The sequence below is a fragment of the Dama dama genome, chromosome 16 (assembly GCF_033118175.1).
Source record: "Dama dama isolate Ldn47 chromosome 16, ASM3311817v1, whole genome shotgun sequence".
In the NCBI taxonomy this organism is placed as follows: domain Eukaryota; kingdom Metazoa; phylum Chordata; class Mammalia; order Artiodactyla; family Cervidae; genus Dama; species Dama dama.
The window spans coordinates 34,708,070-34,996,427 of NC_083696.1; the positions used below are offsets into that span (position 1 = coordinate 34,708,070).

The 288,358-nt window shown below is 43.1% G+C and overlaps 8 protein-coding genes, 1 long non-coding RNA gene and 1 pseudogene across 14 annotated transcripts; 8 read left to right on the top strand and 2 right to left on the bottom strand.

Moving 5' to 3' along the window:
- The first annotated feature begins 34,098 nt into the window (after positions 1-34,098).
- Positions 34,099-138,881, top strand: RASEF (RAS and EF-hand domain containing). Of its 4 annotated transcripts, XR_009696391.1 has the most exons (20): positions 34,099-34,798; positions 70,085-70,231; positions 72,977-73,067; positions 78,185-78,280; positions 88,166-88,243; positions 90,346-90,461; positions 92,713-92,781; positions 95,854-95,938; positions 97,226-97,314; positions 107,076-107,310; positions 107,630-107,767; positions 107,884-108,031; positions 109,484-109,565; positions 111,024-111,138; positions 114,690-114,809; positions 117,934-118,010; positions 124,602-124,747; positions 125,981-126,098; positions 134,670-134,790; positions 136,660-138,881. XR_009696391.1 is itself a non-coding variant. In XM_061163771.1 (18 exons), the coding sequence occupies exons 1-17, from the start codon at positions 34,368-34,370 to the stop codon at positions 124,705-124,707; spliced, it is 2,223 nt and encodes a 740-aa protein (XP_061019754.1). In that variant the 5' UTR covers positions 34,099-34,367; the 3' UTR covers positions 124,708-124,747; positions 125,981-134,659. The 4 variants fall into 4 exon arrangements, 1 of the variants encoding a protein (XP_061019754.1); XR_009696392.1 differs by lacking the exon at positions 134,670-134,790 and having other exon boundaries at positions 136,660-138,880; XR_009696390.1 differs by lacking the exon at positions 136,660-138,881 and having other exon boundaries at positions 134,670-136,649.
- Positions 138,882-153,019: 14,138 nt separating this feature from the next.
- Positions 153,020-160,064, top strand: LOC133071241 (uncharacterized). The gene is made up of 2 exons (XR_009696393.1): positions 153,020-155,972; positions 156,538-160,064. It is a non-coding gene; the product is annotated as an uncharacterized LOC133071241 (long non-coding RNA).
- A 30,200-nt stretch (positions 160,065-190,264) lies between these two features.
- On the top strand, positions 190,265-196,361 carry SPATA31F1 (SPATA31 subfamily F member 1). The gene is given in 5 exon segments (XM_061163224.1): positions 190,265-190,405; positions 190,984-191,029; positions 191,542-191,602; positions 192,606-195,418; positions 195,421-196,361. Coding segments are annotated over 5 exon segments (4,002 nt in total).
- Positions 196,362-220,253: 23,892 nt separating this feature from the next.
- Positions 220,254-223,224, top strand: LOC133071349 (small ribosomal subunit protein eS12-like; annotated as a pseudogene).
- A 2,363-nt stretch (positions 223,225-225,587) lies between these two features.
- On the top strand, positions 225,588-226,770 carry CCL21 (C-C motif chemokine ligand 21). The gene is made up of 4 exons (XM_061164020.1): positions 225,588-225,744; positions 225,859-225,979; positions 226,074-226,256; positions 226,336-226,770. Exons 1-4 carry the CDS (start codon positions 225,672-225,674, stop codon positions 226,358-226,360), a joined length of 402 nt encoding a protein of 133 aa, XP_061020003.1. The 5' UTR covers positions 225,588-225,671; the 3' UTR covers positions 226,361-226,770.
- A 20,320-nt stretch (positions 226,771-247,090) lies between these two features.
- Positions 247,091-249,014, top strand: CCL19 (C-C motif chemokine ligand 19). Its single transcript, XM_061164021.1, has 4 exons — positions 247,091-247,298; positions 248,232-248,358; positions 248,586-248,679; positions 248,774-249,014. Exons 1-4 carry the CDS (start codon positions 247,238-247,240, stop codon positions 248,798-248,800), a joined length of 309 nt encoding a protein of 102 aa, XP_061020004.1. The 5' UTR covers positions 247,091-247,237; the 3' UTR covers positions 248,801-249,014.
- Positions 249,015-265,084: 16,070 nt separating this feature from the next.
- On the top strand, positions 265,085-267,399 carry LOC133071439 (uncharacterized). 2 transcript variants are annotated; one of them, XM_061164023.1, is made up of 4 exons: positions 265,085-265,767; positions 266,038-266,105; positions 266,353-266,412; positions 266,536-267,399. In XM_061164023.1, exons 2-4 carry the CDS (start codon positions 266,059-266,061, stop codon positions 266,690-266,692), a joined length of 264 nt encoding a protein of 87 aa, XP_061020006.1. In that variant the 5' UTR covers positions 265,085-265,767; positions 266,038-266,058; the 3' UTR covers positions 266,693-267,399. The 2 variants fall into 2 exon arrangements, with proteins under 2 accessions (XP_061020006.1, XP_061020007.1); XM_061164024.1 differs by lacking the exon at positions 265,085-265,767 and having other exon boundaries at positions 265,786-266,105.
- Positions 267,400-268,728: 1,329 nt separating this feature from the next.
- On the top strand, positions 268,729-270,422 carry CCL27 (C-C motif chemokine ligand 27). The gene is made up of 3 exons (XM_061163775.1): positions 268,729-269,771; positions 269,909-270,041; positions 270,234-270,422. Exons 1-3 carry the CDS (start codon positions 269,702-269,704, stop codon positions 270,379-270,381), a joined length of 351 nt encoding a protein of 116 aa, XP_061019758.1. The 5' UTR covers positions 268,729-269,701; the 3' UTR covers positions 270,382-270,422.
- Positions 270,423-270,479: 57 nt separating this feature from the next.
- On the bottom strand, positions 270,480-279,664 carry IL11RA (interleukin 11 receptor subunit alpha). 2 transcript variants are annotated; one of them, XM_061163773.1, is made up of 13 exons: positions 279,577-279,664; positions 276,624-276,723; positions 276,259-276,319; positions 275,087-275,256; positions 274,837-274,951; positions 274,657-274,689; positions 274,405-274,571; positions 273,557-273,720; positions 272,368-272,509; positions 271,931-272,050; positions 271,716-271,812; positions 271,386-271,468; positions 270,480-270,892 (listed from the first exon to the last, which is right to left on the bottom strand). In XM_061163773.1, the coding sequence occupies exons 2-13, from the start codon at positions 276,721-276,723 to the stop codon at positions 270,876-270,878; spliced, it is 1,269 nt and encodes a 422-aa protein (XP_061019756.1). In that variant the 5' UTR covers positions 279,577-279,664; the 3' UTR covers positions 270,480-270,875. The 2 variants fall into 2 exon arrangements, with proteins under 2 accessions (XP_061019756.1, XP_061019757.1); XM_061163774.1 differs by lacking the exon at positions 279,577-279,664 and adding an exon at positions 277,894-277,982.
- Positions 279,665-281,514: 1,850 nt separating this feature from the next.
- On the bottom strand, positions 281,515-284,892 carry GALT (galactose-1-phosphate uridylyltransferase). Its single transcript, XM_061163776.1, has 11 exons — positions 284,726-284,892; positions 284,269-284,438; positions 283,911-283,986; positions 283,772-283,820; positions 283,518-283,647; positions 283,310-283,366; positions 283,034-283,156; positions 282,621-282,753; positions 282,435-282,518; positions 281,968-282,122; positions 281,515-281,686 (listed from the first exon to the last, which is right to left on the bottom strand). Exons 1-11 carry the CDS (start codon positions 284,748-284,750, stop codon positions 281,606-281,608), a joined length of 1,083 nt encoding a protein of 360 aa, XP_061019759.1. The 5' UTR covers positions 284,751-284,892; the 3' UTR covers positions 281,515-281,605.
- Positions 284,893-288,358: the final 3,466 nt, after the last annotated feature.

Genomic DNA, 288,358 nt, shown 5'->3' on the forward strand with positions numbered 1-288,358 from the left:
ACAGAGCACAGGCTCTAAGGCTCATGGGCTTCAATAGCTGTTGCTACCAAGGCGTGTGGGATCCCAGTTCCCAGGCCAGGCCTCAAACTTGTGTCCCCTGCATTGGCAAGCAGATGCCCAACCACTGAACCACCAGGGAAGTACCAGGCCATGGTGACTTAATGACTGGGTCTGGAATCATCTGGAGGCTCCTTAACTCACATCTGGCATCTGGACAGGGATGGCTTGAACTCTGGACTCAGCTGATAATATCAACTGAAGAACCTACACGTGGCCTTTCCTTATGGCTTAGACTTCCTCACAACATGGAAGACCTCAGGATAGTGAAACTTCTTACATGGTAGCTCAGGGCTCCAGCATGAGTGTCCCATTTAAAAAAAAAGGCCATGTTATAGGTGAGGAACCTAAAAGAAAGTATCAATAACTTGTCATATAATGTCTAAATTAATGATAGACTTAGAATTTCTGAGCTGAAAAAATCCTTAAACGTCCCCTAATCCAAACACTTGCTTAAATAATGAGGATGTTATCAGGACCCAGAGAGATGCCTTGACTTTCCCAAGCTCACACAGATGGGCAATGGCAGAGCTTGAATTGGATCCCAGTCCTCTGATTAACAAGTACTCTCCCCACCATAGAGTACTACTACCCAGACAACACTCACGGCAAACAAGTGTCTCTCTCACGGAAGAGCACTTTGGAAAGGCAAAAACACCAGCAGTAGCATCAAAGACTGCAGAAAACAGTGACCACCACCACTCCTCAAAACATAGGGGATAGAAAAGCAACTGGGAAATCCATCAATATGCTGCCTATCAAATAACATTGCCTTCTATTTGATTAACACTTTCCCAGAGAAATGTATTTATTCACAGTAATAACTTTTAAGTGTTAAGCAGTTGTCCCCATTTTTCCCCCAAGGGAAACTGGGGCTCAAAGGAATTAAGTAACATGTCCAAATTTGCCTAATCAGTAAGTGGCAGTGTAGGCTTCCCCATCAAGTCATCTTGATGGGCTGCACATCCTATGCTATTTTTTCCTAAATAAACTATTTTCATCTTTAATGTGCAACATACATAGTTAGGGGTATCCTGGTTTTATGAAAATTTGTGTTCTAAGAGAGTCAGGTTGAATGTCATGGAAGCATCATAGAACACGGACACAAAGTCAGCCCTTTTGACTCGAGCATCTGAACTCATCTAGTGAATTTTCCACTTCCCAAGAATGTCCTCTTTCCTTTAGAAGAAGGGAAAAGGAGTAAAAGGCAAGCAATGTTATTCCTGCTACCAGCAGTGCAGCTTGTTACAAGCTCTTACCCACGGCTCCCAGCCAAGCCAAGCAGAGGCTTTCAGAGATGGGTATTTGCTTCCCTGGAGAAGCAAGGCAGGTAGGGTGTGGTGGTTTCTAGAAATAAGAGAAGACCAAGGAGGTGATGTTTGAAGGATTATAAGCTGACTCCACAAGATGATTTTAGAAATGGAAGAAGAAAGGGGAATAATAATATAAATAACAGGAACAATTCAAAGTTAATAATATGGTTATTATTATTATTATTGTATCTGTGTAAATGTGTATGTACAAGTTCTTCTCTATTCTGAAAGCTGAAGCTATTTTTACCCTTGCAAAAATTTGACAATGATTTCGCAAATAGTTTTTCATTTAGAACAGTCTTTATGCTATTTCTTGATTTTGATACTTAAATTATTTAAACAAAGTAGCAAAAATACTTGAGCTTTATTTGAACTCTGGTCATGGAAATATAGTTTATATTATCTCTAACACCTTTTTAAAGTAACTCTTCTGATCAGAACATTCTATGAAAATCTAGATAAGGCTAAACTTGTTAGTTGCTCAGAGCTCATGGTACTTAACCAAGTAGATGTGAGGAACATAGAAGACAGAGCCTTTTCTCATTTAGGAAACTGAGGCTTGGGGCAATGTACCATGTGATTTGAAGCATCTGTGTCTTCTTTATAGCAGCAAATTCTATAGACATGGCCTTTCCTCTCAGCTAGTTAGTTAAATATGAAGCTAATGTTTCTCCACATAGACACACACCAACTCTTGTCCTGCTAGCTAAGAGAGGAGAAAGTGAGTGTGCCTATTTGTGGAAAGTCCCTACTAAATCATTTTAAATTAAACTCTAGTCATCTTGATGTGAGTGAAAGCCAACAGGTAACCAATGCAGGCATCCATGCATTGGCAAGAAGCTGTCACCAGCTCAAGTATCTGGATCTAAGCTCTATAGGGATAAGCAAAAGAAGGTAGGAATTTTGCATATTATCCTTTTTTACCTGGTTTAAGAACATGAATCATGAGTTTATCCATTTCAGTTTATCACTGTATAATGTCAATTATGATATGGTGGGCCAAAAGGAAGCTATAGATGCTGAATGAAAATATGAATGGAGATTTATCCAATCAACTGAGGGGAAAGTTGTTTGCCAAGAAGGATATATACAAATGACATATTGTATATAGCCTGGTATGAACTACTATACAAATGAGGAATTAAAGCATGGTAATACTTATTTACTTTTCTAAGTAATTGTTCATTTAAGCCATTCCTGCCTCATTTATAGGAAATCTATTTTCTTTCTCTTTGGTCTGCCTCTTCGCTAAATTATACAGGGGCCCTAGAGGCTTATAGTTGAAAAAGGAGGGAGGGTCCATCCATCTTCACCCAAGTGAAGAGACTAGAAGCTCGTGAGTCCACCACTGTCTTTGCTTCCCGCTGCCACAAGGGGAGATGCTGAAGACTCATCCTTCGTGGTTCAGTAGATTCCAGGTGCCCCTGGTGCAGTGATGCTTCTGGAACTAGAACTCCAGTGAAGCCAGCTGGGTTCTTTGAGTTCTCAGTACCTCAGTTCACTGCAGCATGTCCCAAGACTGGGATCCCAGTTCCCCTACACAGGTACCTCACAGGGTACTGGCCGATTGATTCCAGCTGCTTCTGACACCTGTCAACTCCCGGTTCCTGAACCAACATTGACTTTTCCCCCAAAGTCAGCATTTCCTTCTAAGCTCTCAAATCATAATCTCCCTTCCCCATGGTATTGGAAATAACAGACCACTCTTCCAGTGAGGCTGCTTCAGTCATTTCAAAGGGCCCTACATAAGAGGAAGATTCTCACTTATGCTTGGGCATGGGATTACCTCCACTAAAATGTTAAGTAAAATCAAATGTATAATGTAATAAACAAGCAATTGGGGAGTTATCATGGTCAGGGTGCATGTCATTCTTGTAAATAATGTTTATTAGCCAGAATCCTTGTTCAAACAGCAATGTATAATCAATTATAATTAACCCATTTAATGTTTAGAAGTGCCAGCCCCAGATGGGAGTGATACAGTAGCCAGACTTTCCTTTTCAAGTACTTTTCTTATGTTTTGGTCACATTAATTATCAGGATTCTTTAAAAAGAAATCTCAGTATTAAGGAAATATAATGACTCACTATTTTTCTTTTATACTGTCCATATCTAACTTTAACAGCTAAAATAAACCTGTAACTTCCCAGACTGATAAACAAATTCAGTTCAGTCACTCAGTTGTGTCTGACTCTGCGACCCCATGAACTCCAGCATGCCAGCCCTCCCTGTCCATCACCAACTCCCAGAGTCCACCCAAACCCATGTCCAGTGAGTTGGTGATGTCATCCAAGCATCTCACCCTCTGTCATCCCCTTCTCCTCCTGCCTTCAATCTTTCCCAGCATCAGGGTCCTTTCTAATGAGTCAGCTCTTTGCATCAGGTGGCCAAAGTATTGGAGTTTCAGCTTCAACATCAGTCCTTCCAATGAACACCCAGGACTGATCTCCTTCAGGATGGACTGGTTGGATCTCCTTGCAGTCCAAGGGACTCTCAAGAGTCTTCTCCAACATCACAGTTCAAAAGTATCAATTCTTCTGTACTCAGCTTTCTTTATAGTCCAGCTCTCACATCCATGCATGATCACTGGAAAAACCATAGCCTTGACTAGATGAACTTTGTTGACAAAGTAATGTCTCTGCTTTTTATTATGCTATCTAGGTTAGTCATAACTTTCCTTCCAAGGAGTAAGCGTCTTTTATGATTTCATGGCTGCAATCACCATCTGCAGTGATTTTGGAGCCCAGAAAAATAAAGTCAGCCACTGTTTCCACTGTTTCCCCATCTATCTGCCAGATAGGACCAGATGCCATGGTCTTAGTTTTCTGAATGCTGAGTTTTAAGCCAATGTTTTCACTCTCCTCTTTCACTTTCATCCAGAAGCTCTTTAGTCCTTCTTCACTTTCTGCCATAAGGGTGGTGTCATCTGCATATCTGAGGTTATTGATATTTCTCCCAGCAATCTTGATTCCAGCTTGTGCTTCTTTCGGCCCAGCATTTCTCATGATGTACTCTGCATATAAGTTAGATAAAGGTTTATAAACTGGTTTCAGATAATGACATTTCTAGGAAGGGTCTAGATGCTTTCCAACAGATTTAGAAACCAACTCACATGTATAATTTTTAATTTTCTAGTAGCTGCATTAAAAAAGTATAACTAAATAGGTAAAATAATTTAATATTAATTTTATTTAAAGTAAATATATTCAAAATATTATATAAGCACATAATCAATTATAATATTTTTATTCTGTCTTTAAAATCCAGTATTTTATACTTACAGCACATTTTAATTCAGACCAGCCACATTTTAAGTGATTAAGAGCCACATATGGCTAATGCCTGTGATATTGCATGCTCAGTCACTCTATCGCATCTGACTCTTTGCGACCCTATGGACTGTACTCACCAGGATCCTTCTGTCCATGGGATTATCCTGGCAAGAATTTTTGAGTGGTTGCCATTTCCTCTCCCAGGGGATGTTCCCGACCCAGGGATCGAAAATGTGTCTCCTGCAGCTCCTGCATTAGCAAGCAGTTCTTTATCACTGAGCCGCCTGGAAAGCCTGCCTGTGATAGTACATGATACAAATCTAGACTACAGAATCTTAGAGGACAGGAATAACATCTCAGACAGTGTGTTTTAATTCTTCTTTGGAACTCTAGTCCCACAAAGCACCTGTGGGGAAAATACTTTATTTTTAAGCACATTCAAAAAATGTAGCACATTATCTTCTGCATAGAGATTTATGATAAATGACTTGTATATCCCTGAGATGTTCTACAGTGAGGATATTTACTAAATATTGTCTAACCTAGTGTTATACAACTTACTTGATTATGAGACTTTTGGGGGTAAAACATCAGTTAACATTCATGGAGTTATCAGCATGTAGATGTGCTTTCAAAATGCCATCTCATGCTAGTAACATCTTATTATCTGGCATTTTGAGGGAAATAGTTTGTTCCACATTTGAAGATTTTCATAACTTGAGTTTCCAAGATGTACAAGTGAAAATGACAGAGTAAAGACCTTCAAATGTGCCCCTCCATCAAGGCAAGGAAAAAAACTGGCAACAACTGTCAGAATCAACTTTTTCAGAACTCTAACTTGAAGCAACCCTGGACACATTTATACAAAACAAAACAGCTGAATCTCTATAGGAACAGTGAGCTTTGTAGTGTTTTTTAACCTACCTAAGTCTAATTCCCCACCCCCAGCCTAGTGATCACCTGGAAAATAACAGTCCACATTCCTGATACTAGAAAGAGCAGACATGAGTTTATTACCAAAGAATTGTCATTATTTCACCTATCCAGTGATTCCCTGTAAGACCTCAATCAAAAGTTTTGTTTTTATTTGGCCTCATTCAAACTTGGGTACCAAAAGCATCTCCTGAGAAAGCATTTGGTAAATATTTTTACAGTACAGCTGCTTGAGGCAGTGGAGAACAGCTGACACAAATAATACACTAACCAAAAAGCTCAAAATGAAAGAGATGTACATGTGCAAAGCTATGTTAATACTCAAAAAATACCTGAGAAGGCCCATAATACAGACCTTGAGGCTCTGTGAAAATATGAAGTAAAAGCTAAGGCAGAGTTACCTACCTGACTGAATATTGAAGGCATGCTTCAACACACACAGGGAGTCCCCTGGAGAATGTAACGGCTCCAGACGTTTGGGAAACATTCTGTGAGGTCATCGGCTAACCACTAAACTAACTGAGCAGAGATTTCAGCAGCTGCAAATGATAAAGAATACAGAATTTAAAAAATTATTTCATAGAAGTCACTAAACAACAAACACCAACAAGAATTATAAATAGCAACAACAACAGACTCTGGGGAGGGGGAGAATCTGAATTTTAAAGTTGCCTTATTATATTATTTTAAATGTCCAGTTGTTAACCAAAATTATGTGACATGTAAAGAAACAAAAAAGTAATTCCCATACAAAGGGAATTAAATCAACTAGTAAAAACTGTTCTGGAGGAATCTCAGCCATTGGGTTTCCTAGACAAAGACTTTAAATCAGCCATTTTAAATATACTCAAAGACCATGCCTAAAGAATTAAGGGAACAGTCTGATGACAATGTGTATATCAATAGAAAATATTCATATCAATTAGAAAATACCAAGGGAAGTATAAAAAGAAACCAAATAGAAACTATGCAATAGATAAGTATAATAATTGAAATGCAAAATTAACAGCATATTTGACCAGGCAGAAGAAAGGATCAATGAACATGAAGATAGGTTAACTAATAGTATCTAGTCTGAGGAAAACAGTGAAAAGAGAATGAAGGAAAATGAACAGAGCCTGAGAAATCTGAGGGGAATCTTAAAGCAGATCAATATGCACATAATGGGGGTTACAGAAGGAAAGGAACAGAAAGTATATTTGAAGAACTAATGTCCCATAATTTCTAAAATGTGATGAAAAATATTAATCTATACATCCAAGAAACTCAATAAATTCCAGTAAGTATAAACTCAAACAGATCCATATCTGGATAAATCATCATTCAGTTCTTTAAAGACTAGGACAAAGAGAAATGCTTGAAGCCAACAAGAGAGAAACTCATGATCTATAAATGATGTTCCTTAAGTTTAAATGAGCATCGGAGCTGATTTTGCACCAAAAACTCTGAAGGCCAGAAGTTAGTAGGGTGACATATTCAAAGTAATGACACACACAAAACTCAACCAAAAATTCTAAATCCAGTAAAAACTATCCTTCAAAAATGAAGGCAAAATTAGAAATTATTACTTTACAAGAAATAATAAAAGAATTCTTTGAGCTAAATGAAAAGACAATAAAGAGTAATATGAATCAACAGAAACAAATAAAGAACACTGGTAGTTAAGTAAATATTTACTACTAGGTAAATTTAATGGGGTTTCCCTGGTGGCTCAGAAGGCCAATGGGTACATGAAAAGGAGTTCAGCACACTAATTATTAGAGAAATGCAAATCAAAACCACAATGAGATATATCTCACACTTGTCAGAATGGCTATCATCAAAAGACCATAAATAACAAATGTTGGTGAGGATGTGGAGAAAAGGGAACCCTCATACACGGTTGGGAAAGTAAACTGCTGCGCAGCCACTTTTGAAAACAGTATGGAGGTTCCCCAAAACCTAAAACTAGAGCTATCATATGATCCAGCAATTCCACTCCTGAATATACATCCAGAAAAAATGAAAACACTAATTCAGAAAGATATATGCACTTCAGTGTTCACAGCACTGTCATTTACTATAGCCAAGATATAGAAGCAACATAATTGTTCATAAACACATGGATGCGTGGTTAAGGCCTTGCAGGATATAAAGGTGCATAAGGTTCTTTGCCCCTTTATAAAATGACATAGCTGTGCATTTAGATTTAAACTTCCTTTTTTTGTATCTTCTTGGTAAACTATCATTTCTTATCACAGAAGAATGCCTCCTCTACAAACCTGATGTTTTTATTCAGACACTGACTGGTGAAAGTGAAAGTGGCTCAGCCGTGTCTGACTCCTTGTGACCCCATGGACTATACAGTCCATGGAATTCTCCAGGCCAGAATACTGGAGCAGAAGGATCCCCTGGATCCTTCTCCAGGGGATCTTCCCAACCCAGGGATCAAACCCAGGTCTCCCACATTGCAGGTGGATTCTTTACCAGCTGAGCCACAGGGGAAGCCCAAGAATACTGAAGTGGGTAGACTTTCCCTTCTCCAGCGGGTCTTCCCCATGAAGTAAAATCTTAATGTCCCCAACATTCTGCTAGCTCGTGTCTCCTGGGGAAGTTTACTTTAACTGACTGCCCCTGAATCTGCCAGATTTGTAATTCCCACTAGCCAAGTGGCTGCACTCCCACCCTTCTGTAGTTCGTGTCTCTCAAAGAAGACCCAGTGACGTGTCTGTCTGTCTGCAGAGTCCAGCAGCTGCCCTTGTCTCTGCTGTCTCTTTGCTCTGGCCGCTTACACCATTCCTCTGCTTTTCTCTCCTAGTTTCCACTTGCAATGGTGGTGGGGCCACCACCCTGTCTCTTTGGACTCCCAAACTGTGAAGCTGAACTATTCCTGATTTCAGCCACTTTGCTATTCCTTGATACTATCTTTGGGGCCTCGGTCACTTGCTTCTTTCTCTAGGAGTTAGGGAAAGCCTTCTATTTCTTGGGCATAGCTTTTAAAAAGTCATTCCAAAAAAAAAAAAAGTTATTCCATTTGGTTTCTTGAACTCCTAATGATATAGCTCTTTCAATTTTACCATCTCTTAGAGTTTCTAGAAATATATTCTTTTTGTTTTATTTCAAACCCTTCTCACCTCCAGAAAGCCCAGAATTGCTATATCCAGAACCACTGCTCCCTGGCCTTATAACACAGAATGTGAATACTCTGCTCAGGCTGCTATAGCAAAATAGACTCAGTACAAGAAAATGATGAAATGTATTTCTCACAGTTTTAGAAGCTGGGAAGTTCAAGATCAGGGTGTCAGCAGTGTTGTGTTCCAGTGAGAGCTCTCTTTCTGGCTTGCAGATCGTTGCCTTTGTGCTACATTCTTAAAGGGGGTGTGAGAGGATAGGGGGACTGCAATGCTCTGGTGTCTCTTTTTATAAGGGCACCAATCCTATCAGGATGGTCCCACCTTCATGACCTCATCTAATGTTTATTACCCAAAGACCCCATCTTCAAATACTGTCTCATTGGGAATTAGGGCTTCAACATATGAATTTTCAGTTCAGTTCAGTCACTCAGTCATTTCCAATTCTCTGCGACCCCATGGACTGCAGCACACCAGGCTTCCCTGTTCATCACCAACTCCCAGAGCTTGCTCAAACTCATGTCCATCGAGTTAGTGATGCCATCCAACCATCTCATCCTCTGTTGTCCCCTTCTCCTCCTGCCTTCAACCTTTCCCAGCATCAGGGTCTTTTCCAGTGAGTCAGCTCTTTGCATCAGGTGGCCAAAGTATGGAAGCTTCAGCATCAGTCCTTCAAACGAATATTCAGGACTGATTTCCTTTATGATGGACTGGTTGGATCTCATTGTAGTCCAAGGGACTCTTCAAGTCTTCTCCAACATCAGAGTTCAAAAGCATCAATTCTTCAGTGCTCAGCTTTCTTTATAGTCCAACTCTCACATCCATACATGACTACTGGAAAAACCATAGCTTTGATTAGACGGACCTTTGCCAGCAAAGGTCTTTTTAATATGCTGTCTAGGTTTGTCATAACTTTTCTTCCAAGAGCAAGCATCTTTTAATTTCATGGCTGCAGTCAACATCTACAGTGATTTTGGAGCCCAAGAAAAGTCTGTCACTGTTTCCATTGTTTCCTCACCTATTTGCCATGAAGTGATGGGACCAGATGCCATGATGTTAGTTTTTTTGAATACTGAGTTTTAAGCCAGCTTTTTCACTCTCTTTCACTTTCATCAAGAGGCTCTTTAGTTCTTCTTCGCTTTCTGCCATAAGGGTGGTGTCATCTGCATATCTGAGGTTATTGATATTTCCAGGCAATCTTGATTCCAACTTGTGCTTCATCCAGCCCAGCATTTCGCATGATGTACTCTGCATATAAATTAAGTAAGCAGGGTGACAATATACAGCCTTGACATGCTCCTTTCCCAATTTTGAACCAGTCCATTGTTCCATGTCCGGTTCTAACTGTTGCTTCTTGACCACATACAAGTTTCTCAGGAGGCAGGTAAGGTGGTCTGGTACTCCCATCTCTTTAAGAATTGTCCACAGTTTGTTGTGATCCACACAATCAAAGGCTTTAGCATAGTCAGGAAGCAGAAGTCTGTCTACTAATGTCTAGTAATGAAATAAGAAACATAGAAGAGGTGTTGGTTTGGAATGTGTGCAGTGTGAAGCGTCTCATGCACATTATTAATTACTGTTTGATGTTTTGCAGCTTCTTTTTAATGGTGCTTCAGTGATTTCATCTTGTGAAAATGAAGATTTTATATCTGTAAATGATACTAGTTTAGAATAGCTAAATATAGACAATCAACTCCATATAGTTAAAAGAAGTCCATGGACTCCCTGGATTCCAGGTATTATCACAATTACTACTTTTTAGTTTTCAGTGAAGTAGAAGGGCAAGGTGGTAGCTGTGAGTTACTGGAGGCAGTTTTGCTCTCTGGAAAGTTAAATGATGTTCTTGTATCTATTTGTTGTTACAATTTTTAAAATTTCAAATAAAAGACTGCATTTGTGGAATCACAAAGCTGAGTATGCTGAAACAGATGCAATAGTACAGTTCCTGTCATTTCATTTAACTGATATGTTTTAAATATATAATAAATTCAAAATAATTACGATGAGCTATTTGTAGTGAGGGGTAGAAAACAACATCCAAGACAAGTCCTTCCCTCAAGGTACTTGTCATCTAATTTGAGAAAAAAAAATCACACACACCTACAGAAATCTAAATGGCATGCACATCCTTTGATGAAAAAAAGAGATTGTTAGAGCTTCAGGAGTGGAGGTGGCTTTTTGGGAAAGGGTTTAACCTTAAAGTACTGGTAGGATTTAGGTAGGCAGAAAAAAGGAAAAGAAACTCCAGAAGAGAGAAAATTCTTCCACACATACACACACACACACACACACACACACAAAAGTGTGTGTATTAGAGTTTACATTTGCCAAAAGCTTCCCTACACATCAGATTCTTGGCACAGTCCTATGAAGTGCATCGCGCAGGTATTAATATTCCCACCTACTGAATAGGACATTTTAAACCAGAAAGCAACTTGAGAGCTTACCAAGTTAGTTACTAATGGATAGGAACAGAAAATTGTAGTCAGCTGCCTGTTATTTCACATGGCCTACAAGCTAAAAATGGTTTTTACAACTTTAAATGGTTATAATTTAAATGGTTGTATAAAAGTATGAAAACCTATATTGTACCTTTGCTATTTTTCCTCTTAGCCTGTGATCAAATACAAATTAAATCCCACAAAGCCTAAACTATTTACAATGTGGCCTTTTAAGAAAGTGTGTCAACCACTGATTTAGGATTTTCATAATCAAATAAAACACTTTAGGTTATTGTAATGAAATTAAGATATGGAATTATTACAATATACTTAAGTATGTGTCATGCTGTAAACACAGTTTTGTATCTCTCTCTTTCCATCTGAACTTGTGCCATGTTCTTATTATTTTTTCAAAAACATTGTTTTGATGCTTGCTTGCTATTCCATTATAGAAATTTGATATTATTTATTTAAATATTATCCTATTGTTGAACATAGAGAACATACAAATTGCTTCTGATTTCACTCATGAAAAATATAACAGTAAAAAATACACTTGCACGTTTAAATTTTATTATTTAATTGGTAAAAAGCCCTAGAAACAAAATTACTAGTTCAAAAGTTACAAAATGAACAGCTTAAAGGATTTCAAATGAATATTACTATGTTGCCCTCAGAAAGGCTATACATTTTATTCTTCTTTTTTTTAAAAAAAAAAAAAAACTTCTTTAGTAAAATTTTTTATTAAAAACTTAACAAAAATTTTAATTTTTAAAAGAACAGAAAAGTTGCAATACTCCCATACACTCTTCACAGCTTTACCAATTATTAACATTGTTACAATGCTAACAAATTTGCCAATTTGTTTTATTGCTGTCTCTCAAAATACATAAAGATACTTTTTCTTTTGATGAACAGTTTCAGAGTAAGTTGCAGACATGGTGACTCTTTACCTCTTAACACTTCAGCATATATCTCCTGAGAACAAGGACTTAAAAAAACTACAATTTAATTACTGAATTCAGGAAACTTAACACTGAGATAATCTTATCTTCTATGCACAGTGCAATAATGTTATTTATAAATTTTTTGTCCAGGAGCCAGTCCAAGATTATGTATCTCACTGAATTGTCGTGTTGCTTTAGTCTCCTTTACTATGAAACAGGTCCTTAATCTTTGCCTTTCTTGATATTGATCTGTTTTGAAAAGCACAACCCCATTGTTTATAGAATTTTTCTCAGTTTAGGTTTGTCTGATGCTTCCCCATAACCCAAGTTAGGTTATGCATTTGGGGCAGGAATACTACACAAGTGACCATATTTCCTTTTCAAGGCCCCACATCGGGGAGCATGTGATGTCAGTTTCTCTCTTTACTGGTACGTTGATTACTTGGTCAAGGTGCTGTCCACCAGATCTCTCCATGTAGAGATCTTTTTCCCTTTTGTAATTAATAGGTAATCTGTGGGGAGAGACTTTGAAACTTGTAAATATTCTGCCTTCATCAGACCTTTATTCAGCAGTTTTAATGTATCTGTTGATGATTCTTCCCTGAATTAGTTATTATTACTCTGGGTTCAAAATGGTGATTTTTCAGATTTCTGTATTTACTAGCTGGCATTCTACTTTAAGGATGAGTTTTGTCCAGGATTTTTTCCCTTTATTTAATATCAGTCTAGATTTATGGATTATTAATAAATGTTTTATTTATTTATTTTTGGCTGTGCTGGCTCTTCACCACTGCACTCAGGCTTTCTCTAGTTGCAGCGAGCAGGGGCTTCTCTCCCTTATGGAGCACAGGCTCCAGGGTGCACAGGCTTCAGCAGTTACACACACAGATTTAGGTGGTCCATAGCGACAGGTGGGATCTTGCTGGACCACAGGTCAAGCCCACATCCGCTCTATTGGCAGATGGATTCTTAACCACTGGACCACCAGGGAAGTCCTCCCTTAATAAATTTTAATGTAATTGTTAGCAACTTATCTATATTTGGAATCCATCCCTTAGATAAATTACTTTTCCATTTTTTAGGTCAACCTAATTGCCAGCGGATCTCTTTTTTATGGGAACTTGAACATTTAATCTACACCCCAATATCTGCAAAGGTGAACAGGAAGTAGAAAACATTTATGGCACTTTTAAGCTTAAACACATAGGTGACTGAAGTGTTTTGAATAGCTGTCTGGGAGGCCTTTTTGAAAAAAGAAGGAAAGGGGTTCCACAGACAGGTGAGAGAAGGCATAATCAATGTCTTTCAGGCTAGATACAGAGAAAGGGACTCTACAGAAATGTTGAGGATGGGGGAAGGGCCCGGAAAGAACCCAAGGTGGAATTAACATGCCCAGTCTGTGGGTAGAGTGTGCAGAAGAGCAAGGGAGGTCAAGGGAGTAAGGTGGAAAGGTATGGGAAGTAGTTGAGAGTTCTATTCGATGACTTTGGGTAAGAATACTGAGCAGCAGGGAATGGCAGATTCCCAAAGTCCCCACGAGGAAGATGTTAATGGTTTCATTTTATTTGTAAGAAAACTAAGTTACAGAGAATTTAATTTTCCCAATGTCCCCAAAATACTAAGTTTAAAGCCAAGATTTAAACACAAATCTATCTAACTTCAAAGCCCACGCTGTCAAAAGAAAGAGACACATCTGTAGTGGAAGAACAGTGATAGAATTAGGGCTCTCTATATAAAAACAGATAGGTTCCTATGTGCCAGTCATAACATATTCTTCTAACAGTGATGCATGAAAGTGCTGAGTTTGCCACACCTTTGGACTTCAGTGCTGTCAAATATTTAGCCAACATTATGTCAAGAGTGTCTTATTTTAATTTGTTTTGCTGATGATTCTTGACATTAATTTTTTAATACTGTTACTGGCCCTTTGTATTTCTTGATTTGTTTTTAATTTGTGTGTGTATATGGCTGGATTTTTTTGGCCCCTTTAACTATTCAAACATACACCTTATTTCATAGATTTGTATTTTTCAAAAAATGTTAGGCAAACTGGTATATATAATAGAGTGGACAAACAATAAGGTCCTACTGAATAGCACAGGAAACTAGATCCAATATCCTGTGATAAACTATTTATGGAAAAGAATATGAAAAAGAATGAGTCACTTTGCTATACACTAGAGGTTAACATATTGTAAGTCAACTGTACTTCAACAAAATAATTAAAAAAAAAAAATGTTAGGCTTTAATGCTTGGTCTTTAAAATAATCTTTTTAAAAAATGTTAGGGTATTAATGCTTGGTCTTTAAAATATTATGTAGGTATTTGTCCATGAATATCATTTATGAAAAGTTTTTCAGTTAATTCTCTTTGGTTTTCTTTATATATTGAGTGTATTTTAAGGTAGAATATATGAGTATAAAGTATACATGCTTTTAGATATGTCAAAATGATAAAAACATAAATCTCTTAAACTTGAAAATCTCTAATTAAAGATAATATGTGAGATAATCATTTATCAATTCAAGAGTCACAGACAAAGCTCTTACAGAACTCACCTGCTCTAAGATGGCATTTAAGTTGTGACCCACTGATGTTCCAGAAGAAAGAAAATTATTGTACTTAGTTTCTTCCTGTGGAACTGTGTGTTTAATTAGATATAGGGTCCAGGAATGGATCTGAATGGGGAAAAAAATTGGGCCATATTGGAGAGACATGAAATCAAACTACTCAGGTATTTTTCACTCATTTACCATAGATGTATTTACTGTACACACATAGTACTTGCTCAATAGTATGCCCACAACGCCCTGCTGGGTTTACAAAAGCGATATGCTTCCCCTGCTGTTTATAGGGCTAATGCTAGTGTTAGTCACTCAGTCGTGTCCAACCCTTTGTGACTCCATGGACTGAAATCCGCAAGGCTCCTCTGTCCATGAAATTCTTCAGGCAAGAATACTGGAGTGGGTAGCCCTGCCCTTCTCCAGGGGATCTTTCTGAACCAGGGATTGAACCCCAGTCTCCCGCACTGCAGGCAGATTCTTTACTCTCTGAGCCACCAGGGAAGCCCTTCTTTCTAGTTATACTTCCATCCATGGTCTCCATCATTTATGCAGCAGGTGGTAGACGGAGTAAACTTCTGAGTCCTACAAACATTTATATGAGAAAAATCAAAGTAAATAGAAAGAAAGATATAATAAATTTACTGTGGTTCAGTGGGTAAAGAGTCCGCCTGCAATGCAGAAGATGCCGAAGATGTGGGTTCGATTCCTGGGTTGGGAAGTTCCCCTGGAAGACAGCATGGCAACTTGCTCCAGTATTCTTGCTTGGAGAATCCCATGGACAGAGGAGCCTGGTGGGCTTTAGTCCATAGGGTCGCAAAGAGTCAGACACGCTGAAGCGACTAAGCATGCATGCACACAATGATAGCTCTGAAGCCTCATTTTAATTTAGGCCCAACTTGTTATTTATGTTTAAGCCCTATTACAGATGGAAATTCTCTCTCTGCATTTCTTTTTGTCTTTCATCTGTGAATATCTGGATAAAGATTGCAGTTATGATCCCTTTGATGAACTTGTTATACATTCTTGCATTTCATTTATAAATATCTTATGAACATATAATGAAGAAAAAAGCGAATATGGGGTATGCTGGGGCTAATGATAAGCCACTGTTAGATTTTTAACTACTGATTTTGTCTCTGAGATAAAGTAGCTTCCTTGGGTGATGGAGAACTAACAAAAGGGCAATTCAGCTAGAACCACAGTTTCCTGGGTTACGGACAGTGCTGAGCTTTGAAGCTCAGGTCAGTTCCCTCATTAGGAGATCATCTTTATTTCAGAAGGAGGTTGTGTCTCTCATTACACAGCAGAAGCTCCAAAGAGAGATTCATAAGGATAGAAGGTTGCCAACAGGCAGAATTAAAGACTCTTGTTTTTTTTTTTTTCATTATGGCTTTTCTCCAAAGGCCAAGATCACACTAATTAAAGGACAGAGGAGAGAATAACCCCTAACTTAAGAGCTTATTATGCCGCATTTTCAGTTTCCTTCTGACACTGAGATTTTAGGCAGTGTGTGTTTCCTGGAAACTATGGCAACATCCCCATTTTTGTTGGCTTTCCAGGCACTCTCTCAGAGTATTTCGGGCCTCCTTGTTATCTTGCATTTATATTGCCTTGGACAGAAAGTTCATTCGTGGTTTTCTGTCAGATGCAATGGAAAAATCCAAATGAACTTTCTGGCCAACCCAATATTTTACTCACATGTCTTATTCTGTTGATTCAAATGTTCATTCAAAACAAATACACTGTATTGTTTACTGCACCCAAGCCAGTACTTCAGTAGTTTAATTTACAGAGCGGTGACTGAGTAGATAAATGTATGCCAGGCACTCAGCGACATCAGTGTCTCATTGCTTTACTACAGCTCTTGGAGCCATGATACCTCTTGAACAGAGTCTGCCTAATTTTAGCAGGATTTACTCAGTGATGAGAGAAAAGAATGCTTTGTTCTAAAAGTGATAGTGATGGGAACTTCCAGTGGCCATTAAATAATGTGAGAAAAAGTGTTACAGCAGTATAAAACCTGTCCTTTCATTGCATTTCTCACATTAGCGAATTTGTTTTCCAGAAGCACCAGTCTTGTGCTCATGAAAACACTCAGCAGAAATCTGTCTGCACTCTGTGGGGGCAATAATGAGGTTTTATGTTAACATCTAGGTTAGGCCCAGATGAATAAGAACAGTTATACAAAAACAGAGTCATGTCTATTCATTTACTAATAGACTACCAGGAATGAGAGGCAGATTCAGTTCAGTTCAGTTCCGTTGCTCAGTCGTGTCCAACTCTTTCAACCCCATGAACCACAGCACGCCAGGCCTCCCTTTCCATCACCAACACCCGGAGTTCACCCAAATTCATGTCCATTGAGTCAGTGATGCCATCCGACCATCTCATTCTCTGTTGTCCCCTTCTCCTCCTGCCCTCAATCTTTCCCAGCATCAGGGTCTTTTCAAAAGAGTCAACTCTTCACATCAGGTGGCCAAAGTATTGGAGTTTCAGCTTCAACATCAGTCCTTCCAATGAACACCCAGGACTGATCTCCTTTAGGATGGACTGGGTGGATCTCCTTGCAGTCCAAGGGACTCTCAAGAGTCTTCTCCAACACCACAGTTCAAAAGCATCAATTCTTCTGTGCTCAGCTTTCTTTATAGTCCAACTCTCACATCCATACATGACTACTGGAAAAACCATAGCCTTAACTAGACAGACCTTTGTTGACAAAGTAATATCTCTGCTTTCTAATATGCTGTCTAGGTTGGTCATAACTTTCCTTCCAAGGAGTAAGCATCTTTTATGATTTCATGGCTGCAATCACCATCTGCAGTGATTTTGGAGCCCAAAAAAATAGTCTGTCACTGTTCCCACTGTTTCCCCATCTATTTGCCATGAAGTGATGGGACCAGATGCCATCATCTTCGTTTTCTCAATGTTGAGCTTTAAGCCAACTTTTTCACTCTCCTCTTTCACTTTCATCCAGAAGCTCTTTAGTTCTTCTTCACTTTCTGCCGTAAGGGTGGTGTCATCTGCATATCTGAGGTTATTGATATTTCTCCCGGCAATCTTGATTCCAGCTTGTGCTTCATCCAGTCCAGCATTTCTCATGATGTACTCTGCATATAAGTTAAATAAGCAGGGTGACAATATACAGCCTTGACATACTCCTTTTCCTATTTGGAACCAGTCTGTTGTTCCATGTCCAGTTCTAACTGTTGCTTCCTGACCTGCATACAGGTTTCTCAAGAGGCAGGTCAGGTGGTCTGGTATTCCCATCTCTTTCAGAATGTTCCACAGCAGATTACTTGTAATCTTTTCTGTGAAGCAATATGATTTCTAGATAAAATGTTTAGGAAAGGATTCATTTCATTCTTGTGAAAATAATGTGAATCATTTGATCCATTTGAGAGGCAGGAAGTTGGTTTAGAGTGTGGACTCTGGAGTCCAATTCCCTGGTCCAAACCCCAGCTCTTGTATCAGCTGTGTGCCCTTGGGTAAGTCACTTAAATCTCTCTGTGATTTAGTTTCTTCATCAGTAACATGACGATGAAAATAACAGCAGCTACCTTAGGATCATTATAGGGATTAAGTGAGTTATCACCGATTTAGGGTCCTGGCACAAAGTCAGCACTCTGTATTAGGCATTATTACTTGTTTACAATAGTAAGTTTTCCTTCACTCCAAATAATAAGTATTATTCATTCACTGTACATAAAAGCTCAGGCTACTGGTTTAAGGAAAGGTATTAGTTCTTCTTTTAATAAGCATATTTTTGAAGAGAAAGAACAAACTTATCAGAATTATGCAGCTTGAGTAAACTCATTATGAAGAATTTTGGATTTCTTCAGTGGCACAAGTTTAATCACTCACCGAAACCCAATGAGATTACAGAATTTCTGTATTTCTGGGTGTTACCTTGAAATTTAAGTAACTCAAATTTTTTTGTTGTTAATTTTTGAAATCAGAGAAAATGTGGATTTTAGAGAAGACAGAAATGAGTGTTTTGTGTATATATAATGTGTCTTAACATTGAAAGGCAAATATTTCTCACTATATACGTGTGCTCTCAGCATTATGGAACTTGGAGAATTATTTGAGGAAAAGCTTCCACAGGGAAGCTTCTTCTTACCCTTGTTAACATTAAGAAGCACCTTCTATGGTGTGTGCATGTACATATGTGTTAAGCCGATTCAGTTGTGTCCAACTCTTTGAGACCCCATGGACTGTAGCCTGCCAGGCTCCTCTGTCCATGGGATTCTCCAGGCAAGAATACTGGTGTGGGCTACCATGCCCTCCTGCAGGGGACCTTCCCAACCCAGGGATCAGACCTGTGTCTCCTTCAACTCCTTCACTGCAGGCGGACTGTTTACCACTGAGCCACTGGAGAAGCCCCCCTCCGTGGTATGCTATGTGAAATGTTCAAAATCTCTAACCTGGATCATCTTTGGTAAAGTGCATAGGCCACATATACTTAACTGGGTCTATCATCTGGAGAGCAAAAATGATAATATTTAGGATTTAAAATTGAAAGTTATTTTGCTTTTAATATTGGTATGGCCTTATCTCTATGGGACAGTCTTATGTTTCTGTTTACACTCTTCTGAGATTGGTGACTGTCCAGTTTATGCAGTAGTTCTGGGGAAGTTCATGGAAACATGTTTGCTGCAAGACTACTTCCTCTAATTTCTTCACTTTTTCTTTTTAAATAGACTTTTTAATTAATTATTTATTTGGCTGTGTCTTAGCTGTGGCATGTGGGATTATTTTTTTCAGCATGCAGGATCTTTAGCTGATTTAGTTCCCTAATCAGGGATAGAACCTAGGCTCCCTCCATTGGGAGTGTGGAGTCTTAGCCACTGGACCACCAGGGAAGTCCCTAATTTTTCCATCTTCTTGCTATTCTCCTCTCTCACCTGTTTTCCTATAGCCCCCCAGTTTTTGTACTGAAACCTAACAACTAGCCTAACAGAAGAGTTTGAAATGGACAGAAGAATTAAGGCTTTTGGAAGTGAAAGTGTTAGTCGCTCAGCTGTGTCCGACTCTTTGTGATCCCATGGACTGTAGCCTGCTAGGCTCCTCCATCCATGGAATTCTCCAGGCAAGAATATTGGAATGGGTTGCCATTTCCTTCTCCAGAAGATCTTCTCAACCCAGTGACTGAACCCAGTTTTGGAGGGCATACATATAATATTGAACATGGGTTTTGCTAAGTCAAAATAGTTACTTTTAAGAAATCCAACCAGAAAGCCAATTAAAAATGTTGCTTTTGACGTTTCTGCTGATTGACTTGTTTTCAAGAATCTGTTTCTTTGAAGAGTAGTTTGTTTATATTGGTGGAATCATTGAGAATGGCTCTCTGGCATCAGTGTTTTTTTAATCAACATGTCACAGGTGAAACGAAGCTGTGGCCAAGCTGTGAACCATTTTTCCAGGTCAGCAGCACTCAAATTTTACGTGCATCAGGCTCAGCTGGAATACTTCTTCGACTGGTGAGCCCCACCCCTGGAGTTGCTGATTGATGAGCCAGGGGTGAAGGTCTAACAGTTTCCCAGGTGATGCTGATGCTGCTGGTCTGGGAGCCATCCTTTGAGAACTAGTGGTTTACGGGATACAGAGATTCCTGGTCCTGGAAGAGGCTCTTTGCCTCCGGAGGTCTAGGTAAACATTTACCTAGGGAATACCAGACCACCTGACCTGCCTCTTGAGAAACCTGTATGCAGGTCAGGAAGCAACAGTTAGAACTGGACATGGAACAACAGACTGGTTCCAAATAGGAAAAGGAGTACGTCAAGGCTGTATATTGTCACCCTGCCTATTTAACTTATATTTAGAGTACATCATGAGAAACACTGGGCTGGAAGAAGAACAAGCTGGAATCAAGATTGCCGGGAGAAATATCAATAATCTCAGATATGCAGATGACACCACCCTTATGGCAGAAAGTGAAGAAGAACTAAAGAGCTTCTGGATGAAAGTGAAAGAGGAGAGTGAAAAAGTTGGCTTAAAGCTCAACATTGAGAAAACGAAGATGATGGCATCTGGTCCCATCACTTCATGGCAAATAGATGGGGAAACAGTGGAAACAGTAACAGACTTTATTTTGGGGGGCTCTAAAATCACTGCAGATGGTGACTGCAGCCATGAAATCATAAGACACTTACTCCTTGGAAGGAAAGTTATGACCAACCTAGACAGCATATTAAAAAGCAGAGACATTACTTTGTCAACAAAAGTCTGTATAGTCAAGGTTATGGTTTTTCCAGTAGTCATGTATGGATGTGAGAGTTAAACTATAAAGAAAGCTGAGCGCCGAAGAAGTGATGCTTTTGAACTGTGGTGTTGGAGAAGACTCTTGAGAGTCCCTTGGACTGCAAGGAGATCCACCCAGTCCATCCTAAAGGAGATCAGTCCTGGGTGTTCATTGGAAGGACTGATGTTGAAGCTGAAACTCCAATACTTTGGCCACCGGATGCAAAGAGCTGACTCATTAGAAAGGACCCTGATGCTGGGAAAGATTGAGGGCAGGAGGAGCAGGGGACAACAGAGGATGAGATGGTTGGATGGCATCACCAACTCAATAGACATGGGTTTGGGTGGTCTCCGGGTGTTGGTGATGGACAGGGAGGCCTGGCGTGCTGCGGTTCATGGGGTCGCAAAGAGTCGGACAGGACTGAGTGACTGAACTGAACTGAAGGTTGTCAAAATTCCATGCCCACAGTTTGGACAAAGTCTGGGGTGGGACTTAATGCTCTCGTATTCCCTCCTGTCTTCTCTTGTCTCCTGGGCTCCTATTCCCTCTCACACAGTAAACGTTAACTCAGCCTCTTCTACTAGTTTGTTTGCAAGCAAAATAAACTTCAGTAAAATGTTTCAGGGAACCCAAGGAAGGCCTTACAGCACTTTCACAAGTCCCGCCACTGCCTCCCCAATAGCCTTCAGCTTGCTGGCTCCAGCCTCTGTCCATTGTTCTATCTCTCTCCTCTTTGCTGTCTTCCTCATTCACCTATCAGAAGGAAGAAAAATCCATCTTTTTCCATGGAAAGTATCAGAACGATGTTATTCCACATATTATTCCACAGATTGTTTTCTCCTGCAAAAGTCTAACAAGGCATTATCCCAAACAAAGATGGTTCCCTTTTGGGGGTAAATTCTGATGCCAGATGTTAAGATAATGATCACTTTTACCTTGTTGTTATTAAATACACATACAATGATAACACTAAAATAATTACCTGGATTTACGTGCTACTACCATTTCTCAAAGAATCTCTGGATTCTTTGAGACTGGAACTTTGGCATCTTAGATCTTTGCCCCTGTCGTCCTTTTTTTGCTTGATTTTTATGGTCTGGAAATTTTATTAGGTATGTTCATTGTGTGTTTTGGGAAGTTCCATTGGCAGTTTCAGCCTGGTTATGGGGCAGGACACATAGGTGAGGAGGGATGGGGTGGGGTTAGTGGATATGCAGGGCCAAGGTAAATTTAAGGGTATAATTTTTAAAAACTTTAAAAGAAGTATACATTTCACAACCTAGTCTAATAACTTTTTGTTCTTTTTCTCCTTTCCAGAATTTGTTCATTGGCTAATTATTGTCATATTAGTTTGGAATGTGTGAAATTCAGTATCTGCATGAATGTCACTCTACTGCTACTGCTGCTAAGTCACTTCAGTCATGTCCGACTCTGTGTGACCCCATCCCTGGGATTCTCCAGGCAAGAACACTGGAGTGGGTTGCCATTTCCTTCTCCAATGCATAAAAGTGAAAAGTGAAAGTGATGCTGCTCAGTCACATCCGACCCTTCGTGACCCCATGGACTACAGCCTACCAGGCTCCTCTGTCCATGGGATTTTCCAGGCAAGAGTACTGGAGTGGGGTGCCATTGCCTTCTCTAGAATGTCACTCTGGATGTGGTTAAAAAACTTCGTAAAAGCTGTGGATGGTAAGAGAATGTTGATGGTGCCCCACTTGTGTCTCTTTCAGTCTTAAATGCCATCATGAAATGAAGAGGAAACTTGATATTAGCTGTGCATTGGTTTGTGCTTCTTTATAAATCCTCAAGGTTGTTTCCATTTTATTAAGAGAGTTCTAACAATCATTCCTTGTAAAAACAAACGAAAAGACTAAATCAAGTTATTATGACCTCTCAAATAGCAGAAAATATATTAGTTCCTTTGTACTTTAGAATTCATTTTAAAGGTTCAGAAAAAATATTTGGAAAAACTTAAATGAAATACCTTTCAATTTTTTTGGCCTCTATCCTTGGAACATTTACTGGAATTATACAAGTTAAGGAAACAGAAACATTCCAGAATACCAAAGCTGAAGTTACCGCTTCAAGTTTTCCATATTTCAAGAATTATTTTATTAGTCCTGGGGGATATCTGAGCTCTTTGAATGAAATCTAAGATTTTGTAATAATCTTTCATGAAACGGGGGAATCCATAGAACAAATGGGGACTACAAATATTTCTCCATGGGTCCCTGGAGTTTTTTGGGTTTCAAAGCAACAAATATTGGAATAGTTTGTGGAAATTCCTTTTGCCAATGTAAACATTTTTGTAAGATATTTATAAATCATAGTTTGTTATAATTATTATTGTTAATATAATTGTTATTGTTCTAATAGTTATAAACTGATAATTTATTACTGGAAGACACAAATTAAGAGCATAAAAGACATAATGAAATCTACATTGTTTTTAAAAATCATCTCTAAAGCCATGGCATTCTCAACAAATGTGTTGATGGGCAAGAATTTTATCTCACTGTATAGTGCAAATGTGACCTATTACTTTTTAAAGCTAATTTTTCATTTTATTCACTTATCTTCTATAACATTAAAGATGTACAAATTAAGGAACACATGTGATAATATTAGAAATCCTGATTCTGTATTTCCAGTTACTACACTAGTAAAAACTGAGTGTCCTAATTCATTGTTATACTGAGGCTCTTGGTTATTGGTGAAAAGAGCCTTATTCGAATATCTCATCCTTTCAATACTGAATTATGTAATGCTTTTAGGTGGTGCTAGTTGTAAAGAGCCCACCTGCCAACACAGGAAACATAAGAGACATGAGTTCAATCCCTGGGTCAGGAATATCCCCTGGAGGAGGGCATGGCAACCCATTACAAATTTTTTGCCTGGGGAATCTCATGGACAGAAGAGCCTGGTGGGCTGCAGTCCATGGGGCCACAAAGAGTCAGACATGACCGAAGTAACTTATCACTCATACTGCACTTCCAGAGGAATAGGAATGGTTTTAAAATTTTATAGATCTCTTTCTGACTGATCTGGTTTGTCTCATTTTGAACCTCTGGGAATAGGAGATTTAATCTTGTTTTGTTTTTGAAAAAAGGGATTCATATTTTAATATCACCTCATATTACAGAATTGGGAATGACTCTCATGCCACACAGAGATGTACATTTCTCCATTATTTTGGATGAGTAGAGTGTGATATGAAGCCAACAGCTGACATGTGGTGACTATTTACTCTCCCCTTGAGCTGCACTGGCCTTGCTAACTAGCTTGACCAATGGAAGGTGGCTAAACTAACAGTGTGGGACTCAGGAAGGTAGGTTGTAAGAAGTCTTGTAGCTTTGACCTAAGACTTTTTGAACTTTCACTCTTGGAATCCTATCTTGAGGAACAGACCACGTGAAGAAGCTCTGAGACCACATGGAAAGTGAAACTTGGATTAAATTTTGAATATTCATCAACATAATTTACCACATTAACAGAATAAGGGAAGAAAAAAAACATCATCTAAATAAATGCTGGAAGCACCTAACAAACTGCAAAGTCCATCCATGTTAAATATTCTCCACAATGGAGGAACAGAGGAGAACTTCCTAAAACTAATAAAAGGCTTCTACAAAAACCTATAGTTTACATCAGAGGTAATGATGAAAGTAAATGACTTCCCTGTGTGATTAGGAACAAAGCAAGACATCTGTTCCTATCACTGTAATTCTATGTTATATTAGAAGTCCAAACCAATGCAATAAAGCAAGAAAATGTATATATAAATAGAGTTCTTTTTCTTGCTTTATTGAAATGATAAAGTTAAACTATCCTTTATCCCCCCTTTATCCCCCCACAGACAATGACAGTATATAAAGAAAATCCCAAGAATTATATTGGTCACTAAAACTAATAAGTGAGTTTAGCAAGGTCTCAGGATACAAGTTAATCATAATACCAAAATTGATTGTATATGTTGGCAACAAATAAACAAGAGATATAACCTGTTCACTGATAGGCAGGCTTTAAATATTAAAATAACAATTCTACCAAAATTGATTTATATAATTCAACACAATCACAGTGCCAGGATATTTTTTTATAAACTGAAATTGATCTTAAAATTTATATGGAAGTACCCAGGACCAGGACTATTCAAAATAATTTTGAAAAAGAACAACAAAGTTGGAGGACTTAAACTACTTGATTTTGAGACTTATTACCAATGAAATCAAGACTATATTGTATTGGTGAAAGGACAGACATACAAATCAATAAGACAGAATAGAGAGTCCAGAAACAGACTTACACGTATCTGGTCATTTGATTTCTGACAAAGGGTATTCAATGGGAGAGGACTTTTATTTTATAAGTAGTGCTAGAAGTGGCTATGGGGCTTCCCCAATGGCTCAGTAGGTAAAGAATCCACCTGCAATGCAGGAGACACAGGAGACATTGCTTTGATCCCTGGGTGGGGAAGATCCCCTGGACTAGGAAATAGCAACCCGTTCCAGTATTCTTGCCTGAATAATTCCATGGACAGAAGAAACTGGTGGGCTACAATCCAAAGCACTGCAAAGAGTCAGACACTACCAAGTGACTAAGCACACACACACAGAAGTGGCTACAGAACAAATTAACTTCAACTTTTAAGTTACCCAACACATAAAATTAACTCAAAATGGATCATAGATACAATCAGTTCAGTTCAATTCAGTTGCTCAGTCATGTCCAACTCTTTACGACCCCATGAACCACAGCACGCCAGGCCTCCCTGTCCATCACTAACTCCTGGAGTTTACTCAAACTCATGTCCACTGAGTCAGTGATGCCATCCAACCATCTCACCCTCTGTCGTCCCCTTCTCCTCCTGACTTCAATCTTTCCCAGCATCAGGGTCTTTTCCAATGAGTCCACTCTTCACATCAGGTGGCCAAAGTATTGGAGTTTCAGCTTCAACATCAGTCCTTCCAATGAACACCCAGGACTGATCTCCTTTAGGATGGACCGGGTGGATCTCCTTGCAGTCCAAGGGACTCTCAAGAGTCTTCTCCAACACCACAGTTCAAAAGCATCAATTCTTCTGTGCTCAGCTTTCTTTATAGTCCAACTCTCACATCCATACATGACTACTGGAAAAACCATAGCCTTGACTAGACAGACCTTTGTTGACAAAGTAATGTGTCTGCTTTTTAATATGTTGTCTAGGTTGGTCATAATTTTCCTTCCAAGGAGTAAGTGTCTTATGATTTCATGGCTGCAATCACCACCTGCAGTGATTTTGGAGCCCCAAAAAATAAAGTCTGACACTGTTTCCACTGTTTCCCCATCTATTTGCCATGAAGTGATGGGACCAGATGCCATGATCTTAGTTTTCTGAATGCTGAGTTGTTTTTTTTTTATTATTTTTTTAATTTTTATTAGTTGGAGGCTAATTACTTTACAATATTGTAGTGGTTTTTATCATACATTAACATGAATCAGCCATGGATTTACATGTATTCCCCATCCCGATCCCCCCTCCCACCTCCCTCTCTACCCGATCTCTCTGGGTCTTCCCAGTGCACCAGGCCCGAGCACTTGTCTCATGCATCCAACCTGGGCTGGTGATCTGTTTCACCCTAGATAATATACATGTTTCAATGCTGTTCTCTTGAAACATCCCACCCTCACCTTCTCCCACAGAGTCCAAAAGTCTGTTCTGTACATCTGTGTCTCTTTTTCTGTTTTGCATATAGGATTATCATTACCATCTTTCTAAATTCCATATATATGTGTTAGTATACTGTAATGGTCTTTATCTTTCTGGCTTACTTCACTCTGTATAATGGGCTCCAGTTTCATCCACCTCATTAGAACTGATTCAAATGAATTCTTTTTAACGGCTGAGTAATATTCCATTGTGTATATGTACCACAGCTTCTTTATCCATTCGTCTGCTCATGGGCATCTAGGTTGCTTCCATGTCCTGACTATTATAAACAGTGCTGCGATGAACATTGGGGTGTATGTGTCTCTTTCAGATCTGGTTTCCTCAGTGTGTATGCCCAGCAGTGGGATTGCTGGGTCATATGGCAGTTCTATTTCCAGTTTTTTAAGAAATCTCCACACTGTTCTCCATAGTGGTTGTACTAGTTTGCATTCCCACCAACAGTGTAAGAAGGTTCCCTTTTCTCCACACCCTCTCCAGCATTTATTGCTTGTAGACTTTTGGATAGCAGCCATCCTGACTGGCATGTAATGGTACCTCATTGTGGTTTTGATTTGCATTTCTCTGATAATGAGTGATGTTGAGCATCTTTTCATGTGTTTTTTAGCCATCTGTGTGTCTTCTTTGGAGAAATGTCTGTTTAGTTCTTTGACCCATTTTTTGATTGGGTCATTTATTTTTCTGGAGTTGAGCTGCAGGAGTTGCTTGTATATTTTTGAGATTAATCCTTTGTCTGTTGCTTCGTTTGCTATTATTTTCTCCCAATCTGAGGGTTGTCTTTTCACCTTGCTTATAGTTTCCTTTGTTGTGCAAAAGCTTTTAAGTTTCATTAGGTCCCATTTGTTGTTTATTTTTGCTTTTGTTTCTAATATTCTGGGAGGTGGGTCATAGAGGATCCTGCTGTGATTTATGTCGGAGAGTGTTTTGCCTATGTTCTCCTCTAGGAGTTTTATAGTTTCTGGTCTTACATTTAGATCTTTAATCCATTTTGAGTTTATTTTTGTGAATGCTGAGTTTTAAGCCAACTTTTTCACTCTCCTTTTTCACTTTGATCAAGAGGCTCTTTAGTTTTTCTTCACTTTCTGCCATAAGTGTGGTGTCATAGCAAATGACAAATCTTTATTTCTAGAAAAAAGAAAAAACAGAAGGAATATCTTTGCAACTCTGGGTAGACAGAGACTTCCTAGGTGGGTCACAAAAATATACACCATAAAATAAAACATTAAGTTGGATTTCATCAAAACTAAATCCATGGGCTCTTCAAAAGACACCAGTAAGAAAAGAAAAAGGCAAAGCATAGAATGGGAGAAAAATTTCAAAGTATAGAGATGACAGAAGACCTATTTCTAGAATATATGAGGAATGCTCACAACTTATTAGGATGGCAGCTCAATAAAAAAATGGGCACATAATTTGAACAGACATTCCCTTCAAGAAGATACAAGAATAGACTAAGCATATGAAAAGTGTACATCAGTAGCCATCAGGGAAATGCAAATTAAGACCACAGTGGGATATGAGTCCACACTTACTCTTTACACTTTGAGTAAATTTGAGTAAATCACTGTGTTGTAAACTTGCTGACACAGTCTTTGTAAACTTTTCAGAATTCCCTTATGACTTCCTTAGGAATAGGAAGCCTTGAGTAGATACTCATGTGAAAACTGAGAAGTTCTTGCAGGCCTATGTTTGTTTAGGAGAGTTCCTAAACCTACTAATTGGCTCCTCAATGGTATGCCATTACTTGGATATCTAGTTCCATCTTAATAGGCTTATCAGATCTTTCCGGGGCAGAGTAACTTCAGAGTTAAGTCAAGCTCTGAGGAAGGGTCTTGTACCCGCAAGGAGTTCTTGCAGGTCGATTACAACAGGCTTCCAACAAAAGCCTCTCCCATTTACTGGGTGAAAAAGAGGTTAAGGGGTAGTGCTCATTCCCTGTTATAGGAAGCTGGGTCTATTTAGGATGTAGTGGCAAAGGATAATTTCTCATGACTCATTATGCTTGCCATTGTCTATCATGAGATTTCCCAAAGTATGTTCTCAAGAGCACTAATTCTGTGGCTAGCCAACAGAAATTGAAAAAAAAAAAAAAACAAAACAAACCTAAAAGCTTCCATAGTCAATACATTTAGGAAATATTAAACAAGTATAAACGGCATTCTTTATCTTAGAAGGGATATGGTAGGATTCTTTTCCAAATGTATTTGTGTTTTAGAAACGTATTTGATCACAATAGTATCTTTCACTCTTTTGAGAAACATGCTCTAACAAGATTATCTCTGATTTTTAAAATCCTTGAGCAGCCACAAAGCAAAATGATCTTTCTAAAAAGTCGTGCTGATAGCTACAAGCAAGCTCTCCTTACCAATTCACTGGCTTTCAAAGGCTGCTCTGTTATCTCCAATTCCTCACTAGTGGTTTCTGGACACTAAAACTGAAAAGAAATACCTCCTATTTCTTTCTTCTCCTCTCTTTCCCCTAATTCTTAAAAAAAAAAAAAAAAAAAAATAGAGACAGATTATATAACCTTTGCCTTCCCCTGAGTATATTGCTAGAAATATTCAAAAGCATTCCTAAGTACCTCGTGAGGTACTTTAAACACTTAAAAATACAAAAGGCAACTCAATAGGGCTCCTTTAGGAATCTTTTTATAAGCTCAAGATGTGAATGATTCCTCAACAAATGGAGATAGAAAGTCTAGAAACAAACTCCAATATGTACAGGAATTTAGTATATGCTAAAGATGGTATTTAAATCCATGAATAAGAGATTGTTAAATAAACAGTGTAGAAATAAACTAGGTAGAAAGTCAGGAAACAACAAAGTTGAACCTACAATTCACACCTGACACAAAATAAATTCCAGATGAATCAGTTTTAATATGAAAAATAAAACTGTGAAAAAGACTAAAAAGAAAAGGAAAAAGCATTTCTGTGGCCTGAGCTGACATAATACATGCTCATCAGCGTCCTTATAAGTGACAGGTCACAATGATACTATAGAAACTCTGGTAGGAAAAGCAGGATCCAACCCTTCCCCTGAGGCTGAGATATGGTTTGATTTGGCGGAAGAGAAAAAAACTAAAAGGTGTTTGATATTTTCATTTTGTCATGACAATGAGAATCTATTAAGTTAATCTTATGATCAAGTGTGGCATATCTAGGGGACAGTAGGAGCCCTGATGGAGATTAAAGGGAAAGATGTTTGGCTATGTAAGGGGCCAGATTGTAGAGGATTTGGAATGTCCAGATGAAGAGATTACCTTGGATTCTCTTTTTATTGGGAGAACCCCTTCTAGGGGTTGATGAGCTAGGGTGCAGGCTTTCTCAACCTCAGGACTACTGATATTTTCAACCAGATTATTTTTTTGTTATGGGTGGCTGAGCCTGTGCATCCTAGGATGTTTAGCAGCATCCCTGGCCCCTACCTACTAGATACTAGCTGGATCTCCCACATATTGCCAAATATTGCCAAATGTTTCCTAGAGAACAAAATTATCACTAATTCAGAACCAGTGAGCTCCAGAATACAGAATAACTGGCATTTTAGAAGGACTGTCCTTCTGTGTTTGTACTGGGTTGGCCAAAAAGGTCGTTTGGGTTTTTCCATAATATCTTACAAAAACCTGAACAAACTTTTTGGTCAACCCAATAGAATGAAGAGAGAGACCAGCAGGACAAGAGCCTGAGAGAATGTATCAGAGGCTGGGCATGGTATATTGTTATAGTAAGGCCCCTGATAAAGTACATCTCCCTGTCCCCATGACCTTGTATAATTTCCTCCTCTAATGACTTAGGGCTTGGCCATGTGACTAGTTTTGATCAATGAAATATCAACAAACATGATACAAGCTGAGGCTTGAAAAGCAGTTGTGCATTGGGACTTAACCCTCTTAAGACACTGCCACCATGTAACAAAGCTGGAGCCAGCCTCCTGCAGACGTATGTCCAGCTAACAGCCAGCACCAACTTCAGACATATGAATGAGGCACTCAAAGACCATGCAATCATGGTAAACCTACCAGGACTACATGATTCTAGGCAGGCCAGCAGTAAAACCACCTACACTGAAGCTCTGCTCAAGTTGAGGGCAATAAAATTATGAACAAATAAAATGGCTGATATTTTAAATTACTAGGTGTTTGTTGTGCTGTTATGTCGTGAGGGATAACTGTTATAGTAGGTCTGGAATAGATTTGAATCAGTGGAAATGAGACGATGTACACACTTGTAATAATCCCTGTTTCTTGATGACTTTTCAATGAAGGGGTTAACTGGAAGGACAGAACAGGACAAAGAATACAAGAATTCAGAACTGACTGCCAAGATCAGAGTGAGGTAAGGAAGGAAGTTGCATGAGCAGTCTTTAAAAAAGACTTCTGCCTAAGCAGTAAAAAAGATCATTAACTTATCTATTTTGAAAAATACAGATATTTATTTAACAGGATAATGATAATATTTCAAACATTCAACTTAGGTATATTTATAAAGCTTTAAAGTCATTACCAAGCTAGCCATTTCTTAACAGGGAAAAAAATATCAACCTTTAGAATAAGCAAGAAAGCACATAAACTCAAAATCAATAACAATCTATATTGAACTAACAATAAAACTCATTTCAGTGTACTACCATATACTTGTATAGAACTATATTCACTTAGTGATTAGATTGCTAAGGCCAGGGCTTCTAATGGAACGCCTCTCAGGTGGCACTAGTGGTTAAGAATCTGCCTGCCAATGCAGGAGACTTAAGAGATGCAGGTTCGATCCCTGGGTCAGAAAGATCCCCTATAGGAGGGCATGGCCACCCACTCCAGTATTCTTGCCTGGAGAATCCCATGGACAGAGGAGCCTGGCGGGCTACAGTCTATAGGGTCGCACAGAGTCAGACACGACTGAAGCAATGCATGCACACGCAATTTACCAGTTAAATTTACAGATGGCAATTATCAGTGGTAATTACAGCTTGACAGATGTTGTGAGTTGACTTTATCTATTGTACTATTCAAGAAGAAACAGTTCCTCAGATGTTTAGCACTTAACTTTCTGTTTAAGAACATCTGCTTGAGGAAGTGTCAGTCAAATCCTCTATTTTTATTATATTGAAAACAATCAAAGTGATAAGAATAAAGAGAATCCAGAATGAAAAGAAAAGAAAATGAAAAGGCAGAGGAACCAGAGATCAAATTGCCAACATCTACTGGATAATCGAAAAAGCAAGAGAATCCAGAAAAGCATCTACTTCTGCTTTATTGACTAAGCCAAAGCCTTTGACTATGTGGAATCACAACAAACTGTGGAAAATGCTTCAAAGGATGGGAATACCAGACCACCTGACCTGCCTCCTGAGAAATCTGTATGCAGGTCAAGAAGCAACAGTTAGAACTGGACATGGAACAACACTGGTTCCAAATCGGGAAAGGAGCATGTCAAGGCTGTATATTGTCACCCTGCTTATTTAACTTATATGCAGAATACATTATGAGAAACACTGGGCTGGAGGAAGAACAAGCTAGAATCAAGATTGCTGGGAGAAATATCAATAACCTCAGATATGCAGATGACACCACCCTTATGGCAGAAAGTGAAGAAGAACTAAAGAGCCTCTTGATGAAAGTGAAAGAGGAGAGTGAAAACGTTGGCTTAAAACTCAGCATTCAGAAAACGAAGATCATGGCATCTGGTCCCATCACTTCATGGCAAATAGATGGGGAAACAGTGGAAACAGTGGCTGACTTTATTTTTTTGGGCTCCAAAATCACTGCATTTGGTGACTGCAGCCATGAAATTAAAAGACACTTGCTCCTTGGAAGAAAAGTTATGACCAACCTAGATAGCATATTAAAAAGCAGAGACATTACTTTGTCAACAAAGGTCTGTCTAGTCAAAGCTACGGTTTTTCCAGTAGCTCTCACATCCATACATGGATGTGAGAGTTGGACTATAAAGAAAGCTGAGCACCAAAGAATTGATGCTCTTGAACTGTGGTGTTGGAGAAGACTCTTGAGAGTCCCTTGGACTGCAAGGAGATCCACCCAGTCCATCCTAAAGGAAATTTAGGATGAATATTCATTGGAAGGACTGATGCTGAAGCTGAAACTCCAATATTTTGGCCACCTGATGCAAAGAACTGACTCATTGGAAAAGACCCTGATGCTGGGAAAGATTGAAGGCAGGAGGAGAAGGGGATGATAGAGGATGAGATGATTATGGCATCACTGACTCAATGGACATGAGTTTGAGTAAACTCCGGGAGTTGGTGATGGACAGGGAAGCCTGGCATGCTGCAGTCCGTGGGGTCACAAAGAGTTGGACACAAATGAGTGACTGAACTGAACTGAGAATGAAAAGAAATTAACTACAGAGTCATAACTAAAAGAAGTGAAAGTAAATAAAAGAAAGTCTTAACAGTGGAGGGACTTTATATGAATAAAGTAAAAATTATCCAAATGCATTTTCACAGGCTGTGAGAATTACTAAAGGAAACATACACATAAGTCATATGACAAAGTGAGGGTCTCTCAGAAATAAGACAAGACTTTTTTAAAAGGATAAAAATAGATGAATTTTAAAGATCTGATACCCAGGAAGCAGCCAATATCAGACACAATAGCACTGGTGAAATAAATGTTTTAAGATCAAAGGATAACATACAACTGCCTAATTTCCATAAGAGTTGTTTAAAGAAAAAAAGCTATTAATACCTCAGTCCTTGTTTAAATATTGCTGCCTGAAAGATTTTGGTTAATTTTCTCTCAGGTTGAGGAGACAAAGACTGAGAAAAATTACTAGGATTTGAGGATCTGGAAGATCCATGTGATTCCCAATGTGCATTAACTAGTTGGACCGACATGCATTAAAGAAAGGCCATGGGACTTCCCTGGTGGCCCCGTGGTTGAGAAGCCGCCTGCCGAGGCACGGGTTCCATGCCTGGTCCAGGAAGATCCCATATGCACAGGGCAACTAAGCCCTCATCCTAGAGCCCGTTCTCCACAAGAAGAGCATCCAGGGCAATGAGAAACCCCCATCTCCTCGCAAGAAAGCCAGCACACAGCAACGAAGACCCAGCGCAGTCAAAAAAAAAAAAAAAATGTTTTTTAAAAAGAAAGCCCGTAACATCAGAGAACGGGGTCTTATGGTAAATCTCACACTTTGGCTTGGGATATGCAGATGTTTACCGATTTTCCAGAATCAGAAAATAATAAGATACACATAACGTTAACTAATTTGCAATCCTACCCCTAACTTTCCTTTCCTCTTTCTATGTTGGCTCCTCACACCAGCGCTCGATTTACCCGAGCAAACACTGTTTACGGTAAGGGCCTGGCAACGCTACTGCCTCCCCCCAGTTCCAACCGGGTCCCCCAACTCTAGGAGCCCCAAACCCAGGCTCCAGAGCACTGCACACCAAAGCGTGGGAACTGGAGCCGGGCGCTCCTCCTCCCTGGCGGGGCGGAGCCGGGCGCCTCCCGGCCAGTGCGTGCGGCCGCGCAGGGCTCTCAGTTGCGGCAGGCGCTGCTGAGCGGGCCAAGGGTGGCCAGAGGCGCGCTCGCACGGCTCTGGGACTGGCAGAGCCGGCCCAGGTCGGCGCGCGAAGCCGCGTCGGAGCGCACAGTACCGACCCACTCAGGTGCTTCGCCCCGCCCCGACGTCCGCGCCAGTGGCCTAACCTGCCCGACTCGCCGAACTCGCCCCAGCTCCCGGCGGCAGCAGGTGGCCCCGGACCTCCCCGCCGTTGCCGCAGCCGAGGTGGGCCACGCGCCCCGGAGCCCTCGCGAGCGGGATGGAGGCGGATGGGGACCTGGAGGAGCTGGCTCGGCTGCGCTCCGTCTTCGCCGCCTGCGACGCGAACCGCTCCGGGCGCCTGGAGCGTGAGGAGTTCCGCGCGTTGTGCGCGGAGTTGCGCGTGCGGCCGGCCGACGCCGAGGCCGTGTTCCAGCGGCTTGACGCCGATCGCGACGGTGCCATCACCTTCCAGGACTTCGCGCGCGGCTTTCGCGGGGCCCGCCGCGGGGGTCCGCCCCGGCGCTGGGGACCGCGGGAGCCCGCGTCCGCCGCGGCCCGGGTGGGGTTCGACCCCGGGTCCGGCGAGCAGGACGAGGGCGACGAGGTCGCGGCGGCGGCTCTGGCCGCTCCCTGGGACCCGGCGAGCTCCGGCCAGGCTTGGCAGGACTTCCAGGAGCGACTCGGGGACGAGGTCAAGTTCATCCCCAGGTAGAGTGTGGTTTGGAGGGCTGGAGGTGGTGGTGGTGTTTCCTGTCCTTCCCGGGACCCTGCCATCTCTCCCCCTTATCTTCGGAGTGTGCAGACCCCGTGGACCCTCAGGCTCTCCCTTGTTTCCATTTATTGATTCATTTTAACTTTTCCCAGATGAGACCTTTTAAGGAACGAGAATCCGCTCAGCTGCAAAGGGCACTTTGTTAGTTACACAGGCCAGAGTGTAACCCACAGCGTCCGGAGATTCTTCCGGGACACTGGTTTAGGAGTGCTCCCCAAACCTCAGCGACTTGATTATATCGTCTCCTACTCCTGGCATCCAGGTTGCACCCGCAAGAGCAACCCAGAGCGGTGACCCGGGCCGCTAGCCAATTTGGCATTCTCTATAATAGTTTTTGGTATTTTCTCCTGCTACGTAGAAAACAAAACCTTGGTGTGCATTTATTTTGCTGCACACAAATATTCATCGCTGCTGCATGCTGAGCATTTTACAAGTTCATTCGTTTAATATTCAGAATAACTTTGGGTGTGGACTTTCTTATCTTTGATTGATGGAGCAATTTCAACCTAAAGACGTTAAGGGATTTGTCCAGTTGCTGAAAGAGCAGTATTTGATCCCGGATGTTGTGAACTGAAAAACTCTCACTTTTTATACCACAGAATAAAATGATATAATCACACAATAAGCTACTCTTGTGGCTCTGACAGAAATTGCACAGGATCAAGTTACTTTTCAGGCAAAAGGGGGATGCCTGCAGGTTCAGGAGTTGGTGGGAAAGATACTCAGGTTTTATTGAGATTAATTTACATCTGTCTCTGCTTGGAGTCATTGTATGTCTTGAGTCATTCTCACATCTTCCTCGGGCGCTACAAACATCTTACTACTATAAAATGTTTTTCTGCTTTCTGGATTTTCATTGAAATTGTATGGGTCTCTGGCTGTCATTGTTGGGAAGATCTGAAAGGCATCATTTTGGTTGGCAGTTCACATATCTGAGAAGAAGACAGAGAAAAGGAAATAGCCCTGGAAGGCAGCAGTGACCTGGCTCACCAGTTCACAGCTTACACCTGCAGGGCTAGGAGTTCTCACTTCCTCCCCCGCCCAGCTCCTTCTCCCTCCAGTTTGAAAAGTTCAGGCAATACTGGGCATGGAAAGTGACTCACTGCAGTATAAGAGGGATTGTGTAGAGAAAGTGGGTGTGATACCCATCTTTCCCATTATGTACAAATGAGTGAAAATGCAGTGTCTCCATTCAGGGAAGTTAAAAAAAATCTTTAAATAAAATATATATATATATATATATATATACATACTTTGAATCAGCTTCCATCTGTAACTTGGTTTGGGTCCAGCTAGGTAAAAAAGGTAACAATATTAAGAATAAGAAAAGGTACACCCACACCATATTTTATACACACACACGCACACACCAAACTACTTTTCAGAGTTGTCAAGTCTCAGCAGCAGATATTTGACTCAGCCTCTAAATGATCAAAATTATTTTGTTAAGGTCAGCATACAACCAGGACTTAATATTATTGGTGGCATTATTCTTATCACAGTGCCTTTCCAATTCTTGAGAACCTATTAAATTTAATGGCACCAGTGTCACCTGATAGCCTTGTGTCCTAAGCCCCACCCCCACCTTCTGTGAGATTAACAAGTACAATATTTGCCTTCCTGTACTTGTTGAAGAACTAAACTGAGTCGCTTCATCTGATTGTTTCTATGGCAGCCATTAGCTGTTTGGGTAAATTGGGTTCCTTCTATTCCACTTCCTCACATAGCTATTCACCTTCTCTTTCTCCCATCCAAACTTGATAAAAATCTATTGTTATTGACAATGCCATTGTCATTATTTTAGCCAAATTAATTCTGCAAACATTATTGAGTGCCTCCTTTGTGCCAACCACTGTCTTAGGTACTGTCCTAGGTCCTTGGAGACAAAGAGCAGGACACCGTGGTTCATGCCCTCAGGAAGTTCATAGTGTGAGTAAAATGTTTCTCAAAAATTTCCTTAGAGGGCATGTAAAAGCGGAAAAATTATTTGCAGGAAACTCCACGTATTGTGGGCTTTCCCGGTGGCTCAGCGGTTAAGAATCCGTCTGCAGTGTAGGAGTTGCACAAGACTGGGGTTGGATCCCTGGGTCGGGAATATCCCCTGGAGGAGGGCATGGCAACCACTCAAGTATTACTGCCTAGAGAATCCCGTAGACAGAGGAGCCTGGCGGGCTACAGTCCAAAGGGTTGCAAAGAGTCAGACGTGACTGAAGCGACTTAGCATGCTACGAATTGTGGGCATAGCCCAATAGACTGCCAGCAAGCAGGAACTTTCTTTGAAGTTTTGAATTTTTATCTCAAAAGAGAAGTCATGCATTTGTTCATTTTACTGTATAATATCTTGGGACTTGGTTTAACATAAAATATTATATTTTCTTCCAGAGAAAAAACTGTCTCTGGGAAGGTGTGCCATTTCTCCTGGTGCTTTAATTTCCCTCCTGGCACTCCATCTTCCTCCGGATGGCACCCTGTCCCATGCCTGTCTTTGGGGAGTATTCATGTACAATTTGAGGAGAACAGATATCAGATATAAGAATGTTTGGTTCCTATAGAGGCAAAGCTGGTGGTGGTGATTTCCATTTCAAAGATCATTCAAGCTCTTAGATCAAAATGTTAAGCAAATTTGGGTTAAACTCCTCAGTCATTGATAATTGTGATATTAGAGAAAAATAATTTGTACTGTGAAAGAATAAAAATGGTCTCTGGAATATGTGTTAATACCCTCATCAGTTGGTTTTCTCTTAGAAAACTGAGGGAGTCTTTGTCTTGAAGCCTGGGGAGGGAAGAGTCCTGAGTAGCCACATGACCTGTTAACCTGAGATGGACATATGTCAATGGTCCAGAGGGTCGGGATGGGCCATTGCCACTTCCTGGTAAGCTGGAAGAAGGTCAGCCGGCAGGTGAAACCAGAATGGGCAAGGCAGTGTAGTTATGTAAGAGAATTCCAGAAGGAGGATTGCATCAGGCCAAGAAAAATTCATGAAGTGGGGAGAGAATGTCTGGGGAGAAATAGCAGACTTGTAACCACCTAGTGGAGCCAATTTCTGGGGCCACAGGCATTATCTTGGTGAAAGGAAGGTTTTTACACAGTGGGTACTCAATAAATATTTGTTCAGTGTTCTTTAATTCCTTGCTTCATATCCTGAGAATGCAGTTAGTTCATTTTGTATGCATTCTCTTCATTTCTTTTGTTGGTTCCCTCCCTGTATTTGCAAGTTCCTGATGAGAGCTCATATGTCCCGAGATTGGCAAGGGGAAAAGGATACAAGGTGTGCACGCGTGTGTGTATGTGTGTGTGTGTGTGTGTGTGTGTGCATGCATTGACCATTTGACCGAGGAGGGGGCATGGCAGGAATTCATCTCTCTTGTCTAGTCAGCGCCAGAACTTTTCAGAGTGTTCTCAGTTCCATCTGTAGAAATTTTGAGTGTCATTTGTGGACTGATTAACTTTAATAATTTAGAACTCCACATTCTCATAAACAGAAGCACGAGGGTTCAGCTGGCACCAGAACCACAATGGACTTGTGAACGGGCACGAGTTTTGGCAGTTGTTTTGCAGCTTGTTGGCACAAGTTTTGCCATAGTATTATTTTTTTTCTATTTTTTTTTCATTTATTTTTATTCATTGGAGGCTAATTACTTACAATATTGTAGTGGTTTTTGCCATACATTGACATGAATCAGCCATGGATTTACATGTGTTCCCCATCCCGGTCCCCACTCCCGCCTCCCTCTCCATCCCATCCCTTTAGGTCTTCCCAGTGCACCAGCCCTGAGCACTTGTCTCATGCATCCAACCTGGGCTGGTGATCTGTTTCACCCTTGATAGTATACTTGTTTCAATGCTATTCTCTCAGAACATCCCACCCTTGCCTTCTCCCATAGAGTCCGAAAGTCTGTTGTGTACATCTGTGTCTCTTTTTCTGTTTTGCATATAGGGTTATTGTTACCATCTTTTTATTTTATTTTTATTTTTTAATCTTTTTTAATTAATTTATTTTTTAATTGAGGGATAATGGCTTTATAGAATTTTGCTGTTTTCTGTCAAACTTCAACATGAATCAGCCATCAGTAGAAGCATATCTTTAATGAAGCAGTAAGAATTTTTAATTTTATTTAAGTCTCATTCAATTTAAGTGCATTTTATCTAAAATGCCTATAGACCAATGATTTTATTTTATTTTATTTTTTCTGTTTGTTTAAATCAAGTATTCTTTTTTTTTTCATTTATTTTTATTCATTGAAGGCTAATTACTTTACAATATTGTAGTGGTTTTTGCCATACAGTGACATGAATAAGCCATGGATTTACATGTGTTCCCCATCCCGATCCCCCCTCCCACCTCCCTCTCCATCCCATCCCTCTGGGTCTTCCCAGTGCACCAGCCCTGAGCACCTGTCTCATTCAACCAACCTGGGCTGGTGATCTGTTTCACCCTTGATAGTATACTTGTTTCAATGCTGTTCTCTCTGAACATTCCACCCTCACCTTCTCCCACAGAGTCTAAAAGTCTGTTCTGTCTCTTTTTCTGTTTTGCATATAGGGTTATCGTTACCATCTTTTTAAATTCCATATATATGCGTTAGTATACTGTATTGGTCTTTATCTTTCTGGCTTACTTCACTCTGTATAATCAGCTCCAGTTTCATCCATCTCATTAGAACTGATTCAAATGAATTCTTTTTAATGGTTGAGTAATATTCCATAGTGTATATGTACCACAGCTTCCTTATCCATTCGTCTGCTGATGGGCATCTAGGTTGCTTCCATGTCCTGGCTATTATAAACAGTGCTGCGATGAACATTGGGGTACACGTGTCTCTTTCAGATCTAGTTTCCTCAGTGTGTATGCCCAGAAGTGGGATTGCTGGGTCATATGGCAGTTCTATTTCCAGTTTTTTAAGAAATCTCCACACTGTTCTCCATAGTGGTTGTACTAGTTTCCATTCCCACCAACAGTGTAAGAGGGTTCCCTTTTCTCCACACCCTCTCCAGCATTTATTGCTTGTAGACTTTTGGATAGCAGCCATCCTGACTGGCATGTAATGGTACCTCATTGTGGTTTTGATCTGCATTTCTCTGATAATGAGTGATGTTGAGCATCTTTTCATGTGTTTGTTAACCATCTGTATGTCTTCTTTGGAGAAATGTCTGTTTAGTTCTTTGACCCACTTTTTGATTGGGTCTTTTATTTTTCTGGAATTGAGCTGCAGGAGTTGCTTGTATATTTTTGAGATTAATCCTTTGTCTGTTTCTTCATTTGCGATTATTTTCTCCCATTCTGATGGCTGTCTTTTCACCTTGCTTGTAGTTTCCTTTGTTGTGCAAAAGCTTTTAAGTTTAATTAGGTCCCATTTGTTTATTTTTGCTTTTATTTCCAATATTCTGGGAGGTGGGTCATAGAGGATCCTGCTGTGATTTATGTCAGATAGTGTTTTGCCTATGTTCTCCTCTAGGAGTTTTATAGTTTCTGGTCTTATATTTAGATCTTTAATCCATTTTGAGTTTATTTTTGTGTATGGTGTTAGAAAGTGTTCTAGTTTCATTCTTCTACAAGTGGTTGACCAGCTTTCCCAGCACCACTTGTTAAAGAGGTTGTCTTTTTTCCATGGTATATCCTTGCCTCCTTTGTCAAAGATCATGTGTCCATAGGTATGTGGATTTATCTCTGGGCTTTCTGTTTTGCTCCATTGATCTATATTTCTGTCTTTGTGCCAGTACCATACTGTCTTGATGACTGTATTGCCACAGTATTTAGAGCAGACCCAGAGTGGGTGCCTCTGGTGTAATAAGGGTTCACACAGCTGATGACCTGCCAGACAGGGTTAGGCTGGGATTTGTTCAGGCACCAAAATTATACCCATGTGGTCAGTTGTTTCACATGGTCTGTGCCCTTTCTACATGCACAGTGTTGAAGAAGTCTTTTGTTGAATGATTTAGAAACAAGAAATTTAATTGAGAAGAACCAAAACTACCCACATGTGAACTGTTACGTGGATCATCAGAACAGTTTGCTTCAGCATGTCTGTATAACTATGAGGATGACAACTAAAATGGAGTGGAAATACAACAGCTGACGCCAATCCCATTTGACTTGTAGGACAAAGCTACAGCAGGCAGAGGCATACTTTCCTTTACATTTCCCTTTCTTGGGGTCCACTTTAGGGCTCTGATCATCTTCTTTTGTAACAGTGCAGTTGCCTCCTAAGCCCACTTCACCACTTCATGATATGATGCTTGGCAAGATGGAAATGGGAGAGGAGAGAGGGATGCCCAGAGAGAGGTAAACCCAGGGAGAGGGCTGGAGACCCAGCATGAGGAGGGCAGGGTGACTGGAGGCAGGAGACCAGCAGACAGATGGAGAGACAGTTATTGATTAGATTGATTAGATGACTGATTAGAGAGTGCCTCAGTTTCCCCTCTCTTTCCACTCAGTGTGCTTCTGGCCCTGAGTCAGCTTGAGGTGCGAGAGTTAAATTAGCTCTTCTCTGCTTGAGCGCAGCTCTTAAAAGTATCTTCCATATGTGAGCATCTGGTGCTTTGGATGGTGTTTGTAGTATTTAAAGATAAACATATTTGTCACTCATGTGACCAATCATGTCTGGTGTTCATCCAGAAGTAAAGATTTGCTCTAGCCTTGAGGTACCAGAGTGGGTTGGACCTCAGTCCTGGAAGACGTTCAGAGATGTTTTGACTGTGTGTGAGGCTTACCTTTGGCACTAACTTTGGGGCCTATCAGTGCTAGCCACAAGCTTTCCAGAGGTTTTCTGACTTTTCTTCATTCAGAACTGGGAGTGTGTGTGTGTGTGTGTGTGTGTGTGTGTGTGTGTGTGTGTAGTGTTGTTTCTGTTTAGACACTAAGTCATATCTGACTCTTTTGCGACCCCATGGTCTGTAGCCCTGCCAGGCTCCTCTGTCCATGGGGTTTCCCAGGCAAGAATACTGGGGTGAGTTTTCATTTCCTTTTCCAGGGGTCTTCCCAACTCAGGGATCAAACTGGCATCTCCTGCATTGGCAGGCAGATTCTTTACCACTGAGCCACCTGGGAAGCCCGTGTGTGTGTGTGTGTATAATACATATATTTTATATATTTTATGTGCCTGTATGTCTCTATATAGATTATATATGTCTTTATTTCTAACTGTTGCTTGTCTGTTGCTTTTTGTTTTTTCTTTTCACAATTATCTGTGTTATTACCCTACTGCTGAGTGGGAGAAACCTGTCTGTTAAAACCACAGCCCTTCATTGAACCTTCCAAACCTTACTCCTGGGCCCGGCAGGTGTCTCTGTGTGGCTTACCTTTTATGATCTCTGCTTGCTGGTGGTGGCCCCTTCTGGTTCTGATATTGGAATTTCATCTCAGGGTAGTTTGTTTTTGGCCTCCTGGCCCCAGAAAGGTATTCTGGCCTTCCCAGCCTTAGAGGACAGCCAGCTTTGGCCGTATGGACAGGGGGCTGCTCTGAACCTCAGCTCTCACTGACTGTTCAAAGCACTACTGTCAAGTTTTGAGGAGAGATTGTTTGCTCTGCCCTTATGATGTAGGTACCAAGTAAAATGCCTGAGATGGGATGCTATTGGAAGACTACTCTCCAAGAACTACAGACTCTCTCTAGCTTGTCTTTTAGCCTGAATTTTTCATTTACTCCTCTCCTAAATCATTGTTGAAATTCAGTCATGCTACTCCTATCACTTTGAGTGTGTAAAACCTGTTTCTGGATTTCTTCCCAGGTTATATGATTTGATTTTATTTGTAAAACAGAAGTAGCCAAATTTGGCTAATCTTCCTGGAATGGAAGCATAGAGGCCGATGGCAGAGCCTTTAGATGATGGTGAGGTTAGGGTGCCAAGGTGATTCTGATGTCTGCATTTTTCTCCTAAGAGAATATACGCAAGATACTGTCTTGCTTCCCATGTAGCTTGTTAAAGCTTAGTTGTATCTGACTGCAGTCTATTGTTGGAGGGAAGAAATGGGAAGAGACAATTTATCGTGGGTATTCGGGCTGCTCCTATCTAACTCTCTTTGTCTCATATCAGGTTTTAAAATGGGAAGTAAACACTGTTTCCCAGAGGAAAGTTGTAATGACGGAATGACGTGTATGATTTCTTTGATAATAGTTCCTCAAAAAAAAAACCAGTTTCATTGCTTCAACTGGTAAATATGTGGGGTCTTCCAAATTATAATTGCTTCTGTCAGAGTAATTATAAAAAGAGAAAGGTGAATTTTAACTCTTGAGGCCTCCGTCTATATGCCTTATAAAAGCAAGACATGTAGATGCAGTAGCTCAGGTGTGTTTCTTTCATTCTTTCTCTAATTCCCCCAGTATTCATGTGCTTGCCAGTGTCCCAGGCGCTAGAGAAACTCCCTTGCAGACCTGACCCTGACCTTCAAGGAGCTTATTGTCTCACCTTTTTGAATACCTAGGAGTTTCTGACACCCAAAGGAGCTGAGATGCAGTATAATAAATGCAGAAAAATGCCTCTGGACACATCTCCAAAATGTAGACATTTCATGGCAAGAGTGTTTTTCTCAAATTGGGGGCCCTTTGGGTCTTTACATGTGTGCTTGGGAATCTTAGAAGACTAAACAGTTTTGTTTTCATTTTATGTTATCATCATCTGATAATATAAAACAAATTAATTTGAGCAGATTTGGAATCACCTAGATGACTGTGATGTGACAGATTTGACTGTTTCAGAACCTGCCTCTGTGGTGTTTAGGGTTGTATGGCATCCACACCACTCTGTTCCTTGTCTTGGGCTGGTGAGGAAGGCACACCTGTGGGCCTAGTGTAGATGACATGTCCATGTAAATTGAAAGTGACCAGCAACACAGAGGGCTGGGTTGTCTGCGTTCTCAGTCAAAAAGTGATTGGGGAACAGGGTTTTGATCCTGTGAGTGTGGCTGGAGAGTGCCCCACACAGGCTTCCAGGGCCATGATGCTAGTGGCTTTGGGGCTGTGGTTTCAGTAGTGGAGTGTCCCTTGTCAGGTTAAATAAATGTTACTCATTCTTACTCCCTTGATTTTCCAAACATGTGTTGGTCACATAAATGCTTGGGAGCTGTAAGGATAAGGAGTTTATATCTGGTTTATGTTTGTTCATAGTTAAGTAACATGATATAAACAACATTTATGTCACCTCTGGAATCCATAGGAGACATTTTCTTTAGTAAGGCCTACATGTTTATCAAGTGGGAGAAATACTGTTCCAAAAGGACTTGAAATCCTCAAGAACTTTACAAGGTGGAAAACATTAGCCTGGTTTTCGTTGCATATCAGTCTTGTTCGTTATTTAAATTGAAGGCGTAATACAAACCAGCAATCCCACTGCTGGGCATACACACCGAGGAAACCAGAATTGAAAGAGACATGTGTACCCCAGTGTTCATCGCAGCACTGTTTATAATAGCCAGGGCATGGAAGCAACCTAGATGTCCATCAGCAGATGAATGGATAAGAAAGCTGTGGTACCTATACACGATGGAATATTACTCAGCCATTAGAAAGAACATATTTGAATCAGTTCTAATGAGGTGGATGAAACTGGAGCCTATTATACAGAGTGAAGTAAGTCAGAAAGAAAAACACCAATACAGTATACTAATGCATATATATATGGAATTTAGAAAGATGGTAGCGATGACACTATATGTGAGACAGAAAAAGAGACACAGATATAAAGAACAGACTTTTAGACTCTGTGGGAGAAGGCGACGGTGGGATGATTTGAAAGAATAGCATTGAAACATGTATATTATCATATGTGAAATAGATCGCCAGGTCAGGTTCCATGCATGAGACAGGATGCTAGGGGCTGGTGCACTGGGATGACCCAGAGGGGTGGGATGGGGAGGGAAAAGGGAGGGGGGTTCAGGATGGGGAACACGTGTACACCCATGGCTGATTCATGTCAGTGTATGGCAAAAGCACTACAATATTGTAATTAGCCTCCAATTAAAATAAATTAATTAATTTAAAAAATAATAAATTGAAGGCATAATATCAGTACTGTGGAAGAAGTTCAACTTAAATTGCTCTCAGTCTTAAGGATCATTTTTGTTATTTGCCCAAAGAAGAAACTCTTCTTGACTTTTTCCTATGTCATTCATTCACTGTTTCATTTAAAACACTTCTGTAATCCATGTGTGCCTGGGACTGCACTAGAAACTGGGTGCTTTAAAGTTGTATCCAGTCAAAAAATCAGGGTTTCTTGGCCAGTTGCTCTCTCTCCAGAGGTGATGGCACCAGGGAATGTAATGAAGAGGGAAAATCACAAAGTCTGGGTCCAGCTCTTAGTGGGAGTCAGGAAACAAGCAGATGAACCAAATTCAGGGAGTTTATTCTTCTCTTTAGTAGAGCAGTTATCTTGTGTGTTAGTGTTACAGTTCCAACAAGAGAGACTGTCGGCTCTGATCAGATTATCTCCTCAGTCCCTCTGGTGGACTGTGGCTGATGTGATGGACTGGGAGCTCACAGACACCAAGGCCTCTGGGGTTAGGCAGGTAACATTGCCCCAGTGGAATGGAGATGGGGCCCAGTACCCACCTCTGCATCATCTGCTAGGAGTACAGACACACATGCTGCCATGCAGGAGATAGGCCTGGTGTTGTCACTGATGCCAACTTACAAAGGATGGTAAGATATCCAGATTTTATATAGGAATTTCCAGTTTTGTATTCTCTGTGAAGGACAGAGCGCAAAACTGGGGAAGATACTTTTCCTAGTTTCCAGCCCCTGTTTCCTACCTGAGAACGTGCACTGGTAAGTTCAAGTGTCAGATGTCATCTTTGCTTTGAAGGTCATGTTGACGTGAACGTGTGGTTCCATGGCATTCTAACTTAGAACCTTAGCCATGGCTACTTCTTCCCTGTCCAAGTTTGTGGGATAGTGTTTTGACCCAAAGGTAGCCTATCTTTACTCTCTTTTTTGCTCTTGCGTGTTCTTGTACTTTCCTGAGTTACCAGGTTCAGGCTCATCAGATGTTACTGTGCAGTATTTTCTATCTCCTGATTATGCTGCTCTGTAAGTGTGTCCCTGGGGGAGGAGAGCTGAGCTCTGAAAGCACTGAGATGTCCAAAACACCTTTTATCCTGATGTCTTTCCTTCTCATCATCTGAAGCTGAAAGTATTGGTCACAAATTTAAGACATGAAAAAAAGTCAATTGTCTTAATTACGCAAATTAAGATGTGGCTCACAGTTCCAATACACACCTAAATATTAATAATTTTAAAAGTGTGTCTAAATTTTCTTAGTCCTTCTATGCTTAGTTTCAATAAGAGAATTCATGACTCTTAGTACAAAATGTAAGGAATGCAGTAGATCTGTACACTCCAGCTGTGTTAACTATACTAGACTCCTTACTATTTGTATGCATAAAAAATAGTAGATATAGATAATATTATTGTATTGTGATTACCTTTATTTTATTACTTACATAAGGAAAAACTCTCAATTAAAATAATTATGTAAAAACCGAGGAGAGCTAACCAAACCTTCCAAGTGAGATGATGATACCTGACAAAATTTGTGAAGAAGGGAGCAAGCTCATTTCCAGGGATAGATTGTTTTGGTATTGTTTCAGTTGTTGGTAGCCTAAAAAACTGAATTTGAGTGTTGTGGAGTTTTTTGAAAGCTGACACATGCATGACACTCTTTTGCCTCTCTTGTATTTGATGGTAGTATACTTAACTTTACCTTGATTTAAGAGTATACAAAAAATATGGAGTATAACTATTGGGGGAAGCAATATAATGTCAAATAATTCAATTAATTAAAGAAAAAGATCAGATCTGTGACTTGGGAAAATAGCAAAAAAAAAAAAAAAAGTCAATTGGCATGGAATAAAAATAAGGGAAGTTAGTGATAAGAGGTTATATTTTCTGGTAACATAGTGGTATTTCCTTTCATTATTGGAATATTTTGTCCTTCAGTCAAAAAACATTTTTGTGAGGATGAAAAAATGCTCATCACTAATCATCAGAGAAATGCAGATCAAAACTGCAATAGATCATGTTGATGTTTGGTAGAAACCAGCACAGTACTGTAAAGCAATTATCCATCAATTAAAAATAAATAAGTTTTTTTAAATTGTAATGGAATATTTCCACTTATTGGCTATTATCAAAAAAACAAAATTATAAGTGCTAGTGAGAATGTAGAGAAATCGCAACCCTTGTATATTGTTGGTGGGAATGTAAATTGGTGCAGCCACTATGGAAAATGGTATGAAGGTTCCTCAGAAAAGTACAAATAGAATTGCCATATGATCCAGCAATCTCATTTCTGCGTGTATATCCAAAAAAATTGAAATCAGAATCTTGACGAGATATCCGCATTCCTGTGATCATTGCAGCACTAGTGACAATAGCCAGCAGGTGCAAATAGCTCACATGCCCATTGACAGACGAATGAATAAAGAAAATGTGGTGTATACTTACAATGGAAAATTACTCAGCTGTACAAAAAGAAGGAATTTCTGCAGTATGTGATAACCCAGATGGAACTGAGGACACTATGCTGAGTGAAGTAAGCCAGTCACAGAAGGACAAATAATGTACAGTTCCACTTATCTGAGGTATCTAAAGTAGACAACTTTTAGAAAGTAGAATGGTGATTGCCAGGGGCTGGGGGATTAGGAAATGAAGAGCTGCTGTTCAGTGGGTTATGGAACTTCAGTCCTTCAACATGGAAAAGGCTCTACAGATCTGCATGAAAATAGGCATGTAGGCAACAACACTGTACACTTCAAAGTTTGTGAAGAACGTAGATGTATGTCATATGCTTCTTAACCACAAGAAAAGCAAACATGTAGAATGTAAAACTTCTTTTTTTACAGAGGTAAGAGATCTGGATAGCTACAGAGGCTCTATGTCTCATATCTACTTGGATCAGTCCCGAATATAGGCTCCCTCAAGGGTTGCCCCTTAAATGTACTCACACCTGTCATTTTTAGGTAACCGAGCAGAAACATTTGTGATAATGACACATTCTGAGTGCTCCTTCCCACCACACATACTGAAAGCAACCACTCTCTTCAAAACTTTAGTTTTGGGGGACATTTTATGGGAATGTTCAGCCATGATACCCCCTCGTGAGCATTACAATTATGGAGCATGCTCAAGCGGCCATTTTCTTATAATGGTGCCTCTAACCTAGAGTGTTTTTTTGGTTTTTTTTTAATGTCTGGTTAGAAAACAAACAAGCACAAATCAGTTCTTTATTCTGAATCCAGGTGCAGTGGTGGAAGTCTCACCTGCTGTAAGCCTCCTGTGACTGCCTGGTCCCAAGGTGGAGGAGTGGTGGGAGGTTGTGGCAGGAGGTGCCAGCCTGTTGCCCATCTCCTTGGGCGTGATGGCTGTGGTTTTATCTCCTGGCGTGACCTCATACTTCTTGCTCCTGTAGAACAGAGTGACAGTCTGCCCTGGCTGAGGTGGAAGAATTCTTGAGGAGTCAACCAACATTTGCTTAGAAACTCCATGTTTTTATGATTCAGCAATCCCACTGCTGGGTATACACACCGAGGAAACCAGAACTGAAAGAGACACATGTACCCTAGTGTTCATCACAGTACTGTTTACAATAGCCAGGACATGGAAGCAACCTAGATGTCCATCAGCAGACGAATGGATAAGAAAGTTGTGATGCATATACACAGTGGAATATTACTCAGATATTAAAAAGAATGCATTTGAATCAGTTCTAATGAGGTGGATGAAACTGGAGCCTATTATACAGAGTGAAGTAAGTCAGAAAGAAAAACACCAATATAGTGTACTGAAGCATATATATGGAATTTAGAAAGATGGTAACAACGACCCTATATGCGAGACAGGAAAAGAGACACAGATATAAAGAACAGAGTTTTGAATTCTGTGGGGGAAGGCAAGGGTGGGATGATTTGATAGAATAGCATTGAAACACATATGTCACCATATGTGACATAGGTGACCAGTCCAAGTTCTATGCATGAAACGGGGCACTCAAAGCCGGTGCTCTGGGATGGCCCAGAAGGATGGGATAGGGAAGGAGGTGGGAGGGGCGTTCAGGATGGGGGACACATGTACACCTGAGGCTGATTCTTGTCATTGTATGGCAAAAATTACCACAATATTTTAAAGTAATTAGCCTCCAATTAAATAAATTAATTAAAAAAAAAACTACAGATTCCTGGATCTCCTCTCAGACTTGACAATATAAATATCTAAAGACAAAAAAAAGAAAATCCATGTTTTAAGACATTCGTATGCCATGTTTTGTAACGGACTTGCCATAAACTAGTGTTCATGTTTGTGATCCAGATATGTTTTCTTTTCCTCCTTGGCAATCTGTTGGCATGGCATGTACTTCAGTCTGGCAGATATAGTTAGATTGGGGATGTTAATGAATGAAGTATAGTCACGCATTTCTGCTCTAGCACAGTATCTGTATTTCAGAAGAACCTGATGTTCTGCAAACACACAAAGGATGTGTGAGGGAGAAAATAGGGATGGGGCCAGTCTCTCCTTATCTATACAGATTTGCATCCATAAAACTCAAAAAAATAAAATAATAGCACAATTTTTAAAAAGTCACAGTAGATGCCTAGTAGAAACATGCAACAGTCCAGAATATCAATACAGAAAAACTGTTAATGTTTTAAACAATGAAAGTATAGCATTTTGCAGTTAATTTTTTTAGGTGAAGGTAACTTCATGGATGGAGGTATATGAGTTGTGGTTGCTGAGTTATGGGGACAAGACAAAATGCAGAAAGCAAGTGGACAGTTTGTGCCAAGAAGACCCCAGGGAGTGGGCATCATGTCTAACACCATGTCCACTTGCAGCCAGCTGCCTTCAGCTGCGGTAATGGGCTTGCATTGGGTGGCTGTTACCTGGGCACAGAGCATTGACATGCTGGGAAATGCAACTTCTGGTTCTGCATCATTCACCTACTAATGTAGGGGAGAGCTAATTGATGCTGTAGGAACATGCACTGTGTCTGAGCAGTCCTAGTCGTGAGTACAACTTCATGGGAGACTAAAGCAAGGCACCAAGCCAAAAATGGGGGTTAGATTGATTCTGTGTGTATGAGTCCAGAGGTTTTACATTGGTCTAAAAGGATTCGACTGAGCGACTGAACTGAACTGAACTGAAAAGGATAATGCATTGCCTGTCTGCCGAAAGGTTACAGTGAATAAGCTGTCTTCAGGCGAATAGATATCAGTCCACAAAAGTCCACAGATCTATTAGATAGGCTGTTACAATCCTAATGAACCCTGATGAGAATTTTTGTAATATTATGTTGTAGGTGAGCATTTGGATCATTAAAAAGTGACCTATTCTGTTGAGTAATATTTAAAATTAAGGTTCTTATTCAACAACTGAATAATAATTCAGTTCTTATTGAATTCAATTTTGATTCAACTGTTTTAAGCAATGCTAGCATATATTCACTGTGAAGCTGGTACATTTGTTTATGTGATTAACCCCAGTGAAAGTACAGTGGTATAAGCCACTGTGTTAGTAGGCTTCACCAAAGGAATAGAGCCAATAAGATGTAGTGGCTAGGGGACAGTATGGGGAGTGTGGGGGGAGCAAGGGGGGCAGGGTTGGATTTGTTTTGAGGAATTGGCTCACACCAGTGTGGAGGCTGGCAGGTCTATAATCTGCAGGGTAGACCAGCAGACGGGAGCCCTAGAAGCGAGGTGATAGAACAGCCCAAGGCAGTGTTCCTTGGGCTCTTCCTTGGGGGTACTCAGTCTTCATTTAAAGGTCTTCAACTCATTGGATGAAGCCTGCCCACATTCTGGAGGTTAATCTACTGTACTCAAAGTCTTAACAGATTAAAATATTAATCTCATGTACAAAACACCTTCATGAAGCAATTATCCTTCAATTAAAAATAAATTTAATTTAAAAAGGACCTTCATAGCAACATCCAGACATGTATAACCAAGTATTTAAGCACTGCAGCCTAGCCAAGTTGCACATAAAATTAACCATTGTAGCTACTAAAAAAGTTCTCCGGATACTCTGTTTTTGAGATCCACTGTTTTACGGGAATCACCTCTGGAGAGATCAAAGAGACTTTTTTATTGCTTCCAACTTATAAAATGTGCGAAATTTTCAAATATTTGTTTAAATCTGAAAAAAATCCCACATACATTATATTCCCCTCGTACTGTTTCCAAATGCCTAAACACTTCCAACTTTCTGGGGCAGCTTTAAAATTTATTAACATTTTTCTATCTGCCAAGGAAAGGCTTTGCCTTCTTGTGTTCATGGCTCCGAGATGACCCCTTGGGAGAAGAGGGTTTATTCACCCTGGTGTCTACCCCTCCATGCTCACCCTCCAGTCTCACTCATTAAAATGTCCGTAACCTCATTGAGCCCCTCATGGAAGACACATCTTGAATTTAAGCAGCCTCAGTCATCTGGCAAGTCACAGCAGCACTTCCCATTGCTACACTTCCCTAGGCAAATGAACTGCCTGCTCCCTTCCTTTATTCCCTTCCCTCCTCCCTCCCTTCTGCATAAGCTGTGGGAAAAGCACTGTGCTCCAAAGTCCAAAGATGATGTTTGAATGAGTAACAGTACAAAACTCCGTAGGGTAGGAGCAGTTCTTACTTTACTGTCCCCAACTACTAGTTCATGTCCCTGAATTGGTAGCTTAATAACAGGGGTGCAATCCGAGAGGCATAGGGAAGCCCAGAATGTTCCACCAGATCTAGGTCCTAAAATTCAACCATAAGAAAGCGATGAGCTCCATGCTCAGATTCCCAGGACCAGGCATTATTCCGCTCCCAGGAGCTTGGCAGACACTGATTTTTAAATCATGTCTTTTCTCTGCAGCTTGAGGCCTCAGACCAGGGGCATTGGCCACCCCTGGGAGCTTCTCTAGCAACGCAGACACTAGGTCCCACCACAGACTTACTGAAGCATCTGTGCTTTAACAAGGTCCCTGGGTGATCGGTGTGTCTTAAACTCTGATAAAGAAATGAGAAGTGAGAGTGTGGGATTTGGTCAAGAATTCCTGTTAAAAAGGTAAAGGGGCTTCCCTGGTGGTCCAGTTAAGAGTCCACTTTCAATACAGGGGGCATCGGTTTGATCCCTGGTCTGGGAGGATCCCCGATGCCATGGAGCAACTAAGCCCATGTGCCACAACTACTGAGCCCGTGCCTTAGTGCCATTAGATGGAACTACTGAAACCTGCATGCCCTAGAGCCTGTGCTCCACAACAGAAGCCACTACAATGAGAAACCCATGCATCACAACTAGAGGGTAGCACCCACTCTCTGCAACTTGAGAAAGCCTGTATGCAGCAGTGAAGACCCTGCACAACCCCAGAAAAGTAGAAATAATTTAAAAAAAAAAAAAAGAAAAGCCCCAGAAAGAGAATGTGGAACTGAGGTAGAAAAGATAAACATCACCTGCTTCAAAATTTTTGCTTTGGGTTGCCTCTGAACTTTGAATTGTGGCATGGTAGTGATTGAATTCCCCATGAAGGTAAGAAATTTATACTTCATCAAGTCTGTTGTGTATTATTTTGGCAATGTGTTCTTGAGAGACAAATAAACCTACAGAAAAGTGCACGGAGCTTGGTGTACAACTTGCTGACTGCATGCTGACAGCATCCAGATCAAGAAACAGCATGTTGTAACAACAGCATGAATCAGTTTTATGTATACATACATCGCCTCCCTCCAGAAAGTAACACACCATTGTAGCGTGATTATACTCCAATTAAAAATAAATAATAATGTTTAAAAAGAACTTTAAAAAGAAGCAGCATGTTACCTAGAAGCCTCTGTGCTCCCTTCCAATCACTAGGGTCCCTCCCTGACCTCCAGGCCTGATCTCCTATGTGTTTTTTCCTTACTACATGGTTTGGCTTCTTGCACTCAACATTATGCTTGTAGCTCTGTCATTTCCCCTGCTGTAGAGTATTCATTGTGTGAAGATACAACTTATTTATCCACTTCACAGCTCATGGCCGTTTGAGTCATTTCTACTTTGTGGCTATTACGTATCATGCTGCAATGGGCCAGCTGTCACGCATCTTTTGGTCAGCATATGGGCTCACCCAATGCCTTGCTTTCTTTTTTCCTTTTTTAAAAAGACATTTATTTTTTATTTTGGCTGTGGTGAGTCTTCGCTACTGCATGTGGGCCTTCTCTAGTTGCGGAGAGTGGGGTCCACTCTCTAGTTGTGGTGCGGTGGCTTCTCATTGTGGAGCACAGGCTCTCGGGCACGTGGGCTCTGTCATTGCAGCTCACGGGTTTAGAGCAACAGGCTGAGTGGCTGTGGTGCATCACTTTAGTTGCTCCATGGCACGTGGGATCTTCCCAGACCAGGGATCAAGCCAGCGTCCCGTGCGGATTCTTAACCACTGGATCACCAGGGAAACCCCACCCAATGCCTTGCTTTTAATAACTGTTTACAAAGCAACTTCAGCTTTCCTTGCTAAACTCAGGGTCATCATTATGCAGTCGAGTTTCATCCTGGACTATGGTGTAGCGCATCCCCAGCATTTGTGGGGATGGTAGTCCAGCTTGGCTTTTTGAGTTCCTGGGTGCATTTTCTGTTCTTGCTGTCAGGCTGCCAGGTTACAGTTTACTATTATCAGTTCCTCCTTCCTTCCTCCCTTCCTTCCTCCCTTCCTTCCTCCCTCCCTCCCTCCCACCTACCTACCTACCTACCTTAGTATGCTGAAGATGCAGAAAGCAAAATGATCAGATATACTAGAATTGTGTTTTTAAACCCCCTTTTGAATGCAGGTTATTCCTGTGCCCAGGCGAGGTGGCTCACAGGCTGCTGTTCACGTTGTCTTGATTTTCAGTCTTGTTTTGAATTCTTTATGGTGCCAGATACCTGAGTTTCAGATAGCTGGAATGCTGCCCTTGTTTTAAAACTATTATTATTATTTGTAGTGTTCCTTTTCTATTCTTATTTATATTTTAACTCCTTGCCCCCTTTTGTTCATTCTGAAAGTTCCCCACAGTAGACACCGCAATTCTAAATTGTCTTTGTAGAAGTTATACCATCTAGAAAGGTATGCACAAAAGGTGCATTTATATTATTATGAATACATGTGAGAGCTGAGATGAATCCACAGGAGTCTGACAGGATGTGAGCTTGCACCTGGATCTTGGGCCCCTAGCCCGAAGGCTGGTTATTGAAATTATTTTTAGTGTTCTTTTTTTTTTTTTTTTTTTGAGTGTTTGGGAAATGCTACAGAAACTGTACATGGAGGTAAACAGATACTACGGCTGTCTGAGTTCCTCTTGGCCACTCGTGGACTACCGTAATAACCTTTTTACAGCTCCTTCTTTAGTACCACTTGTGTTTAAAGCAAACATTCGGCATTTATTTCCATTTTGTTTCGTAGCTATTAGGCCATTTGTACTGCTCAGAAGGGATGTTGCCCACGTAGGTGAGAGAGGGTAGCTCATACCTCAGGAACAAGACCTGGAAAACAGGGAAGGATAAAAGTTTGGGGTGAAAAATGTAAACTGAAATAAATGTAAATGCACAGCTGACTGAAATTGCGTTTTCATGATCTAATGGACCAGTGAATTAAGATGATGACTCAGTTAAGACTGGTTTTTCTTTGCATGGCTCTCCTGAGTGGTTGAAGTCAGATTCCATCAGGAGACGGGATTTGTAGATCTGCAGGTCATTTGCTCTTTTCACGGGCTGTGGCTCTGGGAGCACAAAAGTGGACTCTTTTTAGCAGAACCAATCCTGGTATAATGTGAGAAAGTCACACTTCAACAGGATTTTGGGCTACCATTTTTTTAAATCACATTTCAGAAAATCACCCTATAGTTCTTCAGAAAACCAGCTGGAAAGTAATTGAACTTTCCTGCAGTTTGCTAGGGAAGGAATAAAGGGCAAAGTTGATGAGCAGTGGACTCTTTTATCTCAGGAAACTTCCACCTTGTGGAGAATACACCCCAGGCATTGTTGAATGAGACCAGGAGCCTCTCAAAGGGTTTTAACTGTTGGAATGTTGAAAATGAAGATGTCAGCATTTTATGTTAAGGTTTTTTGATGTGGACAATTTTTAGAGTCTGTTGAATTTGTTCCGTTACTTCTGGCTTATGTTTTGGTTTTTTGGCTGCAAGGCATGTGAGATCTTAGCTCCCCAACCAGGGATTGAACCTATACCCCCTGCATTGAAAGAGGGAGTCTTAACCACTGGAGCACCAGGGAAGTCCCAACAACATTTTATTTTAAAGGGGAAGTGTGTTCAAGAAGATTTGTAAGAAAATCTCTACAATTGATTTTGTTTTAGTTTAATATTTCTTGGTCCATCTCTGCACAGAGAGACTGAAAGACCATTATTGGTTTATCTTTGTGTTTGATGGTTAGGTAACAAGGTAGGTAGGTAAAGGCAATGATTCTAAAAGTTGGTTAAAAATTCTTCTGTGATATTTTTATGCAACTAAAAAAATACTAAATGTTTACAAATAGTTTTAAGATAGTTCAAAGATGCCATGTTAATAGAAAAGAAATTCTCATTTAATTACATGACTTTCAGAGCAAATTCTTATAACCTGTGAGAAAAACTTTAAAGAAGGCCAGAGCAGTTCGTGTGTAATCTCCAACAGATCTTCTTGCCAGTATGATGTATACTCAAGCCTAAGGTCAAGATTTAACTGTTGAAGAAAATGTGACTATACCTTATGCACCTAACTGGTGCATATCAGTAATATGCACAATATCAGTAATAATTTAGAGTGAAATGCCAGTCATTCAGTAGTTAGTAGGAGGTATTCAATGTATGTTAAAGTACAAATTCAAGAAATAAATTTACTTCTGAGGTAGCAGAATACACTTATATCCCAGAAAATGCCAATTTTAGGAGAGAAAATGAGTTCTTTCTTGGAACTCATGATTCTGGAGTATGTTAAAAAGTTTGGGAGATTTTAGAAAGACAAGCAAATCCTTATCTTCTATAGAAGCTGGTGATGAGTTCTCTATGTAATACAATATTTTAAGTCTGTGTTAATCTTAATTAAATTATGTGATTTAATACGTGTTTTTTTGAAATTCACATATATATGTAATAGTATTTATAAACTTAAGTATAAATATTACTTTGTTTAAGATTCATCCTAGTTTAATTTCTTGAAATATATTTGGAATTCACAGCATTGTTGTAGCCAACCCAGCTTGGAGTTCTGATTTCAGCATCCTCAACCCACAAAAACACAAGTCCAAGGTGGAGGAAAATGAAGGGGCCTGTATATCAGAAATATTAGAAATCCTCCCAGGACAGTTTCTCCAGATGGCCTTTTCTGACTCTTTTCAGCTTTCTTAATAAATGTTACCTAGCAAATATTGGACACTTTCCCTGCTAGAAACAACGTGAAAAGAAAAAGGTGAAAATTAAATAAAGGCAAAAGGCAGCCAGCAGGTTGAAAAGGAGTGTAGATTTTGAAATCTCTCGCCTGTAGATTTCGGATGCAGTCTGGTGTGTTTTCTAGAATCTCTCCTTTCTCACCATGTTCAGAAGGGGATTGACCTGTTTCAGCTTGGCAGTCAGATTCACCACAGTGTGTCTCCTCCCTGATCCTGTGCCCGAAGTCCCCTCCGATCCCTCCTCACCACTGTCTTCTTTTACCCTCCCCTGCCTCAGATCCAAACAAAGCTCCGCCTTCTTCACTTCACCTTCCACTGTGTCTGCCTTCCCCAGGCTCCAGCCTCATTCACTCATTCACACAGGATCTGTTGCTGGTCAGATCTTTGAGTGCTTCAAGAGATATGGAAAGATATAAAACTTCCACAAAAAACTCAGTACATAGAGTTTCAGATGAAATGTGGCAGGGGAAGAGTCTTCTTGTGGTTGAATCAGTCAGGGCATGCTTCATGGAAGAGGTGACTTTTGGGAGAGCCTTAACTGATAAGCAGGGTTTGGTTTCTAGGTAGGAAATGCAAAAAGTTTGGGTTTTGGTCAGAGAGTAATATTAAAAGATAAAGCTGTTTCCCAACTCTTTTCAGTCTCAAAAATTGAAAAAAAAAAAAAAAATAGTTAAGGGACGGGATGATGGGAAATCAACCAAGATAATATATTTGTCTCCTTTGTTGAAAATTTATGTATTGCGTGTTGGACATAGTGCAAAATACTTGGGACTGTGAGCACCTAAGAGTGTTTAGAAAATGGGAAAGTTGAAGGAGATGAGATAGGCAAGTAGAGTGGCCATAGAGTGAGTTTCTAAACCAGAATTTTCCTATTAATAAAATGAGAAGGACTAATGTACTTAAAATTATCTAATATTATCTAAATATTATATTATTGTCTGACAAATTGTTTTTATTATATATGTTGTCCTTTAAAAGAGTACTGTATAAAAAGGTTTTTTTAATAAATAAAAAATAAAGTTATTTCTAAAACATAAAAATTTTAGGTGCATTAGCACAAAGAAAATCTTTTGTTGATTCCATGAATATTTTAAAATTACATAAGCAGAATAGTTAGTTTTGGAAAATAAGTAAGTGTGTTAATCAGTTACTTTTTCATGTGTACCTCTAATACTTTTCTGAAGAATATATATATTTTTCACTGTGACCTTATTATGCTTTTTCCCCCCATAAAATTGCTTGTAATCTTTTTTAGAGTTATATTTTATGATTATTAAACTTGAAATTGTTGGAATCAGCAACTGACTCTTCTCTATAGGTCATAATAGTTTAATTAAGAAAATTATTCTCTGTACAAGGACTGGAGAGCACTTTAAGAGCAAATTATGTGATAAGCTTAGAGCAAATTCTACAAAATAGAAGATATTCTCAATTCTATTTTTCTTTTGATATTGACATGTATAAATATTGACTTCTGTAAATATTTCAGCTCTTGATTGTCACAAATTCTATTTTTGCCTCCCTTCAAAGTACTGTCTTTGACAGATATCTTGACAAGTTTCTTAGCTTTTATGAGACAAGACTTATCAAAATAAGTTGTCTCCGTGAAGACCCTTGAATGTTTTCCCATACGTAGATGCTTCAAAATTATAGGCCTTTTCAAATTCATTTTGTTTTGATACACGATGTAAGTTTAAAAGAGGTTGACGTTGATGCTTCTTCAGATTTGTGTCTTCTGGTTCAGATGGAGAATAAGTGTTGACAGACTTTTTTATAAGCTTATTTTTCTCATATTTTATCTAGTTTTGGTTGTGCTGGGTCTTTGTTACTGCACAGACTTTTCTGTAGCTGAGGCGAGCGAGGGCTGCTCTCTAGCTGTGTTGTGTAGACGTCTCACTGTGTGGCTTGTCTCATAGAGCACAGGCTCGCGGGTGCTCAGGCTTCAGTAGTTACACCGTGCAGGCTCAGTAGTTACGGCCTCGGGCTTAGTTGCCCTGTGGCATGTGGGATCTTCCCGAATCGGGGATCAAACCTGCGTCTCCTGCATTGACAAGTGGATTCTTTACCACTGCACCATCAGGGAAGCCCCTATAAGCTTATTTTTAAGCTTGCTGCTGCTGCTGCGAAGTCGCTTCAGTCGTGTCTGCCTCTGTGCGACCCCATAGAGGGCAGCCCACCAGGCTCCCCTGTCCCTGGGATTCTCCAGGCAAGAATACTGGAGTGGGTTGCCATTCCCTTCTCCATTTTCTTTTAAGCTTATAGAATCTTAAAGAAGCTTATAAGAATCTTTTCAGATTTACAGAAAAATTGTGAAGACAGTCCAGAGAGTTCATATGTAACCTGTACCCACGTTCCCCCATAATTAACATCTTGCATTGGTGTAGTACGTTTGTTAAAGCCGTTGAAATTATATTGACACCTCATTAGCAAATAAAGTCCATACTTTATCCAGATTTCCTCAGTTTTTCCCTGGTGTCCTTTTTTAGTTCCATCATTCCATCCAGGGCACCACATTATACTTAGTTGTCATATCTCCTTGGGCCCCTCTTGGCCATCTCGGACAGTTATATATTTCAAGCAGATTACGCATTTATCACAATCTTTATGAAGGACAGGAAATTTGGTGCATGCACTTTTGTGAAGTCGTTGCTTCTAAAAGGATTTATTTCCAAATATAAAAAGCATTACCAATACAATTCAGCCATGCTAAAAATGGTTAAATCACAGTAGCAAGGACACTCTGGTTACTGTCTATTGCTCTGTAGCAGGACTCTCCACCTTCTGTTTTCTATACCCGTTTCACATACACTGTGCCTGTAATTTCCTAATTTCCCGTCACTTTGGCTGAAAGGCAGCCCTGCAGCACCGTGCATCTGCAGGGAGCAGCACGACTGGCGGGTTCTCCCGGTGGCCTGCAGGGCAACCCTCTCCATCGTTCGCCGTCAGCATCGAGACCAATAGGAGTGATCTGTCTCCAGCTTCTCTTGCATATGCTTAATTTGTTTTATCAGTGAGTATTCCTGTTTCTCCATTCCTAAAAGGAAAACCTTAGTTATATTGTGTCTGGAGAGAGTCAGGAAAGGAGAGATGAGTCATCACTAATTGTCTTCTGATTTAGCTGCACGTTAATGAGAATGTTTCCAACCGCACGGATGTCTCACTACCAGCTGAATGCCAAAGGTGAAAAGCACACATCCACCAACTCATCTTGGCTTATTTTAACACATCTGTTAATGCCTTTAATGCACAGCATAATAACAGTTACTGTTAATGTAACTTTTTGATTACCGTAAAGAAAAAATGATAAATGCTAAAGCGGACTGAATACAGGACAACAGGCTTAAACTGGAATTGTTCCTGGCAAACTTGAGAAGGTGATAGATGTCATCTGAAGGGAAAATTTAGCATAGAAAATGACATGACACTCTTTAGTTTCTTCCCAATCCCTCTCTTTCTTGCCAAAATAGACATTTTTAGTGAAAAAAAACTATAATACACCTAATTGCACTAACATTACTAGATTATGCCTACATTTGACTTGATTTGAAGTAAATTGATAGAAATATTGGAGAGTGGATGTGCATTATAAGTTAAGAATTCTGAAATAAAGAGGTGCATATTCCCACATATACCTGTTTACTGTCTGCATATATAAGCACATTGATAATATGATGCCCATAAATGAAAAAATTTGGTATGGGCCTAGGGGCAAGATGTGAGCAAAGGGTTATTTTCCTGGGCATTGCCCCATTCCCATTCCTGTGCTCAGGGCCTTATGCTAATAGACTATAACAGGAATCAAAGTAAGGCCTATTTGGCCCTTTACCTGTTAGTATAAATAAAGTTTTATTGGTGCACAACCAAGCTCATTCATTGATTGTTGTTTATGGCTGCTTTCATGCTACAATGGCAGTTAAGTAGTAACAATAGAGATGGTAATGTTTTAGATCTGGTGCTGTGAAGAAAAGGTTTAATGACCCCTGGACTATATACGCTTTGCAGACTGACCTCAAGTGTGACCCAGCTCTCATTTGTCAGTTTCCCTTGCACTGGTCCCAGAAGACAACATTTCTGTCCAAGGGGCTTTCATACCACACAACTTTATTCCCTTCAGCCTTTTTCCAAAACACAATGTATTGATAGAAGCAGACAGGAAATTACCACCTACTTCTGTCTAACTTATTTGAATAGAAGAGTCAAAAAGAATAACAGATTGTGACAATGGCTAACATTTATCAATTACCTACAGCATGCCTTGTGTTGTTGAGTGTACTTCAGTACAGTTAATCCTCGTTTTCGTGGTAGGTTCCAGTACTATACCCACATTGTACCTGAGGACACTGGAGCTCAAGAGATTAAGTGTTTGCCCTGGGTCAAGAAGCCAGGACGTGCTGAGGAAGCATTTGAATTTAGCCAGGCTGTCAGGCATACCCCATGCACTTTTCCTTGCTGATTTCAGAAGCCCTCAGCTGTTGGATGTGGGCCGTTTCTAATCCTTCAGCACAGTGCCTCTTGCTGGCTCCGTCTTCCTCCCTCCATTGGCAAACTCCCAGTGAAACTAAATTTCAGTGATTTTAAATAGAAAGCAATTTTCAATTTGAAATGTTTCTAGACTTTTAATACACCTCGTTAACATGCTCATCTTCCAGGAAGTTTCCATTTTAAGCCTTTATGAGGAATTGTTACCCAAATAAGTACTTGTGAATGCATGCTCACTGGCTTCAGTGTCCAACTCTGTGTGACCCCATGGACTGTAGCCCGCAAGTCTCCTCTGTCCATGGGATTCTCTCCAGGCAAGAATACTGGAGTGGGTTGCTGTGCCCTCCTCCAGGGACCTTCCACTGCCCATAAGTACCTTGGCAAGTAAGATATTTTGAGGGTGGCATGAACCCAGGAGGAATTTTACCTGCAGGAGGGTATTTGGACTGGGGGAACTGGGGGATTCAACAGTGGTTGAATACCTGGACCAGGTCATGCTCTGACTCCACAGCATCAAAACAGCTGGAAAAAGCCCAAGCCAGTGGACTGGATGTCTTTCCCAGTCTGGGGGGAGCAGCACCAGGTTGAATAGACCATTGTTCGCTTTCTGTAGAAGGAAGAACCAGTCACAGTTCTGTAACTGAGTTAATGAAGATCCAAACCTATTGTGAGAACATAGACTCAAATCACTTCCAGTTACAGGCGGCCAGCGTGAGCCTATTAGCAGGCAGAGGCACATCCTGTCTGGAAAGCAAGCCTTGAACTAATGCTGGGAACTAATGCTGCCCTGTTCTAGCAGTGCTGCTGGGGAGTTTGGCTGTTGGAATCTGTTCTCCACTTAGTTGGGACTTAGTCTGAAAGTATGTGTACTATGTAATGAAAATACATTTTGAAATCATTCATTTTCATTTAACTTTTATTTCATTTAACTCAATTGACATGTGACAGTCTGGTTTGTTCAAGGCAACTAAAAACATCTGCTGGTGTTACCTGAATAGGAATATATTTATTATTCTTACTCCCAAAGAGAAATAGCAATCAGATTTTTTTAAAGTCTTTATTTTAGAGCAGTTCTAAGTTCACAGCAAAATTAAGAGGAAGGTACAGAGATCTCCTGTATATTCCACTGCTCCCACACATACACAGCCTCCCCCATTAGCAACAACTCCCACCAGAGTGGTACAGTTGTTATAGTTGATGAACCTATATTTATACATCATCACCCAGTTCCTTATTTTAGATTAGGGTTCAGTCTTGCTGTTGTACATTCTGTGTCTTTGGACAAATGTACGATGATATGTAACCTTCTTTATGGTCTTATACAAAGTATCTTCAATGCCTTAAAAATCCTTTGTGCTTCACCTATTCATCTACCTCCCTGCTCTCCAACCACTGACAACCACCAATACTTTTACTGCCTCGAAATGCTCCCTTTTTGACAATGTCTGTAGTTGAACTTTGACCACCTGATGCAAAGAACTGACTCATTGGAAAAGACACTGATGCTGGGAAAGATTAAGGGTAGGAGGAGAAGGGGGCGACCAAGGGTGAGATGGTTGGATGGCATCACTGACTCAATGGACATGAGTTTGAGCAAGCTCTGGGAGATGGTGAAGGACAGGGAAGCTTGGCATGCTGCAGTCCATGGGGTCACAAAGAGTTGGACACAACTTAGGAACTGAACAACAATAATTTAGTAATATATATTTAAAGTTCCTCCATGTCTTTTCATGACTTGATAGCTTATTTATTTTTGATGCTGGAAAATACTCTGTTGTCTGGCTGCTGAATAATATTCCATATTCTGGATGTACAATGGTTTATTAATTCATTCACCTACTAAGGGACATCTTGGTCACTTCCAAATTTTTACAGTTATGAATAAATCTGCTGTAAGAATAAACCTGTGTGGACATATGTTTTCATCTCCTTTGGATAAAAACCAAGGAAATCGATTGCTGGATTATATGATAAAAGAGTATTTAGTTTTATCACAATTTGCCAAATTGTCTTCATAATGGCTATACCATTTTGCATGCCCAGTAGCAGCAAATGAGAGTTCCTGTTGCTCCACATCCTCGGTAACATTTCGTGCTGTCAGTGATCTGGATTTTGGCCATTGTAATATATGTATAGTTATAGTTGATTGTTATCATTTGTATTTCCCTGATGACATATGATGTGGAGTATCTTTTTCATATTCGTTAGCCTTCTGTATATCTTCTTTGATGAGGTATCAACTAAGGTCTTTGACCAATTTTATAATCAGGTCATTTTTCTTATTATTGAGTTTTAAGAATTCTTTTTATATATTGGATAACAGTCCTTTATCAGATGTTTCTTTTACAAATATATTCTCCCAGCTTTTGACTTATCCTCTTATTCTCTTGACATTGTCTTTTGCAGAGCAGTTTATTTTAATGAAGGCTAGGTCATTGATTACATCTTCTTGACTCATGCCTTTGGTGTTAATCTAAAATGGCATCGCTATGTCCAAGCCTATTCTGATTTTCTCCTAGGCTTCTCTTCTAAGAGTATGATAACTTTGCAGTTTACATTCAGATCTGTGATCCACTTTAAGCTAGTTTTTATGAAGATTATAAAATCTGTGTCTAGGTTCATGATTTTTCATGTGGATGTCCAGTTGTGCCAGCATGATTTGTTGAAAGACTGTCTTTGCTTCTTTGCGTTTTCCTTGCTCCTTTGTCAAAGTTCAGCTGACTGTACTTACATGGGTCTACTATCTGGGCTGTCTTTTCTGTTCCATTGATGTGTTTGTCTATACAATCAGATTTTAGTTGTCTATAATTTTACATGTTCTATAATAAAGGAAAATAGAAGCTCATGAAAATTTCTGAGGCCCCACATTGCTGGATTAAATTACGGTAGACTGAGGTTTACCTTTATATCTGTAAACTTGTTTCACAATCCTTTGCTTAATTCTCTGCTTCAGCCAGAACTTTGTGAAGATGGGAATAATTAAGATGTAAACTTGATCATGTCATCTCTTCCTTTAAACCTTCCAGCGTCTTACCACCCTCTCAGGATAATTGCCCCCTTGCATTTCTTATCTTTATCATGCTTTCAGGCTCTGTACAGTCACCTTGCTCCTATTAATACCTCTCCCAATCTAATGCTGCTGGCCCCTCCCCCACTCCAAGCTCTCCAGCCTCTTCCATTTATAGGAACTTCTGCTGGCCCCTCCCTTGCTTCCAAACCCCTCAGCCTATGGTTATCGGTTCCTGGGAGAGGTCACCCGTACCCCACTTCTGCCTCATTTGCATCTAATCATGTTTCAGGTCATCATCCCCCAAGGCTTGATCTCATTCACCTGCTCTGGGCTGTCAGAGCATCTTATACTTAATCTTCATGGTGAGCCCCATAAGGAAAGGTACTCAGTCTGTTTCTTAGTATTTTATTTCCAGGATCTAATATAGTGCCCTTTGGATTGTGTGGGTATTTCAATTCCCATGCTCAGATGTTAAGGTCATAGCATCAGTCTTCTGGCCATCCCTAATGTAGAATGATGTAGACATTGGTATTGAATACTCTTTGCTTTTGTCTACAGAAAGTCATTTAAAGTTTTAAATATATATAACTTATAGTTTAAATAAGTAGTTTAGCTCTGTATTTCTTTTTTTTTTTTTTTGGGGGTTTTATTTTTTTTATTTTTTTATTTTTTGCATTCTTCCATGAGCTTTTATTTATTTTTTTTTCCCAGTGGGTTTTGTCATACATTGATATGAATCAGCCATGGATTTACACGTCTTCCCCATCCCAATCCCCGCTCCCACCTCCCTCTCCACCTGATTCCTCTCGAAACATCCCACCCTCACCTTCTCCCACAGAGTTCAAAAGTCTGTTCTGTATTTCTGTGTCTCTTTTTCTGTTTTGCATATAGGGTTATCGTTACCATCTTTCTAAATTCCATATATATGTGTCAGTATGCTGTAATGTTCTTTATCTTTCTGGCTTACTTCACTCTATATAAGGGGCTCCAGCTTCATCCATCTCATTAGGACTGGTTCAAATGAATTCTTTTTAATGGCTGAGTAATATTCCATGGTGTATATGTACCACAGCTTCCTTATCCATTCATCTGCTGATGGGCATCTAGGTTGCTTCCATGTCCTGGCTATTATAAACAGTGCTGCGATGAACATTGGGGTGCACGTGTCTCTTTCAGATCTCGTTTCCTCAGTGTGTATGCCCAGAAGTGGGATTGCTGGGTCATATGGCAGTTCTATTTCCAGTTTTTTAAGGAATCTCCACACTGTTCTCCATAGTGGCTGTACTAGTTTGCATTCCCACCAACAGTGTAAGAAGGTTCCCTTTTCTCCACACCCTCTCCAGTATTTATTGCTTGTAGACTTTTGGATAGCAGCCATCCTGACTAGCGTGTAATGGTACTTCATTGTGGTTTTGATCTGCATTTCTCTGATAATGAGTGATGTTGAGCATCTTTTCATGTGTTTGTTAGCCATCTGTATGTCTTCTTTGGAGAAATGTCTGTTTAGTTCTTTGGTAGCTCTGTATTTCAATGCTTAAAACAGCAAGATGTGGAATCTAAGGGCCAGCTTTTCCTACCAACCTTACTGGTTCACCATGTTCTTTAGGCTGGAGTGGTGTTGCCTGTACTTGACTGTTTCCCAGGGTTGTCCTGAGACTAGAGAGGTCCAGGCATTCTAAATACTGGCCTTACTACATTGTGTGTTAGTCTCTCAGTCTTGTCCAACTCTGTGTGACCCCATGGACTGTATGTAGTCCACCAGGCTCCTCTGTCCATGGGATTCTCCAGAATACTGGAGTGGGTTGCCGTGCCCTTCTCTAGGGGATCTTCCCAAGCCAGGAATCAAACCCAGGTCTCCTGCATTGCAAGCAGATTCTTCACCGTCTGAGGCCTTACTACATTACCAATATATAAACATAGACAAATATGTGCTCTTCTAAGTAAAACGTTTATCCTGTGGAAGTGTGTGACCGTTAAATTTTTTTTACCCATCTTAATGATACCTATTTTTTTCTCCTAAATTCAGATAATTTCCCTCTCAGCTTTAATGGAAATATTTACAATTTGCAATGTCTATTTCCCAGGGATAATTTTACATTTTTAAGTTGTGACTTTTTCACCAGCAGTTTGCCTCTAGCATTGTCTTTCATACAAAGTCTTGTAATTTATCAAACAAGAAGATGAAAAGGCTCAGATTTTAGACATCTAAAACCAGTTGGTAATCCAGGGCATGTTTTTCTCACTTCATCTGATCTCTTTCCTTAACATACAAATTAGATAATTTTTAGTGTGAGTAACTCTCTCTGAACAGAAGGAAAAACTGTTTTTCGTCTTGGCTGACTAACACATACAACCCAACCCTGAATTTTTACCCAGTATTTGTCCAGTACACCTGTAAACAGGTCTACATGGTATTTGTGAACCCAAGCCCAGTTATCTTATGTGAGACCCTGGATTTAATTAATTCAGAATGTTCAGAGCCTTGTCACTACCGTGCACCCTTCTTAGCACCCAGAGGTACCACCCTGGGTCAGGGCCAGGAGAAAACATGAGCTATGTGTACACTGTCATGCAGTCTGCTTGTCTAACCTTTGACAAGGAGTGGGGACACTGGGAGAGGCCGGTGACTCCTGTTCTCTTGGGAGCAGAACAAAAGACTGTCTTGGCACCAAGTAATGGCACCCAGCCTGTTGAGCTGAAGAATCCATAGGTGTTTAGCTGCCTGTACAGGGTCTTACATAGAGGGACCAGGTATCATCTTTTGTTCAGGTAAAGTATTTTTTGTTTTTGTCTTCCTTTTTGCATCAGGTGTGAAAATCTCCAACTGCACTGCGTTCCAGTCTCTTGGCATAATCCCAGTGATTCTCTCGTTTCACAGATATGGACTAGATGAAGCAAGCGGGCAGAAGGAGTACAGTACAGTAGTGCTTTCCCAAATAGCTTTAGCTAAATAAGAATTGATAAGGTTATCTCATCTTAGTCTTAGTCATGCCTTCATTCTTTAAAGGAGTCCCTTTGTAATATAGATGGTCCTTAAAATAATTTTCAAAACATCTTGGTACATCAGTTTTTTTTTTATTGGAAGTATGCCCTTCGGACCCTTGAACAGCACATTAGTGCTTACTCTAGGCCTAGAGATAGTTCTTCCTGAGAGCTAGACTCTGGAGCCAGATGGGGTGAATTGGAATCCTGGCTCTGAGACCAGGATGGTACTTAGCTCCTTTCCTCTGTGGTGAATAGCATACAAGTGATAATGTCTTCATAGAGTTGTCATGAATGTTAAGTGACTAGTACATGTAAATGCTGAGATCACCCCTGGGACTACATATGCAAGGAGCTTAATAAATGTCTGCTTCACTATATAAATGCTTCAGAATAGTCTTCTATTCCCTTGAAAGAGAGTAGATGGTGGCAGTAAAGATTTACCTTCGTCATAGAAGTTTTATTGTCTAGTTAATATGAAGCTATCAAGGAAGGAAGGAAGAAAGTAATTTAATCTGGAAGATGATGATTAGAAAAACAAAATAGGAAAGTGTAATGCCAACTTTTTAAGTCCAAGTTGACCTTTACAAAGAACTTCCAAGTCTTAAGCTCTACAAAATACTAACTTCTTTCTCTCATGTTGGGAAGATTGATGTGGTCAGGCAGTGTCTTTCAGTGTGGTGATCCAAACACATTTCATCTTGTGTTTGGCCATGCTAGAGATTTTCACTTCAGCTGCGAGGGTGAGGAAAGGAGGAGAGAAGGCAGAGGAGGAGACAGGTAGTGGCAGGGGTGGGGAGGAGAGAGAGCAGGGGTGTGAGAGTGCGAGCAAAATAGATACAAGAAAGAGATAATGAGAATGAATATCAGCTAGCTTCGAGCTAGCATCTTACAAAGGATTTTAGCAGCCAAGCACAGAAGTGGCAAACACATCATTTCTGTTCCCATTCCATGGGCCACAACTGGTCACATGGCTCCAGCCTACCTGCCCAGGGTTCTGAAGAGACAGTTCTCCCCTATAAAAAGAAGCAGGGTCATCATTACCATCTTTCTAAATTCTATCTATATGCATTAATATGCTGTATTGGTGTTTTTCTTTCTGACTTACTTCACTCTGTAAAATAGACTCCAGTTTCATCCACCTCATTAGAACCAAAATAGATCACCAGTCCAGGTTCGATGCATGAGACAAGGTGCTCGGGGCTGGTGCACTGGGATGACTCTGAAGGATGGGATGGGGAGGGAGGTGGGAGGGGGGTTCAGGATGGGGACACATGTACACCCATGGTGGATTCATATCAATGTATGGCAAAAACCACTACAATATTGTAAAGTAATTAGCCTCCAATTAAAATAAATTAATTAATTTTTTTAAAAAAGACCAAAAAAAAAAGAAGAAGCAGGATAGATCCCAGCTAGTCCCTGATACAAGAGTTAACCATGTAACATATTTCCTGCTGATGGCAGACATTTCCTACAATTAACCTATTTGTATGCTTCACTGTAAACTATTCCTGACATTCTGTATAATACCAGGACCAGCAAAGGACCCAAGAGAATGTGCATACATTATGCTTCTTTCTTATTTTAGAAATTTTCAGAAATTCAGGGAATCTTCTGAGACATCTACTTCTGAACATTTTATTGCTGTGCAGTTAGCCAAGAGATAAGGACTCTTGGTGACTATCTATTTTTTTATTTTATTTTTAATTGGAGAATAATTACAATATTGTGATGGTTTCTGCCATACATCAACATGAATCAGCTATAGGTATACATATGTCCCCTCCCTCTTGAACCTCCTTCTCCATCCCACCCCTCTAAGGTTGTCACAGAGCCCCATCTTAATGGCCATCCTTGACAGGCAGTTTCCTATTAACAAGAAAGTTTTTATGCTTTGTATACCACTGGTAGTCAGTAAATGACAAAAGGTAAAGAAGTTAGTGATCCATTGAAGTTACACGGGACAATCCAAAAGTAGACTGTTTTTTTTTTTTGCTGCCTTTTAATATAAGGCTTACTACTGTGGGCAGTGTTTGTACTCAGCTCTGATGGGAGGAATGGGTACCTCGTATCACCAAATAAATTGACATATTCCTGCAGATTTATTAATAATAATTCACATGAGCCATTCTTTTGGATCTACACACATTCTTTTGGATCCACATCTTTTGGACTTAATTGGCCTCTATACACACCAAGCAGTTTATTTTTAAGAACAAACCCTGGGAGAGTTTATAGCTACATGGACACACCTCAGGGCCATGCTTAACTAAGCTTTGGGTTAATGTGTACCTGACACTTTGCAGTGTTTCATAGTTATGTGGAGCGAGCTTGAACCCATTTCTTCTGCCAAGTTTCAGGTGTTTGACACCACTAGGAAGCAATATAATGTAATGGTTGGCCATGTGATCTGTAGTATCAAATTTAGTTTGAATCCCAACTCCACCTCAGTCAGTATATGACCTTGGAAACTTTCACTGTTTGCTATGGTTGCCTAGGTATTTCTGATAGCAAATATCTGACTGGGTGGCCTCAACAAGAAAGATTTATTTTCTCACACTTCTGAAGCCTGGAAGTTTAAGATCAAGGTATTGGAGGGTTGGAGGTGAGAGCCTCTCCCCTTGGCTGGTCACTGGCTGTCTAACCGTGTCTTCACATGGTCTTCCCTCAGTATCACTCAGCATGTGAGCGCCCAGACGTGGGTCAAGGACACCACTAGCCTCACTGACTCAGGCCTTTGTCCCCTAGCAGGTCAGCTGCCCAGTCTTGCCAGTTTTTCTTTTGAAATGACCCTGAAATATTTGTCTTTTACAAATAATAACAAGTATGAGGATTGTCACATGTAAATAAATGAAATAATTTTTAACTGACTATAAAATGATCGGTATATGTACTTTTATGATCATAAAGTCTGAAATATGTCTTGTCGGGGTTGGTGGAACATGTTATAAGTAATTAGTTGGTTGCCTGATTTTTTTCTACAAATCTCTGTACCTTTCTGTGAAAGAAAGGAAATACCCAGCAGTGACAAAAAATATCCTTCCCTATCAGACCTTCCCTGGGAAGAAGGCCTCCATCTTCTAATATTAAATCACCACTTTGTACACATTGTACGTCTTTTATAATCATATTGTACAACCTAAATATATACAATTTTTATTTGTCAATCATATCTCAATAAAGCCAGAAAAAAATGAAGTTGCTGTTCACTGTTAAAAAATAATAATAATATGTAGAATAATGCATTAGCATCTCTGACTTCTGTTTTCCCTCCATTCTGGCCATTCTGTTGTTTCATCTTTCTTCCTTGGTTCTTATATTTCTTTCTGAAACATATTCTGAAAATTTGAATTTTTTTATTACTTGGCTTTATTTAATTTTTAATTTAACTTTTTTTGGACAGAAAAGAGCAAGTTAGTACCTTGTATCAAAACATCAACCTCGTGGAGCCAAGACTGATTCAACCATATGAACATGTTATAAAGAACTTTATCCGTGAGATCAAACTTCAGAGCACAGAAATGGAAAACCTGGCCATTGCAGTGAAGAGGTACTGAAGTCTTTCCTCTCTCCATGGCAGAAGGGGTCCTTTGAGTGGCTCTCTGACTGAATGGGACAAAGATGAAACACATTATCACATTATGATATGGGGGGACTGCCCAAATCTGAGGAATCTGGAGCCTTCTGAACTAAGCCAGCACAAGGGAAGCCGAGTCTGGCAGTACTTTGTAGGGTCAGCCAGCAGTCCATCAGCGTGTCCCCATGATCCTATCGTATAAACCTTTCAAGGGCTGTGATCCATACAGAACTGTTCAGAGAGTTTCATTATCTTATATCCAGCCACTTGAAACCTACAGGAAACTTTTCATCCAGAGAGAGGCAGGCAGAGACTCCATTTGAAGCCTGACCTTGTCACTGACAGAAAATGACTCTGGGTGGGTTACTTACTCTCCCTGAGTCTCAGGTTCTGCATCTGCAAAGTGAGGCTATAAATTTTCACATCCTCAGGGTGTGGAGACTTCATGGGTGAGTCATGGGTGATGCCCTTGGCACTGGGCTTACCACATGGTGAGTGCTCAGTGGGGCTCTTTTCCCTCTCTCTAGCCCTCCTCACCAGCTTAAACTGAAAGTCTGAAAACCTCTAATCCCTGAATCTCATCAGACAGTTTATGAAAGCCACAGCTGGCTCACACAGACTTTCTTAATAGTTTTAACAGCAATGCAGTGCCAAAGAAAAATTTATATTTGCAATATAAATATAATTTATGTTAAAATCCAAACATCAGTGAAAACACACTCACTCCCTGAATATACATGGACCCACACAGATACATGGGACACACATAGATATACACACATTCACACAGGTGACCTGTAAGGATAGTCCTGTATAAACCCATCGGGAAGAAAGAATGGCGTTCTCTCCACTCTGTTCTCCTTCCCAGCCAGGCTGCTCTCCGCTGTGGAGGGAGTGGAACTCTTGGTGCGTCTCTCCCCTCTACTTCTGTGGGTGGGATCCAAAGTCAGGCTCTGGTCTAAGCACAAGGCCTCTTAAAGGCCGCTTCTCTGAGCTGACAGAAACCTCACTGAGGTGTTTAGGCGATTCCTGTAAACATTCTCTTACCTTCTTGACTAAGGACCATCCGTCCTCATGTGTTTTGGGTTGGGGGAGAGCCTCAGTCTTTTCACTCCACTCTTGCATCTGAAGAAGGGATTCCCACTGTGCTAGTAGGAGCCCTGGACTAAAGTTAAAGTGGGCATTCCCAACATGCTGGACACATCACTGGGAGTTGAGTCTTACTGCCATGGTGTTGCAAAGAGTCGGACATGACTGGCAACTAAACTGACTGACTAACTAAGTCTTCCTGGGGCAAACAGTGTGTCATTATAGACTACCCTGATTTAACCCTCCAAAACAAAAAAATGAAAGAAAGAAAAAAAGAGTTGTTCAGAAGTGAAGAAGGCAGAGAGGACACATTTGGGAGCAGTCCTGAATGCCCAGATGTTTGGCGCTGGATGTCTAGAAGGAATGGCTGAGGAAAATGAACATATAAAGGGAGAAACAAATGTGTAGCTTAGCTACTTACAGTCCCAGAGCTGACCAATAAAACCTGAAAGTTTCTGTGGAGATACATGGTGCCTGCATTTAAAATAGCAAGTGTTTGTAAACAGACTAAAACTAGATGACAGTCAGACTTGGTTAACATAACCTCAGCAGGCTCTAAGGTGAGGAAGAAGTTAATGGGAGCAGAAAACAGTGATAAGTCACCCAGAATTTTACTTTGGGGTCTTCCCTCCACCCATCAATGCTTGTTTGGAACCTTATGTAGAAATTAAACTAATGAGCAAATTGTATGAGAGGGAGTAAATGAATTAAAAGCAGGTAGGATGGTGTGGTGGAAGCCATTAGACTGGAAGACGAAGGCCTTCTACTGAATCCTGTTTCTCATCAACACCATATCACTGGGGCAAGTAAATTGACTCTAAGTCTCATGGTGGCTGCTTTCAAGTCACAATCTGGTTGAGTAGGCAAGACATATGCATGTGAAGATTTAGATAATTGGATACCGAGCTGAGATTGAACAAAAAAAGATTTTAGGGCTTAATCTGAAGCCTCAATTATTGTAAAGTGACAGATGTCTTCATACTGGACAATTATTAAATAAAACGATCTGAACATCATCTCAAAGAAATTTCCTGTTTCTAACATTTTGGCAATTCAGTATGCTCTGCCCCCATAAAAATATGATTTATTGATTATATTCATAAAAGAAACAGGAATTTTCTAAAGGGCAATAATATCTACATTCCAAAACTTTAGGAAACTGACTAGAAATAATTTTTGAGATATTTTTTCCCATTTAACTATAGCATATAGCATTGTGTGTTTAATGTAATAAAATTTCAGAATTGTATCTATCCATGAAGATTTTTCTTTTAATCCAGTGCTGTAGCTCAGCAGCAAAAAAGATTTTCAGTGTTGTAGCTCAGCAGCAAAAAAAATTTTCAGAATTTACTGAGAACCTCTCAGTAACCTGGTATCTTTCTCTGTTCTTTGCTACAGTATAGTTTAATACCATTTAATCTATTCTGTTCCATTTATTTAATATCTAGTTTCAATGTTCCTTTATACCCAGCTGGTCAAATTGCCAATCTGGGGAATGGGGAATATTATTTTAAATGGTATGTTTCTCTTCTTCTGTAAAATAGCTTGAAATAGCTGAGGTCAGAATTTTCTCTTCATACTACAAGGCCAAGAGTATAATGAAAAGGTGTGTACCCTCTGGAATTTCAGAGCCCAGGACAAGGCAGCCATGCAGCTGAGTGAGCTGGAAGAGGAAATGGATCAGAGGATTCAGGCTGCAGAACAGAAGACACGGAAAGACGTGAGTTTGTGGGACTGGCCTGTTTATGCGATGCATCCTTGGACTACTTTTTATGTACAGGGCACAGGGCATTCTCTGGGTACCGCACGTCCAGGTTGCCACAGGCACTCTCAATAAGGGCTTTGTCAGTGGTGGTTTTGAGGGGGATAGATTAAGGAGAAAGAGACAGAGAGACAATAAGCAGTCAAATAAAGGGGCTAATTTCAGATGGCAACAAGCTCAGTAAAGAAGCATCATGTGTGGTAGACAGGCTGCTTCAGACTTGGAGGTCAGGGGCCTCCTTGAAGAGGGGACAGGAGAGCTGAGGCCTAAAGGAGAAGGCCAAACCCATCTTCGTAGAGGAGGTTGGCTTCACCCTTAATACCACTGTCTCTCAGCCCATGGCCACTACTGCTTTAAATCTAGATTACAAGGACTTCCTGGGGTCCAGTGACTAAGGCTACAAGCTTCCAATACAGAGAGCCCAGGTTCGATCCCTAGTCAGGGAACTAGATCCCACATGCCGCAACTAAGACCCGGGGAAGTCAAATAAATAAAGAATATAAAGTAAAGAAATCTAGATTACAATGAAGTTAAAACACTCTGTTATGGTGGGATATGCTTTTACTTATCAATACAGGAACTCTCATAGTTGGAAGTTGGGTGTTACTTTTAGTGACTTCCATAGGAGAAATAATTGTCTTTCTTCCTTATAAAATATATTTGAATGATTACTATTTACTGAAAACAGAAAAGAGACATATTTCTTTGAGTAGCTAATGTTAGGTTGAACATTCTCTTTTTTTCTGTTCATTTTCCCCATTAACTCTGAGAAGGAGAAAATTGAGTGAGAAGGGCCTGGGTATTGGCCTCTGACAGACGTGCAATAGAGGAGACCTGGATTCAATTCCTAAACTGGGAAGATCCCCTGGAGGAATACATGGCAACCCACTCCAGTATTCTTGCCTGGAGAATCCCATGGACAGAGAAACCTGGCAGGCTACAGTCCAGGAGTCATGAGAGTCGGACAGGACTTAGCAACTAAGCTGCAGGCCTTGGTGTGCCTCCCGGCTCTGGCGCTGGAAAAATCACCTAACCTCTGAGCCTTTGTTGTTCCAACTTTAGATAGGATAAGCCACCAACCTGCTTTAAGGAGGGTGGAGGCTGATGGTCTATATGCATGCCTAGCCCAGTGCTGAGGAGTGGTAGGGGAACCATGGCCGTTACCATTCTCCTCTTTCCCATTGCTCTGTGTACCTTATCACCCTTCAGATTCTTCACCCTGCTTTGCTTTACCACATATATGCCTTCAGGCCTCTTTGTTCTCCTATCTCTTAATGACATGTTTAATAACTGTTTGGATATCATGCAAATGGCTCAGAGTCTATGGTCCAGGGTTAATGTAATGGTTATCTCATTCTTTTGTTAGCCCTTTATCTTTCTAGTCTAAAAACAATAACATCCTAATTTTTCTGCCTTTCCCCTCTCCAGCCATTTAATCTGCACTCACTCATTCATCACACATATCAAGCACATGTTTTGTTCTGCAATAAATCTCTGCCTCATCCAGCTAAGCATTTCCCAGATTGGTTGTTGGTAATAGATACCCAAGCTTCCCAGGTGGCACAGTGGTAAAGAATCCTCCTGCCAGTGCAGGAGACAGAAGGGACACTGGTTCGATCCCTGGGTGGGGAAGCTCCCCTGGAGTAGGAAATGGCAACCTGCTCCAGTATTCCTGTCTGGAAAATTCTGTGGACAGAGGAGCTTGGTGGGCTACAGTCCATAGGGTCACAAACAGTCAGACATGACTGAGCACACACTCTCACACAGTGGGTACCTGACCACAGACTGCCCCTTATAACTTCACGGTTTGTTCATTATAACATCTTCCTTGCTTTCCTTGGCTCTGGTATAGGGGTGGTGCATATGCGGCATCCACAGCAGCATTGCTGTGTTCCACAGAAATGGTATAAGCCTGTGAGTCACTGCACAGACACAGTCTCTGAAAACCTCAGCACACGCTGCCAACAGAGCACCTTTGACCCTGGGATGACCCCTGTTTGTCCCAGTCTCCTGGTCTGTCTGGAATAACATGTCTAGGCTGACTGAAGACTTTCCGTAACTTACCTCTACTAAGCAAGTCTCGCCTGACTCTCCACGGCTCATTGCTCTGCTTTCACTCCAGCTGTTCTCTTGGCCTTGATGACGCCTTTCCACTTTCCTAAACTTGGCAAAGCTCAGAGAAAGCCTTCCCTTCTCCCCAGTGCCCTGCCGTAGTCCTCCAGCCACGTTCACCTCCTCCTGACCTTGACTCCTCTTGCACAGGTAGTGTTTGTCTCATTGTGTCCATTAGGGTTTTTAAAAAATTATGCTTTAACAACTTTATGGAGGTTTAGTGGGCCGGCAATAAACTGTATATACTCAAGGAGTAGAATGTGATGAGATTTATGTGTATACTGAGGAACCACCGTCACAGTCAAGGTAATGGCTGCATTCACATCCTACTGGTTTCCATGCCTCTGTGTCATGCCTCCCTCTCGGCCCCTCCTTATCGGAACCATTTGGTGTCTTCCCCAGTGAAGCATCTGTCAGAATCTTTTGTTCATTTTTAAAACTCCGTTTGGTTGTCTTCTTTTTTTTTTTCACCACACCACAGGGCAAAATGTGTGGGTTCTTAAATCTCCAACCAGGGATCAAATCTGTGCCCCTTGCAGTGGAAGCATGAAGTGCTAACCACTGGGAACCAGGGAAGTCCCTGGTTGTTTTCTTATGATTGAGTTTTAGGAGTTGTTTATATATTCTTATCTGTAAATATTTCCTCCCAGACTGTTACTTATCTTTGCATTCTCTTAACAGCGTCTCTGAAAGAGTAGACATTTTTTCTTTTTAGTCCAGTGTGTCAGTTTTTTCTTTCATGTATCCTGCTTTTGATATTTAAGAAATTTTTGCCTAACCCAAGGTTGCAATGATTTTTCTCCCATGTTTCTTCTATGAGTTTTATTGTTGTAGGTTTCACATTTAGGATCCATTTTACAAGGTATGAATCAAAGTTCGTACTTTTTTGCATGTGCATATCTAATTGTTCCAGCCCATTTGTTGAAAATAGTATATGTTCTCTGTTGAACTACCTTTGCACTTTGTCCAAAATCATTTTCTTTATCTGTGTTGGGTTTATTTCTGGGCTTTCCATTCTGTTCCATAGGGTCTCAAAGAGTTGGACACAACTCGGCGACTGAACAACAATGGCAACAATGCTGGTATTGCGTTGTCTTGATGACTGTTGCTTCATATTAATAATTCTTGAAATCAAGTAAAATTAATTCTTCAACTTTGCTCTTTATCAAAGTTTCTATTTTAGGTCCTCAATTTCCATAGAATCAGGATGTTGTTTGTTGTTTAGTCCCTAAGTTGTGTCCGACTCTTTGTGACCCCACGGACTGTAGCCTTCCAGGCTCCTCTGTTGATGGAATTCTCCAAGCAAGAATACTGGAGCGGGTTGCCATTTCCTTCTCCAAGACCCAGGTTGTCGATTTCTTTAAAAAAAAACAAACGAAAACTCTGCTGGGGTTCAGCTGGACTTCATTGCATCTATAGATTAATTGGAGGAGAATTGGCATCTTAATAATAATGAATGATCCAAAAACCTGATATATTCTCTGTTTATTTAGGTCTTATTACACTCAATTTTACATTATAAACTTAAAACTTTATTTGAATACAGAACACAGGATATAAAATTCCATAATATGTTAAGAGAAAAAGGAAATTAAGAGATATTTAGGCTCATGAGTAGAGAAGGAAATGGCAACCCACTCCAATATTCTTGCCTGGAGAATCCCAGGGACAGAGGAGCCTGGTGGGCTGCCGTCTATGGGGTTGCACAGAGTCGGACACGACTGAAGCGACTTAGCAGCAGCAGCAGCAGCAGCAGGCTCATGAGAGCTACAGCCCCTAACCTGCAAGGGTGCCCTTTTGTTATTCTCTGCACCAGGGGCAACACATATGAGAAGTACCAGCCTGTGAGCAGCACTTTGCAGGGAAATTTGCAGTTGGTATGATTTGTATTTAGGTAAGGTATAGTAGTAGTGTTAGTCACTCAGCCGTATCCAGCTCTTTGTGACCCCATAGACTGTAGCCCACCAGGCTCCTCTGTCCATGGGATTCTCCAGGCAAGAATACTGGAGTGGGTAGCCATGCCCTCCTGCAGAGGATCTTCCCAACCCAGGGATCAAACCCGGGTCTCCTGCATTGCAGGTGGATTCTTTACCATCTGAGCCACCAGGGAAGTCCAGATAAGGTAAGCTCTCAGAAAAACAGTGAACCTACCAGGTCTTACTGAGTCCTGATAACATGATGGGACTCAGGCAAGTGATGGGACTCAGGCAAGTGATGGGGCCCTTGGCTGAGCCAGAGCTTTTCATTAAACATAGCAGTATTTAAATCAGCTAGTTAATCGATGTGCTACAGCCCTCTATCACAATCAAGTAGCCTTAGAGGTGTCACCCCAGGTAATGTGTGTATATAGGTTGTGGGTTCCTTTGCTGTTGTAGGTTTCCATTCTGGAAGTGCTGGGCATCTAAAGTTTGGTTACTTCCCTTATGCTTTCTCACCATCTCTGTGTAGAAGATTTGGGATCAGCCTTCAGTTCAATTGCTCAGTCATGTCCGACTCTTTGCGACCCCATGGACTATAGCACACCAGGCCTCCCTGTCTATCACCAACTCCCAGAGTTTACTCAAACTCATGTCCATTGAGTCAGTGATGCCATCCAACCATCTTATCCTCTGTCGTCCCCTTCTCCTCCTGCCTTCAGTCTTTCCCAGCATCAGGGTCTTTTCCAATGAGTCAGCTCTTTGCATCAGCTGGCCAAAGTATTGGAGTTTCAGCTTCAATATCAGTCCTTCCAATGAACATTCAGGACTGATTTCCTTTAGGGTGGACTGGTTAGATCTCCTTGCAGTCCAAGGGACTCTCAAGAGTCTTCTCCAACACCACAGTTCAAAAGCATCAATTCTTCAGCGCTCAGCTTTCTTTATAGTCCAACTCTCTCGGTTTGACACAAAATGTTTCTCACCTATAGTATTTTAAAGAGCCTATTTAAATCAATAAGTTGGTTTCATTGTGTTTTTTTCCCCCAGGAAAAACGCAAAGCTGAGGAAGCCCTCAGTGACCTTAGGCGTCAATATGAAACAGAAGTGGGAGACCTACAGGTGACGATAAAGAAACTCAAGAAGGTAGGTATACGGCAGCTGACTGAGGGATAGCTTCAGTACCTCAGTGTGTCTAAATTTTTAGCAACTAAAAACATAGGGAATCATATTGAAGCTGTGGATGGATCAGATTTCAGAATCAAATTGGACTCTTTGGCAAGAATTTTTTTAAAGGCCTCAATTTCTTTTTCTAAGGGCAGCATATTTTTTGCATAGATCTAATGGATATTTCTGATTCCTTGAACAGTTGTCCATCAAGCCTCAGTTTTCTTTCCATGTCTTTACCAAGTGCCCTCAAGTCCCACATGTCTGGTGGACTGTCTTCTCTTGACAGCAGCAACAGTCTTTCCTGGTCATGTAGTCCTTCACCCAGCTTACTACAGGTTACATGTGTTCACTGAATATTTATTAAATGAAATGAATATTTCTCTTCTCTGTAGCAAGTTCCAGATCTAGAGGACCCCTGATCAGAGGACAGGGTGGGAGAGAACCTGTTGAAGTGAAAGCAAAGGTGTGATTGGTTTTGGCCTTTGTTCTATTTGTTTTCTAAAGATCAGGGTCCATTTTACTGTGTGGTGTGCTGGTAGGTGTTTAACAACAGACTCTGGAGGAATTCCCCTGTGGTCCAGTGGTTAGGACTCTGAGCTTCCACTGCAGGGGTCGTGGGTTAGATCCCTGATGGGGGTAAGATCCCACATGCCACACCTGGCACAGTCTGAAAAAAAAAAAGCAGGCTCTGGAAAGGGAGGAAAGAAGGAGGATTTCTGATATTTGCCAATTTCCATAATATAAATATTTCCACCATTACCAATTTCAAGTTGACATCACTCAATGCAGGTTGGGAAGAGATGCTTAAAATAAATAGGCTCTCACCTGCTGATACACATTGTCTCCAGCGCAGTATTGGATTCACTTCCTGCATGTGGATTGTCTCCATAACTAATAGAAATATCTTAGCTAAAATGAAAATAGGTACTTAAAAAATAATCGTCCCTGCAAGTGGCACTGTGAATGTGGGCACATCACTTTGCTTCTCTGATTGGTCATACGATAACCTTTAATGGTCCTTTCAGTGTTCATACTGAATGATATTAAGTGACAACTGTATTTTGTGGGTTATTGCAGTTTAAACCTCTGACATATTAAGAATTCTCCCCAGCATTCTTCTTGGAAAAGTATTATCAATGTCAACCTTATATGTGATTTCCAGAGGTCATTAGAGCATAATACAATGCTTGTATTACAGAATTTGAATGGACCAATCCTTTGCTTTATGCTAGAGTCATTGGAGAAGGAAATGGCAACCCACTCCAGTATTCTTGCCTGGAGAATCCCAGGGATGGGGGAGCCTGGTGGGTTGCCATCTGTGGGGTTGCACAGAGTCAGACACGACTGAAGCGACTTAGCAGCAGCGGCAGAGTCATAGATTCTCCTAGTCCCTGTCCTTACTTATTTCCATGTCATCCCAAATCATTATACTAAGATAATGTTTGCAAGAGGAGACACAGAGGGACTTCACTGGTGGTCCAGTGGTTAAGAATCTGTCTGCCATTGCAGGGGACACGTGTTCAGTCCCTGGTCAGGGAACTAAGATCCCATATGCCATGAGGCAACTAAGCTTGCAGGCTGCAGCTGCTGAGCCCAAGCACTCTGGAGCCTACCCACCACAACAGAGATCCCACATGCACAGCTAAGACCTGACGCGCCAAAAATAAATAAATAAATATTTTAATAAAAAAGAGGAGACACAAGAATGTCTTGCCCTCATACAACATATGATGAAGACCAAAAAGGCACTGAACAGTAAGAATCAGGAGTGATGAGACCTGAGTCTTTATCGAGGCTGTGCCAATTCCTTCCTGTAACACCTAGGACAATTGGCTTCATGATTCTGATGGTTAGCGTCTCATCTGTAAAATGGGATTAATAGTAAACTGTCCTGTCTAACCATAATAACTAACATTTTATTGACTGTGTAGCTTATTAACCTCTTCTTCATTATTTAAGAAAATCGAATTCTCAAACTTTCTCTGAGGAAAGTATAAGTTTCCCAGTTTTACAGCTGAGGATTCTGAGTTCCAGGTTTAATAGCTTGTTCAAAGCCTAACCGCAACTGCCAGTGGAGAAGTAGCCCAGACACCTGCGTCCACCACCAGTGAGCAGGGCACTGGTCAGGGAGATGCGGGCTGCATCATCAGTGCTTAGAGTAGGAACTGGGCCTGAATGCTGTGAGGGCAATCTGAGGAAGCTAACGTGAGACAGCAACCCGAACTGTGGGATCGCCAGAGAGAGAAAAAAAGAGAACTTTCCTGCAAAAGCTCTAACGTTCGGCCTGGCCCACTCACAAGACAACAGATTGAACAAATACCAAAGGAGAGCTAGCCGGCCTGCACACAGGTCCCTTCCCCCCACCCTCCCGGAGGTAGAGAGGCAGGCATGTGACAGCCAGAGCTGGAAGGCAAGGGGCTGCTGCAATCTCAGCCCCAGAGACCGCATCTTCCACCAAACTGAGCAGGCTTCCAGTTTCTAACCATGTCTTCCTGGGATCCTCGATGGTTGACATCCACCAGGAGGGTCGCAGCCTGAGATCAGCTCCCCAGAGGAGACACATAGCACACCTGAGACGCTGCTCTCGCAGAGCCCCCCGAGTGGCTGGGGCCAGGGAGGTGATTAAGATGCACGGTGCCCTGGGACAGTGCGCTCATCAAGCACCTGGTCGCCTGAACTGCTCAGACCTGGGAAGGGCGCAGAACATGCACCAGTCCGTGTCTATGCCCTTGCAGAGTACACGAGAACCTGACTGGCTTAGACCTGGGAAGTGCACGAAACGTAGGGCCCCCTTCAGACAGTGCCCTTGCAGAGCACCCTGGAGCCTGAGCAGTGCAGACCCGGGAAGCACATGCCGCCTTGAGCTATGGCAGACCCAGTGTGATCCATACACTGCAAGCACTTCCCACACACGCCAGCTATATTTGTTTGCAGTGTCCTTCCCTCCCCACAACACAACTGAACAAGTGAGCCTAAATAAGTGACCCCCTTTCCCCCCTTGTGTCAGGGCAGAAATTAGACACTGAAGAGACTTGCAAAGAGAGGAAGCCAAAATAAACAAACAAGAGGGAACTGCTCTGGAAGTGACAGGTGCAACAGATTAAAACCCTGTAGTTAACATTGACTGTGCATTGGAGGGGGCCTATAGACCTTGAGAACAAGTACAAGCTGGAACAAGGAACTATCTTAAATTGAACTGACCCCACACTGCCCATAACAGCTCCAGAGAAATTTCTAGATATATTTTTACTGTTATCACTTTTTAATTTTTTTTAATTTAAGTTCTTTTATTATTCCTTTAATTTTCATCTTTATAACCTATTATTATTACCTTGCAAAAAAAAAGACCGTATTTTCAAAGCAAATTTCATATATTTTTTTTAATTTTTGGATTGATTTTCTTTTGTATTTTTTTATATTGTATTTTTGAGAGTCCTACCTCTATTCTAGATTTTTAATCTTTGCGTTTTGGTTATGTATTATCAATTTTATATCTTTAAGAATCTAATCTTCAGTATCCATTTTCACTTAGGGGTGTGATTACTGGCTTGATTGCTCTCTCCCCTTTTGACATTGCCTTTTCTCCCCCAGGTCACCTCTATCTCCTTCCTCCCTCTTCTATTCTATACTTAACTCTATGAATCTCTCTGGGTGTTCTGGGCTGTGGAGAACATTTAGGGAACTGATTACTGACTAGATTGCTCTCTCCCCTTTTGATGCCCACCTTCTCCTCCTGGTCACCTCTATTTCCCTCCTCCCTCTTCTTTTCTCCATGTAATTCTGTGAGTCTCCCTAGATGTTCCTCACTGTGGAGAATTGTTTCACTATTAACCTAGGTGTTTTATCATCTGTGCTGTATGGATGGAGAAGTCTTGAGGTTACTGTAAGAGAAGGACTGAAAGCCAGAGGCAGGAGGCTTAACTCCAAAATTGACAACATCAGAGAACTCCTGATTCCAGAGAACATTAATAGACAAACAGCTCACCCAAAAGTCTCCATACCTGCACTGAAAACCAAGCTCCACCCAAGAGCCAACAAGTTCCGGTGCAAGATATACCATTCTGATTCTCCAGCAAAGCAGGAACATAGCCCTGAGCATTAAAAGACAGGCTGCCCAAAGCCATGCCAAACCCATAGACACCTCAAAACTCACTACTGGACACTTCATTGCACTCCAGAGAGAAGAGACCCAGCTTCACCCACCAGAACATAGACGCAAGCTCCCCCAACCAGGAAACTTTGACAAGCCACTAGTCCAACCCCACCCACAGGGAGCAGGCTCCACAATAAAGAAGAACCACGAACTTCCAGCCTATGGAAAGGGCACCTGAAACACAGAAATCTAAACAAAATGAAAAGGCAGAGAAATATTCAGCAGGTAAAGGAACATGATAAATACCCACTAAACCAAACAAAAGAGGAGGAGACAGGGAGTCTACCTGAAAAAGAATTCAGAATAAAGATGATCCAAAATCTTGAAAACAAAGTGGAGTTACAGATTATAGACTAGAGACAAGGATTGAAAAGATGCAAGAAATGTTTAACAAGGACCTAGTAGAAATAAAGAAGAGTCAATCAAAAATGAATAATACAATAACTGAGATCAAAAGCACTCTGGAGGGAACCAATAGTAGAATAACTGAGGCAGAAGCTAGGATAAGTGAGGTGGAAGATAGAATGGTGGAAATAAATGAAGCAGAGAGGAAAAAAGAAAAAAATTAAATGAGAACAACCTCAGAGACCTCTGGGGCAATGTTAAATGCCCCAACATTTGAATCACAGGTGTCCCAGAAGAAGAACACAGAAAGGGCATGAGAAAATACTTGAGGAGATAACAGTTGAAAACTTCCCTAAAATGAGGAAAGAAATAGACACCCAAGTCCAAGAAACCCAGAGAGTCCCAAACAGGATAAACCCAAGGCAAAACACCCCAAGACACATATTAGTCAAACTAACGAAGATCAAACACAAAGAGGAAATATTAACAGCAGCAAGGGAAAAGTAACAAATAACACACAAGGGGATCCCCATAAGGATAACAGCTGATCTTTCAATAGGAACTCTACAGGCCAGAAGGGAATGGCAGGACATACTTAAAGTGATGAAAGAGAAAAACCTACTATACTATAGTAATTACTACTATATAGTATAGCAGTACTATACTATATGTAGTACTATATATAGTACCATAGTATATACAGTAGATTACTATACCCAGCAAGGATCTCATTAGATATGAAGGAGAATCAAAATCTTTACAGACAAGCAAAAGCTGAGAGAATTCAGCACCACCAAACCAGCTCTTCAACAAATGCTAAAGGATCTTCTCTAGATAGGAAACACAGAAAAGGTTTATAAAATCAAACTCAAAACAACAAAGTAAATGGCAGCAGGATCATACATGTCAGTAATTACCTTGAATGTAAATGGGTTGAATGCCCCAACCAAAAGACAAAGACTGGCTGAATGGATACAAAAACAAGACCCCTATATATGCCGTCTGCAAGAGACTCACCTCAAACCAAGGGACACATACAGACTGAAAGGGAAGGGCTGGAAAAAGATATTTCATAGAAATGGAGACCAAAAGAAAGCAGGAGTAGCAATACTCATATCAGATAAAATAGACTTTGAAATAAAGACAATGAAAAGAAACAAGGACACTACATAATGATCAACGGATCAATACAAGAAGAAGATATAATAATTATATATGCACCCAACATAGGAGCACCTCAATATGTAAGGCAAATGCTAACAAGTATGAAAGGGGAAATTAACAGTAACACAATAATAGTGGGAGACTTTAATGCCCCACTCACACCTATGGATGGACAACCAAACATAAAATTAACAAGGAAACACAAGCTTTAAATGATACCGTGGGCCAGTTAGGCATAATTGATATCTATAGGACATTTCCCCCCAAAACAGTGAATTTCACCTTTTTCCCAAGTGCACATGGAACATTCTTCCAGATAGATTACATCCTGGGCCATAAGTTTAGCCTTGGTAAATTCAAAAAAAATGGAAATCATTTCAAGGCATCTTTTCTGATCACAATGTGGTAAGATTAGATGTCAGTGACAGGAAAAAAACTGTTAAAAATACAAACATAATGGAGGCTAAACAACACGCTCCTGAATAGCCAACAAATCATGAAAGAAATAAAAAAGGAAATCAAAATATGCATAGGAACAAATGAAGATGAAAACAAGACAACCCAAAACCTATGGGATTCAGTAAAAGCAGTGCTAAGAGGAAGATTCATAGCAATACAAGCTTACCTTAAGAAGCAAGAGAAAAGTCAAATAAATAACCTAACTTTATACCTAAAGCAGCTAGAAAAGGAAGAAATGAAGAACCACAAAGTTAGTAGAAGGAAAGAAATCATAAAAATCATAGCAGAAATAAATGGAAAAGAAAGGAGACTATAGCAAAAATCAACAAAACTAAAACCTGATTCTTTGATAAGATAAATAAAATAGACAAACCATTGGCCAGACTCATCAAGAAAAAAAAGGGAGAAGAATCAAATCAATAAAATTAGAAATGAAACTGGAGAAATCAAAACAGAAAACACAGAAATGCAAGGATCGTAAGAGACTACTATCAGCAACTATATGCCAATAAAATGGACAACTTGGAAGAAATACTTAGAAAAATATACTTAGAAAAAGTATACTTAGAAAAGTATAACCTTCAATAACTGAACCAAGAAGAAATAGAAAATCTTAACAGACCCATCACATTCGCAGAAATTAAAACTGTAATTAAAAATCTTCCAACAAACAAAAGCCCAGGACCAGATGGCTTCATATCTGAATTCTACCAAAAATTTAGGGAAGAGCTAACACCTGCCCTACTCAAACTCTTCCAGAAAATTGCAGAGGAAGGTAAACTCCCAAACTCATTCTATGAGGCCACCATCACCCTAATACCAAAACCAGACAAAGATGCCACAAAAAATGAAAACTACAGGGCAATATCAATGATGAACATAGATGCAGAAATCCTCAACAAAGTTCTAGCAAACAGAATCCAACACCATATTAAACAGATCATACATCATGACCAAATGGGCTTTATCCCAGGGATGCAAGGATTCTTCAATATCTGCAAATCAATAAATGTGATACATCACATTAACAAATTGAAAGCTAAAAGCTATATGATTATCTCAATAGATGCAGAAAAGTCTTTGACAAAATTCAACACCCATTTATGATTTAAAAAAAACTCCAGAAAGCAGGTATAGAAGGAACATACCTCAACATAATAAAAGCCATATATGATAAACCCACAGCATACATTATCCTCAGTGGTGAAAAATTGAAAGCATTTCAAGACAAGCATGCCCAATCTCACGACTATTATTCAACATAGTTTTGAAAGTTTTAGCCACAGCAATTAGAGGGAAAAAAAGAAATAAAAGGAATCCAAATTGGAAAAGAAGAAATAAAACTCTCACTGTTTGCAGATGACATGATCCTCTACGTAGAAAACCCTAAAGACACAACCAGAAAATTACTAGAGCTAATCAATGAATATAGTAAAGTCTCAGGATATAAAATTTAATACACAGAAATCCCTTGCATTCCTATACACTAACAATGAGAAAACAGAGAAGAAAACAATCTCATTCACCATTGCAATGAAAAGAATAAAATACTTAGAAATAAATTTACCTAAAGAAACAAAAAGCTTATATATATAAAACTATATATATATTTATATATATATAGTTATATATAAATATATATATAATATATATAAAACTATATATATATAAAAATATATATATATTTCTGATGAAAGAAATCAAAGAGGACACAAATAGATGGAGAAACATAACATGTTCTTGAATGAGAGGAAACAATGTAGAGAAAATGAGTATACTACCCAAAGCAATCTGTAGATTCAGTGCAATCCCTATCAAGCTACCAATGGTATTTTTCACAGAACTAGAACAAATAATTTTACAATTTGTATTTAAACACAAAAAAACTCAAATAGCCAAAGCAATCTTGAGAAAGAAGAATGGCACTGGCGGAATCAACCTGCCTGACTTCAGGCTCTACTACAAAGCTATAGTCATCAAGACAGTGTGGTACTGGCACAAAGACAGAAATATAGATCAATGGAACAAAATAGAAAGCCCAGAGATAAATCCATGCACCTATGGACACCTTTTTTTTTTTACAAAAGAGGCAAAAATTTACAATGGAGAAAAGACAATTTCTTTAACAAGTGGTGTTGGGAAAATTGGTCATCCACTTATAAAAGAATGAAACTAGAACACTTTCTAACACCATACACAAAAATAAACTCAAAATGGATTAAAGATCTAAATGTAAGACCAGAAACTATAAAACTCCTAGAAGAAAACAAGCAGAACACTCTCTGACATAAATCACAGCAAGATCCTCTATGGCCCACCTCCCAGAATAATGGAAATAAAAGCAAAAATAAACAAATGGGACCCAATTAAACTTAAACACTTATGCACAATGAAGGAAACTATAAGCAAGGTGAAAAGACAGCCTTTAGAATGGGAGAAAATAATAGCAAATGAAGCAAATGATAGAGAATTAATCTCAAAAATATACAAGCAACTCGTGCAGCTCAATAAAAGAAAAACAAATGACCCAATCAAAAAGTGGGCCAAAGAACTAAACAGACATTTCTCCAAAGAAGACATACAGATGGCTAACAAACACATGAAAAGATGCTCAACGTCACTCATTATCAGAGAAATGCAAATCAAAACCAAAGTGAAGTACCATCTCACGCCAATCAGAATGGCTGCTATCAAAAAGTCTACAAGCAATAAATGCTGGAGAGGGTGTGGAGAAAAGGGAACCGTCTTACACTGTTGGTGGGAATGCAAACTAGTACAGCCACTCTGGAGAACAGTGTGGAGATTCCTTAAAACCTGGAAGTAGAACTTCCATACAACCCAGCAATCCCACTGCTGGGCATATACACCAAGGAAACCAGAGTTGAAAGAGACATATGCACCCCAGTGTTCATTTCAGCACTGTTTACAATAGCTAGGACATGGAAGCAACCTAGATGTCCATCAGCAGATGAATGGATAAGACAGTTGTGGTACATATACACAATGAAATATTACTCAGCTATAAAAGAATGCATTTGAGTCATTTCTAATGAGGTGGATGAAACTGGAGCCTACTATACAGAGTGAAGTAAGTCAGAAAGAAAAACACCAATACAGTATATTAACGCATATATATGGAATTTAGAACGATGGTAACGACAACCCTATACGCAAGATAGCAAGAGAGACACAGATATAAAGAACAATGTTTTGGACTCTGTGGGAGAAGGCGAGGGTAAGATGATTTGAGAGAATAGCATTGAAACACGTATTACCATATGTGAAATAGATGACCAGTCCAAGTTCCATGCGTGAAACAAGGCACTCAAAGCCAGTGCACTGGGACAACCCAGAGGGATGGGATAGGGAGGGAGGTGGGAGGGGGATTTGGAACAGGGGGACACATGTACACCCATGGCTGATTCATGTCATTTTATGGCAAAAACTACCACAATATTGTAAAGTAATTAGTCTCCAATTAAAATAAATAAATAATTTTTTTAAAGTAGGACCTGGCAAAAAATAAATAAATAAACCCCCGTTTCAAACATTTTAATTAATTTAAAGCAAATTTTCAAATTCTTATGGATTACACCTAATTTAATGATTTATGTGGTTGTATAATGTTCAAAATTGAAGACGTTTAGAATTCCCATATCTGAACGTGAATATATTCCTAAACTGAGTGGAACCAACTGAAAGTGAGTTTGTAAATGCTCAACTTTTACTTGCTCTTTCAGCTAGAAGAACAATCAAAACACATAAGTCAGAAACAAGATGTGGCTGCATTAAAGAAACAAATTTATGACTTATCAATGGTAAGAATTACCTTTTCATTTTCAGTAATGTATTTCCTGTTAGACTACTGTTTTTTAAATAATATCGTGCTATGATTTCAGTGTTTCAGGAATAAAAACTTAAAGAGAAATTAATACTACAGTTAGAGAGTCTTTGAAATACCTCTGACTAAAGGTGTTACATTTTTGGCAGACTTTCCCTAGGACTATTACATAATACCTATTGTAAATGCTTTTTTTTTTTTACTCAGAGCAATGATTATGTGGCCTTTAAACATTTATTAGTTAACCCCTGCATTCATATGACATCAACTCAGATCTGTTTCCCTAGCTTTGTAAGATGAGGTCTTATTGCCCTATCCTTCGTCTTGCTGTCCCTTTCCATCTTCTGCTGACAATATCTCTAGTATTTCTGTTGCCAGAACTGATAACATCTATATCTGTTTCATCATTGTCATTTTCTTTAGTCTCAAGGTTGACTCAAACACTGAAAGCCAATAATGAACATTTCCTTTATTATGAATCTAAATATTCTCCCCTGCAGAGCCAGGAAGTGAGCATGAATGAGCTAGAATTGCATTTATTTCTCTCCAGTTATTATCCCTGTGCCACTCAAAAAGAGAAGGTTCCCCAGCTTTGGGGTTAGGATCCATGTATTCACTACCAGTTCCAGGTTTTGCTACCTCTTGGTTGGTTTTGTGCTTGAATCATGACTTTAAAGAGTTACTTACTTCTCTTGGATTCTCTTGGTGGGGTTTTTGGTTACTTATAAAAAGAAATTCTGCCATCTTCATATCCCTGACACTCTGCAACTTCTATCTATTCTTTCCAGTACATGGAATTTGTTTTTTCTTCTCCTGAAAGTATTGGAGAAGTTTTGGAGTCCAGGAGATTTCAGTTCTTATTGGATTGATTGCTTTTTAAGCTTGCTACCCAGATGTCACCTTGGAATTTCTGACCATTTCAGGTAGCCAATATATGATTCCTGTGCAGCTAGGCAAATAGATCTGGTTACCTCAGGGCCTCTCTTCTGAAAGTCTCCTTGGAGCTCTGTATGTGAAGCTGGCTGTCAGACATGGAACCCCAGTTACCATATGCATGAGGCATGGATATGTACAAAAAGAAGCCTTAGCTTTCCTTTGGGGAATCATTCAGTTATTTTTAAATAACTTGTTGCCTTTGGAATCAGTTCTGGCTTTCTGCTTTTCTTTCCTAGAGTAAGAGCAGGTATGGGCTTGAGAGGCAGCATGACTTAATATATAATTTTGATCTCTGTTTTCAGCCCTCTTCTCACTCTCTGGGCTTCTGCCTGACCAGTTGCCTCTGCTCTGCACTACAGCAAAACCTTCAACACCTATCATCTGGACCTCCTTTTCCCCTTCTTGCTTCCCTTTGTCAGCACATTGCCATCCAGTTTCCTTTTTCCAGCAATGTTTTTAGATCACTTGACTGTTGACTGGCCCCTCTTCCATTCTTTTAACTTTTATTAGTTTATTTCCTTTGGTATTTCATGTTAATAGTGTCTCAAAAGGGAAAGAAGACTAATTCATGTGCCCAGTCTACCATATTTAACCAGAAACTTCCAGTTATTTTTTTTTGTTCTTTCTCTTTTGTTTTTAAGAAAAATATAGAAATTTCCTAACCACACAGGTGCATTTTTAAGTGTAAAACTTAACAATGTTAGGTGATAGGATTTATTATGAAAAGTAGCCCGTCTACCTGGTAGTAGATACTGTCAATTCCACAGACTATCGGTAATTCCACAACTCTCATTAAGTAAAACAGATGTTTAAATGTTTGGTCTCCGTTGTTTTACCAATAACATGTTAAAGTGTCATCATGATAAACTCTTACTGTTGAAGTTTTGCACCAAATGCCCAAGTATTTAAAAAAGAAGAAGAACAACAACAACAACATCAACTTTGAGGATTTAATTTTGACATTTTAATATTTTATTAAAATTTAAAATTACCTTGAATTGGTCATTAGTTCTTTGAACACCAAGGTTTGAAGACTGTGGAGGGGTGAGAGTGACATGTGGGAAAGTTACACTGTACTTGACTTCACATCTCCCTGTGGAAGAAACTCTGCGTCTAATGACCTGCACTGTTCCTTTCCTCTAGGAAAATCAGAAAGTTAAGAAAGATCTTTTAGAAGCACAGACAAACATAGCCTTTCTTCAGAGTGAACTAGATTCTTTGAAAAGTGATTATGCTGATCAGAGTCTGAATTCTGAAAGGTATGAAACTTCACATTTTACTTTGTAGTTTGAATGGAATGTTTATTTGGGTAATATCCATGTGAATGAAGCTTAGCTATGTAGTAATAAGGGGTTATTTATTAACTTTGCTAATATTTTCTTTGCTTTCTAAAGATTTTATGTTTAATGTCAGATCTAGTGATTTTTGTGTTTTTAATTTTTAAAAACAAACTGATTAGCTAGTTTAATTATTTACTGCTCAGAACAGCACAGGGCTTAGAAATGTTTGAATTAAATGGGAGCAGAAGAATATACCTAAAGTATCAAGAGGCAGTGCTAACTGAGGTGCTTTGAAGGTAGAAATTCCAGCCCTGCAACATAAAAATAATGGAAGACTAAACATCTTAGGCAAGTCATTTTATTTTAGTATGCTTTAGTTTTGCAATATGGTGTTAATACAGGATCTAACACACACATGTACACACAAAGGCATGTAATTATACATAAGGAAGATACACATAGATATTTATATAGGAGTATTGTAAATATGAAAATGCATCTATATGCATGAGTATATGCATGTATCCTTGTGTTTTGTTTGTTGTTTCGCCAACCTTATTCAGAATTAAGATCATGTAATGGAAAGCTTCCTCAGGTGAGCTCAGTGGTAAAAAATCCACCTGCCAATGCAGGAGATCTGAGTTCGGTCCCTGGGTCAGGAAGAGCCCCTGGAGTAGGAAATGGCAACCCACTTCAGTATTCTTGCCTGGGAAATTCCGTGGATAGAGGAGCGTGGTGAGCTACAGCCTATGAAGTTGCAAAGAATCGGACATGACTGAGCATGCACACGCACAGTGAAAAGCAGTCATACATTTATTAAGTGCTTACTATATACAGGTCCCTGAGCTAGATAAGGAGTTATAAGTGTGGAGTACATTTTAAAAAAAGAAAAGATGTGACCTCTGCTCTTTGAGAACTTCAAATTTAGTTGGGAAACTTAAAAGCTAAAAGGTTACTGAGTTAAACAGCATAAGAACTCAACAATGTCAGAAACAATACCACCAGTAGTGTCACATGTTGGGTTTATTGCCATGAGATGGTAGACAAAGTGTTCTTTTAGTTCAGAAAGGTGGAGACTTTATTAAAGAAGAGACACTTGAGTTAGCTTGTCAACAAATAACACAGGTCCCACCGATAACTGCCTGACACTGTCTTTAGTACTTCATTAGCATTAACTCAGTCACAGTTTCCTATGCAATAGGAACTTTGCTTATCCCCATTTTACAGATGGAAAAAGAGTCTCAGAGACATTCCATATGTGACAAAACCCAAAGCAGAGGCAAGGACATACGGAGGGATATGACTGGTTTGGGGAACAGTGGTCAGACCAGTGGACAGAAAAAGATATTTTGAATGGAAAGGCTAAAGTTTAAAAAAAATTTAAAAGTCTTAAAACTAGTTCAAGGCTGTAATGTAAGGTCCCAGAATTTTTGGCTAAGGAACTTAAATTCCTAGAGACAATTGGGAAACTTGTAGCCTTATCAAGAGTGCAAATGGGCAAGTTAGTTGTTATGGACAAAATCTGACAGCCTGAGAGTCTGGGGAAGATAGTGATGGGGATTGTCTGCTTAGAAATGGGGCTGGGGTGGGATAGGGGCTGGAAGGAAGTGGCTGATGTTCTGAATGGACATTTTAAGGAGAAGGCCAGGACTGCTTTGTAATAAAGCAACAGAGGACTTGCTGAGCATGAGTTTATAGTGAACAGAGAAAGCCTGGTTCTGTGGATCCCTCTGTGGCTTAGGGTGCAGAAGGGAGTGTCAGCAGGACTTGGAGCACATAGATAAGAAAGGAGTATTAGTATAGCTGGGATTGAGGTTGCATAAGGCTTGGAATGAGCAGAGAAGAGTCAGAGGTGAGAGAGTGGGTTGGGCTGAATGGGTAATGTGAGCGCCTGTGGAGAGCAGGCTTAGTAGAAGGCCAGGGGTTCAGTCCTGGTAAGGAACAGAGCCAGGGCAGTGGGCTGGGGTGGAGGAGCTGTGGATACTGCAAGGGGGAATGGAGGAAGCAGAGCCTTGCAGGAGGAAGCAGAGGTGTGGGTATACTTGTGGCTCACAGGGGAGAAGAGGCTGCTACTGGGCTCAGAGGACCTGAGCAGGAGCATGGAGAGATAGAAACCATGGTCAAGGACACAGGACTTTGGAAGAGGTGGAAAGGAGTCTGAGAGAGTAGGTATAGGTAAGGCAGGACTGAACACCTAATGCTCATTCAAACATAAAATGTAATTTTACAGGGATCTGGAAATAATCCGAGAATACACAGAAGATCGAAATAGTCTTGAGAGGCAAATTGAAATACTCCAGTAAGTTCTCATATTTCTCATCACACTTACATTTAACTTATGTTTTGTTAGTAAAACACATGCCACATATAACACGAGTTGCCGTATATCAGAGGCTGGTTCAGGAGATCCACACATGTTCTTCTTGATGTGGTGACTTAAGCACATTAGTTTAGCTTTCTGATGCTGCTAATCCTGCATAAACTCCTCCAATCCAGTAATGAGATTATAATTCTCTAAAAGTCCTCTTAAATCAGGTTGGTATGTCCAGCATATCTTTATAATACATTTGTTATACTGTAAAGAACCACAGCCCTGACCTCATCCGCTTTCTGTGCAGCTCCGCACACAGAGGTTTTAGGCATCCCACACAGTTCATGTCACATCACTAGGCATACACTATTGTTGTCATGCAGTTTATTGTGCCTGGTTAGCAGTATGTTTTTCTTTTTTCAAAATCTCTTGGAAATAGTACACCTGCTCTGTCAGCTCTGCAACTGAGCTGCAGAATCCATTCTCTGAGGACCTCACTGACAAAACCTCCCTCTTCCCTGATGCCCTTTCTCTCTTTTCTCCCAGGCAATATTTTCTTCTGGTTTTACTTCCCCCAGATAATGTCAGGTCAGGCTTGATGATTTTTTTCACCATTACAAATGCTTATTAAGCCTCACCTGTGGCACTGATAGAAGATATGTTACAAAAATCCTGTTAATTCATCTATTCATTTATTCAGCAGCCTTTCATTTAGCACCTTTTATGGTTCAAGTATGGGTTTGGGTAGACTCCAGGAGTGGGTGATGGACAGGGAGGCCTGGCGTGCTGCGTTTCATGGGGTCGCAAAGAGTCGGACATGACTGAGCGACTGAACTGAACTGATGCTTCAGGTATGCCAGGATCTGACACTCAGAGAGGCACTCAGCCTCTCTCCTTATGGGCTAGTCTAGGGGAAGAAGATGGAACCTGATCAGTACGTCTAAATATAATGTGCCAAAGGAGAGAGGAGGGCCAAGGGGAGCCATGTATCTCATAAGGGCATTCTCCTATCCAGGAAGGTCCAGGAAGTGTTTTTGGAGGAAGAAACAATTGAATTGAGTTCTGAAGGATGAATAAACCTGAAGCAGGGAAAGAGTAGCTGGTCTCTAAGGAAGAGACTATTTGATTTTAGAGGTTGCTAAGGCTCTGGCTATTTAAATGGCTTCTGTAAGATATATGGAAAGTAAGTGCCTGAGTTGGGGTTTGAACCCTGAGTCAATATTGGAGCTTTTTTTAAAATTATTTTCTAATTGAAGAATAATTGCTTTACAGAATTTTGTTGTTTACTGTCTAACCTCAACGTGAGTCAGCCATAAGGTATACATACGTCCCTTTCTTCTTGAACCTCCCTCCCACCTCCCGCCCCTTCCCACCCCTTTAGGTTGCTACAGAACCCTGTTTGAGTTTCCTGAGCCATACAGCAAATTCCCATTGGCTCTCTATTTTATGTATGGTAATATGAGTCTCCATGTTACTCTCTCTGTACATCTCACCCTCTCCTGACCTCTCCCTGTGTCCTTAAGTCTGTTCTCTGTGTCTTTCTCCATTGCTGCCCTGTAGATAAATTCTCTGGTACCGTCTTTCTAGATTCCACATATATGTGTTAGTAAACAATATTTAACTTTCTCTTTCTGACTTAACTTCACACTGTATAATAGGCTCTAGGTTCATCCACCTCATTAGAACTGATTCAAATGTGTTCTTTTTTGTGGCTGAGTCATATTCCATTGTGTATATGTACCAAAACTTCTTCATCCATTCATCTGTCGAAGGACATCTAGGTTGCTTCTATGTTCTAGCTATTGTAAATAGTGCTGCAATGAACAATGGGATATATGTGTCTTTTTCAGTTTTGGTTTCCTCAGGTATATGCCTAGGAGTGGGCTTGCTGGGTCAAATGGTAGTTTTATTCCTAGTTTTTTTTTAAGAAATCACCATACCGTCTTTCATAGTAGCTTTATCAATTTACATTCCCACCAACAGTGCAAGAGGGTTCCCTTTTTTCCCACACCCTCTCCAGCATTTATTGTTTGTAGATTTTTTGATGATGGCCATTCTGACCAGTGTGAGGTGATATCTCATTGTAGTTTTGATTTGCATTTCTCTAATAATGAGCACAGTTTAGCATCTTTTCATGTGTTTGTTAGCCATCTGTGTGTCTTCTTTGGAGAAATGCCTGTTTAGGTCTTTTTCCCACTTTTTGATTGGGTTGTTTGTTTTTCTGGTATTGAGTTTTATGAGCTGCTTATATGTTTTGGAAATTAATCCTTTGTCAGTTGTTTCCTTCCCTATTATTTTCTCCAATTCTGAGAGTTATCTTTTCACCTTATTTATACTTTCCTTTGCTGTGCAAAAGCTTTCAAGTTTAATTAGGTCCCACTTGTTTACTTTTGTTTTTATTTCCATTATTCTAGGAAGTGGGTCATAGAGAAACTTGCTTTGATTTATGTCATTGAGTGTTCTGCCTATGTTTTCCTTTAAGAGTTTTATAGTTCCTGGTCTTACATTTAGGTCTTTAATCCATTTCAAGTTTCTCTTTGTGTATGGTATTAGGAGGTGTTCTAATTTCATTTTTTTACATGTAGCTGTAACATTGGAGCTTTTAACTGGTACATAACGTGCCTGGGAGTACAGCACCAGGCCACAAGTAGGAGGAGCCAGGAGAAAGAAGTGTGACAGAACACAGCAGATCTATCCCCCAGCATGGAGGGGAGAAAGAGTAGGTAGGGTGGGCTGGCTTTAGGCCTTTAGGGAACAGTAAGGCCTGCACCAAACCTGTCTTAACAGTGGAGCTCCCTGAAGGAGAAGCAGCTTCCACAGCATGACGGACTCACTCCTAAAATGCCTGGAGACCTTTAAAGAGGGTTGACACATTGTTAAGTTGCACTTCTAGTAATGAATTAATGATCTCAGTTTAGAAGATTTGAAGGGAAGTGGTAGAAAGTTACAAGAGGTAATAGGTCCACCTTCTGAACATCACAGCCTGAAAAGAAAGTGGTGACATTGATCCCACTAATACTTTCCTTATCTACTTATTTATTGTGTGCATTTACTCTGTAGAACAGCTAACAGGAAACTGCATGACAGTAACGACGGCCTGAGGAGTGCCCTTGAGAACAGCTACAGCAAGTTCAACAGATCCTTGGTATGCAACAGGATTTTATAACGCGTTTTCTTCTTTCTTGTGGTATTTTGATTAAAAAATCGTGTATTTTCTTAGAACTTATAAGAATGAGAAAACAGTTTCATATAATAAAATGAGGCAAGATTTTCCCAAATTAAAAAATATGCCACTACTCTGCATAAATAAATGTGTAGATGTTTGCCAACTCTTTGTTCAATGTTCCAGAAAACCAGAGAAAGGTGTAAAAGGTGTGGCCTGGGTGCTGGAAAAGTTTACAGTATGGTAAGGACTTGAGGGGGCTTCCCAGGTGGTGCAAGTGTAAAGAACCCTCCTACCAATGCAGGAGATACAAGAGACATGGGTTCGATCACTGGGTCAGGAAGATCCCCTGGAGGAGGAAATGGCAACCCACTCCAGTATCCTTGCCTGGAGAATCCCTTGGACAGAGAAGCCTGGCGGGCTCCAGTCCATGGGGCTGCAAAGAGTCGGACACAACTGAAGCAACTTTGCACGCATGCAGTGAGTTGGGATGTGCACAGATACCACTAATATAAAAAGTGATATGTCTCAGTTCAGTTCAGTTCAGTTCAGTCGTGTCCGACTCTTTGCAACCCCATGAATCACAGCTTACCAGGCCTCCCTGTCCATCACCAACTCCCGGAGTTTACTCAAACTCATGTCCATTGAGTCAGTGATGCCATCCAGCCATCTCATCCTTTGTCGTCCCCTTCTCCTCATGGAGGTACAGATAACTATTTCCCTGTTGAGAGAAGAGGGAGAGTGCTTCTGGCCGAGGAGTTTATTTAGACTCTTTGGTTGTTCTTTGTGGTTATGAGATCACCAGAGTGGAGACCTTGGGCTTTTAAACCCTCCTACAGAAACAAGCTAAGGCCCATTTAGAATTTTGAGGACCTTTTCCAAACCAGAAAGCCTCTTCCCTGACTTTTGGAGGTTTCAAGATTGAGGTTCCAGTGCCACAGCTTTGGGTGTGGATGAGTCAGTCACTAAGTCAAATGATGATTAGAGAAGAGACTAATCCAAAGCTGGTACTGTTAGGGTCCTGAAAAATCCGGGAGCCAGGATGCCCCTTGAGGGCCTATATGGCAGGGTTTGGACTTCAGACATGAAGAGAGAGTCCTTTGGGCATTTGTTGCACTTTTTCCCTTGATATCTGTGCTTACATTTTCTCATGTAGGATACCAAATTCTCAGTTACATTAGTAAATTAGTGTGCTACAGGTTTTTTCAATGTATATAAAATGTTTAAATGGAATGACAAAATATTATTTCTGTATTTTATGTATTACAGCGCATAAATAATATCTCACCAGGGAATACAATTTCTAGAAGCAGTCCTAAATTTAATCTTCATTCTCCTCAACCTCTGGGCTATGACAGGTATGTTAACACCTTTTTAACTTTTTGTTTGAATTCTGGATCAAAGTTAAAAGGAAAGTACGTTTCCTTAGAGGTGAATTAAAAGAATATATTTGGGACACTAATTTTTATTTTCTACTATCTGTAAATTTCTGAAACATGAAACATGTAAAGATTAAAGTGTTTTAAAATGTTTCAGAGAGGGCAAAGTGATTTCTTTAAGATGTTATCATGACTTGGTTTTGTGTATGCTCACCTTTACTTCATCCCTATTATTTCTATTGTTTCTTAGAAGTGCCCTTTGTAAGAGGTGTTTCAGGGAAGCCCGTGGAACTACCATATGGGATGTTGTGGTGTATGATGTTAAGACTCTTGGAACAATCTGTAAATGTTTAGCAGCTCAGTATATATTGTGCAAGCTATGTTCAAGGAAATGGAAACTTTCAAAACAAATAGAAATGTAGAGAGTAGATGCTTATGAGTTAATGTACTAAAGGAGTCACAGAGGCTTTCCAGAAGTGAGAATTTAGCTCTATTTTTAATCAAATGAAGTGAAATATTGGCCCTGATATAACTTGAGATCTAGCAATGAAAACTGAAAGATTACATATGTGTACACATGTGTGTACATATACAATAAATCCCCTATATACAAATGAGTTCCATTCCAAGAGCGCATTCACAAGTCCAGTTTGTTCATAAGTCTAACAAAGTTTGCGTAGGTACCCAACTAATACAACCTGCTCTATGATACTATATTGTAATAGGTTTATAATATTTTCACACAAATAATACATAAAAAGCAAAATCAAAAAATAAAGCAAACATTTTTAATTTACAATCCAGTACTTTGGAAAGTACAGTAGTAAGTACAGCAGCTGGCATATAGCGGCTGGCAGTGAGTGAACAGGTAAGAAGAGTTATTGACTGGAGATAGGAGAGAAGGTGGGAGATGGTAGATCTGAAGGGTTGTCAGCAATGGGAGATGGAGGGCAATTTCACTCATGCCTGACATTGATAAAATGCATGTTCAAATCTTTGAAAGTTCACAACTTGAAGGTTCATATGTAGGAGATTTACCATACGTGTCCAGTGTTGTTACTTAGAAGGCTCATTTTGTAGTGTATCAAAATTTGATGGTAGAAGTGAGTGCATAAACTGTAGATCTCTGGCCCTCCATTTCTGATGCCACTTTCATGTTTTATGTTCCTTCCCTTTTCATTTGAGAACTTTTGGGCTAAAGAGTAATGCACTTAATATCTTGGCAACAGCAAAATGGCCAGATAGCTTTTCCAGAAGGTCTATTTTCAAAGGTTATTGGTGATCACTTTTAATAAAATTTTATCCAAATATCAGAATTTTTTCACTGATTTGTGAAATAAAAAAATTTAATGGTATCTATAGGCATCTTGCTTTTCTCTTTTTGAGAAATAGATATTACTTTTTAAAATATATGGGTGTGATGCTGTTTTTCTTTACTAATGCTTAAGGTCCGTTCTAAGCAAATAAGGGAAAAGCTAGATTACTAAAAATTATTTCCAAAATTTCACCATGATTCATTTTTTAAAATAGTGGACACCATGAATAAGGCTGGTAGTACTAAACAAAGAGCTCCTTAGCAATATGACTAAGGGACAAAGTCATCACATCCCATTGCCTCGAAGTGATAGGAATGTAGCACTTCTGTGCTCATAACCTTGAACAGTCACTAGAGGGCCACCATGATCCAGACTGATGTTCCTTTTGGGGGGAGTTGTAGTCTGATATAGGAAGTTAATATTTTCTTTTATTTTTGATGCTAATGTAAAACTTATTAGTCATCAGATCACAAGAGAAAAGAACAAAAGAAGAAGAAAGGGAAAAAAGACCTACAAAACAAGACCAAAATAATCTTGAAAATGACAATAAGATTGTTTTTGTTTGTTTGTTTAGTTACTAAGTCATGTCCCAGCTCTTTTCCAACCCTATGGTCTGTAGCCGGCCAGGCTCCATCATCCATGGGATTTCTGAGGCAAGAATCCTGGAATGGCATGCCATTTCCTTCTCCAGGGGATCTTCCTGACCCAGGAATCGAACCCATGTCTCCTGCTTGGCAGGAAGACTCTTCACATTGATAATTACTTTAACACATTATTGACCAGAGACATATTTATATGTCTTTTGTTACCCAAACATTACTGACAAGAGACATTTCGATTTTCACTTACAGAACCAATCCCCAGCCATAGACATTAGTTTCTGCTAAAATCACCCCATCAATAATGTGGTAATGTATATGGACTAAATATTTCAACCAAAAGACTTAGAGTGACTGAATGGATATAAAAACAGGACCCATATACGTGCAGCCTGCAAGAGACTCACTTCAGATCTAGAGACACACACAGATTGAATGTGAAGGGATGGGAAAAGGATTTCCATAAATATGAAAATCCAAAGAAAACTGGAATAGCAGTACTTATATCAGACAAAATAGACTTTAAAATAAAGACTATAAGACAAAAAGGATACTACATAATGATCAAGGGATGAATCCAAGAAGATACAACAATTGTAAATTTATCTAAACCCAACATAGTGAAAGTGAAGTCGCTCAGTCGTGTCTGACTCTTTGTGACCCCATAGCCTGTAGCCTGCCAGGCTTCTCCGTCCATGGGATTTTCCAGGTAAGAATACTGGCGTGGGTTACCATTTCCTTCTCCAGGAGATCTTCCCGACCCAGGTATTGAACCCAGGTCTCCCGCACTGTAGGCAGACGCTTTGCCGTCTGAGCCACCAGGGAAGTCCAACATAAAAGCACCTAAATGTATAAGCAAATATTAATGGACAAAAAAGGAAAAATCAACAGTAACGCAATAGTAGTGGGGGACTTTAACTTGCATCAATGGACAGATCATTCAGATAGAAAATCAATAAGGAAACATAGGCCTTAAATGACACATTAAACCAGATGGCTTAATTGATATAGGGAGAATGTTCCATCCAAAAGTAGTATAATACACATTCTTTCAAGTGTACATGGCACATTCGCCAAGATAGAGTATATGATAGGCCACAAAAACAAGCCTCAGTAAATTTAAGAAAACTGAAATCATATCAAGCATCTTTCCAACCACAACACAATGAGATGAAATCAACTACAAGAAAAAACTGTAAAGAAACACAAACACATGGGAGACTAAGCAATATGCTATGAAAGAACCAGTCAATCACTGAGAAAGTCAAAGAGGAAATCAAAAAAAATACCTAGAGGTAAATGAAAACTAAAAAATAATGATCCAAACCTATGGGACACAGCAAAAGGAATTCTAAGAGGAAAGTTTATACAATACAAGCTTACCTCAGGAAACAAAAATCACAAATAAACAACCTACCCTTACACCTAAAGCAATGAGAAGGAACAAACAAAATCCAAAGTTGGTAGAAGATAAGAAATTATAAAGATCAGAGCAGAAATAAATGAAATAGAAACTAAAAGATATAGAAAAGATCAGTGATACTAAAAGCTGATTCTTTGAAAAGATAAAATTGATAAACCTTTAGCCAGAGTCATCAAAAAAAAAAGAGAGAGGGTCCAAATCAATAAAGTCAGAAATGAAAAAGGAAAAGTTAGAGCCAATACCACAGAAATACAAAGGATTATAAGAGACTACTACAAACAACTATATGCCAGTAATGTGAACAACCTAAAAGAAATGGACAGATTCTTAGAGAGGTACAGTCTCCCAAGAATGAACTAGGAAGAAATAGAAAATATGAACATAACAATTACCAGTATTGAAATTGAATTCATAATTTTAAAACTCCCCCAACAAACAAAAGTCCAGGACCAGATAGCTTCAGAGGTGAATTCTGCCAATCATTTAGAGAAGAGTTAGCAATTATCTTTCTCAAATTGGTCCAAAAAATTGCAGAGGAGGGAATACTTCCAAACTCATCCTATGAGACCCCCATCACCCTGATACCAAAACCAGACAAAGGTATCACTAAAAAAAGAAAATTATAGGCCAATATCACTGATAAACATAGATGCAAAAAAATCAACAACAACAAAAAATATTGGCAAACCAAATCCAACAATACGTCATGATCATACATGATCACACATCATGATCAAGTGGAATTTATCCTAGGGATGCAAGGATTTTTGTTTCAATATGATATAGCATATTAACAAGTTGAAGAATGAAAACCATATGATCATCTCAATAGGTGGAGAAAAAGCCGTTGACAAAATTCAGCATCCATTTATGATTCAAAAAACTTTCCAAAAAGTGGGCATAGAGGAAACATACCTCAAAATAATAAAGGCCATATATGATGGACCTACAGCTAATATCATACTCAACATGAAAAACTGAGAGCATTCCTCTAAAATCAGGAACAAGGCAAGGATGCCCACTCTTGCCACTTTTATTCAGCATGATCTTGGAAGTCCTATCCATAGCACTCAGAGAAGAGAAAGAAACAAAAGGATTTCAAATTGGAAAGAAAGAAGTGAAACTCACTGTTTGCAGATGACGTGAAACTATACGTAGAAAATCCTGAAGATGCTACCAGAAAACTGTTAGGTTCATCAATGAATTGGTAAAGTTCCTGGATACAAAATTAATTTGTATATTAATTTAATTAATGTAATTTGTATATTACAAATTTATAATATTATGATAATATAATATTACATAATATACAAATTTGTATGTTTTGTAATTTGCATATTAATTTTGTGTCAATTTAACAGAAATCTGTTGCATTTTATACACTAACAGTGAACTATCAGAAATTGAGATATTTTCATTTACCATCTCATCAAAAAGAATAAGAATACCTAGGAATAAACCTACATAAGGAAGTAAAAGACTTGTCTGGGAAAACTGTAAGACAGGGATCCCCAACCCCAGTCTGTAGCCTGTTAGGAACCGGGCTACACAAAAGGGGGTGAGTGGCAGGGGAGTGAGTGGGGCTTCATCTGTATTTATAGCCACTCCCCATCGCTCACAGTACTGCCTGAGCTCCGCCTCCTGGCAGATCAGCAGCGGCATTAGATTCTCATAGGAATGTGAACCCTAACCCTAAAGTCAAGGCAAAATATCCTGAGGTTGCCACAAAATAGAAATAAAGTGCACAATAAATATAATGCGCCTGAATCATCCTTAAACTATACCTCCCATTCTGGTCCATGGAAAACTTGTCTTCCAGTGAAACCAGTCCCTGGTACCAAAAGGTTGGGGACTACTGCTATAAGACACCCATGAAGGAAATTGAGGATAACACAAATAGATGGAAATATATACTGTATTCTTGGATTGGAAGAATTAATTTTGTTAAAATGACCAGTGCAATCTACAGTCAATGTAATCCCTAACAGTGTAATCCTTAACAAAATACCAAAGGCACTTTTCACAGAACTAGAACAAATAATTTTAAAATTTGTGTAGAAACACAGGGCACCCTGAATAGCCAACATCATCTTGAAAAAGAATATCAGAGCTGGAGGAATCATACTCACAGACATCAGACTATGCTACAAAGCTGCAGTCATCAAAACAGACACATACATAGATCAGTGGAATAAGAGAATCCAGAAATAAATCCATGCACTTATGGTCAATAAATCTATTACAAGGAGGCAAGAGTATACAATGAAGAAAACACAATATTTAAAGTAGCTGTCCTGGGAAAACCAGATAGCTTTATGTAAAAGAATGAAATTAGAACATTCTCTAACACTATATACAAAAATAAACTCAAAATGGATTAAAGATCTAAGTGTAAGATCAGGCACCATAAAACTCATAGAGGAAAATGTAAGCAGAACACTCTGATATAAATCATAGAATAGTTTTTGGATCTGTCTCCTAAAACAAAGGAAATAAAAGCAAAAACAAACAAATGGGACCTAATTAAACCTACAAGCTTTTACACAGTGAAGGAAACTATCAGAAAATTAAAGACAACCCACTGAATGGCAGAAAATATTTAGAAATGATATGACCGATAAGGGGTTAATATCCAACATACATAAACAACGTATACAACTCAACATCAAAAAAGCAAAGAACTGAATTAAAAAATTGGCAGAATAACTTAATAGACATTTTTCTAAAGAGGATGCTAGTGGCCAATAGGCATATGAGAAGATGCTCAACATCACTAAATATCATGGAAATTCCAATCAAAAACACAATAAGATATCACCTCACACCTGTCAGAATGGATATCATCAAAAAGAACACAAATAACAAATGTTGATGAGTATGCAAAGAAAAGGGAACTCTCTTACACTGTTAGTGGGAATGTAAATTGGTTGCAACCACTGTGGAAAACAGTATAGAGGTTTCTCAAAAAACTAAAAATGGAACTATATTATGACCCAGCAATTCCACTTCTGGGTATGTATCTGAAAAAAAAAAAAATTCTAAAAGATACATGCAGCCCAGTGTTCATAGTAGCATTACAATAGCCACAATATGTAAGCAACCTAAGTGTCCATCAGCAGATGAATGGATAAAAAGGATGTAGTGTGTATATATACAGTGAAATACAACTCATCCATTAAAAAAAGGAATGAAATTTTTGCCATTTGCAGCAACATGGATAGACTTGGAGGGCATTATGCTAAATGAAATAAGTCAGACATAGAAAGACAAATACTGTATGATTTTTCTTATATGTTCAGTTCAGTCTCTCAGTTGTGTCTGACTCTTTGCAACCCCATGAACCACAGCACGCCAGGCCTCCCTGTCCATCACCAACTCCCAGAGTCCACTCAAACCCATGTCCATTGAGTCAGTGATGCCATTCAACCATCTCATCCTCTGTCGTCCCCTTCTCCTCCTGCCCTCAATCTTTCCCAGCATCAGGGTCTTTTCTAATGAGTCAGCTCTTCGCATGAGGTGGCCAAAGTATTGGAGTTTCAGCTCCAACATCAGTCCTTCCAATGAACACCCAGGACTGATCTCCTTTAGGATGGACTGGTTGGATCTCCTTGCTGTCCAAGGGACTCTCAAGAGTCTTCTCCAACACCACAGTTCAAAAGCATCACTTCTTCGGCTCTCAGTTCTCTTTATAGTTCCACTCTCACATCCATACATGACTACTGGAAAAACCATAGCCTTGACTAGATGGACCTTTGTTGACAAAGTAATGTCTCTGCTTTTTAATATGCTGTCTAGGTTGGTCATAACTTTCCTTCCAAGGAGTAAGCGTCTTTTAATTTCATGGCTGCAATCACCATCTGCAGTGATTTTGGAGCCCAGAAAAATAAAATCAGCCACTGTTTCCCCATCTATTTGCCATGAGGTGATGGGACCGGATGCCATGATCTTAGTTTTCTGAATGTTGAGCTTTAAGCCAACTTTTTCACTCTCCTCTTTCACTTTCGTCAAGAGGCTCTTTAGTTCTTCTTCACTTTCTGCCATAAGGGTGGTATCATCTGCATATCTGAGGTTATTGATATTTCTCCCGGGAATCTTGATTCCAGCTTGTGCTTCCTCCAGCCCAGCATTTCTTATGATGTACTCTGCACATAAGTTAAATAAGCAGGGTTACAATATACAGCCTTGACGTACTCCTTTTCCTATTTGGAACCAGTCTGTTGTTCCACGTCCAGTTCTAACTGTTGCTTCCTGACCTGCATACAGGTTTCTCAAGAGGCAGGTCAGGTGGTCTGGTATTCCCATCTCTTTCAGAATTTTCCAGTTAATTGTGATCCACACAGTCAAAAGCTTTGGCATAGTCAATGAAGCAGAAATAGATGTTTTTCTGGAACTCTCTTGCTTTTTCGATGATCCAGCGGATGTTGGGACTTATGTGTGTCTAAAAAATGCAACAAACTAGTGAATATAACAAAAAAGAAGCAGGCTTAAAGATATAGAGACCCAACTAATAGCTATTATTGGGGAGGGGAGGAAGGAGCAATATAGGGGTAGGGTAGTAAAAGGTACAAACTATTAGGCATTAGAAAAGCTATAAGGATATATTATACAACACAGGGAACATAGCAAATATTTTATAATAACTATATATGGAGTATATAACCTTTAGAAATTGTGAATCACTATATTCTGTGCCTATAATTTATATAATAGTATACATCAACTATACTTCAATTAAAATTTTTTTAATCAAAGCATCCTGTAAATTTAGTTTTATTTATTGCTTTTGTGTCCTTATTTTAAGTCGTATATTTGTTTTAATTTTGTGTTTTTTCTAAGAACTCTAAAATATATAATAACATGTTATATTTTTACATATTTAATTGTAATGAAAATATTCTTCAGGCAGAAAGACTAGTTTACTTTTGAAAGGTTATGTATATTAGTTGAGTTTGAGAAAGTCTGATCTATACCTATATTTTTAATTTAGATTCTATATGAAGGTGTCTTTTCAATCAGGATTTTTTTCTCTGTCATTCCTAATCAGAAATACAAATAGGTTAAAAAAAAAAAAATGTTCTGACTAATCATAACATGGAGCTGACTTTGTACTATATTATAATGAAATGGTTTCTTTAGGTTCCTTACAGCTTGACCCAAAATCAGTGTTAGAAGGAGAGTTTCATAAAAGATGAGACAAATTTTAAAAAATGTACACACATTTAGCTAAGCAGATTGAGATATGGTATGAAATTCCTGTCACAGGAGAAAGACTTTATAATTGAGCAACATATTTACAGAAAGTTAGGTTATTAAATTACCTTTTTAGTTAATTTTAAACGTATGCTAATGATACCAAAATATTTTTGACTTCTCAGGTTTATATGGCTTATATTTCTGTAAAGATTACCCTTTCTTGTGTAAGAATATTCATCTGAGAATATTTCTCATATTTCATCTGGGAATATTTCTCATATCTGGAGATCTATGTTTCCTTCCCATTTCCTCTTTCTGATGATATCATATGTACCAAGTGGCTAGTATGGTTCCCAATGTGTAGCAGGAACTAAATAAGTTGTTACTCTTGTTTTATTTCAATATATACTTAGATACTTATGGGAATCAAATGGAAAAGCAAAATAAAATGAGAAGATGAACATTTATAAAATATTGGCGTTACCCAAGTGGAAGGATACATAGAAGTCGGGATTTCTAGTTTTTCTATGGTGCACCTTCCTAGGAAACTCCTCCCATCAGAGTCTTTCCAGAGCTGTCAGCACTTGGTGGCAGAAAACTCATCCCGTATGCCAAACCATTCCAGGGTCGTACATTTCTAATTGCCTGTCATTTTTCACCATGTTGATTAGAGATGTGACTCCCGGAAAAGTTTATCATTTGGCCCTTAGTGTCAATTCTTCCAAGTATTTGAGGAGATAAGAAACAATTACAACTTAAGCCAAGTGCACTGAATCATTTCTCAGACTGAAGGGTTATAAGTCTCAAGTCACAATAGAGATATTATCCAGAAATGAACACACTGTTCAGAATATGGTCCAGCCACATTAGAATATAAAGGTTCCCATGTTCTTTTGTTAACACAACTTGAGATTGCATTTACATCCTGGACATTCTGATTCTTTTTGTATAAGGAAGGTGAGTTTTTTTTAATGACTTCCTTTATTAAATGTTTGACTTGACTTAAATGTCTTTATCTTAATCAATTTTTGCATAGAATGAACTGTTTCTTTGAGTTTTTTATTTCCCCTGATGCTTAATCATGGAATACATTATAGCTCTTGGTAAGAACAAAGATATTGGTCTTGATTCCATTGGTCTGATTCCATTGCTGTGTCATCTTGAGCATCACCAGCCCTCAGGTAGAGCAGTCCTCTCCTTTATTACCAGGTCATCCCGCTCTTCCTACATGGATGAGGACTGTGATTCGCTGGCCCTCTGTGACCCCATGCAGAGGATGAATTATGATGTTGACAGCCTGCCTGAGAGCTGCTTCGACAGTGGCTTGTCTACCCTGCGAGATTCCAACGAGTATGACTCGGAGGTGGAGTACAAGCACCAGAGGGGATTCCAGAGGTCGCACGGCGTGCAGGAGAGCTTTGGGGGTGATGCTTCGGACACGGACGTAAGCCCTGAAGTCACTGCTTCAAGTCCTAGGCCTGCTCTCCTTTCTTCCACAGAAATATATATCCCACCCTGTTTGAGCTTTACCTGTCATGGGCATTGTTTCAAAGGTTATACACGTGAAACATAGTTGGGAGAACATTTTTCTCTACCAAGTTAGGGAAAAAGGAGAACAGATTTCCTTTTGTGGCCACTCTGTTCCCTAACAGCATTGACTGTTGATTCAGCAGCATACTTTTCTTCTTTTTGTTTCACAATGTATGTGTGTAATGAAAAACTTTCTTTGTTTTTTAATGACCGACTTAAAAAAAAAATAACAGGTTCCTGATATAAGGGATGAAGAGACATATGGCTCAGAAGGCGTGGCTTCCATCCTGGACTGGAAGCCCCCAGGATCTGCTAGTGAAGGCAGCGTCACTAGCCCCTCAAGAAAGCCCATCTCCGCGCTTTCACCACAGGTACGTGGTTTCAGAGACACTTCTCTTCATGAACCCTCTTCATTTTCATGTCATATAACTTACTAGGAAGAAAGCGGGCACTGCCTTTGTCACCCACTGTGGCTTCCTTCCCCTAGACAGACATAGTGGATGAGAGCCATAAATCTTCCAGCTCGCAGAAAGCTTACAAGATTGTGCTGGCCGGGGATGCTGCAGTGGGGAAGTCGAGTTTCCTCATGAGACTTTGCAAGAATGAATTCCGAGGAAACACAAGTGCTACCCTGGGTACGGTTCTTTTTCAGAGGATAATGGGAAAATGACCTTCTTTAGGTTGATTCTATTTTCTCTAGGTATTATATTCACAGACCCACAGATCTCTCTCTTTTCCCTCCATATGATACATATGTACATACATGTGTCAGTGCTCATGTGTCCTTCTCTATAGAATAGTCCTCTGCTTTGGTCAAGGACTAAATTTGGGAAAGGAAGACTAACAAGGGACTGAGGTATCTGCTTACCCAGTGAGATCAACCAAACCGAGTTTAATGCCAGAGATGACGGATTCATTTATTCAGCAAGCACTTCTGGAGTCCGACTGTGAGACACGTACTGTTATAGGCACTGCTTTGTCGCTCAGTTGTATCCGACTCTTTGAGACTCCATGGACTGCAGCTGCCAGGCTCCTCTGTCCATGGGGATTCTCCAGGCAAGAGAATCCTGGAGTGGGTTGCCATGCCCTCCTCCAGGGGTCTTCCCAACCCAGGTCTCCTGCATTGCAGCCAGATTCTTCACCGACTGAGCCACCAGTGAAGCCCTACAGGCACTACAGATAAACAATAAACAAAGTCAACTAGATCCCAGCCCACAAAGAGGGAAATGGATGAGAAATACATTTTAAAAAACAAGGTTTGGGAGAAGTGCCCTTTGGCACAGGATGCCCAGGGAAAGCCTTTCTGATCAGGTGTCACTTGATGTTGATAAAGTGATCTTACCGATGGCCAGTTTGTCATCATGGTCAGAATTATAGCCGAGTGTATGTCCCTTCCGCTCCCTCACAATGGAACACATGAATGATACCTCTCAGAACAAGGAAAAGTAGTCTCCTCATTTCCACATTTGCATAATAATCAGTAAAAGGAGTTGAACATATGCAAATTATCATTTATTCTTCTTCTTTATCTAAAGAACTCTTATTTTCATAACCAGAAACCCTAAAACAGATTAGTTACCCTCTTCACAATGGATATCTTTGTAAATTTATGGCACTGTTATAACCCTTCAAGATAACAAAGCTGAAAGTTCACTTCAGTTTGAGTCATAAAAAGCCTAAAGTATTTGGTTAAGTTGCTAGAGCACCTGGCATATATACACACCATATACATGTACTTATATACATATGCATACACACATGGATATATCTGCATATATACATAGGCATATTTGTGTGCATGCACACACATAAAACTAAGTCCATCTAATTACTTGAACACAGAACATAGATTTTCCTTTTGTCCACAGATTAAATCCTTCCCCAAGCCAGCCAACCTGTGATGTGCATGTGTGGTCTGGCTTATAATTAGTAGGTGAATGTCACTCTCATTGGAGGCCAGGTTCTTTCCTCTGTCTTGCTGAACTTCACTTTTTTGGCTTTTGTCTCATCTAAAGAGGGCTTGAAAAGCAAAATCCAATGGAATTATTTACATTGTGTTCTCCATGTTCTCTTATATTCTTTTTCAGGCGTTGATTTTCAAATGAAAATGCTCATCGTAGATGGAGAACGGACAATACTGCAGCTTTGGGATACAGCTGGCCAGGAGAGGCAAGTGCTTTCCCCAGTGCTTTGAATTCTGCCGGGGTTTGCATGCACAAGCCTTGTAAGACGTTCGGTGTCTTTTGTGTTCATGATAATATAGTTCTGATATAGTGTTAGAATTTTAAGAATGCTCGCTTTTTTCCACATCCTTTCCTTCTTCACTCATCCATCATCAGTCATGTGAGTCCCTCCAAGCTCCTTTTGAACTGGTGACCCATTGGGAAAAATAGAGTGCCCTATCCTAATGAGAGAATGTCGGTGAGGCAGCACTCCTGAAAGTGGCAACAGTATGAGCAGCTGGGGAGCTGGGGCACCAGAGATGATGGAGAAGAGGACCTGTCAGCTCCTCTGTTCAAGGGCAGAGACACAAACTAAACTGCAGAGTTGCATATGGCAACAGACAGTACCCTCTCTCTTTCATTGCTGATGGACAGAAGTGTGAGGCATAGGTCTTAATCTTATCTAACTCTTTGGGAACAGGCTGAACCTGATTGTGCAGCAAAAAAGTTTGGGGGCACCTGCCAGCCTTTGTCACAGGGCACCAGTTAGGGTGTTCAGATTCAGCAGTAAACAGACACACAAATAACCTGCCCACACAGAGCTCGTATTTTCTAGCAGCATTTAAAAAATGTGTGGTTGACAGGGCCCTATTTAAGATCTTGCAAAATATTATACTTGGTTGAGTTAGGACATATAGGTTGAGGTGTGCTCGTCCCCTGGGAAGCCCCCACACCCACTGTGTGTACCCTGTGGTGTTCCACATGGTTGGGTCTTCTTCCAGCCACCCACAGGACTCCCTACCCATCACCCAAAAGATAATTTTGCTCGGATGTGCCTCGCCTTCCATATTTCTCTGTGTCCCACACCTGGGTTCCAGTAGCTTGTTGCAGAGGCTGACATTTTTAGCAGTTATGCTCTCAACCTTGTCCTGACTATGTGCTGGGCTTTGTAGACTTTCTTGAGATTGTTTGGTGGAGAAAATGATTGACTTTTCTAAATCATTAGCATAGATTCTTCTCCTGTTACCTTTCACCAGGTCATTCTAGGGCTCTGGGATGACTGTTTCACAGAAATACATTGCTATTAGATTCTTCTCAATTGGGCTTGGTTTTTCTTTTTAATATTTTTATTTATTTCTTTATGTATTTATTTGCTGCATCGGGTTTTAGTTGTGTCATGCAGGATCTTACGTTGCAGCACATAGACACTCTAGTTGTGGCACAAGGGGTTAGCAGTTTCGCTCAGGCTTAGTTACTCTGAGGCATGTGGGATCTTAGTTCCCTGACTAGGGACCAAACCTGTGCCCCCTACATTGCAAAGCAGATTCTTAACCACTGGATCACCAGGGAAGTCCCAAGGCTTGCTTTAAAGATGAGGGAGGGGAAAAAGTGAGCATAAAAGAGATGAAGAATGAGGCAACACCAAACTGACTGATTAGAACTGTTACTTTCATGCTTTTTCCAGATTCAGAAGCATTGCCAAGTCTTACTTCAGAAGAGCAGATGGTGTTTTGCTGCTGTATGATGTTACGTGTGAGCAAAGCTTTCTTAATGTACGAGAATGGGTAGATATGATTGAGGTAAGAAATCAAAACAGACAACAGGAAAATGACACGGGAGAGTTATAGGCTGGATCTCAGGAAATGCTGTTTCTCTTCTTTGTAAAAATGAACTCGGAAACCATTGATCCAGGCTCTCAGAAAGAACTGGATGTGGGAGGCAGGGTTCCTAATAGTACTTAGCAGCACTGCTCTCCTCCTTAGTAGCGGGCCAGTTCCCACAGAACCGAGGACACTAATAAAGTGAGCTTCTGAGTGGTGGTGGGAGAGGGGGAGGTTCTGGATTTTAATATGATCAGAACCCGATTGGCAGCAAGTGAAAATCCAGACAACCAAGGAAAAGCAGTTCTCACAAACAAGAGGGTGATGGAGCTGGGTGTGCAGTGTGACTGGAGGTGTACCAGGGGCTTCCACGTGTGCTAGAAGTGTAGGTGAAATACCATCACCACCTGGCACCACCCGGTCCAAATTCTGTAGGAACCATGTTCTCAGCCTTTTTCTGATAGAGATTTGGGTCTTTACATACCCAAGGTACTACTAACATACGAACTGGTATTTTAAACATGTGTGGTTACTATCTATGCTTTCTTTTGCTCAAATGAGATGGTGTCTTTCATCGAGGAGCTTTCATATCCTTTGTTTCATGGTCAATAATTTTTTAAAGTAGGAAACTATTTTGACCATAGTTAATGTGCTACCAACATTATTAATGACCATAAAACTACAGTTCAAGCCATGATTCAGCGTAGTCTCTTGGTGAAAAAAAATAATAAAACTAGTGGCTAATACAATTTTTCAAGTATGTCTATGATCTATAATTTTTAACAGGCATTAAGTGCAGTGGTGGCTGAACAAAGAACTGCTGCCTGATCTCAAGTCAGCCTCTAGATTCTTCAGTCGGGCCTGTTTCATACCCTGTAAAATACCAAAATGTTCTCTTTCTAACTAAAGATGTAAGAAATGACTGACTGAAAAATGGCAATAAGACTCAATGATAAATATGCATTTTGCCCAACTGAAAAATCATGACTTAAAATTATATATACATCAAAAGTATGTTGACATTTATGTAGTATTTTTATTTCACAAAATTTTCTACATGTTATATTCACCTCTGTAACATATCTGAGAAAGGAAGTAAATGTAACGTTGTTCTCACTTTTTATGAGAAATCTGAGGCATAGAAAGTTCATGACACTGGCTTTTAGTCATTTAGAGGTTGGAGTGGAAGGGAGAATTAGACCTCCTGATTCAACACTGGTTGTTCTTTTGATGAAGCTCCAGAATGAGCAGCAGGTTAAGAAAAACTTCTCCAATATCAAGAAAGGATCTCCAGGGTAGTTAGTGCATAGAGAGGCATCTACTCAAGGGAACAGATGAAGCTCTGGGGCGACCAATGAGAGAAGAATGGATGATCCCAACTAACTCATACACACAGATATTTAAGATCTATAGCAAAACTGTTTGTATTGTTGAAACTTTTGGACTTGATCTCCCTTTTAAGACTTTGGATTATACTCAAGACACAAAAGGCAGGGTCAGCCATAGGGTTGAAAAAGCCCTATGTGACTAGTTATGGCCTATGCCAGGGGCCCTGCTGCCATAATTTGCTAGATAAGTAAGCACCTACTTGCAGTAAGTGATTCATTTAGCTATTGGTGTTACCTTTCATAGGGTCGGAAAAGGGAAAAAGTGTATTCAAGATGAAATATTGAATTTGTTACTGGAGAAAAAATGAGATGCCACTTGGCATTTGACTTTGACTTATCTCAGTGAGTCTTCACCATGGCTCACCTTTTCTCATTTGGGGAAATTCTGTTGGGACAGTATATATGGCCACTATAATATGGGTCAAAACTAACTATCTGAGATAGTTCAGATGCGTGAAAGGATTGGGAAGCAGTAGAGTGTCAGTGGTGAATGGACCCTCTGAATTAATAATTAATATACTTCAATTGAAAACCACTGGGTTAGAAAATCTTAAAATTATGGCTGTTTACCTGTCATGAGTAATTTGTTGATTGAATATTTGGGTAAAAGCTGAATGGAGACACTTGAGACATGAGATCTCTTTCTGACTTTTATACATTCAAAAATATTTTGGGCATCCCTATTTTGTGCATGTATTGGCAATATATCCATTAAAAAAAAAAAACGAAAGGCCCTACCCTTTGGAGCTTGTATTCTAGTTAGGGAGATGTAAAAGGGAACCAACATAAATAAATAAAATGAATGATAGGAAGTGCTAGATGTAGAAACAAAACAAGGCCAGGATAAACAGCCTTATGGTGGGGCCGAGTGCTGCAGGTAGTGCAGTCAGGCTGGTCAGACCAGGAGGTCATATTTGAGTCAAGACTTGAAGGAGGTGCCATTACTTACCCCTGTGGCTTTCAGAAGTCTTGGCTGGCTTAAGTGAATATTTGATTAGTGGCTTCCATATGATCCTGAGCAGTTCCCCACAGAATGCATTTACTTAACACATTAATGAGTGGGGTGTCTAGTCTGGGGGAGGGCTTTTCATTTCCTTCTCCCCTTTGCTTTTACTTCACTCTGATGTATTCCATTGGAGGAAAGTGGTCAGAAGAGAAAGGAAGTATAATTTTAGTTTCAAGGCTCATTTTTGATGCTACGTCAGGTGTGGCACCAAAGTGGGTGAGCACCAGGCTGTGTGTTTAGGCGCCGCAAAGAGCCATCTCCCCACGCGTCAGTCACCACTGCTGCTTTGCTTGTTTAGAAGCCAAAAGGCTGATTTTCTAGTCACATAGTCTTCTGTTCTCGTCATAGCCTGCTGAGGGGGGCTTACTGACCCCTTCATTTCACAGACAGGGAAATGGAGTCAGAAGCAGGAAGAGACTTGCTGGATTTCATGCAGTCACAGCCGATGAGCAGCCAGGTGGTGGGAGGGGTGGAGTCTCAAACTTACTTCTGCCTCTCACATCCTCCAGTCAGCCAGCCAGCTCCTCTGTGAAGGCCGCGACAGTGTGCACATGCTGATTGGGGAGCATTTCTCAGGGAGTTCCTGAGAAACTGGTACTTTGAATGATTGCTCATTGACCCCTCACAGAAAATATGTTGATCTTTAGGGCCTTTGCATTTTGCTTTTGTCATAAGCCAGATAGCAGTGAATGTGGAACTTTCAGACTCCTTTTTCGTCCCCTCATAGCTGAGGGAATATTTATGTGTTTTGTACCTGGGATAATGAAGCCGGCTTGTTATCACCTCTGTTTGGAGTGAAAATTATAGCAAATTATGTGAGCACTACAGCTAAATGTAGCTCTAGGTCATGCGTCTTGAGTTTCTATCAGTTTCTATAGTGGCAAGGATGATGGAGTCAGTTTGGACCTCGGCCCTCACCCTTACAACATCTTATTTAACCTCTCTGAATTTCAGTGTTCTGGTCTGGAAATGGGGAAAAGTTTGTCTCCTTTTAGTGATATTTTGAAGTTTAAAGATATTATCTGTACACCATGTGGCATACAGGGGGCATTCAGAAATGGTAGCTGCTGTTGTCATCATCCTCATAACTTGTCCAATGTTTCATGTATGCACCATTTTTCTTTTCTTCATGGTAGGATGCAGCCCATGAGAGCATTCCCATCATGTTGGTAGGAAACAAGGCTGATCTTCGTGATGCTGCTGAAGCAGAGGGACAAAAATGTGTCCCAGGGTACTTAGGAGAAAAACTGGCCATGGTAAGAGTAAGAGTGGGTCCAAACTGGAAAGGGTCTTTCACTTTTCTCTACGTGTGCTGAAAGGGTGTTTGACAAACCTCCACTCTTTGATGGGTCTTCTGTCCTCACACAGACAGAATTCCCAGTGCCCCCTATCCACCCCATGAATGTAAATAATTAACAACAAGAATTAAATCCCTTGTGGGGGTAAAACAATCATGTGATCATTTTCCCCACTGAGTACAAAGAAGAGGCAAAATTCTCCTGTCTTCTTCCTCGCTCGTCCCCAGTTCCTGGAATCCTCCTCTAGTCCTGGGATCCAGGTAAAGGAAGAAGAATGGGTGTCCTGTTTTGAAAAGTTGACTTTGGTTCCAGAGGGTGACTGTGCCAAGGGGCAGCAGATGATGCAGTATGTCACCTGGGTGACAGGGTGAACAGTAGACATGTTCTTTTTTCTAAGATTTGTACTCAATTGGAATAGTATAAAATTATTCTTGGTTATGCATTTGTATAAGGGATGGCCCTCATTTCTGTTCAGATTACTGTTGTGGGCAGTGCTTATTCTCTCATCACTGTCATTGTGTCAGAATGCTTCGTGGCCCTCTTAAGACTTGTTTTACCCAAACAAGGAATCAGATGGCCCTTGGGTCAAATAAATTCTTAACCATAACAGTCTGATTTGACATAGCTATCATTGTTGTCTGTCATCATCAATAAAAGACTGCTTTTTAACATAAACAAGTGAACTTTAAAAAGAAGTTTCAATTTCCCTATTTTAAGTTGGAATTGTTTCTTATTTTAAATGTTATAACTGTGAGCCAAATATGATAAACATTAAAACTAGGCAATGAAATGTAGACAAGATCCATTCAACACATATTTAATTGTATTTACCATGTGAAAAGTACTTTATTGTGAGCTGAGCAAAGGGTAGAGAACAAAAGAGACCATCCTTGCCCTCACATAGTTTACTGTCTAGGGAAGACAGACATTAAACCTGTGCAATCCATTCATCCCCCTAGAGAGCCATGACTCCTGGCCGCATGCCAACTTTATTCCTTCTCCACAATTTCTTATCTATTCCCCAAGGTTTGCTTACTTATTATGCATCTCATGTCTGCCACCCTCCTGCATCCTCAAAGGCCATCTCTATTTCACCTGATAACATCCTGACTATGAAATTCAGCAGCAGCACTGCCCATTTCTACTAGAAATAAGATTCATTTGGGGAATTATTCTAGCATTTCTGTGGATTGAGGGGGTTATGAGTAAAAGTTTCACAGTAATCTTTCCCCATTGTTTGGTTGCTCCCTTTCTCCCTGCTCCAGAGTATCCATCACATCCTCTCCCAGTCCCACACAGGAACGAGGTAAACCACACCTGGCCCCACAGCACACACAGTCCTCCTTTCCTAAAGAAGTTGTTTCCAGCTTGTTAGACAAAGACCCACTTCATCAATTAGAATTGTGGCAAGTGCCGTGCTGGAAAAATACATGTCAAGAGGTTTTGTAATAGGAATTCCTAATGCTGACTTTTTCAGAGTTAGGAAACACTTAATCTTAACTTCAAGGAAGGATTACCTAAAAATCGAAAAGGTAGATAAAAGTCAGCCTGGTGAAGGGGGTTACTAAGGATATAGGATAACCTAGGTAGTGGTAACAACAGGTGCAAAGGTCCTGAAAGTGAAAGTCGCTCAGTTGTGTCCGACTCTTTGCGACCCCATGGACTGTACAGCCCATGGAATTCTCCAGGCCAGAATACTGGAGTGGGTAGCCTTCCCTTCTCCAGGGGATTTTCCCAACCCAGGTGTCAAACCCAGGTGTCCCACATTGCAGCCAGATTCTTTACCCACTGAACCACAAGGGAAGCCCGCAAAAGTCCTAAGGTGGGAGGAAATTTGCAGCATTGGAGAAACAGGGATGGCCAGGGTAACCTGAGCATTGTGAGGGAGAGTGGCCACTGGTAGAACTGGGAGGTTGGCTGGGGCCCCATACAAGCATACCTAGGCCTTGTCAGCCAGGTTAGCGTTTCAATATTGCTTGTGAGGGATGGGAAACATCAGAAGGTCTGAAGCAGAAGAGTGATAACAATCAATGACTATATGTATAACCACTGGGAGGTTAAATAATAGAGGGCTAGAAAATGTCCATTGGTTTTAGCAACTGAAGGCTGCTGAATCTCAATAGAAAAGGATGATAGGGTGAAGAGGAGTGTACTAGCTGCTGGCCTAAAGGAGACATACTTCTGATGAACATTTAATTCCTGTGTGGTTACCTTAAGCTATCATTTTTATCTCTCTCAAGTTATTTGATAGAGAACATTTGGTGGCATGTGTGACTCTTGGATGTAAGAACCTTAAACTATGAAATTTTGTATAGTGGGATGGGGTTTTTCTTGGGGGGGATGCAAAATAAAAATTCTCTTATTGGGTGGAATATTATTCAGCCATTAAAAAGAATGAAATAATACCATTTGCAGCAACATGGATGGACCTAGAGAGCATCATACTGAGTGAAGTCAGACAGAGGAGAAAAATTGTATGATATCCCTTATATGTGGAATCTAAAAAGAAATTATACAAATGAACTTACTTAAAAAACAAAAACAGACACAAACTTTGAGAAGGAACTTACGGTTGCCAGGGGAAGGTTGGGGGAAAGGGATAGTTAGGGAGTTTGGGATGGACATGTACTTTGGGATGGACATGTACACACTGCTATATTTAAAATGGGTAACCAGCAAGAACCTACTGTATAGCACATGAAACTCTGCTCTGTGTTATGTGGCAGCCTGAATGAGACAGGGATTTGAGGGAGAGTGGATGCATGTATATGTATGGCTGAGTTCCTTTGCTATTCACTTGAAACTATCACAGCATTATTTGTTAACTGGATATACCCTAATAAAAAATAAAAAGTTTTTCTAAAAAATTATTTTGACTAGGAACTGTTACTGGAATAACTAGGTTCAAACGTGTTTTTTTTTAAAGTCTTGAAACTTTGAATCCAATTACTTAACTATTATTTTTAGCATACTCAACAGGGGAATATTTTTATTTTATTGATTTTAAAAGTGAACATTCCAGGAAACCTAATCAAAGCCTTCATTTAATTGTATATGCATATATATATATGTTTTTTTACAGACCTATGGGGCATTATTTTGTGAAACAAGTGCCAAAGATGGTTCAAATATAGTGGAAGCTGTTCTCCATCTTGCTCGGTAAAGTTTTGCCTTATATTTGGAAAACTGAATGTAGGATTGAATTTTCACTTAGCTGCTGTATGTGTCAAATATATTGACCATAAAGTGAGTCTATATTGGGGAACACTGTCCTGTCTTTCAGTAGTGGTTGGAGAAACAGTTTCTGAAAAACTGGTAATGCCGCTTGTTCCCTGTGAACGTTGGGAAAATACCTCTACTGCCAAACAGAAGCAGGTGCATCTGAGGTGTTGCTGACATTTCTGCAAAATGTCACCACAAAGCTAATAGCTGACGTGTATGAATCATTTCCAGGAACCAGATTTTAAACACAAGAGACCATTATGAATATAACTATCTATTATGACATTTTCCAAGGTAAAGGAAAAAAATTTCACAAAGCAAATTGTATATCATGCCAGTTGGAAGCACTTTGTTTATATTATTACCCATGTAATTTTAGAGCTTAGACAATGGTGTTAATAATAAATAACATCTTGGGATGTGGATTAGAATGAAAACTGCATCATTGAGGAACTTGGATTTAACTGTATTTCAATCTTTGCAGTATTCTTAGGAAATAACAATGTTTTCTGTTAGACTTATTTCTTCTGCTAGTTTTCTGCCACAAGTGTAAAGATGATTCTTTACTGGTCTAATAGTTTAAATACTTTAAAAAAAAAAAGAAAGAAAGAAAGAAAGAAAAATATAGAAACGAGCGTTATTAAAATCCAGCCAATGAACTTTAATTGCTGACAAAGCAAAACCACTTTAGGCATGTAGTTCTTTTTCTGATCATTTGTGAGATTCTGGTTTTATAAGAATCTTAACTTTAGTAGAATAAAGGGCTCAGCACCACCTTCACCTCAGGTAGGAGGTGCTACATTGCTGCCCCAGCTGAGCAGGAAAGGAAGCTGCAGCTAAGGCGCTCTGCCTGGCTGAGGGCTTCTGCCCAGCATGCTGGAGGAGAGTAGTGTCAGGAGGCTCAAAGTCCAATCTTAAATCTGCCCCAAATAGCTGTGGAGTCTTGACTAAATTCGGCATTTCTAATCTGTAAAATGAAAGAAGGGGTTAAAGAAAATGATCCGTAAGGCTTTCTAGTCCTGACAGCCTATGATTCCATAGATAAGTGTGTTGAGTCAGCCTAGCAACCACCCTGTTTACATGTAGCTTTACTTAAAACAGCTATGTGCAGATGCATTTTGATAACAAGGTCACTTCTTGTGAATCACTCATCAAAGAGCTTTTTAAATTGTTGTTGAGACCTCTAGGTTAGTTACATTAACAGTATGTTAAATAGGAAAATTATAAATAAAGCAAATTTGTAGAGCCTTTAATTTGCTTTATACCATGTCATCTGACGGTTTGTCAAAGTACCAAGTCTTAAATGAAAATGGTTTCATTTCCACCAGTAAGATTACTTTAAAAAGTTTTACAGCCTTCAAAATGTTGCGTATAATGCAAAACATTAAATTCTTGACTTGATCTCATAAGATAGTTCCCCATGTCATGTCTTAAAACCTGAACTAGAAAAGTTTATGGATTTGCACTGTCTGAAACAGTGTTTGTTTTTAAAGGGAGGTCATAAATGTTTGGTTAACAACCTGAATTCCTTTGCCTTTTCTTGAAAAACCTCTCAATCCCAGGAAAAGTCGTTCCTAGAAATTCCGTTTCCCTGTAGGGCTAACAGGACGTTCATTCCAACTACTGTCCATCAGTAGTTGGAAATCAGTCTGCCACCACTAGAGCCACAGGTTTTAAACATTTTGCAATAGATTCAAGTACAACAGGCATCAAATTGTTCAATGGCCTGAAATTTGAGAAAAACATAAAAAGCTCAGGCTGATGTATCAGTTCAGCACCGTTGCTGAGCCCACTGGGTGTAAATCTGCCCATAAGACTGATTCATTTAAAATGCAGTTAAGCATATGGCAGTTTGGAGTGAGGTAATTTAGTTTTCCCAGCCTTAAACCTGTTTTAGATGTTTGGAATTGTATTTTCCTGATTCCCTTAAAGTGGGAGTGCCTGCATTTTGAGTAGATTTAAGGAAACTGAAGGCCAAGTGAAAAATACAGCCTGTTTTTCTCCCTTAATATTTGCTTTCAAGGTTCAATAATGTCTGCATTATTATGAGTGCTCAGCATGAAGGCCTTGTAGAGATATCAGGGTATGTAAGATAAGCTGTGCAATTTAAAATTAGAGAAAAAGAAGAAAAATATGACCAGGCAGCCGCATGATACATAGCTGATAGGGGCCTGTTGGACCTCCCAGAAGAGAGAGATGTGAGTTGTCTTGTGAAGATGTTGTGTTTACTGTACCCATTGTATAGATAAGAAAACTGAGAATTAGAATGCTTTATCAGCTTGCTCAAAGTGACACAGATACCAAGTGGCAAAATTAGGCCTTTGCACTACTGTGAATCTCTGATTTGCCTTTTAAATGCTGGCAATGTCAGGATTCTATTCTACACTCTCTTGCTCTTACTTTCTCTGCCTAATGTCTTCCATCCCCATGGTTCCTAAAACTGCGTCTAGAAGGTGACTTCCAATTTTTATATTTTTAACTCCCATCTTTTTAAAAATTCCATGTTCCCACCCACCAACAAATGGAAATTCCATAGGTCTGACTGACCCAACATAGCTAAATCTTAATGCGTTTTCTTGGGTGTTCATTGGAAGGACTGATGATGAAGCTGAAACTCCAGTACTTTGGCCACCTCATGCGAACAGTTGACTCATTGGAGAAGACCCTGATGCTGGGAGGGACTGGGGGCAAGAGGAGAAGGGGACGGCAGAGGATGAGATGGCTGGATGGCATCACCAGCTTGCTGGACATGGGTTTGAGTAAACTCCGGGAGTTGGTGATGGACAAGGAGGCCTGGAGTGCTGCGATTCATGGGGTCACAAAGAGTTGGACACGACTGAGTGACTGAACTGAACTGAATGTGTTTTCTATAAAATTATTCTTCACTCTATACTCCCCTTTTCAGGAAACTATTAACATCATAATTAAAAAAAAATAGTAACCTAGAGTCAGTCTTGACTCCTTCCTCTTTCTTCATCGTCTGTCTCTAGGGGGTTCTGGGGCCCTAATGATTTAGTGACCTCTCTGCACTTTTTCTTCAGTCTATCCATATTCCATATTCTTTCTCTAATCAGGGTGATCTTTGTAAATAAAAATCCAGTTAATACTCTCCTGCTTGCACCCAACATTGGTGTCTGACCTACAACAAAGAACCCAGTCTCTTTTAGCAAGTGGCTATTTTTGCTTTATTGACTATACCAAAGCCTTCGATTGTGTGGATCACAGTAAACTGTGGAAAATTCTGAAAGAGATGGGAATACCAGACCACCTGACCTGCCTCTTGAGAAACCTGTATGCAGGTCAGGAAGCACCAGTTAGAACTGGACATGGAACAACAGACTGGTTCCAAATAGGAAAAGGAGTACATCAAGGCTGTGTATTGTCACCCTGCTTATTTAACTTATATGCAGAGTACATCATGAGAAACGCTGGGCTAGAAGGAGCACAAGCTGGAATCAAGATTGCCAGGAGAAATATCAATAACCTCAGATATGCAGATGACACCACCCTTATGGCAGAGAGTGAAGAGGAACTAAAAAGCCTCTTGATGAAAGTGAAAGAGGAGAGTGAAAAAGTTGGCTTAAAGCTTAACATTCAGAAAACTAAGATCATGGCATCTGGTCCCATCACCTCATGGGAAATAGATGGGGAGACAGTGGAAACAGTGTCAGACTTCATTTTTTTGGGCTCCAAAATCACTGCAGATGGTGACTGCAGCCATGAAATTAAAAGACGCTTACTCCTTGGAAGGAAAGTTATGACCAACCTAGATAGCATATTAAAAAGCAGAGACATTACTTTGCCAACAAAGGTCCGCCTGGTCAAGGCTATGGTTTTTCCAATGGTCATGTATGGATGTGAGAGTTGGACTGTGAAGAAAGCTGAGTGCCGAAGAATTGATGCTTTTGAACTGTGGTGTTGGAGAAGACGCTTGAGAGTTCCTTGGACTGCAAGGAGATCCATCCAGTCCATCCTAAAGGAGATCAGTCCTGGGTGTTCATTGGAAGGACTGATGCTGAAGCTGAAACTCCAGTACTTTGGCCACCTCATGTGAAGTGTTGACTCATTGGAAAAGACCCTGATGTTGGGAGGGATTGGGGGCAGGAGGAGAAGAGGACGACAGAGGATGAGATGGCTGGATGGCATCACCGACTCGATAGGCATGAGTTTGAGCAGACTTCGGGAGCTGGTGATGGACAGGGAGGCCTGGCGTGCTGCGATTCATGGGGTTGCAAAGAGTAGGACACGACTGAGCGACTGAACTGAACTGAACTGAACAGTCCCCCAGAGTCAGATCTCACCTACCTTTCTGTTTGCATCTCTTCTTGATTCCCAAATGAATGATAATCTCTAGACACAGCAAACTTTGCCTCCAGTCATGGCCAGGTTCTTTTATTCCTCTTTGTCTCTATGCAAGCTCTTCCCTGAACCTGGAACCTCCCCTCCTCTTTAAATGAATTCCTATCCTGCCAGTAGGTCGGCTCCACTGTGCTTGTGTGTTAGCAGCTTTCAGGACCTAGTAACAATTTATTTAGAAGATATTTGGCTCTCTCTTTAGAGCTCACTAGTTGAGGATCCCAGAGCCTGGCATAAGTTGGACACTTGTTGAATGACCCAGTGGTCAAGATTTTGCATTTGGAAGCTGTATTAGTTTTCTCTTGTCACTGTAACAAATTCCTACTAACCTAGTGGTTTAAGCAATACAAATATAGTTCAGGAGGTCCTAAGTCTGAACCAGGTCTTATAGGGTGTTATGGGTTAAACTGTGTATCCTCCTTCTTTTCCTGAGTCTTTTGTTTCCTCATCTGTGAAGACTGTGATGCTCACCTGTCACATGACAGTGTGTATGTTGTGTGTAATAAGGACTATGTGAAAACATGTAGTATAGCATTAACTGGTCTTCAGCAAGAACTAGTTTCCGTTTTCTTTCCTACTCATGGTGCAGTGGTTTTCAAAGGCTAGCACATCAGCTCCTTCTGGGTCTGTGCTGACCAGTTTAGTGGCCACTATCCACTGGAAGTGTGGTTATCCAAGCTGAGATGTGCTAGGTGTATTAAATAAATACTGGGTTTTGAAGTCAGTATAAAAATTGTAAAATACCTCACGAATATTTTTATTGGTAACATGCTGAAGTGATAGTACTGTTGTAATACCAAGCTGATTAAAATATATTAATGAAATTAATTTCAGCTATTTCTCTTTACACTTTTTACTGTGACTGCTAAAAATGTTTTAATTACATATATGAATCACATTCTATTAAATAGCACTGCTGTGCTGGGAACACGCCAGTTCCCAGGATCTGGGAACAGAGCACACAAAATGTAGTCCCCCGGAACAATCCCAACTTTTATTTTCTGAAATTACCAGAGGAGACTGGATCTCACTGGAGGGGCCTTGACTGCGCTCCCTCGGGTGTTTCATGCATTTGCGGTCATGGACACGGACTGTGGCTGGGTCTGCTGTGTGTCGCCCAGGTGCTCCTTCCTGTGGCATCTCAGCCCCCGGGACCTCTCTGCTGTTCTCTATCCAGTGAGGAGCCCTCGGCCTCTTACATGGGAGCTCAAAATGATCAGGCCTTATTCATGCCTCGTGTGGAAGTGCCAGCACACCATTCCCTCGCCCTTCCATTGGTCTGAGCGGTCACAGAGCCGGTCCTGAGCACAGAGGAGCAGCACAAGCTTCATTCACCACTAGTGGGGGAATGGCAGACCCTGACAGGGAAGGTGGAATTCTCTGGGGCCATCTTGGTGACAAGCTGTCACACACTCCTCACCACGTGACATTTCCGTTCAGCTTGTCTAAGGTGGGACTTCAGAATGTGTGTACTTCACAAGCATCCCCAGGGGTAGGAGACTTCCTTAGGGGGCTTTCACAGGATCATGGAGATCTTTGGTGTGGTGTTGCCTCTGTTAATTCTAAAAGAAATTTAGGAAGAGACAAAAGGATTTTTTGGATTTTAACCATCTGCTGTTATCTCCATGATTAAGTATTATTACAAAATGGTTATAAAGCCATCATTGCTTTTGTTAAGCATTAGCTGCGGGTGGAAGCTAGGTTCCAGAGTCCTAAGGAATGAGCTGTGTGTGGCAGACCCCATGCATAACCCCAGGAGAGAGCAACAGTAGTCTGTGTGCCTGTGAGTGTGTGCACATGTGTGTATGCACCTGGGTATGTGTTTCTGTGTACATGCATGAGTGTGCAGCCTACTGTTCAGGATGCAGATGGCTGGAGCTCACCTGCATGGTTGCAATCCAAGTTCTGCCACTTCTTCAGCTATGTGACCTAAGGGAAATTTCTTAACATTTTTTGTTTGCCTTCTTTTTCTCACATATAAAATGGGACACAATAAAATCATATAGCTGTGAGGATTAAATGTCAACACCTACAAAGCATTTAGCACCCTGTCTGGATAGCAGACAGCAAGTGCTTAGCAGTGCAGTTTTATTTCTACCGAGTTGTTTATGGTTCTATTTTATACCTCAGTAATCTCCTTCTCTGTCTGTATGTCTCTCTTTCTCTCTCCAGGGAAGTGAAAAAAAGAACTGATGAGGATGACAGCAAATCCATTACCAATCTGAGTGGCACTAGTTCCAAAAAGTCAACCCAGATGAAGAACTGTTGCAATGGTTAATTCCAAAACATCCTCGGCCCACAAAGCCTCCATTCCCAGGGTACTGAATATACATGACTTACTTGCTTCTTACATGAAGTGGTACATCCTACAGATACTTGCGTGGAGAGTTACAGTGTGGGGAATCTGAACTGTGCTCTCGGGTCCCTCCAGAACCTCAGCTCTTTTTTGCTGTTTCAATGAGTGATTTGGGCCCCCTGGTTAAATATGCCTGTCTTAAATTTAGAAAGTCTTTTTATGCTCAGATCAAAGCTATAAAAGAAATTCACTGATATAATTAGATTCATGTGGTAGATAACCAATGACATTTACTTCCCATATTCAGTACAATTACGCTGGCCACAAAGTTCGTTCAGGTTTTTCTCAACTTTACAGGAAACCCCAAACAAACTTTTTGGCCAAGCCAGTAGAAAACTAGTAAAAGGGGGTTAGCATCCTACCTTTGCTGTAAACAGCCTTCTGGTCTTGAACCTATCACCAACCCACATTAGATCCATTTCCTCATCTGTAAACAAGCAGCTTGGCCTTTCAGGCCTCGGCTCTCTCAGCTCTGTAGCTCTTTAAGGAGTGAGAAGGAGGGTGTGATGGCCCATGGTTTATAAGGACTCTGGTCGTTCATCTGTTTAAATATTTAAGTATCAATTTTTCTCACTTCTTGTATAGAATAGAATTTAATTGTGTAGAATAGAATTTAATTGTGTAGAATAGAATTTAATTGAGAAAAAAATGGCAATGTTTTATGTTCCAGTGGAGATAGAAAAATCTATTGCCTTATAAATACAGAAAACATTTGGGGGACAAAAATAGTTTGTATATTAAAGAGGGTGTTTTATAATCTCAGAATACTTACAAAGACCATGGTTTGAATTCACTGCTAAAAACTCTAATGAAAAGTATAAAGCCACATGCTACTGAAAATACAATGCCCAGGAAAGTTGTCCCACTTCACTTAAAAAAAAAAGAAAAAAAAGAACAGCAAGAGACTGCAGGTGCTGGTAAAAGGGAGTAACTGAGAGTGATTACTAATGGGTATATAGTTTCCTTGGGGATGATGAGAATGTTCTGGAATTATATTGTGCTAATGTTGCACAACTTTGTGAATATACTAAAATCCACTAAATTGTATACTTTAAATGGTGAATCTTATGGTATGTGAACTATATATATGTATATATATAGTTTTTTAAATATGCTATTTATCATTTTGCCAAATGAAAATATGCAACTTCAAACCTCCCCATGGCTTAAGAGCATAATCTCTTTTCTATAACAGATACCCGAACACCTTGGCTGCCAGCATTCACATCCTTAAATAATGAACAGTGAAAGAAATGTTATGTGTCGTTTTGAAAAACCATCTCTTTTGAAGAGGAATTGTGGTTAGGGTACAGGTGAGTCAGTCCTTTGAGGTGACTCGGGACTCATCCTCACCGACAGCCTCAGGGGTTGCTCTCCTGGAAGCTGTGCTGCCTCCCTGACTTCCCCACTGAAATGTCTCCAAGAGCCAAAGGAGTCAATACCTGACCCCAGGGTGGGTCAGCGAGGCATGGTCTCTGGTTTCAATTTTCAGTGGCCAGAACCAACTAAGTTATTCCCAACCAGAGACTTGAACTTAACGTGATTCATAGGTCCAGGTCCCAAGTAGCCTACTGAAAAAATAATAGCTCTTATTGTACTACGTAAGCTAAAAACGTCCCTCTTACAGAATTAAAACAACTCTATTTACAATTTTTATGATCAGACCTTAAATTCTCCAAGGTTTTTTGTTGTTGTTGTTTTTTTTTAATGACAATTGGGTAGTATGTTAACAAAGCTTATAAATAGCCACAACATCCATTTAGCTTTTCAAAGTGTGCCTTCTCTCTGCTGGTGATATCTAATTGGGTTTTGTTCTTTTTCACTGGTTCTGTCTTCAACAACTCTACCATGGATTCCTGTTTCCTGGTTTTTGGTCTCAGAGGGGGAAAAAAAGTTTACGTTTTTTACTAAAAAGAATACCTTGCTGGTGGGGAACTGTCAAACTGATCCAAGGAGGGATGGTTATTTTTGTGCCATGGTGCAATGAAAGTTTGACCACTGCTGTTTGCCTCGGTGGCATCTGTGGAGCCCCGGTTAGAACAGACCTAACAGACCTGTGTGTTGATATATGGTGTTCAAGTTTAGGAGTTTGATGCAGTTGCACAAAACTGTGTTAGTATACATGTTATTGTGTTGTCTTTATTTATTTTCCCCCAAAGTGTCTATATGTGTCTTACAATATGTATATAATAGTATATACCTTTGATACAGAAGTATTATCTTGCTCTTTGCTTCTGGACTATAGGGGCAGTAACCCAAACTGATTAGATTACATAGGTACCTGTGATAAATGAAGCAAACATCTTTAACTATCTTAACGTGGATAAATATTTTTGCAACAAAATTCAAATTAGACTTACAGCTTTCAAATTAGACTTATAGCTCTGATTAGAGATCCTATTTTTTTTTTTTAATTTTTTTTCCAGTGGGTTTTGTCATATATTGATATGAATCAGCCATGGATTTACATGTATTCCCAATCCCGATCCCCCCTCCCACCTCCCTCTCCACCCTATTCTAGAGATCCTATTTAAAGAAAAGCTACTGATAGCTCTTTCACTGCCCTGCTAGGAAACTAAGTTTATTATCAACATTTGATTTTATGAAGCTGTTCCCAAGTTTAGAGTTTATTTTTGGTAATAATAAAAACAGCTAGTGTTTTTAACTTGAACTTAATTTGCTACACTTTCTATTCATCTTGTCTCAATTACTCCTTGGAGAGCTTTTAAAATCACAATTACCCTATACTCTTTTTTATGTATCCTGACACTCTGGATATTATTTTAGTTTCAACATGAAAAGAACACTAGCTATAGAAACATTTTTCACTGTTAACTTCTGGCCTCGTGCATTTTCATAATTTATTTTTTTCCACTTGCTGTTTTATATGATATATGTGACATCTGATTATTTAATACTAAATGTGATCTGCATAAAGCCCAAACCACACAATTCTCTTGCTGAAGATAAAATTGAGCTTAAAGATAAAGATTTATTTTCATATTTGTACAGTGATTGGCTTCAGAGTCATGGTTTTCATGGGCTTTTATTGTATGTATGTGTAAGAAATTTCATACATATATATTAAGAAGACCTCTAAGTAATGAAATAATTATTTATGATTTTGATTTACATGGTTTACATTTTCATAATAGTGGCTGTATTTCATTTATACTGTTTCTCTTCAAACCATTAATAATTATCCCACAATGTGTAATTTATGGTAGTACAAACGTCTAAAAAATACATTATATTTTCTGCATCATAAATTCAGTTAAAAAAAAAACTCACTTGCTTTGGTCTTCTGGTGTTTCCTCCAGCTTTGCTGCAGGCATTGCTGAAGTAGTTTTAGTTCTGGGATGTGCCTACATGAAACTGCGCCTCTAAAACCCTGGCCCGGGCAGCTAGCTGGGGAAGAAAGGGGTGGTGTGTGGTACCGTGGCACGTCTTGTCCTCTCGACCAGGGGGGTTACAAGTCGACCAGCTTTGGGGTGTGACATCCAGGAGTAGTGAGGCATTCGTAGAAAACCGGCAGGACGTACTCTGGCCATCCTCCTGACCTTGGGTTAGGCCCCTTCTCTGACACCCTCCGGCCCCACCCCCCAACCCACCCTGCCTAGCTAACTCCTGCTGTTCCTCTGCTTTAGCTTAAACGTCACTTCCTTCAGGAAGTCTCGCTATGCATCCTGGTTTGGATGTGGCTGCCTGCTCTGCCTTGTTTAGTACCCTTTCTAACTGGTCAGCATCCTTACTGACTTCATACTTGTTTAACTAGACATATTCTTTGAGCTTTATCCCTGTTGTTTGCTGCTGCCGCCCCTCTGCTGCACACAGTGCTTGAATGGGTGATCAAAGAAAACTGTTTAAATAAGGCAGGCTTTGCAGTTTCTGCAGACCCACATACACAGAGACATACACACACAACAGAATAAGAGGCAGTATATTTTAGTGGCCACAGGTCTGAGCTCTGTAGCCAGCCTGCTTGGGTTTGAACCTTGCCTCATGAACCTTCTAGTCAGTAACTATGAATAAGGAGCTTATTTAACCTTTGTGTACCCCAGTTTCTTCATCAGTAAAACAGAGATGATAACAGTACCTTTTTCATGGAGTGGTTATGAGGACTAAATAAGTGTATGTATGGAAAGTGCTGAGAATAGTGCCTGGCACTTTGATCAATTTAGTTCAGTCGCTCAGTCATGTCCGACTCTTTGTGACCCCATGGACTGCAGCACCCCAACCTTCCCTGTCCTTCACAATCTCCCGGAGCTTGCTCAAACTCATGTCCATTGAGTCAGTGATGTCATCCAACCATCTCATCCTCTGTCATCTCCTTCTCCTCCTGCCTTCAGTCTTTCTCAGCATCAGGGTCTTTTCCAGTGAGTCAGCTCTTCACATCAGATGGCCAAAGTATTGGAGCTTCAGCTTCAGCATCAGTCCATCCAATGAATATTCAGGGTTGGTTTCCTTTGGGATTGACTGGTTTGATCACCTTGCAGTCCAAAGAACTCTCAGGAGTCTTCTCCAACACCACAGTTCAAAAGCATCAATTCTTAGGTGCTTGGCCTTCTTTATGGTCCAACTCTCACATCCATACATGACTACTGGAAAAACTATAGCTTTGATTAGATGGACCTCTGTTGGCAAAGTGATGTCTCTGTTTTCTAATATGCTGCCTAGGTTTGTCATAGCTTTTCTTCCTAGGAGCAAGCATCTTTTAATTTCATGGCTGCAGTCACCATCCACAATCATTTTGGAGCCCAAGAAAATAAAGTCTGTCACTGTTTCTGTTGTTTCCCCATCTGTTGCCATGAAGTGATGGGACCAGATGCCGTGATGTTAGTTTTTTGAATGTTGAGTTTTAGGCCAGCTTTTTCCACTCTCCTCTTTCACTTCACCAGGAGAGGCTCTTTAGTTCTTCTTGGCTTTCTGCCATGAAGGTGGTGTAGAGTAATTTCTGTCCTTTTGATTACCATGAATCTCAGCACGTTCCTCTTAGGGTTTAACCTGCCGGGGACTCTCTATGTTTGGAGAGAGCAACGTAGACCTGGTTGACTATTTCCTTTTCCATGTTGGGATTTTCAGCTATTATCTCTTCAAATATTTTCTCAGATCCTTTTTTCTTCTTCTGGGACCCCCTATAATGCGAATGTTGATGAGTTTAATGTTGTCCCAGAGGGGTCTTAGACAGTCTCCGTTTTATTTCATTCTTTTTTTCTATAGTCTCTTCTGCAGCAGTGATTTCCACCATTTTGTCCTCCAGGTCACTTATCCATTCTTCTGCCTCAGTTATTCTGCTATTGATTAATTCTAGTATAATCATTTCATCTCTCTTTGTTCTTTAGTTCTTCTAGGTCTTTGGTAAACATTTCTTGCATCTTCTCCATTCTGTTTCCAAGATCCTGGATCAACTTCACTATCATCATTCTGAATTCTTTTTCTGGAAGCTTGCCTGTCTCCACTTCATTTAGTTGTTTTTCTTGTCCCTTCATCTGGGACATAACCTTCTGCTTTTTCATCCTGATTAACTTTCTTTAATGTGGTTTTGGTTTAGCTGTGAGATTGTGGTTCTTCTTGCTTCTTCTGTGTGCCCTTTGGTGGATGAGGCTAAGAAGCTTGTGTAAGCTTCCTGATGGGAGGGATTGGAGGTGAGTATTGGGTCTTGCTCTAGTAGGCAGGGCCATGCTCAGTAAAGCTTTGACCCGATTATCTGCTGATGGGTGGGGTTGCACTCTCTCCCTGTTAGTTGTTTAGCCTGGGGCGACCCAGCCCTAGCATCTGTGGGCTCTATGATAGGGTTATTGATGACCTCCAAGAGAACTTATGCCAAGGGGCACCTGCCAGGACTGCTGCTACCCCTGCCCCCAAGGTGAGCCCCTGCTGACCCACACCTCCACAGGAGACCCTCCAACTCTAGCAGGCAGGTCTGGTTCAGTCTTCTGTGGGGTCGCTGCTCCTTTCCACTGTGTCTTGATGCGGACAAGATTTTGTTTGTACCCTCCAAGACTGCAGTCTCTGTGTCACCCAGTCCTGTGGAAGTCCTATAATCAAATCCCACTGGCCCTCAAGGTTAGATTCCCTAGGGATTCTCAATCTCTCTGCCAGATTCCCAGGCTGGGAAGCCTGACATGGGGCTCAGAACCTTCACAACAGTGGGAGAAGTTCTTTGCTATTATTGTTCTCCAGTTTGTGGCTTTCCCACCCGCCAGGTATGGGATTTGATTTTATTTGATTGCACCCCTCCTATCATCTTACTGCCACTTCTTTGTCTTTAGACGTGCTCTATTTTTTTTTTTTTTTTTTTGGTGGGTTCCAGTGTCCTCCTATTGATAGCTGTTCAACAGCTAGTTGCAATTTTGGTTGCTCTCACAGAAGATGAGTGTATTTCTTTCTACTCCGTCATCTCGAACCAGAACCATAAAAGAGAAGTAAATCTTTTGAGAGAAAAATGAGGGTTAGGTCAGATATTTAGCAAATTTTCCGGCAGGCTATGAAAGGGATTCCTTGGCACGTTTTTCCCACTGCTTTTTCCTCCTGTCCTTCAGCTCTATCCCGGGACTCAAGCCCGAGCCCAGCCAAAAAGTAAGCGGTGGATTTGTTAAGATTCAGAGAGAAGCCATGCTTTAGGGTGTGGGCCATTGCCAAGGGCAAGGGCTGGGTCATCGAATGTGGTCTGGTTAGGTTAATTCATATGCTAATGAGTGGGAGGATCATCCCAGCCATTGGGGAACCACCCACTCCTCCATCTTTCCACAGTGCCTTAGAGCTGTCCTGCTACCTTTGGGTGTGTCTTTTGGCTTACAGATTGGGTATTAAGGTTTACTTGAATTTGACTTGACACCTTGGACCCAACTGATTCTAATTGGTTTACGTTATGCCCTTGTGTTCTGTCATTCTTTCAAAAGTTGTGCTCTGCCTCCTTCCCTCCTGTTTCATGCTCCTTTCCTCAGCCCCGTCCAGGCCCACAATGTTGCCTCTACAATCTTCTGGAGGGACAGCCAGAAAATAGCTGGCCTTGGGAGGGAAGTACTGTATTTAATATCCAACCCCTTAATCCTACCTAGCACTGGTCATGCTGGAGACCTTGGGGACACCCAAACTCCAGTCCAGGGGTCCCAGGAGGTCATCTTGCCTTGACCTGCCTAGGGATCTGGTCCTAGAAAGGTTGTCACGCCTCAACCTGCTGGGGGATCTGCCAGTCCCAGGGGTTCCAGGAGGTCGTCACACCTCGACCTGCCCAGAGACCCAATTCTCAGGAGGCCATCACACCTCAACCTGCCCGGGGATTCGATCTCTAGGAGGCTGTCATGCCTCAGCCTGCCTGGGGATCTGCACTCTAACCCGGGGACACCTGGCTCTCAGGTTGCAACAGTACTGGGTAGGATAAGCTTCAGAAAGACTCACCCCTAAGGAAGTCCACCCATGGAAACAGAAAGAAGTCTATTACTTGTGGAACTGTACCCAGTCTCAACAATAATTCAGGAGCCCAGTGAGAACACCATTGCCTTTCTGGAAAGGCTAAAAGAAGCCCTCCAAAAGTTTACCAATTTGGACTTAGACTCTTATGAGAGACAGGTGATTTTAAATGTGCATCAGATATCAGAATTAAGTTACAACAGCTACAGCAGCAGAACCCTGCTGCCTCTTTAGATGAGATGATCCAGACAGACACCAATACCTTTTATAACAGAGAACAGGAGAAGGAGGCCAAGGCCCAGGAGAAGGGAGAGAAGGAAAGAGACAAGCCATGCCCAGATGCTGGCCGCCCTCCAGGGCAGCCCTATGGCAAACCCTGAGTCCTTGAAGGACAATGCATGAGGCAAATGCCTAATCTGTAGACAGGCAGGGCATTGGGCCAAAGTGCCCAAACCGTGACAAGTCTCCTAGAAAGGCTTGCCACAGATGCCATCAACTGGGACATTGGGCAGCACTCTACCCTCGGGACCCAAGAGCCTCAAGGTCAAGTGCCAAGCCTTCCCTCACGATGGTTCAAGAGGACTGAAGCGGCCCGTTCCAGCCAGCCTGCCTGTCACAGATAACCATCACAGGGCTGGAGCTAAGGGTGCAACTGGATGTGGCAGGTAGATCCGAGAATTTCTTGGTTGACACAGGGGTTACCTACTCTGTCTTGATCTCCTACTCCAGAGCCTTCTCCTCCCAAACCTGTACGATTTTGGGTGCTACAGGAAAAACAACTACTAAAAGATTCACCCAAGCACTTCTTTATTGCTGGGATGGACAAATATTTTCCCACCAGTTTCTGGTGGTCCCTAAGTGTTCTACTCCCTATGGGAAGAGACATACTCACTAAACTGGGGACCACCCTTGCGATAGGAAGCTTTTCAGCCCCTAGAACTCTACAGCTCCTGGTTACTACTGAAGAACCCATTACACCTTCTCCAATAGAGAGGGACCAAAAACTATGGGAAGACAAAATTAACCCCCAGGTGTGGGACCAGGGAATTTCTGGACGAGCCCACCAAGCTGAACCAGTCCCACTCTGAGATCCCACTTGGTTTCCCAACTGGAAAAAATATCCCCTCAAAAGAGAGGCTCGAGAAGGATCAGAGTCTTTAATAAATAAATTCCTTGCTTATGGGCTATTGGTCCCCACCAGCTCACCATGTAACACCCCAATCCTCTCAGTAAAGAAAATGGACGGAACCTGGCGAATGGTTCAAGATCTCCAGATCATAAATGAATCTGTAGTCCCCCTCCATCCCACAGTACCCAATCCCTATGTAATCTTGGGAGAAATCCCACCCAGTGCCAAGTGGTTCACGGTCTTGGATCTCAAAGATGCCTTTTTTTGCATACCACTAGCTAAAGAATCCCAATATCTTTTTGCCTTTGAGTGGGAGGCCCCAGGAGAAAAACACCAACAGATGACTTGGACAGTATTACCTCAGGGGTTCAGAGATAGCCCCCACTTGTATGGACAGGCCCCTTGCTGGGATCTCCTAGATCTGGACCTGGGACCTAATGGGAAGATTACAATATGTAGATGACCTACTAGATGATCTCCAGATGAGAAAAATGCCCAACAACATGCAATTCAGGTTCTAAACTTTGTGGCAGAAAGGGGATATAAAGTCTCCCGTGCTAAGGCACAGATGGTTGAGACAAAGGTCACTTACCTGGGAGTTCAGATTACACATGGGTCCGTGAGGCTGTCCTCTGATCGGGTAGAAGCAATCCTCCAGTTGCCCTCCCCCACGACTCGAAAACAATTGTGAGCTTTCCTGGGGCTAACTGGGTATTGTAGAATCTGGACACCCAACTATGGTCTAATTACCCAGCCCTTATATGAAAGCTTACAGGGATGGGATGATTCAATCCCACTGATGTGGGGAACTCCTCAAAAGAAGGCAGAGGCTACACTAAAACAGGCCTTAACTCAGGCACCTGCCTTGAGGTTACCAGACCCAGAAAAAGCATTCCAACTTTATGTCCATGAAAGACAGGGAATATTGTAAAGTAATTAGCCTCCAACTAATATAAATAAATGAAAAAAAAAAAAAAGGAATAGCCTTGGGAGTGTTAACTCAAAGGTTGGGATCTGAGCCCCAGCCTGTAGCTTATTATCCAAGAGACTCAATCCAATCATCCAAGGCTGGCCCTCCTGCCTTCGAAATCTTGCAGCTATTGCAATCATGATAGAAGATGCTTTAAAACTCTCCTTTGGGGGCAAACTATTTTTACCAGCCACCAAGTAAAACAACTCCTAAATGGGAAAGGCCATTTATGGATATCTGATCAAAGAATCCTCAGATATCAAGTAATGCTGATGAAAAATCCAGGCCTCACTATATCCCCTTGTGAGGTTCTTAACCCAGCCACCCTCCTGCCTACCCCCAAGAGCTCTCTCACCTTTCACTCTTGTCTAGAAACCTTGGGCCACTGGACAAAAGCCCGAGAGGGATTGTCAGAAGATCCTCTGACCAATCCTGAGGAAATCTGGTACACTGATGGAAGCAGCTTTGTCTTAGATGGAAAAAGGAGAGCCAGGTATGCAGTAGTCTCCAATTTTGAGACCACAGAGGCTAAACTTCTGCCACCAGGTACTTCAGCCCAATTAGCTAAGCTCATAGCCCTGACTCGAGCTTTAGAGCTGGGAAAAGGAAAAAAGAATAGCCATTTACACCAACTCCAAGTATACCTTTCTGGTATTACATGCACATGCCAGCTATTTGGAAAGAAAGGGGCCACTTGACCACCCAAGGGTCCCCAATCAAATATGGTGATCAAATTCTTAGACTCTTGGAGGTAGTCCATCTGCCCACTGAGGTTTCAGTCTCCCACTGTAAAAGACACCAAAAAGGGAGCATGGAAGTGGCACGAGGGAACCAAGCAGCTGATCAGGCAGCTAAGAGAGCAGCGTTACAGAACCACGACCTAACAGGGGTTGCCACCCTAGTTCCACAGACTAATTTGCCTGAAACTCCTTCCTATACTGAAGGTGAGACTCTTAAAGCTAAGAGTGAGGGCTTTCAGGAAGACCATATGGGGTGGTTTCAAAAGGAGGGACTCCTTTTTCTGCCTGGGAACCTCCAATGGAAGTTGGTTAACTCCTTACATGCCACCACTCATTTAGGGGAAAAGGCCCTCCAAAAATTACTAGAAAGGTCCTTCAGAGGAACAGGCCTCCAAACAACTATTAGGCAAGTAGTCTACTCTTGTCCCACTTGCCAATTAAACAACCCCCAAGGAGCCAAAGACCCCAGCTGGCCTAGCCCGTCCAACAACGTGGGGCCTATCCAGGAGAGGACTGGCAGATGGACTTCACCCAGATGCCAGTTTCTCAAGGGTACAAATACCTATTAGTCATGATAGATACATTACAGGATGGATTGAAGGCTTTCCGACCTGGACTGAGAAGGCTGAGGAGGTAGTAAAAAACTACTCCATGAAATCATTCCAAGATTTGGTCTACCCAGGTCATTACAAAGTGACAATGGGACATCATTTACTTATAAGGTCACCCAAGGGGTGTCTAAAGCATTGGGCATTAATTATTATCTCCATTGTGCCTGGAGGCCTCAGTCTTCAGGAAAAGTAGAAAGAGCCAACCAATTCTTAAAATCAACGATAAAAAATATAACCCAGGAGACCTCCCTGGGATGGAAGGAGGCTTTACTAATAGCCCTCCTCCACACCCATATGGCCCCTAAGGAACAGGTTGGTCTTAGTCCTTATGAGATGCTATATGAGAGACCTTTTGTTTATGTCAGTGACCTCTTCCTAGATCCAGAGGTTCAGAACCTCCACTCTTATACCATGGCCATGGGGCAATTCCAACAGGATATACACTTGTGGGGTATGAACCAGGACCTGAAAGACTCTAAGGAGTCACCACTATATGCTCCAGGGACTCAAGTCCTAATTAAAGTCTGGAAAGATGGGTCCCCAAAGGCTCAACTCCAGCCCACATGGAAGGGCCCCTACCCTGTAATACTTTCTACCCTCACAGCAGTCAAGGTACCAGGACATGACTCCTGGATTCACTACTCACGAGTCAAGCCATGGAAGAAAACAGAAGAGGACACTCAATACACCTGTGAGCCCCTGAGAGATCTCAGATACCTATTCAGAACTACAAATGAGTGCCATTCTAATGAACACACCCAAAATCTGGTTTCTGGGGACAAGATTTCTCAGGATATCTCTAAAGAGCCAACACAGCTTGGCAGAGATTGTACTCTAAAACAGGCAGGAGATAAATCTTCTGATCCCTAAACACAGAGGGATTTAAGCCATCCTGGCAATGTGAATTTGGAATTGGCTAATGCCCCTACTAGTCCTTGTTACACCATACTGATGCTGCTTATGATTGTTGCATGCATTATCAATTGTCTAACCTGTTTTGTTTCTGCTCAGGTCAACAAGCTACAACATGCAGTGCCAGTTCAACAAAGGTACAAAACTACAGCTGACCATGGAAACTATCACTCACCCTTAGATGGACACTGCTATAAGGACTCTGAGGCCTGAGACTAGCAAGAGGGGGAGGCCCAATACCCCTTGCTGTCCCAGTTCAGCAGGAAGTAACCAGAGAGACCTCAATGCCCCTATTCCCAAAGAATTGGGCCTCCCATCTCTTGAGGGGGGACTGTTAGGTAGGTAGAATAGAAAACAGGAGTCCAAAATGGCGGTGGCTAAAAGACAAGGAAGGGAAAAGCCCACGAAAATAGAACAAAGGAAGGTCCGAGGACCGGAGTGAGGACTTCAGGTAGAACAGCACTCCTGGCCAAGCCCAATTTGCATAGGGCAGGCCCAGGGGAGGGAAAAAAACATATAAAAAGAGGAGCCAAAGGGCTCTCTCTCTCTCTCCCGCGTGCGTACAATCTTTCTCTCTCTACCCCACCTCCCAATGCTGGCACGCTCCCCACTCTTTTCTCTGCTTCAAGGATGGATTCTCCTGCTATCTTCTAAATAAAATAGAGCTGTAACACTGATTTGTCTAAGAGCTATGACATGGTTTGTCCAAGACCCAAGAGCTGTGACACGCCGAGAGCTTTAATGTCCATCGCTCCAAATCATTGTTGTGATGAGACAAGAACCGAGGAGCATACACTCGCCTGACAGCCTGAAAACTAGAATGGAATCCTTATAAATGCAGACTCTCCATTTATTAAGGGGTGACTGGATGAAGTAGTTAAAAGGAAGAAGAGCTCCAACTGAGATTTCAAATCTACATGACAGTAAAAATGATGGTGGGTACTGGGGTTATTTAAATGGAAACCAACCTTTATGTTTATATACTATGAGTAGCCTGTTGACAAGGATTTCCAGTGTATATATCCAAAAGTTCACAGGATAGGAATGACTCACCAACAAAGCATATTTTGCAAGCCTTAAAATAATATCTTTTCTTTCCAGGTCTAGACAGTAAGATGTTTTCATAGCTGAAAATAGGAAATAGGCACAAATCTTTGCTTCAACTTGAAAATACAGAGTAAGATAAATTTTCAAATGCAAAACTTAGGAATAACTATCCAGTTCTAATTTTTTGTCTGCATTTGTTTATCAGGTTTATTTGAGAATTTATATTTCTTAACTTTCCAAACAGTGGGAATTTAGTTCCAAGGACCTTTAACTTGTGACCTCTCAGGCTGACAGTTCAGGAACCACATTTCATGGCATTTGGCATACACTTTATTTATAGAGTCCTTCACTGTCTTTAGGATTTTGACTTTTTGAAAATTTTTCAATTTCAGTTTTCTGGTACATCTTCCCATTGCTGTAAAGCAGGGTAGAACTCAAGAGCTGGATAAACATCTCTTCAAAGGGAGTTTTATGAGTTCCACTGTAGTTTTAGGAGTAAAATTAATGCTCTTTAATTCATCACAAATCTATTCTTGATCAGTCATTTCAGAAACAGATATATTTACTCTTAGATGAAATCCAAAAATTTCTTAACACGACCTCTAAGGCCCTCTTTGATCTGGCTCCTAGTTGTTCTCTCATTAATTCAGTTGTTTTTATTGAGCCTGACTGTGTCATGGGTGCAATTCTAGCAATTCTAGATCTGGGGGAAGCAGAGTAAGACAGATCTTAAGCAGACTATATTCTGCTAGGGGTTGACAACAAACTTAATAAACAAGATCCACATTCTGCCTCCACCCCAAAGCCCCCAATCAGGCACAGGAAAACTTTGTTCCTGTCGAGCCTTGTTCTCTCTCCTCCAGCCCTTTACTCAGCTCCACTCTCTGCATGGGACACCACTCTGTCTGTTCTTGGCATCAGCCTGCCCAACTCCTGTCTGTCCTGTACGTCTCAATTCAGAGACTCCCAGCAGCTATGCCCAACCCTGGGATCTGAGCAAGGGCCTCTCCCCCATGATTTCTACCCCAGTGTCCATCACAGCACCTGGCCAGACTGCATGTGATGAGCAGGTTACCTGCGTACCTGACATGCTGGATGGCTTCTGTCTCCTGCAGCCCTTTAGAATTTAGTGAGTATGGGTAAAGATTTCCCCACCCTCAATGCACACTCCAGCAGCCTCATGACGTCATATTCCTCTGGATCAAGGTCTCAAGGGTTTTTTATGTCACAGACTCCTCTGAAGCTCAGGATCCCCTTGGAATACTGTTTTTAAATGAATAAAATAAATTATTAAAGAAGCCAATGATATTGAAAGATTATTCCCAAGATATTTAAAATGCTGTGGGGAATTCTCTGGCTGTCAAGTGGTTAGAATTCTGTGCTATCACTGCTGAGGGCCTGGGTTCAATCCCTGGTCAGGGAACTAAAATCCCACAAGCCTCATGACATGGCCAGAAAAAACAAATGAAAAGAATGAAACAAGTTCAAAGAAATAAACAAATACTTTTTTAAATAAAAATTTTGTGATATTTGACATTTTATCCAAGTGAAAGTTGTGCCCAACTCTTTGTGACCCCATAGACTATACAGTAGATGGAATTCTCCAGGCCAGAATACTGGAGTGGGTGGCCTTTCCCTTCTCCAGGGGATCTTCCCAACCCAGGGATTGAACCCAGGTCACCCACATTGCAGGCAGATTCTTTACCAGCTGAGCCACCAGGGAAGCCCAAGAATACTGGAGTGGGCAGCCCATTCTTTCCAACAGATCTTCCCAACCCAGGAATCGAAGCAGGGTCTCCTGCATTGCAGGCAGATTCTTTACCAACTGAGCTATCAGGTATTGATGCTGCTTTATTGGCATATTAAATTACAAGAACTGATGGTACATGTATTAACAACCATAATTTTGACATCATGATGAAGGTAAATGGTATTCTGAGACATCTGCAAAGAATCTAATATAAATTACAAATATCTGTGATTTCTGTTGGTGACACAGTCACAGATACCAGTTATCCTCCTGGGGTTTGGTGCTAGCATTTTATACTAAATGAAATGCTAAATTCCAGTTAGTTTAGTAAATAAATAAATAAACATTATTTTTTCCCATCCAATGTAGAAATACAGATTTTTTACCTATAGACCCAGTGGGTCCATGGCCCCAAGTAAAAACCCCTGCGCTGGGTGAGAAGTTGCAACCATAGAATATTTAGAAGAGAATCCTCACATAGTAATCAAAACTCAAAGCTGGACAGAGCAGTATCAATCCTCTGCCTGATCCAGTTCAGGCCTGCTTCAGCCTGGAAGCTTGCTGTGGGAAGGGGGCCGTGGGTCCCCCTGCTCTGTCCTGCACCCCTGACTACCACTTATTGCTGATATACTCCCCTCCAGGCTCCAAGCAGGGGAGCATGATACCAACATTATAAATGCAATTTATATGTAAGCAGGCCAAATCTCACAGAAGAAAAAGAATATATGTAGCCAACTGTTCTTGACCATCAGGTGTGCTGAAGTTTAAGGATAAAATGTTGTCCTTGCAGGAATGTGTTGTAGCCTACCTCTTGCCTTTATAGCTGCAGCTCTGTGGAGGAAGGAAAGAGTGGGATGAATTGAGAAAGCAGCATTGACACATATATACTACCATGTGTAAAACAGATAACTAGTGGGAAGCTACTATATAACACAGGGAGCCCAGCCTGGTGCTCTGTGACAACCTGGAGGGGTGAGATGGATGGGAGGGAGGCTCGAGAGGGAGGGGATATACATACAATTACTACTGATTCACGTTGTTATACGGCAGAAACCAACACATTGTAAAGCAGTTACCCTCTAATTAAAAAATTTAAATATTACAAATAGAATACAACTGAAAAATAACTGCAGCTCTGACGCAAATCTGATTTAATCTATCTTAAAGTCATGAACATGGGCTGAGGAAGTTAAGAAAGGTATAAAGATTGGGGATAATTGAGTTGAGAAGCAGAAATATTGAATGTTTTCTGGGGTGTGATGGCAATCATTTTTGTCCTCTAAAACTCCACTGAAACTAGAGTCAAATACATTTTTCTTTTAAAGAATCAAAGCCAGAAAGGCAGAATAGGGACAAAATTATGAAGCTGGAAAGTAGATGGAAAACTTGGAACTGAGTTAACAACCTAAGAAGGCTGAATCCTAAACTAGTAGTGTGGGGAAACTGAGCAATCTAGGTTTACACTGCAGATTTCCCAAAAGACTCAGGAACTGGCAGAAGCAGGTACCTCTGGAACTAGGGGTAGGGGTATAAGGGGAGGTGGGGTGAAAGCAATTTGAGAAGCAATTTTATCCTTAAGTATTGTTCTCTCATGCTATGCCACTACTACTCTGACCTAAGTATGGAGATCTATTTTCTGCAGTAAAACAAGGATGCTAGATTGGGGGTTATACAAGGCATGGTTGAGTGTGCTGGTACTATTCAAAAAGTAGGGGAGTTAAATGACATGTCATCTCAGTGCTCAGTGCTAAAAGCTAATACTACCCACTCAGCTTTCAGGACACTGATGCCTTTATTTTTCAGACTGAAAGACTTTCCCCTGGAATACTGACCAGATAAGAGGAAAGACCTTTGCAAGATATGTACCCTGCCCCCATCACCCTACTGTAAAGTTCAAAATTGGTAAATAGCTCCCATCACTTGAGCTTTCAATTAGGATGTTAGCTCCTCTGAACAATCAAAGGATCACTGGATTTTTATGGTAAGGTTCTAACATGGAAAATGGAGACCAAATAAAACAGGAAGGTATCAACTTGGGGAAATAGAGCTTATGCAGAGGAAAAAAAATCTTTCATTAATATATCTTGAGAGACAGACAAAACTGCTGTAGCCATGAAACAAGAACAAGGTAGTTTCAATAAGGAATATTAATAGAGCAAAAAGTAAGATCTTAGAAATGAAAAACCTGACAGTGGAATTTTTTAAAAAGTAAACAATATAGAGTTTTGAAGACAGACTTGAGGAGTCTTCCAGAAAGAAAAGTGCAAAGAAAGAGAAACCTGGAGAGGAAGGAAGGAAGTCTAATAGCCAAAAATAGCTGTTCCAGAAGGAAACAACAGAAAAAGCAGGATAACATAATCAATCAGTAGTCATGTACGGAAGTGAGAGTTGGACCATAAAGAAGGCTGAGCACCGAAGAACTGATGCTTTTGAACTGTGGTGCTGGAGAAGACTCTTGAGACTCCCTTGAACTGCAAGGAGATCAAACCAGTCAATCCTAAAGGAAATCAACCCTGAATACTCATTGGAAGGACTGATGCTGAAGCTGATGCTAAGAGCCAACTCATTGGAAAATACCCTGATGCTGGGAAGGATTAACAGCACGAAGAGAAGAGGGCAACAAGAGGATGAGATGGTTGGATGGCACTATTGATTCAATGGACATGAGTCTGAGCAAACTCCAGGAGACTATGAAGGACAGGGAAGCCTGGTGTGCTGCAGTCCAGGGGGTCTCCTGGTTTCTCTTTCTTTGAACGTTTCTTTCTGGAAGACTCCTCAAATCTATCTTCAAAACTCTATATTGTTTACTTTTTTAAAAAATTCTGCTGTCATGTCTTTCATTTCTAAGAGTCAGACATGACTGAGGGACTGAACAACAGTATAATCAAATGTCAAAGGCAAATGGTAGAGTCTCTTCTCTCTGCCCTTGTTGGTTATTGGTTACATATTTCTGGGCTTCCCAGGTAGTGCAGTGGTAAAGAACCTGTCTGCCAATGCAGGAGGTACAGGAGACGCAGGTTCAATACCTGTGTCAGGAAGATCCCATGAAGGACAGCATGGCAATCCACTCCAGGATTCTTGCCTGGAGAACCCCATGGACAGAGGAGCCTGGCAGGCTACAGTCCATGGGGTCACAAGAGTTAGACATGACTGAAACAACTTAGCATGCACACACACACCTGGGAGGCTGCTGCAGCTCTCTTGCCTGTATCCCACTCCCACTGCTTATCAGGTGCATGGAGGGAATGACACCTGGAGTGAAGATCATGGACATGGAAAGTAGTCCATGGAAGCAGGATATGGGAAGGGGCTGGACCCTTCCCTTAAGGGTAGGCAGGAAGAGAAACAGAAAGAGAGATCATGTAGATGGGGGTCTGAGTACCTGGGATAGAAACTGACATGTCCCTGAAGACGGCATGATAAGAGAAAAGGATGGTTTGCTATCTAAAACCAGCAAACCTTGGTTCAAAAGAACCTTGAGCCAGGAAGTCACCTCAAGGTCCTTCTTTTGGAAGAAGAAGGTAAGTAAATCTCAGCTTCAATGTTTGCCCAGTGTAATAAAGAGCAGTGAGTTTAGCACTGAAGCTTCTGGGAGAGTACCACAAACACAAGGTTTTCTAAACAGATCCTTGTGGTCGACTTAACTGCCAATTAACTGTGGTCAGTTAACTGAGCCTATACTCAGCCCTACTGCTGTCTCATTTCTACACCACCTACACCTGGGATCCTTCTCCACTTTCCTCCTTTCCACCAGCCTTGCCTCCCTGCATATTCATGAATATTTTTATATTTGTATATTATATGGTGCTAAACTCAAGTCAGCTGTGGCCCTTGCCAGGATTTGCCTGGTGCCTTCCTCTCAGAGGGTGACTCCTGTCCTTTTCCCAGTCAAAGATTCATCATATAACCTTGCTAGCTCCAGCCCTTCACTCCTGTCATCCTTCCCCATTTCTTCATTTTGTCTTACTGCATTTCAGAAAGCACCAGAATGATTCACCTTGACTGTCAAAAGAAAACTTTTAAGGCTTAGGAAAGTGTCCGGTTCCGTTAAACACACATGGAAAGTGGCCAGGAATCTAGAATTTAATGCCACACATGAATCTTCAAAAATCAGATAAAATGCTCAGAACAGAAGAGGGTCTATGGCCCCTTTACTTCTCTCTGACTATGTCCAATAATTGGATACTTCAGAGAAATATGTTTATCATTAATTACATGAAATTCTCTGAAACCCTTAGATTGAATGGAGAAAGCTAAGGGAGGAGGTCGGGGGTCTGAGAGGCAAGATGATGTCTGTAAGCAGCTGCTAAGAAATGTAAGCCCCTCCAAACTACATGTTTGCACAGACTCAATGGAGTTCTTCCTACATACTGTTACAGGAAGCCTCTTGAATAACTTGCCATACTGAGATATTCCTAGAGCTCTTTCCTGCTTCCTGTGCAGTCAGCCTGCATCCCACCCCCACATCCAGCACCACCACCCAATGCATGATCCACAACCACCAGGAGCCTGGCCACAGGATGGATCTCTTTTTAGAGACTGACCCTGGTCTCTAGCATTGCAGGCAATTCTTTACCATTTCAGCCACCAGGGAAGCCTATATATATATATTATTTTTGGCTGCGCTGGGTCTTCTTTACTGCATACAGGCTTTTTCTAGTAGTTGCAAGTGGGGGCTACCCTCTAGTTGCAGTGTGTAGGCTTCCTGTTGCAGTGGCTTCTCTTGTTGCGGAGCTCAGGCTCCATCATGTGCAGGCTTCTTGTTGCAGTGGCTTCTCTTGTTGCGGAGCTCAGGCTCCATCATATGCAGGCTTCAGCAGTTGCCACACTTAGCCTCAGTAGTTATGGTGCACTGGCTTAACTGCTCTGCAGCAGGTGGGAATCTTTCCTGACCAGAGACTGAACCAGTGTTCCCTGCATTTCAAGGCAGATTCTTAACCACTGGACCACCAAGGAAGCACCAGAATGGACCTCTTAATGGTGGCCATCATCTTTATATTCCCTTGACCTCCTGAGGAGGCGTAAGTGGACCCTGTCTAGCTTCTCCTGTTAACTGGTTGGAGCAGGAACTGGTCTCCCTGGAAGGAAGACTGGAACCACAGACCATTAAGGAGTTCAGGGCAGAACAGCATAGCTCAAGGCTGTACTTGTTCTACTCAATGGAAGGTTAAGTATAAGTAAAAGATTTGGATCACCCCTTTCCCTCTGGAAGGAAACTTCTGGCTAAAGTGGCCAGAGAATCATTTCAGACAACAATGATAAGCATGAATAAAGGGCAGCAAAATCACAACACAAGGAAAACATTACAAAATCCCTTGGCATGTGTTTTTGCAATTTTCAGGCCAAATGTGTGACCCCTGGAGAGGACACAGACTTTAAGGTCAAATTCACAAGAACGGAATGTGGAAAAAATCATCAGAGTCAGAATCTGACATTTGACAAGTTACTTAATATTTCTGAGCCCCTGTTTCTTAATCTGAGAAAGAGAGAATAACAGTATATCCAAACCCAAAACATCATCACTATTAATGTGCTGCTAATTCCCAAAGCCACTTCTCTGCACTAGCCTTTCCTCTGAGCTCCAGTTGTACAGCCAATGGCCAGGCGAAGCTCTGTCTTGCTCCAAAGACAGTGCAAATTAAGTCAAATTTTCCAAACATCCTCCACACCACCAAACTGTTTTCTAATGTCAGGGAATGGATGCCACTATACATCTACTCAGACCATACACCGAGTCAGTCACTGGGTTCCAATTTTGATGTCAAGTTGCCCACCTTTCCTCTATTTTTTACTCTCTCTGCTTATAGTTCAGTTTCTCACCCTTTCTTTCCTGAACAACTACAATATCTCCAGGGCTTAAAATAGTGGCTGGTACATGCATAGCAATACCTTAATAGTACTTGAATGCAAAGTCTGGACTGAGGGAGCATATAAATTAATACATCAATGTGATGAGTGCCATGGTATGTGTTGTCCTGCCACAGGAAGAAGTACTCAGCTGATGAGGATGACTGTAGGGCGGCATAAAGGGGTCACAATAAAAATGACCTTGAGAGGCATCTTGCATTTAACAATTAAAATATCTGAGTACTTACTATGCGCCAGGAACTGTGTCAGACATAACAGTCACCAAGACACACACTTTGCCTCTACCAAGGTCATTATATTATGGGGTAGAAAGTCTCATATGCACAAACTGTCTAATCAAAATATCCTTGGATGTCCAATGTTTATCTCAAAAGTGAACTCCTAATTTCCTCCCCACCACCCCCACCACCCATTCACACATATTAAACCTACTCCACTCACAGTATTTGCCACATTAGTTAATGGCACCTGCCTGTTGCCAGTTGCTCAGGCCAAAGATCCTGGTGTCATCCCTGACTTTTGTTTCTAACAATCAGCTTCCAATATATCAGTAAATGCTACTGTCCCTGCCTTCAAAATGAAACCAGAATATGACCCCTTCTTGCTTTCTCTGCTACGATGATTGCAGCAGTAGTTTCATAACTAATCACCCTGCTTCTTCCTGAGACCATACAGTCTATTCTCAACACAGAAGCCTTATGTGCTCAGGGAGGGTACTGGCTACAGATGATAGATAGATGGACAGATAGAGGAATATAAAACCATGAGACCAGATAAGGTCACCAAAGGAAAGAGTGTAAATGGAGAGATCTGAGGACTGGACTCTGGGACATTTTAACATTAAGAAATTGGAAGGGAAAAGAAGAACCAGGAAGCAGAGGAGACTGAGAAGCAGTAACCAGGGAGGAAGAAGGAAATCCAGAAGAGTGTGACATACTGGAAGTCAAGAGTGGGGAATATGGCAAGGAGAAAGTTGGTCAACTGCACGAAAAGTTGCGAACCGGCCAAGTAAGATGAGGATGCAGAGTTGACCACTAGATTTAACAACACAGAGATCACTTGCGACTTTGAGAACACTCACACGTGATGGAGATGAAGGCATGACTGGAGTGGATTCAAGAGAGAATGAAAGGAGAGCACTTGGTGATAGCAAGTGTAATCAATTCCTTCAAGGAGGTTTGTTCCACAGAGGTGCAGAAAAACAAGGATATAGCTATAAGAGGAAGTGCAACCAGGGAGGGTTTTTTAAAAGGGGGAGCAACACCCCCCCACCCCGGTGGCTCAGATGGTAAAGAATCTGCCTGCAGTGTGGGAGACCTGGGTTCAATCCCTGGATTGGGAAGATCCCCAGGAAGAGGGCATGGCAACCCACCCCAATATTCTTGCCTGGAGAATCCCCATGGACAGAAGAGCCTGGAGGGCTACAGTCCATGGGGTCACAAAGAGTCGGACACAACTGAGCGACTAAGCACCCACAGACATAATGTGCTGGATGCTGGCATCAATGATGCAGTTGAGGAGTGATAACCTGATATCGCAGGAGAGGAAGGAAAGAAGGCTGGAGCCCTGCGGTGGTGTAGAGATGAGGAGATAGGAGCAAATATCCAAGTCCTGGAGCTGGTCTTGGAAAAAGCACAGACAGTTGGCTGGTGGTTAGTAGAGAGAAGAAACCATTAATGAGATAGACTTTGAATATTAGAAGAAAGGTTGCTCCCACATGTAAGACAGCCTGGGCAAAGACTCAAAGGGTAAATGAGGCACTCCCCTGGTGGTCCAGTGGTTAAGAATCCACCTGCCAACACAGGAGACAAGGGTTTGATCCCTGGTCTGAAGGGATTCCACATGCCACAGAACAACTAAGCCCATGTGCTGCAACTACTAGGCCTGCATGGAGCAAATACCGAAGTCCACAGTCTAAAGCCCATGCTCTTCAATAACAGAAGCCACCGCAATGAGAAGCCCACACACTGCAAAGAGAGAGTAGGCCCCCATTCGCCAAAAATGAAGAAAGCCGAGTATAGCAATGAAGACCCAGCACAGCCAAATAATAAATAAACTTTTTTTAAAGTTTTTTTTACAGTCTTAAAGGAGGAGCTGGGAAGGGACTATGGCTGAGGGTAGAGGACGGGAGTATGAAGAACCAAAGCTGAAAGTCAAAGGTACAGATGGATTCTGGAAGTTACCATAGCAAATTACTATTACAACGTAAGCACTAGGTGTCCAAGGTGGTTGAGGTGCTGATCATATGTGTGAAGATGCTCCTGGAAGCAGGAGCAGCAGGAAGGACTGCAGAGATCTAGATGCATGCAGCCGCGGGCATGAGGCTAGAGACACAGAAATATTGCAGGTGTGGCATCCTAGTGTCCAGGAAGAGACCACGGATGTCTGTGGTGGGAAGAGAGAACTGGGAAGCAGAAAGACAAAGAGGCTGCCCTGAGTGGACAGGAGGGACCTCTGTTTTGGATGCCTCGTTTCTCTCACAAGGTGACACTTCTGCATTCTCACCTTCTGACCTACCACAGAGGAGCCAAAAGCTGCAGTAAGGACAAGAAGTGCTGCAGCTTCCTCGTGATGTGGTGTGGGGGTCTGTGGGGTGCCCCTGCCTCACTGATACCTAAGGAAATCCAGGATGGCTCAACATACATCAAACCAGGAGGTGGAGGCCGGACTCTTCCTCTGTGAGGACCCAGCATGTAGCACAACGTGTCCTGCTAGCAGGATGCAGAAAGGCCAGGACGGGAAGAAGCATGAGTGTCCCTCTGAATGGTGACACTGTGCCCCCAAGGGGAAGAGGCACAAGGCCCAGGCCTGCTGAGCCACACCCAACATTGTTTCCCGGAAGCCTCCCCAAAGATCAGAGGAGGTCCTGTGGCAGGCACATCCTCTCTGCCTGCTGGGAGCTGAGAAGAGAGCCACGGAGAAGGAAAGGAGAGGGAGGCCCAAATGAAGGGAACTGACTAAGCATCAGTGGGAAGCTGAGGTTAGTGTGCAAACATCCTGGCTTAGGTGGAGCAAGTCCTTCCGATGTATCCTACCTGCTGGATGCCAGCCCTGGCATCTGCTGCTGACCAAGTCCTGCAACAAAGGGCTGGGGGAAGAGAGATGAGCTGGAACCAAGACCTTCAGGATTCTCACTTTCTCAGCAAAATCAAGAGCTGAGAGAAGACAGGTTCAGAGCCTAGGATTCACACAGGATGGTGTAGCAGGATGAGGCCTCACTCATCCCCTCCTATAACCCTAGCATAAGCCCTACCATCCAGCTCCCCCGTGGCTCAAGAGCTAAAATCGGAATGAAAACCCTCACAGCAGAGCACAAACTCCAGAACTGCTGGCAGATGCTAGGAATACAGTGGTGCTTGCTTGGGAACTTTGGAGTTTGCCTCTGCGCTCTGAGGTAGCACACTGTCCTGACATGGAGCCCTTAGCCTGGTCTCTGCAGAGAGCCTTTCAGAATTCTAGAGAGAGGATTTCAGGCAACTGACTTCCTGCAGTGGGGGGGATGGCTTCTCCACAGAATCACTTCTCCTATAAGACACAGAATCTCAGCAAATGGGGACCGTGGCCGCTTCATTTCTGTACCACCTCAACAAACACATGGTGGGCACAGGAATAAACTCCACTGGAAATGCTGCTTCCTGTGCCATGTGACGGGAGCTGAGTCTCTGCTCTTCCCCAGTCAGCCAAGCCTGTTGCTCCACCTGCTTCAGGCAGAGGCCTGGGCTGTCGGAGAAGGAAGCACAGAGTCCACTGCAGGGAGAGGAAAGCAGGGAGGACAGCCCCGCGTGCAGGCGGGGACATGAGGAGTGAGAACAGTGCAGGCATGCAAGGTGCAGGGGGGGGGGGTGGGGGGTGGGGGCAGAGGACCTGTGCCTAATGGGGCTTGGAGAGGACTGTCCCTTCCCAGGCACAGGCACAGTGGGGCCAGGACCCTGCGTTCTCGCTCTGATGGGAGCACAGAGAGCAGAGAGGGGGCCTGAGAAGGGGCCAGAAGGCGATCTCTGTTTCCAGAAGAAGGGGTGCCTGCTGCCAACCACCCCCCTTTCCCGCCCTGTCCCCCTCCTCCACTGGAACATCTCTGGGTCCACAGCCAGGCAGAGAGCATATTGGGGGCTTTCCAGAGTGTATCATTCCCAAGGTCAAGCCCCACACTGAGGCCCCAGGGGCAGGGCTCTGGGCAGGCAGCCGGACACATGGGAATCCAGACAGCGGGAAGGGAAAGGAAACCATCTCTTGCGGTAAACAGCACTGGCAGCTGGGGTGCATCAGAGGAGAGGGGCAGGGAAAGCGAGAGGCCAGAGCAGAGCCTCACACGCAGTCAAAGACACACAGTTACAGACACAAGAGGACATAATTTCAATGATGCCACTCAGAAACTAACGCGGAGTAGCCAGAGACATGTTCAGAAAACACACCTCCAGAGACTCATGGACACCCAGCATCAGACATGCTCCACAGACTCTGGCACCACACACATGGAACAGACACAGCCCCCATCCTGCAAGCCACAAATACAAATGCATTCCAAATCCAGCCTGCAAAGTCTTTCTCCTCCATAAAACCTCTTAGGCCACCTCAGCTCAGGCCTGTTCATCCGCCTCTAAACTCCAATTTGGAATTTCTGTCCCATTGCCTGTCCTTTAATAAGGACAGTCTTGGATCCATGCGCATACCTCTGCCCTCAACAACTTGGCTGTGTGCTTTGAAGAAATGTCACAGTCAGCAAGTGAGTCCCTAGTTGTCTTCAGCAGCCCCATCCTTCACTTACACACCCATTCCCACCCCCAGGAGTGTCCCGTTTGCTGCAGGGCCCTGACTCTAAGTCAGTCTCTCTGATGCAGGAGAAAGAGAATCTAAAGGAAGAGTCAACCAAACTGACCTACTCCGTCAAGGTAATACTAGTAGGTTTCACCAAAAAAATCTTTACATTACCTTATGCTTACCACTGTTTACTTGCAATCTGTAACCACTATGTCAGTGCTATTCCATGCATAGTCCAAACGCTAACCCTGACCCTAGGCAGCCACACATAGGGTAATGTCTGCTCAACTACACTGAGCACACGAACATCACACACTGATGAAGGAAAGGGTCATCTGCAGTCCAGGGACCCCACAGTTCCCTCAGTAACATCTGCACAGTCATCAGGACACCCAATCCCTGGAGGCTTCAGTACTCGGCTGGGAGCTCGGGAGCACCAGTGTTCCCAGGTCCTTTGACCCTTGTTAGATGTATGAGCTCTCAGGGGCCCAGCTCACCCCAAGCCCTGTTCCGGGACTAGCTCGGCTTCTGGGCTAAAATTCCTGCCATACTCCTCCCGGCTCCCGCCTGCCAAGCTGGGAGCATCTGTTGTCCTGGAACCCCCATCAGGCATAAACAAATGGGCCTGGGGCTGAAGGGGCTGTGGCCTCTTCCCCATGTGGGGGTTTCCAGACTCCGGTGAACCCACACCTAGAACCGCTACCCCAGAGCCTGGCCCATGTGCCTGTCCTAAAGAGGTGGCAGCCTGCCGACACTGGGGCGAGTAGGGGTGGACGGCACATCTCTCTCTCCTCCAGGGTCTCGATCTGGTGATAGAGTGTGTTCACTCTGTGCTCATCAGCAAGTAAAGCTAAAGGGAGTCACATGCACCTCCCTCTCCCTCAGGACAGGACCTCTGGTGTAACACACCTCTGTACCTCAGCCACTGCAGACTGTCCAATACCACCTAGGCTCCATCAAGAGCTCACCAAGCCCAAATCTTCACCCAACAGACTGAAACATTTAGGTGGCTACTCACATCTCATATGTGCCGCCACCCAAGTCTCTGTTTCCCCTTCCTTAAAGTCTACACCCAGGCTGGCTGCAGGACCAAGAGAGGGGTTGGTTCAGGGCTGCAAGCTCCAAGATATGCACATGAGGTGCTTGAGAAATTAACAAAATCAGCTTACCATTTAGATAAACATGATTGTCAAGTAATGAGCAAAGAGTGAGATTTTACTCTATTTTAAAGTTAACTAGCTATCATGTTACTGTTCATAAATGCTGGCAGAAGACACAAGACTCCTGGGTCTGATGTAAAGGATTTTATTACTCATAACACAGCCATAGCAAGAGCTTTAGCACAGGTTTTTGCATCAGTTTGCCATGCCTACCAAGTACCAAGAGGTTGGCACAGGATATATGGTAGATACCTGCACATACAGCGGACTGTGTTACGAGAGGAATATCTGTAAGGCAGTAAGGCAAATGTGTGTGGCTATGAAGTTTGGTGATTCACTGCTTTTATAGTAAGAAGAAGCAGGCCTAATCTTTGTCCAGGGGAGATGTTGCTTTATCTGTCAAGGTTGCCTGTTGCAAATTCAATCCTGAGAAATGGTCTGGGAAACAGGGTTTTGCAGTCTTGGCATACCTAGTAAGAACATTCAGGAATCCTAAAGGCCCAAGGTGGTTTGCCTCTCAACAGTGATTAGCAATGGGTAAAAATAAATGGCTGGTGAAGAAAAAAAACCAACCAACTTTCTCTATACCAGAAGTCCCAGGGGAGACACTCCAGTTAAAAAGAAAATCAATTAACAAAGGCTCAACAAAGTATGCTTATTCATTACTTCTTTAACTGACAGGTGCAACTGGGGTTTTCTTGGTCCTTATCAAGGAAAGGAGAAGATACTATCATAGGGATAATGTGAATACTGAAAAAACTGGTAACTTGAAAATGGTTTGGAAAAAACTTCAAGGGGCAGGGGAAGGTGGTGGCAAATAACGGTGGAACCTGAAAGCTGAATAGGTCCATTTGGCAGAATGAAATGGAAAAAATTAGAGCTAATGACAACCTAAACCTTTCTGTGTTAGAAGCAAAGGTCTCTGAAGTGGCTTCTCCTCATGATTCCCACCTGGTGTTCATGCTTTGTGTAATATCCTCCTGAGTATGGGTGGAGATGTGATTTGATTCTAATCCACAGAACACAGCACAGGTGATGGGATGCCACTGCATGATTATATTACATAAGACAGTCTTCTAGTATACTCACTCTACAGACTACCTCCTGCCTTGATGAAGTGGCCATGCTGGGAAAGCCCATGTGGCAAAGAACTGCAGGTAGCCTCTAGGAACTGTGTGTGGCCTTTAGCTGTTGTTGAGAGTGGTCTTCAGCTGAAAGCAAGCAAGAAGCTCGGCTCTCAGTACCACAACTGCAAAGAAATGAATTCTGCTAACAAGCTGAGTGAGCCTGGAAGATTCTTCCCCAGTCAAGCCTCCAGATGAGAACACAGCCCAGACAAGACTGCATTGACTGCAGCCTTGTAAGACCCTAAGCAGGGGACCAAGCTGGACTCTTGACCCACAGAGACTGTTGTTGTTGAGTCACTAAGTCACTTCCAACTCTTTGCAATCCCATGGACTGCAGCATGTCAGGCTCCTCTCTCTACTTCCTCTTGGAGTTGGCTCAGATTCATGTCCATTGAGTCAATGATGATACCTAACCATCTTATCCTCTGAGGCCACAGAGACTATGAGACAATAAACTGTAGGATGTTTTAAACTACATCTGCAGTAATGTGTTACCCAGTAATAGAAAATACACTGCTGTAACCGTGAAAGTAAGAGAAGTATCTGTAAGGCAGTAAGGCATATGTCTGCAGTGTGGAATTTGTGTATAAGTAAGGTACACCCTAATTCACAGTATGAGCCAGGGAAGAAATAGAGGAAAAGGCATCTAGGGAACTCCTCTCCCTCAGCTTATTCTACAAAGACATGTAGCTATGGAGAGCCTGCAGCCCTCCTGATAGGGCTGGAAATATCTCATCCTGCATATTAAATATAAGTTATCCTTTTGTGCCTTCATTTTAATTCTTGATATGGTACTGGCAGACATTCCTAAAAGGCTCAAAAATATAATTAACAGTGATCTTCAGAATATGTGGAAGGGTACTCCCCAGGGCTTCCCAGGTGGTGCTACTGGTAAAGAACCTGCCTGCCAATGCAGGAGATATAATAGACTTGGGTTCAATCCTAGGTTGGGAAGATCCCCTGGAGGAGGGCATGGCATCCTACTCCAATATTCTTGCCTGGAGAATCCCATGGACAGAGGAGCCTGGCGGGCTACAGCCCATAGGGTCACACAGAGTCGGACATGACTGAAGTGACTTAGCACACCTGCACAGGGGTATTCCCCAAGAAATGAAAACGCAAAAGAAACTTTTGAAAAGTAGGGAAGCAACCCAAATCAAAGGGTTTTACAGAGAGAAAAAGGAGCCCAGATTTTTCAGTTCGAGGAACAATAGAGATAGTTCCCACAGCTTTACATAGAGTAGGTATTCAATAAATTTTTCTTGAAGAAATGTTGAAAAGATGAGTAAGGAAAGCTAAAAGCTTTTTTTTTTTTTTTAATATCAGTGTCAGACCCTCTCTCTAGTTCAATGTGGGCTAAAGGGGGATGAGAAGACCAATTCTTCAGAACTCATTTCTAGAAACTATGCAATCACAAGCTCATCATATCCATTGTGTTTCCTCAGAGGTGGAGGCTAAATGGTGAGCCAAGGTTAGCAGGGATGATGTTAGGTAACCAATACAACAGATATGATTTCTCTGCTCATGGGAGAAAGCTACTAAATTTTGAAATTTAGTCAGTTTCCATAACCCATCACATTTTTTTTTGGATATTTACCCTAGAGTAGAATTGCTAGGTCATATGGAAGTTTTTTTAATATTTTGAAGAACCATGAAACATTTTCCACAGCAGCTGCACCATTTCACACTTCCACCAGCAATGCAGCAGGATTCAAATTTTTCCATATCCTTGCAGACACATTATATTCCTTTTTTCTCTCAAGAACAGCCTTCTGTGGATGAGAATATCTCATTACAGTTTGACTTTTTTAAAATATCTCATTGCATTTCCCTAATGACTAATGATGATGTTGAGCATCTTTTCATGTGCTAGTTGATCATTTGTATATCTTCTGTTTGAAGAAATGTATATTCATGTCATGTCCTCTCCTCATTCTTGAATTAGGTTGGGTTTTTTGCTCTTGTTGAGATGTAAAAGTTCTGTTTTTAACTGGATATTAACCCCTTATCAGCTGTAGATCTGCAAATATTTTCTCCCATTCCATGGTTGTCTTTTCACTTTCACGATAGCATCCTTTGATAAACAAAAGATTTAAATTTTGATAAACCCCAATTTTTTCTATTTTTTCTTTTGTTGTCTGTGCTTTTGATGTCATACTTGAGAAACCATTCCCAAATCCAAGACCATGAAGATTTTCTCCTTCTTTCTCTTGAGTTTTATAGTTCTAGATCTCAGACAAACATACATTCTCGTTGCAGTCTCTGATATTTCTTTCCAAATAAAATCTGAAAAACATATTTCATGATTCTAATCCTTATAACCTTTCTCAAATTGCTTAATCTGTCTCAGTTTAATTATCCCTCAAGGGATAATTTCACAAGGTTATCTTAAAAGTTATAAGTTTAAACATTGCTAGTGTAGTGCCTAGCACACTGGTGCTCAATAAACCTTCATTTCCTTTCTTTTTTCCTTCAAAGTGCTTTCTTTACAGGACCTGCCAGAGTCCGTTATTCTACCTGATTTCACCGTTTTCTTCCTGAGGGTCAAGTCTAGGGTCTCAAATCTCCTTTCTTTGTTTCAGAGGACTCCCTGGTCCTCCCCCACTCCCCTAACCTTGTTCTCTTAGTGTTAATGCCTCCACACTAAGATCCAGCTTGGAGCCAACTGACCTACCACAGAGCATACTCATTCTAATGGGGTACGGGGGAGGAATGCACAAAAGTGCAGCCCCACAGGGCCCCTGCCTCTCGACCATGTTGAAAGGACACAACCTAGGGCACATTAAACCCTGAAGGAGGTCAAGGCCAGAGATCCTTGGGCATAAGGAAAGATACTCCTGAATCCCTCCCTCCACTTAGATTCCTTCCAGGCAGTTCTGGGGCAGAACTCAGGTCCTCCCGTATACCAGTCCTCTGTGGGGTCCATCCCCACGGTGCAGCCTCCTGAGGCTCCCTTCTATTCCCGAATGGTCTTCCACTGAAACAACACCAGAGACCAACCCTGCCCTCTCATAGGACTCGAGCTGGCGTCCTCCACACAGGGCCTCCCCGTGGCAGCAAATGCAGAGAGCGCCCTGGAGTCTCCATTCACACGGGGTCTTCCATGGGGGCAGCTCCGCTTCTGGCACGCTCCCAGAGGGTAGAAGCAGGGACACTCCAGGTTCATCCACTCACAAAGGGACCGCTCCAGGGCGGCCGCAATACCACACTTCAGAGTCTGCAGAGGGTTGTCCGCTGGCCGCAGACCAGTCCCTCATGGTGGTTGCCTGTTCCCCGCCGCCCCCGCCCCCGCTTACCGGGACGGTCAGGCTGCGGGACGCTGGCCCGGGCTGGCGGTCTCCCGCCTGCCGGTGCTGGCCGAGTGCCGCCAGCAGGCGGAACAGGCAGAGAAGAACGCTGAGGCGGAGCAGCAGACAGAGGGGTCCTCAGGGCGCCCGCGCGCCCCGGCCACACCAAGCTCTGGCCGCGCGCCTATGACGCGTACGCACGCGCGCAACGGCCTCCGCGGGCAGGGAGGTGCACGCCCCGCCCTGCCTCCTGAGGGTCGACGCTGGGCCCTCGGGCGGCAGCTAGCCACCGCACAGGAGAATGAGTCGCCGAGGGTCCGCTGGAGGGCGGTGGCGCGGCCCCGGCTTGGTGGCCCGCTCCTTTGAGCTGTGGGTTCGGGTGCCTGTGGGCGCTCCCCGTCAACGCCTCAGCAAGGTTAGTGCCTGCCTGGAGGAGACAATCTGGGAGGGGCCTCCTCGGGGGCTGCGGCCGCTCCCAGTTCCACCACCTTCCTGGGTAGGTCAGAATGATTCTCCCAGCGGCCTGGGCTGGGGTCGGCCACTCCTGTCAAGGCCAGCTGCCCACTCGGGCCTCAGGTCACATGGTAGTTCTTTGTTTAGTTTTTTAAGGAACCTCCATACTGTTCTTCACAGTGGCTGTATCAATTTACATTTCCACCAAAAGTTTGAGAGGGTTACCTCTTCTGCACACCCTCTCCAGCATTTATTGTTTGTAGATTTTTTGATAATTGCCTTTCTGGCAGTGTGAGGTGATACCTCATTGTTGTTTTGTTTTGCATTTATCTAGTAATTAGTGATGTTGCACATCTTTTCATATATCTCTTGGCCATCTGTATGTCCTGTGTGACTTTGGAGAGATATCTGTTTAGGTCTTCCACCCATATTTTGATTGGTTTGTTTCTTTGATATTGAGCTCCATGAGCTGTTTATTTTGGAGATTAACCTTTTGTTTGTTGCTTCTTTTTTGACCCACCTCCTAGAATAATGAAAGTAAGAGCAAAAATAAACAATTAGGACCCGAGTACATCATGAGAAACACTGGGCTGGATGAAGCACAAGCTGGAATCAAGATTGCCGGGAGAAATATCAATAACCTCAGATATACAGATGATACTACCCTTATGGTAGAAGGTGAAGAGCCTCTTGATGAACGTGAAAGAGGAGAGTGAAAAAGTTGGCTTAAAGCTCAACATTCAGAAAACTAAGATCATGGCATCTGGTCCCATCACTTCATGGCAAATAGATGGGGAAACAGTGGAAACAGTGTCAGACTTTATTTTGGGGGGCTCCAAAATCACTGCAGATGGTGATTGCAGCCATGAAATTAAAAGACGCTTGCTCCTTGGAAGGAAAGTTACGACCAACCTAGATAGCATGTTAGAAAGCAGAGACATTACTTTGCCAACAAAGGTTTGTGTAGTCAAGGCTGTGGTTTTTCCAGTAGTCATGTATGGGTGTGAGAGTTGGACTATAAAGAAAGCTGAGCACAGAAGAATTGATGCTTTTGAACTGTGGTGTTGGAGAAGACTCTTGAGAGTCCCTTGGACTGCAAGGAAATCCAACCCGTCCATCCTAAAGGAGATCAGTCCTGGGTGTTCATTGGAGGGACTAATGTTGAAGCTGAAACTCCAATACTTTGGCCACCTGATGCAAAGAGCTGACTCATTTGAAAAGACCCTGATGCTGGGAAAGATTAAGGGCAGGAGGAGAAGGGGACGACAGAGGATGAGATGTTTGGATGTCATCACCGACACAATGGACATGGGTTTGGGTGGACTCCGGGAGTTAGTGATAGACAGGGAGGCCTGGTGTGCTGTGGTTCATGGGGTCGCAAAGAGTCGGACACGACTGAGCAACTGAACTGAACTAAACTTAAAGGATTTTTCACAACAAAGGAAACCAGAAACAAGGCAAAAATAAAGCTCTCAGAATGGGAGAACATATTTGGAATAGTTATTGATTGGCAACCTGAACATACTCCAGGTTCCCCAGGGGCCACTTTTGTAACCTGGTTTATATTTGAAAAATAGATTATGTTTTCAGATGGCTCACTGCTAAGGCATGGGATATGCATGTCCCCTGAGATGCAGTGTGAAGCATACTGAGAGAATGTGATGGGTGAATGAGAAAACAAAGGTTTATTCATGTTGAATCAGAGATCTATTAGAATTCTTATGGCAGGAAGTCTGCAGATAAGTCATTTGAGGAGGATTTTTGGTTGAAGTCAGTAAAGATCAAAGTGAAACAGAAAAGCTATCTCACTCTCAGGACTATAAGTTTATTTTTTGAGGCAAGGTTTGAAATTTTATGCTAGGCAGCCAGATCAAACACAGTAGCTAAGGAATCAGCTTTCTTACCATCTAAGATACCGTGATTGCAGCCATGAAATTAAAAGATGCTTACTCCTTGGAAGGAAAGTTATGACCAACCTAGATAGCATATTAAAAAGCAGAGACATTACTTGAGTAAACTCTGGGAGTTGGTGATGGACAGGGAGGCCTGGCGTGCTGCGATTCATGGGGTCGCAAAGAGTCGGACACGACTGAGCGACTGAACTGAACTGAACTGAAGATACTGTTACACGGTCCATTCACATTTAATGTTGTTATTGATGTGGTTAGATTTATGTCTGCCATTTTGAGTTTGTTTTCTCTATGTTTCATATCTTTTTTGCTCTTTTCCTCCTTACTGCCTTCTTTTGCATTAAGTGAATATATTCTGAAATTGTTTACCTTAGATTGGGACTTGAACGCACGTGGACGGGAATGAAACCCAGCCAAAACCCTGCCTGGGACTCTAATCCACATGGCTGGACGCAAACCCAGCTAAAACCCATAGTACCTGGTTTCAGGACCTAATGAAGCTCAGGTTCTTGTCTTGAAAAACAGACAAGAAGATGCCTTGATGTCTCACTGCAGAAAGAATTCAGTGAGAGACAAAGTGATAGGTAAGAAGTGGATTTATTTAGAGAGAAACACATTCCACAGACAGAGTGTAGGCCATTACAGAAGGTGAGTGTGGTGGCGAAAAGTGGCATGGTTAGTTTTTATGAGCTGGGTAATTTCATATGCTATTTTGGGGAAAGGATGGAGATTTCCAGGAATTGGGCCACTGCCCACTGCTTGGTCTTTTGACAGTGCCTTGGAACTGTTGTGGAGCCTCTGAGTGTGTCCTTTAGCTTGCTGATTGAGGATCAAGCTCTAGTTGAAGTCAACTTGTCTTCCGTCTTGGACCCATTTGATTCTAATAAGTTTATGTTGTATCTATGTCATACTTTCAAAAGTTGTGTGCTGTCCATTTCCCTCCTGTTACAATTCTAGTGTGAAATTTAATGATTTCTTTTGATGATCATACTAAGTAATAAGGTTTTGCGTGCATGTATGCTAAATTGCTTCAGTCCTGTCCGAATTTTTGCGACTCTATGAACTGTAGCCCGGCAGGCTCCTCTGTCCATGGGATTTTTATATACACTTAATTATTTCCTTAAGATAAATTCCTAGAAGTGGTATTAGTGAGTCCAAAAGTTGGCACATTTATAAACCTTTGATATCCATAGCCACTTCCCCTTCTTAAGGAGTTGTCGCAGTTTACATTTCTACCAGCAAGGCCTTTATATGTTGTTGACTGATCCTAGGTATCAGTCTCATAGAGTTTAGCTTCATTTACATAGCTGGCTCTTATATAAATACTGGAATTTGAGCTGAAATCTAGCAAGTTAAGGCTGATTTAATGTTCAGAATTGAGGATCAGCTATGGTATTTAGCACCTGTTATTTAATGGAGATTTTCTTGATGAATCTTTATAATGTATAGCTTTTTATCTCAGCTCCTACCATATCTTAGCCAATCTCAGAATGAGAATGAGGACACAGACATATTATTGATCTACTTGACTAGCGCCTCAGCCAACCTTAACGTTGGAGAGATATAACAGTTGCTTTCTTCAAAGCAAGACATTCTGAGTTTGAGCTCTAGATTTAGGCCTAAATTCCTAACACCTTTTCTTCCATAATGTGCAATCAAAATTTTTCTCCTAGTTCTTTGTGATGATGGGATAGTTCTGTACCTTGATAGAAGTGATGGTTATACAGATTGGTATGTGATAAAGTGGCTTAGAACCATACACACACACACACAATTTTATCAGTGTCAGTTTACTGGTTTTCATATGTTACCATAATTGTGTAAAACATAACCATTGGGAGAAATTGGTGAAGGGTGCAGGGGACCTCTACTATCTTTGCAGTTTCCCATGAGTCTATAAGAATTTCACAATAGAAACTTTAGGAAAAAAATCTTTCTCTAAGAGTTAGCAGAGGAACATTTTTTAATTTATTTTGCATAGATAATGCCTTTACATGGTTCCAAAAGTCTTGTTCTCTCCCTGCCACACCATTTCTATTGCTTCTATTATTTTCTTCTATACCTTTCTAGTATGTAATACTAGCAAATATGGCTGTATAGTCTTTCTTTTTCCAACTTCCCCGAACAAAGTGTATATGTTAGTCTAGGTCCTCTGACTATATGCTGTTGCCAAGATGGAATTAAATGTAAGAATACTTCCCAGAGTTGTATTTGTTGGGTCAAAGGGGAAATGTATGTGTAATTTATAATATTTCTAAAATTGTTCTCCATAGGTATTGTAGCATTTTACACTCCCATCAGTGAAGTAAAAAATTATTGATTTCTCTTCAACTTACCAAAAGTTTGTGCTGTCAAACTTTTGGATTTTATGAATATGGATTTGTGATGTGATTTTAATTTGCATTTATGTTATTTTATTTTAAATAAGTTTGAACACTTTTTCATATTTTTAAGTCATTGATACTTCTTTTTCTATGGATTTTCTTTCCTTTGCTAATATTTCTACTCAATTGATAGGTACTCTTTATGTACAAAGGAGATTAGCCTTTGTCTGTAGTAATAGTTGCAATTTTTTCAGGTTGTAGTTTGTCTTTTGGCTTTGTTTATGGTGTTAGGTCATTCAGAAGTTATTCTGTGTAGTAGAAGAAATTAATCCTTTATTTTATAATTTCATAGTCTTATTATTCTCTCTCCAATCCATGGCTGATTCATATCAATGTATGGCAAAAGCCACTACAATATTGTAAAGTAATTAGCCTCCAACTAATATAAATAAATGAAAAAAAAATAATTATTCCATGTGCTCTTCTAGTATTTTTATGTGTGAACTTTCTATGAATGATTTTTAAAATTAAATTTTCCATTGATTTGAAGTTTATCAAGTATACGGTTCAAAGGTGTAAATTCAGATATTTTTTGAGGTATAGTTGATTTACAATATTATACTAGTTTTAGGTGTATAACCTAGTGATTCAAAATTTTTATAGATTATACTCCATTTAAATTTGTTATAAAATATTGGTTATATTCCCTGTGCTTATCCTTGTAGCTTATTTATTTTATACATAGTAGTTTGTATCTCTTAATTACATACCCCTACCTTGCCCCTCCCTGCTTCCCTCTCCCTAAGGTAACCACTCATTTGTTCTCTATAAGTCTGTTTCTATTTTGTCATATACATTTATTTGTCTTATTTTTTAGATTCCGTATATAAGTGATAACATAGAGTATTTGTCTTTCTCTGTTTCACTAAGCATAATACCCTATGGGTCCATCCACATTGTTGCAACTGGAAAATTGTCATACTTTTTTTTATAGCTAATGTTCCCTGGTATGTGTATGTACATATATGCATATACATATATAGTCACAGTTTTTTATCCATTCATCTATTGATGGACACTTAGGTTGCTTTTGTATCTTGGCTATTATAAATGATATGGCCATGAACACTGAGGTACATGTATATTTTCGAATTAGTGGTTTTGTTTTCTTTAGATATTTCTTTGGATAATTCCAAAAGTGGAATTACTGAATCATATGGTAGTTCTATTTTTAGTTTTTTGAGGAACCTCCATACTGTTTTCCACAGTGGCTGTACCACTATACATTCCCTCCAACAATGTATGAAAATTCTCTTTTCTCCACATCCTCACCAACATTTATTTGTGGTTTTTTGATGATAACCATTCTGTTAGATGTGAAGTGAACATTTTGGAAAAAATATCTGTTCAGGTCTTCTGCCCATTTTTTAATCAGGTGGTTTGTTTTTTTTTTATATTGAGTTATACGCACTATTTATATATTTTAGATATTAACCCCTTATCAGTTATATCATTTGGAAATATTTTCTCTCACTCGGTAGATTTTCCTTTCATTTCATTGATGGTTTCCTTTGCAAAATGAATGACCTTTTAAAGTTCCTATCCCTGAGTCCCCAGGACTCACTGAGTGGGCAGATGCTTCCCTCTAGTGCTTGTGTGCCCAGTCGTGTATGACTCTCTTCAACCCTGTGGACTGTGGACCCCTGAGCTCCTCTACCCGTGGGATTGTTTCAGGCAAGGATACTGGAGTGGGTTGCCATGCCCTCCTCTAGGGAGGGGATCTTCCCAACCCAGGGATTGAACCTGCGTCTCCAGTGTCTCCTGCATCACCAGTGGATTCTTTACCCGCTGAGCCATCAGGGAACATCTCTGGCTGTCATTTACTGATACCTGCTACACTTCTGCATAGTGTAGCAACCTGCTGTGTGTGTGCTGATAATCTTGCTGCCTGACACTACTCTGAGGATTCCTGTCCAACTCCCTAGAAGTCTTAGCTCTTTGGCACTAATAAAAATGCTTTTGTATAAAAGCATTGTTTCTGAGTGGCAGCAACTATGCCACTCTGTCCGCAGCACCTGGGACAAAACACAGCATAACTCCTTTGTAAGGCTTATATTGAGGGACAAAAATCATAGCAGTGGCCTCTGTGAGGATTTTTCTTATGAGGCTATGATATGACCCATGGTACATATTAATCAGTAACCTTGAAGTTTCCTAAAGAAATTCAATTATAGCAATAATTGAGGTGCTGTAGCATTATCGCTAAGAGTCGGACACCACTGAGCGACTTCACTTTCACTTTTCACTTTCACACATTGGAGAAGGAAATGGCAACCCACTCCAGTGTTCTTGCCTGGAGAATCCCAGGAACGGGGGAGCCTGGTGGGCTGCCGTCTCTGGGGTTGCACAGAGTTGGACACGACTGAAGCAGCTTAGCAGCAGCAGCAACATTATCATGGGAGACGGAAATGGCAACCCACTCCAGTATTGTCTGGAAAATCCCATGGACATAGGAGCCTGATGGACTGCAGTCCATGGGGTTGCAAAAGACTCGGACATGACTGAGCAACTAACACAAAGCATTATCATGGAAGCAGAATCTGACTTTAGTAAGTTTTCTAGAAACAGATGAGTCTAAATCCTTTACAGCTGTGTAGCCCTCCAGAGTTCTCTATAAACCATAAAGCAGGAAGGGTAAATGTGAAGGCCCATGCCCACATCATTTTAAATGAACACACTCATGTGTTCATTACATGAATGTGCCCCTGTTTAGGAAGGCACTGATCCCATTGCTCTGTCCACACAAGCACCCTCTGTCAGGGGGTACCAAATCAATAAATAAACCTGTACTAAAGACCTACTCTGCGAAAAGGCGTAAGACTGTCTTTGGCTCTGAGTCCTCAGCTCTGAGACAGAGGAGGAAGGACTGTGTAAGGTGCTGTAGAGGAGTTTGCAGCACAGGTTTTAATGGCTTAGTGGGAAGACAGTGACTGTGGGTTATTTGTAAGGTAAACGGTATACGGGTTGGAGCTGGTGCCAGGTTTGCTGAATTTGATGGTTTTTTTCCTGGGGCAAGAGGTCAGGCTAATGGGAGAGTGAGAAATGCTGCAGCAACAAGACGATGGCAGCAGCTTCAGGAAGCAGGAGCTGATTGGGTAGGAAATAAAGTATCCTGTTCACCTTCTCTTCATCCCACTGGGAGAGACCCACCCTCGGATTCTGGGAATAGCCAAACACACAACATCTGACACTGGACCTCTGCGATTGAAAGCAGTTTTTTAATCACACATATTCACATCCCAGGGGAGGAGGACTCAAAACACCGTGTAGTGCCACACGGGGCTGCTCCCAGATGCGTGAACAAACGGGCTGCAGAAGGCAGGCTCTGTAGTAACAAGGGGGAGAGGTGACCCTCGGTTCCCGCAAAAGATCTGATTTGTTTGAATAATTCCACGGGCTGTGGGGAGCTGAAGCCCATTAGGTTGACGATGGGTCATGTGCAGCTGGTCCAGCCAATAGGGAAACTAGTGAATACGGGACCTTTCCCTCTGGGTGAGGGGCAAAGCAGCGAGGGTAGAACTCATGGTTAGGCCTTTGAGACCCTTAATGTAAGGCTTAGACTATCAAGGCAGCACATGAAATTTTAGGCTTTATAATACATGTAGGGAAGTAATAAAAACTACTTAGTATATTCCTAAATTATCTTAAATGTAAGGATCTATTTTGGTTTTGCATAGATAATAAGAAAACTTTTTAAAATAACATGGAGTAATAGTTTCTTTGTCTTAAATCATTTTCTAAATGTTCTTACTAAGGCCTGGATCGGGGGACAAAACCTTCATGCTAATAGTGTTTTTGGAAATGGTTTTAATTGAAATATAATTCACATATCATATAATTCACCCAATTAAAGATTAAAATCAGTGATTCTTAGTATATTCACAGAGTTAGGCAACTATCACCACCTTCAATTTAAGAACATTTCATCACCCTAAAAGAAACCCTATATCCTTTAATCATCACCTCTCAACCTTCCCATTCCCCAACCTTAGAAATTCACTTAATCTACTTTCTTTATATATAGATTTGCCTGTTTTGGACATTTAATATAAATAGAATCATACAGTTTGGTCTTTTGAGATGGGCTTCTTTCACTAAGCAGAATGTTTGAAAGTTTCACCCATGTTGTAGCCCAGATCGGTATTTCATTTTTTATGACTGAATAATATCCCATATATGGATATATACCACATTCGTTTATCCATGTATCAATTGATGGGCATTTGGGTAGTTTCTGCCTTTTGGCTATTATTAGAAATACTGCTGTGAACACTCATGTACAAGTTTTTGTATGGACATGTTTTCATTTTTCTGGGTATATGCCTAGAGTAGAATATGGGTCATATGACAACTCTATGCTTTACCTTTTGAGGAGCTGCCAGGCTGTTTTCCAAAGTGGCTGCATCATTTTACATTACCACAAGCAGTATACTCTCACCAACTCTAGTTACTATCTATTTTATTATAACCATCATTATGGTCACAAAGTGATATCTCACTGTGGTCTTGATTTGCATTTTCCTACTGACCAGTGATATTGAGCATTTTTTCATATATTTATTAGCTCTTTGTGTATCTTCTTTGGAGAAATGTCTGTCCATGTCTTTTGCCTGTCTTTTGGATTGGATTGTTTGTCATTTTGTTGCTACATTTTATGTATTCTGGATACTAGACTCTTATTAGATACATGATTTGCAAATATTTCTCCCATTATTTGGGTTGTCTTTTCATTATCTTGAAGTGTCCTTTTTTTTTTTTTTTTTTTCATTATCTTGCAGTGTCCTTTGAGGCACAAAAGTTTTCAGTTCAGATGAAGTCTAGTTTCTCTATTTTTTTTCTTTATTTGCTTATGTTTTCAGTATCATATAGAAAAACAATACTGCCAAATCCAAGATCTAAAGACTTTCTTCTATGTTTTCTTCTAGGAGTTTTATAGTTTTAGCTCTTAAATTTAGGTCTTTGATCCATTTAGACTTAATTTTCATCTGGTATGATAGGGGCCCAAATTCACTCTTTGCAGATATTCTGTTGCCGTTGTACCATTTGTTTAAAAATTCTTTCCCTCACTGAAGTGTTTTGGCACTCTTGTCAAAACTCAGTTGACCATACATTTGAAAATCATTCATAGATTCATAGACTGTATTCCTAGATACAGTCCATGGGGTCACAAAAGAGTTGAACATGACTCAGTGACTAAACAACAAGCTTTAATAGATGCTACCAAACAGTTTACCATAGTGATTGTACCAGTTTACACTCCTGCCAGGTCTGTATGGACATTTCAGTTGCTCCAGAACCTTGTCATCTTTTGGCATTGTCAGTCTTCTTAATTGAATACTTTAGGGTAGGCCTATAATAGTATCTCATTGTGGTTTTAATTATTTATATTTCTGTGACTTCTAATGAAATTGAGAAACTTTTCATTTGTTTACCGGCCAGATAGATATCTTTTTCTATGAAGTACCTGTTCAAGTCTCTTGCCCATTCGTCTAGTGGGTTGTCTGCCTCTTTCTATTGATTTAGATATTTTTTTCTTTAGAACTCTGGATGCAACCCAATTTGTAGACTAAATGTCATATATATGTATACAATATCATTGACTATACACATACACACACAATCTTTTACCCTTCTGTGGCTTTCTTTCTACTCTCTTAATGGTATCTTTTGATGAACAAAAGATCTTGATTATAATGTAGTTTGATACATCAGCCTTTCTTTATGGTTAGTGCTTTATGTGTCCCTTTAAAGAAAACTTTCCTATCCTTAAGGTCATGAAGATATTCCTCTGTGTTATATTCCAGAAGCTTTCTGATATGTTGTAACTACCCTAAAGCAACAAGATAGGCTTCCACCCAAAATTTGACTCAAATGTCAAGACTGATGATGTCAGAGGCACATGTCAAGAAGTTATGAGAAGTTTTATTGCTTACATAGTTGAGATCTCTGGGGAGAGCAGGGCAGACCCTCAAAAGAAGATCCTGAGCAAGCAAAGAGACTGGCTTGGACTTCTTATTGTAAATTTGGTGTTTGGGGCAGAGTAATTATTCCCATTTATGAGGAAGGGCCTTATGTGAATCTTCCACCAGTACCAAAGGAGAGAAACCAGGCTTTCTTACCAGTTTCACCCAATAGAGGGCACAAGGGGAAGAGAGAGGGCTGAGGCTTTAAAAAGCTATTGGCAGTCAAACATAAAAAATGAGTCAGACTCTTTATTGTGTGGTTTTACTTTCATCATTTAGATATACTGTACATCTGGAGTTGAATCTTCTGCATAGTTTGAGGTAGAGGGTGCTTCCTTTATTTTAACCTAAGGATATCCAAATGACCTAGCTGCATTTACTTAAAAGAGTCTTCCTTTCTCCACTGATCTGCAGTGCCACATTGTCATAAATCAAACATCTGTATATTTATAGGCCTATTTCTGTATTCTCTCTTTTGTTGTGTCACTTTGTCTATTCTTGCACCAGTATCACATTTTCTAATTCACTTCAGTTCAGTCACTCATTGTGTCTGACTCCTTGCAACCCCATGATCCGCAGCAGGCCAGGCCTCCCTGTCCATCACCAACTCCCGGAGTTCACCCAAACCCATGTCCATTGAGTTGGTGATGCCATTCAACCATCTCATCCTCTGTCGTCCCCTTCTCCTCCTGCCCTCAATCTTTCCCAGCATCAGGGTCTTTTCAAGTGAGTCAGCTCTTTGCATCAGGTGGCCAAAGTATTGGAGTTTCAGCTTCAGCATCAGTCCTTCCAATGAAAACCCAGGACTGATCTCCTTTAGGATGGACTGGTTGGATCTCCTTGCAGTCCAAGGGACTCTCAAGAGTCTTCTCCAACACCACAGTTCAAAAACATCAATTCTTCGGCACTCAGTTTTCTTTATAGTCCAACTCTCACACCCATACGTGACCACTGGAAAAACCATAGCCTTGACTAGACAGACCTTTGTTGGCAAAGTAATGTCTCTGCTTTTCAATATGCTGTCTAGGTTGGTCATAACTTTCCTTCCAAGGAGTAAGCGTCTTTTAATTTCATGGCTGCAATCACCATCTGCAGTGATTTTGGAGCCCCAAAAAATAAAGTCTGACACTGTTTCCACTGTTTCCCCATCTATCTGCCATGAGGTGATGGGATCAGATGCCATGAGTTTTCCGAATGTTGAGCTTTAAGCCAACTTTTTCACTCTCCTCTTTCAATTTCATCAAGAGGCTCTTTAGTTCTTCTTCACTTTCTGCCATAAGGGTGGTGTCATCTGCATATCTGAGGTTATTGATATTTCTCCTGGCAATCTTGATTCCAGCTTGTTCTTCATCCAGCCCAGTGTTTCTCATGAGGTACTCTGCATATAAGTTAAATAAGCAGCATGACAATATACAGCCTTGACCAGTCTGTTGTTCCATGTCCAGTTCTAACTGTTGCTTCCTGACCTGCATACAGGCTTCTCAAGAGGCAGGTCAGGTGGTCTGGTATTCCTATATCTTTCAGAATTTTCCACAGTTTATTGTGATCTACACAGTCAAAGGCTTTGGCATGGTCAATAAAGCAGAAATAGATGTTTTTATGGAACTCTCTTGCTTTTTCAATGATCCATTGGATGTTGGCAATTTGATCTCTGGTTCCTCTGCCTTTTCTAAAACCAGCTTGAACATCTGAAAGTTCATGGTTCACATATTGCTGAAGCCTGGCTTGGAGAATTTTAAGCATTACTTTACTAGTGTGTGAGATGAGTGCAATTGTGCGGTAGTTTGAGCATTCTTTGGCATTGCCTTTCTTTGGGATTGGAAGACTGACCTTTTCCAGTCCTGTGGCCACTGTTGAGTTTTCCAAATTTGCTGGCATATTGAGTGCAGCACTTTCACAGCATCATCTTTCAGGATTTGAAATAGCTCAACTGGAATTTCATCACCTCCACTAGCTTTATTTGTAGTGATGCTTCCTAAGGCCCACTTGACTTCACATTCCAGGATGTCTGGCTCTAGGTGAGTGATCACACCATTGTGATTATCTGGCTCGGTCATGAAGATCTTTTTTGTACAATTCTTCTGTTTATTCTTGCCACCTCTTAATATCTTCTGCTTCTGTTAGGTCCCTATCATTTCTGTCCTTTATTGAGCCCGTCTTTGCATGAAATATTCCCTTGGTATCTCTAATTTTCTTGAAGAGATCTATGTCTTTCCCATTCTGTTGTTTTCTTCTATTTCTTTGCATTGATCACTGAGGAAGGCTTTCTTCTCTCTCCTTGCTATTCTTTGGAACTCTGCATTCAAATGGGAATATCTTTCCTTTTCTCCTTTGCTTTTCGCTTCCCTTCTTTTCACAGTTATTTGTAAGGCCTCCTCAGACAGCTATTTTGCTTTTTTGCATTTCTTTTTCTTTGGGGATGGTCTTAATTCCTGTTTCCTGTACAGTGTCATGAACCTCTGCCCATAGTTCATTAAGCACTCTATCAGATCTAGTCCCTTAAATCTATTTCTCACTTCTACTGTATAATCATAAGGGATTTGATTTAGTTCATACCTGAATGGTCTAGTGGTTTTCTCCACTTTCTTCAATTTCTTCTGTTTCAGTCTGAATTTGTCAATGAGTTCATGATCTGAGCCACAGTCAGCTCCCAGTCTTGTTTTTGCTGACTGTATAGAGCTTCTCCATCTTTGGCTGCAAAGAATGTAATCAATCTGATTTCATTGTTGACCATCTGGTGATGTCCAGATTTTCTAATTACTGTATCTTTATAATAAGTCAAGTTTTGATACCTGGTAAATGATTTTTGTTCTTCATGATTGTCTTTGCTGTTCTTGGTTCTTTACATTTCTATATACATTTTAGACTCAGATTGTCAATTTTCAGACACACATGAAAGATTATCACTGATATTTAGATTGATATTTTCTTGAAATCATAGATCAAGTCAGGAGAAAAATGACATCTTTATAATATTGATAATACATGAAAATGGTATATTCCTTATTTATTTGTTTTCTCTTAATTTCTCTGAATAACATTTTGTAAATTATGCATGAAGCTCTTGCACACCTTTTGTTAGATTTATTCCTTGCTGTTTGATTATTTTTGGTGATCTTGTAAATTGTGTTATTTTTATTTCCATTAGGAAATAAAATGGAATTTTTTGCTAATGTTGTATAAAATTCTATTGATTTTATATATACTATATATCTATATATGGATGTATCTATATATATATAATAGATAAGTATAATTCTGTCTAGTAACCTTGCTAAATTGACTTAGTTTCAACATATAAATCATCTTTGAATTATAGCTACTTTATTTCCACCTATCCAATCCTTACCCTCTTCCTTCTTTTTCTTGCCTTATTACATGGACTAGAACCTCCAGTATAATATTGAATATAAAGAATGATAGCAAGCATACCTGTCTCACTCCTTATCTCAGGGAAAAGCTTTCAACATTTCTTCTTTATATAGGTTTGCTTAGTAGTAGTCTGTATTGGATTTATTTTATTCCTTGTTTAAGAAAACTTTTTATCTCTTGAATGGATATTCAAATTTTGATAAATTTTATCAAATTCTTTGATATTTATTACTTTTTATTTTATTAATTACTTTTATTAATTAATACAATTAATAAGAATTCTATAACTCTTCTTATTCTATTAGAAAGAATAAGAACGAAATTGTAGTGATTGCTTTTTCAATCCTAAACTTGCCTTGCATTCCTGAAATAAAGCCAACTCAGTCATAGTGTGTTATTGTTTTTATTATTTATTGGATTTGGTTTGGTAATATTTTGTTTAGGCTTGTAAAATCTATGTTCACAAGTGAGATTAGCCTGTAATTTCTCTTTCTCACACTATCCTTGTCAGGCTTTGTTTGGTTTCTTATAGGTGGAAGGTAAGCTAGAGGCACTGGGAATTCCAGATTCAGTTCAGTTCAGTTCAGTCTCTCAGTCGTGTCCAACTCTTTGCGACCCCATGGACTACAGCATGCCAGGCCTCCCTGTCCATCACCAACTCCCGGAGTTTGCTCAAACTCATGTGCATTGAGTCAGTGATGCCATCCAACCATCAATTCCAGATTACCATAGTTTAGTCAGGGACATAGAGGATTCAGTCCCTGTGAAGGTTTGTCTGTTTCCAGTTATTGCTATGGGCCTTTCAGGGTCCCAAACAAAAGTCCATAGTGTTTACTGGAGCCCCTCCTATCAGGCCCACACAGATGCACACAGACATTTGTAGTAACTTTATTCATAGTTTAATTCTTCTTTCCTCTATTCTATGAATCCATTAAATTTTCTGCTCAGCTTTTTAGCCTCTTTGCTTTTGTCATTGACAGTAGCCTTGCTGCCGCTGCTGCTTAGTTGCCCGGTCATATCTGACTTTCTGTGGCCCCCTGGACTCTGCCCATGGAATTTTCCATGCAAGAATACTGGCGCGAGTTGCCATTTCCTGCCAGAACTCTTTACTATAACCTGTCCATCTTGGATGGCCCTGCACAGCACAGCTCATAGCTTCAGTGAGTTATGCAAGCCCCTTCACCATGACAAGGCTGTGACCCACGAAGGTGAGGATTACCATATGACCCAGCAATTCTGTTCATAGCAGCATTACTCATAATAGCCAAAAGGCAGAAACAACGCAGATGTCCATCAGCTAAGGAATGGATAAACAAAATGTGGTATATCCATAAAATGAAATGTCTTCAGCTATAAAAATGAAGTACTGATACATGCTACAACATGAGTGAGCCTTGAAAACACTATGCTAAGTGAGAGAGGCCGGACACAAAAGGCTATATGGTGTATGACTCCATTAAATGTTCAGAATAGGAAATTCCATAGATATAGAAAGCAGATGAGTGTTTGACAGGGACTGGGGAGGTGAGTGAATGGGGATCGAGTGCCTAATGAGTATAGAGCTTATTTCTGAAATGATTAAATTTATCTCAGTTTTTTTTAATTGGGGTTCTGTTAGATAAGAAATGGGAGAATCACTGGCTGGCAGCCAATTTCCTATTTTTATAAAGAGGAGAAAGCTTATTGGTCTGAAAAAGGATTTCTCTTTAATTTTTGAAACTTTTTTTTGCTTACTATAGAATTTTAGGTTAACCCTTTTTTCCCCTTCCAGTACTTTGAAAGTGTCGCTCCACTGTCTCCCTTCTTATATAGTTTTTTATGAAAAGTCTGCTATGTTTGTAATTTCCTCTTCTTTATGTAATGTTTTTTTTCTCAAGCTGCCTTCAAGATCTTCCCTTTTTCTTTAGTTCTCAGCAGTTCAAGTATGATATGTCTAGCTGTATTTTTAGTTGTTTATCCTATTTAATATTGTCTAATCTTCTTGTATTTGTGGTTTTATATCTGTCATTAATTTGAAAATCATTTCTTGGCCATTATTTCTTCAAATATTTCTTCTGTCCCATTTCCTTCCTCTGTCTCCCTCTCCTCTTCTCCCCTCCCCACTTTCTGTCTCTTTTGCTTTCTCTTTCTCTCACTTTTTCTCTCTCTCCTCTCCTCCCTCCCTCCCTCTCTCTCCTCTGATGCCAATTGCACATATATCAGACTCTTTGGTATTGTCCCACAGCTCTAGGATGCTCTGTTCTGTTGGGGGTTTCTTTTTCCACTTTTTTCTTTGCATTTCAATTTGGATAGTTCTACTGAATTATCTTCAGGTTCACCGATTCTTTCCTTCTCTGTGTCAAAACTACTGATGAGCCAGACAAAAGAAATCTTTGTGTTACCGTGTTTTCTGTTTCTAGTATTTCCAATTGATTCTTTAGTCCTAGAGTTCTCATCTCTCTGCTGAAAATGACCCACCTAGTTTTAAAGGCTTTCCACTTTTTCTACTAGGTCCTTTAACTTTATTAATCATAGTTCCTTTAATTTCCTTATCTGATAAATCCAGTATCTGTATCATATCTGAGTCTGGTTCTGTTAATTGCTTTGTCTCTTAATAGTGTGTGATTTTTCTCTTCCTTCTTTGTATGCCTTGTAATAATTTTTGTTGAAAGCTGGACATCTATTACAAGGCAATGAAGACTGAGGTAAATAGTTTTTATGCCTGGAAATAGGCACACCTTTCCCTCTGCTAGGACTTTAGTGTAAGAGATTGAGTCAGTATACTCAAGAGCTGACTTGCTTTTGGGTTTTGTTTGTGCTATAGATACTGTCAGTGTATTGCAGGCTTCAAATTTACCTAACATTACCTGTGTTTATTGTTGAGGCTGGTTGTCCACAGATTTTATCAATGTCTGCCCCACCCTCAGCTTCACATCTTCCTGATGCTATGTTAGCAGTAGATTGCTATTACCTATTACTTGATGCTTACAAGTCTCCTTGACAGGGAAAGAGAGGTTTTCTCTCTTTTTCTGATTCAGTGTCAGTTTTAGATAAACACTGTACACACCCCACCACCACCAGGTCTTAGTGTTAAGGCCTTCCTTATGATCCTACCCCACATTCCACTGGAAAATCTCTAATGATCTGGGTCCCCTATAGGGCAGGAATTTTTTTCCTCTTTCTCCAGCTGCAGCTGGTCTTCACCAATACAAGATTTGCTGTCTGATGACAGGATTTACTGCCCTTCACCAGCAGCTTAAGGCTTTTGTTCTATAGGGAAGACAAGGGAGAAGGATCTGGGTAGGGCTTGATGCCTTTCCCTGCAGTGGCTGTTCTTCCTTTCCTACAGGCCTGTACCACAAAAGAAACTTTCTCAGGACTTGCATGTTGCCCCAATCTTTCATAAGAACACATGGTAAGATCCTTGGAGAAGAGCCTACAAGTGAGTGTGGATTGCCCATGTACTTGTGGCTCCCAGAAGTATTTTTGAATTCTCACACTGGCCTACATTTGGCCTTTAGCAATTCCTTAAAACCTAGAACTGAATTCTTACCAGATTGATGGTGTCCAGGTATGGAGTCAGTCTCAAATAAGCAAGTGCATCTGTGCTATATCTCCTTGGAGGCTCCTGGCTTTCCTAAGATTAAGATTAATTAGATTGCTCTGAAACATCAGCTTTCCAACAAATTCCCAAAAGTTGTGGATTTAAAGATTGTCTTGTGATTTTTTTGGTTGTTGTTGTAATAGTGGAAGTAGTGCTATCTCCAGCTTCCCTCTGTCCTAAGCAGAATCCAAAAGGCCCTGAGAAACTGTTTTGTAGTTAAATCTGTTACATGTATTAGAATGCAATTTGTAACTAATGCAAGTACCAACTAGCAACATTACTCAAATATAAATTCTAAATGAAGCAAAGGAGTAAGCATCAAGAAATAAAACTGAGTACCTGAAGAACTGGGGAGAACTTAAACCTTTCTAAGTTTTCTTTTTTTTAATTAAATTTATTTATTTTAATTGGAGGATAATTACTTTACAATACTGTGATGGTTTCTGCAATACATCAGTATGAATCATTCATAGGTATACATGTGTCCCATCCCTCCTGAACCCCCCCCACCTCCCTTCCCATAATATCCCTCCAGGTTGTCACAGAGCACTGGCTTTGAGTGCCCTGCTTCTAAGTTTTCTTAAAACACAGAAGCCATAAAACAAAATATTAAGGCTAATAAATTTTACTTCATACAATACAGATTTTCTGCATGGCAAAAAAAAAGATCATCATTAATATCAAATAACAAAAATATTTTCAGAGGGCTTTCCTGGTAACTCAGTGGTAAAGAATCCACTTGCTAATGCAGGAGACATGGGTTTAATCCCTGATCCAGAAAGATCTCATGTGCCACAGGGCAGCTAAGTCCATGTACCATAACTACTGAGCCTGGGAGCCATAGCTGTTGAGCCCACGTACCACAGCTAAGAAGCCCGCATGCCCTAGAGCCTGTGCTCTGCAACAAGAAGCCACCACAATGAGAAGCCTGCACACTGCAACTAGAGAGTAGCCCCTGCTTGCCATAATTAGACAAAACCGTGCAGCAACACAGACCCAGCACAGCCAAAAATAAATAACTAAATAAAATCTTAAAAAATACATATTTGCAGAGGGCAGAGATCAAAATGGCAGAACAGAAGGAAATGGAGCTCACCTCCTCCCACAAACACATCAAAAATACAACTACATTTGGAACAAGTCTCACAGAATACCTACTGGACACTGGCTGGAGATCTCAAACAACCAAAGCTACAAGAAAGGGCACTACGTTACCAGGTAGGACAACATGGAAAAAAAGGAATTGGCATGATACCTGCACCCCTGGGAGGGAGCTAAAAAAGGGGGAAGGCTCCCTCACTCTGGGAACCCCTGTCACTGGTGGGAGATCAGTCAAGACAAATAGCGAACTGCAAAGACTGGGGAGAGAGCAGCAGCTGACTTTCTGCAGGTGGAACACAGAGAAAACCACAAAGACAGTCCCAGCCACCTTGCTGCACTCTCCAGCTGGAAACATGCGTTGGTGGTATGCATGGGGCCTAGGTGCTGAAACATGGGCTTCCGCAGAGGGCTGGGACTGGCTGTGCAGAGACAGCCCAAAGGGGCTAGAGCATGGTCTGGGCCACAACCAGGGATTTGCACAGAATGGAGCCAGGTCCTCCATAGCAGCCTTATTGTTAACACACATGCAAAGAGAGGGGGAAAGCCCTACCATAGACGCCTCCTCCTCCACGTGTTCACACTGGCTAAGGGCCTGCCTCCAGGAGCTGTGGGAGCACGCGAGCACCAGCAGGCTTCTCGTACGCGAAGTTGGGGCTGAAATCTGAGCCAGTTCCCTGTGACTGTGTGGTTTTGGCAGATTTGCACCACTGGTGGCTTTGTAAGTGCAGGGGCTGCAAGACATCTGAGCAGATGACTGGTGCTCCGATGGCTGGAGGGGGTCCAGCATTAGCAGTGGCAGGCTTTGTGGGCACACACACAAAGAAATGGGGCTGCAGCCTGGGCTGATTCCTATAGCTCACAGGATGGGGACAGTGGTGTACAACTACAGTGGATCCAGCAGCTGGATGTAAGTGTATCAGCAGCTTTGTGGGCACAGTGCCTGAGGGACATCCAGGCAGATTCCCACAGCTGAGACGAGGCCAAGGACAGTGTACTTGTGAGCTCACACAAGTGACAGGCAACACCACAGCTCCTGCAAAGGAATACTTAGTAGCTCCTCTCCCAGCAGGAGCACTCCAGTCCCACCCACCTCACACTGCAGCTTAGAACCAAATCTGGGGGCTTCTATCCCAACCACTGGGGAACAGACTCTGCCCCTGACAGGGATGTGACAACCACAGAGCAAAGAGGAGGCCCTATTCAACATACAGTGCAGCTGTAGTCACTGCAATATTAATCACACCCCCTGTCAAGAGAATAACAGCCAGCACACACTGAGAAAAGCTGTGGAGGGTATCCATACTATAAACAGCCCTCACATCAAAAACATTAGACTCATGCAGGCTACACAGGGGTGGCCCCCACATAAAAACAGCTCTTCAAGACCACAATAGATAACTTTCTCCTAAATTCCTAGATGGCAAAGAATCTGCCCACAATGTCGGATACCTGGGTTTGATCCCTGGGTCAGGAAGATCCCCCAGAGAAGGGAGTGGAAACCCACTCCAGTATTCTTGCCTGGAGAGTCCTATGGACAGAGAAGCCTGGCAGTCTACAGTCCATGAAGTCGCAATGAGTTGGACATGACTGGACAACTTAGCACACACAGAGAGGAATATAAGTAAAATGAAGAAGTGGAGGAACCGCTCCCAATTAAAAGGTCAGGATCATTCCCAGGAAAGAACAATATAACATGAGGCTTCCGGTCCATGAGACTGCAAGTTCAAAAAGGAGGTAATAAAAATACTGAAGGAAATAAGAAAGGCTATCGATTAAAAAAGCATATGACTATAACAAGGAATTAGAATTATAAAGAGCAGATCAAAATTAGACTCACCTGCCAAGATGAAAACTAAGCTAACGGCAATAAACAGCAAACCAAATAGTGCAGAAGAATGAATAAGTGATCTGGAACATACAGTAATAGAAATTACCCAATTAGAACAGCAAATACACAAAAAATTTTCAATGAAAGCAGTATATGAGACCTAAGGTATGATATAAAAGCAAGCCAATCTATACATACTAGGGATCCCAGAAGGAGAAAAAAGAGAAAAGGGGATTGAAAATGTATCTGAAGAAATTATGGCTGAAAAATTTCCAAACCTAAAGAAGAAAATGGATGTCCAGGTACAGGAAGCACAGAGGAACCCAAAGAAGATGAGCCCAAATAGACCTACACCAAGATGTATTATAATAAAAATGGCAAAAGTTAAAGAGACAGTTCTAAAGGCAGCAAGAGAAAAGCATATTAAAAGTAAAACATTAATCACAAGGGAACTTACTAGTCTATCAGCTGATTTCTTTACAGAAATGTTGCAGGCCAAAGGGAGTGACAAGATATATTCATAGTCCTGAAAGGTAAAAGCCTACAACCTAGAATATTCTACCCAGCAAGGTTATCATTTAGAACAGAAAGAGAGATAAAGAATTTCTCAGACAAAAATTAAAAGAATACGACAATACTACACATATCCTAAAAGAAATATTAAAAGATCTTCTCTAAATAGAAAAGAAAAACCTACAGGAAAAATAAAATCACAATAAGAAAATTAATCACTTAAAAGAAGATGTGGTACATATATACACTGGAATACTGTTTAGCCATTAAAAAGAACTAGATAATACTATTTGTAGCAACATGGATGGAGCTAGAGATTATCATATTAAGTGAGGTAAGAGAAAGACAAATACAATATGATATCACTCATGTGGGGCCTTCTCTGGTGGTACTAGTGGTAAAGAACCTGCCTGCCAATGCAGGAGACATACGAGATGCAGCTTCTGTCCTTGGGTTGAGAAGGTCCCCTGGAGGAGGGCATGGCAACCCACTCCAGTATTCTTGCTTGGAGAATCCCATGGACAGAGGAACCTGGCAAGCTACAGTCCATAGGTCACACAGAGTCAGATACAACTGAAGTGACTTAGCAGGCATGCACCACTCATGTGGAGTCTAATTTTTAATGTTATAAATTAACTTATTTAAAAAAAAGAAACAGACTCACAGATTTCGAAAACAAGCTTATGATTACCAAAAGGGAAACCTGGGGTAGGGGGGAATAAAAAAGAACTTGAGATTAACATATGTACACTGCAATACATAAAATAGATAATCAACAAAGACCCACTGGGAACTCTACTCAATATTCTGTGATAACCCATGTGGAAAAAGAATCTGAAAAAGAGTGAATATATGTGTAACTGAATCATTATGCTATATGCCTGAAACTAAAACAACATTGTAAAGCAACTATACTCCAACATAATTAATAAAACAAAAGGTAAATCACTTAAATAAGCCATTACACAGGTTTTTTTTAATAAAAATTTTAAAAAATTGTGAGCGTGATTATAACCATAATGAACAACAAAAGGATAAACTTGAAGTTTTAAAAGAAGACATCAAATCATAAAATGTTGGGTGGGGACATAAGAAAATGTAGTTTTGGGTTTTTTTTTTAAGAAAATGTAGTTTTTTTTAAGACTGCGTTTGAGCTTATATGACTATCAGTCTAAAGCAAGTAGATATAGTAATGGGTTAACACACTTGAAAAGCAAGGTAATCACAAATCAAAAATGTACAATAAATTCACAAAAACCAAAAAGAGAACACAAGCATAAAATAAAACCATCAAACCCTAAAAGGAAAAAAGAACAAAGAAGAAATGCAAAATCAACTGGAAAACAAGGTTTAAAATGACAATAAACATATGTCTGCCAATAATCACCTTAAATGTCAATGGACTAACTGCTCCAATCAAAAGACATAGAATGGCAAGTTGGATAATAAAAGAAAAGCCTACAATGTGCTGCCCTCAAGAGACCCTCTGTAGGGTGAAGAACACACACAGATTGAAGGTAAGGAGGTGGAAAAAGATACTTCATGAAAATGGAAATGACAGTAAAGTGGGGACAGAAATACTCATATCAGACAAAATAGACTTTAAAACAAAGACCATAAAGAAAACTACTATATAATGATAAAAAGATCAGTACAAGAAGAGGATATTACACTTGCTAACATATATGCATTCAACATAGGAGCACCTAAATACATAAAACAAACACAGATATAAGGGAGAAATTGACAGGAATTCAATACAATAATAGTAGGAGACTTTTAACACCTCACCAACATCAGTGGACAGATCTTCCAGACAGAAAATCAGTAAGGTAACATATTCTAAATGACAGAATAGAACAGTTAGACTTAACTGATATTTTTAGGATATTGAATTTTTAAAAACCTACAGAATACATGGTCTTTTCAATTGCACATGGAATGTTCTCTAGAATAGGCAACAAGCCTTAAGAAATTTAAGATAAATTTAATCATTTCAAGCATCTTTTCTGACCTCAACAGCATGAAACTAGAAATCAACCACAGAAAAAGAAATGAGAAAAAAATGATTACACGGAGCCTAAACAATACCCTATTAAAAACCCAATGGGTCAATGAGGAAATCAAAGAGGAAATTAAAAAGTGCTTTGAGACAAATGACAATGAAAATGCAACCATACAATATCTACAGCAAAAGCAGTCCAAAACAGGTAATATAGAGCAATTCAGAGCAATAGAGACTTTCCTCAAAAAGCAAGAAAATTTGCAAACAACATAACCTACCACCTAAAAGAATTAGAAAAAGAACAATCAAAATCTCAAATTAGCTGTGGCTGCTGCTAAGTCCCTCAGTCATGTCCGACTCTGCGACCCACCGGACTACAGCCCACCTGTTAGGACTGTTACCTGGTTACCCTGTCCATGGGATTCTCCAGGCAAGAATATTGGAGTGGGTTGCCATGCCTTCCTCCAGAGTATCTTCCGAACCCACAGGTCAAACTTGCGTCTCTTAACATCTGCATTGGCAGGTGAGTTCTTTGCCACTAGAGCTACCTGGGAAGTTTGTGAGATCTTATTCCCTGACCAGGGATTGAACCCATGCCCCTTGCAGTGGAGGCAGAGTCTTAACCACTGGACTGCCAGTGAAGTCCTCTAAAGTAAGCAGAAGGAAGTATTTGAAATAATAAAGATCATGAGAAAGTCAATTCATAGGCAGGTTGATAGGAAGTCCAGGGTCCCTGAGGAGGAGAGAGGGGTCTGGGGTTCTCAAGGAGGAGGAAAGGACAAAATTTTTTTCTCTCTCTCTACATTCCTTAGTCTAGTCACATAAAACATTTTTTTTCCTTAAGCCAGGAACTAATGATTACACAACAAACAGCTCAGTTTAAACTCTGTACTAAGGATTATATAACAACAATGTATCCTGCTTGAGGACAGTTTCTCCTTCTTGAAAAGCCTTCTGACTAATCCTGTTATTTTAGAATGTATATTATGGGAGTGGGTTTGGTAAAATCTATTGTTAGTTCTAATCCTGTCGTCTTAAAACGTAAATTTGGGGAGTGGGTCTAGTAAGATCTTTCAACCTTGAGACAGTCTTTTGATTTATTGTAGTAACTAAAAAGTATATAATTCCATTTGTTAAGACTAGCCAGGGGGGGCACTCTCCGTCCCCCTTCTGATGTCTATGTCAGAAGCTTTCTCTGTCCCTTTTCTTACTTTAATAAAACTCTGCTACACAAAAGCTCCTGAGTGATCAAGCCTGGTCTGTGGTCCCGAAGCTAAATCTTTTGAGATCAAGAATCCGACACCGTTCACCATACCCTATCAATCAGAGAGGAAATAGAGATTTTAAAAACAATAGGAAAAAAATCAATAAAATTGAGAGCTGGTTCTTTTTTGCTTTTGAAGGATAATTGCTTTACAGAATTTTTTTGTTTTCCGTCAAACCTCAACACAAATCAACCATGAAAAGTGAAGTTGCTCAGTCGTGTCCAACTCTTGCGACCCCATGTACTGTAGCCTATCAGGGTCCTCTGTCCATGGGATTTTCCGGGCAAGAATACTGGAGTGGGTTGCCATTTCCTTCTCCAGGGGATCTTCCCAACCCAGGGGCCAAACCCAGGTCTCTGCATTGCAGGCAGATGCTTTACCATCTGAGCCACCAGGGAATGAATCAGCCATAGGTATACATATATCCCCTCCCTTTTAGAACTCCCTCCCATCTCCCTCTCTATCCCACCCCTCTAGGTTGATACCAAGACCCTGTTTGAGTTTCCTTAGCTATACAGCAAATTCCTGTTGGCTATCTATTTTACATATGGTGATATGTTTCCATGTTACTCTTTCCGTACATCTCACCCTCTCCTCCCCTCTCCCCATGTCCACAAGTCTATTCTCTATGTCTGTTTCTCCATTGCTGCCCTGTAAGTAAATTCTTCAATATTACTTTTCTAGATTCCATATATATGCATCAGAATGTGATATTTATCTTTCTCTTCTAACTTCACTCTGTATAATAGGTTCTAGGTTCATCCACCTCATTAGAACTGACTCAAATGCATTCTTTTTATGGCTGAGTAATATTCCATTGTGTATATGTACCAAAACTTCTTCATCCATTCATCTGGCAGTGGACATCTAGGTTGCTTCTATGTTCTAGCTGTTGTAACCGGTGCTGCAATGAACAATGGGATACATGTATCTTTTTCAATTTTGGTTTCCTCAGGGTATATGCCTAGGAATGGGATTGCTGGGTCATATGGTGGTTTTATTCCTAGTTTTTTAAGGAATCTCCATACTGTCTTCCATAGTGGCTGTATCAATTTACATTCCCACCAACAGTGCAAGAGCATTCCCTTTTCTCCACACCCTCTCCAGTATTTATTGTTTGTAGACTTTTTGATGATGGCCATTCTGACCCATGTGAGGTGTTATCTCATTGTAGTTTTTATTTGCATTTCTCTAATAATGAGCGATGTTGAGCATCTTTTCATGTGTTTATTAGCCATCTGTATGTCTTCTTTGGAGAAATGTCTGTTATAGGTCTTTTCCCCACTTTTTGATTGGGTTGTTTGTTTTTCTGGCATTGAGTTGTATGAGCTGCTTGTATATTTTGGAAATTAATCCTTTGTCAGTTGTTTCATTTGCTATTATTTTCTCCCATTCTGAGCGTTGTCTTTTCCCCTGCTTATAGTTTCCTTTGCTGTGCAAAAGCTTTCAAGTTTAATCAGGTCCCACTTGTTTACTTTTGTTTTTATTTCCATTACACTAGGAGGTGGGTCATAGAGGATCTTGCTTTATGTCATCGAGTGTTCTGCCTATGTTTTCCTCTAAGAGTTTTATAGTTTCTGATCTTACATCTAGGTCTTTAATCCATTTTGAGTTTCTGTTTGTGTATGGTGTTAGGAAGTGTTCTAATTTCATTCTTTTACATGTAGCTGTCCAGCTTTCCCAGCACCATTTATTGAAGAGGCTATCTTTGCCCCATTGTATATTCTTGCCTCCTTTGTCAAAAATAAGGTACCCATAGGTGCATGGGTTTATTTCCCGGCCTTAAGAGCTGGTTTTTTGAAATGATAAGAAGAAATAAAATGTATCCAGATTGGAAGAGAAAAGGTAAAACTCTCATTATATGCAGATGATATGATACTGTATATATAGAAAACCCTAAAGACTCCACACAAAAACTACTAGAACTGATAAATTCAGCAAGGTAGCTGGATACAAGATTACCATAAAGAAATCTGTTCATTTCTTTACACTAACAGTGAAATATCAGAATGGGAAAATTTTTTAAATATCCTTTTTAAAATTATGTCTGGGAGTTCTGGTGACCTAATGGTTAGGATTACAGGCTTTCACTGCCATGGCCTGGGTTCAATCCTTGGTCAAGGATTCCACAAGCCACCAAATTAATTAATTAAAATAAAATGTCAAAAAAATAAAATACTTGACCAAAGAATAAACTTGACCAAGGAGGTGAAAGACTTATATGCTGAGAACTATAAAACATTGATAAAGGAAAATGAAAGTGACTCAAAGAAATAGAAAGCTATCTCATGCTCTTGGATTGGGAGAATTAATATTGTTTAAATGACCATACTACCCAAACCAATCTACAGATTTAATGTGATCCTTATCAAATTACCCATGACATTTTATACAGAACTAGAACAACTAATCCTAAAACTTCTATGGAACCACAGAAGACCCAGAATTCCAAAGCAATCCTAAGGAAAAAGAACAAAGCTGAAGGCATAACACTGCTAGACTTCAGACAATCTTAAAAAGCTACAGTAATCAGAATAGCATGGTGTTGGGCAAAAAACAGACATATGGGTCAATGGAATATAAGAGAGTCCAGAAATAAACCCACACACCTGTGGTCAATTAATCTTTGTCAAAAGAGGCAAGAATATACAACAGAGTAAAGACAGTCTCTTCAGCAGGTAGTACTGAGAAAACTAGATAGCTGTGTGTAAATCAGTGAAGTTACAACACTTCCTCACACCTTACGCAAAAATAAATTCAAAATCGCTTAGTCGTATAAGACATGACACCATAAAACTTCCAGAAGAGAACATAGGCAACATTCTCTGACATAAATTGCAGCATGTTTTCTTAGGTCAGTCTCTCTAGGCAAAAGAAATAAAAACAAAAGTAAACGGAGATGGATGAAACTGGAGCCCATTATACAGAGTGAAGTAAGCCAGAAAGATAAACACCAATACAGTATACTAACACATATATATGGAATTTTAAAAGATGGTAATGATAACCCTATATGCAGGACAGAAAAAGACACAGATGTATAGAACAGACTTTTGGACTCTGTGGGAGAAGGCGAGGGTGGGATGATCTGAGAGAATAACATTGAAACATGTATATTATCAAGTGTGAAACAGATCGCCAGCCCAGGTTGGATGCATGAGACAAGTGCTCAGGGCTGGTGCACTGGAAAGACCCAGAGGGATGGGATGGGGAGGGAGGTGGGAGGGGGGATCAGGATGGGGAACACATGTAAATCCATGGTTGATTCATGTCAATGTATGGCAAAAACCACTACAATATTGTAAAGTAATTAGCCTCCAACTAATAAAAATAAATGGAAAAAAAAGAACTGTACATCAAGAAAAAAAAGAAATAAAAGCAAAAGTAAACAAATGTGATCTATTCAAACTTAGAAGCTTTTGCACAGCAAAGAAATCATTGTTGTTCAAATGCTAAGTTGTGTCTAACTGTGACCCGATGAACTGCAGCATGTCAGTCTTCCCTGTCCATCACCAACTCCCAGAGCTTGCTTAAACTCATGGCCATTGAGTTAGTGATGCCATCCAACCATCTCATCTCTGTCACCCCCTTCTCCTCTTGCCCTCAATCTTTCCCAGCATCAGGGTCTTTTCCAATGAGTCAACACTTCACATCAGATGGCCGAAATATTAGAGTTTCAGCTTCAGCATCAGTCCATCCCATGAATATTCAGGGTTGAGTTCCTTTAGAATTAACTGGTTTGATCTCCTTGCTGTCCAAGGGACTCTCAAGAGTTCTCCAACACCACAGTTCAACATCATCAATTCTTCAGTGCTCAGCCTTTATGGTCCAACTCTCACATCCATACATGACTACTGAAAAAAAAACAAAGATTTGACTGTACACACCTTTGTCGGCAAACTGATGTCTGCTTTTTAATACACTGTCTAGGTTTGTCATAGCTTTTCTTCCAAGGAGCAAGTGTCTTTCAATTTCATGACTGCAGTCACCATCTGCAGTGATTTTGGAGCCCAGGAAAAAAAGATCTGTCACTGTTTCCACTTTTTCCCCATCTGTTTACCATGAAGTGATGGGACCAGATGCCATGATCTTCATTTTTTGAATGTTGAGTTTTAAGACAGCTTTTCACTCTCCTCTTTTACCTTCATCAAGAGACTCTTTAGTTCCTCTTCGCTTTCTGCCATTAAAGTGGTATGGTCTGCATATCTGAGGTTGATATTTCTCCCAACAATCTTGATGCCAGCTTGTGAGTCTTCCAATCCAGCATTTCACGTGATATACTCTACATATAAGTTAAATAAACAAGGTGACAATATACAGCCTTGACGTTCTCCTTTCTCGATTTTGAACCAGTCCATTGGTCCATGTCCGGTTCTAACTGTTGCTTCTTGTCCTGCATGTAGGTTTCTCAAGAAACAGGTAAGGTGGTCTGGTATTCCCATTTCTTTAAGAAATTCCCACAGTTTGTTGTGATCCACACAAAGGCTTTAGCATAGTCAGTGAAGCAGATTTTAGAATTTTAGAATTCCCTTTTTCTTTGCTTCAGAAGATGCTGCCAATTTGATTGCTGGTTCCTCTGTCTTTTCTAAATCCAGCTTGTACTGGAAATTCTCGGTTCACATACTGGTGAAGCCACTCTTGAAGGATTTTGAGCATAATCTTGCTAGCATGTGCAACTGTGTGGGAGTTTGAACATTTCTTGGCATTGCCTTTCTTTGGGATTGGAATGAAAACTGACCTTTTCCAGTCCTGTGGCCACTGCTGAGTTTTCCAGATTTGCTGGCATATTGAGTGCAGCACTTTAACAGCATCATCTTTTAGGATATTAAATAGCTCAGCTGGAATTCCATCACCTCCACTACCTTTGTTCATAGAAATGCTTCCTAATGCCCACCTGACTTCACACTCCAGGATGTCTGGCTCTAGGTGAGAGTGATCACACCATTGTGGTTATCCAGGTCATTAAGACCTTTTTTGTACAGTTCTGTGTATTCTTGCCACCTCTTCTTAATATCTTCTGCTTCTGTTAGGTCCTTGCCATTTCTATCCTTTATTGAACCCATCTTTGAAGAAGGCAATGGCACCCCACTCCAGTACTCTTGCCTGGAAAATCCCATGGACAAAGGAGCCTGGTAGGCTGCAGTCCATGAGGTCGCTAAGAGTCCGACACGACTGACTGACTTCACTTTCACTTTTCACTTTCATGCGCTGGAGAAGGAAATGGCAACCCACTCCAGTGTTCTTGCCTGGAGAATCCCAGGGACGGGGGAGCCTGGTGCGCTGCTGTCTATGGGGTCGCACAGAGTCGGACACGACTGAAGTGACTTAGCAGCAGTAGCAGTTGCTTAAAATGTTCCCTTGGTATCTCCAGTTTTCTTGAAGAGATCTCTAGTCTTTCCCATCTGTTGTTTTCCTGTTTCTTTGCATTGTTCACTTAAGAAGTCTTCCTTATCTCTCTTTGCTATTCTCTGAGACTCTGCATTCACTAGGGCATATCTTTCCCATTCTCCTTTGCGCCTTTTGCTTCTCTTCTTTTCTTAGCTATTTGTAAGGCCTCCTCAGACAACCACTTTGCCTTCTTGCATTTCTTTTTCTTGGGGATGGTTTTGGTCTCCACTTCCTGAAAGGTTGCTGTTGTGAACTGTGAATTACGCTGGTTTCATGACCTCTGGAGGAGAGGATTTCAGTCCGAGGCCAGAGACGACATTTGATCACTTAGAGCTTTTGTGTAGCAGAGTTCTGTTAAAGTATAAAAGAGATAGAGAAACTTCTGAAACAGACATCAGAAGGGGGCAGAAAGAATGCCCCCTTGCAAGTTTTTGAGAGTTGAGTTCAGTCTCTCAGTCATGTCTGACCCTTTCCTACCCCATAGACTGCAGCATGCCAGGCCTCCCTGTCCATCACCAACTCCCAGAGTTTATTCAAACTCATGTCTATTGAGTCGGTGATGCCATCCAACCATCTCATCCTCTGTTGTCCCTTTCTCTTCCCGCCTTCAATCTTTCCCAGCATCAGGGTCTTTTCCAATGGTTTTATGTCTGTTCAGTCAGTTCAGTTCAGTCGCTCAGTCGTGTATGACTCTTTGCGACCCCGTGAATCGCACGCAGCACGTCAGGCCTCCCTGTCCATCACCAACTCCCAGACCTTACTCAAACCCATGTCCATTGAGTCGGTGATGCCATCCAACCATCTCATCCTCTGTCATCCCCTTCTCCTCCTGCCCCCAACCCCTCCCAGCATCAGGGTTTTTTCCAATGAGTCAACTCTTCTCATGAGGTGGCCAAAGTACTGGAGTTTCAGCTTCAGCATCAGTCCTTCCAATGAACACCCAGGACTGATCTCCTTTAGGATGGACGGGTTGGATCTCCTTGCAGTCCAAGGGACTCTCAAGAGTCTTCTCCAACACCGCAGTTCAAAAGCATCAATTTTTAGGCACTCAGCTTTCTTCACAGTCCAACTCTCACATCCATACATGACCACTGGAAGACCCATAGCCTTGACCAGATAGACCTTTGTTGGCAAAGTAATGTCTCTGCTTTTTAAAATGCTATCTAGGTTGGTCATAACTTTCCTTCCAAGGAGTAAGCATCTTTTAATTTCATGGCAAGCTCTTAATCAGACATAAGAAACACCTCAAGGCTAAGGGATTTTGACCAGGCCCCTCTCCCACAATATGCGTTTTTGAGATAGAATGGCACAAGGCATGTCATCCCCAGCCACAAAACAATTGACATGAATACTGATTTGTTGAACCATTATCAACCCAGTGTTTAAGAAAAGGAAAAAATGGTTAGTCTTAGGCCAGAATCAATTTGAAGAAAGGCAGACTACAAAGCAAATAGTTTCATTAACATATCTTAAGAAAAACATTTCCATAAGAAAAACCACGTAGGTTAACTCAAGATTTGAGAAGAGTTAATTTCAGGCAGAACCAGGAGTTGTCAGCACAGAATTAAAATAAACCTCTTAATTTTGTGTAGAGAAAGGAAAAAAATGTCTGCCACTTGCAGTTTATTTCCTCCTGCCTCTTAGGGGTCTCTGGCCTTCCTACCTGTTAACCCCCTCACTCCTGTACAGTGTTACAAATTTCCATCCATCGTTCTCCAGGCACTCTTGTCTACCACATCTAATCCCTTGAATCTTTTCCTCACCTCCACTGTATAATCATAAGGGATTTGATTTAGGTCATACCTGAATGGCCTAGTGGTTTTCCCTACTTTCTTTAGTTTAAGCCTGAATTTTGCAATATGGAGCTGATGATCTGAGCCACAGTCAGCTCCAGGTCTTGTTTCTGCTGAGTGTATAGAGTTTCTCCACCTGAGGCTGCAAAGAATATAATCAATGTGATTTCAGTATTCACCATCTGGTGTTGTCCATGTGTAGGGTCGTCTCATGTGTTGTTGGAAGAGGGTGTTTGCTATGACCAGTGTGTTCTCTTGGCAAAACTGTTAGCCTTTGCCCTGCTTCATTTTGTACTCCACAACCAAACATGCCTGTTACTCCAGGTATCTCTTGACTTCCTACTTTTGCATTCCAGTCCCCTATGATGAAAAGGACATCTTTGTTTGGTGTTAGTTCTAGAAGGTCTTGTAGGTCTTCATAGAACCATTCCACTTCTGCTTCTTTGGCATTAGTGATTGGGGCATAGATTTGGATTACTGTAATACTGAATGGTTTGCCTTGGAAATGAACAGAGATCATTCTCTTGTTTTTGAGATTGTACCCAAGTACTGCATTTTGGACTGCTGTAGACTATGAAGGCTACTCCATTTCTTCTAAGGGATTCTTGCCCACAGCAGTAGACTTAATGGTCATCTGAATTAAATTCACCCATTCTCACCCATTTTAGTTCATTGATTCCTAAAATGTCGATGTTCACTCTTGCCATCTCCTGTTTGACCACATCCAACTTACCTTGATTGATGAACCTAACATTCCAGGTTCCTATGCAATATTGTTCTTTACAGCATTGGACTTTACCTTCACCACCAGACACATCCACAACTGAATGATGTTTCTGCTTTAGCCCAGCCTCTTCATTCTTTCTGGAGCTATTTCTCTGCTCTTCCCCCATAGTATATTGGACACCTACTGACCTGGGGGGCTTATCTTCCTGTGTCATATCTTTTTGCCTTTTGTTGTGTTCATGGGGTTCTTGAGGCAAGAATACTGCAATGGTTTGCTATTCCCTTCTCAGGTGGACTACGTTTTGTCAGGCCCTGACTAGCAGGGACATGCCCTTCAGCCACTCCACGTAGCTGGATAGTAAGCCTGGTGCCCCGGTTGTCCCGCTGATGGTCCTCATTGAGCATGTGAACCTTCACCTGCTGCCAGGTGTCGGTCAGCATGCTGCCTGGGGGCCAGGGCAAAGGCCCTGCTGCAGTCAGAGGAGTTTGGGATTAGCAGATACAAGTTTGAGGTAAGCAACAAGGTCCTACTGTATAGCACAGGGAATTATATTCAATATCTTATAATAAACTATAATAGAAAATAATCTGAAATATAGATATGCAAAATTGAATCACTTTGCTGTATGTCGAAGCTAATACAACATTGTAAATCAACTATACTTCAATTTAAAAACTATTTGCAAAATATACACAAGATATTTTCATATTATTAAATAAAACAAGATATAAACCATGTCTATGATATGCTTTCATTTGTGAAAAAATATCACTTTATTTATACTTCCTATCCCAAATCAATTCCTAAATCAATTCTGAAAGACACACAGGGAAGGAAAAGGGGAGAGAAAGATGAGAAAGAGACATACTACATACCTTCTTCTGCCTTTGTAATTTTGTGTGCCTACTTTTAAAAAACAATTTTAAGTTACTGAAATAAAATAAATGCTTCTGTCAAGAGAACTCATTCCTGCTCCTCCAGTATTTCCCTTCAAGCCCAATCCAGTCCACCCACATGCACCTCTGCTAGAGGTAGACTGCATTTCTTACTGCCAAATGAATTCCATGGCCCATCCCTCAGTATTCTGCATCTGTTGGTAAGTTTCTCTCCTACCTAGAACACACTCCTTTCACCCACAGCCTGCATGTACACATTCAACTCCAGTTTCACTCTACCCAGGAGCCTTCTCTGTCTATGCATCCTGATCCTCACTGTGTTTTTTCCCCTTAGGAATGGGATGTTTGTGACCTGGGCCTTACAGATGAATAAATGATTCCATTTGTTTTCCATTGCTGGTTCTTACTTTATGTGGATTAGTCTTATCTTAGAAACCAGTGAGGTGGTTTTGGGTTGCTGGCTCTAAAAGCAACATGACTGAAAATATCTTTGTACCCTTGACACTGTCCAGCTTAGGACTGAGCACAGATTGATCACTCACCATGCCAGATGGATAGAGAACTGGACACTGGAGGAAGGACCAAGTGGTATCTTCAGAGATATTAAGGCCAAGAATTTTTTGGCTGTGAGACCACTTACCAGGGAAAGATTGTCTCAAGGAAATTCAGAAATTTTGAGATATTGGAGTCAGATCACAGTATCCACAGACAGCCAAGCAGGTAACATAATGTCTAAATCTAATAGTCAAGGTGGAGGAATGATGGGTCTTGGGAGTGATTGGAAAACACCCATCATGCCTAAAAGTTACCAAATGAGCCACTGTGCTTAACTACTGAAGCCCGTGAGCCCTAGAGCCAGCAATCCAAAACTACTGAGCCAGCATTCTGCAACTACCGAAGCCCATACACCTAGAGCCTGTGGTCTACAACTGGAGATTAGCCCCCACTCTCCACAACTAGAGAAAGCCCAGGAGCAGCAAGGAAGACCCACAGCAGCCATAAATAGAGTTCTCCATTCCCAAGCCATAACCAGTCTCTGCCGTCCCTAAGCTAATGTATGCTCCTCACATACATTTTCAGTACAGGTGGAGTTTATAGAGGTTCCTCTGTCCCAGCCACTCTTCCTCAAAAGATACCTAATGTTCCTAAACACTCAGTTTTCAGTGGATGGCTGACAAGACAGCTATCACAAAGGAAGAGCAGAGCTGTCAGGCTGGTGGAGGCTCTGGAAAGTGAAGACAAAGTGGAAGCAAAGACACTGCCTGCAAGCGACACCTTCAGTCCTTACAACAAGATACCCTCATTTACAGACTGAATCACCACGTGAGCTTCTCTAGACAGCTTTGTCTTTTGACACCACACCTGCTGTGTGAAACAGGCAGGCTTTGTGATGTAGTCTGATGGCTGGTTCCGTCATCTGTGAGGTGGAGACCACCGGCATGGCATGGAGAGTCATTAGGCACCAGGACCCCGAGTGCCTACATACAGGAATGGTTGGTCTCCTCATGCTAATGAGGTTTTAGACCATGCTGATCCCGACTTCTGTTCTGTGGGATTTAGGGTATCTCTTATATATCTATGGCTCCATCTTCATTATTATCCTAACTATCTGGCAAGTGAAAGAGAGTTACTGTGGATTAACGGAACATAAAAGGAGCTGCTGCCCGGTAGGGAAACACTATGACCATGGCTGCACTAGTTAAGTCTTAGATAAGACACATTCAGTTACTCTTTATAGTACTTCTGTTTCTCAGAGCCCAGAAATAATGCCCTGCTAGCCCACCCCTTCTGTATACTCTAGTTGAAAAATTAAGAATTTCTATCTGACTTGGGTTGAGTGCTAGATAAAATGGAATCTACCTCACTGGATTTCTTCTGACCTCTCAAAATGGGGGATTTTTCTGATTGGTGGACTTAGTAAGCAGAAGTCCTTGGCTGAGAACCACCAACCATTTCATCAGTTCCATTATTCCTCCTGTATTCCTAAGCCCCCTGACAAACTTGTCCTGAGAAAGGGGACAGGAGGTATAGAATATGGAAAGCACTGAAGTAAGTGTGAAATAAATTTAAAAAATGAAATGTTCAGGTGAAAAGCTGGAGTACAGAACGAACATAGAGAAAAGTGTATAAAATACAGAAAGATACACAGACAGAGACTGGGAAATGTATATTTCCTTTGTTTCATTTTGGATGTGAAAAAAAAAATGGTGTCCCAGCTTCACACTCTTAATTCTTTTTCTTTAAGAGTCACCAAAAAGTCAGACAAGGGGCTAGAGATGCAGCGTCAAGAGGTAAAGTCTCAGTTTCTGCTCTGACTCCCCTCCACTGCGGGCAAAGAACCCTGTCCCTTGATGGGCCCTGGTGCCAGGAGCCAGGTACTCTAACCACTGAACACTTCCATTGTCTAAGCTGACAAATTCTCCCAGGAAAAAATAGGGGGGATGGGAAATCAGAGTCTGGGAATGTTCTAAAGTCCACCTCACCCCCAGGAATGAAAAGAGAGGAAACACAGGAGAAGGCCTTAACTGTGTCACTTACTAGTTTTATGACCCTCTGGAAGTCTCTTCATCTCTGTCTTGTCCCTATGGAACAGTATCTAATGATCCTGCCTCACTCACAGCATAGTTGTGAAGATCAAATGAGAGCAGGCCCAGAAGAGCACATCATACTAGTTAAGTCATACACAGACGTGCTTTACAGCACTCACTGTTGGAGTTTGCAATCTCCTCTCATTCAATGGCTTCCTATAGGATGTCCCTGAACCCTCTCCTGCTCCATGTAACACTGTCTCCTGGTTTCTCAGCTAGGAGATTTTCCCAGGAAGAAGCTGAGAAGCCGTGGGAGCTGCTTTCTGTCATAAGAAGGTGATCTCTTGCTCTTTGCAGTCTCCCAATTAAGCCTGGCCTGTGACCATTTGTCTGCTTGACCTGTGACAAGGTTGGAGAGAAGGAGAATGGCTGGGAGGGAGCCAGACACATTGGAGCCTGGAGCACTGGTTTGGAGGGTTGCCAGGGCAAGGGGCGCTCAGCTAATTGAGAAGAGAGTGTCCTAGTTCTCTGTGCCAGGCTCAAGTGGCCCTGGAATTCAGGAGTTCACTAGTAGATGCACTAGTTCATAAAAGACTCTACATGATTTTGCACTCAAGCCACAAGACAAGTTATACAGTCAGGAGAATAGATAATTAAGTGCGTAATTAATTCATCATTTTCATATTCTCTTTATAGCTACACCCATTCAAGGGCAGACCCCTGGACCCTGCTGACATTACCTCCTCTGGTTCTGTCTTCAGGGAGGTCAGTTCCTGGGACAGCCCTCAGACAGGAGCTTGTCATATTAATTCTTTCTTCTCTAGATCTCTAGAGAAAGGGGACGGACTCTCAAGAGATGTTGTGTACACTCTTTAATCCCCAGAACAGAGTTCCCGAAAGGATCTCCTTTTTCATAGTTTGGAAATAGTGAATACCAGGCCACAGCCTCGGCCCCTAAAGAGAATGACTCCAGGTTCTACATGGTGATGTTCCTGGTGCTGTGCCATCAGCTAAACATTGCATCCCCTGTCTGCCTGGTTCCTTCTCCTAGCTCAGATTCTCAACACAGGTCACAAAGGACTCACCTACCACCCGCTCTCTCAAGGCCCTGTGCTCCCATCAGTTGTCTGAGACCTCATCCAATAAGCCCCAGGCCCTCAGCCCAGCCCACCATAACTTGCCAAATGTCATTTCCCTAGGGGAAAAAAATAGATGAGTAAACAGGCAGCAGAGGCAAGCCTCTGAGCCTATAGGACTAGGGGAAGGCAGCCCAGTCTCAGGCCAAAGAGGCAGCTGTCACTCCATCAGTAACAGACGGTTGCCATGTTTCCCTCCCCAGCCAGGGCTGGCTTCCTCAAGAGGGGAGTGTGCGGCAGCTCCTGTGTGAAGATCCCTGCTGCCAAACCTGCAACGGCATGGCTCTGGAGATTCAGCAGGTGCTGGCAGATGAGAACACCCCAGTCTCCCCGACTTCAGGGGGGCCAGCACAGGGCTCCTCTTGCCTAGAGGTTTTGTCCAAGCCTAGAGTGTCTTTCCAGGAAAGTATGGAGCATCGTTCCCCACACTCCAAAGGCCCTTCACTTCCACCTGCAAACCTCACAGTGTCACAGAAATCCTTGGCACCGTCAGTCGCCCAGTCAGCTGGTACAGCTGGCATCTGTGACTGCTGGGCTGAACACCTCAAGCTAGGGCAGGGATTCCAAATGCCAGAGGTGCCCAGGGGCCCAGAGACTATGCTTTCTTCAAGATTTGAGGAGCCAAGAGTTTCAGTGAACCTGCAGGAGATAATCCAGAGCCACCCCAACCTTGTCTATGGGAACCAAGGCCAGCAGCCCTTGAATTCCCAGGTCTCTCTGCTGACCCTGAATCGAGAAATCACAGCTTTAACACATCCTATGGCCTTAAACATGGTCACTGTCCTCCCTGCCCACCTGCCGTTCCTTAGTCCTGAAGTCCTGAGGCTTCTTGAGGTCCATGTAAGAAGACTGATGCATTTCCAGAGGTGGGGGCTCCCCAGACGTGTGGAAGAGTCCCTGAGGCAGCTTATGCCAAACCCACCACTATTTTGCCACCCGGTACATAATCAGCCAGTTTCTTTCATCCAGAATGATATTTCTCCATTCTCTGTTGAGAAATTCGGGACCATTTCATACCAGAACTGCGGCTCATGTATAGCTGGCCAACCCACCCAGGCCTTCTGGGTTTCTGAGTGGTCCATTATGGACCCAGAACAAAGACACTACTACCAGCAAATCCCAAACCATACAACTTTAGCCTCACCCTATGTAGCTCTTAAAGAATTAAGTGACCTTTATCTAATGCCTGGGCAACAGGCTAGTGATTCAGGGGGCCCTGTGCAGCCGAAATACAGCCAGCTATTCTGTGGCCTCCCTTCTCTGCACAGTGAGTCTCTGGTTGACACCTTCTTGGGTTATCAAGGCCTCTCCATGAATGGGAGCATGTCCAAGCACCCCTTGAAGGATCCTTTTCTCTTCAAGGAGCGCTCCTGCTTCCCTCTGATGCCTAAAACTCTGCCCCAGTCAGCTCTACCCTCTTCTCCATCTTCCCCAAATTGGACAGCTCCACCTGAGCAACAAACTCAGATCAGTAGCCCCTTGCTGACTCTGGACGAATGTGAAGCCTTGGAGTGGCACCTGCTGCAGAGGCAGCTCCAGCTTCAGTGGGACTTTCCAGATGTTTTCCAGAGAGATCAGTACACTGAGAGCCCCATGCAGTGTAAGCCCGCTGACCAAGCCCAATCTTCTGAGACTGTAAAAACTTCCTGGCCAGGTCAGCCTGTCTCCACCATCACAAAGGAACTATTCTTCCCAGAGCATGCCAGGAGGCTGCGGGAATTCCACCTCCAGAGACAGTTGGTTCGTGATCACTGGAGCCTGCCCTGGAAGATCCAGCAGTCCATCCAGTTGCTCCTGCCCCCCGCTGGCCAGCAGACTCTGTCCTGGAGCAGCATGGCCCTGGACAATGTGAATGTCCCCCAGCCTACAGCTCTAGAGTGCACTGGGGTTGGCAACCCACTCCCAGCCATTAAGGACCCAGGGTCAGTCCCTATGCCACAAGTGACTGACCAGGCCAAGGCAATCCTGCAGAGCCACGTTGACTCCAAATGCGAGGAGATTCACCAGGGCAAGGTTCCTGTCTACATACATGGCTCTTGTGAGTTCAGAATTCCTGGGGGCCTGCAAGTGGCTCCCGTCACCTGCATCCCAGAAAGCAAGCCCCTGGAACTACAGGCAGCAGATGACCTGGACAAACGACAGGAAGTTACACCCTGGATGCCAGCGGCCCTTGACCAGCAGCAACAAGCCTCATCAGATGCTCTCATTAAACATCCTAAGTTGCCCTGGGCCCTGTCTCAGGGAGCCATTGAGAAACTGAAGACAACTTTACAGCACAAGTATCTGGCCTTCTTGTCAGGGCTGCCTGCTCTTTATTATGTGGCTCTCTCCAGAGCTATGGCTCCAGCAATCACCTCCCCAGCTATGAAGACAGAGATGGTGCCTGGACCTGTCCAATTCCCAACAGAACCTCCGACTCAGGTGCCCTCACCTGAAGAGCAGGGTCTGAGTCCTGGGCCAGGCTTTCAAGATGGCAATGAGGCTTGTGCAGACACTGCAGGTGAATTCCAGGCTGAAGTGCAGACGGAAGGAATAATCAAGATAGTGCCTCGAGAAAGCCAGACAGGGCCTGCGAGGCCCTACTCACTCAGGGAACCCATCTTGACTAAACTAAATTTCCATCTGAGAAAGAAGATCCTAGAGATACAACTGGGAATTCCCCTAAAGGCAAGGGAGTCCAGAGAACAAACTGTAGCAATGCCAAAGAACGTGTGCACACAGGAGTCCCCTGGGAATCTAGACAACCAAGGAAAACTACCACTCCAGGATCTCCCCGTTCCACCAGATACGCCACATTCCCCAGATCCAGAATGGCTCCACCTCACGGAAGAGCTAGCAACGGAGTTAAAGACAGTGCATCAGAAACAGAAGCAACGTCATTTCAGCGCAGCACACCGTGGTTCTGTCCACTGGGCCGCCCAGACCTCACAGTCCAGTGGGGACACAACAGAGGGCAAGGCCCGGGCACTCTGTGTTCAGCTAGAAGCCAGTGTGGATGGCCCCAGCCTGGAGGAGCCCTGGGCTCTGAGCCCCACAGGCCTGACAAGAGCAAGGGCTCAGCCCACGTTCCCACACTGGCAGAAAGAAGAAAGAAGCCAGGCAAACCCAAACCAGTTGGAGACCGCGGAGAAGGGGATGCAAGCTTCACACTCTCCTCCACAAGAGAAAAAAGCCACCCAACTGAAGCGCAGAGGCCAGAAGGGCTGCTCCTGAAGAGGACACCCCGCAGCTCCTGTTGCCAGAGACATCATTTTCATCGTGATGCTCCATGCCAGCACAGTCCTCAGCATCAACCTCAGCTTAAACTCCCAGAGCTACCTGCTGGAGTCCCTGAGGGGAAAGACTCTAAGAATGACCAGCGAGCCAGTCAAGCCAAGCTCAACGTCATCCTCAAACCAGCAAGAGTTCCTGAGAATGCCCAGCCTGTGGTGCCCGAGGGGTCACAGGGCCAGCCTTTCTTGGGCCAACTCACTCCAGGTAACCCATTGTGGGGCCACACTTTACATGGTCAGGTGTTGCAGGGGCCAGTGATGCCAGGCTATACTCACCAGAGGCCCAGTCTTCCAGATTCTGGCTTTAGAAATAAGATGAAATCTTTTTTGCGCTGTATTAACCTCAAAACAAAAGGCAAAGGGCATAAGGAATCCATGCCCTCCACCTCTGAGAAAATGGCTAACACAAGAAAAGTAAATGTAGCCAAGAGCCTGGCTCCAGCCAAAAGTCCCAAGGAGAGAACTAAAACAGAGAAGACAAGAGGGGACCTGAAGGCCCAATTTCCACCCCCTGAGAAGCAGATGGGCCTGGCCCTCATGGACATACCCCAGCCCCCGGACAGCAAGCTCCGGCACCGCTCCCACTCGGATCGACTCCACTCAGCCTCTGTTCTGAGCACCCCCCACCACTGCCCTTGGCACTGCCCTCGAGTGGTTTGTGCTACCCGCCCAGGGAACCCACCCTGACCTTCAGCTGTCACCTGAAACAAAAACTCTGGCCTGCTCAAGAAGACCCAGAACAATCAAAAGACTTCATAGTCTACCCAATGTCTGCATCCCTTGAAGAGGATGCTACTGTAATTTTCATTAATGTACAGGTGGGCAGAATGCTGCCCAAAATACACTCTATATCTCTAAGCAGAGAGTTGTGTGTCTGCTCTTTTCTCCACTGTGGTCTGTTCAGGAAAGGCACTTGGGAAGTAAATGTTCTTCCTATCTAGAAAAGGAGCTATAACTCACACTTAAGCTGGGTCAGCATTCCGCACAACACCCCCCTCACTGGACTGTGGAGAAAGGAACTTAAGCAGAGAAGGAAGGCCTTTGTCTAAGGTACACTGAAAGTAAAGGTCAGACTTGACTTCTATTCTGGCATCCTTGGGCACAGAGGACCATTGTGGGCCTGAGGATAGTACTGTCAAGAAGGAGTAGCCAGGAATCCCACAAGCAAAATTCATTGATGATTTCTATATATGCCCACAATCTGGAGGGAAGTGCCAGTGTTCCAACTTTGAGGAGGTGCTTTGGTTTATTATCAACAGCATATAGCTAATATAACTAATGTCAGAAGCAAATGGTAGACTCTCCCCTCTCTGCCACCAGGTGGTTATTGGTTAGATCTTTCTGGAGAACACACCTGGGAGGCTATTGGAGCTCTCTCGCATGTATCCCACTCCCACTGCCTATCAACTGCATGGAGTGAATGACACCTGGGGAGGCATAGAAATCATTACATTAGTATGACATGTAATGAAACAGAATCCTGCCGCAGAATTACTGAAGTATTCTTCTTAGGAGGACCCCAGAAGGGTCACAATAAAAATAACCTTGATTATGCTATACACTAACAGTGCTATGTGTCAATTATATCTTAAAACTGGAAGGGAATTCCCTGGTGGTCCAGTGGTTAGGACTCAGCAGGGGGCATGGGTTTGATCCCTGGTCAGGGAGCTAAGATCCCACAAGCTGCACCACATAGCTAAAGTAAAAATGGGAAGAAAAATACTTGAAAAAAAAAAAAACCTTGAGAAGTATCTTATATTCAATTAAAATATTTGCTTACTTACTATAGGCAAGGTACTATCACAAACATGCAAGGTACTGTCACAATCACAGCAAAGACATAAGACATACACAATGGAGTTCATGATTTCATGGGGCAGAGCCTCACCTGCCCAAATTGTCTAATCAACATAAATACCTGAATGTCCAATATTCACCTCAAACTAAACAACAGTGAACTCCTGAGTCCCTGCCCCAACCATCATCTAATTACATATACAAAACATGCTCCAATCACAGTATTCACATCAGTTAATAGCAATTCCATCTTTCCAGTTGTTCCGGATAAAAACAGTGGTGTCATCCTTGACATTTTTTCCTGGTCATTCACATCCAAACCATCCTCTTGGCTACACCTTAAGAAATGAATTCAGAACATGACCATGTCTCTCTCTGATGCTATGATTACTGCAATAGTAACATGACTATTCTCCCAGCTTCCGCCTGAGATCATACTTCCAACATTTTTTTCTCAACACAGAAGCTTGCAAAAGCCTCTTAACCTCCTCCATCAGAGGGCAGACAGAAGAAGCAAGAACCACAATCCCACAGAGGCTACTCAACCATAAAAGGAACACATTTGAATCTGTTCTAATGAGGTGGATGAAACCAGAGCCCATTATATAGAGTGAAGTAAGTCAGAAAGAGAAATATAAATATCATATACGGACACATATATATGGAATCTGAAGAGATGGTGCTGATGAATTTACAGAAATTTATAATATCATGTGTAAAAGAGATTGCCAGTGGGGATTTGCTATATGATTCAGGGAACTCAAACAGGGGCTCTGTGACAGGCTGAAGGGAGGAGTGGAGAGGGAGATGAGAGGGAGGTCTGGGAGGCAGGGGACATGGTGTGCCTATGGCTGATTCTTGATGTATGACAGAAAACCACAAAATTCTATAAAGCAATAATCCTTCAATTTAAAAAAAAAAAAAAAAAGAACAGCAATCTCACAGAGGCTAGAATAAAAACCACATTACAGAAAGTTAATCAGGATGAAAAAGCAGAAAGTTATGTCCCAGATGAAGGAACAAGATAAAACCCCAGAAAGACACATGACAACTAAATGAAGTGGAGATAGGCAAACTGCCAGAAAAAGAATTTAGAATAATGATAGCAAAGATGATTCAGGACCTCGGGAAAACAATGGAGAAGGTGCAAGAAATGTTTACCAAAGACCTAGAAGAACTAAAGAACAAACAAACAGAGATGAGTAATACACTAGAAGGAATCAATAGCAGAATAACTGGGGCAGAAGAATGGGTAAATGATCTGGAGGACAGAATGGTGGAAATCACTGCCACAGAACAGAATGAAAGAATGGAAAAAGAATGAAAAAATTGAAGACAGCTTAAGAGGCCTCTGGGACATTAAACACCCCAACATTTGCATTACAAGGGTTCCAGAAGGAGAAGAGAGATAGAAAGGACCTGAGAAAGTATTTGAAGAAATCATAGCTGGAAACTTCCCTAACATGGAAAAAGAAATAGTCAATCAGGTCCAGGAATCACAGAGAGTCTCAGGCAAGATAAACCCAAGGAGGAACACACCAAGACACATAGTAATCAAACTGACAAAAATTAAAAACAAAGATAAAATATTGAAAGCAACAAGGGGAAAACTACAAATAACATACAAGGGAATTCCCATCAGGTTATCAACTGATTTCTCAACAGAAACTCTACAAAGCCAGAAGGGAATGGTATGATATATTTAAAGTGATGAAAGGGAAGAACCTACAACCAAGAATACTCTACCTAGCAAGACTCTTATTCAGATTTGATGGAGAAATCAAAAGCTTTCCAGACAAGCAAAAGTTAAGAGAATTCAGCACCACCAAAACAGTTGTACAACAAATGCTAAAAAAACTTCTCTAGGCAGAAAACATAAAAGACCTACAGAAAACAAACCCAAAACAATTAAGAAAATGGTAATAGTATCATACATATCAATAATTACCTTAAATATAAATGGATTAATGCACCAACCAAAAGATATAGACTGGCTGGGCAGATGAAAACATGTGCATGTATGCACTTCCACTCACCACATCACTCTGCTTGACTCCCCAAATTATATGTAATTATTTTATATTGTTAAGTTAATCATGTTCCCATTATGGCTTGCAATTGTAATTATCTTTTACTTTTTATCTGGCTATTGATTGTGAAAACTGATAAACATCTTTTACTATTGTGATTATGTAAGTATTATTCACATAATACCATTGTATCATGACTAGTCAACAGAAAAATAATAGAATTCTGTATCGCCAAAGCTACCATTTAATAGAAAAACCTATAATCACTTTTTAAAATCCAGGTGCATATTATTTTTTTCTCCAAAGCTCCAGATATGTTTCTAATGATCAGTTCAGTTCACTCAGTCATGTCCAACTCTTTGCGACCCCATGAACTGCAGCACACCGGGCCTCCCTGTCCATCACCAACTCCCAGAGTTCACCCAAACTCATGTCCATTGAGTCGGTGATGCCATCCAACCATCTCATCCACTGTCATCCCCTTCTCCTCCTGCCCTCAATCTTTCCCAGCATCAGGGTCTTTTCAAATGAGTCAGCTCTTCGCATCAGGTGGCCAAAATATTGGAGTTTCAGCTTCAACATCAGCCCTTCCAATGAACACCCAGGACTGATCTCCTTTAGGATGGACTGGTTGGATCTCCTTGCAGTCCAAGGGACTCTCAAGAGTCTTCTCCAACACCACAGTTCAAAAGCATCAATTCTTCTGCACTCAGCTTTCTTTATAGCCCAACTCTCACATCCATACATGACTACTGGAAAAACCATAGCCTTGACTAGACAGACCTTTGTTGACAAAAATGTCTCAGCTTTTTAATATGTTACTAGGTTGATCATAACTTTCTTTCCAGGGAGTAAGCATCTTTTAATTTCATGGCTGCAATCACCATCTGCAGTGATTTTGGAGCCCCAAAAAATAAAGTCAGCCAATTTCCACTCTTTCCCCATCTATTTCCCATGAAGTGACAGGACCGGATGTCATGATCTTCGTTTTCTGAATGTTGAGCTTTAAGCCAACTTTTTTGCTCTCCTCTTTCACTTTCATCAAAAGGCTCTTTAGTTCTTCTTCACTTTCTGCCATAAGGGTGGTGTCATCTGCATATCTGAGGTTACTGATATTGATCACCGATGTTTAAAAACAAATAAAAAAAAATTGAGGTGAAAAGTAGGAACGAATGAGCAAAGACTGAGAAGTAATAGCCAGTGAGGTAGAAGGAAAACCAGGAGAGTACTAGAAGCCAAGAGAGATAAGTATTTCAAGGGAAAGTGGTCAACTGCATGAATGTTGCCAATCTGCCAAGTAAGATGAGGACTCACAGTTGATCATTAGATTTAATAATAACAGAGATCATTTGTGGCCTTGAGAAGAATAAACTAAGGTGAGAGACTGAAGTAAAGGCATAACGAGTGGATTTGAGAGAGAGCAATTGGTGATAACAAGTGTAGTCAACTGCTTTAGAGAGGTTTGTTCCACAGAGCTGCAAAAAAATGAGGAAATAGCATCAAGAGGGTTTTTTTAAAGTAGGAGATATATTCAATAGCATGTTGGATGTTGATGGAAAAGATCCAGTCAAGAGAAATAACTTAATGATGCAGGAGAGAAAGGGGGAGTTGCTGGAGCAATGTCATTGTGCAGAAGTAATAGAATAGAAGTGAGTCCCCGGGTTGAAGGGTTGACCTTGGCTTAAATCACAGACAGCTTGCTGGTGGTAAGTACAGAGAAAGTGACAGTAATGGGTGACTTTGTGTATCATGAGAACAGTTTCCCTACAATTAAGAAAACGGGGCAAATACCTAAAGAGGTGAATGACGAACTGGGAGGGACTGATAAAGACAGCCAAAACTCTGGAAGTTACCATGGCAGGTGGTTTCTTTTAGGGCCTAAGAAGTCAGTATCAGAATGTGAGCCCAGGTGGGCAAACATGTGGTTGGTGACCACATGTGTGAAGCAAATGTTCTTGGAATATAGGGGGAGAAAGCTCCAGATGCACAGAGCATAAAGAAGTTGGGGCTTGAGACTGAGAAAAAGGGCAGGTGTGGCATCCTAGTGTCCAGGAAGAGACCAGGGATGTCTGTGGTGGGAAGAGAGAACTGGGAAGCAGAAAGACAAAGAGGCTGCCCTGAGTGGACGGGAGGGACCTCTGTTTTGGATGCCTCGTTTCTCTCACAAGGTGACACTTCTGCATTCTCACCTTCTGACCTACCACAGAGGAGCCAAAAGCTGCAGTAAGGACAGGAAGTGCTGCAGCTTCCTCGTGATGTGGTGTGGGGGTCTGTGGGGTGCCCCTGCCTCACTGATACCTAAGGAAATCCAGGATGGCTCAACATACATCAAACCAGGAGGTGGAGACAGGACTCTTCCTCTGTGAGGACCCAGCATGTAGCACAACGTGTCCTGCTAGCAGGATGCAGAAAGGCCAGGACGGGAAGAAGCATGAGTGTCCCTCTGAATGGTGACACTGTGCCCCCAAGGGGAAGAGGCACAAGGCCCAGGCCTGCTGAGCCACACCCACCATTGTTTCCCGGAAGCCTCCCCAAAGATCAGAGGAGGTCCTGTGGCAGGCACATCCTCCCAGCTTGCTGGGAGTTGAGAAGAGAGCCACAGAGGAGAGGAGAGGGAGGTCAAGTGGAAGCTGAGGTTAGTGTGCACACATCCTAGCTTCAGTGAAATGGGCCCCTCCTGTGGTCCGCCACAGGCTACTGGCCCTAGAAAAGCATGAATTCATAGTGCTGACCAAGTCCTGCAACAAAGGGCTGGGGGCAGAGAGATGAGCTGGAACCAAGACCTGCAGGATTCTCAATTTCTCAGCAAAACCAAGAGCTGAGAGAAGACAGGCTCAGAGCCTAGGATTCATGCAGGATGGTATAGTGGGATGAAGCCTCACTCATCCCATCCTATAACCCTAGCACAAGCCCCATCATCCTTGGCTCAAGAGCTAAAATCAGAATGAAAACCCTCACAGCAGAGCACAAACTCCAGAACTGCTGGCAGATGCTAGGAATACAGTGGTGTTTGCTTGGGAACTTCGGAGTTTGCCTCTGTGCTCTGAGGTACCACACTGTCCTGACATGGAGCCCTTAGCCTGGTCTCTGCAGAGAGCCTTTCAGAATTCTAGCGAAAGGATAACAGCTGATCTTTCAATAGAAACTCTTCAGGCCAGAAGGGAATGGCAGGATATACTTAAAGTGATGAAAGAGAAAAATCTACAGCCCAGATTACTGTACCCAGCAAGGATCTCATTCAGATATGAAGGAGAAATCAAAAGCTTTACAAGCAAAAGCTGAGAGAATTCAGCACCACCAAACCAGCTCCCCAACAAATGCTAAAGGATCTTCTCTAGACAGGAAACACAGAAAGGGTGTGTAAACTTGAACCCAAAACAACAAAGTAAACGGCAACAGGATCATACTTATCCATAATTACCTTAAATGTAAATGGGTTGAATGCCCCAACCAAAAGACAAAGACTGGCTGAATGGATACAAAAACAAGACCCCTATATATGTTGTATACAAGAGACCCACCTCAAAACAAGGGACACATACGGACTGAAAGTGAAGGGCTGAAAAAAGATATTCCACGCAAATAGAGACCAAAAGAAAGCAGGAGTAGCAATACTTAAATCAGATAAAATAGACTTTAAAATAAAGGCTGTGAAAAGAGACAAAGAAGGACACTACATAATGATCAAAGGATCATCCAAGAAGAAGATATAACAATTATAAATATATATGCACCCAACATAGGAGCACCGCAATATGTAAGGCAAATGCTAACAAGTATGAAAGGGGACATTAACAATAACACGATAATAGTGGGAGACTTTAATACCCCACTCACACCTATGGATAGATCAACTAAACAGAAAATTAATAAGGAAACACAAACTTTCAATGATACAATAGACCAGTTAGACCTAATTGATATCTATAGGACATTTCACCCCAAAACAATGAATTTCATCTTTTTCTCAAGTGCACACGAAACAATCTCCAGGATAGATCACATCCTGGGCCATAAATCTAGCCTTGGTAAATTCAAAAAAATTGAAATCATTCCAAGCATCTTTTCTGATCACAATGCAGTAAGATTTGATGTCAATTACAGGAAAAAAACTATTAAAAATTCCAACATATGTAGGCTGAACAACATGCTGCTGAGTAATCAACAAATCACAGAAGAAATAAAAAAAGAAATCAAAATATGCATAGGTGAATGAAAATGAAAACACAACAACCCAAAACCTATGGGACACTGTAAAAGCAGTGCTAAGGGGAAGGTTCATAGCATTACAGGCTTACCTCAAGAAACAAGAAGAAAGTCAAATAAATAACCTAGCTCTACACCTAACACAACTAGAAGAGGAAGAAATGAAGAACTCCAGGGTTAGTAGAAGGAAAGAAATCTTAAAAATTAGGGCAGAAATAAATGCAAAAGAAACAAAAGAGACCATAGCAAAAATCAACAAAGCCAAAAGCTGGTTCTTTGAGAAGATAAATAAAATTGACAAACCATTAGCCAGACTCATCAAGAAACAAAGGGAGAATAATCAAATCAACAAAATTAGAAACGAAAATGGAGAGATCACAACAAACAACACAGAAATACAAAGGATCATAAGAGACTACTACCAGCAACTATATGCCAGTAAAATTGACAACTTGGAAGAAATGGACAAATTCTTAGAAAAGTACAACCTTCCAAAACTTAACCAGGAAGAAATAGAAAATCTTAACAGACCCATCACAAGCACGGAAATTGAAACTGTAATCAGAAATCTTCCAGCAAACAAAAGCCCAGGACCAGACAGCTTCACAGCTGAATTCTACCAAAAATTTAGAGAAGAGCTAACACCTATCCTACTCAAACTCTTCCAGAAAACTGCAGAGGAAATTAAAATTCCAAACTCATTCTATGAGGCCACCATCACCCTAATTCCAAAACCAGACAAAGATGCCACAAAAAAAGAAAACTACAGGCCAATATCACTGATGAACATAGATACAAAAATCTTTAACAAAATTCTAGCAAACAGAATCCAACAACGTGTTAAAAAGATCATACATCATGACCAAGTGGGATTTATCCCAGGGATGCAAGGATTCTTCAATGTCTGCAAATCAATCAACATAATAAACCACATGAACAAATTGAAAGATAAAAACCATATGATTATCTCAATATATTCAGAGAAAGCCTTTGACAAAATTCAACATCCATTTATGATAAAAGCCCTCCAGAAACCAGGAATAGAAGGAACATACCTCAACATAATAAAAGCTATATATGACAAACCTACAGCAAACATTATGCAACGGTGAAAAATTGAAAGCATTTCCCCTAAAGTCAGGAATAAGACAGGGGTGCCCACTCTCACCACTACTATTCAACATAGTTTTGGAAGTTTTGGCCACAGCAATCAGAGCAGATAAAGAAAAGGAATCCAGATTGGAAAAGAAGTAAAACTCTCATTGATTGCAGATGGCATGACCCTCTACATAGAAAACCCCAAAGACAAAGATAAAGACCATTACAGTATACTAACACATATATATGGAATTTAGAAAGATGGTAATGATAACCCTAATAAGCAAAACAGAAAAAGAGACACAGATGTACAGAACAGACTTTTGGACTCTGTGGGAGAAGGTGAGGGTGGGATGTTTTGAGAGAACAGCATTGAAACATGTATATTATCTAGGGTGAAACAGATCACCAGCCCAGGTTGGATGCATGAGACAAGTGCTCGGGCCTGGAGCACTGGGAAGACCCAGAGGGATCGGGTAGAGAGGGAGGTGGGAGGGGGGATCGGGATGGGGAATACATGTAAATCCATGGCTAACTCATGTCAATGTATGACAAAAACCACTACAATATTGTAAAGTAATTAGACTCCAACTAATAAAAATAAATGAAAAAAAAAAAAAAAAGAAAACCCTAAAGACTCCACCAGAAAATTACTAGAGCTAATCAATGAATATAGTAAAGTTGCAAGATATAAAATTAACACACACAAATCCCTTGCATTCCTATATGCTAACAATGAGAAAACAGAAGGAGAAATTAAGGAAACAAGCCCATTCACCATTGCAATGAAAAGAATAAAATACTTAGGAATATATCTACCTAAAGAAACAAAAGACCTATATATAGAAAACTATAAAACACTGATGAAAGAAATCAAAGAGGACACAATAGATGGAAAAATATACCATGTCCATGGATCAGAAGAATCATGAGTATACTCATGAGTATACTACCCAAAGCAATCTATAGATTCAATGCAATCCCTATCAAGCTACCAATGGTATTTTTCACAGAACTAGAACAAATAATTTCACAATTTGTATGGAAATACAAAAAAATCTCAAATAGCCAAAGCAATCTTGAGAAAGAAGAATGGAATTGGAGGAATCAACCTGCCTGACTTCAGGCTCTACTACAAAGCTACAGTCATCAAGACAGTGTGGTACTGGCACAAAGACAGAAATATAGATCAGTGGAACAAAATAGAAAGCCCAGAGATAAATCCACGCACCTATGGACACCTTATCTTTGACAAAGGAGGCAAGAATATACAATGCAGAAAAGACAATCTCTCTAACAAGTGGTACTGGGAAAACTGGTCATCCACTTGTAAAAGAATGAAACTAGAACACGTTCTAACACCATACACAAAAATAAACTCAAAATGGATTAAAGATCTAAATGTAAGATCAGAAACTATAAAACTCCTAGAGGAGAACATAGGCAAAACACTCTCCAACATAAGTCACAGCAGGATCCTCTATGACCCATCTCCCAGAGTACTGGAAATAAAAGCAAAAATAAACAAATGGGACCTAATTAAATGTAAAAGCTTTTGCACAACAAAGGAAACTATAAGCAAGGTGAAAAGACAGCCTTCAGAATGGGAGAAAATAATAGCAAATGAAGCAACTGACAAAGAATTAATCTGAAAAATATACAAGCAACTCCTGCAGCTCAGTTCCAGAAAAATAAATGACCCAATCAAAAAATGGGCCAAAGAACAAAACAGGCATTTCTCCAAAGAAGACAAACAGATGGCTAACAAACATATGAAAAGATGCTCAGCATCACTCATTATCAGAGAAATGCAAATCAAAACTACAATGCGGTACCATTTCACGCCAGTCAGAATGGCTGCTATCAAAAAGTCTACAAGCAATAAATCCTGGAGAGGGTGTGGAGAAAAGGGAACACTCTTATACTGTTGGTGGGAATGCAAACTAGTACAGCCACTATGGAGAACAGTGTGGAGATTCCTTAAAAAACTGGAAATAGAACTGCCATATGACCCAGCAATCCCACTCCTGGGCATACACACTGAGGAAACCAGAATTGAAAGAGACACATGTACCACAATGTTCATTGCAGCACTATTTATAATAGCCAGGACATGGAAGCAACCTAGATGCCCATCAGCAGACGAATGGATAAGAAAGCTCTGGTACATATACACAATGGAATATTACTCAGCCATTGAAAAGAATACATTTGAATCAGTTCTAATGAGGTGGATGAAACTGGAGCCTATTATACAGAGTGAAGTAAGCCAGAAAGAAAAACACCAATACAGTATTCTAATGCATATATATGGAATTTAGAAACATGGTAACAATAACCCTATATGCGAGACAGCCAAAGAGCCACAGATGTATAGAACAGTCTTTTGGACTCTGTGGGAGAGGGCGAGGGTGGAATGCTTTAGGAGAATGGCACTGAAACATGTATATTATCATATGTGAAATGAATCGCCAGTCCAGGTTCAATGCATGAGACAGGGTGCTCGGGGCTGGTGCACTGGGATGACCCAGAGGGATGGGATGGGGAGGGAGGTGGGAGGGGGGGTTCAGGATGGGAAACACATGTATACCCGTGGCAGATTCATGTCAATGTATGGCAAAACCACTACAATATTGTAAAGTAATTAGCCTCTAATTTAAATAAATAAATTTATATTTTAAAAAAAAAGAATTCTAGAGAGAGGATTTCAGGCAACTGACTTCCTGCAGTGAGGGGGATGGCTTCTCCACAGAATCACTTCTCGTATAAGACACAGAGTCTCAGCAAACGGGGACCCTGGCTGCTTCATTTCTGTACCACCTCAACAAGCACAGGGTGGGCACAGGAAAAAACTCCACTGGAGATGCTGCTTCCTGTGCCATGTGACGGGAGCTGAGTCTCTGCTCTTCCCCAGTCAGCCAAGCCTGTTGCTCCACCTGCTTCAGGGCAGAGGCCTGGGCTGTCGGAGAAGGAAGCACAGAGTCCACTGCAGGGAGAGGAAAGCAGGGAGGACAGCCCCGCGTGCAGGCGGGGACATGAGGAGTGAGAACAGTGCAGGCATGCAAGGTGCAGGGGCGGGGGGGGGTGGGGGTGGGGAGGGGGCAGGCAGAGGACCTGTGCCTAATGGGGCTTGGAGAGGACTGTCCCTTCCCAGGCACAGGCACAGTGGGGCCAGGACCCTGCGTTCTCGCTCTGATGGGAGCACAGAGAGCAGAGAGGGGGCCTGAGAAGGGGCCAGAAGGCGATCTCTGTTTCCAGAAGAAGGGGTGCCTGCTGCCAACCACCCCCCTTTCCCGCCCTGTCCCCCTCCTCCACTGGAACATCTCTGGGTCCACAGCCAGGCAGAGAGCATATTGGGGGCTTTCCAGAGTGTATCATTCCCAAGGCCAAGCCCCACACTGAGGCCCCAGGGGCAGGGCTCTGGGCAAGCAGCCGGACACATGGGAATCCAGACAGCGGGAAGGGAAAGGAAACCATCTCTTGTGGTAAACAGCGCAGGCAGCTGGGGTGCATCAGAGGAGAGGGGCAGGGAAAGCGAGAGGCCAGAGCAGAGTCTCACATGTAGTCAAAGACACACAGTTACAGACACAAGAGGACATAATTTCAATGATGCCACTCAGAAACTAACGCGGAGTAGCCAGAGACATGTTCAGAAAACACACCTCCAGAGACTCATGGACACCCAGCATCAGACATGCTCCACAGACTCTGGCACCACACATATGGAACAGACACAGCCCCCATCCTGCAAGCCACAAACACAAATGCATTCCAAATCCAACCTGCAAAGTCTTTCTCCTCCATAAAACCTCTTAGGCCACCTCAACCCAGGCCTGTTCATCCACCTCTAAACTCCAATTTGGAATTTCTGTTCCATTGCCTGTCCTTTAATAAAGACAGTCTTGCATCTACGTGCATACCCCTGCCCTTAATAACTTGGCTGTGTGCTTTAAAAAAAAATACTACAGTCAGCAAGTGAGTCCCCTGTCCTCTTCAGCAGTCCCATCCTTCACTTACTACACACCCCCTCCAACCCCAAGAAGTGTCCCCAGTTTGCGGCAGGGCCCTGACCCTCACTCGGTCTCTTATGCAGCAGAAACAGAATCTAAAGGAAGAGTCTACCAGCCAGACCTATCTGTCAAAATCTGCCTCAGGGAACTGTGAAGAACCCATTTCTGATTCCTCAGGAAAAAGCCCTTGACTCAGGATGTGACCACATGACACTGCCCTAAACTTTTAACAGTAATTGTAGTCCATGCCCCTAACCTTAACCCTAACCTCAATTCTAACCCCAATCACAAACAATCTAAAACCACAGTCTTTCAAGCAGGACCCTCAGAACACTGTACCTTAGAAAGGTAATGCTGGTGAGTATTACCCCAAAAATGTTTACATGATCAGGTAAGTTTAGGAGAGAAAACTGAGATATTCCCTCTCCCCAGGAGCTAGATTCCTACTACCCTCCAGTCTGATTGCAGCTTCAGGAATCACAGCCATTTATAACTCTCAAAAGCAGAGGGCCAGAAAACATCCAAAACCTCTCATCTAAACCAGATCAATATCGCACAATATAGAGAAGCTTAAGTCCCTCTCCAGACCATCTTAGAAGCTTAAAACTCACACCCAACACAAAACTTATCTCCTTGTCCCATTTGATCCCAATTTTAAACTCAAACAGTACCCTACCCCAACCCTAACACAATCCTAATCCAAGATGCACTAGCTCTATCAATAGGAACCATAAACGCAATTCCAAATCCTACTTTACCATCACCATTATTCCAGTCCTACGCTGACCACTACCTACTTCCAATCTGTAACCATTATGTCATATTCCAAGCGTAGTCTGAACTCTAACCCTGACCCTAGGCAGCCACACATAGGGTAATGTCTGCAACTACACTGAGCACACGAACATCACACACTGATGAAGGAAAGGGTCATCTGCAGTCCAGGGACTCCACAGTTCCCTCAGTAACATCTGCACAGTCATCAGGGCAGCCTGTGCCTGGAGGCCTCAGTGATCAGCTGGGAGCCCAGGAGCACCAGTGCACCCAGGTCCTTTGACCTTTGTTAGGTGTATGAGCCCTCAGGGGCCCAGCTCACCCCAAGCCCTGTTCCGGGACTAGCTTGGCTTCTGAGCTAAAATTCCTGCCATACCCCTCCCGGCTCCTGCCTGCCAAGCTGGGAGCATCTGTTGCCCTGGAACCCCCATCAAGCAGGAATGAACAGGCCTGGGGCTGAAGGGAATGCGGGCTCTTCCCAACATGGGGGTTTCCAGACTCCTGCACCACCCGCACCTAGGACTGCTACCTCTATCCCAGAGCCTGGCCCAGGTGCCTGTCCTAAAGAAGTGGCAGCCTGCCGACACTGGGGCGAGTAGGGTTGGACAGCACATCTCCTCCCTCTCCTCCAGGGTCTCGATCTCGTGACAGAGTGTGTTCACTCTGTGCTCATCAGCAAGTAAAGCTACAGGGAGTCACATGCAACCTCCCTCTCCCTCACCCTCAGCATAGGAACTCTGGTGTAACACACCTCTGTACCTCAGCCACCTCAGAGACTGTCCAATACCACCTAGGCTCCCTCAAGAGCTCACCAAGCCCAAATCTTCACCCAACAAACTGGAACACTTAGGTGGCTACTCACATCTCATATGTGCAGCCATTCGAGTCTCTGTATCCCCTTCCTTAGTGTCTACACCCAGGCTGGCTGCAGGACCAAGAGAGGGGTTGCTTCAGGTCTGCAAGTTCCAGACTCCTACACCAAGCTTAGGGTTCAGGTGAGACTGTGAGATGAGCCCAGGCCAGCATCTGAGGGCCCAGGAATGGCTGGGTACAGACCTGAGACCCCAGAGAAGGATAAGGATAATGACTCCTCTCACCACCGCAGGCCCGTTCCTGGGGACCGCATCTGTACCTGGGCCCCACTTCCTTCCAGGCTCCCACCTCCACCCATCCAGTCAGACATCTGCCTCCCAGGGTATGGCAGCAATTTTCTCTCACTTTCCTGCTCTGAGAGCAGTTCTTTCCCAACCTGGCTTTAGGTCCAGCCAGGTATCTATTAATCCCTCCAGCAAAATCCCCACTCTTTCCTTCCCTTCCTTTAGAGCCCCTAACTTAGATTCTGAGCCACAGTAACAAGTAAGGAAGTCCCAGTACCTCCAGTATGGAGCATCTCCCTGAGGCTGGTCTACCCCTACAGGCACAAGTTGAGAGGTAGGGACTTACAGCAGATCCTCGGAAGTTTCCCAAATTGAGGGAAAGACAATTGAGGATGGGACCCAAGGAGGCTGCGGACACCATCTAACAAACAAGAGGCCCCATGATGGCATAAACAAGGGGAATGGGGCAGGATGTTCTGGGAGAGACAGGGAACCTGGGATGTTAGGAGAGGAGACTGCACAGTCCCCATCTCTTCCCATTCATGTTCTCCCTCTTTCCACAAGCTGTGCCAGGGCAGAAGGTCCTCCCTCAGGAAGATTAGGGGTATATCACCTAAGCTTCCTCTTCCCCCAGACCACCTTTGTTCCCTTTCCATGGCTCTGTGCCCATCTGGAGTTTGGGATGAGTTCACTATTTACTCTCCCAGCCCCACCCTACCAAATTCTTGAAAGTGCTTGGACAGCTTGATAAAAATACAGATCCTTTGGCTCTGTTCTGAGATTCTGTTTAAGATGGTCTGGGGTGGTGCCTCTAATTCTGTATATTTATTAAGCTCTTCACATGATTTCAAAGTGCAGACAAGTTTGGAAACAGTGTAAACAATCTAACATGATATGCCTCTGGTATCAGCTCCATGTCCCCCCAGGACCATGCTATTCCACCTCTCTTGGAACTCTTTAGAGATGGGCAGTTCACTATTTACTTAGACACTTGCACAAAAGGTAGGGCAGCTGTGGAAGGGGAGATTTTAGAGATGGGAATTAGAAGCTTTCTCATGCCAGGATTTGCCATAAGACCAGATAAAAAACCCAAGAAATCTTATCTCCTTGTTTTTGCCCAGTCCTGTTCCAGGAATGCCAGCTTCTTGCCAGCTGGGACACTCCCTGCCCTGCTTAAGATCTCAGCCTGTTGTAAAACCTCCGACCCAAGATCTCAAGTATCTCTCTTCTAATTTACTCAGATTCCAGCCCCTCTCTTCTGGGGCCCCCATCCCAACAATATCTCCATCTCTGATCCCATCCCCTCCGCATCCCATCCTTTCCCGATAGCACCACCCCTACTGCAGGCACAATCTTTCTGTCACTGCCTTGTGCCTGGCCCGCACTGTCCTGACTGCACCCCTCCCAGTCCTGTCCTCCCTGTGGTCCTCTATTTCTATAAAGCTGGGTAAGCCTGGGGGTGAGGGGCATGCTGGGTTTAGCACCCTGGGAACCAGATGAATATTCTAGTCCTAACCTGGTGATCACAACTCGAGATTCTACACTGGTTTTAAACACAGATTCTAAGTTATGCCCTAATAATCCTCACACACTATATCCCAACATAAATTCCAAATGGATTCAAGATTTTAAATGTTAGAAATTCAACTACAAGAATAAGAGCATGCAAAATGTCAGAGTAGAAAACTCTAGGGCTAGTCCCTCCACTGAAACAACCATTGGGCTGAAAAAAGCAATTGGAATCCCCTATATCAGAACTCTGGAGCCTAGCTGGATACATAACATTGAGAGGAGTGCTTGATAAAGGCCAAAGACGTGGATCTTTCAGAAGAGATCATACATGAACTAGCTACTAGTCAATGCTAGGGGATGGCAGCCCACATTCCTGTAGTGGCTGGTTGGTGGCAGAGAATCCTGTCCTCCCAAAATCGGGGTTTTATATTTTGGTTGGTCTGGGGGCTCCCTGAGAGATAGGTGTAATTGCCTGCCTTGGTTTCAGCTCTCTTGAGCTGCAGCAGCTTCCACAGTAGCATATATCAGAATATTTAAGGGCACTTAACTCTTCTGTGACAGAGGGAGAGATAAATCTTTGTCAGGACATTGGCTGACCACAGAGATTAGAGAGCAGAAATTTCAGGGACCACACACATCAAAGACTGCACTTGGCAAAAAATTTTTGGAAAAGTCAAAATGGACAGCTACAGCTGTTAACAACATAGGCAAATATAAATGATAGTACATTTTATCCTTGGTTTATAACTTCTCTTTTTTCTATGTGATTTAAAATGCATAAAATAATAATTATAAATCTATGTTAATGGGTACACAATATATAGGGATATAATCTGTGACAGTAATAATATAAAGGAGATAGAATGAAGATGTACAGGAGCAGAGTACTATTTGTTTGTACTACTGAAACAAAGCTAGTAGTATTCAAACTAGATTATTATAAGCTTAAGATGTTAATTATAAACTCCAAGCTAACTACATGAGTCATGAGTATGAAATGTACGGAGTCAATATAGTCAATAAGTATATAACATTTTATATGGTGACAGAAGCTAACTAGACTTACTGTGGTGATCAGTTTGAACTGTACAGAAATAGTTCCTACACCAGGAACTAACAGTGTTGCAGGTCAATTATACTTCAAAAACAAATTTATAGAAAAAGAGACTGGATTTATAGTTACCTGCAGGTCAGGAAGCAACAGTTAGAACTGGACATGGAACAATAGACTGGTTCCAAATAGGAAAAGGAGTATGTCAAGGCTGTATATTGTCACCCTGCTTATTTAACTTATATGCAGAGTACATCATGAGAAACACTGGGCTGGAAGAAGCACAAGCTGGAATCAAGATTGCTGGGAGAAATATCAATAACCTCAGATATGCAGATGACAACACCTTTATGGCAGAAAGTGAAGAGGAACTAAAAAGTCTCTTGATGAAAGTGAACGAGGAGAATGAAAAAGTTGGCTTAAAGCTCAACATTCAGAAAACTAAGATCATGACATCCGGTCCCATCACTTCATGGGAAATAGATGGGGAAACAGTGGAAGCAGTGTCAGACTTTATTTTTGGGGGCTCCAAAATCACTGCAGATGGTGTTTGCAGCCATGAAATTAAAAGACGCTTACTCCTTGGATGGAAAGTTATGACCAACCTAGACAGCATATTAAAAAGCAGAGACATTACTTTGCCACCAAAGGTCCACCTAGTCAAGGCTACGGTTTTTCCAGTGGTCTTGTGTGGATGTGAGAGTTGGATTATAAAGAAAGCTGAGCACAGAAGAATTGATGCTTTTGAACTGTGGTGTTGGAGAAGACTCTTGAGAGTCCCTCAGACTGCAAGGAGATTCAACCAGTCCATCCTAAAGGAGATCAGTCCTGGGTGTTCATTGGAAAGACTGATGCTGAAGCTGAAACTCCAATACTTTGGTCACTTCATGCAAAGAGTTGACTCATTGGAAAAAACCCTGATGCTGGGAGGGATTGAGGGCAGGAGGAGAAGGGGACGACAGAGGATGAGATGGCTGGATGGCATCACCGGCTCGATGGATATGAGTTTGGGTAAACTCCAGGAGTTGGTGATGGACAGGGAGGCCTGGCATGCTGTGATTCATGGGGTCGCAAAGAGTCAGACATGACTGAGCGACTGAACTGAACTGAACAGAATTGAGGTGTGGGGTAGGGCAGGGAGGTCTGGATTGAAGGGAGTCAAAAGGTACAAACATCCAGTTACAAGTACTAGGGATGTGATATACAATATAATTAATACAAATAACATTACTATATGTTGTATATGAAGTTGTTAAGACAGTAAACCTAAGAGTTCTCATCACAAAGAAAAACTTTTATTTTGTACCTATATGAGATGATTTGCGATAACCATTTCATGATATATATGTCAAATATTTATGCTGTATACCTTAAATTTATACTGTACTATATGTCAATTATATCTCAATAAAACTGGAAAAAAAGTGAAAAAAAAAAATGAGTTCAACTCTCTAATTAAAAGGCTGCTGCTGCTGCTAAATCGCTTCAGTCATGTCCGACTCTGTGTGACCCCATAGACGGCAGCCCACCAGGCTCCCCCATCCCTGGGATACTCCAGGCAAGAACACTGGAGTGGGTTGCCATTTCCTTCTCCAGTGCATGAAAGTGAAAAGTGAAAGTGAAGTTGCTCAGTTGTGTCCAACTGTCAGCGACCCCATGGACTGCGGCCTACCAGGCTCCTCCTTCCATGGGATTCTCCAGGCCAGAGTACCGGAGTCCGTTGCCATTGCCTTCTCCAAATTAAAAGGCAGAGGTTATCAAAACTACAATGAGGTATCACCTCACACTGGTCAGAATGGCCATTATCAAAAAAACAAATCTATAAACAATAAATGTTAGAGAAGGTGTGGAAAAAAGGGTACCCTCTTATACTGCTAGTGGGAATATAAATCGATACAGCCACTATGGAAAACAGCATGTGTGCTTGCATGCTAAGTCTCTTTGGTCATGTCTGACTCTTTGTGACACTATGGACTATAGCCTGCCAGGCTCCTCTGTCTATGGAGATTGCAGATAGTATATAGATATTATATGCTCTCTCCTCTCTCTGGACAAAAATAGTGGAGTGGGTTGTCATGCCCTTTTCTAGGGCATCTTCCCAACTCAGGGACTGAAGCTGTGTCTCTTACGCAGGCAGATTCTTTACCACTAGTGCCACATGGAAAGCCCTAAAAAACTAAAAATAGAATTACCATATGACTCAGAATTCCACTTTGGGACCCAGAGAAAACCATAATTCAAAAAGATACAAGCAGGGACTTCCCAGATGGTCCAGTGGCTAAGACTCCATGCTCCCAAGGCAGAGGGCCAAGGTTCAATCCCTGGTCAGCAAACTAGATCCCACATGTCACAATTAAGACCTGACAGAGTCAAGGAAAGAAAAAGATTCATGCACTCCAATATTCACTGCAGCACTACTTAAAACAGCTCAGACATGAAAGTAACCTAAATGTTCATCAACCAAGAAATGGATAAAGAAGATATGGTACATATATACAGTGGGATATTAGTCACCAAAAGGAATGAAATTGTGTAATTTGCAGCAACATGCATAGACCTAGAGACTGTCATATAGAGTAAAATAAGTCAGAAAGAGAAAGGCAAATATTGTACATTAACACATATATGTGGAATCTACAAAAATGGTATAGATGATCTTATTTGCAAAGCAGAACTAGAGACACAGACATAGAGAACAAACATATACCAAGGGGGAAAGGGGAGATGGGATGAACTGGGAGATTGGGGTTGACATATATACACTACTTTGTATAAAATAGCTAACTAATGGGAATCTATTGTATAGCACAGGGGACTCCACTCGGTGCTCTAAATGGTTGACCCAAACAGGAAAAAGATCCAAAAGAAGAGGGGATAAATGTATACATATGACTGATTCACAGTATAGCAGAAACTGACACAGCAGTATAATACACCACTAAAAAAAATACACCAATAAAAATAAATAAATAAAATGTGGGGCTTCCCTGGTGGTCCAGCGGTTAAGAATTTTTCTTGCAATGCAAGAGACACTGGTTCAGCCCCTGGTCCAGAAAGATCTGACATGCCATGTGGCACAACTAATGAGCCCACACTCTAGAGCTTGTGAGCCACAACCACTTAACTCACTCACTACAACTACTGAGCACATGTGCCCTACAACTACACAGGCATGTGTGCCTGTGCTCTGCGGCAAGAGAAGCCATGGCAATGAGAAGCCCTAGCACCACAAACAGACAGTAGACCCCACTCTCCACAACTAGAGAAAGCTGCACGTAGTAATGAAGACCCAGCACAGCCAAAAATAAACAAAATGTATAAACGAATGTAAGTAAATAAATAAAAGGCAGAGATTATCAGAATGGATTGAAAAAATAAAAGCAAAAATAAAATAAAAGCATGATCCATCTATATGCTATCTATAAGAGACTAACTTGAGATGCAAATACAGAGCTTTAAAGTAAAAGGATGGATTCCCCTGGTGGTCGAGTGGCTAAGATTCTGGTCTCCCAGTGTAGGGGACCTGGGTTTGATCCTTGGTCAGGGAACTAGATCCCACATGCTGCAACTAAGAGTTCATATGTGGTAACTAAAAAGAAAAAGACTCCACATGCTACAACTAAAGATCCTGCATGCCACAACTAAAGATCCTGCATGCCACAATGAAGTTGAACATGTTGCAACTAAGACCCAGCACAGCCAAATAAATAATAAATATTTTAATAAATAAAGTAAAAGGATGGAAAAATACCCCATGCAACCAGTGACCAAAAGAGAGCTACAGTGGCTCTATTACTGTCAGACAAAACAGACTTTTGTAAAAAAAAAAAAAAAAAAGTTATAAGAAATTTAAAAAGACTGTATTTTGATAAAATGTTTGATACAGAAAGATATAGCAGTTATAAACAACTAACAGCCAAGCCACATAACATATAAAGCAAAAAACTAACAGAATTGTAGGGGAGAGTTGACAGTTCTACAATAATTGCTGTAGAATTTAATACCTCACTTTTAATAATGGATAACTATACAGGAGATCAATAAGGAAACAGAGAATTTGAACAATACTATAAATAAATTAGACCTAACATTTATACACACCAAAAACAGGAGAATACAATTTCTTCTGAAGTTCACATGGAACATTCTCTGGGATAAACCATATGATAGGCCATAAAACAAATCTTAACAAAATGTTAAGACTGAAATCATTCAGAGTATCTTTTCTGATCACAGTAACAAAATCTGTAACAAAAGGAAAAGTGGAAAATTCACATATATGTGGAAACTGAACAATACGCTCAAGTAATGAGTCAAAGAAATAATCACAAGGCAACTTAGAAAATACTTTGAGACAAATAAAAAGAAAAACATAATAAACTAAAACTTTTGAGAGTCAATGAAAGCAATGCTAAGAGGGAAATTTATAACTATGAATGCCTATATTTAAAAACATTTCAAATCAATAACCTAACTATTCACTTTAAGAAACTAGAAGTCAGTAAAACAAAACCCAAAATATCAGAAAGAAGGAACTAATAGTAAAGCAGAAACAAATGAAATAGAGAATTAAAAAAACAGAGAAAAATCAACAAAACCAAAAGGTGGTTCTTTGAAAAGATCAACAAAATTGACACATTTGAGGTTAGACTAAGGAAAAAAGAAAGAATTTTTAAATAATTGAAGTTTTCAAAATAATTCAAATTATTAAAATCAGAAATGAAACTGGGGGCATTACTATCAATTTTATAAACATAAAAAATGTTATTAGAGGATACTATGAACAATTGTACATCAATGAATTGGGTAACCTACATGAAATGGATAAATTCCAGAAACATATAAACTATCAAAACCGACTCAAGAATAAATAGAAAATCTAAATAGATCTATAACAAGTAAGGAGATTCAATCAATAATGAAAATATCCCAACAAAGGAAACCCCAGCACCAGATGGCTTCATTAATGAATACGACCAAATATTTTTTCTACCAAATATTTAAAGAAGAATTAGCATTATCCTTCACAAACTCTTCCAAAAAAAATTGAAGAGGAGGGAACATTCCCTAACTCATTTTATGAGGCCAGCACTACCCTGATAACAAAGCCAGATGAAGCCACTACAAGAAAATAAACGTACAGGTCAATATCCCTGATGAACAGAGATTTTAAAATTCTCAACAAAATGCTAGAACCAAATTCAATAGCAGATTAGAAGGGTCATACATCACTATCAAGTGGGATTTATTTCAGAGATACAAGGATGGTTCAGCATCCACAAATCAATCAGTATGATACACCACATTAACAAATTGAAGAATAAAAATCATACAATCAACTCAATAGACAGAGAAAAACATTTGACAAGATTCAACACCCATTAATGATTTTTAAACAAGACTCTCAATAAAGTGGGTATAGAAGGAATGTACCTCAACATAATAAAAGCCATATATGACAAGCCTTCAGCTAACATAATACTCAAATGTGAAAAGTTGTAAACTTTTCCTGTAACATTAGGAACAAAAGACAGGTGCTTATTATCACCACTTCTATTCAGCTTAGTATTGGAAGTCTTATGGAGAGCAATTAGGCAAGAAAATTTACGTATGTATATAAAACCCCAAAGACTCCACCAAAAACCTCTTAGAACTAGTAAACAAATTCAGTAAAGTTGCAAAATACAAAATCAACATAAAAAAATCAATTGTGTTTCTATACACTAACAACAGTATCTGGAAAAAAGTTAAGAAACAATCCCACTTACAATAGCATCAAAAACAATAAAATACCTAGGAACAAATTTAACCAAGGAAGTGAAAGACCTATACACTGAAAACTATGACACTGATGAAAGAAATTGGAGAAGACACAAATGGAAAGATACCCTGTATTCTTGGATTGACATGTTAATATTGCTAAAATGTCCATAACCACCCAAAGTGATCTACAAATTCAATGCAATCCCTATCACAATTCCAATTGCATTTTTCACAGAAATATAAAAAAATCCTAAAATGCACATAGAGCCACAAAAGACCCCAAATAGAATAATTTTTGAGGAAGAAAAACAAAGCTGGAGCCATCATGCTTCTTGCTTCCAAACTATATTACTAGGCTATAGTAATCAAAACAGTATAGTACAGGCATGAAAACAGAAACATAGACCAATGCAATAGAATATAGAGTCCAGAAATATACCTACACATATACAGTCAACCAATCTTTGAAAGGGAACCAAGAACACAAAATGGGGAAAGGATAGTCTTTTCAATAAATGGTGTTGAAAAAACTGGATAGCCACATGTACAAGAATGATACTGGACCCCTGTGTTACACCACCCACAGAAATTAATTCTAATTAAAGATTTAAATGTAAGACCTAAACCCATAAAACTCCTAGAAGAAAATGCAGAAGAAAATCTCCTCTGCATTGGTCTTGGCAGTGATATTTTTGTATATATGAAAACAAAGCAAAAAATAAACAAGTGGGGACTTCCCTGGTGGTTCAGTGGTTGAGGATCCCCCTGCCAATGCAGGGTATATGGGTTCAATCCATACTCCAGGAAGATTCCACATGCCATGTAACAAATAAGTCCATGTACCACAACTCCATGAGCCCGCACTCTGATGACCACAAGCTGCAACTACTGAGCCTGCATGCCACAGCTACTGAAGCCTGAGTGCTCTAGGGCCCAAGTGCCACAACTACTGAAGTCTGAGCACCTAGAGCCCATGTTCCATAACAAGAGAAACCACCACAATGAGAAGCCTGAGCACCACTATGGAGAGTGGCCCCTGCTTGCTGCAACTAGAGAAAGCTTGCACACAGCAATGACGACCCAGCATAGCCAATAAACAAATAAATACTTTAAAAAATAAACAAAGTGGGAGTACATCTAACTAAAAAACTTCTGGAGGCTCTTTTCCTGCCACCTCTGAGTAGCTCAGAGATGGGGCCTGGGGTACATTCAAGATTCAGCTCCACCCATTACCCACCATCATGGCCAAGGAAGGCACTGGTGCTGGAGGGGTAATAGACATTAATATTGTTTTGCAAGAAGCGCTGAAAACCACTCTCATCACAATGGCCTAGCACATGGATTTTGCAAAGTGGCAAAGCATTAGACCAGTTCCATGCCCATCTTTGAGTGCTTGCATCCAACTGTGATGAACCTACATATGTCAAGTTCGTTGAGGCCCTAACGAAGATTGATGACAATAAGAAACTAGGGAAATAGATGCATAAAAAGGTTTTGACAAATTTCAATACCCATTTATGGCAACAACAAAAAAAACCCATAAAGTGGACATAGAGGGAACTGGAACCTACCTCAACATAATAAAGTTCATATAAAGAAACCCACAGCAAACATCTTTCTCAGTGATGAAAAGCTGAAAGCATTTCCTCTAAGATCAAGAACAAGACAATAATGTCCACTCTAACCACTATTATTCAACATAGTTTTGGAAGCCCTAGCCATGGCAATCAGAGAAGAAAAAGAAATAAAAGGAATCTAAACTGGAAATGAAGAAGTAAAACTGTCACTGTTTGCAGAGGACATGATACTGTACATAGGAAATTCTAAAGATGCTACCAGAAAACTATTAGAGCTCATCGATGAATCTGGTAAAGTTGCAGGATACAAAATTAATACAGAAATCTCTTGCATTCCTACACACTAACAACTAAAGGTCAGAAAGAGAAATTAACAACCCCATTGACCATCACAACAAAAGGAATAAAATACCTAGGAATAAACTTAGCTGAGGAGGCCAAAGACCTCAGGAAACTATAAGATACTGATGAAAGAAATCAAAGATGACACAGATGGGGAGATATACCATGTTCTTGGATTGAAAGAATAAATATTTTGAAAATGACTATACTACCCAAAGCAATCTACAGATTTAATGCATCCATAGAATTAGAACAAAAAAACTTCATGACTTGTATGGAAATACAAAAGACCCCAAATAGCCAAAGTAATCTTGAGAAAGAAAAATGGAGCTGGTGGAGTCAGGCTCCCTGACTTTAGACCATACTACAAAACAATATGGTACTGACATAAAAACAGAAATAGAGATCAGTGGAATAGTACAGACAGTCCAGAGATAAACCTACCTATGGTCACCTAATCTATGACAAAGGAGGCAAGAATATATACAATGGAAAAAAGACAGTCTCTTCAATTAGTGTCCTGGGAAAACTGGACAGCAACATGTAAATGAATGAAATTAGAACATTCCCTAACACAATACACAAAAATAAACTAAAAATGGATTAAAAACCTAAATGTAAGACCGACACTATAAGGCTGTTGGAAGAAAATGTAGGAAGACTACTCTTTGACATAAATCACAATAAGATATTTTATGATCCACCTCCTAGAGTAATGGAAATAAAAGCAAAAATAAACAAACAGGATCTAATTAAACTTAAAAGCTTTGTACAGCAAAGGAAACCACAAACAAAACAAAAAGACAACCCTCAGAATGAGAGAAAATAATTGCAAAGGAAGCAATTGACAATGTATTAATCTTCAAAATATACAAATAGCTCATGCAGCTCAGTATTTAAAAAGAAAAAAAAACCCAATTGAAAAATGGGTAGGAGATCTAAATAGACATTTCTGCAAAGAAGACATATGGATGGCTAAACAGCACATGAAAAGATGCTCAACATCACTAATTATTAGAGAAATGCACATCAAAACTACAGTGAGGTATCAACCCACATATGTCAGAAAGGCCATCATCAAAAAGTCTATAACAATAAATGCTGAAGAGGGTGTACACTGTTGGTGGGAAAGTAAATTGGTACTGACACTATGGAGAACAATATGGAAGTTTCTTAAAAAAAAAAAAAAAAGTAAAACTAGAATTAGCATAAGTCACAGCAACCCTATTCCTAGGCATATACCAGGAGAAGATCATAATTTGAAAAGATACATGCACCCCAGTGTTCATTGCAGCACTATTTACAATAGCCAGGACTTGGAAGTAATCTAAATGTCCATCACCAGAGGAATGGATAAAGAAGATATGGTACACATAGACAATGGAATATGACTCAGTAATTAAAAAGAACAAAGTAACGCCATGTGTAGCAACATGGATAGACCTCGAGATTGTCATACTGAGTGAAGTAAGTCAGACAGAAAAAGACAAATAATCATATGATATTGCTTATATGTAGAAATGTTTAAAAGGGTACAGGGGCTTTCCTGGTGGCCAACTAGCTAAGACCACACTCCCAAAGCAGGGGCCCAAGTCTGATCCCTGGTCAGGGAACTAGATCCCCAGGGCTGCAACTAAGAGTTTGCACACCACAACTAAAAGATCCCACAGGCCACAGCCAAATCTTTGAAAGTCACCTAATTTGCATGTCGCAATGAAGACTGAAGATCTCATGTGCCACAGCTAAAGATCTCAAATGCCCAGCACAGTTGAGTAAATAAACAGTTTTTAAAATGGTACAAATGAACCTATTTACAAAACAGAAGTAGAGTCAGAGGTGTAGAAAGCAAACACAGTTACCAGGGGATAAGTGGGGAAGAGATGAACGGGAAGACTGGGGTGGACATACACACACTGTATATATGAGACAGATCATTAGGAATCTCCTGTATAGCACAAGGAAGTCTACCCAACATTCTTAATGGCCTATACAGGAAAAGACTCTTTTAAAAAAGAGTGGATATATGTATATGTGTAACTGATTCACTTTGCTATACATCTGAGACTAACAACATTGTAAATCAACTATACTCCAATTAAAAAAAAAAAAAGAAACTAGGGAAGTGGGTAGGCCTCTGTAAAACTGATGGAAAGGGAAAACCCTGAAAGTGGTTGGTTGCAACTGTGTAGTGGTTAAGGACTATGGCAAAGATTTTCAGGCTAAGGCTGTCATCAAGAAGTACTTCAAATGCAAGAAGTGGACAAATTTAAAACTTGGCTCTTGTTTAAAATAAATAAATAAGCAAGGTTCTGTGCAGCAAAAGAAAAAAATCAGCAAAAACAAAGGGCAGTGTAGGGACATAGGAAATAGGAAAAAAATATTTACAAACCATATATCTGATAAAAGGTTAATACCTGAAATATATATAAGGAACTCCTAAAACTCAATAGCAAAACAAACAAAAAAATCTGACTATAAACTGGGAAAAGAACCTGAGAATATATTTTTCCAAAGAAGATACACAAATAGCCAATCGATATATGAAAATATGTTCAATATATCACTAATCATCAGGGAAATGCAAATCAAAACCAGAAAGAGATATCACATCACACCTGTTAGGAGGACTATTATAAAAAAAGATAAGAGATAACAAATGCTCCAAAGGGTGTAGAAAAATGAGAACACTTCTGTATTGCTGGCGAGAAAGTATACTGGTATAGCCATAATAGAAAATAGTATGGAAGTTCCTCAAAAAAATAAAAATAGAACTACCATGTGATCCAGCAATCCTACTTCTGGGCATAAAAAATGAAAGGAATCATAGGAAATGCAAAGGAAATGAAATCACTACCTCTAAGTGATACCTGCACTCCCATTTTCTGTGCATCATTACTCACAACAGCCAAGATATGGAAACAGCCTAAATGTCTGTTAGGGAAACAGCCTAAGTAGAAAACAAGCTTGTGATTATATATAAGGTTATATATACACAACAGAATATTATTCAGCCCCATATAAAAGGCTGAGTGGCGAAGAACAGATGCTTTCAAATTGTGGTGCTGGAGAAGACAAGAGTCCCTTGGACTGCAAGGAGACCAGTCAATCCTAAAGGAAATCAACCCTGAATATTCATTAGGACTGCTGCTAAAGCTGAAGTTCCAATACTTTGGCCACCTGATTCAAAGAACTGACTCATTGGAAAAGACCCTGATGCTGGGAAAGACTGAAGTCAAAAGAAGAAGGAGGCAACAGACAATGAGATGGTTAAATAGCATCACTGACTCAACAGACATGAATTTGAGCAAACTCCAGGAGATAGTTGAGGACAGAGGAGCCTAGAGCAGTCCATGGGGTCGAAAAGAGTTGGACACAACAAGAGGGAAACCTGCCATAAGAAAAAGAAGGAACCTGGAGGGGATTATGCTAAGTGAAATAAGTCAGAGAAACACAAATACTGTATGGTGCCACTTATATGGGGAATCAACAAAAAAGTCAAATACAAAGAAGAAAGTAGAATGGTGGTTGTCAGGGGCTGGGGGTGGGGAAAAATGGAGAGATGTTTTAATGGGTACAAACTTTCAGTTATAAAATGAGTATGTTCTGAGGATCAAATGTATAACATGGTGATTATAGTTAACAATACTATACCATGGGCTTCCCTGGTGGCTCAGAAGGTGAAGAATCCACCTGCAATGCGGGAGACCTGGGTTCAGCCCCTGGGTTGGGAAGATCCCCTGGAGAAGGGAACAGCTACCCACTCCAGTATTCTTGCCCAGAGAATTCCATGGACAGAGACTGGCAGGCTACAGTCCATGAGGTCGCAAAAAATCAGATACAACTGAGCAACTTTCATTTATATTGTACTGTATACTTGAAATTTGCTAAGAAAGTAGGCCTCAAACTGTCTCACTACAAAAAACAAAAAGGTATAATTACATGAAGTGATGGAGGTATTAATTAACTTGTGGTAATTATTTCACAATATATACATATATCAACTCATCACATTGTACACTTTAAACATACACAATTTTGTCAATTATACCTCAATAATGCTGGGGGGAAAACCTAAGGGGAAACCTTCAAGGGCTTAGATTTGGCAATGGTTTCTTAAATATGATACCAAAAATACAGACAACAGAAGAAAAATTAGATAAACTGAATGTAAAATTTTTGTGCATCAAACAACACTATCAAGATATCAAGAGAGTGAGAAAACAACCCACAGAATGGAAGGAAATATTTGCAAATCATATATTTGATAAGGGGCTATTATCCAGAATGTACAGATAACTCTTACAATTCATTAATCAGATTTGTGTTTTAGTAACAGTCCTGGGTCTGCTTGAAGGAATGGCAGAACATGGAGCCTGGAGCGAACTGAAGAGGCAATCACAGTGTTCCAGAGGAGAGGTGGCAAGGCCTCCATCAAGACAGGGGCTGGGAATAGAAGGCGGGCCTTTCAGATTCAACTTTTATTGAGCAGGAGACAGGGTCGGCTTGGGGGACTGACTAGCTGTGTGAAGTTTTCATTTCCGCATACTAGTGAGGCTGGGTGCCAGGACAGGATCTGGGTGTCTTTCAGGAAGGAAGGAGGGAGATTCCTACTCTTGCCTGGACTGAGTGCCTAGGGATGGGGGAAGCGAAAGTGTCAGCCTGCATAAATAGGCAGCACACCAGTCGTAGCCCGCACACGGACCCCCAGGCTGAAACTGTCCACCTCGCCTGAGCTCTGCCATGGCCATGGCTCAGTCACTGGTCCTGAGCATCCTTGTCCTGGTCCTGGCCTTCTGCATCCTCCAGGTCCAAGGTATCAAGGAGTTGCCTGGGGAGGGGAGGAAGGCCAGGTGGGTGGGGAAGAGCTAGAGAGGCCTGGGTAGGAGTCTGCAAGCAGCCTCTCACTCCCTGCGAAACCCACCCACAGGCAGTGATGGAGGGGCACAGGACTGTTGCCTCACGTACAGCCGAAAGGAGATTCCTGCCAACATTGTCCGCAGCTACCGGAAGCAGAACATAAGCCTGGGTTGCGCCATGCCAGCTATCCTGTAAGTAGGTACAAGGGGTGGGTGCAGGCTGGCAGCTGAGTGGGAGGGCATGATGGGCAAGACTAGGACAGGCTTGCTAATCCCCGAACCCTAGGTTCTCGCCTCGGAAACGCTCTCAGCCAGAGCTATGTGCAGACCCTAAAGAGGCCTGGGTGCAGAAACTGATGCGGCGCCTGGACAAGCCATCAGCCCCACGGAAACCAGCCCATGACTGTAAGAAGAACAAAGGGGCCACCAAGTCTGGCAAGAAGGGGAAGGGTTCCAAAGGCTGTAAGAGGTAAGGGAGCTAAGGACAGGGGGAGGGAGGTGAAGGAGAGCCTCGATCATGCCCTCAGACCCCTCTTCTGCCCTCCCAGGACTGAGACCTCAAAAGGGCCATAGCCCAGTGACCAGCCCGGAGCCCAGGAGGTCCCCACCAGTCTCACCAGGGCTTGGAGCCCCAACCAAAGGGACAAGAGAAGCTAGGAGCGAGGGAGGACTTGGGGGCCCCAGAGCAGCCACTTCATGCTGGCCTTGCCTCACCCCTTCTCCAGTTTCAATCACCCCTTCTGTATTCCCACCCTATCCTGCATGGCTGCACTGCCCACATCAGGCCAGGCCTAGAGAGGCAGAGAAGGGCATGTCCCCTAGGAAGTGTGAGAGGTGGCAGCAGGACTGTCCCCTCTGAGGAAAGGCCACCCAGGGTCCTGGACCTGGCCCTGCTCCACACTACACACCACCCAGCTCTCTTTTCTTTGTAAATATGACTTATACCCAACTAAATAAACAGCCATTCTGGCCTTCTTCCCGTGTTTCTGTTCCTGTGTGTTTGTGTCCGCAAAGAAACCATTGTCACCACGGGGTGGCGGGGGGGGGGGGGGGGGGGTGGTCACACACTCTAGGGTCCCGATCAAGAGCTCAGGCTGGAAAAGTTCTATGTTCTCGCCCGCCCCAAGACTTTCCTTGCTTCTCAGGTGCCCAGATCTGCAGGCAGTAAAAGAGAAGCTGACTGGCAGGGTGGGAGCTGGGCTGCTCCGGATCTAGGGGAAATCCCTGCCCATGGAGAGATGGTGGCTCCAGGGCACACATCCTCAATGGTTCTGCATGTCCTGAAGAGATCACTCACTTCTTCCACCCCGCACTCTCACTCTCAGCTTCCCCAGAGGCTGTCCACTCTTGCCTTTTGGCATACTGGAGGGAGGTGGGAGCCTGAGCCCGCCTGTAACACAGGCAAACACAAGTTCTACTGGAACCTGCCCTACGCAGAGTTCCCATCTCCTCCCTAGGATTCCCTCCCATCCTGACCAGTGAAGGGGGGTACCTGGCCTCTCCTCCTTGCCCGATGGGGCTGTGTGCTCTCTGTTCCTATCTGGGCTCTCTAGTCCTCCCTCAGCTTCCTTCCAGCTAGAAATGCATCCTCCCCACCCCTTCTTTTCTCCTTTCTTCCCTAGCTGGGCTCCAGGGTACTTTAGCCACTTTAACCTCTTGAGGCCATGGAATGAGTCTCCAGTGACAGGTATTTGGAACCCCAGAAATCAGATGGAAATTAATCTCTTCTCCAAGAAGACTCCAGCCTGGCTCTCCTATACCTCTCCCTCCCCAGAGCAGAGACCCTCCAATTCCCCACTTCACCCTTAGGTGAGGGAGGGGAGAGAGACAATTAGATGGGGCCAGGACAAGTGAGAAAGGAGGGGACAGGTCCTGGGAGAGGGGCAAGGAGCTAGAGGTGCCTGCCGCATCTCCTTGTTCTTCCTCTGGGGCCTGAGCATGCCAGAGCACTTAACCGCTTATTATCAAGTCTTGAAAATATTTGCTGTCTGCTCCTCCTGAGGCCAGTGAAGACAGGGGCTGCTCCCTACCTATCATCATGCAGCAGGTGTATTCTTAGTCTATAAACTCAGATGTGCAAGAGTTACTGCACTTTAAAATGCTCTTTCAGGAATTCCTTGGCAGTCCACTGGTTAGAACTCAGCACTTCGAGGGCCCAGGTTCAAACCTGGTTGGGGAACTAAGATCCTGCAAGCTGCATGGCATGGCCAAAGACACACACACACACACACACACACACACACACAATATAAAATGTTCTTCCAACGAACCTGAAAGGTTGTTGCTGAACAATAAGACGCTGGGATTCTTGGCCTCTGGAGGAGACAAATTCAATCCAGGACCAGAGACGAAGCTGGATCACTCAGAGCTTTTGTGTAATAAAGTTTTATTAAAGTATAAAGGAGATAGAGAAAGCTTCTGACATAGGCATCAGAAGGGGGCAGAAACAGTACCCCCCTGCTAGTCTTCAGCTGTATGTTATACAGTCACTAGCAGTCTGTTAATGAAAAGAAAGGAATGTCTTAAAACTCAGAATGGCACCAGGCCCCTCATCCATAAATTGCATTTTGTGATAATCTTGGCACCAGATGATTCATCCCAGGCCATAAAATGATTGACTTGAATCTTGTAGAAGGGCAGATTACCATACAAATAGTTTCGTTTACATAGATTAGGGGAACAATATCTGAGTATAACATACTGTAGGTTATAACATAACAAGTAGGTTCTGAACCATTTGGCGGAACTTGAAGAGCGTTTGGGGTACATTAATATAGTTTAAGACAAACATTTACATAAGAAGAAATGTATTGGTTAACTCAAGGTTTGGGAATAGTTAGCTTCAGGTGAAACCAGGTGTCACGGCAACACAGCATTTTAAGAGAAACCTCCTTTTAAATTTGTATAGAGAAGGAAAAAAATATCGCTAGCTTTTTCCTCCTGCCGCTTAAGAGAGATTAAAAATGTCCGGCACTTGCAGCCTATTTCCTCCACTTGGAGACCCCTGGCCTTCCTGCCTGTTACCCTCTCAACCTACCCCAAGGCCCTGCACTGGAGGGCTGGCAGTCTCAGGATCCCATCTGCCAAAGGCTGTGCAAAGGTCAAAAAAACAGCAAGGCACAGGGGAGGCTTCCAACATGCCCCTGACACCCTCCCATCAGGGGATTTGTCTCACCAGTGACCCTTGTTTTCCCAGCAGGTACAACTCCCTGGGTCTTGGACCCTCCAACTCATAGCTCTGTGCCACATTTGAGCCACAGGAGTTCAGCTGTGAGAGCCTCTGGGCTTGGTCTTGGCTTCCCCAGACACCCCCCAGAGCCATCTACTCAGGTCCTACCACCTGCTTCATCCCAGTCAGGGATTACAGCCCACGGCCCACAGTGGCTAGACACATACACCAACCCCCTCCACAGTCTTAAGGAACTCTCTCCAAAACCCTCTGTTTTCTCAGTCCCTCCAAGGTAAAACCTCTTCCCAGGTTCACTCTAGACTTTTACAAAGGTAAAAGGGATTCTGACATCAGGATGCTGATATTCTCAGCCCTACCAAAATCCTCACTTGCTCTAAAGAGAAAAGAAAATGACCAGCAAAAAGAGAAAAAAAGAAAAACGCAGGCAAAACAAAACTTCATATTTCACTAAATTATCCTACCACACTGCATACCTGGTATTTGCCTCAAGCCCTGCCCTGAGTAGGCATGCAATATAATATTTATCTCATCAGAGAATGAGTCCCTACTCTCCTTTTCTGCCTTCATCTTTGACAATACTATCCTGTTCTTTCTTCTTTCTATAAGATGTATCATTCAAAAAAACCAAATAATACATACTCATGGTTAATAAAATCAGAAAATACCAAAACACTTATTCTGAACAACGATTTCCTGCAACTTTTAACTCTTAAGCTACTTCTTCTTGGAGTTGGTGCCATACGTCTAATGCTTTGTTCATACCTCTGTTTTTTTTAATTTACTTATTTTTAAAGTTATCAGTTGACTTCCTATTATAAAATGTGAAGATTTAGCTCTCTTACTAACCCTCTTCCCCTGTCACTCTAACACCTACACCACTATACAGTAGTCATGTATGGATGTATGAGTTGGACCATAAAGAAGGCTAAGCACTGAAGAATTGATACTTTTGAACTGTGGTGTTGGAGAAGACTCTTGAGAGTCCCTTGGACTGTAAGGAGATCAAATTAGTCAATCCTAAAGGAAATCAATCCTGAGTATTCATTAGTAGGACTGATGCTGAAACTGAAGCTCCAATACTTTGGCCACCTGATGCGAAGAGCTGACTCATTGGAAAAGACCCTGATGCTGGAAAAGGCTGAAGGCATGAGGAGAAGGGGATAACAGAGGATGAGATGGTTGGATGGCATAACTGACTCAATGGACGTGAGTTTGAGCAAGCTCCAGGAAATGGTGAAGGACAGAAAAGCCTGGCGTGCTGCAGTCCTTGGGGTCGCAAAGAGTCGGACACGACTGAGCGACTGAACAACAACTACAATTAGGCAATGATCAGAACTTACATTATAATGACCATGTAAATATTGTTCATTGCAGAGAAAAGTAGCATACTCTGCTTACTCTCCTTTTGTCACTCAGCTTTTTTTTGTTAAGATTCTAATTGCTCTTCCTTTTTTAAAATACCTCTACTTTCCCATTATCACAGCCTCAATATTTTTCAAACATTTTATCACAGGATTAAAGACCTAATGTTTAAAATATATGTTATAAGACAAATGGATAAGAAAGCTGTGGTACATATATACAATGGAATATTACTCAGCCATTAAGAAGAATACATTTGAATCAGTTCTAATGAGATGGATAAAACTGGAGCCTATTATACAGAGTGAAGTAAGCCAGAAAGAAAAACACCAATGCAGTATACTAACACATATATATGGAATTTAGAAAGATGGTAATGATGACCCTATATGCGAGACAGAAAAAGAGACGCAGATGTATAGAACAGTCTTTTGGGCTCTGTGGGAGAAGGCGAGGGTGGGATGATCTGAGAGAATAGCACTGAAACATGTATATTATCAAGTGTGAAACAGATCACCAGTCCAGGTTGGATACATGAGACAGGGTGCTCAGGGCTGGTGCACTGGGAAGACCCAGAGGGATGGGATGGGGAGGGAGATGGGAGGTGGGATCAGGATGGGGAACGCATGTAAACCCATGGTTGATTCATGTCAATGTATGGCAAAAACCACTACAATATTGTAAAGTAATTAACCTCCAACTAAAATAAATAAATTAAAAAATAAATAAATATATGTTATAAAAGAAAATACAAATGTGTTTATAAACTTGTGGTAGAAAAAAACTTTTTAAACATAAAGCCATAAAACACAAACTATAAGGGGGAAAGATCAATACCACTGAATTCAAAAACAAGTAGGAATTCAGGGTAAAGATGGCAAATTAAGCACATGCATTTATTTTCACTCCTTCTTGAGTCCCAACTAAAACTATAGTAAATGTTTCTGGTGTGTGTATATGTTTATAAAGGCATCAAATCACAACAATATAAATGGGAGGGGAGACAAAAGTAAGTTTCCAGAAGATTGCTGCTTAGATAAGTAAACATTTCAGTAAAAATAAATAAATAAATAAATACAAAGCATAAAATGAAATTATAAATTTGGAGGATTTCCAAATTTATGCTCATGCACACAGTAAAAATATTTTACTGAATACCAGTACAGTATGCCAGTGTTCAACAGTAAGACAATCAATGGCTTTTACTAGAAATGTGAAAAGGAAAAAATTCTAAACATCAGTCACCCCCAAAATGTATAAAACCGTCAGCCCATAAACATGAAAACTCATTGTAATCCCCAAAATCCTGGTTTTCCCTTAATACACAATTACAATTGTCTAACAATAAATCATCCTCAGTGTTATCCAGAAAATAATACCATGTTTTTAAATGATTTTTTCGCACTATCTCTTCCATGAAATGATAACGCAACCACACACACACTTATGAGATGGTGGGCCTGTTCCTTGTCAGTGTTGCCTCAAAACCTTAAACTTACTGCTTCCCCTGGTTCACTTCTTTGTAAATCCATCAACACAAATCCTTTGACACAAATGTAAAGGATGGATGGGGTGAGTAAGATTTCCCAGAATTACAGCTAATAAAAATGTCTTAACGACCTCAGAAACGAATGCTAAATTAAGCAACCAGATTTCTTAACACCCCCCACCCTCCATGGTACCTGGGCCACACTTTGGCTAGCAACTACTTTAGTCTTTACTTATCAACACAGCCTTTAGAGGGACATGATTACCAACGACAGGAACTTTCTTTTGACTGCTTCCTTTTAAAAATTAAAAATGGGGTATTATGGAGCTACCAGCACAGCACAACTGACATACTTGGCACCACCTATCCTGCTTTAAGGCATAGGAAGGTCAGCGAAACTGGATCTATACTTGCTATTTATGAAAGCTCAAAAGTAATTTGTTTCCTAGCTTTAATCATTTACATGTGACTAAATGTCTTCAGTTTCCACTGACCTCTTTTGTGAAGTTCTCTTCCTTTCCCACACCTGAGTGTTATTTCTCCTAGTATTTAGGGACAAAGTAATGCTGTTTTGTTTTAAAAAAAAAGGGGGGGGGGGTTCTTTTCTTTGGTATCAATCTTGACCAGTGAATTACCATTTTTATGGATGCTGAAATTGCCAAATCTTTTTCTAATGCCTACATTTGGAATCCTCGTAGTAACGGTTATTCTGCAATTCCCCTACAGAGATTGTGCTAGCTATGTCAACCAGCTAAAAACTTTATTTTCTTCAAGACATCCGTTTCCCAGCTGGCGGCAAATCAAAACTCCCCAGGCAAACTCTGCTGACATGTTCTTGAAGACTTTTGCTTTACAGACATGGATTGTGCTAAAAATAAATTTTAGTCTAATATTAAACGAACTCCACCTGTGATTTACCTGAGCGGCAGGCACCAATTTCGATTCATAATACCCCACAATGGATGTCTAACTCTATTCGGCTTTATTGCCCGACTCCGCCACCAGGAGGCAGCATCGTCGCCGCGGTCCTTGGTCCTCTAAAGGCAAACAGGCTTGTGAGTTGAATAACATTCCACTGTTCTCTTTTCCTTCATCTTTCTGGGGTCAATTTGTTTTATTATTATTATCTTTACTATTTTCCTCAAATTGCCTCATGCTAGGCCAGAAATTCCTGTGTGCACTGATGAGCAGGACAAACTGGTTTTTCCGCCCTTGTCCGGGTGAAAGCACTTCATCCTCCGGCACCGAGCAGAGCCCGGCACAGAGGCGCTCAGAAAACCTCCGTTAAAGAAAGAAACCCTTCTCCGAGTTCAGTAATTACGTGGTTTAAGGAACCAGTTAGGTGCGGGTTATTTATGCTGCGAAGGAAGTCCCGGAGACATAGAGTGACCTTTCTTCGGCCTTTAAGCTTTAAGACAAACATGACCATGTCCTCCACGTTGAGGCTGGACTCGGGATAAGTCGGGAATACTTGAGGTGGGAGAGACACTCACCAACACCAGCCTCCCGCTGCCCACGCGTCCCTGCCCGCCCGGTACCCGCGGGTTCAGTGGCCCGAGTGGCGAAGATTTGTCCAGACGGCCGCTGTGCTCAGCCCAGGGTAACCGCCTCCCGGGGGGCTTCCCAGGTTCACTCTGACCCCAGGTCCCCCGGGCTGCAGGTCCCGCGCACAGCCTGAGTCTCCCTTCCGCACGTTCCGACCGCGCGCCGGGACCCCTGGCCTCCGGGACCAGCGGGGGCCTGGAGAGGGGACAGCACCAGAGGCCGGACTTTGGGCCCAACGCCCTTCCCAATCTCTCTTAGGAGCCCGCCGGGTCGCGGCCGCACCCCGCCCTCGCTAGAGCATCCGCGGCCAGCCGGCGCGCTGCCCACGCCTCCGCCAGAGCGGCGCTCCAGCCAGAGCCTCCTTTCTCAGGCTGGAGCGCCCTCTGCAGGCCTGGGAAGGGAGACACATCGGGCACGCAGAAGTGGAGACAGAATCACAGCGCCTGTGTGTGCGCGCGCGCACACACACACACACACGTGGCAGGCACACCAGTCACGCTCAGCCACATATGCACATTCATCCATTCAACAAATATTTATTAAGTGTCTAATGGAGCTCCTCTCCACGATCCCCAACCCCCCTCTACTCCCACTCACTGACTAAAGTGCCCTCCACCCAAAATCTGCGACCCGTGGGACATGGGTTTGGTCCCACCGGGAGCATGAAGGCCGAGTGGGCTCCTTGAAAGAGTATGAACCACCCCGAGCTGGGAGATTTGTCCAGAGTTGACACTAAACCAGGATCACCACAAAGGTCACTTGGCTGAGAAAAGACAAATAGGTGAAGCATGAAGCACATTCCAGGTGTACGGTCAGACACTGTTACAAACCCACCGCCCTGGTCTCCAACCCACCCCCTCCTTCACTGGATCATTTAAACCAATGACTGGGGAGTTGGTGCCTTAACACCTTCCTCGCACAGATCCTGTGTCCTCTCACCTTCTGCCATTATAGAGGGTACCATCACAACAGCTGACAGCTGTCACCTTCCCTGAGCCCTCTTCACCTCCCTGATCTGTCAGTGCTAGGGGCTTCCAGGCCCTGGAACTTGACCCCTTTTGTCTACACTCACTCCCTTGATGATCTCATTGTCTTAAGGTTTTAATGATCATGCATATGCTCCCAAATTTTTATCTTCAGCTAGAATCTCTCCCTTGAACTCTAAACTCATACTACCAACTACCTACTTAACATCTCCACTTATATAAGTCAAAAATTCAGCTTCATCTTAAAAAATCAAAGCAAGGCTCCTGGATGGAGGGCTAAATTAGGATCTTGGGATTAAAACACATCTGCGAGCTAAGTCATGTTGTGTTTGGTTGTGTTCAACTCTTTGCGACCCCATGGACTGTAGCCCGCCAGGCTCCTCTGTCCATGGGATTCTCCAGGCAAGAATACTGCAGTGGGTTGCCATGCCCTCCTCCAGGGGACCTCCCTGACCCAGGGATCAAACCTGTGCCTCCTGTGTCTCTTGCATTGCAGGCAGATTCTTTTCCACTGAGCCACCGGGGAAGCCCCAAAACACACATGCTACTATATACAAAATAAATAACCAGCAAGAATATGTATAGCACAGGGAAATATATTCAATATCTGTAATAACCTATAGTGGAAAAGAATATATATACGTATAAACTTAATCATTTAGCTGTATACCTGAGACTAACATAACATTCTAAGTCAACTATACTTCAATAAAATTAAAGAAAAAAAAAGTCTCCTGACCATTTCACAAACCTACTCCTCTACAACTCTTCACATGTTGATAAATACAACTCCAACCATTGCATTGCTCAAGCCAAAACCGTTGCACTATTTTCTCTGTCTTTTTCTTGTCTTTCTCTCATATCCTGTGCTGAACCCCTCAGCAGAGCTCTTTGGCTCTACTTCAAAATACTTCCAGAATCTGACCACTTCTCACCAACTCACAGCAACCTCATGTCCTCCCTGGATTATTGCAAATGCCTCCAACCTGGTCTCCAGGCTTCCATTTTTGCACCACTTTGGTCTATCCTCCATCTGACAGCCAGAGGGAGCCTTTAACACATGCCAGATCATGTCACTGTTAAAAACCCTCCAAAGCTTCCCCCAACGCATTTCGGAGAACAGAAACCCTGCAATAGCCTACAAAGCCCTACTCTATCTGTCCCATATTGTTATCTGGCTGTATCTTCTACCACTCTGCTCTTTGCTCACTTTCCTCCCATAACAACGGCCTCCTTTCTATTCCTCAGATACACTCTTGCCTCAAGACATTCACACTTGCTGTTTTCTCTAACAGAGCATCTTCCCCAGCTCTCCACATGGCTCTCTCCCTCACCTTCTTCAGATGAGCTCTCTGCTCAAATGTAATCAGAAAAGACTTCCGTGGCCATCCTCCCCAGTACTCCCTATCCCTCTGGCCCTGTTTATTTTTCTTCATAGCACTTTCTGCCATCTGACATACAATTTTTTTTTCTTGTTTGTTTATTGCTGCTTTCCTTCATTAGAATAAAAACTCCACAAGAGCAGGAATCTTTCTGGTTTACTGCTGTGTCCCAGGGCCAAGAACAGAGTCTGGAACATAAGACGCCCTCAATAAATATTTGTTGAATGAATGTGGTATAAATCCCTTGTATATAATTATTTCATTATTTCACATTTTGCTGCTGATTCTCAGGATCTTTCCCAACAGAAATTCCAGGAAGAGAGTATTAAAATTTAATTGAAAGCTTAATGCCACCTCAGCACAATACTCTTGTATCATACAAGATCTTGGTGGGAAATAAATGGCATGACCCAAAAGGCTTAATTTTAAAAAATTTAGTGAAGTTCCATTTACAGAGGTGAGGGCAGGGTTACCGTGGGCAGCCACTGTACATGAATTAGTATAGCTCCAAACTTCAGGCCATCTCTCCTTCTCAGCAAAGTGACATTAAGTATACGGTCTGAAATTCTGCCCATTGAGACTTCCCTTCACTGTTGTCTTTCAGGGCCTGAGACTAACCCCTGAAGGTAAACAACCATCTATTTCTGAATGATGCCAGCATACCTTAGAGACCCATCTGAAAATCAAGACCAAGAATTTTCTCTCTATAGTGACTGTTTGTAGAAAATTTCTCCATGACGGCATAAGTATGATCAGAAGAAGAGGTAGAAAACAATACAAGTAAGAATCTGAGTCACCCACCCGTGTTTTATCCATGCCTTCTGAAACTTCTAAGGCCTGATCTCAAATGTACAATGTTCATTTGACAGTAGAATGCTATCAGGCACATCTAACCATACAGTTTGCTATAGATAACACCCTAGGTTGTATTGCCACTGGGTGATCTATAGTTTAGACTATAGTCTAAGTTTTAGACCAGGGTCCAGTGGCAAATCAGACACTGATTTTCAAGTAGAAAATAATCATTAGGGTGTTGGACACCCTAAATCTTTGCTGTAAGCCTCTTACCGGGGCTCCTACAGCACCCTTCTCTGCCACAGACAGTCTGAAATTCATTGGATTTACGAATCATAGGCTCAAGTAGCCAGGCAGATTTCCCCAGAGCCTAAACCTGCAGCAGATCCCTTCCTCACTCTAGACCTCAGTCAAAACTGCCAGCTTTATGCCATATCCAGTAATATTTTGCTATACTACTCCTAAATAGGATAGATGTTGCCTCCCAAATCCAAGCTTCTCTTTAAGCATTGTGCCTCTTCATATAAAGGTGCAACATTCCCCAGATCACTTTTTCTCAGTTCCTGCCTACTTCCTATGCTGTGTGCTCAGTTGCTTGTCATGTCCAACTCTGTTGACCCCATGGACTGTAGCCCGCCAGGCTCCTCTGTCCATTGGATTTTCCAGGCGAGAATACTGAAGGGGGTTGCCATGCCCTCCTCCAGGGGATCTTCCCGACCCAGGGATCAAGCCTGCATCTCTTGTGTCTCCCTGTAAGGAATGATAGGCAGATTCCTTACCCACTGAGCCACCCAATAGCCTAGAAATTTTACCTGTGTGGCAGAATCCTGAAGTTTTGGAAGACTTTTTCTCTCCCTCTGTCATACGTAGTAGGTCTTACTGAAGCATTTAAGGCAAATGCTATTTCTTATGCGCCAGTAAACCTAATGCCATCAGTTTAAAGGACCATTTTTATATCCTTGGGATACCCAGATTACCTTATGATAATCAGAGCAGGAAAGTTGACACATCCCTGAGATAGACAATGCAGGGGTATTTCTGTCATTACAGTTGAAAAGGAATGGATTTCGTCAGTCTTTAAGTAGCTGGTACAGAAATAGGCACGTGCTAGTTTATTAGCTATAGTATGCCAAAGTATCTTTCACTGGAGGCAATACAAATTCTCTTTAAATCTTGGAAGGTGCTCTCATCTATGCACCTTATCTAGCAACAAAGCACTGCTTAAAGTTTACTACTGTAGTGGGGGATGTAGTGGGACAGGCCCATTCAAAGGACTCTCACATGGCCTTCCTGCCATAATTTTCCTTCCTCCATGGTCAAGGAACCAGTGTGGAGACTTTGCTAATCACTAAGTATACTTATCCCCACTATACATTCTGAGGGCTTCCCAGGTGGCTCAGATGATAAAGAATCTGCCTGCAATGTGGGAGACCTGGGTTCAATCCCTGGGTCAGGAAGATTCCCCTGGGGGAAGGGAATGGCTACCCACTCTGGTATTCTTACCTGGAGAATTCCGTGGAGCAGAGTTGGACTCAACTGAGAAACTAACACAAACTAGAGAAATAACCACTGGATAAGTCTTACAGACTCACTGTGAAATGGACCTGGATCAAGATGCTTCTGTCACCTCAACTCCATAAACCCTCATTCTGACTAGTGGATCTCAGTGGGGTTTTGGGTCCCTAAGACTCGTACTAACATGAGACAGTACCCAAAGATCTGAATATTTTCTGTTCCGCTATTCATAGTCACTCTGGCAAATGGTTACAGATCTCTCTGGGAAAGGAAGGCTTAGAGCAGTGAGTCTCAAATTTTAGCATACATCAAAAACAACCATCAGAAAGGCTTGTTAAAATACAGATTGCTAGGCCATTCCCAGAGTTTCTGACTCAGTGGAGTTGTGGCAGAGCCCAAGAATTTTAATTTCTGACAAGTTCCCATATGATGCCACTACTGCTGGCCCAAGGATTACATTTTGAGAAAGATCTATAGAATCCACCTATGAAAAGACTCAGGCCTTCCCATCACTCACCCCCCAACACCCGATCAAAGGGCTTCAGGTCTGGGGAACTGATTTAAGTCATGGAACTGGATAAAAGACTGTAAATCCCCAATACAATTTGAATCAAATTTCTCCCTACCAGGACTAGACATTTTACACTTATATGAGTCAAGTAGCACATCAGTAAGTTGTCCATCTGTTTCATTCGGAGGAACACTATGATCAATTAACTGCTACCACAGATCCTCATGCTCAAAGCATAATGATTAACAGGTGTCCCTGCAGCTTGAGATTCCCAGGTGGCACTAGTGGTAAAGAATCTCCCTACAAATGCAGGATGATGCAAAAGGCACAGGTTAGATCCCTGGGTCAGGAAGATCCCCTGGAGTAGGAAATGGCAAACCACCCCAGTATTCTTGCCTGGAAAATTCCATGGACAGAGGAGCCTGATGGGCTACAGTCTATGGGGTGGCAAAGAGTTGGACATGACTGAGAATTCACATGCATGTGCACGCATGCACGCACGCACACACACCCGCACATGCATGCGCACACACATACACACCTGCAGCTTATTTAGTAATTCCATTCATCTTATTGCTCAGAAGGTGAGCATCTGGACTCTACCACGCAAAGATTCCATCATTCTCCTCAAAATAAGACTGCCCAATCCTAAGAGAATATCTCTCATCCTCATCTCCTGCCTACTAAGGAAACCACTACAGTGCTTTTCAAAGTTAGTGTTCCCATCACCAATGCTTTTCTTATGACCTTGAAGAACTAATTGTCTTCCTGGGTTCTTCAGAGGTAGTGGTTGCACCCAAGAGGGGCCCTCCAGAAGCCAGAATTGAAAGAGACACATGCACCCCAATGTTCATTGCAGCACTGTTTATAATAGCCAGGACATGGAAGCAACTTAGATGTCCATCGGCAGACAAATGGATAAGGGAGTTATGGTACATATACACAATGGAATATTACTCAGCTATAAAAAGGAATGCATCTGAGTCAGTTCTAATGAGGTGAATGAAACTGGAGCCTATCATTATACAGAGTGAAGTAAGCCAGAAAGAGAAACACCAATACAGTATATTAACACATATATATGGAATTTAGAAAGATGCTATCAATATATGCAAGGCAGCAAAAGAGACACAGATGTAAACAACAGAATTTGGGACTCTGTGGGAGAAGGCAAGGGTGGGATGACTTGAGAGAATAACATTGAAGCATGTATATTACCATATGTAAAATAGTTGACCAGTGCAAACTCAATGCATGAAGCAGTGCACTCAAAGCTGGTGCTCTGGGACAACCAAGAGGGATGGGTGAGGAGGGAGGTGGGAGGAGGGTTCAGGATTGGGGGAACACATGTGCACCCGTGGCTGATTCATGTTGACACATGGCAAAAACCATCACAATATTGTAAAGTAATTATCCTCTAATTAAAATAAGTTAATTAATTTTTAAAAAGAGGGGCCCTCCAACATTCCCATCTCTCTAATCTTTGCACCCCTTCCTCTCTTTTGCTACTCAAAGTATATTCTGAGGACCAGCAGTATCAGCATCACTTAGAAGCTTGTGAGAAACAGAATATCATGGACTTCATCCAGAACTACTGAAGCAAAATCTGCAGTTTAATAAGATCCCCCAGTGAGTCGTATGCACATCACAGTTTGAGGAAGACTATTCTACAATGTGTCAGTGAGGTTCTAGCATCTCAACCTCTCGATCATAGGCCACTGTTGAGTCCAGGTTTCCAGCAACCAACCCAATAGATTATTAGCACCATTCCCAAGTGCTTGGCCAATACAGTGATACCCCAATCCTGGATAAGGGCATCCATGTCAATAAATTTGTCCTCACTGGTCCCCAAGATTCTCCCAATACAGTTGACAAGTTCTTACAGCTCCTTCAATGAATATGCTTTTGTTCTTGGAGCTATTAGGTAGTTAGAGTAGGAAAAAGGAGTCCAAAAATGGCAATGGCTAAAATATAAAGAAAGAGAAAACCCCACGAAAATGGAACAAAAGAAAATCCACTTTTTTCTGAGTGAGAAGTTCAGGTGAAACACATACACCCCCTTCTTGGCTAGCCCAACTTGCATAGGGCAGGCTTAGGTGGGAGGAGACAAAACATATAAAAAGAGGAAGCCAAGCTGGACTGAGGCCTCTCCTTTCTGGTCGGCCTATCCTCATGCCTCGAGGGTGTACTTTCCTTTGCTTGCTGAATAAAACTCTGAGCTGTAACTGAGCTGTAACACTGGTCTGCCATTTCAAATCTTTGCTGCGGCAAGACAGAACCGAGGAAATGACACACTCCCCCAACATATCTGGTGCAGTGACTCAGATTTAACCTGGCCGAAACAACCTCAGCTCAGCCCCAGCTAGGCGGAGACCAAGCACAGCAGAAGCCCAACGAGGCAAAACTCACGTGGTGGAAACTGAACGCAAAGGAATCCCAGTGCAGTGGAAGTAACAAGAAGCCTAGTGTGCTGAAAACCAAATCAACAAAAAAACAAACTTGGCAGAAAGCTTGCACAGCTCAGTCTCAGATTCCAGAAGACCTCCAGTTAAGGTAGGAGGTCCTCACCCCCATGGTTGGAAGGACACATGGCTAAGAAAATCTTAATTCTTTTACCATCTCTCATTTCTTGTTTCCTCGAACTCCCTGCTAACAAGCTACTGGCAGTGGGTGCAACTGAGGGAATCTGGCAGGGGCTACTCCCCAGTGTGTCCCAAAGGCTCCACTATTCTCTGCTCCCTAGTAGCTGTTGCCCAAGCAGGTGAGGGTTCTTCTGTCCTTAACCTCCTTTGTGCCAAGGATAAAGCCAATGAAAATTGTGGGCACCAGGTCAGGCATTTAAGTTTTCCTGGCAAGTTATAAAAGGGTTTCCTCAGCACATTTTTCCCTCTGCTTTTTCCTCCTGTCCTTCAGCTCCTCTTTCTTCCATCTATGCCACTGTTTACAAGTATTGGACAGGCCATTATCTTTCCACTTCTGAAAACTGTGTTTGAAACTGTTTACCTAAAATTGGGATTAAAGCCCACGTGGCAGGGACTCTGTGCTCTGCTTGGTCACTCAGTCGTGTCTGGCAGGGACTCACACCCGGCCAAAACCCATGTTGCCTGGTTTCAGGACCTAATGAAGCTCAGGTTCTTGATGTCTCATTGTAGAAAGAATTCAGTGAGAGACACAGTGACAGGTAAGAGTGATAGAATTTGTTTGAATTCAGGCAGAAGCACAGTCCACAAAGTGTGCCATCACAGAGGGTGTATGTGGCGACCATGAAATGTGTGGTTAGTTTTTGTAAGCCGGTTGATTTCATATGCTAATGAGTGGGAGGATCATTCCAACAATTGGGGAACCACCCACTCCTTGGTCTTTTGATAGTGCCTCTGGGTGTGGCATTTAGCTTGCAGATTGACGATCCAGGTTTAGTTGAATTTGACTTGACTGCCATCTTGGACCCATTTGCCGGGTTTATTTATAAACCCATAAACCCATTTAATGGGTTTATGTTATGCTCTTGGGCTCTGTCATTCTTTCAAAAATTGTGCCCCGCCCCGCTTCTGTCCTGTTTCATGCTCTTTTCTTGAGCCCCATCCGGGCCCACAATGTTGTGTCTACAATCTTCTGGCAGGATGACCAGAAAATAGCTGACCTTGGGAGGAAAATACTCCCAATAAAATATTATTGGAAAATAGTATCCAATCCCTCTAGATATTCAGGCCTTCATCTTCCATGTTTCCTACAACATGTGCAACAACAGCGCCTCTCAGTGGACCCGCCAGGGCAGGTGTCAGGCACACAATGCTTGCTAGGAGTCCATCTGCTGGTGGCATCCCTTCAAGGACAATTGGGCTTCCAAGGATAATGTTTGCCACTTTGGGAATTAGGCCTGTAGGCCATTTGGGCCCAAACCCTTACCACCCTTCTCCTAAAGTTACAAACATACCCCCGATCAAATCTCCACTCCACCTTTATGGAACATCTGGTCTGTTGCCTCTTATCAATTTGTTCTTAAGCCATTTACTAACTCCTACAACTTACTAACTCTTCCCCCTCTGTAGGCAACATCGCTCCACCCAGTTTATTATTAAAGTACCCTTAATGCCCCTAACAAGGCCAGATAACCCACTCCTTTGTCATTACTTCTGTTATTACCTAGAGTGGGTCTATGGCAATGAAATGTTTACCATTGGAGACAACCTAACCTGCTCTTATGGAGGACTAGGGGAGGAAATCAGTAACTTACATTCCCTCAGAGCAATAAGAGGATAAGACTTATGGCTATTTTGCCAGGTTCCCAGTCTCAGGGCACATGCTTGGATTGCGTTACATCATGGTATCTATTCCCATCCGTGTGGACAAACTGGCAATGAGTTAAGATTGCAACCCCTTAATCCTACCCACCACTAGCCACGCTGGAGACCTTGGAGATGCCCAACTCCAGCCTGGGGTCCCAGAAGGCCAACCTGCCTAGGGTCCCCAGGAGGCTGTCATGCCTCACCCTCCTCGGGGTCCACCAGCCCAGGGTCCCAGGAGGCTGACATGCCTCAACCTGCCCAGGGATTCGATCTCCAGCAGGTTGTCACACCTCAACCTGCCTGTGGATCTGCACCCCAACCCAGGGACACCCAGCTCTCAGGTTGCAACAATACAGGGTAGGATAGGCTTCAGAAAGACTCACCCATAAGGAAGACCACCCACGCAAATAGAAGGAAGCCTATTAGTTGTGGAACTGTGCCCGGTCCCAGCAATAACTCAGGAGTCCAATGAGAACCCCATTGCCTTTCTGGAAAGTCTCAAAGAAGCCCTCCAAAAGTATACCAATCTGGACTTAGACTCTTACGAGGGACAGGTGATTTTTTAAAGGACAAATTCCTGACCCAATGTGCATCAGACATCAGGATAAAGTTACAACAGCTACAGCAGCAGAACCCTGCTGCCTCTTTAGATGAAATGGTCCAGAAAGCTACCAATACCTTTTATAACAGAACAGGAGAGGGAGGCCAAGGCCCAGGAAAGGGAGAGAAGGAAGGAGACAAGCCATGCCCAGATGCTGGCTGCCCTCCAGGGAGGCCCTATGGCAAACCCCGAGTCCTTGAAGGACAAGGTACAAGGCAAATGCCTAATCTATAGACAGAAAGGACACTGGGCCAAAGGATGTCCAAACCATGGCAAGTCTACTAAAACGGCTTGCTACAAATTCCATCATTTGGGACATTGGGCAGCACAAGGAACTATATTCAATACCTTGGAGTAATCTATAGTGGAAAAGAATATGAAAAATGATTCTGTTTTGTATATGTGTGCATAGCTGAATCACTTTGCTGTACACCAGGAACGAAGACAATATTGTAAATCAACTACACTTCAATTAGAAACAAAAAAGAATTTCACAGTAGTTGTCTGAATCTCTACCTATAACTTGAATTAAAATTTCATGTTCTTAAACTTTTCTTTTCCTTATGTAATTGTGCCAGCACAATTAGAAACAGGCAGACCATCCAACAATATATGTAATGGCCATTTGAAATCACCATTTGAGGCCATAGTAATTAAGTATTGAGGCATTTATCTCCTAATGTCTTTCCCTCCATCAACATCCCACCCCACACCTCACTTAAGGATAGTCTTAAGTGATGGTGGTGCTCCCTCATGCTCCAGATTACTCATGTCCTCTCTCGTCATGCAAGGAGGTTGGTGCACTCAGCAAATATATGAACAACCCAATCCCAGGATCCCATTTTGGGAATCTATTCCTGTGACCTCTTCTGGTACCATTTATTGTATCGGTCAGGATGCTGGCAGGAAACAGATGACACAGTCAAAAAAAAAAAAAAAAAAAAAGATCTAGCCAGAAAGATTTCAATAAAGGGGATATTTAAGAGATAGGAGTCAGGATTAAGAAACCAACATGGAATGGTGAGGCATTCAGGGTTTAGCAATAACGAGAAACCATTATCACACCAAGGCCTGAGGGCCAGAGGAAGAAACATTATTTCGGGATTCTTTGAGATAAACCCATGGAGAGGAGCCAGTCAAAATAATCTGTAACTGTAGATCAGTGGCTCTCATACTCCATCAAGTACCAGAGTCACCAAGGGTGCATTAAAAAACCAATTACTCCAGTAGATCTGGAGTAGGACCTGAGACTCTGCATTTCTAACAAGCTCCCAGGTGACACTGATGCTGCCGGAAGACAGCTCTTTGAGAACAATTTCCAGGGAGTAAATCATTCACTCCGAGAAGTATAGCAAGATGAAGGATTTGGAGAATTCACATCCCAACCTCTCTCTCCTACCACTGATCTCCTACTGCTGCTGCCTGCCATGGACCAAACCCAAACAGAAGCTAAAGGATAAGGGATCCTGAGTGATACTGTCTGTAGAGGTCACCCTTCTAGAGAGCAGAGCAGAGCAGAGTGGAGACTGGAGTGGGGTGCGACAACAGAGAATTATCAGAACCACCACAGGGATCCACAGAAAAATGGATAGACAGATGAACCGACAGATACATGAATAAAAGAATAGAATAATAATAATGGTTAATATTGAATGTTTCTTGTGTACCAGCCTCTAAACTAAGGGTTTTGCTCAGACTACCTCATTTAATCCCAAGAAGGATTCCTGTCTTACAGATGAGGCTAAGACACAGAAACTAGATACTTTTCACATGGTCACATAGATGGCAAGTAATGGAATCTAAATCCCAACCTAGGCATGCAAGCTCTAGAGCCTGACTCCCCTGTGCTGCTCTGTGATCAATGGCAGACAGGCAGTGTGGGATGGGAGGAAAGAGTGTAAATCTTGGGACTTCCCTGGTGCTCCAGAGGCAAAGGCTCCATGCTCCCCATGCAGGGGGCCCAAGTTCGATCCCTGGTCAGGGAACTAGTTCCCATATGCCATGATCCCTTGAGTCACAGCAAAGATTGAAGATTCCTGGGTGCCACCACTAGAACCTCAGCACAGCCAAATAAATACTAAATTAATTCAAAAAAAAAAAAGAGAGAGAGTGTAAATCTGGGACTTCCCTGATGGCAGAGCAGATAAGAATCCACCTGCCAATGCAGGAGACACAGGTTCAAGCCCTGATCCAGGAAGACTGCACATGCTGTGGAACAACTAAGCCCATGTACCACAACTACTGAAGAACCTGTGCTCCCCAGTGAAAGAAGCCACTGCAATGAGAAGCTCACACACTACAACAAACAGTAAACCCCCACGCGCCACAACTAGAGAAAGCATGTGTGCAATGAAGACCCAGTGCAATGAAAAATAAAAATAAATAAATAATTTTTTAAGAGTGTAAATCTTAAAGATACCTGGTTCCAGACACTGACTTGCCTTGTGACCTTGTGTTCTTAGCCTCATTCTTTATGTGTTTTTAAAGGCGATAATGATATGATAATATAGCTACTTCCTAGTTTTGTTAGGAAAGTTAAGCAAGTTAATAGTGGTAAGCTCTTCGGTACAAAATCTAGCATACAGTAAACAATCAGAAATACTATTACTACTTTATTATTAATGGATAAAAAGAAAAACAAGATCGCTTTGCAGCCTTTTGGCTAAGATCAAATGTAGGAAGAAAAATAATTCAGAAACTTGTGAGGGAAACATTCCCCCATTCAAAAAGAGTCCAGGACTTGGGTAGGGATGGTTGAATGGGTGTCCCACATACTAACTTCTCTTTTGAGGCTTTCTTTTCTGGTCTATCTCTGGTCTCTTTCCTAAGGATGGGAAATCAGTTGTCCCCTTCCTCATCAGTCTATTCCTTGAAATTTGGGGATTTGTGTGAATATGAGCTGGCCAGCCCCCTCTCCTTAAAAATCCCCTCTTGGTTCCCAGGATCCAAAGGAAGGGAAATCTGAAGGGGGCTCTGCCAGGCCAGGCTCTGTCCAGCTGTTCTGTTGACCCAGGTGTTGAGCACATGAAAATGGTAACTAGAGAAAGGGGCAGTGCTTGCTGAGTCAGGAGGTCGAATCCCAGGGGCCTGAGATGTGGGAAGGGGTGCTGGGCCTCCTTCCAAGGAACATTCCTTCTCAACTCTCTTGTCCCAAGGGAGAGACAGATTCTGAGATGATGGATGGGCGGGCACTGTGATGACCTAGGGAGGCTCTCCCAGCTCCACGGATGTTCTGAAGGCACCAGGGGGGCTTCTATACCACCACCAGCACCAGAGACAAGAACCACAGAGAAAAGAGTGAGGAAAAGGCATGAACCCAGGGAACGGGGCACGCCTCCTCACTCTGGTCCCTTGAAACAAAGCATCACTTCTGGAGGCCAGTCCAGTGGCCGATGATGCAAATGCCACCAGAGAGGTGACAATGTGAACTCTCTCTCAAGCTGACAGCACAAGGTCCCCTACTTTCAGCCAGACTGCAGCCTGCTTAGTGGGTTCTTAGAGCTGAAGCCAAGGAAAACAGAGAGAAGGAAGGGGGGGCAGGGTCAGGTTCCATTAGACAGAGGGGGCCAGAGGGGAATCCACAGATGGGACTTGGAGGGGATTTCTGAGTGGGGAAAGTGAAAGTTCCGGGCCATAAATAGAAGGCAGCCCCGGCTTCCTCTAGCTGCCACACTCACGTTCCCAGATCCCTCACGCCCTGCACTTGCCAGCTGAGCCTTGACTTCACGGGGACTCTGCCCGATTCACTGGCTCACAGTTCGCCGGCAGTCAGCCTCCGCTCCCTCTCCATGGCATTCCAGACAGCCTCCCTGCTGGCCATCAGCCTGCTGATCCTCTGGGTCTCCCCTGGTAAGACTGAGGGATGGCTTGGCGGGGCGGGGGTGGGGTTGATGGCGGCAAGGAGCAGGATGTCTAGAGCTCAGACTGCTTGCCATGGGATGTGGGGGACCCTGTGAGTCAGGGTTGAATGTTTCAGTGAGCCTGGCGGCTCCCTGTGCCTGCAACTGGGAGTGTACCTGAGCCCCCAAATTCCAGCATGTGTCTGTCTCTTGGCGTATCCGGAGCCTATGACTCCCCCTTTCTCTGCAGGCTCTATTGCCTGCTGCCTCAGTTTCCCAGGTAGGAGAGAACAGTCTATATTTGCTTAAAGTGGGGAGAGTGGGAGACACTGAGCCAGAGCTAATGATCAAAAATTTTAACAATTCCTAAGTTCTACTAATGTCAGCTTCCTGCTGCTACTCTACCCCCAGCCTGTTCCCCACCCCACATTCATCCCCCACACTGTGACCAGCATGAATTCTCCATCTTAACTTCCCATGGGGAAGTTAAAAGGATTTGGTAGAGAGGTTGGGGTGATCCAGGTAGCAGAAAGTCATCTGTGGGGCTCAGAACAGCAGTTGTTGGCAAATAGCATTTCAATTTATTTAGCAACCACAGGTGGCGCTAGTGGTAAAGAATCCGCCTGCCAATGCAGGAGACATAAGAGACATGGGTTCGATCCCTGGGTCAGGCAGATCCCCTGGAGAAGGGCATGGCAACCCACTCCAGTACTCTTGCCGGGAAAATTCTACTGACAGAGGAGCTTGGTGGGCTACAGTCCATGGGGTCACAAAGGGTCAAACACGACTGAGCAACTTAACATGCAGGGCCACACTGGCGCATACTGGATGAAGATTAATCTGGTCTAGCTGCCGCCACACCCAGACAGATGTCCTTAACACCAGTGAGGGTTGTGACTCCCCTCCTCAGGATCCCTGTATCTTGACACTAATCCCACCCTAGCTCTGGGAGGTGCCAACGACGCTGAAGACTGCTGCCTGTCTGTGACCCAGCGCCCCATCCCTGTATTCCTGGTGCGAGCCTACCGCTACCTGCTCCTCAAGGATGGCTGCAGGCTACCTGCCGTCGTGTGAGTTTGAGGAGGAGCCTGTCTGGCCTCACCTCCCCCATCTGCCCCTGGTGAAACCCACTCTCACCTCCTTATTTCTCTTCTCCTTGCCAAGCTCAACCCCTGCAAGGAAGTCCCTGAAACAGGCTCCCAGATGTGGTCCCCAGTCATTGCCCTTCCCACCGGGCCTGCTGGGAAACTGCTGGGTTCCAGGGCTGTTTTCTCTGACCTCTGACCTTTGTCTCCAGGTTCACCACGCAGAGAGGCCATGAGCTCTGTGCACCCCCAGACCAGCCATGGGTGGACCGCATCATCCGGAGACTGAAGAGGAACTCTGCCAGGGCAAGCCTGACCCTCCCCAGCCCTGCCTCCTCCCTCCAATCCCCTGCCCAAGACCTCAGTCCGTGACCTTGCCTCTCTCTCCTTCCTCCCCCAGAGAAGTGTTCCAGTAGCTACCCCATGACAGCCCAGAGAAAGCCCTGTGTTCGGGAGACAGAATGTGAATCACTGAAGCCCTGGGGAACCAAGGACCAGAAGGCAGGCCCCCTGCCCTCCTGCATCAGACCCGACCTGGCTGCAGCAGGGCGGCAGTGTCATTGTGAGTGTGAGTGTGAGTGTGAGTGAGGATGTGTGTGGTGAAGATTGCAATGTTTCCAATAAAGCCCAGCTGGTCCCCACGAGTCTGTCTGTCTGCCATATGTTTGCTGCCTGTCGGGGAGGACTGTGACAGGAAAGGGGAGATAGAATGGCAGGATTAGTTTCCACTCAGCAGCCTGAGCAAGTTCTTCCTAACACCCTGTGTTCTCAGGATCAGCTCCCATGATCAGCCCCCACCTCCTCTCTCCTCACAGCCCTGTCACACTCCAAGGCTCAGCAACACTAAACCTGTGTCAGTTCCCTGAACGACCCAAAACTCTCTCAGGCCTCCGAGTCTTTGCTCTCCAGGACAAGTGCTCAAGCATCCAGGTCTCCCAGGGATCTGGTGTTGCTGGGGGCAGGGAAGGGACTGGTTGGGAACCAGCTCTCATGGCTAGTGGAGGGGCAGGGGCCCAACTCTATTGCCGGGGGTTGGGGGGTTGGCGGGGGACGACCCAGCCACCCACACCATTCCCACTCTCTGGAACACTCTTCTCTCTCTTCTGCCTGCCTGGCTTCCCATCTGGGTCTGGATGACTCCTCCTCCAGGAAGCCTTCCCTCCTTCCCTCCTCCACACAGGGTTAGGAAGCCTCCCTCCCTCCCAAGATCCCAGGGCCCTCTGCCCCTCTCCTCCTGCAGCACTCAAGATGCTGAGTTATAATTGCTAGTTTCTCAGCCTTCCTGAACAGGGATCACGTCTATTTTGGTTTCCACTGTCTCCCTGGTGTCCAGCACGCTGTTTGGCACAAGGTAATCAGTCAATAAATACTTGTCTGGAGAACAGATAAATATGTAAAAAAAAGGCTCTGCAGCCAGGGGTGAGGGCCCATCTGTCCAGACGGAATCTCACCTCCCAACCAGCCTTCTCTGTTGCCCACTCAGTCTAACCTAGTTCCAGCCCCAGCTGGGTCCACGTGGCAATACTGGGGCCCTGCTTCTCAGGGATACTGCCAGGCAGACCTGGGAGCCAGAGGTCAGAGTGGAAGAAGGAAGACCAAGGAGCAGCCACAGAGCTGGGGAGATTCAGCTCTTGGGGAACCCACCACCACTTCATAGCCACATGGGCTCCAGGGACTGAGGCCAGTGGAGTCGCAGGGAAGGAGTCTCAGTTCTGGGAGATGAAAGCCCTTGACTCGTGGAACATCCCACAAGGCTTCTGTGGGAGGAATGACCTCCTCATGCTCGGGAAGTCCCCTGGGGAGGCTGGCTGGTCTCCCGACTACGGCCCCTAAGGGCTTGTCTGGCAGGAAGCAGCAAGTCTGTGCTCTTGGGGTTGGGAATGACAGCTAGTATACCACACTGAGCATCCTCATCTGGGAGCAGAGGCCGCCACCGCACCATATCCCTCATCCGGGAATCAAGGCACAGCTGGGCGGCCCTGGGCAGACAGGGGAGGGAAGCAGAGGCCAGGGGACTGTGCCAGCCCGCCTCACTGGACTGAGAGCACAGAAGCTTCGTTCTCACCTCTGCTCCTAAGAGTGGGTGTTCAAAACCTGAAAAAAAACTCCGAGACGCAGGAGTGGGTGGAAAAGGGATAGTCTGCAAGAACAACTGGTATAGCCAGGAAACTTGGCTCTGCTACCTGCGGGAAACTACCCATCCATTCATGCATCCATGCTCCCATCCATCTAGCTGTCTCTGCGTCCATTAGAACTCCACCCATCCATCCACCGGTTCCCCGCCAACTCATCCATCCATTAACCCATCCATTAAGTCAGCCAACCATGAAGCCCCAGAGATCCCTTTGGACCTGTGCCCTGCACCGCAGCAGGCAGAGGACAAACACAGGTGGGAGCCGGGCACATCCCCGCACATCCTCAGTTCCCAGTGAAGCCAAGCAGAGTTCAGTCTGCCACTGGGGCAGATACAAACTCTCCTTCTGGAGGCTTGAGAAAATGAACAGATGGCGTAGAGAAGACGAGGGCAGGAGTCCTGAGGAGGTGTTACCAGGACGGAGCCCCCCCACCCCCACCCAAACACACCACCTCCCTGATACTGCCACTGTCAGGGGAGGAGACACAGGAATAGGTCACAATTCTCCAGTCCTGTTTCTGCCCCTCACTGTGCAAATCCGGGCAAGTCCTTTCCTGCACTGCCCCCTCCAAGGCCTGCCTCCCCACATCTGTCATGTGTGGGCAGCAGGAGGGGGTGCTGAATTTTTCAGAGTCACTCCAAAAAAAGACTTAATTCCTAACTATTTTAGTCTTAGGCTAACCCACCCTCCCAACACTCACACAGGCTCCCCCAAAGTCATGCACATTCAGAAAGGCAGAAAGGACCCAGGGACCACACTCTAGGAATGAAGCTGAGGTTTGGGAAGAGAGAAACCGATCCAAGAGCTGGTGAAGTGGCTTGAGCAGCCCCCTGCTGGACCCTGGAGACCTGGAGGGGGAAGAATTTCCAGGAAGCCCAAGCCCTCTCAGCTCTCCTCCAGCCAGTGCCCTTCCTCCTGGCTTTCTCCCTCCCTCTTTTCCCCACCCCTAGCTACCAACCCTCCAGGGCACTGGGGCTTCTTCCCTTATCTCCCCGCCAGACACAGGAGGGCTTAGCCCAGCAGTCTGTGACTTGTCCAGATCCACTTAAACATTCTCGGCATCTGATTTCATCTAATCAATACCTCTCTTGTTTCGCTATGATTCACTGACAAGTGCTGAGACTTTATTTCTCCCACGTTCTGAAGAGCCAGCTGCCGACCTGCCTGCATGACAGCGATGAAGCTGCCAGCTCTCTCTCTCTGAGGGATGGGGTGGACTGCCAGCTCCCTTACCAGGATATGGGAGCCTGCTGCCTGCCTCCAAGCTGACACCTTCCTCTCTCAGGCACACGATACTCGCTATGGGTTTAAGGCTGGCAACTGAGTGTCAGCTCCCTACCTGAAGGCCTGTGGTCCCAGGAGCCTACATCTCCCTAAAGGGACCTGACATCCTTGCTCAGGGAGCTCCCAGCCTTTGTATCCACCTCCATGGTGAATATGGAGGTGAACGGTATGGGAGAGAATCTGATGCTGGGAAAGACTGAGGGCAGGAGGAGAAGAGGGCGACAGAAGATGAGATGGTTGGATGGCATCATCAACTCAATGGACATGAGTTTGGGCAAACTCCGGGAGACAGTGAAGGACAAGGGAGCCTGGTGTGCTGCATCCAGGGGGTCACCAAGAGTCAGACACAACTGAGCAACCGAACAACAAAAACAAATGGTAAATATGGCAGACAAAAAGCTTCCTGTCCACAGGGGAATTCCCTGGCAGTCCAGGGGTTAGGACTTGGCTCTTTCACTGCTGGAACCCCAGTTTAATCCCTGATCGGAGAACTCAGACCGCACAAGCTGACAACAGCCAAAAAAAAAAAAAAAAAACCTCCATGAAACAGTTGCCAGTGAAGAGGACTGGGCCTGTCCATCTCCATTGCCAACACTGTTCTGCCCAGAGCCTGGCACAGAACAAGGCCCAGTGCACAACTGATTATCAAACAATGGAATTGAATCTGACCCTTTCCCACGATTATCCCACCACCACTCACACCTGGAGCACATCCAGTTCTCCAGACAGCGGGGCTGTCTCTGTTACATGGCTAAGTGTTTGCTCAGAGCCAGCTCCATACGGTTTTGATCAGATTTTCAACATCTCGTGTTCAATTTCTCGGCAAGCCCCCACCACACAACCCCTTCTCTGGCGTCCGGGAAACTCAGGAACAGACAGAAAACCTTGGAAATAAGAGCTTCACTGGGGAGCAAGACTCCCAAGTGGGGAGTTTCCTCCAAGAGCCCCTCTGCCGTAATGAACAGGCACTTTTCTGGTCAGAGGACTTTCTCGATGGTCTGAGACTTTCTTTGTCCACGTGGGAGGACTTGGCTTGGTAGTACTAGCTAAACCACCCCCAGTGCTTACTAAGTACTGGACACTGCTCTTCAAGTGCTAATATCATTCTTCAGTTGTAGCTGAGGGAACTGAGGTGCAGAGGTTAAGTAACTTACCCACGCTGCACAGCCAGTAAAGTGGCAGAGCCTGGGGGGATCCCAGCTGGGCAGATCAGCTCCAGAATCTGTACTCTTAGCTACCACACATACCACCTCACTGAGGTGACCCACCTCCTAAGTAAAAAGTGGGAAATAATACAGCAGGGGCAGGTCTGAGGAAGGAAGGGGCCCTCAGAGAACATGAGAGCCACTGCTTTGACGGCTGGCTTTGGGTCAGACTCCAAGCTGAGTCCTTTATGTACATTATTACTGCATCCTCAAACAACCCTGTGAGGTGAGATCACTCATCCCATTCTATATATGAGGAGACTGAGAGGTAGAATGAGCTCATGAGTCCACTCGACTAGTGAGTAGAAAAGCTGAGGCCGCAGTCCAAGTCTGCTGGGCGGGTAGTACTTGAGCTGAGGGCTGGCAGCTGGGATGGCCAGATTGGGTGGACAGGCTTGGATTCCTAGGAAAGGCTGGGAAAACACAAAAGAAGTAGCTGGTCCTGTGGCTATGACTCCATGCCCCCAATGCAGGGGGCCCAGGTTTGATCCCTGGTCAGGGTACTAGATTCCACATGCTGCAACTGAGTTTGCAGGTCACAACTAAAGACCCTGGGTGCTGCAACTAAGACTTGGCGCAGCCAAATAAATAAATATTTTATTTTAAAAAGGAGAGAAGAAGCTGGAGACCTTGGGCAGGATCCCAGGGCTAGAGTTCAGACACAGATATGCCCCTTGGAGGCCTCCTGGGCTGACCTCTCCAGCAGAAGGGGAGCCTCCCTCCCCTGAGCATCCAGGAGAAAGTGAGCACAGGTTCTCCAGGTCTGCTCAGGCCTCAGTTTTCCCAAGAATGGAGAGTGGAGAAGGGGCTTAGGCTACAACTATGCCCATCTTCTTACCTCCATTCCCAGGGAGTAGCAGAGGCCAGGACCTGGTAATGTTGAAATGAAAGGGGGAATGGAGGGCAGGGCTGGGACCCAGAGGGCAGGGATAGGAGCCTGTCTAGGGGTTTGGTGGGTGGGACTTCTGGAAGGAGTAGGCCTCTCAGGGGCCTCTGATCCAGTCTGGCTGGAACCCCTGCAGGGCAGAGCATCTGGGGGCTGCAAGGGTGGGATCAGACTCCTGAAGGAGCCACTCTGACAGCTACTTCCATCTCCTGAAGGGCCAGGCATGGGCAGGATGGGGAGGAGGACAAGGGTGAGGGTGGAGTCTGAGGATCAGCGTAGATGGGGATGTCAGACCTCCCATCCCACTTCTATCCCTAGGACCATTGAATCTTCCATGGCTCAAAGGGGAAGCAGAAGATGTGGGCTCCCCGGCAAAGCAGTCCAGCCAAAGCTGGAGGGCTATAACCCTAGCAGCTTCAACACTGCCCTGCCAGATAACAGGACCCATCCCAACCCACCTCCCCACAGTTCTGGATCTCAGAATCGCACTCACTGGAAATCTGGACCCATCACCATCAAAACCTCTATCACCTTGCCAACCTCATACCTGTCAGACCATGATTTCAAGGATCTTCCCCCAAGAGGAAGGCACCCCTTCCTACCTGTAGGGGCCCAACACTGTAAAGCCCTTCATCAATTAAGGAATCCTGGCAGCACATCCCATACCTATTGGTGTCCCCATTGCTGACAAGACCCCCATTCAACGTCCCCTCATTACTATCAGGACACCATTCCTCTTGGGAAATACTATACCTGTCAGAAATTCCCCAGCCTGTCAGGCAGGACAGCAGCAATGTATTGCCACAACCATTTTTCCGTGTAGCCCATGTAAATGGCACCCTCTGGCATGGCAGCCCTAAGGGGATCGATGAATCTTAGGGTCAGAGTATCTGTTAATGTAGGGTCCCCAGTGATTTAAAGGCTGCCATGACATAGAGTCCCAGCCCTGGCGAACCCTTGTGTCTAAAGTGACGCCATATCACTGTCTGGAACTCAGAATATTTATTCATACCAGGCACTGTTCTAGGTGCTGGTGGCACAACAGCAAGTAAGACATACTGTCTTGGGCTTCAGGGAGCCTAATATAATCTTTTGGGGATTCTACAATGGAAGATAAGTTCTATTGATAACTGAGACTAATATAATAGGAAATCCCTCAAACATACAAAGGGGTTAAGACTGTGGGCAGTGGGGGAAAAAATAAAGATAAATACCTCGATAGTTCATTCTATGACTGTCCAACAACAACATGCATCCTTCTTCCCAAACCCTAGACTTAACATTTTAAGGGTATCATCCAATGTAAGATCACTTTTGTCTATACAACCGAAAAGATTCACTGATCCCCAAAGATAAACTCTTCAGAGCCTTGGCAATTACCATATCTGTCTTAGCTTGGGCTGCCATAATAAAATGCCATGGACTGAATGACTTAAACAACATTTATTCTCTCACTGTTTTGGAGGTTAGACATTCAGTATCAAGGTGCCAGCATGGTAGGTTTCTCTTGGGAGCTCTCCTCCTGGCGTGCAATGCTCACCTTCTTACTATGTCATCACAGGGCAGAGATCTCTCTCTTTCCTCCTCTTCTTTGAAGGCCACAGTCCTATAAGACTAGAGCCCTACCCTTATGATTCCATTTAACCTAAATTACTCCTTAAAGACCCTCTCTCTAGACACTGTCACGTAGAGGCTTAGGGTTTCAACATATGAATTCTTGGGGTCGCAGGACACAATTCATCCTACAGCAAAAGCCAAATCTAAATCCAAGAACTCAGAATGACATCCATCCCTCCTCTAGTTTTATTGTAATCTCATCTCCCTATTCTACGACACATAGTGATCACCAGCAGCACACCTGATTGGTCAGGATAGGCTGGGTGATGCTGCAATAACAAATGACATCTAAATCTGAGTGGCTGCTGAACACAAGATTCTATTCCACCCACATACCAGGCCTGCGGTGGATCTAGGCGATCTCTAGCACAGTTGTGCTCCATGTGGTGGCTCAGCTCAACATTCCAGGCTGCTTCAATCCCTTGGCAGGTTCTTTCAGATCAACACACGTTTCCATGATGGCTCCAGCCAGGCAAGACAGCAAGAGAAACCCTTCCTTAAATGCTCCTATCCACAAATGACACACACCACTTCTGTACACATTTCACCAGCTAAAGTGAGCCATACACCCATGCCCAACTTCAAGGGAGCAACTGCCAGGAGGGGAAGCAAACCAGAATCTTAGTGAGTGGTAGTAATATCACCACAACAACCTGTATTCAGGAATGGAATAGAACTTCCCTGGTGGTTCAGTGCTTAAGAGTCAACCCACCATCTAGAAGGGTGGAGTAGGGAGGGAGAAGGGAAAGGAGGTTCAGGAGGGAGGGGACACGGGTGTACCTATGGCTGATTCTTGTTGATGTATGCCAGAAAACCACAAAATTCTGCAAAGCAAATATCCTTCAATTCAAAAAATCAAGTGGCAAAAATAAAAATAAAAGAATCCACCTGCCACTGAAGGGTACACCAGTTCGATCCCTGCTCCAGGAAGACTCCACATGCCATGGGGCAACTAAGCCCGTGCACAACTCCTGAGCCCACGCTCCCTAGGGCCGGTGCTCCACAGCAGGAAAAGCCACCACCGTGGGAAACCCATGCACGCCAACCGGAGAGTAGCCCCCACTCGCCACAACTAGAGAAAGCCCACACGCAGCAACGAAGATCCAGCACAGCCAGAAATAAAGAAGCAAATAAATAATTAAATTAAAACCTCTCATTTAAAAAAAAAAGAATGGAATAAAGGGGGATGAAGGAAAATAGGAGTCAGTTAAAGAAATAGGGAATTTCACAGCCAGGAAGGAAGTATGAATAAAAGTCAGTAGTTCTGGAACTAGTCCTAGGGCTTGACTAGGATTTATTATTTCTTTCTTATATTAGTTTTCTAGTGCTGTGTAACAAATCACCGCAAATTTAGCAGCTTCAAACAGTCTGAATGTGTTAGCTCACAGTTTCTGTGGGCCGACGGTCAGGTACAGGTTAACTGGGTCCTCTGCGCGGGGTCTCATCAGGCTGATCTCAGGTGTCAGCCAGGCTGCCATCTCATCTCGGACTCTTGAGTCCTCTTCCAAATCCACTGGGTGTTGGCAGCTGTGGGTTTAGGACTGACGCCCTGAGTTCCTAGAACCGCCTGCAGTACCCTGCTCCATGGCCCTCTTCACAATATGGCAGCTTGCTTCTTCAAGGGCAACGTGAGCGCTTCTGCTGCTGCTTCTTATTTCTTGGCTCTGGACACATTTCCTAAGGGCTCGCCTAACTAGGTCAGGCCCAGGCAGGGGAATCTTCCTTTTGACTAACTCAAAGGTAACTAATTTGGGGTCCTTAGTTACGTCTGCAAAATCCCTTCACTGTTGCCATATAGTATAACCTAACCACACCATTGATATCCCACCGCATTCACAGGTCTAGAGGCCCAGAGGATTCCCTCAAAGTGAGGAGACCAGACAGGGCATGCACACCATTAAGGAGGAAGCTTAAATTCTGTTTACCACACTTCCTCCACAAGTCATTCCCTTTATCTCCAACTGCCATTTTGGCTGGTTGACATTCTATGCCTGCTCTGTGTGTGTGTGTGTGTGTGTGTGTGTGTTCAGTCGACCTGTCTAGTCTGACTCTTTGCGACCCTATGTCCTATAGCCTGCCAGACTCCCCCCTGTCCATGGAATTTTCCAGGCAAGAATACTGGAGTGGGCTGCCATTTCCTACCCCAGGGGATCCTCCTGACCAAGAGATCGAACCCATGTCTCCTGCAATGGCAGGCAGATTCTCTAACTGAGCCACCTAGGAAGTACCTATACCTGCTAAGAGACCCGAACTTTCACACCCAAAGGATACTAACCCCTGATGGTCCTCCCTGATTAAGGTCACAGGGTCCTCCATGAACTTTGACCACTGAGCCTGGCATCACCAGGAGGTGCCCTAAATACCCCAGGGATTATTCCCCACATACATAGCCTCTCACACCACTCGCCCTCCACTGCCTCACCCACATCAGGATTGATCACAAACTCCATCCCTCCTCTTAGCCTTTGTGCTTGCTGTTCATCCTGCCTGGAATGTCCTCCCTCCTGCCTCACCCATCCTCAAGGCTCTGCGGAGGTCCCTCCTCTGCAGAGCCTCTTCTGCCTTCCCTCTGTCCTCCCAACCCTGAGGGCTCATCACCAGCCACACAGGCCACCTACTGCTTGATTTCAGGGACCCTTGTCTCCTACACTTCTCCTGAGAAAGCTCAGTTCAAGCCCAGAAACCCTAGGGCCTAGAGTGGCCCAAACAGCAGAAAATGAAAGAGAGAGGGTGTTCAGGAAATCCTGGCAGGGGCTTTACATGAAGCTCCTGAGGGAAGGAGGAAGGGGAGGAGGGTGCACTATTGCTCAAGACGCCCTTCCCCTTCTGAGGTACCGTCACCTCCAGAAGTCCTGTGCAACATCTACCCACACTGGAACTGCAGGGCCATCTCTGCCCTGTAGGCTGGGCCGGGACCCTCGGGACAGGGATAGAGGGATTGGAGAACAAGGGTGGGGCAGTGAAGCAAACCCCTTCCTAGGATCGGGGACTTCCAGAAGCTGGGTCATCTGATTTCTTGCTCATTTCCCGCTTCTTTCTGGAATAAAGAGGGCCCAGGCTCCTCAGGCTAGAGCCCCACTTCCACCAGCCACACACGCCGTTTCCTCTGTATACGAGACGCCCTCTGCAGGCCCCAGGAGGTTGGCACTCAGGCCAGGAGCCTCACACCCCCTTTCCCTATGCACTGATGCCCTCTGCAGGCCGTGTGAGGTCAACAGATGGATTAACCAGTCAGAACACACACAGACACATGAACACACAGGTGGGGACACCTTTACCCACATGCATATGTCCATACCCACACACATATACAAGCACATAATCAGTCACACAGCCAACCACTCACATCTATCAAGGCCACACCACAGACACTTAAGTACATAATCACAATGCAGACACAAGGGCACATATAGACACATATACATTATTACACACACACACTGTCATGGGAGCAGGCACAGAAACACACATGGACATAATCTTTCCTCCTGGAGAAGGGTATTTTTTTGGAAGGAAAAGGTTAAAAAGCTACCAGGCAAACAGGGTAATAACCTGAATTGTGGACTTAATAAAAGAAGGTATTTCTTTTTAATTAATTAATTTCTTTGTAGCTGTCACTGGGTCTGTCCGTGGGCTTTCTCTAGTCGTGGTGAGTGGGGGCTACTCTCTAGTTGTGGAGCTCAGGCTTCCCACTGCTGTGACTTCTCTTGTTGCAGAGCACAGGTTCTAGACGTGCAGGCTCAGTAGTTGCAGCACATGGGCTTAGCTGCCTCACAGCATGTGGAATCTTCCCAGACCAGGGATTGACCCTGTGTCCCGTGCATTGGCAGGTGGATTCTTAACCACTAGACTACCAGGGAAGTCCTAATGGGGACTGTCAACTAGACAGCTAGGCACTGGCAGGCTGGTTACAGTTTTGGAATAATGCAGATAAGAGATGGGGTAGGGGCTTCCCTGGTGGCTCAGTGGTAAAGAGTCTGCCTGCCAATACAGGAGACACTGGTTTGATCCCTGATCTGGGAAGATCCCACATGCTGTGGGGCAACTAAGCCCATGAGGCACAACTACTGAAGCCCATGCACCTAGAGCCTACCCTCCGCAAGGAGAGAAGCCATCGCAGTAAGAAGCCAGTGCACCACGATGAAGAGTAGCCTCTACTTGCCACAACTAGAAAAAAGTGCAACAGGGAAGACCCATCACAGCCATAAATAAATAAAATTATTTTTTAAAAATAGTTGAGGTAGGTGCCCCGTTAGCGCAGTAGGTAGCACGTCAGTCTCATAAAAATAGTTGAGGTAGAGCTACTAAAAAGAAATTTGGAGTATGCAAGAGCTTAATCTTTATAACTTGCATGAAAGCTCATTCTTAGAAGTTGAAGCTCATTCTTAGAAGCTCCTGAGCTCAGCAAGCCAGACTAAACTATCCCTACCACATTCCAGACACCCTAAAAACAGAGAGGCCTCCTGATACTGGTAATTCATGGGAGGTGATAAATGAGAAAGGGGAATGGACCTAACCACCACTGAGCACCCACTCACTGTGAGTCAGGCACATGGACTACCTCACAAGATACAAATTATTCCCATTTTACAGATCCCATTTCCTTGACTATCCAGGGTTCTAAAATTGGATTCAAATACAAGAGTTTGAGTAAAAAATTCTGTTGTTTCCACTACATGAGTAATGGCAAATGCAAGGGATATAGGTTTCCATTCCCTACTCATGTTCCCAACAATGACAGAATGTATGCATCTTCTGCACTGATCCAGATCAGGGATTGGCAAGCTATGGCCCGGCCAGCCTGCTGCCTGCTTTTGTAAATAAAGCTTTATTGGAATATAGCCATGCCTAATCATTTAGTCTATGGCTACTTTGGGGCTACAGAAACAGTATGGCCTGCAAAACCTTATTTATTATCTAGACCTTTATCAAAAAGGTTTGCTAACCTCTGATCCAAACCCAGCCTCAAATGGGAGTTGGCAAGTCTTATTGTCTTTGGCGTCTTAGCATTGGAGGATGACCAGATAAATAAATAAATGGGATAGATCAATAGATGGATGGATGAACAAACAGATGGACAGACATATATAGGTAGTGTATCAGAGTTCTGCTCCAAATAGGCACCAGTTTTCTGCCATTTATAAGCCATGAAACACTGGGCAAGTTAATCTTTCTGGGCCTTAGTTCCTCATCTGTATGGGGATAATAATACAATGATCATTATCCAGGCCTTTCTTTGTTGAAAATGACAAAACCCAACTTAAAGTACCTTAAGCAAAAAGTTAAATATGTCATATCACAGATTAAGATTTAGTCTACTTCAGCCCTGGTTGGACCCAGGGATTCAAATGATGTTATCTCCATCTTTTAACCTGACTTCTCACTAATCCTTTTTTGTAGGGGCCTTATTCCTATTATAAACAGGTTATCTTCTAGCAGCAGAAAATATGGCCACTGAAAGCCTCAGGTCTAAATCTGTATAGTAAGTGATCCAAAACAGAGGCCCTCTTTCTCCTAACATCAAATCTCATGCAAACCTTTGAACTGTGCTTATGACATAAACTCAGTTCTTCAATATATTACAGTGGCCAGGCAAGGAGGTACTCTGGGCAGAACACTATGACTGACAAAGCCAACAGGACCACATGAAGTGAGAGAGAAATTCTCTAAAGAAGCCAGAAAAAGGAGTATAGAAAAATGTCTGCATGAACAAAAACATCACTCACAGCATTCTACTTCAGAGATCTGCGATGAGAAAATTATTTTAAAGCATTTAGCATGGTGCATGGCACTTAAGTATCAACAAATGTTAATTATTACCATAACTTGATAGATGAATGAATGTATTAATAGATGGCTAGTGGTTAAACATTGTTCTTGTTGTTCAGCCACTAAGTCGTGTCCATCTTTTTGCAATCTGGACTGCAGCACACCAGGCTTCTCTGTCCTTCACGACCTCCTGGAGTTTGCTCAAGCCCAAGTCCATTGAATCAGTGATGCCATCCAACCATCTCATCCTGTGTCACCCTCTTCTCCTCCTGCCCTCAATCTTTACCAGCATCAGGGTCTTTTCCAATGAGTTGGCTCCTCACATCAGGTGGCCAAAGTATTGGAGCCTCAGTTTCAGCATCAGTCCTTCCAATGTTTAAACATACAAATGAATAAATGAAGATAAAGATGTGAAAAGATAGATGAAAGGCAAGATGGGAAAATAAAGAGACAAAGATGGGGAGACATACAGACACATGGATGGATGGATGGATGGATGATGGAAAGACAAAAATGGGCCCATAGTTAGGTTTGTCACATCATATGCTTTAAGGCTGGGAATGGGAAACAAAACAACACTCCACAATTGTGTCTCCTGAGAGGTCTCCTCCTCTGGTCTGTCTCTTGGGTCCCTCTAATCAGGTTAGGAAAACACTTGCTCCCCATTCTCATCTCTAGTTTTCTTGTGTCTCTGTGAATTGACCAGCCGCTCTCCTCAGAAATCCCCTCTCAGTCTCGAGGATAGGGAAGTCATGGCAGAAGGGGGTGTTTTAAGTCAAGGCGCCCTTATGCTCCTTCCGCTGCCTAGGCTCAGTTTGAAGCCTAGGAAAATAGTGGGGGAGAGGGACAGTGCTGGCTGGGCCAGGAGGTAAAGCCCTAGCACCCCGAGAGCTGGGCCTGCTTCCAAAGAACCTTTGTTTTAGCCCTGCTCAGTCAAGACAGGAACATGTCTCAGACGATGGATGTGTAGGCACTGTGATGGGCTTAGCGACACCCGGGAGGAGACCGTCTTCGGGCTTAACCTGCTACTTGTGTCTGTCCTCAGGGAATCCAGGGGACCAGCTGGGTGCCATCTTTCCCACTCCAGTAATCTTAGGACCACAGAGAAGAGGTGGGAGTGAGGAGAAACCTCAGAAAAAGGGAGGCACCCCACTTGCTCTGATCTCTAATTCTGAACTAAGCTCTGACCCTTTGCCTTAAACCTGAAGTTCAAGAGACTTTTCTGGTGGTCCAGTGGTGAAGACTCTGAGCTTCCAAGGCAGGAACACAGGTTTGATTCTGGTCAGGAACTAAGGTCCCACATGCTGCACAATGCAGCCAAAATCAATAAATTAAAAAAAAAAAAAAAAAAACTGATGTTCAAATGCCTTCAAGAGGATGACACTGCAAACCCTCCCCTAATAGGGCAATTCAGTCCCCTTGCCTTGTCCAAAAAGTTGCATGTTGAGGTTCTCAGAGCTAAAGACAAGCAGTGGGAAATGGGAACAGGGAAGCTATGGGAACAGCGAGTTATGAAAGGGAAAAAAGTTTCACCCAGACAGATGGAGAGAGTGGGGAGTGTATTCAGTGGAAAGGTATTCTGCTAGCAATTCTTGTTGTTGTTGTTTAGTTGCTAAGCCCTGTCTGAGTTTTTGTGACCCCATGGACTGTAGCCTGCCAGGCTCCTCTGTCCATAGGATTTCCCAGGCAAGAATACTGGAGTTGGCTGCCTTTTCCTTCTCCAGAGGATCTTCCCGACCCAAGAATCAAACCTGTGTCTCCTGCATTGGCAGGTGGATTATTTACCAATGAGCCACCAGGGGAGCCCAGGAGTTGTTTCAATTCAATTGAGACACAAACCACCCAGAGCTAGTGTTAGATTCCACAGGCTTAAGGGCACAATCCCAACAAGCTTGCTTGGACGCCAGCAACAAGTGGGGTCCTCAGGCCACCTGCATTTCTGACTAACTAGCTACAAGTCCAGGAGGCTCTAAAACTCAGATCCGAAAGTTCACTAGAATGACTCGTACAACTCAGAATTTCTATACTCACAATTAGTTTTTAATAAAGTAGGACTCTCAAGAGTCTTCTCCCAACACCACAGTCCAAAAGCATCAATTCTTCGGCGCTCAGCTTTCTTTATAGTCCAACTCTCACATCCATGTATGACCACTGGAAAAACCATAGCCTTGACTAGATGGACCTTTGTTGACAAAGTAATGTCTCTGCTTTTTAATATGCTGTCTAGGTTGGTCATAACTTTCCTTCCAAGGAGTAAATGTCTTTTAATTTCATGGCTGCAATCACCATCTGCATTTTGGAGCCCAGAAAAATAAAGTCAGCCACTGTTTCCACTGTTTCCCCATCTATTTGCCATGAAGTGATGGGACCAGATGCCATGATCTTAGTTTCCTGAATGTTGAGCCGAAGAATTGATGCTTTTGAACTCTGGTGTTGGAGAAGACTCTTGAGAGTCCCTTGGACTGCAAGGAGATCCAACCAGTCCATCCTAAAGGAGATCAGTCCTGTGTGTTCATTGGAAGGACTGCTGTTAAAGCTGAAACTCCAATACTTTGGCCACCTGATGCGAAGAGCTGACTCATTGGAAAAGACCCTGATGCTGGGAAAGATTGAGGGCAGGATGAGAAGGGGACGACAGAGGATGAGATGGTTGGATGGCATCACCGACTCGATGGACATGGGTTTGAGTGGACTCCGGGAGTTGGTGGTGGACAGGGAGGCCTGGCGTGCTGTGGTTCATGGGGTCGCAAACAGTCGGATACGACTGAGCAACTGAACTGAACTGAATATAAATCAGGAATACCCAAATGGAAAGACACACAAGGAGGATTTCAATGCAGAGCTCCCATGCTCTTTCCCCACGGAGACACAAAGGGCACATCACCCTCCCAGTACGTGTTCACCAACAGTACGTGTTCACCAACCAGGAAGGTCACAAGCTTTGGTGTCCAGAATTTTTACTGAGATTTCATACACAGGCAAGAATGAATTGTTGGTGACATAACTCAATCTCCCCAGACAGGCTGGCTCAAAGCCTCAATTCTGCAATGATATGGTTGGTCTTTCTGCTGACCAGCCTCTATCCCAAGTCACCTCGTCTCTTAGCATAAATTCAGGTGTGACCCAAGGGGCTCACAAATAACAAAGAACTTGTATTAGTTGGGATATTCCAAAGATTTAGTGTCTCCCTTTCAGGAATAGGGACAAAGGCCAAATTATTATACAATAGACAGAGTCCTGCATCTGAGTGAAGGGATGTGAATCACCAAAGCAGTGGGGACCAGGCCTCCTGCAGACATGACTCGGCTGCAACAGGGCAGGAGTGTCACTGTGGGTGTAAGAGCAAGTGTTAGTGAGGACGCTTGTGGTAGAGGCACAGCTTCTCCACGCCCAGACTGCAAAGCTTCCAACTGGCATCAATGGATTTGTCTGTCACCTGTCTGTATGTAGTCCAGGCAGGGGAAGATAGGTACAAGAGGGAAAAAGAGTGTGGGGTGGTGGGAAGAGGAGAGGTGAATTCATTCTCCACACTTCAGCTTAACTTTTACTTCATTCATTTCTGGTCATTTTCTCCCATACTGTCCAGCCACAAGGCTCTCTCCCAGACTCCCCAGACCAACTGGGGCAGCTATTTCCAACCTCCCACACTAAGTTAATTGCTCTTTCCTGACTTCAGTCCAATAGCCTCTACAGCCCCCAGCCAGCTAGCTTCCTCTATGTGATCTTATTGCCTCTTTTGACCCCCACCCCCCACCCCCACCCTGTGCAGGTCCAACCCAGATGATAAGCTCTCTGAGGGCAGAATCTGTGCCTGTCTTCTTTACTGCTGTTTCCTCATGCCCACACACATTCCCCAGCACAGAGTAGTCACTAAATAAATATTGGTTATATGACTGCAGGAACAAAAATCTCAGGAAACGGGGTCTCAGTTCAGAGAGGAAGGGCTGTTGACGCGTGCCACTCAGCCAACAAGTATTCCTATAGCCTGGCCTGTCTAGACTGGGCCCTCTCTGGAGACCTATTCCTCCTCTGCCCAGTATCATATATATAGAATGAGTCAGACAAGAAAGGCAACTGTCAGAGCAGAAGCCAAGATGGAGGGGAGAGGGGCTTGGTAAAACAGTACAGGACAGCGTCCCAAAGCTCTTTTCTTGCTGCCTGGTGCTGAGGTCTCCGTCATCCCAGGGCGGAGCTCCAAAATCTGGCTCCATCCTTATAAAAGAGGGCTCTGTGCCCTGCACCTTAGTAATAAGTACCTACTCTCCCCACACCACCCCCTCCCCGCTTTAGACATAGGCTCTGGCTCCACCTCCTAATGTGACATCTGGTCTCCGCCTCCTCCGAAGAGATGCTATGGCTCCGCCTCTTCCGGGTAATAGGTAAGCCCCACCCCTAGAGCGTGACGCTACCACTGTGACAAAACGTAAAGGTCTGCTTCCGGGGTGGAGCCAGGGAGGGTGGGCGTTTAGGCTGCGCCGACCCCTCAGCCCCCCTGCAGGTGACCCTATCCCCCGAAAATCCTCACCCGGGGCCCCAAATATCCCGGCCCTATGACCTCCAAGCCCTATCCAGCTAAATGCCCCATGCCCCCGAGGTGACCGACCTCCCAATCCCTTAATGTCTAGTGCTTCCCAGATCTTCAACCCTGTCCCGAGTCTTCCCAGGGCACCTGTCTCATATTACCCGAGAACAAGTCAGTCTTGTCCACAGAATGACAGAAGGGGACCTGGGGTTGGGGAATTCTTGATCCAATCATGCCGCTCCCCAGGAGACGTTCGGAACCCAGGACATGTCGGGATTGAGGAGATACGAGGTGGCGCTGGAGGCGGAGGAGGAGTGAGTGGAGGCGGGGTTCTGCGGAGGAGGAACCTTAGCCGCTCCGGGGTGGGGGGGGTGGGGAGGGCGCGTGTTCTTTGGGGGCGGGAGAAGCGGGAGGGGTGGGGCCTCTTAGGGGCGTGGGCTATCGAGAACCGCCTCTAGGGGGCGGGGCGGAACCTTCCAAGAGAGGGGCCAGGCGTCCAAGGGGCGGAGTCTGTGGGGTCAGCCCCGCTCCGCCCCGCCCGGCTCTGCCTTCTCTTTGCAGGATCTACTGGGGCTGCTTCTACTTTTTCCCCTGGCTGCGCATGTGGCGAAGGGAGCGGAGGTGAGGGGGCTGCGATACCGCGGACCCGCCCGGGGAATGGGCGAAGCTCAGTCCGGGAGAACCGATCGGGGGGAAGCTGGGAGCTCCCGCCCCATCTCATGCCAGTATCGGGTCGCCCCACAGCTCGGCGCACCCTCGGGAGCAGAAGCTGGAGCCTCTGCGGGGCCTGATGAGCTGTCTGTCAAGCGGCCTGGGCACTGCTCCCCAGCGCTCCGGCCGCAGCCTCCCGCGCCGCACCCCTGCAGCCACTGCTCAGCCAGCCGGTGCATTAAAGATTTAAACCAGAGTCACCGTGCTGCCCTCTGACTCTGCCGCCGCTGCCGCCATTCGGGCTGGGAGCCGCTGTCCACGCCGGCTGTTTCCTTACTGACAGGGCCTCTCTCCCTGATAGAGTGCCCCTCCGTGTACAGGCTCCCATTATTCCTAACGGTCCCTCATCAGAATGAACATCCCCTTACTATCAATGACTGCCTTCCACCACCTAACCCCTCACCCCGCCACACACACACTCATCACTCTGAGTGCCCTGTATGGAGGGAACTGAATAACCCTGACCTGGTCCTCCTCCCAACCAGATCCCCGCATCCCTAAATTCTCACAACCCCAGCTCTCTGCTGCCACCTTCCTCCTAGACAGGACTTTGCCAAGTGTCTGAAGAATCTTCTCCTGGGAGAGGATCTAAAATATTTTTCAAGTCCATAGTTGTAGGAAGTATGCTGTGAGAGGAGGGAAAGATTCACAGAAGCTGTGCTGTCAGCCTGCCATAGGGGAATGACTTAGAACTGTTGAAGGTCTTTCCTACAGTTAACACCCCAGCTACTGGCTCCTCCAGTCTGATCCCAAGTTTAAAGATAATGGACATCAAGGAATTCCCTGATGGTCCAGTGGTTAAGATTGTGTGCTCCCACCACTGGGAGCACAGGTTCCATCCCAGGTTGGGAAACGAAGATCCTGCATGCCAGTGTGGCACAACCAATAAATAAATAAATGAAGTACAAAGATTCTTGGCATCAGTCCCCCACATGTTACCTCCTTACGAGAACCTAGTGGCCCCTGCTCCCTACCTTCCTTGTCTGTCTTGTCATCTAGTTGGCCTGAAATCCACTAGTTCCTTAAGTGATGAAGAGTCAGGGACTCCTAGGGGACCTGCTTTCAATTAGGGACTCGCCCCAGCACCAGGGAGGGCACCAAGAATTAAGGTAAAGAGAGAGCTCAGTTTGTGAGTAGGGGCAGAGCTGGCTTTCAGCCTGGGGCCGCCCCTGCCATAGCAGGCTATAGCTGGCCCTGTCTTTGGAGAAGCTAGAGGGGAGAGATGGGTACATATCTGGAAGACTTGGTTTCTTCCTTCCAAGCCCTCTGGACTGACTGGTCTGGGAAAGACTACACAGTGTGTGACAGACAGCCAGCTGATGAAGATTTGTGACAAGATGATGGTGCCTTAGTGGCTGCACCCAAGCTCTGGGGCACAAGTCCAGACTGGAGGGTGGGTAAGAGACTCTAAGGCCTCTGGTATTAGAAATTCCAAGATGAGTGACCTCTGGGTTGTGGCCACCCTCAAGAATGGACACAGGCTCTTGAGGCATTTCCTCACAATGTCTGCATCAAGAACCCTGACCAAAGTGGAGTACCCTGTCCAACCCTGGACCTAAACCTCAGAATCCTCAGGATACTCAGACTTCCTGAATATCCACAAAACAGACCCTAGGGAAGGACCTCTGAGCCTTAACCTGGACAGAAGCATGAGGAGAAGCTCGAGTTGTTCGGCCTGGTAGGGAATTAGTCCCTGTTCTGGGAGCTGATGGTCCCTTCTGATTGGTGCAGCAGGAAGATGCCCAGGGAAGTGTGAGTCCCTGTCCCAAGAGTAGGTCTGCCCCATAGAGGGTAGGTGGCTGGCCACAGAGCACCAGGTTGCAGACCGCATCCCTGAAACAACCAGATAAGGGCTGGATTATTGGGTTATGACTTGGCTTACATTTCACATAGAGAGCAGGACAGGAGGGTTGAAATTTCCAGACCGAGAGCGGAAAATTCTTCAAGGTGCCGAGGGCACTAAACTTAGCAGCTTGCCCCCACCCTTTGCTGGTCCCAGCTTCCTCGAAAGGACAGGAGGAGGAAGAGGAGGCATAGTTTTGCATTGGGGTGGAGGGATTAAGGGGAAGAGGAGGTAAGGGCTGGATACAGGATTAAAAGAGAAGGGACAGGGAGATGGGAGCTTGGGGTTTTAGCAAGAGTATGGGATGCAAAGGGTGTAAGGGTTGGTTGTGGGGGTGGGGGGTAGTTCTTCCAGGCCAACAATAGAGAGAAACAGGAATTTGAATAGAATAAAGGAGAGATAATTGAGCTCTGGAATCTGATGTCTCAAAAAGTCAAGGACTGGAAGCCCCAGGCCCCTGCTGGTAGGAGGCTGGCATCTCTGGAACAGGACTTGGCAAAAACAGGAAGGTAAGGTTTCTTGGGTCTTTTACCTGTTTGACAGCAGCAACCTGGCACCAAAGAACTTTGATCTTCCCTCATGTGCGCTCTTATCTACTTCATCCTTCCTCTGTCTCATCTTCCTGGGAAAAGCAACCCCCACCTCAGTTATCCCCAAGGCACCACATTACCACCCAAAAGGGACTTCTCCCAGCTTCTCACTCTGAATGTGACTGGCCCAGGTGAGAAGCAGCCAAAAAGTCTGCTTTCGGGACCCATTCCCATCAATGTCTGCTGATAAGACAAGCAGGCTAGGACAGGAAATAGGGAGGGGAAAACGAAAGCAAGCTGATGCCAGCCTGCCCTGTGCTCCCACCCCACCCACAGTGCCCCCATCAGAATTTGACTATGCTAGTGTGATTGTGTGGTGGGATGATTGTGAAAACACAACTGTGTGGGTGTGGGACTTTGAGTATAACTGAGGCTATATGATTCTGTCTGGGGTTGTCTGACCATGTGAGGTTGATCCAGTGACTGAAGTGTGACTGTGAATGTGTAACTACAGGTATGAGTGTGCATATCCTCACTGGATGCCACTATGGATCCTCTGCCCCCCTTACTGTACCATCAGCCCCCACGTGCATAACTCATCTCCCCAGCTTCTCTGCCCAGAACTTAGAAGCCCATGGGAAATGGCAGTCCTAAAAAAGGAGGGGTTTGTGGCACAGGGGTCTGTGGTAATTAGAGCCCAGGAATGTCACAAGATGAGCAATACATCTTCACCTGCGGCTGACTCACCTGGTGCCCCAGGTATAAAAGGCACCCAGATAACAGGTAGGAAAGGAGGAGAGAGAAGGAAGCATCCAGGCTGAGCATCATGAAGGGACCCTCGCCCACCAGCGGCCTCCTGCTGTTCCTGTTGTTCCTGAGCCCAGACCCTGGAGGAGGTGAGTGAGTGGAGGTCTAGAAGGCCCGGATTTGGGTGATTGGGATGGAGGGGAAGGGGCCCAGGAAGCCCAGCCTCCAGCCTTCTGATGGAGTTTGGGGTCAGAAGCCCTCTGAACACTCGGTCCTGTTCCCCTAGCATTGCCGCTGCCAATCAGCCCTGCATGCTGTACTCAGCTCTACCGACAGCCACTCCCAAACAAGCTACTGAGGAGGGTCATCCGAGTGGAACTTCAGGAAGCTGACGGGGACTGTCACCTCCAGGCCTTCGTGTGAGCGTTGACTCTGCCCCGATTTGTCCCTGACTCTGACCTCAGTCCCAACTCTGGATGCTGATCTCAACCCCATCCCAATTGCTAATTCTGATGCCAACTCAGGTTTTCCTCTGGCCTTTGCCTCTAACTCCTGGGTCTCACCCTTGTCCCCCCAGTTATGACCGTGGCTTTGAACCTTTCCTTTCCCAGGCTTCACCTGTCTCAACGCAAGGTCTGCATCCACCCCCAGAATCGCAGCCTGATTCGGTGGTTTGAGCGCCAAGGGAAGAGGCTCCAGGGAACTCAGCCCAACCAGAGTTTGGAGCTCATAGGGAAAATGGGCTGGGACCCCCAGTAGCCAAAGTAATAAAGCAGCGATGCACAATATTCTCTGACTGTGGTCTCCAAGTTCGATGCAGTCTCCTGTGAGTCCTGAATCTGGAGCTGTGAGACATGTCAACAGACAGAACCTCCTCATTCTCTTTATTCACACCCTCACAACTCCCGCCAGGGGCAAAGCCAAGAGCGTAAGACCCACACACACTCACCAGGTACCTATATACATACATGCAGAGAACACATGTCCCCTGCCTCACACACACTTGGAGACACACAGACATACACATCTACACACATTCTTCAGGTAGACCTCCAGCTCTGGGATGAAGTCAGAGGTCCAGGCACCTTTCAACTGGCAAGTTGGGAACACAGAGTCTCATAGAAATGGGTCCAAATAGAACTTCCAGCTGAGAACCCGCCTCCATGGGGATCTGCTGTCCTGCCTAGGTTCCATCTGTCCATCCATCCACACCAGCATTATAGGTGGAATCAGCTGAAGGCCTCCAAGGTCCTCTACAGGTTTGGGACTCCTGCCAGAAAGAGGAAAATCAAGGGAGATGGTAGGACTAGATCTTGTCCCAGATTCCCTGAGAATGAGGGAGGGGACCCAGTTATGAGCCCAACACTCCAAGAATGAATAGGGCAGCTACTTTTGGGTAAGCCCCAACACCCTGGGGATGAGGGAGTGGATCCAGCTCTGGGTCCAGGCACATCAAGAATGGGGGAGGGGATCCAGATACCCCAAGAATAAAGATGGACATCCAGCTCTGAGCATAATACCCTGAAAATGAAGGAGTCCCATCTAGGAGCCCCAGCATCCTGCAAGAGACAGAAGAGACCCAACTCTAAGCCCAGGGATTCAAGAATGAAAGGCCCATCTGAGTCCGGAAGTCATAAGAATGAGGAGACCCACCTTTGATTCCCAAAACCCTTATGAGGATTAAAGCATGTGGCTCTTAATCCATACAGTCAAAATGAGGTCACACATCTCCCAAGTCCAAACCTCCCAGATGTCACACTCACCTGGAAGCTTGTCCACTGAAATCATTGGGGCCAAGAGCCCAGATTTTTGGGGCCCATCCTTCTCATCTGGTCTCAACCTTAGCCTAGAGCACAAAAAAGAAGTTGTCTCCCTAACAATGTGCGGCATCTCAGACTCTTCCAAAAAGGTTTTATTAGCAAAGGGTCAAGAGAGGAAAGAGTAGAATCATGAAGTTGGGAGTGGAAGAGGGAGGAGGAATGGTTCCAGAATCAGATATGCTGGGACTGGGGTCATGAGGGGCAGGAATGGGTGCAGTCTGTGGGTATCAGAGCAGCTGTGTGGGATCAGAGGCTAAGGGGCCAGTCACTTACCAGAGCCCCAATGCCAGGGCCCCAGCCACCAGTCCCAGGAAAGAGAAGATTCCCAAAGATGCCAGCACGGCCACCTGCTCCAGGGGGTCTCTGTGGTCTGAGGCGGAGGGTCACATGTCAACTGCAAGAGCAAGCCTGCCTGACCAAACTCAGTGTCCCCTTTTCCCTGGGGCTTTGTCATTCTCTCCCACCTTTGCCCATCTGCTCAAGCTCACCAAGTGGCCGCGGGTCAGGTAGAAGGGACGGCCCTGGGGGAGCGGGGCTGTCCACCTGAGGTTCTTCCTCTGTCTGTGTGTGCTGCTGGTCCCCAACTGGTATCTCCTTCGGTAGGGGCTCTGGGGGGAGATGAGACCTGAGAACTGCCCACGAGTGGTGGGGGCAGAGGCCAGGGCCTGCCAGGCGCCAGGAGAGGCCAGGGCCAGGGTTGGGCCCTGCTGCACCTAGGAGGCAGAGCTTGAAGGGGCAGAGCCAGCTTTTGGTAAGTAAGTAGGGGTAAAGGCTAAGAGACAGGGTTAAAGCTAGGGCGGGGCTTAAGCTAGGGCGGGGCTGCAGGCGGTACAGCTGAAGCCTGGGGCTGCTATTGCCAGGTAGTCCCTGCAGACAGATACTAGTTGGCTTGGCCTCTGTCCTTTCCTCAGGCTCTGTGTCTCACCGGTGCTTGGAGTCCCCCAGGCCTCGGGGCTCCAGGAGCTCCAGGTGCCAGCGTCCAGAAAATCCCGGGCGCTGACCCGCACGACATGGGGCAGCCCAGCCACGGCGTCGGTGATCACCTCCTCCAATCCAGCTGGCTCCACCTGGGAGTGCAGATAGTTGCCTGGCAGGTTATCCAGTTATAAGCACTCAGCCTTCCTGCCCTCCCACCCCCCTCCAGCCTCAGTCTGCAAAAAGCACCCTTTCCTCCCAGTCCCGTCCCTGTCAGTCTGATGCAGCCTTCTGAGCCTCATACAGGGTGGCTGGTGGTGTCAGGTCTACACCTAGCGTTCACAAGACAGAAGTGCATGGTGGTTCTGTAGATAGGCTATGATTTCAGGCTGACTGCCTGGGTTCAGATCTTTGCTATACCACTTACTGAGTGAACCTGGGCCTCTCCCTGTGCCTCAGTTTCTCCACTTGTAAAATAGAGGTGAATACACCTAAAGGAGATAGTACATGTATACACCTAAAGGAGATAGTACACCTAAGAAAGAAAGAAAGAAAGTGAAGTCGCACAGTCGTGTCCAACTCTTTGCGACCCCATGGACTGTAGCCTACCAGGCTCCTCCCTCCATGGGATTCTCCAGGCAAGAGTACTGGAGCGGGTTGCCATTTCCTTCTCCAGGGGATCTTCCCAACTCAGGGATAGAACCGGGGTCTCCACATTCCAGGCAGACACTTTAACCTCTGAGCCACCAGGGAAGACCACTAAAGGAGATAGTAAATGTGAAGCACGGTGCTTGGCAGACAGTGTTCAGCAAATATTGGTTATCATCTGAGGCAGCAGCTCCCCAGGCCTGATGCTAGCCAATCTCTGCCACCTCCAGAGGTGGGAATTCACCTTTATTCACACATGAGTATATCAGTGTCTGTGCCTCTGGGTGAAAGGCCCTCCCTTTCCTAGAAAAGTTATTTTTAAAAAGTCACTGCTATCTACCCACAGATGGGCTGACAACAGTTACAGCCCTGGAGGGCGTTGGGCGGAGGCGCAGTCCCTGTGACAAGGCCTGGCCTAGGGAGAGTGCTCTGTAGGTGGGGAGCCCACAGGGCATCAGTGACCTGCCAGATCTGGTCATGCAGAACACCAGCAACAGGAAACCAGAGACTGGACCCACAGCCCCAGACCAGGGCGCACGCCAAGGCCTCACCGTAGACCAGGCTGGATGCTGTGCTGGACGGTACTGCAGCCGGAACTTGAGCAGGAAGTGGGGCTGGCGGGGCCAGGAGGCAGGGTACATCCAGCTAGCACGCAGGCGACGAGGATAGCCAGGCACGGACTCTACCCGCAGCCCCTGGGGCGGGTCAGGGCGCACTGAGGGCAGGTGAAGGGGCGGGGGACACAAAGTCAGGGTACAAGAGAAGTACTCACCCTTCCCCCATCACCCCGCAAGGGAAGGCGGGTGTGTGCCTAAAAGTGCCAGAGGGGAGGCACTGCGGAGGAACTTGGGGAAATCTCCGGCTTGATCATCCATTAGGCTCAGGATCTATCTGCCATTCCTGTTATCTGAGGATGGATTTTTGAAATGTTTGTTGAGTGAGTTAAAGAGTGAGCTGTTTCCCCTCCAAGGAAGATGAGTTGGCCCAAATTCCAGCCAGAGCCTTCATGATCCCCTCCCACACACAGATCAAGAGGAAGCCAGCAAGGGCTTTCCACTGAGCAGGGAGGATGTGAGATGGAGCTGCCTTCAGCACTGGGCCTGGAAGCAGAGAGGCAGCACTGGGATTGGGCAGCCAGGAAGGACTTGTAAGGGAAGGGGGTGGTGGCAGAAGCCTCCTGAAGCTGATGTAACCCAGCCTCCTAGGGTTCTGATCTCTGGATTCTTCTGAAGTCTCCCTGGGGGCCATCTGTGTGCTGAAATGGACCTGTGTTGGGAGGGAACTGTGTGGGAGCCCAGCGGGAGGAGGGTTATGAATTATGGGGGTATCTATACTCTGAGGTCTAATCTGGCATCTCTGTGGTAGGGATCTGGGGAGACCTCTAGGACTGGGTACTTACAGATGCTCTGCAAGCTCACATCCAGCAGGCGGGTGCTGGCCCCCAGGGGGTTCACTTCAGTCACATTGATCCGATACTGGCTCCAGAACTCTGCCCCGTGGACTACACAGCGGGCCGCCCCAGGGGGCTCCTGTGAGCATGGCCAGGGCCCTGTGGATGGACTCATCCTAGGAGGAAGGATGTGGTCTTGAACTCTGGAAATGCTCGCTGCGGGATCCAGCTGGAGCCCCCAGCTTCCCCCTCACATCCTACCTTTGGCCATCAGCTCCCGGCACAGTCTTCTTCCTGGCAGGGGAGAGGTCATCCGAGGTCAGGAAGGAAAGGTGGGTCCTCCCCCTCTCTCAGGCCTTCAGTACCTCCCTACCTACTCCCACACCCACGTTTTGCTATACACCCAAACATATAGGCATACACATCCAATGCCGCACACACCTGTAGGAGGTGAGGTAGCGGGTGGGTAAACCGCTAGCCTGGCCGGGACTCCAGGTGCAGGAGAAGTTCTCGTAGTCGGCAGCTCGGCAGGAAACAACGGGGCGGGCCGGAGGGTCTAGAGGCAGAGGGTGCAGCTGGAGAATGAGAAGTTCCCAGGCCCTCCCCATCCCAGAGGTCTTCCTCTGGGCCCAAAGTCCCTTAGGAGCTCCACTCCTCATCACCCCCCCCACAACACTCCTCCCCAACTCACAGCCTAGCCGCAGGGTCACCATGCCCCCAAGTGCACCGTCCAGGGTCCGGCAGATATAGGTGCCCTCGTCAGTGCTTTCTGCCCGGGCCAGGACCAGCTCGGGCCCTAGCCCAGAATCAGGTCCCTGGAGCAGCCTTGTCTCCCCGTCCCGAAACCAGGACACCGGGGCCCTGAGAGTGAGATGAGATGATGATAGACAGAAGGAAGTGTCAAAGGACAAGTCAGACCATGCCATAGCTCTCCCCTGGCTTCTTGGTGTGCTTATGGTAAAATTCAAATTCTGTCTGCTGGCTTACAAAGCCCCTGGTGATCTAGCCCTCAGCTTACTTTTCTTCTTCATCACCTCCCTCTCTCCCCTTCCACCATCGCACTTCAGTTAGGTTATAATTCTTTCAGTTCAAGACTGTGGAGCTCAGGAATTCCCTAGTGGTCTAGCAGTTATGACTCTGTGCTTCCACTGCTGAGGGCCCAGGTTTGATCCCTGGTTGGGAAACTAAAATTCTGCAAACCAGGGCATGGCCAAAAATAAATAAATTTTAAAAGTTTACAAATCTGATTTTTTTAAAAAAGTATGGAACTCACTCCCACTTCAGGGCTTTGCACTAGCTGTTCTCTCTGTCAGGAATGCTTGCTTATACCATAACCTTCAGAAATCAGCTTCAATATCACCTCTTCATGGACTCCCCTAATGGTCCAGTGTCTAAGACTCCACATTCCCAATGCAGGGGGCCCAGGGGGCCCCAGGTTTGATCCCTCATCAGGGAATTGAACCCCACATGCCACAACTAAGACCCAGTGCAACCAAATAAAATATATATATATCACCTCCTCAGAGGGGCCTTCCCTGATGACCAATAAAAAGTGATCACTCAGCTCTCCTCTTCCACATCACTCCCTTTTGATTTTCTGCCCTGCAGGTATTACTACCTGGCATCTTGCCTGGCTTGTGCACTGCTGTATCCCAGGTCTAGCTAGAATAGACCAGGCAATTAGCAGGTACTCAGTACATGTAGGTTGAAGGTTCGGTTGAATAAGGATGGTTTGAGGGTTAAGACAGAGAGGTGAAGGTTACAGATACAAGGGGCAAGGATGGGAGGGTCTGAGGACTGGGAAAGGTCAAGAAAGCATCGTGAGAGGGTTCCATCAGCCCAACAGGCCGGTGGAGCACTTACCCAGAAGTCACTCCAGGGCAACACAGTGTCAGGGCCCTGCCAGGCTGCCCATACTGGACCCCTGCGGAAGGCACTTCTGAGCAGAGGCTCTTCCTTTCCCTCTCTCCCATCCTACCCCACACTTTGTGAGAGTGACAGGATAAGGCGGGGGGCGGGGGGGGACTTTTAAGACCTGAGTGGGGTCATAGGGTCAAAGCATCATGTTATAATCTGAAGACAGAGCTCAAAGGGCAGGGTGGGAAAGGGACTGTTGCCAGGTTGGATGTCAGCGGTTGGGAGGGTCATGGGACAGGCCTGAGAAGGGGCCACAGTGCTGGTGGCATCACAAATCAGAGTTGGGGCTCATAGAGCAGGGTTCTTCTCACCTGGGGGGCCCCAGGCCTGGGGGCAGGGAGAGGAGGCAGACACCAGGGCTGCAGCCACGGCCACCAGGACCCTGCTCAGCCCTGAGCAGCTGCTGCTCATCTGCGGGGAGAAAGGCAAGGTCAGCGATACCCCATGCTCAAGACAGGAGGCTAAAGCCTGCCTCCTCCACTTCCAAACTGGGGCTTTCTAGGAGGAAGAGGTTCCATGTGGGGTAAGGCTATCAGACATCATTGGAGGCTCTGATGTAAGGTCCCCTTTCCACCATACACCTAGTGCTGTGTGTGAGTACACACACACACACACACACACCCCATCACACACCATCACACCCTCCTTCTCAGTCATGGGCTTAGGGCCCAGAACAAAAGCTGGAGGCAAGAGTCTCTGCCAGCACCGCCCCCCCCACCCCCGCACCACCCTTGGCGCCCACCCCTGGCACCAAGCGCTGGCTCAGGCTCCATCACTCCCATTAACTCCTCCAATCCAGCTGTTGGGAATTTCGTGTCCATCCCCACCTGGCCCAGGGACAGCCACTGCCTCTGACTGACCTGTGGCCGCCCTTGTCATCCTGGGGCGGGGACTGATAAGGGTGGGTCTGAGCCCACCCTGCTCCCCTGCCAGGAGGCCAAGCCCTGCACTGGCTGCCAAGCCTGGCCCCTTGCTCTGGCTATTTGGGCCGCTCCTCTGAGCCTGACTCTGGAATCTTGTTGGTCTCGAGCCTGGGAGGCTGGACAGGGCTAGGGTGCAGGCTGAGGCTGCAGAGTTAAGCAGATCCAGATGCCCGGGCTGCTGCCAGAGGCTGGGGCGGGCAAGGAGCCAGCAGATGGAGACAGGGTGGCGGGAGGGGAGAGGAGGCTGAGAGGAGCTAGGAGCCTGGGGGAACAGGAGGCTGGGGTGGGGGCCATGGGACCAGAGATGTCCAGAGATCAGGTCTGGGAGGCAGTGGGGGCTGGGCTAGGGCAGCAGGATCTCACAAAGGCTGAAAACATAACCAACTGTATATGAGCGGGGGATTGGGGTGCTACAAGAGAGGGATTCAGGCTGGGAGAAAACAGGACGAGGAAGGCAGTGGGGAGGTGGGAACTGGGGCAGGAGAAGGGACAGATGGGGAAAGGGCCCCAGGCAAGGGCTCTAGATGAGGGAGAGCCCAAATCCCCCCCACCAACAGAACGAAACAGGGACCTCTAAGTGTCTGTGTGTCTGTCCAAGGGTGTCCAATGGCTCACCCCAGCCCCCCAGCCACATTTACCCTGCTCAGCCCTGTCCTACCTCGGTGATCCCAGTGGCTGACTGTCCATGGCCTCCGGGACTTCCTCCCACCAGCTACAGTACCGTCTCAGCTCCACTCAGTTCTGCGACCCCAGAATCGTCCCCTCCTTCCCCTTCCCTGCCCCCGCCCCTCTGCGCCCCCGCAGCTCCGCCGGCCCCTAGCCAGGCCCCCTCCCCCTCCTCCCGCCTCTCCTCCCACCCCCTCTCACCCAAGGCCCTGGGAAGGGAAGAGGCCTCCCCCAAGTCTGGAAAGGAAGCCACAGGCACAGCCAGAGAACGGAGGGCTGCTCTGTCCCTGTCAGTGAGAGGTTCCCTGTGTTCTCACGGTCACACTCACAGGGGGATTCCCTAGGCACCATCAACAAAGACACTCCCCTGAACACACGTGGACACAGTCAAACGCAAAAGCAGACACACACTTGTGCTCCCACTCTTTTCATATTAGCTTCCCAGCAAATATTTCCTTAGGGTACAGCTGGCTGTGTTTTAAGGGGAAGAGAGGCCCCATTTTGAGGGATACAAAGAAAAGCCAAAGAGTCCAGCTTCCTCCTCCCCTGGACGTTCCAGCCATTTCTCACCTCCCTCCACCTCCCTCCTCTCCTCTTCAGGCCCCAGCACCAGGAAATGCCTTTGGTCCCTGGTGCCAGACTCACAAGACCCACACTTACCCTCAGACACACACTCTCAGATACAGCCACTCACAGTTACACCGATACACTGAGACATGTACACTTACACATTCCCAGACACGCACAAAGACACAGACATCGAAGTCTTCCTTGCACAGTCACACACACACTTAGCACTCCGCCCCTGGGGTCACAGCACTCCCTGTGAGCAAATCCTCATCAGGGTTTAAGCCTCTTCTTCCAAGGGGCTCTTAGCAGAGATCCCTGGGAAGACAAAACTGTGAAGAGATACAGAGTGTGAGCTCTAGGAACAAAGTAATAGGGAGAGAAAAAGACATAGAAAACTGAGTCAAGCAGGGAAACAGAAAATAAGGATCAAGGGGCCAGTGACAAAGGAGTACTAAAAGAAGGGGAAGCCAAGTGTGTTGGGACGGGTCCGTCCACACAGGCCACTGAGTCGAAAGGTCAGTGTCATCAGCTACCTACAGAAGTGGGTCCCCAGGATGCAAACCCAGCTCCACCCCTCCCCAGTCTAACAGTCAGGACACAGGACACACGTGGAGTGCAAGTCCCATCCTTACTCGGCCACGGCTGAAGTCACACCTGAGCACACACAAACCCAGCCAGGCACTCTCACGCTGGCAGACACGATCTCAGATCCCTCAGAGAGCTTCCCAAACCACAGTCGCCCCGGTGTGCTCACGGGCCGTCTCACCCGCACAAACGCTTGACCCAGCCTCTGCCCCCACACCGCACACTGACACACGCACACGGGATCGCACACCCGCACAGCCACATGCAGTCTCGGCCACAAGCGCAGCGACACCCGCAGGCATGCTAGCTGACATCTGCACCAAGCGACTCTGTTGTGAAGTCTCGCACACTGACATCGTCACACACAGCCTTGGCAGTCTCACACGCGCGCGCGCACACACACAAACACACACACGCACGCACACTGACAGTCCGTCAGTCGCTCAATCCCACACCCCCCTGCCCCGCCCTCTCCTGGCCAGGCTCCCGCCAGTTCACCCGCGGCCCCATCAGGCCTCACCTTCCGCGGCCGCCGCCGCCAGCGCCCTCCGCCCTCGCCCTCGCCCTCGCCCTCGCCCTCTGCCCCGGCCTCGACTCCCTCCCGCCCTGGGGCCCCCGCCGTGGGGGCGGCTCCGCCCAGGCGCCAATGGAAGGAGCAGGGTGAAATAGGGGGGGTCTCGGCCCATTGGAGCCTCCAACTGCCAATCACCTCCACCCCCACCTCGGCCGGACACTTCCTGTCCCGTCCGGGACTGAGGAGGCTGCCGCCGGGGGACAGAGCGTGGAGCTGGGTTCCTGGGTCCGGGCCCCGAAAGCCCCTCCTCCTGGGACCGCGGGACCCGAAGCTCCCAGGCCCCTCCCCCTCCCAGCTGTCCGCAAACAAAGCCTCAGGTTTTGTGGCTTAGGAGCTACCGGGCAGGTGACCGGGGAAGCTGAAGGTGCCCCTGACTCCAGATAAGACAAGGAGGTGGACTGCTGTTAAGGCGGTGGGCCTCAAACGTCGCTGGACATTGTGGTTTTATAACCGCCAAGCCACACTCCAATTAAATCAGTACTGTTTAAAACTCCCCGGATGACTCCAAAATGCAGGCCATTCAAAGATGTAGGATCAAATATGCGTGTGTGTGTGTGTGTGTGTGTGTGTGTGTGTGTGTGTGTGTGTGTGTGTGTGTGTGTGTGTGTGTGATAGGAATGTATGTCTTAAGAAACTAGCCGCACATCTAGGGTTCCATTCCCCAGTCAATGGGGGCTCAAGGAAAATGTGTGCCACGTTTGTCTGAGCTTCTTCAAAACAGGGCAACACTCCAAGTTGACCCTTCCCCTCCAGGGTCTTTAGGAAGACAGGACCAGGGGCTGGAAGGCAACGAAGGTTCTCCTGGGTCAGGGTATTACAGTACTGCCTGATGTGATTTCCCCTCCCGGAGACTCAATTCCCTTGGAAAGAAAGACGACAAAAAGTGTTCTGGCCATTCCTGCATCACTCACAAGCTCCTGACTTCACCTAAATGTTTGGAGGACCCTAGGTGCATCACATCTCCTGGGTTGTATGACTTGTCATTGCCGCAGTTACAGTCTTGCCAGGAAAACAGGTCCAGAGAAGCGGGGCTGGACCCAGGGTCACTGCAAACCATGCCCTCCTTCCAGGCCGCAGGGCTCCTAACTCTGGCAGCCCCTTCCCGCCAGGGCTGTCTTCTGTCCTCTGCAATGACTGGGGCACAGGGGCAACAGAGGTGTGCAGACACTATGCATACATGCTGCATGTGGGAGTCTGGAAAGGCCAAGGACAAAAAGCCACGTACACGTTCCCTGCCCGCCCATTCAGCCCCTGTGGCCTGGAGCAGAGCCAAGGTGCAGCCGCTCACAAAGCCAGGGTTCTGGCAGGCAGCCCAGGGCCTGGCCACTGACCACTGGGACTAGGATCCTCCTCCCCTGATGCCCACCAAACCCTCAGCCCCAGGCTTGGTGAGTTGACACCCTAGGGATGGTGTAAGGGAGGCTCTGGTTTTCCCAAAGCCTCAGCCAAAGATAAGAACAAAAGATTCTAAAACAATTTTAAACTGGGCTGCCTTAGTTACCCTAGGAGTAAAAGACTCTATAAGCCACACACGACATTGAGTATTAATTTTGTTCAGAGATTTGGGGCGAAGGAGAGGTGGGGAGGTCGCACTTTTAAATTTTTGCACATCTCTTGGAGACGCGGGTTCAATCCCTGGGTCGGGACGATCCCCTTGGAGAAGGAAATGGCAACTCACTCCAGTATTCCTGCCTGAAAAATCCCATGGACAAAGGAACCTGGTGGGTTACAGTCCAAAGGGTCGCAAAGAGTCAGACACAACTGAGCGACTGAGTAAGCAAAAAAGTTGACAAAGAAAAGTTCTGGCTGGAGCTATGCCTTCAGCCTTTAACCCCAGACCCCCAGGGATCAGAGTTCATACTCCTCTGGCATTAGAATATGTGATTAAAGTTTGAGAAGCATAGTTTTATTGATCCCACATCTGCCCAAACTCTAAGCCCTGGTCCGCAGGCAGAAGGCCCTGTGGTCAGCGTGGTCAGGCGATGGCTGCTGTCTCCCTGTCCTTCTGCCCCAGGCGGTAATGAACCTCAGGAAGTGCCCTTAGTCTCTCTGCAGCCTGGAAGGGGGAAAGGGGATAATTAGGGAGGGTAATGTTTGCCCAGAATGGGGTATGGAGTTCTGAGTGTGAGAACACACTAGACACTGGGGAGGGTGTGTGGGGCAGGGAGGTTGGTGAGAAGGATTGCTGGAATAGCCAGAGATGAAGGAGTTGAGCAGCTCTGGAGTCCCCAGGAATACCCAAGTTATGGGGGTTTTCAGGGTCATGATTGTTGGGATCCCTAGAGGAAACAGGAGAGAAAAGGGGACCCAAGGATCCAGGGTGTTCCAAGTCCTGACCTGCTCCGGGGTGAGGTCCCTCTGGGCCTGGGCAAGCATTTCATAGCCAACCATGAACTTCCGGACTGTAGCGGAGCGCAGGAGTGGAGGGTAATAATGAGCATGTAGCTGCCAGTGGTCCCAGTTGCCTCCAGCCTCTGATCCTGTGGGAGCCCCTGACAGAAAGAAGGCAGAGATGGTTGGGAAGGGTCCTTTCTTAGCTCTTCAGCCTAGCTCCCCAAACCATAGCAGATACCTGAAAACTACATCTTCCAGCATTCTCTACCAGAAAGACAAGGCACTGGAAGGTGCACTGGGAGACATAGTTTCACTAAGTTCGCGTCTCCACCCTCAGTTCCAGCATATCTGCTCTAAAGGCTTCCCCAGCAAGCATTCCAAGGCCTGCTGGGAGTGGCAGTCCACTAAGCCGGAACCCAGGAGCCCAGAAATGGCATTGGGGATGGACATGGGTGCTCTGGAAGCCTCACCGTGCCAGCCCATGGAGTAGGGGAAGGATGTCTCAAATAGGTTGTCATACTTGGTCAAGAGCTTCTTCATGATGGAGGATAGATCTGGAATCAGAGCCTGACTCTCAGTCTGGGGCGCAGATGCTGTCCCCACCAGAGCCATCCCCCGCCAAAGCCTGGCCCCAGGGGCCCAGTTGGGAGACTCACCGTCACGCTCAGCGGGGGTCAGCTCGGGCAGCCGCCGCACATGCCGGCGGGGCAGCAGTAGTGTCTGGAAGGGCCACACTGCCCAGAAGGGGACTAGCACTAACCAGTGCTCACTAGTTAGGACCAGACGTTCCTAGGCCAACCCAATGGAAATGATATCATCAAGGTGGGTGTGAGGAGGCCAGCAAATAGGTAAGGGAAGACCAAAAACCCTATGCAGAAACTGATGGCTTCTCACCACCTCTATCACTACCACCCTACTCTAAGCCTTCATTATCTTTCCTTTAGCTTATTGCTGTGTCCTCCTAGCAAGTCTCTCTGCTACTTCCCTTCTACCCTTCTCCTTCACACACCTCTCCTTTTGGGGTGAGGCTAGGGGCTTCTTAGGGACACAAGATTTGGCTTTCTCCCACCTTCCTGAGCAGCTCCTGGCGGCCGTACTCCATGAGCAGGGGTTCTCCATGCTGATTCTGATAGGCTCGCTGACATCGCTCCTCACGCTGGGCAACATCTGGCAGGAAGCTGCTGGCCCACACCTGTCAAGGGGCAGAAGAAGAGCAGGCAGATCCTTCACCCCCTGAGCCTCCACATCAGTAGCATACGTCCTCTGGCCCTTACTCCGGTTCCCCACCCCACAGTGCTGGGTTGGACTCAGTCCAGATATCTATGGAAGCCCCTCACACTCTTACCTGGCAGTGGGGATGGGGGTTAGAACAGCCCATCATGGCTCCTTTGTTTTCAAAGATCTACGAGGTAGGAGTAGGGAGCTTTATAGCCAAAAAGATACCAAGTCAACCCCTCCCGACCACAGCCCATGGAAATAAAACTGCCAATTCCCAGAACCAAACTGTACCACCCCTTCCCTGACCATCTAGTAGAGGGAGCAACCTCACAGACCTGCACCCAAGGGTACTGGGCACCCAGTTCCTCTGTCACTGAGGCCCACGCATCAACGACAGCTCGGATCTCGGGGACTGACATGAGTGGCAGTGTCACATCCGACCAGGGGTGGAAGCACATGACCTTACTAGGTGGTGAAGGAAGGAGAGGTGACTTAGGTATAGGGCTTGCTGTGTCGGGGGTAGGGCCTAATCCGAGTATTCAGTCCAGGCCCCAGGTTGAAGGGTGTAAGAGTAGAAATTCATTGTTACCAAACTCCTCGAGCAGCCTCTGCTTGGAAAAGGGGGTGATCACTGGGTCCTAAGATAAAGGGGTATCACTCTCTGCAGCAGAAGTCCCCCAACAAGGTACAACCTCTTCGCTCCCCAACAGCATCCAGAGCCAGGTTACCTGGACTAGGGGCATCCGGCTGCAGAGCTGGGAAGTCATTGTCAAACACGAAGGTGCCTTCATAGTCAGGATTCACCTACAGACAAGGATGGGCTAGAAGCCTTTGCTGGCCCATACCACCAGTCATCTGGTGGGTCTCAAAGTTACAAGTAGGTGGGGAAGGCCACTCTGAGGTCAAAAAGATTTGGTGGGATATGACCCAGAAGGAGGTCCACTCCCCCTGTGAGGTGAAGGGTTAGGGTCCATTCCTCTGTGGGGTGAAGGGAAGCTGTAAGGGAAAGGAGATGGAGCTACTTCCCCTATTCCCACCCACCCCCACTCCCCGCCAAGCCTGCAGATGTAGGATCTAAAGACTGACCTCTCCATTGGCCCGTGTGGCCCCCGGACAGAGAGGGTTGTGGAGGTCATGTCGGGGTACTGTCGTCAGAGGCGGGGGCTCGACCTGCCCCTGCCAGGGACGCTTCATGCGGTGCGCTGACACCAGCACCCACTCATCTAGTAGCGGGTTGTAGCGGATATGCTGATGCTCTGGCGGCAGAGAGTCCAGATCAGTCACAAAGCTCTCCGCCCCCTTCTCCCCTGCAGAAGGCCCAAGCTCGGATGCACGCTCTTGGCCCCACCCTGCTCAAGAGCTAAAGGCCGCAGCTTGAGCGTTCCCAGCGCCAACTAGCCTGCAGCCCCAACACCGGCGTGTCCCTTCGCCGCGCGTGCCTGGACCGGTGGGCGCGCCGACCAGCGGGCAGGGACGGCCCCTTCCTAAGGAAGAGGAGGGTTCAGTTTCGCGTCCCAGCGAGTCCCGGCCGCCCTGCAGTTACCGCTTGCCCGGAAGCTTGTGGCCATGGCGTCCGCCTCTAACGCCCGCTGGCGCTGCTCAGGACACTCTTCGCGGCGCGACTGGAGGCCACCGGGGCGGGGGGTAGGTATCGTCTGGAACTTTGAGCCTGCTCACTTCGCCCCCATCGCCTAGTCTGTCCGGCCCCGCCCCGACCTCGATGATTGGACAGCCGCCAGCACGTGACAGCCCGAGGGTCCGCCCTGCCCTACCTGGGGGCGGGACTCAGGACTGACTACCCCTACAGGGGGCGACTGTTGGATGATCCCACTCTAGGGCCAAAGCCACTAACTACCCTGAAACAGCCTCTGTGAAACTGCTTACTACAGATCCCTCAGCTCCAGGATGCTTAAAAGACTTCTTTGCTGTATTAAGTCATTCATTTGATCATTCATTCAGCAAATATTTACCTATTGAGTATCTACCGCGTGCCAGGAACCTAGGCTCCATGTGGCGCAAAAGGATGTACCTGTGTGCACAAGTCATAGTCTCAGCCCTCCCAGAGCTGACATTCTGGGACAGGTAAGGGTATAACCCTGGATCCACAATCACCTCACTTACCTGTTCAGTGACTCTGGTGGAGGAAAAGCAAGGGGATGGGTTACGGGGCTGTGGGGTTTGATCTGCTTCACCTAAACCCAGGCTTCAGGAACTACTTGGAGGAGTGGGTACCTCACTGTAACCATATGCTTGCCCCACCAGGCAGCAGAAACAGGTTTGGGGAAAGGGGGCTAACTAACCATATTCTCTCTGTCATATGTACACACACACACACACACACACACAAAGCATAGGAAGTGGTCATGGTAAGAAGGCTATAAGAAATCTGAAATTGTGGGGAGGATAGGACTATCAGTAGCTCCAGCAACCATCTGGGTGAGGTCAGGAGTGTTTCCTTTGCACAATCCTGTCCCTTCTCCAACTTTTCCTTGGATCAAACCAGTTGGCTAAAACTAGGATAAACTTCAAATTAATTCCTCCCCTGGCACTTTATAGAGTCATCTAAATATTGCCTGAACCTCTTCCCCACTTCGCAGTGGAGAACAGAGACCTCAAGCTCATCCAGAGGATGGTAAGTGGCCAAACTGAGTTGTGGACCCAAGTTGACAGGCTCTTCTTGATGCTTTGAAATGTCTCTGAGACTTCAGTGAGCTTGCCTTTCTTCCTTTCTTTTTTTTTTTTTTTTTTTTTTTTTTGGCACACCATGCACAGGATGTTCAGTTCCCTAACCAGGGATTGAACCTGAGTCAGGGCAGTGAGAGCCCAGAATCCTAAACACTCGGCTACCAGGGAACTCGCTCGCTCAGTGAACCTTAAGATAGAAACTTAGTGAGCTAGGAGCTGGGCAGTAGCAGGAAGGCCCCTTCCCCCAAGCCACACCAGGTCAAGCCAGGTGTTTTGCTGAGCTCAGATGTAAAAACTGGGTCTTAGGTCATTTACCTTATCTCTGCCCCAGGGGCCTCAGACTGAAATCTAAAGCCGACCACTAGAGGGCAGGGAGCTGAGAAACCACAGCTTTATATATCCCATTGGTTGCCCATGAAATACGGAGGGAAAGGGATAAAAGGGATAAAAGATCTGCTTTTTGTGGAAAGGGCATGTTGTCTGCTAACAATAAATATTGCCACTGCAGCAGCCACTGTAGCTGACCCCACAACAGTGTGCCCAGAGGGGAGTTCAGGATGGAGAAAAACAGGAAGGGTTATGTGCCTTTTTAAAAAACTATTTGCTTATCTTATTTATTTATTTTGGGTCACACCACATGGCATACAGAATCTTAATCCTCTGACCAGGGATCAAACCCATTCCCCCTGCAGTGGAAGCACAGACCACTGGACCATCAGGGAATTTCCAAATAGTCAGCCTTTTTTTTTTATGTCATAGCATGTGGGATCTTAGTTCCAGGACCACAGATCCAACCTGCATTCCCTGCATTGGAAGCATGAAGTCTTAAACAATGGACTGCAAGGGAAGTCCCAGCAACATGTGCTTTGGTTACTGGTTTCTGTCTGACTTACTTCACTTAGTATGATAATCTCTAGGTCCATCTGTGTTGCCATTATTTCATCCTTTTTTATGGCTGAGTAATATTCCATCAGGTATATGTACCACATCTTTTTTATCCATGTCAATGGACATTTGGATTGATTCCATGTCTTGGCTATTGTAAAGAGTGTTGCAATGAACATTAGGGTACTTGCATCTTTTCTCTTTTCAATATAATTTTACTTATTTATTTTTGGCTGTGTTGGGTCTTCACTGCTCTTTGTGTGGGCTTTCTCTAGTTGAAACAAGCAGGGGCTACTCTTTGTTGTGATGCATGGGCTTCTCATTGTGGTGGCTTCTCTTGTTGCAGGGCACAGGCTCTAGGCTCTCAGGCTTTGGTAGTTGCAGCGGGCGGGCTCAGTAGTTATGGCACACAGGCTTAGTTGCTCTGCCACATGTAGAATCTTCCTGCACCAGAGATCAAACCCGTGTCCCCTGCATTAGCAGGCAGATTCTTATCCACTACATCACCAAGGAAGTCTGCAAGCATCTTTTCAAATTATGATTTTCTCTGGATATATGCAAAGGAGTGGGATTGCTGGATCATGTGGTAGCTCTATTTTTATTTTTTAGGGAACCTCCATACTGTTCTCCATAGTGGCTGTACCAACTGGTAAACTTACTGGTAAACTTACACCAATAGGATAGGAAGGTTCCCTTTTCTCCACATCCTGTCCTGCATTTATTGTTTATAGACAATTTGATCATGGCCATTCTGACCCATGTGATGTCATACCTCAGTGTGCTTTTGATTTGCATCTCTCTAATAATTAGCCTTTCTCTTTTTTAAAAACAGTGTGTGCTGGAGAAGATTTCGAAAAATATTTTCAAAAAGATTTCGCTGCAGACCTGGACAGGCCCAGAGGACTCTGCCTAAAACAGCAGGGCAGAGACCAGAGTTCTGGGCTACTCGGGATACTAAAGAATGGTCAATTCAGGAGTGTCACAGAAGCCAGAGCCAATACAAAAACATGTTCCCTCAGTCTTGCAATAATCCCTTTTTAAATCTCTCCCTTCTTAGTTAAAAGTATCTCAAAAAAAAAAATAGTCCATCTTCCCAGGCTCTACTCTTATCTGCACGGTACACTGTAACAAGTCTTTTGCCCTTTAGTAATCAGGATAAATAATCTTAGTTGCTGTAACAAACAACCTGCAAACTCAGTGACTTAGCACCATAGTCCACTGTGGGAGAGAGGAAGCGCTCTGTCCCATGCAACATTCAGAATTCTCTACTAACTACTTAACTGTACGTAACTATGATAATAGATAAGGCAAGAGAGAGTGTCAATAGGAGCCAGACCTTGAAGTGGCATACATCATTTCTGCCCATACTTCATTGGCCAGAACACAGTCACATGGCCTCACCTAACTACTGAGTAGACTGGAATATAATCTGGCTGCCCAAGAGCAAAAGGAATGATTTGTGAATGTATAGCAACCTCTCTGCTACATGCCCCTCCTGAGAAACTCAGTGACCGTTTCCCATCATTTAATAGAACCGCTCAATTATATTTGACTGTGTTGACCTCTCATTCCATCATTCTGTGTGAGGCTACAGTCATCCAATTCT

What these genes read in the sequence shown, in the direction of transcription:
- IL11RA (XM_061163773.1), bottom strand. Translation starts at nt 276,723, where the DNA reads ATGAGCAGCAGCTGCTCAGGGCTGAGCAGGGTCCTGGTGGCCGTGGCT. An exon ending in CCGGGAGCTGATGGCCAAAG is followed by an intron (nt 274,572 to 274,656) that starts GTAGGATGTGAG and finishes CCTTCCTCCTAG; the next exon opens with GATGAGTCCATCCACAGGGC. An exon ending in CTGGGGGACTCCAAGCACCG is followed by an intron (nt 272,051 to 272,367) that starts GTGAGACACAGA and finishes ATCTCCCCCCAG; the next exon opens with AGCCCCTACCGAAGGAGATA.
- GALT (XM_061163776.1), bottom strand. Translation starts at nt 284,750, where the DNA reads ATGGCCACAAGCTTCCGGGCAAGCG. An exon ending in GCCGGATGCCCCTAGTCCAG is followed by an intron (nt 283,821 to 283,910) that starts GTAACCTGGCTC and finishes CCTTTATCTTAG; the next exon opens with GACCCAGTGATCACCCCCTT. An exon ending in CTACTCCATGGGCTGGCACG is followed by an intron (nt 282,123 to 282,434) that starts GTGAGGCTTCCA and finishes TCTTTCTGTCAG; the next exon opens with GGGCTCCCACAGGATCAGAG.
- LOC133071439 (XM_061164023.1), top strand. Translation starts at nt 266,059, where the DNA reads ATGTCGGGATTGAGGAGATACGAGGTGGCGCTGGAGGCGGAGGAGGA. An exon ending in GCGCTGGAGGCGGAGGAGGA is followed by an intron (nt 266,106 to 266,352) that starts GTGAGTGGAGGC and finishes TTCTCTTTGCAG; the next exon opens with GATCTACTGGGGCTGCTTCT. An exon ending in ATGTGGCGAAGGGAGCGGAG is followed by an intron (nt 266,413 to 266,535) that starts GTGAGGGGGCTG and finishes GTCGCCCCACAG; the next exon opens with CTCGGCGCACCCTCGGGAGC.
- RASEF (XM_061163771.1), top strand. Translation starts at nt 34,368, where the DNA reads ATGGAGGCGGATGGGGACCTGGAGGAGCTGGCTCGGCTGCGCTCCGTC. An exon ending in CGATAAAGAAACTCAAGAAG is followed by an intron (nt 78,281 to 88,165) that starts GTAGGTATACGG and finishes TTGCTCTTTCAG; the next exon opens with CTAGAAGAACAATCAAAACA. An exon ending in CAACCTCTGGGCTATGACAG is followed by an intron (nt 97,315 to 107,075) that starts GTATGTTAACAC and finishes CTTTATTACCAG; the next exon opens with GTCATCCCGCTCTTCCTACA.
- CCL21 (XM_061164020.1), top strand. Translation starts at nt 225,672, where the DNA reads ATGGCCATGGCTCAGTCACTGGTCCTGAGCATCCTTGTCCTGGTCCTG. An exon ending in TGCGCCATGCCAGCTATCCT is followed by an intron (nt 225,980 to 226,073) that starts GTAAGTAGGTAC and finishes CCCGAACCCTAG; the next exon opens with GTTCTCGCCTCGGAAACGCT. An exon ending in GGTTCCAAAGGCTGTAAGAG is followed by an intron (nt 226,257 to 226,335) that starts GTAAGGGAGCTA and finishes CTGCCCTCCCAG; the next exon opens with GACTGAGACCTCAAAAGGGC.
- CCL19 (XM_061164021.1), top strand. Translation starts at nt 247,238, where the DNA reads ATGGCATTCCAGACAGCCTCCCTGCTGGCCATCAGCCTGCTGATCCTC. An exon ending in GATCCTCTGGGTCTCCCCTG is followed by an intron (nt 247,299 to 248,231) that starts GTAAGACTGAGG and finishes ATCCCACCCTAG; the next exon opens with CTCTGGGAGGTGCCAACGAC. An exon ending in TGCAGGCTACCTGCCGTCGT is followed by an intron (nt 248,359 to 248,585) that starts GTGAGTTTGAGG and finishes CTTTGTCTCCAG; the next exon opens with GTTCACCACGCAGAGAGGCC.
- CCL27 (XM_061163775.1), top strand. Translation starts at nt 269,702, where the DNA reads ATGAAGGGACCCTCGCCCACCAGCGGCCTCCTGCTGTTCCTGTTGTTC. An exon ending in GAGCCCAGACCCTGGAGGAG is followed by an intron (nt 269,772 to 269,908) that starts GTGAGTGAGTGG and finishes CTGTTCCCCTAG; the next exon opens with CATTGCCGCTGCCAATCAGC. An exon ending in TGTCACCTCCAGGCCTTCGT is followed by an intron (nt 270,042 to 270,233) that starts GTGAGCGTTGAC and finishes TTCCTTTCCCAG; the next exon opens with GCTTCACCTGTCTCAACGCA.